This window comes from Sesamum indicum, linkage group LG8 (genome assembly GCF_026168435.1).
Source record: "Sesamum indicum cultivar Baizhima isolate 11 linkage group LG8, ASM2616843v1, whole genome shotgun sequence".
Classification (NCBI taxonomy): Eukaryota; Viridiplantae; Streptophyta; class Magnoliopsida; order Lamiales; family Pedaliaceae; genus Sesamum; species Sesamum indicum.
Genome location: NC_142664.1, coordinates 17,300,617 through 17,539,814, shown reverse-complemented (window position 1 = coordinate 17,539,814; position 239,198 = coordinate 17,300,617). Strand labels below are relative to the sequence as shown.

The 239,198-nt window shown below is 36.2% G+C and overlaps 50 protein-coding genes, 4 non-coding genes and 1 pseudogene across 92 annotated transcripts; 23 read left to right on the top strand and 32 right to left on the bottom strand.

Annotated features, from left to right (window-relative positions):
• The first annotated feature begins 12,736 nt into the window (after positions 1–12,736).
• LOC105167897 (transcriptional corepressor LEUNIG) lies at positions 12,737–14,545 on the top strand. Of its 6 annotated transcripts, none has more exons than XM_088884066.1 (5): positions 12,737–12,931; positions 13,054–13,154; positions 13,704–13,834; positions 14,017–14,057; positions 14,254–14,545. In XM_088884066.1, the coding sequence occupies exons 2-5, from the start codon at positions 13,082–13,084 to the stop codon at positions 14,303–14,305; spliced, it is 297 nt and encodes a 98-aa protein (XP_088740192.1). In that variant the 5' UTR covers positions 12,737–12,931; positions 13,054–13,081; the 3' UTR covers positions 14,306–14,545. The 6 variants fall into 6 exon arrangements, with proteins under 6 accessions (XP_088740192.1, XP_020551989.1, XP_088740190.1 ...); XM_020696330.2 differs by having other exon boundaries at positions 12,747–12,931; positions 13,719–13,834; XM_088884064.1 differs by having other exon boundaries at positions 12,748–12,919.
• A 2,194-nt stretch (positions 14,546–16,739) lies between these two features.
• LOC105167896 (uncharacterized) lies at positions 16,740–25,816 on the top strand. 8 transcript variants are annotated; one of them, XR_016066619.1, is made up of 18 exons: positions 16,740–16,768; positions 17,480–17,577; positions 17,992–18,101; positions 18,186–18,562; positions 18,895–18,943; positions 19,022–19,121; positions 19,523–19,628; positions 19,945–19,996; positions 20,074–20,143; positions 20,835–20,958; positions 21,292–21,328; positions 21,405–21,504; positions 21,627–21,744; positions 22,062–22,107; positions 22,189–22,279; positions 24,692–24,806; positions 25,184–25,481; positions 25,586–25,816. XR_016066619.1 is itself a non-coding variant. In XM_020696118.2 (16 exons), exons 1-16 carry the CDS (start codon positions 17,037–17,039, stop codon positions 24,766–24,768), a joined length of 1,581 nt encoding a protein of 526 aa, XP_020551777.1. In that variant the 5' UTR covers positions 16,775–17,036; the 3' UTR covers positions 24,769–24,982. The 8 variants fall into 8 exon arrangements, 2 of the variants coding, with proteins under 2 accessions (XP_020551777.1, XP_011086059.1); XR_016066618.1 differs by lacking the exon at positions 16,740–16,768 and adding an exon at positions 16,775–17,062 and having other exon boundaries at positions 18,195–18,562; XR_002287615.2 differs by lacking the exon at positions 16,740–16,768 and adding an exon at positions 16,775–17,062 and having other exon boundaries at positions 25,318–25,481.
• EMB3113 (Ribosomal protein S5 family protein) lies at positions 25,808–27,429 on the bottom strand. Its single transcript, XM_088883086.1, has 2 exons — positions 26,665–27,429; positions 25,808–26,264 (listed from the first exon to the last, which is right to left on the bottom strand). The coding sequence occupies exons 1-2, from the start codon at positions 27,330–27,332 to the stop codon at positions 26,015–26,017; spliced, it is 918 nt and encodes a 305-aa protein (XP_088739212.1). The 5' UTR covers positions 27,333–27,429; the 3' UTR covers positions 25,808–26,014.
• A 473-nt stretch (positions 27,430–27,902) lies between these two features.
• On the top strand, positions 27,903–29,093 carry LOC105167894 (uncharacterized). The gene is made up of 2 exons (XM_011087752.3): positions 27,903–28,164; positions 28,300–29,093. Exons 1-2 carry the CDS (start codon positions 28,048–28,050, stop codon positions 28,918–28,920), a joined length of 738 nt encoding a protein of 245 aa, XP_011086054.1. The 5' UTR covers positions 27,903–28,047; the 3' UTR covers positions 28,921–29,093.
• Positions 29,094–29,195: 102 nt separating this feature from the next.
• LOC105167893 (uncharacterized) lies at positions 29,196–31,260 on the top strand. The gene has a single exon (XM_011087751.3). The coding sequence runs from the start codon at positions 30,107–30,109 to the stop codon at positions 30,941–30,943; it is 837 nt and encodes a 278-aa protein (XP_011086053.1). The 5' UTR covers positions 29,196–30,106; the 3' UTR covers positions 30,944–31,260.
• A 2,092-nt stretch (positions 31,261–33,352) lies between these two features.
• LOC105167892 (dof zinc finger protein DOF1.4) lies at positions 33,353–35,269 on the bottom strand. The gene is made up of 2 exons (XM_011087750.3): positions 35,078–35,269; positions 33,353–34,885 (listed from the first exon to the last, which is right to left on the bottom strand). Exons 1-2 carry the CDS (start codon positions 35,144–35,146, stop codon positions 33,971–33,973), a joined length of 984 nt encoding a protein of 327 aa, XP_011086052.1. The 5' UTR covers positions 35,147–35,269; the 3' UTR covers positions 33,353–33,970.
• Positions 35,270–41,339: 6,070 nt separating this feature from the next.
• LOC105167890 (putative E3 ubiquitin-protein ligase RING1a) lies at positions 41,340–46,149 on the top strand. Of its 2 annotated transcripts, XM_011087747.3 has the most exons (10): positions 41,340–41,736; positions 41,886–41,928; positions 42,530–42,588; positions 43,498–43,579; positions 43,658–43,778; positions 43,861–43,902; positions 44,155–44,673; positions 44,962–45,066; positions 45,149–45,343; positions 45,801–46,149. In XM_011087747.3, exons 1-10 carry the CDS (start codon positions 41,601–41,603, stop codon positions 45,840–45,842), a joined length of 1,344 nt encoding a protein of 447 aa, XP_011086049.1. In that variant the 5' UTR covers positions 41,340–41,600; the 3' UTR covers positions 45,843–46,149. The 2 variants fall into 2 exon arrangements, with proteins under 2 accessions (XP_011086049.1, XP_020551762.1); XM_020696103.2 differs by lacking the exons at positions 41,340–41,736; positions 41,886–41,928 and adding an exon at positions 41,960–42,064.
• A 761-nt stretch (positions 46,150–46,910) lies between these two features.
• LOC105167891 (auxin-repressed 12.5 kDa protein) lies at positions 46,911–47,784 on the bottom strand. 2 transcript variants are annotated; one of them, XM_011087748.3, is made up of 3 exons: positions 47,624–47,784; positions 47,273–47,489; positions 46,911–47,175 (listed from the first exon to the last, which is right to left on the bottom strand). In XM_011087748.3, the coding sequence occupies exons 1-3, from the start codon at positions 47,724–47,726 to the stop codon at positions 47,139–47,141; spliced, it is 357 nt and encodes a 118-aa protein (XP_011086050.1). In that variant the 5' UTR covers positions 47,727–47,784; the 3' UTR covers positions 46,911–47,138. The 2 variants fall into 2 exon arrangements, with proteins under 2 accessions (XP_011086050.1, XP_020551763.1); XM_020696104.2 differs by having other exon boundaries at positions 47,273–47,480.
• Positions 47,785–53,831: 6,047 nt separating this feature from the next.
• LOC105167889 (uncharacterized protein At4g28440) lies at positions 53,832–55,878 on the top strand. The gene is made up of 2 exons (XM_011087746.3): positions 53,832–54,265; positions 55,425–55,878. Exons 1-2 carry the CDS (start codon positions 53,983–53,985, stop codon positions 55,616–55,618), a joined length of 477 nt encoding a protein of 158 aa, XP_011086048.1. The 5' UTR covers positions 53,832–53,982; the 3' UTR covers positions 55,619–55,878.
• A 1,351-nt stretch (positions 55,879–57,229) lies between these two features.
• Positions 57,230–59,059, bottom strand: LOC105167888 (protein NUCLEAR FUSION DEFECTIVE 6, mitochondrial). 2 transcript variants are annotated; one of them, XM_011087745.3, is made up of 3 exons: positions 58,829–59,059; positions 58,582–58,706; positions 57,230–57,825 (listed from the first exon to the last, which is right to left on the bottom strand). In XM_011087745.3, exons 1-3 carry the CDS (start codon positions 58,966–58,968, stop codon positions 57,818–57,820), a joined length of 273 nt encoding a protein of 90 aa, XP_011086047.1. In that variant the 5' UTR covers positions 58,969–59,059; the 3' UTR covers positions 57,230–57,817. The 2 variants fall into 2 exon arrangements, with proteins under 2 accessions (XP_011086047.1, XP_011086046.1); XM_011087744.3 differs by lacking the exon at positions 57,230–57,825 and adding an exon at positions 58,087–58,278.
• Positions 59,060–59,739: 680 nt separating this feature from the next.
• LOC105167887 (uncharacterized) lies at positions 59,740–60,541 on the bottom strand. The gene is made up of 3 exons (XM_011087742.3): positions 60,400–60,541; positions 60,160–60,312; positions 59,740–60,056 (listed from the first exon to the last, which is right to left on the bottom strand). The coding sequence occupies exons 1-3, from the start codon at positions 60,403–60,405 to the stop codon at positions 59,823–59,825; spliced, it is 393 nt and encodes a 130-aa protein (XP_011086044.1). The 5' UTR covers positions 60,406–60,541; the 3' UTR covers positions 59,740–59,822.
• A 3,450-nt stretch (positions 60,542–63,991) lies between these two features.
• LOC105167886 (uncharacterized) lies at positions 63,992–65,124 on the bottom strand. Its single transcript, XM_011087740.3, has one exon. It carries the CDS (start codon positions 65,061–65,063, stop codon positions 64,188–64,190), a length of 876 nt encoding a protein of 291 aa, XP_011086042.2. The 5' UTR covers positions 65,064–65,124; the 3' UTR covers positions 63,992–64,187.
• Positions 65,125–69,214: 4,090 nt separating this feature from the next.
• LOC105167885 (myosin heavy chain-like protein) lies at positions 69,215–71,981 on the bottom strand. 7 transcript variants are annotated; one of them, XR_002287536.2, is made up of 9 exons: positions 71,637–71,967; positions 71,379–71,554; positions 71,166–71,279; positions 70,786–70,854; positions 70,637–70,690; positions 70,305–70,448; positions 69,897–69,928; positions 69,701–69,795; positions 69,215–69,617 (listed from the first exon to the last, which is right to left on the bottom strand). XR_002287536.2 is itself a non-coding variant. In XM_011087738.3 (9 exons), exons 1-8 carry the CDS (start codon positions 71,923–71,925, stop codon positions 69,730–69,732), a joined length of 993 nt encoding a protein of 330 aa, XP_011086040.3. In that variant the 5' UTR covers positions 71,926–71,951; the 3' UTR covers positions 69,215–69,617; positions 69,701–69,729. The 7 variants fall into 7 exon arrangements, 5 of the variants coding, with proteins under 5 accessions (XP_011086040.3, XP_011086041.3, XP_020551316.2 ...); XR_002287537.2 differs by having other exon boundaries at positions 69,215–69,602; XM_011087738.3 differs by having other exon boundaries at positions 69,897–69,977; positions 71,637–71,951.
• Positions 71,982–72,386: 405 nt separating this feature from the next.
• LOC105167884 (triose phosphate/phosphate translocator, chloroplastic) lies at positions 72,387–75,479 on the bottom strand. The gene is made up of 12 exons (XM_011087735.3): positions 75,016–75,479; positions 74,867–74,932; positions 74,705–74,770; positions 74,530–74,608; positions 74,030–74,150; positions 73,839–73,934; positions 73,568–73,680; positions 73,360–73,437; positions 73,164–73,280; positions 72,985–73,084; positions 72,797–72,897; positions 72,387–72,630 (listed from the first exon to the last, which is right to left on the bottom strand). The coding sequence occupies exons 1-12, from the start codon at positions 75,288–75,290 to the stop codon at positions 72,613–72,615; spliced, it is 1,230 nt and encodes a 409-aa protein (XP_011086037.1). The 5' UTR covers positions 75,291–75,479; the 3' UTR covers positions 72,387–72,612.
• Positions 75,480–77,284: 1,805 nt separating this feature from the next.
• On the top strand, positions 77,285–78,691 carry LOC105168579 (uncharacterized). The gene has a single exon (XM_011088714.1). The coding sequence runs from the start codon at positions 77,285–77,287 to the stop codon at positions 78,689–78,691; it is 1,407 nt and encodes a 468-aa protein (XP_011087016.1).
• Positions 78,692–79,919: 1,228 nt separating this feature from the next.
• On the top strand, positions 79,920–80,807 carry LOC148787260 (uncharacterized). Its single transcript, XM_088883557.1, has one exon. The coding sequence runs from the start codon at positions 79,920–79,922 to the stop codon at positions 80,805–80,807; it is 888 nt and encodes a 295-aa protein (XP_088739683.1).
• Positions 80,808–80,843: 36 nt separating this feature from the next.
• On the top strand, positions 80,844–81,794 carry LOC148787259 (uncharacterized). Its single transcript, XM_088883556.1, has 2 exons — positions 80,844–81,171; positions 81,430–81,794. Exons 1-2 carry the CDS (start codon positions 80,844–80,846, stop codon positions 81,792–81,794), a joined length of 693 nt encoding a protein of 230 aa, XP_088739682.1.
• A 9,344-nt stretch (positions 81,795–91,138) lies between these two features.
• On the top strand, positions 91,139–95,429 carry LOC105167883 (uncharacterized). Its single transcript, XM_011087734.3, has 2 exons — positions 91,139–94,154; positions 94,616–95,429. The coding sequence occupies exons 1-2, from the start codon at positions 91,526–91,528 to the stop codon at positions 95,005–95,007; spliced, it is 3,021 nt and encodes a 1,006-aa protein (XP_011086036.2). The 5' UTR covers positions 91,139–91,525; the 3' UTR covers positions 95,008–95,429.
• A 2,965-nt stretch (positions 95,430–98,394) lies between these two features.
• Positions 98,395–100,908, top strand: LOC105167882 (NAC domain-containing protein 10). The gene is given in 4 exon segments (XM_011087733.3): positions 98,395–98,786; positions 98,788–98,910; positions 99,060–99,249; positions 99,746–100,908. Coding segments are annotated over 4 exon segments (936 nt in total). The 5' UTR covers positions 98,395–98,762; the 3' UTR covers positions 100,345–100,908.
• Positions 100,909–107,250: 6,342 nt separating this feature from the next.
• LOC105167881 (glutaredoxin-C9) lies at positions 107,251–108,022 on the bottom strand. The gene has a single exon (XM_011087731.3). It carries the CDS (start codon positions 107,951–107,953, stop codon positions 107,519–107,521), a length of 435 nt encoding a protein of 144 aa, XP_011086033.1. The 5' UTR covers positions 107,954–108,022; the 3' UTR covers positions 107,251–107,518.
• Positions 108,023–109,860: 1,838 nt separating this feature from the next.
• Positions 109,861–111,008, bottom strand: LOC105167880 (spastin, putative (Protein of unknown function, DUF599)). Its single transcript, XM_011087730.3, has 2 exons — positions 110,674–111,008; positions 109,861–110,538 (listed from the first exon to the last, which is right to left on the bottom strand). The coding sequence occupies exons 1-2, from the start codon at positions 110,839–110,841 to the stop codon at positions 110,008–110,010; spliced, it is 699 nt and encodes a 232-aa protein (XP_011086032.1). The 5' UTR covers positions 110,842–111,008; the 3' UTR covers positions 109,861–110,007.
• A 143-nt stretch (positions 111,009–111,151) lies between these two features.
• On the bottom strand, positions 111,152–113,520 carry LOC148787258 (uncharacterized). The gene has a single exon (XM_088883290.1). It carries the CDS (start codon positions 112,586–112,588, stop codon positions 111,437–111,439), a length of 1,152 nt encoding a protein of 383 aa, XP_088739416.1. The 5' UTR covers positions 112,589–113,520; the 3' UTR covers positions 111,152–111,436.
• Positions 113,521–113,658: 138 nt separating this feature from the next.
• Positions 113,659–114,813, bottom strand: LOC105167879 (histone H3.2). The gene has a single exon (XM_011087729.3). It carries the CDS (start codon positions 114,189–114,191, stop codon positions 113,781–113,783), a length of 411 nt encoding a protein of 136 aa, XP_011086031.1. The 5' UTR covers positions 114,192–114,813; the 3' UTR covers positions 113,659–113,780.
• A 207-nt stretch (positions 114,814–115,020) lies between these two features.
• LOC105167878 (transcription factor VOZ1) lies at positions 115,021–119,607 on the top strand. Of its 5 annotated transcripts, none has more exons than XM_011087727.3 (5): positions 115,021–115,180; positions 115,779–116,053; positions 116,492–116,608; positions 117,993–118,524; positions 118,632–119,607. In XM_011087727.3, exons 2-5 carry the CDS (start codon positions 115,823–115,825, stop codon positions 119,183–119,185), a joined length of 1,434 nt encoding a protein of 477 aa, XP_011086029.1. In that variant the 5' UTR covers positions 115,021–115,180; positions 115,779–115,822; the 3' UTR covers positions 119,186–119,607. The 5 variants fall into 5 exon arrangements, with proteins under 5 accessions (XP_011086029.1, XP_011086027.1, XP_011086030.1 ...); XM_011087725.3 differs by having other exon boundaries at positions 116,492–116,635; XM_011087726.3 differs by lacking the exon at positions 115,021–115,180 and adding an exon at positions 115,204–115,364 and having other exon boundaries at positions 116,492–116,635.
• A 1,304-nt stretch (positions 119,608–120,911) lies between these two features.
• On the top strand, positions 120,912–122,636 carry LOC105168578 (cyanidin 3-O-galactoside 2''-O-xylosyltransferase FGGT1-like). The gene has a single exon (XM_011088713.3). It carries the CDS (start codon positions 121,231–121,233, stop codon positions 122,587–122,589), a length of 1,359 nt encoding a protein of 452 aa, XP_011087015.1. The 5' UTR covers positions 120,912–121,230; the 3' UTR covers positions 122,590–122,636.
• A 551-nt stretch (positions 122,637–123,187) lies between these two features.
• On the top strand, positions 123,188–125,880 carry LOC105167877 (uncharacterized). 5 transcript variants are annotated; one of them, XM_020695862.1, is made up of 8 exons: positions 123,191–123,499; positions 123,736–123,776; positions 123,999–124,070; positions 124,182–124,265; positions 124,344–124,378; positions 125,054–125,139; positions 125,361–125,510; positions 125,629–125,880. In XM_020695862.1, exons 1-8 carry the CDS (start codon positions 123,433–123,435, stop codon positions 125,661–125,663), a joined length of 570 nt encoding a protein of 189 aa, XP_020551521.1. In that variant the 5' UTR covers positions 123,191–123,432; the 3' UTR covers positions 125,664–125,880. The 5 variants fall into 5 exon arrangements, with proteins under 5 accessions (XP_020551520.1, XP_020551521.1, XP_020551522.1 ...); XM_020695860.1 differs by having other exon boundaries at positions 123,192–123,499; positions 125,054–125,215; positions 125,445–125,510; XM_011087724.3 differs by having other exon boundaries at positions 123,195–123,499; positions 125,445–125,510.
• Positions 125,881–126,372: 492 nt separating this feature from the next.
• DGAT3 (diacylglycerol acyltransferase) lies at positions 126,373–128,338 on the bottom strand. Its single transcript, XM_011087722.3, has 2 exons — positions 127,730–128,338; positions 126,373–127,280 (listed from the first exon to the last, which is right to left on the bottom strand). The coding sequence occupies exons 1-2, from the start codon at positions 128,132–128,134 to the stop codon at positions 126,507–126,509; spliced, it is 1,179 nt and encodes a 392-aa protein (XP_011086024.1). The 5' UTR covers positions 128,135–128,338; the 3' UTR covers positions 126,373–126,506.
• A 3,478-nt stretch (positions 128,339–131,816) lies between these two features.
• Positions 131,817–133,489, bottom strand: LOC105167875 (ras-related protein RABA1f). Its single transcript, XM_011087721.3, has 2 exons — positions 133,128–133,489; positions 131,817–132,530 (listed from the first exon to the last, which is right to left on the bottom strand). The coding sequence occupies exons 1-2, from the start codon at positions 133,346–133,348 to the stop codon at positions 132,098–132,100; spliced, it is 654 nt and encodes a 217-aa protein (XP_011086023.1). The 5' UTR covers positions 133,349–133,489; the 3' UTR covers positions 131,817–132,097.
• A 1,121-nt stretch (positions 133,490–134,610) lies between these two features.
• On the bottom strand, positions 134,611–137,745 carry LOC105167874 (WUSCHEL-related homeobox 9). Of its 2 annotated transcripts, none has more exons than XM_020695859.2 (5): positions 137,432–137,745; positions 136,943–137,208; positions 136,033–136,803; positions 134,996–135,171; positions 134,611–134,825 (listed from the first exon to the last, which is right to left on the bottom strand). In XM_020695859.2, exons 2-5 carry the CDS (start codon positions 137,082–137,084, stop codon positions 134,820–134,822), a joined length of 1,095 nt encoding a protein of 364 aa, XP_020551518.1. In that variant the 5' UTR covers positions 137,085–137,208; positions 137,432–137,745; the 3' UTR covers positions 134,611–134,819. The 2 variants fall into 2 exon arrangements, with proteins under 2 accessions (XP_020551518.1, XP_011086022.1); XM_011087720.3 differs by having other exon boundaries at positions 134,996–135,252; positions 137,432–137,744.
• A 4,655-nt stretch (positions 137,746–142,400) lies between these two features.
• On the bottom strand, positions 142,401–144,123 carry LOC105167873 (rac-like GTP-binding protein RAC13). The gene is made up of 7 exons (XM_088884080.1): positions 143,761–144,123; positions 143,609–143,696; positions 143,399–143,508; positions 143,197–143,259; positions 143,025–143,090; positions 142,830–142,895; positions 142,401–142,762 (listed from the first exon to the last, which is right to left on the bottom strand). The coding sequence occupies exons 1-7, from the start codon at positions 143,857–143,859 to the stop codon at positions 142,658–142,660; spliced, it is 597 nt and encodes a 198-aa protein (XP_088740206.1). The 5' UTR covers positions 143,860–144,123; the 3' UTR covers positions 142,401–142,657.
• A 2,042-nt stretch (positions 144,124–146,165) lies between these two features.
• On the top strand, positions 146,166–149,082 carry LOC105167872 (GDSL esterase/lipase At5g45960-like). Its single transcript, XM_011087718.3, has 5 exons — positions 146,166–146,593; positions 146,898–147,028; positions 147,704–147,937; positions 148,009–148,270; positions 148,633–149,082. The coding sequence occupies exons 1-5, from the start codon at positions 146,320–146,322 to the stop codon at positions 148,833–148,835; spliced, it is 1,104 nt and encodes a 367-aa protein (XP_011086020.2). The 5' UTR covers positions 146,166–146,319; the 3' UTR covers positions 148,836–149,082.
• Positions 149,083–149,688: 606 nt separating this feature from the next.
• On the top strand, positions 149,689–151,604 carry LOC105168577 (sodium/calcium exchanger NCL2-like; annotated as a pseudogene).
• A 176-nt stretch (positions 151,605–151,780) lies between these two features.
• Positions 151,781–153,211, bottom strand: LOC105167871 (nudix hydrolase 11). Its single transcript, XM_011087717.3, has 4 exons — positions 152,874–153,211; positions 152,631–152,773; positions 152,218–152,337; positions 151,781–152,126 (listed from the first exon to the last, which is right to left on the bottom strand). Exons 1-4 carry the CDS (start codon positions 153,139–153,141, stop codon positions 151,923–151,925), a joined length of 735 nt encoding a protein of 244 aa, XP_011086019.2. The 5' UTR covers positions 153,142–153,211; the 3' UTR covers positions 151,781–151,922.
• Positions 153,212–155,589: 2,378 nt separating this feature from the next.
• On the top strand, positions 155,590–157,404 carry LOC105168576 (uncharacterized). The gene is made up of 2 exons (XM_011088711.3): positions 155,590–157,125; positions 157,199–157,404. The coding sequence occupies exon 1, from the start codon at positions 155,825–155,827 to the stop codon at positions 157,061–157,063; it is 1,239 nt and encodes a 412-aa protein (XP_011087013.2). The 5' UTR covers positions 155,590–155,824; the 3' UTR covers positions 157,064–157,125; positions 157,199–157,404.
• A 1,367-nt stretch (positions 157,405–158,771) lies between these two features.
• On the bottom strand, positions 158,772–158,845 carry TRNAI-UAU (transfer RNA isoleucine (anticodon UAU)). Its single transcript has one exon. It is a non-coding gene; the product is annotated as a tRNA-Ile (tRNA).
• A 297-nt stretch (positions 158,846–159,142) lies between these two features.
• LOC105167870 (magnesium-chelatase subunit ChlI, chloroplastic) lies at positions 159,143–161,412 on the bottom strand. 2 transcript variants are annotated; one of them, XM_011087713.3, is made up of 3 exons: positions 161,147–161,412; positions 160,847–160,965; positions 159,143–160,473 (listed from the first exon to the last, which is right to left on the bottom strand). In XM_011087713.3, exons 1-3 carry the CDS (start codon positions 161,250–161,252, stop codon positions 159,412–159,414), a joined length of 1,287 nt encoding a protein of 428 aa, XP_011086015.2. In that variant the 5' UTR covers positions 161,253–161,412; the 3' UTR covers positions 159,143–159,411. The 2 variants fall into 2 exon arrangements, with proteins under 2 accessions (XP_011086015.2, XP_011086016.2); XM_011087714.3 differs by having other exon boundaries at positions 159,143–160,461; positions 161,147–161,409.
• A 1,247-nt stretch (positions 161,413–162,659) lies between these two features.
• Positions 162,660–167,436, top strand: LOC148787257 (uncharacterized). The gene is made up of 4 exons (XM_088883555.1): positions 162,660–162,919; positions 163,217–163,226; positions 166,413–166,467; positions 166,858–167,436. Exons 1-4 carry the CDS (start codon positions 162,709–162,711, stop codon positions 167,146–167,148), a joined length of 567 nt encoding a protein of 188 aa, XP_088739681.1. The 5' UTR covers positions 162,660–162,708; the 3' UTR covers positions 167,149–167,436.
• Positions 167,437–169,639: 2,203 nt separating this feature from the next.
• Positions 169,640–172,107, top strand: LOC105167869 (GDSL esterase/lipase At5g45910-like). Its single transcript, XM_011087712.3, has 5 exons — positions 169,640–170,033; positions 170,173–170,400; positions 170,479–170,627; positions 170,734–171,007; positions 171,673–172,107. The coding sequence occupies exons 1-5, from the start codon at positions 169,796–169,798 to the stop codon at positions 171,903–171,905; spliced, it is 1,122 nt and encodes a 373-aa protein (XP_011086014.2). The 5' UTR covers positions 169,640–169,795; the 3' UTR covers positions 171,906–172,107.
• Positions 172,108–175,958: 3,851 nt separating this feature from the next.
• LOC105167867 (protein INCREASED PETAL GROWTH ANISOTROPY 1) lies at positions 175,959–179,839 on the top strand. Its single transcript, XM_011087710.3, has 6 exons — positions 175,959–177,506; positions 177,848–177,979; positions 178,084–178,265; positions 178,358–178,469; positions 179,372–179,506; positions 179,606–179,839. The coding sequence occupies exons 1-6, from the start codon at positions 176,208–176,210 to the stop codon at positions 179,735–179,737; spliced, it is 1,992 nt and encodes a 663-aa protein (XP_011086012.2). The 5' UTR covers positions 175,959–176,207; the 3' UTR covers positions 179,738–179,839.
• Positions 179,840–180,012: 173 nt separating this feature from the next.
• LOC105167868 (protein trichome birefringence-like 38) lies at positions 180,013–181,909 on the bottom strand. Its single transcript, XM_011087711.3, has 5 exons — positions 181,626–181,909; positions 181,356–181,527; positions 180,853–181,028; positions 180,427–180,585; positions 180,013–180,298 (listed from the first exon to the last, which is right to left on the bottom strand). Exons 1-5 carry the CDS (start codon positions 181,895–181,897, stop codon positions 180,013–180,015), a joined length of 1,065 nt encoding a protein of 354 aa, XP_011086013.2. The 5' UTR covers positions 181,898–181,909.
• Positions 181,910–183,093: 1,184 nt separating this feature from the next.
• LOC105167866 (large ribosomal subunit protein bL34c) lies at positions 183,094–184,909 on the top strand. 4 transcript variants are annotated; one of them, XM_011087707.3, is made up of 3 exons: positions 183,094–183,402; positions 183,559–183,859; positions 184,770–184,909. In XM_011087707.3, the coding sequence occupies exons 1-2, from the start codon at positions 183,186–183,188 to the stop codon at positions 183,813–183,815; spliced, it is 474 nt and encodes a 157-aa protein (XP_011086009.2). In that variant the 5' UTR covers positions 183,094–183,185; the 3' UTR covers positions 183,816–183,859; positions 184,770–184,909. The 4 variants fall into 4 exon arrangements, with proteins under 4 accessions (XP_011086009.2, XP_011086007.2, XP_011086010.2 ...); XM_011087705.3 differs by lacking the exon at positions 184,770–184,909 and adding an exon at positions 184,489–184,724; XM_011087708.3 differs by lacking the exon at positions 184,770–184,909 and adding an exon at positions 184,478–184,724.
• Positions 184,910–185,033: 124 nt separating this feature from the next.
• Positions 185,034–186,345, bottom strand: LOC105167863 (senescence-specific cysteine protease SAG39-like). Its single transcript, XM_011087702.3, has 2 exons — positions 185,843–186,345; positions 185,034–185,760 (listed from the first exon to the last, which is right to left on the bottom strand). The coding sequence occupies exons 1-2, from the start codon at positions 186,276–186,278 to the stop codon at positions 185,171–185,173; spliced, it is 1,026 nt and encodes a 341-aa protein (XP_011086004.1). The 5' UTR covers positions 186,279–186,345; the 3' UTR covers positions 185,034–185,170.
• A 1,615-nt stretch (positions 186,346–187,960) lies between these two features.
• LOC105167864 (senescence-specific cysteine protease SAG39) lies at positions 187,961–190,440 on the bottom strand. The gene is made up of 2 exons (XM_011087703.3): positions 188,795–190,440; positions 187,961–188,711 (listed from the first exon to the last, which is right to left on the bottom strand). Exons 1-2 carry the CDS (start codon positions 189,228–189,230, stop codon positions 188,122–188,124), a joined length of 1,026 nt encoding a protein of 341 aa, XP_011086005.2. The 5' UTR covers positions 189,231–190,440; the 3' UTR covers positions 187,961–188,121.
• A 271-nt stretch (positions 190,441–190,711) lies between these two features.
• Positions 190,712–200,766, bottom strand: MEE18 (maternal effect embryo arrest 18). 2 transcript variants are annotated; one of them, XR_016066696.1, is made up of 14 exons: positions 200,275–200,766; positions 198,663–198,779; positions 198,232–198,364; positions 197,932–198,028; positions 197,077–197,120; positions 196,185–196,341; positions 195,561–195,632; positions 194,946–195,029; positions 193,736–193,837; positions 193,398–193,445; positions 193,065–193,190; positions 191,812–191,904; positions 191,010–191,222; positions 190,712–190,924 (listed from the first exon to the last, which is right to left on the bottom strand). XR_016066696.1 is itself a non-coding variant. In XM_088883287.1 (13 exons), the coding sequence occupies exons 1-13, from the start codon at positions 200,528–200,530 to the stop codon at positions 191,124–191,126; spliced, it is 1,428 nt and encodes a 475-aa protein (XP_088739413.1). In that variant the 5' UTR covers positions 200,531–200,765; the 3' UTR covers positions 190,712–191,123. The 2 variants fall into 2 exon arrangements, 1 of the variants encoding a protein (XP_088739413.1); XM_088883287.1 differs by having other exon boundaries at positions 190,712–191,222; positions 200,275–200,765.
• A 197-nt stretch (positions 200,767–200,963) lies between these two features.
• Positions 200,964–204,011, bottom strand: LOC105167862 (U-box domain-containing protein 45). The gene is made up of 2 exons (XM_011087701.3): positions 203,311–204,011; positions 200,964–202,030 (listed from the first exon to the last, which is right to left on the bottom strand). Exons 1-2 carry the CDS (start codon positions 203,769–203,771, stop codon positions 201,181–201,183), a joined length of 1,311 nt encoding a protein of 436 aa, XP_011086003.2. The 5' UTR covers positions 203,772–204,011; the 3' UTR covers positions 200,964–201,180.
• Positions 204,012–207,497: 3,486 nt separating this feature from the next.
• On the bottom strand, positions 207,498–207,570 carry TRNAF-GAA (transfer RNA phenylalanine (anticodon GAA)). Its single transcript has one exon. It is a non-coding gene; the product is annotated as a tRNA-Phe (tRNA).
• Positions 207,571–207,684: 114 nt separating this feature from the next.
• TRNAF-GAA (transfer RNA phenylalanine (anticodon GAA)) lies at positions 207,685–207,757 on the bottom strand. Its single transcript has one exon. It is a non-coding gene; the product is annotated as a tRNA-Phe (tRNA).
• A 12-nt stretch (positions 207,758–207,769) lies between these two features.
• On the bottom strand, positions 207,770–207,840 carry TRNAG-GCC (transfer RNA glycine (anticodon GCC)). Its single transcript has one exon. It is a non-coding gene; the product is annotated as a tRNA-Gly (tRNA).
• Positions 207,841–207,874: 34 nt separating this feature from the next.
• On the bottom strand, positions 207,875–211,450 carry LOC105167861 (transcription factor bHLH30). Its single transcript, XM_011087700.3, has 2 exons — positions 210,345–211,450; positions 207,875–208,681 (listed from the first exon to the last, which is right to left on the bottom strand). The coding sequence occupies exons 1-2, from the start codon at positions 210,609–210,611 to the stop codon at positions 208,232–208,234; spliced, it is 717 nt and encodes a 238-aa protein (XP_011086002.2). The 5' UTR covers positions 210,612–211,450; the 3' UTR covers positions 207,875–208,231.
• A 1,745-nt stretch (positions 211,451–213,195) lies between these two features.
• On the top strand, positions 213,196–214,630 carry LOC105167860 (senescence-specific cysteine protease SAG39-like). The gene is made up of 2 exons (XM_011087699.3): positions 213,196–213,767; positions 213,850–214,630. The coding sequence occupies exons 1-2, from the start codon at positions 213,332–213,334 to the stop codon at positions 214,437–214,439; spliced, it is 1,026 nt and encodes a 341-aa protein (XP_011086001.2). The 5' UTR covers positions 213,196–213,331; the 3' UTR covers positions 214,440–214,630.
• A 23-nt stretch (positions 214,631–214,653) lies between these two features.
• On the bottom strand, positions 214,654–216,199 carry LOC105168575 (uncharacterized protein At5g01610). Its single transcript, XM_088883200.1, has one exon. The coding sequence runs from the start codon at positions 215,201–215,203 to the stop codon at positions 214,793–214,795; it is 411 nt and encodes a 136-aa protein (XP_088739326.1). The 5' UTR covers positions 215,204–216,199; the 3' UTR covers positions 214,654–214,792.
• A 134-nt stretch (positions 216,200–216,333) lies between these two features.
• LOC105167859 (uncharacterized) lies at positions 216,334–221,560 on the bottom strand. The gene is made up of 11 exons (XM_011087696.3): positions 221,141–221,560; positions 219,987–220,131; positions 219,278–219,345; positions 218,748–218,818; positions 218,292–218,555; positions 217,531–217,694; positions 217,387–217,442; positions 217,245–217,297; positions 216,914–217,082; positions 216,741–216,838; positions 216,334–216,622 (listed from the first exon to the last, which is right to left on the bottom strand). Exons 1-11 carry the CDS (start codon positions 221,328–221,330, stop codon positions 216,503–216,505), a joined length of 1,398 nt encoding a protein of 465 aa, XP_011085998.2. The 5' UTR covers positions 221,331–221,560; the 3' UTR covers positions 216,334–216,502.
• Positions 221,561–223,072: 1,512 nt separating this feature from the next.
• On the top strand, positions 223,073–223,847 carry LOC105167858 (olee1-like protein). Its single transcript, XM_011087695.3, has 2 exons — positions 223,073–223,316; positions 223,405–223,847. The coding sequence occupies exons 1-2, from the start codon at positions 223,148–223,150 to the stop codon at positions 223,746–223,748; spliced, it is 513 nt and encodes a 170-aa protein (XP_011085997.2). The 5' UTR covers positions 223,073–223,147; the 3' UTR covers positions 223,749–223,847.
• A 997-nt stretch (positions 223,848–224,844) lies between these two features.
• On the bottom strand, positions 224,845–225,626 carry LOC105167857 (dof zinc finger protein DOF1.5). The gene has a single exon (XM_011087694.3). It carries the CDS (start codon positions 225,436–225,438, stop codon positions 224,959–224,961), a length of 480 nt encoding a protein of 159 aa, XP_011085996.1. The 5' UTR covers positions 225,439–225,626; the 3' UTR covers positions 224,845–224,958.
• A 3,666-nt stretch (positions 225,627–229,292) lies between these two features.
• On the bottom strand, positions 229,293–235,938 carry LOC105167856 (protein SCAR3). Of its 4 annotated transcripts, none has more exons than XM_011087692.3 (10): positions 235,730–235,936; positions 235,371–235,607; positions 234,500–234,663; positions 234,190–234,313; positions 233,971–234,112; positions 233,508–233,575; positions 230,602–233,347; positions 230,412–230,507; positions 229,734–229,841; positions 229,293–229,619 (listed from the first exon to the last, which is right to left on the bottom strand). In XM_011087692.3, the coding sequence occupies exons 2-10, from the start codon at positions 235,523–235,525 to the stop codon at positions 229,572–229,574; spliced, it is 3,651 nt and encodes a 1,216-aa protein (XP_011085994.2). In that variant the 5' UTR covers positions 235,526–235,607; positions 235,730–235,936; the 3' UTR covers positions 229,293–229,571. The 4 variants fall into 4 exon arrangements, with proteins under 4 accessions (XP_011085994.2, XP_020551800.2, XP_011085995.2 ...); XM_020696141.2 differs by lacking the exon at positions 235,730–235,936 and adding an exon at positions 235,144–235,212 and having other exon boundaries at positions 235,371–235,512; XM_011087693.3 differs by having other exon boundaries at positions 230,412–230,504; positions 235,371–235,938.
• Between the last annotated feature and the right edge of the window lie 3,260 nt (positions 235,939–239,198).

Genomic DNA, 239,198 nt, shown 5'->3' with positions numbered 1-239,198 from the left:
GTCAGTAGAAGAGTGAGAGATGGGCCAAGGAATCTTGACTCTTGATGTGGATACATGGCCCAGCTCCACCTTCACTTTCTGCTTGTATAAAATCTTTCGGGCATCCATGTCTGTGGATGTATATATATTCAATGGAATAGAAAATGCAATAGAGTTTAGAATAGAAAATTCATTCCGGCTGGCCTAGGAGAAAATTCTCGGTGATAAATGATAACATGTGCATAGTTTTATTATTCACCAAATGGTCCCTTCCACCCTACGTTGATCTCAAATAAACTTGAAGATTTGCTTTATCCTACTCCAACGGGAAAAAAGGTTCTTAGTGCCTATACCTAGTATTACCAAACATGCCTCAGGGCTCAGCTTATGTTAATGCTCCAACTGCCAAGATTCAATCCTATGTCCATATTTAAAGCTTCAATCTTATCATTGCGCAGCTATCAAATAGCAAAAAGGTAAGAGAAACAAGAAAAGGAGTTCTTTTCTTGATTAGGTGGATACCATTTTTAATTTGCATGTTGGTGTGTCTTTCAACTCGACTCGAACCTTGCGTAACACGAGGTATTGTTTAATTTAACTTTGTATGAGCCTCGCAATTTTATCCTAAAAAGCGACACCTCGCAAAGGAGAGGAGGCTTTGTGGCGTATAAGCCACTCAAGTGCTTCATCTGCAATCAATGTAGAACGCTTGTCTACATCCCATATTTTCTGATAAGTACACGACTATGAAACTGTATAATCTTGCTTCGTAGCTAGATTCCTGCATAGATTCTTGTTTTATTGCAAGAACCTTGTTATTGTTTCTTGAATTATAACGACTTCTTCTTTTTTTTTTCATATATCTGTGTTTGTGGGATGCTTTATTCCGTTGTCTATTAATATCACGCAACGGCTACCTGCATTTCGATGTCATTTATGATTGTATTTGCAGTTTTGGAGCAACATTTATTTTCAGTACTTTTTGATTCAATTAGGGGTGATCATGTCCGGTCTAACGTTCTGGTTGCATATGCGGGTGTGGCCCGCATCAGTTCTTGTTGAATATGGTTTGTTTTTGTCTGAGATGAGTTGTTATTTATGTATTGGGGCAGCCCTTTTTGACTATTAGAGAGAAAAGTGGTGAGGTTTGGAGGATATGAGGGAAAGATGCGGAAAGTGAAATATGAGGGGAGGGGAAGTAGTGGTAGTTTCGAAAATTTTCATTCGAATTAGATTTGGTTGAATTAAATTATTTATCATTTTTTTTGAATTGTATATCAATTATAAATTAAGTAAATCAATTATATTTTGACGTCTATACTTTTTTTTGTGTCATTTACCTTCTCAACTTTAGAAAATTTTGCACTTGATCATTTATAATTGGTTTTTGACCAAGGTTTTTATCGAATAAACATCACATGCAGTGCACATATAATATTTAAGTGTTATGAATGTGATATTTTTTTATATATGCACAATATGTGATATTTTTTGGCAGAAAAATCACAAAATAATGATCGTGTATGGCAAAATACATATTTCGCAAAGTTAAAATGACAAATTGATAAAAAAAAAAAAAAAATGATAAAGTATAAAAACAAATAAAATTCGACTATATTTTACCCTTATCTTTATTATATTTTTCTTCTAATTTGGCCAAATCTGGCCGCGACGAAGAGAGCAAACAAGGAAAGAAACAAATAATTAAAGATAGAGTAGGAAGGGGTCCAACGTTGAACGCATAAGCAAGAAAACAGTGCGGCCGGTTTTGTGTCTTTGTTCCTGCTGCTGCTGCTTTTGTTTTTGTGGGCGTCAAGCTAATTTCATGTGCGTTGTTTTATCAACTTCTTTTTTTTTCTAAACAAAGACACGATAGCGTGCAACTTTTCTTTGCCCTTAAGGATATTATTTGAATTTTATTGATCATTATTAAAGATTAAGATAAAATAATATTATTAGAAATATAATAAAATACTAGATAAATTACCCTCGTGTTTAAATTTTTTTCATGAGGTAGCCAATCATCATAGTATTACAGTTCAACCAACAAAAGGTATTTGGATTTGGACTGTATACCAATCATTCAATAAGTATATAATATTTGTCATATAATTGATTTCAAATGAACAATTGATCTGGATTACAATTTGTCTAAAGCCAAAATAGGAAAAAACAAAAGCTTCATTGTGTCTAGATTTGGTTTTGAGCCATTCCTAAGGTGGGTCAAAACCAACCAATGTTTGGATTCCAACATTTTACACCTTGTCTCACCCCACACCCCCCCCCCCACACCACACGCACATACACACACACACTCACAAAAAAAAAAGACGCACAGACAAGGAAATGGAAAAGTCGGAACAAGGAGGGGGCATCATTCAGCAAAACTTCTCAAGTTTGTGGTCGATAAAATTGAAAAAGAAATGGAGTAGCTGATTAGAATATATAAAAATATATTCCTTGACATCATGATATCTACAGAAACCTGCTATACCAGATCATGATTTTCAGAGAGGTTGATCCAAAAATTAGATAATATTAATCACAAAATCATTGCCCTAATACAATTACATATATAAAACACACTGAAAAAAAGGTTGCAACCTTTTTTACTCTAGAAATAGCACTGGGTTCAAAAGAGCAGCAATAGTTAAGCTCTTCTTGATGCCCACAGGCAGGCTTCTCCCAAAGCAGCGAATAGCAACCAACAAGTAAAACAACTTTAAACTCAATAAAATTCTAAAGCATTACTGCAATATTTCAACCAACAGGACCGATCACACGTCAGAATCACACATAGCATACTCAGTAAATATCAGAATTCTTATAATCAGAAGAACAAAACAATTAAAATTATACATTACATCAAATTGAAAAACAGCAAATGCACCAAACTAATGCATTGTCCACTAAGCTAAAGTGATTTTCATCAACAAGCTCATCAACCACCAGATTAAAGATTGAATAAGGCACACTTAGCAGCAGTGTAGAGGAACCTTAAAAGCACAAGACATATAACCCACTGTAGAAGTTAGTCCTTTTCATGGCGATGTTTCCTCCTTTTCTTCTCAGACCGCTTCTTGCCCCTACCCACTGACGTTGGAATTAGAGTCTGAATATGCCTTCATGTTCCTCCTTTTATGCTGCAGATCAGCAGAATTATCAGAAGAATCATCATCTGAGTGATGGTGAACCCTCCTCCTCCTCTTCTCCTCCTACTCTTCCTCTTTCTTCGCCTGCGCTTCAATTCCTGCAATTTATACCTGCCATTACCTGATTCAGAAAAGTGCCTTCAATTTCTTAAAAAGAAAAATAAAAAAAAAATAGAAAAGTACCTTCAAGGTAATCCAACTACCCATACTGCTCAAAAGCAACATGAGATTAGAAAGTAAATCAAAATCCAAAATGCTACGAATACATGGGATGGTTAACAGAAAGCAATTAGCACTGTGTTTGCGTTGTATTTACTAAGGCATTTCAGCAAAAGTCCAAGCAACAAAAAACATAAATCACATAAGACGCCTCAACCTTTAACAAAGTTAGCATAAAAACTTGTAATGGATTTTGATTACTTCATGAAACTTACCTCTCTTCTAAAAAGTTAAAGCTAGTGTCTAATTCCAATAAAGGAATCATTCACTCTCTGAAGAAGAGGCATAGGAACAGATGTGCCATTTATCAAACAACACCACAGATTCAACAACTTATAAGCCTAATATCCTGGTTTCTACAATACCAAAACCACATTACTAGAAAATTGTTACCACTCAAATATGTATGAAACTGCCCATAAGTACCTGAAGGCAGAAAAATAACACATACTTGGGCAGGTGAATGATTAATTCTTTACCTGATAAACAATAAGCTGCATGTAAGCACAAGCATGAGTCAAGCATCAACTACAACATATATAACTGACTAATTGTTCCTGAGCAAAAGGACCATTCTCCCTCTTCCATGCGAGTACCCAAAAATAAAGGTGATGCTACAGAAACTACCATGTGATTCAAGGGTGAAAATTATACAGACCGCTATTAGCAGGAAGGAAATTAAAATGGTTAAACACACCAAAGTCAGGGTTCAAAACTACAATATTTTGTTGTGGTCGCTGGCAACCAATTCAAGAATTGGTTAGCAGATCATAACCATCCAAGGCATTTATCCGATTTTATCAATCATCCACTCATTTTCTCACACTATATCCCTCTAGTAAAGTAAATCAATCCAAGACGACTCTTGCTAACGAGATATATTAAAAGAAAAAAAAAAAGAGGAACAATGCACTATCTTCTGTCCTGTTATTGCTCTTCATTTCGATAAATACTCTTTCATATCAGGTAAACAAAAATGAGAATACACATCTATGCAAACACACAAAAATGTTACAAAGGACATAAATAGACCACAAAGTCACACAACACCCGTAATAAGCATAAAATATTGCAAAACTAAGGTGACATCATGCACAAGAAAAAGAGTTGTGTAGATAGAAATGAAGACTTAGAAATTGAAGGAGAATGGCAAATGTAAAAAGACGCAGATGGCATTCGTTGGTGTTGAACATAAAGCAACACCTCACTTCTTCTATGTTCAAAATGGAAGTAAAATATGTTCTACCGTGACACACACACACACACCCCCGTAAATAAGCATAAAATATGGCGAAACTAAGGTGACATCCTGCACGAGAAAAAGGGTTGTGTAAATATAAATGAAGACTTAGAAATTGAAGTATAACGGCAAATGTAACAAGACGCAGATGGCATCTGTTGGCGTAGAAGATAAAAGCGACACTACACTTCTTCTATGTTCAAAATGGAAGTAAAACATGTTCTACCGTAACACACACACACACACCCCCACACCACACACACACACACACACACACAAAAGGCGCACAGACAAGGAAATGAAAAAGTCGGAACAAGAAGGGGGTATAATTCAGCAAATCTTCTCAAGTTTGTGGTCAATAAAATTGAAAAAGAAATGCAGTAGCTAATTAGAACATATAAAAATATATTCTTTGACATCATGATCTTAACAAAAACCTACTACACCAAATCATGATTTTCAGAGAGGTAGGTTGATCCAGAAACTAGATAATATTAATCACAAAATTATTGCCCTAATACAATTACATATATTAAAAACACTGGAAAATGTTGCAACCTTCTTTACTTCAATAATAGCACTGGTTTCAATAACTCTTCTTGATGCCCAAAGGCTGGCTTCCCCCAGAACATCGAATAGCAACCAACAAGTAAAATAACTTTAAACTCAATAAAATTCCAAAGCGTTACTGCAATATTTCAACTAACAGGACCGATCACACGTCGTAATCACACATATCATACTCAGTAAATATCAGAATTCTTACAACCAGAAGAACAAAGCAATTAAAATGAAACATTACATCAAACTGAAAAACAGCAAATGCACCAAACTAATGCATTGTCCACTAAGCTAAAGTGGTTTTTATCAATGAGCTCATCAACCACCAGATTAAAGATTGAATATGGCACACCTAGCAGTAGTTTAGAGGAACCTTAAAAGCACAAGACATATCACCCACTGTAGAAGCTAGTCCTTTTCATGGCGATGTTTCCTGCTCACTTAGATCGTTTCTTGCCCCTACCCTCTCGCGAATCATCTGAAGCACTAACGTCGGAATCAGAGTCTGAATATGCCTTCATGTTCCTCCTTTTATACTGCAGATCAACAGAATCATCAGAAAATCATCATCTGAATGATGGTGAATCCTCCTCCTACTCTTCTTCTTTGTTCACCTGCGCTTCAATTCCTGCAATGTATACATGCGATTTACCTGATTCAGAAAAGTGTATTCAATTCCTTAAAAAGAAAAATAAAAAAGAAATAGAAAAGTAACTTCAAGGTAATCCAACTACCCGTACTGCTCAAAAGCAACATGAGATCAGAAAGTAAATCAGAATCCAAAATGCTATGAATAATGGGATGGTTAACAGAAAGCAATTAGCACTGTGTTAGCTTTGTATTTACTAAGGCATTTCAACAAAAGCCCAAGCGACAAGACACATAAATCACACAAGACGCCTCAACCTTTAACAAAGTTAGCATAAAAACTTGTAACGGATTTTGATTACTTCATGAAACTTACCTCTCTTCCAAAGAGTTAAAGCTAGTGTCTCATTCCAGTAAAGAAATCATTCACTTTCTATAGAAGAGCCATAGGAACAGCTGTGCCATTTATCAAACTACACCACAGATTCAATAACTTATAGGCCTAATATCCTGGTTTCTGCAATACCAAAACCACATTACTAGGAAATTGTTACCACTCAAATATGTATGAAACTTCTCATAAGTATCTGAAGGCAGAAAAATAACACAAACTTGGGCAGGTGAATGATTAGTTCTTTACCTGATAAACAATAAGCCACATGTAAGCACAAGCATGAGTCAAGCATCAACTACAACATATATAACTGATTAATTGTTCTTGAGCAAAAGGACCACTCTCCCTTTTCCATGCGAGTACCCAAAAATAAAGGTGATGCTACAGAAACTACCATGTGATTCAAGGGTGAAAATTATAGAGACCGCTATTAGGAGGAAAAAAATCAAAACGACTAAACACACCAAAGTCAAGGTTCAAAACTACAACATTTTGTAGTGGTCGGTGGCAACCAATTCAAGAATTGGTTAGCAGATCATAACCACCTAAGTCATTTATCCGATTTTATCAATCCTCCACTCATTTTCTCACACTATATCCCCTCTAGTAAAGTAAATCAATCCAAGACGACTCTTGCTAACGAGATATATTAAAAGCAAAAACAAAAAGAGGGACAACGCACTATCTTCTGTCCTGTTATTGTTCTTCATTTCGATAAATACTCTTTTTTATCAGGTAAACAAAAATGAGAATACACATCTATGCAAACACACAAAAATATTACAAAGGACATAAATAGACCACAAAATCACACAATACCCGTAATGAGCATAAAATATTGCGAAACTAAGGTGACATCCTGCACGAGAAAAAGGGTTGTGTAGATATAAATGAAGACTTAGAAATTGAAGGAGAATGACAAATGTAAAAAGACGCAGATGGCATTCGTTGGTGTTGAAGATAAAAGCAACACCTCACTTTTTCTATATTCAAAATGAAAGTAAAATATGTTCTACCGTGTCCCACACACACATACACACACACAGACACATGGGACACGCACACACACACACACACACACACCCGTAAATAAGCATAAAATATGGTGAAACTAAGGTGACATCCTGCACGAGAAAAAAGGTTGTGTAGATAGAAATGAAGACTTAGAAATTGAAGTACAACGGCAAATGTAACAAGACGCAGATGGCATCCGTTGGCGTAGAAGATAAAAGCGACACCACACTTCTTCTATGTTTAAAATGGAAGCAAAACATGTTCTACCGTAACCCCCCCCCCCCCACACACCCCACACACCCCCCCCCCACACACCCCACTCACACACACACCCACACACCACACACACACACTCACACAAAAATAAAAGACGCACAGACAAGAAAATGGAAAAGCCGAAACAATGAGGGGGCATAATTCAGCAAATATTCTCAAGTTTGTGGTCGATAAAATTGAAAAAGAAATGCAGTAGCTAATTAGAACATATAAAAATATATTCCGTGGCATCATGATCTTAACAGAAATCTACTACACCAAATCATGATTTTCAAAGAGGTTGATCCAGAAATTAGATAATATTAATCACAAAATCATTGTCCTAATACAGTTACATATATAAAACATACTGGAAAATGCTGCAACCTACTTTGCTCCAATAATAGCACTGGATTCAAAAGAGCATCAATAGTTAAACTCTTCTTGATGCCCACAGACAGGCTTCCCCCAAAGTATCGAATAGCAACCAACAAGTAAAACAACTTTAAACTCAATAAAATTTCAAAGCATTACTGCAATATTTCAACTAACAGGACCGATCACACGTCGAAATCACACATAGCATACTCAGTAAATATCAGAATTCTTACAACCAGAAGAACAAAGCAATTAAAATAATACATTACATCAAACTGAAAAATAGCAAATGCACCAAACTAATGCATTGTCCACTAAGCTAAAGTGGTTTTCATTAACAAACTCATCAACCACCTGATTAAATATTGAATAGGGAACACTTAGCAGAAGTTTAGAGGAACCTTAAAAGCACATGACATATCACCCACTGTAGAAGCTAGTCCTTTTCATGGCGATGTTTTCTCCTCTTCTTCTCAAACCGCTTCTTGCCCCTACCCACTCGCGAATCATCTGAAGCACTGACGTCAGAATCATAGTCTAAATATGGCTTCATGTTCCTCCTTTTATGTCGTAGATCAGCAGAATCATCAGAAGAATCATCATCTGAATGATGGTGAAAATCCTCCTCCTTCTCTTCTCCTCCTACTCTTCCTCTTTCTTCGCCTGCGCTTCAATTCCTGCAATTTATACCTATGATTTATTTGATTCAGAAAAGTGCATTCAATTCCTTAAAAAGAAAAATAAAAAATAAATAGAAAAGTAACTTCAAGGTAATCCAACTACCCATACTGCTCAAAAGCAACACGAGATCAAAAAGTAAACCAAAATCCAAAATGCTATGAATAATGGGATGGTTAATAGAAAGCAATTATCACTATGTTAGCTTTGTATTTACTAAGGCATTTCAGCAAAAGCCCAAGCGACAAGACACATAAATCACACAAGACGCCTCAACCTTTAACAAAGTTAGCATAAAAACTTGTAATGGATTTTGATTACTTCATGAAACTTACCTCTCTTCCAAAGAGTTAAAGCTAGTGTCTCATTCCAGTAAAGGAATCACTCACTTTCTAAAGAAGAGTTATAGGAACAGCTGTGCCATTTATCAAGCAACACCACAGATTCAACAACTTATAGGCCTAATATCCTGGTTTTTGCAATACCAAAACCACATTACTCGAAAATTGTTACCACTCAAATATGTATGAAACTGCCCATAAGTACCGGAAGGCAGAAAAATAACACAAACTTGGGCAGGTGAATGATTAGTTCTTTACTTGATAAACAATAAGCCACATGCAAGCACAACCATGAGTCAAGCACCAGCTACAACATATATAACTGATTAATTGTTCCTGAGCAAAAGGACCATTCTCCCTCTTCCATGCGAGTACCTAAAAATCAAGGTGATGCTACAGAAACTACCATGTGATTCAAGGGTGAAAATTATAGAAACCGCTATTAGCAAGAAGGAAATCAAAATGGCTAAACACACCAAAGTCAAGTTTCAAAACTACAACATTTTGTAGTGGTCGTTGGCAACCAATTCAAGAATTGGTTAGCAGATCATAACCACCCAAGGCATTTATCCGATTTTATCAATCCTCCACTCATTTTCTCACACTATATCCCCTCTAATAAAGTAAATCAATCCAAGACCACTCTTGCTGACGAGATATATTAAAAGAAAAAAAGAAGAGGGACAATGCATTATCTCATGTCCTGTTATTGCTCTTCGTTTCGATAAATACTCTTTCATATTAGGTAAACAAAAATGGGAATACACATCTATGCAAACACACAAAAATGTTACAAAGCATAAATAGACCACAAAGACACACAATACCCGTAATGAGTATAAATATTGATAAACTAAGGTGACATCCTGCACGAGAAAAAGGGTTGTGTAGATACAAATGAAGACTTAGAAATTGAAGGAGAATGGCAAATGTAACAAGACGCAGATGGCATTCGTTGGCGCAAAAGATAAAAGCAACACCTCACTTTTTCTATGTTCAAAATGGAAGTAAAACATGTTCTACCGTGACACACACACACCCCACACACACACACGCACACACACACACACACACCGGACAAGCACACAACACACACACCTCCCATAAATAAGCATACAATGTGGCGAAACTAAGGTGACATCCTGCACGAGAAAAATGATTGTGTACATAGAAATAAAGACTTAGAAATTGAAGTACAGTGGCAAATGTAACAAGACGCACATGGCATTCGTTAGCGCAGAAGATAAAAGCAACACCACACTTCTTCTATGTTTAAAATGGAAGTAAACATATTCTGTCGTAACACACACACACACACAAAAACAAAGAAAAAGATGCACATATAAGGTAATGAAAAAATCGGAACAAGGAGGGGGCATCATTCAACAAAACTTCTCAAGTTTGTGTTCGATAAAATTAAAAAATAAATACAGTAGCTGATTAGAACATATAAAAATATATTCCTTGACATCATGATCTCAACAGAATCCTACTACACCAGATCATGATTTTTAGAGAGTTTGATCTAGAAACTGAAAAATATTAATCACAAAATCATTGCCCTAATACAATTACATATATAAAACATACTGGAAAATGCTGCAACCTTCTTTGCTCCAATAATAGCATTGGCCAAAAGAGCAGCAATGGTTAAGCTCTTCTTGATGCCCACAGACAGGCTTCACCCAAAGCATCGAATAGCAACCAACAAGTAAAACAACTATAAACTCAATAAAATTCCAAAGCATTACTGCAATATTTCAACTAACAGGACCGATCACATGTCGGAATCACACATAATATACTCATTAAATATCAGAATTCTTACAACCAAAAGAACAAAGAAATTAAATGATACATTACATCAAACTGAAAAACAGCAAATGCACCAAACTAATGCATTGTCCACTAAGCTAAAGTGGTTTTCCACAAGAAGCTCATCAACCACCAGATTAAAGATTGAATAGGGCACACTTAGCAGCAGTTTAGAGGAACCTTAAAAGCACAAGACATATCACCCACTGTAGAAGCTAGTCCTCTTCATGGCGACCTTTCCTACTCTTATTCTCAGAGCGCTTCTTGCTCCTACCCAATCGCGAATCATCTGAAGCACTGACGTCGGAATCAGAGTCAGAATATGCATTCTTGCTCCTCCTTTTATGCCGCAGATCAGCAGAATCATTAGAAGAATCATCATCTGAATGATGGTGACTTCTCCTCCTCCTCTTCTCCTTCCTACTCTTCCTCTTTCTTCGCTGGCGCTTCAATTCCTGTAATTTACCTCATTCAAAAAAGTGCCTTCAATTCCTTAAAAAGAAAAACAAAAAAGCTTCAAGGTAATCCAACTACCCATACTGCACAAAAGCTACATGAGGTCAGAAAGTAAACCAAAATCCTAAATGCTATGAGTACATGGGATGGTTAACAGAAAGCAATTAGCACTAGGTTAGCTTTGTATTTACTAAGGCATTTCAGCAAAAGCCCAAGCGACAAGAAACATAAATCACACAAGACGCATCAACCTTTAACAAAGTTAGCATAAAGACTTGTAATGAATTTTGATTACTTCATGAAACTTACCTCTCTTCCAAAAGTTAAAGCTAGTGTCTCCTTCCAGTAAATGAATCATTCACTTTCTAAAGAAGAGCCACAGGAACAGCTGTGCCATTTATCAAGCAACACCATAGATTCAACAACTTATCATTTTTTTTGTATTCCAAATACATGTCTAATCATACATATATATATATATATATATATATACGTACATATTTCAATCGCAAATAAAATACTATATATATACACACTTACATATATAAATATATATAAAAAAATATATGATTTGATAATCAACAGTAACTTTTGTTTTCCAAGTTTCAACATCAAATATATACCATTTATTTTAAACTATTTTACGTTACCTCAAAACAGAAATCTAAACATACCATCTATCTCCACACACACTTATTTATTTCTAATTTTCTCTCTCTATTTTCACAATACCAAAACAAAACCACTTCAAAACACAAAAGCAAACACTATCAATACTATGTTTGGATTTGGTTTTGCCCATTCCCAAGATGGGCCTAGACTATGCGTCCCATCAGTTTTCCTATTTGGGTTTGTTTCTATTTGTACCGAAAAAACAGAATCATTCTTATATGATATTGAGTGAACCAGATCAAAATTGCAATTAGCAAGTTGTGCGAAAAGTTCATATGTATAAAAAAAAAAAAAAGAGCAGCCGTGCGAAAAGACAACTATCATTCCACTCAGTGGGCCATGTTTCTTAGCCCATTTGTTCTCGTTTGGCCCAAAGCCAGTCTATTCCCAGCCACGTCAGAAACATTTCCACAAAGTCGAGTGCAGACAAACGCGTGTGTATGGTTTCTGGACACGAATAGAAATTTCGGACCCATCCCAAAATATCTGAAAATTGTACGTATATCAATACTTTCCAGATAATTTTATCCATCACCTAAAATTCACATTTATGTGTATATATATATATATATATATATGGGGACAATTAGTCATGCCTAATTAAATATTTTTCTAACTAAGGTTTCAAGAAATTTCTAACTAATGTACGCAATCCTATGAATATTTTCTTAGGTGATTTTGCTATAAATTACATACGAAATAGTTTAACTTAATCTTAATTAAGATTTATAATAAGACCATATATGTATATATCATCATCATCAAATTGGAATTAGTAATTGGTGCAATAAATATTTAGGATGTAGCACATTATGAGTTGCTGTAATTGGGATTCCTAATTAGCACCAAAAAATCTATCCGCAGTTACCTGAGATGAAATGCAAATCTCAAAATGTCAGGTTGGTTGCCAATGAATTGAAAACCCTAATCTGGCATTAAGAAATATGGGGCCCCACCCGAGAATCTCGGACTAAACCCGCGAAACCACTTCCCGTTTTGCATGCTTTTTTTTTACATACTCTCTAACGTCTCTCATTTCCTATTCCTCCCATCACACAAAGAGAAACGAAAACCACAGTGGTTTATCCCAACACCGCCTGCATCCCATCCCATTCCAATCCCCAATTCCCTCTATCACACCACTCTTCTTCTCTCTCCTCATGGATTCCGACAAGATGTGAGTTCATCTGTATAATTCTTCGACCATCGTCTTTCTCGAGGGTTTTTTTTTGGTTGTTATTGTTTTCGGGTTTCGCGTTGTGTATGTTTGTGCTTTATCTGATCTAGGGTTGTGCGTGTGTGTGTTTTCAGGCTGGAGTTGTTCATTCACGATTATTTGATGAAAATGAACCGGCACGCATCTGCTGAGGCTTTCGCCAAAGAAGCTAATCTTCAACGTGAGGATGCTCCTGGTATATACACTATTCTTGTCTTTTACTAATTAAGATTTATCTTTTAGTTTGCAGTTTTGGTTTGTTCTTGAATTAATTAGTGTAAAGTGTAATTTCTTTGCTTGAATTTTGTGATTTTTCTCTGACGTGTACTTTAATTTTCTTGTTGGAAAGTGTATCTAATCAAGCGGCTAATTGAATTGAAAAAGATGGCTTATTTCATGGGCAAAAACTCGGAATTGGAGTTAATTGATTAGTGGCTATAATTTTTTCGGTTGAGCTCAGGACTTTTGTTGTCTTATTGATGCATGATTAATTTCATGGCATACATATTTGGTTTAATTCAAGTCAGCGACACGGAATAATTTTCAATTGATTATTGCATCTAACATCCTGTGAATTGAACTGCATGCGCCTCTCAAAAATTAACCAAATAACCCCTCGAAATTTCTGTCAATTTGTGAATAAATATGGTTTGAATCGCCCTTTTGGAATCGTATTCTTTTCTTTCATATGGAAAGCATATATATTCCGTGTCTCCATGATGTTACCCTTGACGTGACGCAGTAGTTTGCTTCTTTGCAGCTGCCCCTCATAATACTTCTAAAGGATACCTGTATGATTCGTTTTCCATGTTCTTGGATGAGTACTTTGCTGAAATAGCAAAGGGTGGGAAGGCAGCAGAAGACTCCTTATCCAAGGTTTTATCAACTTAACTTTACATGAGTAGTGTAACCTTTTCATAATATGTCTCAATTGATTTTCCTCATCTGTTGGGCTAATAATCAATTCATGCTAAAGAATCATTGTTGTAGGATTGGTTGTTTTGTTCTGCATTTGCTACTTTCTAAATTCTTGGGGTTGTTCATGACTCTTTGCATAGGTTAAAGGGATCTGCGCAGATTGGGGAATTGGGCAACCAAAGTATTTATCATATACACCTTCTTCAATTCAATGGTTTTTATGCTTGTTTGATTTCACCAATTGTTTCATGACATATTATGTTTATTAAATTGTTTTGAAGTATCTGCTGCTTATAAACATATTATTTATCTTGAAATCCAACATGTCCTTGATCAATATATAAGTATCCTAATATTTCCTCGTTTATTCTCTGTAGTTTTGTCTCGTCCCAGAAGTCGTTCAACGTGTATTGCAGAAGATGGACTTAGTTGAAAGGATGTCGACAGTTCTATCTAACCTATAATAGAAAAGAAATAGGGAAAATCATACCCTAAGTTGGAGTTCTTCCTGCGTATTGTGTGCCTTGCTTCAGTACTCCTTTTGTTCTTTCTTTCATGGATTCCTATGTATTTGTGTTGGATTTTAAGTTATGCTTCTTCCTCCTCCTCTCATAAAGGATCAAGTACTGTGTCATTACTAGTCAAAGTTCGAGTTCATTTCTGATCTTATTTGTTTATTGCTTACTGTAGTTTGATGCATAGAGGTGTTCATTATTTTGTAATTATAATTTTTTATAAATTATGGAACATGACAAAAAGTATTTATAAGCCCAATATATGCAAATATATTTACAAAGTAAATAAGTTATGTTAAAAAGTATATTTAAATGTGTCAATACATAATGCATATAATATTATATAAAAAGAATGTTATATAACTTAAAATTTTATTCAATTACACATGTCCACATTATAAAAATATATCATATCATTACTCAAAAAAATATAGAATATTATATATTAATTAATTATATCATAGATTTGCATATTTTTCAACATATATATATTCGATGTAATATTTTAAATTTGAATTGATAATTTATTTTTAAAAAAGTTCAATATATACAACAACTCAGATAAAAATTATGTAAATTTTTTATCAATGTAAAAGAATTCAAAAATTATAAATTTGTGAAATTTATATAGATTCTATACTCAGTATAAAAATTATAAATTTTGAGTAGTGTTTATTTTAAATAAAAAAATTTTATAATAATTCATATTACATTTAAGAGAGCGATTGTAATAGAAATATTTTGTAGGGGTGTAAATAGTAAGGACATTTTCTAGTATATATCATGAGGAGTTATTTTGTTACGTTTTATAGTTTGGGGGTGTAAATGCACTATATGCATAGTTTAGGGATGCAAAGTGTATTTAATTTTTTTAAAATAAGTGTTGTGTGATTGAGGTTGTATTTTGGGAGATAAAAATTACTGCTTATTATCAAATCATATATTTTTTTATATATATTTTTATGGGTTAAATTCTTCTTTACCCCTTGTGATATGGGAAAATATCAAAAACCCCCTTATGAATTTTTTAATATAAAAAATCACCTCTATGTTATGAATAAATAATTACAACGCTCCTGGTCATTTGAGCCTATTTTTTTTAGAAACAATGACTAAAATGCCATCTTAATCAACCGGTCAAACTAGATTTATTAATATATAATTATTTTAATTTATAATATATAAATTTATAATTATTAAAATTACTTATAATATATATTTATAATTTATAAAAAAAATATTATTATCATAACCCACCCCATCCCTACCGCCTGCTCCGCCCCATCCTCCAACCCCCGCCACCCTCCACGCCCAACCTCCTCCGCCCCCCGCCACCCCCTCCCAACAAGCCATCTTTCTGCTCTTAAATTACTTAGCCGCCCCACTTGCACCGCAATTCCCTCTATTCTTCAACTATTCATTCACATATAAAAAGAGATCAAGTGGGTTGATTTTTCTCTGCAATCAACCACCTTACATTACTCTCCAATTCACTGCTTTGGAAAGGGAAAAAGAGAAAAGCAGTGTTTATGTTGCGCATACTGCTGCGATTTGCAGTGATTATTCTGCTGTTTCATGGCTTCTGTTGGTCGGAAGAAGGTATCAGAAATATTCACTTTTGCTCCCCCATCCCCCACCGACCCACGCCTGGGCGACGCCGGGAGATACCCATCGCACTCGTTGCGTTGGGTGACTGCCGTCGCCCAGGGGTGAGGAGGCGCGGCCGCGCCCTTCTCTGTAGCAGCAGCGGCGAGAAACCGCCACTGCTGCTTTTTTTGTACATATAATTAATTTAATTAAATTAATATTTTATTATATAAATAATTAAATAGTTATTATACATAAGATTTTATTATTCTGTTAATAATATTTTATTATTTAATAATATTTTAATAAATGTATTATATTAAATGTGAGAGAAGGGAAAAAATGTCAAAAAAACATAGTTATTTCATAGCCAATTCGTAATCAATGCGCGTGTGCCCAATTTCTATACGAAGGAATTTTTTTAAATTTTATTTTATATTACAAGAGGAAATAAATACTTTAATTTTTATAGAAATGTCCTAAATATTTTTATTACACAGGGTGGTCTTTGAATTTTTCTCATATTTTTATATATATGCACGTGTATATATATAGGTCTATGTCTTGTTTTTTAAAAACAAAAATAATCACTCGTTATCAAATCATAATTTTTTTATATTTTATTTATATATATTATATATAAAAAATTTACACAAATAAAATATAAAAATAAATAGGCAAATATTGAGAATGTTTAGGCCGTCCCAAAAATTTGAAACCAAACAAAGTTTCTCTCTCTAATTGTCCGTTTTCTTTCTTGGGTGGTAGTGTATATAATGGGGTTGCTGAGGTTGGCACCTAATTTTGCTTTTCCTTCAGTGCTCTTTTCTGCATGGCTTCCTTAGCATATGCACCGCGCCACTGTACTGCCACCAACCCATTCACTTTCACTCTCTAATTCTCTCGGAGGGGTTTTTCTTTTCGCTTGAGTTTCAGGCTTTCTTCTCCCATCAAGAATCAAGATTTCTTTGAACTCGATCTCTCCGCCTTCTGTTCGTCTATTAACTATTTTACTGCCCATTTTCTCTTTCTTCTCTTATTTTTTGTTTTTTGTCCTCATGGAGCACTGGGATCCTCAGATGATGTGAGTTGTCCTATTCTTAGTCGTGGAATGCTTTCGCTTTTTTCTTAAGAAATTCGTGAGGGTTCTTGAGTGATTTCTTGATTTTTTTTTTTTTGTTCTAAATTGATTTCTTGATTTTCTTGAGGTTTTTTCTATTTCTTCATTTATTTGTCGATTTTCTTGAGGGTTTTTCAATTTCTTGATCTATTCTGTTCTTTCTTTTTTGTTGGTTTTGGACATGATATATGGAGTAATAATTTTACTTAACAAAATCTTGAGTTCTTTATTTTTTCCCCCCTTTGTAATTTCTTGATTTAATTTTTTTTTCCTGAAATGGTATGTTTTTACATGTTATTGCGTGATGCTTTTCCGCGTCTCGTGTATTTGCGATTTTGTTGATTTTGGCACGCGACTTTGTTGATTTTGGCTTTTTTGCAGGCTGGACTTGTACATTCACAATTATATGATCAGAAACAACATGCACGAAACTGCCGAGATTTTCGCCAGAGAGGCTAATGTCTGTCCCAAGGTTGTTGGTAGGTTGACTCACTTGGTCGCTTTCAAGATTCTTTTGATGTACTTAAGAAATCTATTGTTTTCTTGAGACTATGGTATCTATTAATGCAAGAACTAATCCTTTTGCTTGAATTTAGTTGCTTTTGACGGAACTTTTATTTTTGGAAAGTGTATCTAATCTATGGCTAAATTTCTTCTGAGTTGAGTGCTATTGCATGGTTGATTTTGGGTTATTTAAGCCAATGCTGCCGTGATATTTGGTTATGATATCTTATGAATAACAAGTACTGGTTTAAATGCTTTTTGGTGCTCAAACTTTTTTCTTTAAGCAATTGAGGGTTGACAGTATTCTTTTCTTCCACAATAAATGTAGTATATTATGTTCCAATAATCGCTTGAGGTATCATTGCTTTTACATATATTTCTTTCTGCAGCATTAGATCCTCCTGAAGGGTTTCTGTCAGAATGGTGGTCGTTATTTTGGAGTGTATACTCTAGTCATTGCACAAATCATGCTGAAGCAACAGAAGACTCTTCATCAAAGGTTTTGCTTAATATAAGTTTGTTTAACCGTCGTTCTATCTCTGTCCAAATTCTACAATTATGCCAAGTTTTCCGTACTTGTCAGGCAACTCAGAATGCTGGAAGTGTGTCTCAGAATGTTAATTCTGTTATGCTGGACCCAGATGTTGATTATATTTTACAGACTCTATGCCCTACAGTGCAAATGCCAGGACTTCCTAGTATGCTACAAACTCTCAGTCCAAGGCCAGATATAGGAAATTTGCAGCAAAGTGATGCTTCGAGAATGATGCCAAGGCCAATATTAGAACTTCCTATTTCAGACTTCAGTATAACGCCAGGACAAACTTCAAGAAGTTTGATAACTGCACCAATATTTGAGCAAGAACGTCTTAAGCTTCCTGTCAGGGACTTGAATACTGACCCGCAGGTTCTAAATGTCAATGAATTAGCGTGCATGCTGCCATCTTCAAGAAATTCTAGGTAACACATCTTCTGAGTCTACTGTCTATCTGAATCTGTCTCTCGCAAAGATGCTATAAATTTCTTCCAAAGTCCTTGTTAGGTGATGTTCTCATTGCAAAGGTGATATAAAGGAAGGTGATTGCTATTAAAAGGATGTTATAAGGTTGCTTTATGCCTATTCTGATTTCCCTGGTATTGATTTCACTTAAAAGTTACATAAACTGCATAACATGATTTGTGAGAATTCCTAATTTGCAATGACTTCCTAAGTTACAGCTGGTGTGGTAATTTTTCATTTGAAAACTTATGAATTGTTGGCTTATAAATGCCTGATGTGTTCTATCTTGCAGCCACCTACTGGAGAAAGTATATAGGAATCCTCAGCTTTCTGTTACTAGAGTATGTCAACATTTTATGCAACTAATAGTAGGATACTGTTAAAAATGATGTTCATAAAATATTTTACTTATTCTGTAGAATGACAGAGGTGGTGCTAGTTTGAGGAGATCCACTGCCGCAGAACCAACTTATCATCCACCACGACCTATTCAACCCAAAATAGGACCTGCTGATAGAGGTTTGTTTGACGCTTGTTCCTCTTATTGTTCTTTCCTCATTCCTACTAAGTTGTATATTGATTTTTGTTCCACTATGTACCCTTTTGTCTTGTAAAAGGTTAGTTGGTGGGTTATGTGAACGGAAGTTGTATCTTGGAGAATTCATTAGAATCTTTGAGAAACTCTTTGGTTCTGAAAGAATTTAAACTTTAGACCAACACTAAAAAGGGCGGGAGTTCAATCATTTAAAGCTTTTTTTTTAGAATCAAAATTGTATTAGGAACTCTGGCATAATAAAACCCCTCCTCAAGACCAAATTGTGGATCTGAACTGAATATGTTATTACAATGTAAAGCTAAAATGTAGAGTTCACTTGATCTAACCTTCTCAGATTGCAAGTTTATAATCTTTTGCCCCACAGATTCCCAAGGGTGTCTTCAGCTTCCTGTCAAGAACTTGAATTATAACTCGGAGCTTTCTGATTTTGATCAGTTACTTTGCTTACTGCCATCTTCAAGCAATTGCAGGTAACATTATGTCAAACATACAGTCTGTTTGCTGATTCTAAAGTTATCATGACATTCTATTCAGTGTCTTGTTATGCCCTATGACGGGCTGATTGTGGTGCGAAGGTCTTATGTTATTGTAAAATAATGCTCTCGTTTACAGAGGTGACACGACTACTCTGATTTCTGTGGAATTAATATTTCATCAAAATTTAGATTCATGCTATGATTTGCATCATTGATTTGTATCATGTTATTTTTCTGGTTTTCTCCATTTGCACATATTATTACTTGTCGCTTATACAGATGCAAGCTGCTTACCTCTTCAATCTTGCAGCTATCCTAAGGAGAATATTTATAAGAAGCAGCCTATGCTTTCTGTCAAACGAGTATGTATTTTAAACAATCAATGGTGCAGATTTGTAGATGAAAATGATGTTGATTAAATATGTTAATTGTTCTGCAGGATGACAAATGTGGTGCTAGTTCATGGATCCCAACTTCTGCCATTCCAACTCGTCAACCTACTGATACAGGTTTGTTAGATGCTTGTTACTCTTGCTGTTTCCTAGTGAGCAGTAATCCAGTGGTGATTCACCATGAATGCTGATTGCACAGTTTGCTTATTAAATGCGCTTGGTATATATCTTGGACGTTACCTACAACTTTTGAAAAGCTCTTTAGGATTCTCTTATATTATTTTAAATTTTAGACAAAACACTAAAATGGATAGGCCTCCATCCACCAAGTATTTGGATCAAAGTTGTAGTAGGAGCTCCGACACAAGGAACCCCCTTCTTCTCACAGACCAAATGTTGGATTAGACAGTGAATATGTTATTACAATGTGAAGCAAAAATGTCTAGTTTACTTAGGGGTTTGATTGAACTTATGATCTCCTAAAACGTCTAGTGAAATGTTTGAGAAATTATAAAATGTCCCGAAATGTCTGGTTAAAGTTTTAGTAAATGAGCTTGTAAGCTCCCAAAATGAGATGTCAGGGACTCAGGATCCTTTAGACAAGTAAGGGGGTTCTAACTTATTTTTAAGATTTTTGGTAAAACCTTTACTCATATGAATTCAAATATTGCATTTTTATCATCTTAAAATCACAGTATTTCAAAAGCTTACTTTTAGCATAATATATGAGCTTATAAGATGTTCTAAATAAACTTAGCGAGACACCCTCTCAAAATTAAAAGTTTGTACTTTTTCTTAATCCCCTTAGATGCAAGCATGCGTGAGCAGGAGCTTCTTAGGCTTTATGTCAGGAACTTGAATTCCAATTCCAATTCACAGCTCCTTGACATCCATCAATTAGCTCATATGCCACCATCTTCAAGCAATTGCAGGTGATGTTCTCTTGAGCCTACTGTCTCCCTGCACTGGTTTTAAAGTTACTATTAACTTCCACTAAACGCCTGTGATGTTCATATGTGCTATGGTTTGGTAGACTGTTGGAAGGTCATAGATGGCAGAAGCCATATAATTTGAGCTATAGTCAGCATAACGATTTCCTTGGATTTGATATTTCATGCAATTAGTAAATTGCATCATATGATTTGCGAATATCCTCTTTTGCAATGACTTTTCTAGGTTACTCCTTTCCAAAGAATCAATTGTTCATTTATTTAGAAGCATGATGCTAACACGGTTTTTTTTTAATGTGCCATCGTATCTTGCAGCCATCCCCAAAAGAGGCATCAGCTTTCTGTTACTCGAGTATGTCTTCATTCATACAATCAATGGGATTTAGGAGATAGAAATAATATTGAAAAATATTTTCCTTGTCATGCAGGATGGCGAATGTGGTACTGATTTGAGGAGATTTATTGGTGTTGAGCCAATTTGTCATGCACAATACACTATACAACCTAAAACAAGACCAGCTGATGCAGGTTTGTATAGATGCTTGTTCTTTCCTAGTGAGCAGTATATTGGTCATCGTTCGGCATCTACACTGATCCATCCAGTGTGCTGGTTAAATACTTGCATTACAAGTGTTTTCATATCCAAATAGATGCAAGAATGCCAGAGCAAGGGCGTCTTAAGCTACCTGTCAGGAATCTGAATTCCAAGTCACAGCTACTTGGTATTGATCAATTGGCTCACCTGCTGTCATCATCAGGCAATTGCAGGTGATGTTCCTTTGAGTCTACTTTCTCTGCTGATTCCAAAATTATTATGGACTCACAATACCTTATCATGTTCATCCATCCTGTGGAGAGGTGAAATAGGGCAAGGTCTTAAGTCACATAAGTGAAGGTGATTGTTATTAAGCTGGACTAGTTTGTATGGAATTAGGGTATTCCGCAACTATTATGATTTATCATACTTAACATTTCACTAACTTTTTTCTTGCTTCAGGTTTTTCTAATTTGAAAGACTATCAATTATTCATTTATAGTGAAGCAAGATGCTGATCTGTTCTTTAATGTGCCATTTTATCTTGCAGCCATCCTCAGAAGGATGTTAATAAGAGTCACCTTTCTCTTACCCGAGTATGTATGCATTTATACAGTCAATGGGTATAGGATCATTGATCAAATGAATTCAACAAAATAATTCACTTGTTTTTGCAGGATGACGGATCTGGAACTAGTCTGAGGATACCTACTGCTGCTGAGCCAACTCGTAATGAACCAAAAGCTATACAATATAATATGGGAACTGGTAATACTGGTTCACTTTACATGCTCTTTCTCTTTTTTTTATCTTTTCCTGGTGTGCTTTACACTTATTATCATTTCACTACCACTGCTGGTGATCATTCAGTTTGCTTGCTGAAAACTTGCATAAAATTTTGTTGGCTTGTTATGAAAGTCGTTGGCGGATAACTTGAATGAGAATATCTTTGAGAAGCTCTGGCATAATGACCAAATCTTGAAGTGGTTGGTGTGTTATTAAAATCTGAAGCTAAAATGTAATTTACTTGAACTCCAGTGCTTCATATTAATATTGAAATCACAGAAACAAAACCTTGCATTTGCCCAATCTTCAATGGAGTCCAGAAAAGTTGATATTAAGTTGGCTTTTCTGCCTGTAAAGGTTCCTTTAAAGATGGTGCAAAGGAGGAACTTGGATTTAGTCTTAGGTTCCTAATGGGATGTTTGTGATGCTGAACAAGTGTCAAAGGTAAGCTGGTGTTACAACAAATACAGAGAATTACTTACCATTTTGCAGGTTGTGTCTAACCAAATTTAGCACACATGATTATCATGCTATGATTGCTCTAGGGAACTATGTGAAAAGCCTCTTAAATTATGATTCAAAATTTGCTGGCTGCTTCATAATAGAGTCCATTGTTGATGTGCTGGTATTAGGCTCTTCAACAAGTTCCAATTCTACAAGTTTTGATTCCAGCTTCTGAATCCAAGAACTTATGCTGGTGCATGAAGCGCATGAGCTGCTAATATTTTCTCAAGCATGGTGTTAAGGAACATTATTGGCTATCAGGCGTAGAGAAAGCTGAGCCATTATCTGGGGACATTGTTGTTTTATCATAAGATACTCTTGTGCAATAATATTTATGGATATTAAATCAACAAATTTTTATTATCTTATTCGCTTGACCTATGGGAGTTCTTTTACCTCAATTTACTTTCGCCTCATCCTTTCTACTTATGTTACAATCATTCATCTTAAATAATCAACAAATATGGGTAATGTATAAAAAGGGCGGGGAGAAAAAACTACCAAATCTTCATTAAATTTGTTTCGGTTGGGAAGCGGTCTTACATGCATAGGTGTGATGAAATATGGACTATTCATTTGCGGGGAGCTGTAAGCCTATGATGAACAGTGGGATTTTGGTGTATATATACCATCTGGATTTGGTATCTATTTTTTGGTTGGTGATTAGGGGATCATATTAGGAAGTACGTAGTAATTATCTTGTAAGCGCAGGAAGAATCATAGGGAGGTAATATCTAACCAGAATATTTGTAATTGCTAGGTTAAGACATTAGGATCCACGGAGATGAAGTTATACATGGTACAATGCCGTATTGCAGCCGTTCACTGCTGATGCATAGAGATAAGGGCAAAGAGTTCTAAGAAGAGTTATAGGACTAGATATAGCTCCTGACCGCTTCCAGAATCTGGTTTCCAGACTCGTCACAGGACTAGGACTTCCCTCTGCTCAGGTTCACACCCTAGAAGTGCTTTAATATCTGCAAAAAATCATGAATTGGCGTATTGTTAGCATGAGATTAGCTGTACAGCTAAGTGCGGTTCAGTATAGGCATCGCGGTTGCTACCCATTTAGTTAGTAGGAGACCTAAACGCTTTATAGGTGTCGCTATTGACATAATTAGTAATCAGTACTGCAGCCTAACCACGGCTAGTTATCGAGTTACGCTGCTAGTCTCTGTTAGTAGAGGCAGTTGTTCTCGAGTGGCTGAGTGGTGGTGCTATAACATGTAGGTGGTGCTATAAAGAAGGTTTTGTGCAACATAAAGAAGTTCGTAACATTCTATAATATAGGAATATTTGATGTGTTTGATTAGTTTATGTCGTCAAACTAGCTCAAGTGCTCCTCGGTTTCTTCAATGAGCGCAAGTGTTGCTATGTGTGGGCAAACTTGATGAATTTGCCGTATTAAATAACTTACTCCCACATTTCTTTCAGATATTAGCAATAACTCTTGTATTGGTCTTTCCACGTACAATGAGCTTGCATGCGAGATCTCATCAGCATAAAATTTCTTTGCTTGTCTTCATTAACCAAAAGAAATTCGGAAATGTGTCTCATTGATTTAGTCGCATCTCAAAGAAATACTTAACACAATAAAGCATATTTTTACATGGACCCGGAGCCCTGGACTAAATTATTCTAGTCAAAAGTTCATTAACTAACTTTCTTGTCTCGTACACAGTGAATCTTTAGAGTTGATCTTCTTCTTTTCTTACTTTCTAATTGGTACAATCTTGCATCTAAGAGCCTCTGAAATTTCATGAGAAGAGAATACATCTTTTGATAACAGAAAACATCACAGGATGTGTTGCTTTCTTCCTTTATACAATTGGATAAAAATATGATTTAATGTAAATGGAATCTCATGACATTTTTATGTATATTCTGCAGCATGCTTTCAGGAACGTAGCTTGTTTCACTTGGTCCCGCGAACATCCGGAGAGCTGATATTATTACCTGCATCTTGAAGTTCATCCAAAATGGCTAAAAGGGAAAAGATGTTGAGGTAAGTAGAAGCAGTCTAGTTGTTTGCATTGACTTTTGATTCCCTTAAGCTTGTTCACAATTTTACTGTTATCCGCTTATCTATTTACCATTCTCAGGTGTAGAGATTACTTTACAGTTTTATTGGATAAATTTATGTAAATATTTATGAAACTTTATGTTTTCTTATTCTTCCAACAGTATGTTTACCCATACTTTTCTCGTATACCAAATATTTGAAAGAAAGAATGTTGATAGAATCAGAAACATTGCAACAGATCAAAAGCCTATTACTATATAGAAAGCTTGTTTATATCATTGGACAGTTTGAGTATGTTACGTACGTGATTGGATTTCGAGAAGAAAAAGGTCACTCTCTTTTGATGTATGCTACTGCAGATATCATTTTATCTTCCAGATGATATGCAATAACAATGCTGCCATGAACTTCATTGTTGTGGTTCTGACATGTGTTCTTCCTACTCTTCTGATTCTTTCTGCCTGTGAGGATAATAGTTTAGCTTCTAATACAGGGTAAAGATGTGAAGGTGGGAATCTATTCTGAGTAAAAATTAAAACGTTAACTAATGAATATAAATGATTCCGTCCCGAGTAAAAATAGTTTCTCCTGAAGTTATGACGGATGTTGAAGATGATTTCCTATCTCGACTTGGGAACCCTATTGGCCACTGTGCAGGTAATTTCGTCGTTTTGAACATTCACTACCGGTATGATTATGTGATTAAGATTATTTACTCATTGTTTTGAGCATGATGAAATGGTATTTTCCATAATTTCCAGGGGGCATGCTAACATTGTTGGTTTGACTTCAACATCCTTGGATATCTGCAGAAAAAACATAACCATTGCTTTGGCAGAAGACTAGCACTCTAGTTGAATTATTACACCTAACTCCGCTGGGAACGAACCATAAAGGCTCCACAGCTAGAGGTTGTTCGGATGAACTTAATATGCTTTTTAAAATATTTTATCAGATGTTTGAATGCTTATAAGATGCCAGAGTGCAGAGAAGCGGGGAAATATTATAAGCTGGCAACTGCAACAAGAATGGACTGCTATCAAGAAAAATGTTAGCAATAGACAGATTTGGGCACAAAAGAGGGAGTCTTATCTTGGACTTAACAAATTATCATTTTAAACAGAAAAACAAAAAGAAAAAAGAATGGAACAGATCCCTGTTTTTACTTCTCTACAAAGACGGACAATGTATCACTTCCATAGTTCTTCCATAGGGATACCGCGCTCTTCAGCAACTTCACTGAACTGCCTCATCCGCTGTACGGCAACAACAGTGGCCCTGGCGTTGTTGAGAGCGTTATTGCTACCGAGCTGCTTCCCAAGAGCATTCTCAACACCGGCCATTTCCAATACAATCCTAACGGCTCCTCCAGCAATGACACCCGTACCAGGGGAAGCCGGTCTCAGCATCACCCTCGCTGCCCCATAGTCCGCCTCGGATCTGCAGTTCAATTTACCCCAAAAGTATGAAATCTGATACACTACAGTCAAATCCAAGAAAACTTAATATAAGGAAGATCAAACGGAACATGAATTATCTTTGTATCCTCGAGAAAAGCTGCGGCATTCAAGTTTCAAACACCAATTGACACCCACACACACTAGCACCATAGAGAAACAAGAACTGATATGCATACAATTCAAGAACATCTACTCAAATATCCTAGAAAACTCTCAGCGATTACCAGTCTACAGAGTAAGATACAAAATCAGCAATCCAAGTTTAACGATGCCATAATCGATTGACCCCAAGAGCCGGTAAACAAACAATAAAAAACTAATACATTTTACAACCTTACCAACACAAACAAACGGAATATGTAAGGAGGCAAAAGACTCACCTGTGAGGGAAAGTCTTGTACTTGGTCATAGGCACAGTAATAACGTTCCTCCTTGCATTAACAGCCGATTTCTGCACAGCTGCAATCACTTCCTTCGCCTTTCCCACGCCAACCCCGACATTACCCTGTTTATCACCCACCACAACAATAGCTCTGAAATGCAGCTGTTTCCCTCCCTTCACAACCTTAGTAACTCTCCTAACTTGCACCACTCTCTCCTCAAACCCATCTCTCACCTTCTCCTTCTTGTTCTTGGACCCGAACCCAGTTGTTTTCTTCACCTTAGAGTCCATCACATAGACATCATTGCCAAGCAAAGTCTCTCCACTATATGCGGGCCCGTAAATTTCCTCATAGGCTCTGGCAATATCATCCTCTGATTCAACGGGGCCTTCGTCGAATGAGGGCGGTGGAATGAAGTCTTCAGGGGGCTCCGGTGGGCTGTATGCGGAGATTTCTTCGGGGTCAACAGTGTCGAAGAATGTGGTGTCGAGGTCGGCGTTGGCTCTGGCAGGAGGGAGTTTGTGGGTTAATTTCGAGAGGGAGAGAGGCTTTGAGATGGAGGAGGAATGGTGGTGAGAGGGGAAAGCAGACGGCCTGCTGCGGTGGGGATTGACAGAGAGGGAGGAGAAAGTGGCGGAGAGGGAAGCGGCGGAGGCGGCAGCCATTGAAAGTGGTTCGATCAGTGGAGTTCAGAGTGCGGAGAGGGGATAAGACCCCGAATTCTGGTTTTCCTTTTGGATGACGAAGAGGGGACGATGTGGATTATGGTAGATGTCTATTTGCTGCATATAATTGGGCCTGAGAGAAGAAACTATTGGATCAGAGTGGGCCTGGATTGTCCAATAAAAGTCCATTTTCAAGTCATGCGGCCCAACTATATTTGCAGTTGGCCCAACTTGACAAATGAATTAAGTCTAAGAGCCCACGTTGCTCCAAATCAATAATAAGCACATCACAGCCAAATTAAATCCCACCAATCTCAATCAATTACACAATGAATATGTATATAATTAATTATTTTTTAATTATATTTCAATCACATAATAAATATAATATATCTATTATATAATTAATCAAATTTTATCTGAATTAAAAAGATTTCATAACTAATTTAAATTTCACAAACCCCAAAATTTTCACCCAAGTGAACTGGTTGGTGAGAAATAAAACACTCAACAGCTGCAAACAGTGGAAATATCTTTATTTATGTACACGTTGCAATGTCCAATACAGGTGTCCGCCAGTTGCATCCCTGTCTTTCTCTTACACCACCTTACAGCAATTTTCCGTGGCACCTTATGCCAAGATTTCTCACTTCGTGAAAAAGAAATTAACACGTTAGAAGTGATCTGACCTGTAATTTTTACAAGAGATCAGAGAATGGCAGCCATGTCTATAGCAAAAAGTACAATTCGCAACGTTTCAACGAACCCCTTTTTTACTCTCCGCCCCAGAGTCTCTAGAGTGTGCTTCGTTTCTGCTTCCAGACATCGCAAGGTATGCGCAAATTATTCCCTTTTAATTTATTTGAATCATTACTTTGTTTTTTGGATCCTACGTAGTTACTTCTGTGAGTACACATAATATCTTGCATTATTTGAGTAGTGAGTCTGCATACAATTTCTGCGACAGGGGGACAGGACTAATTCTAGAAAAACAAGGGATGTTGTGGGAGAATCCCTGGACAAATCTAAAGCGAAGAGTCAAGAAATGGAGAAAGCCGAGGTCGTTAAAGACACGACGAGTGATGCCGCGACAATCGCGGCGAAGAAAAGCGAAGAATCCAAGGACACAGCGGCGGAGTCCGTTTACGAGACGAAGGAGAAGGTGATAAAGCAGGCCCATGAGATGAGTGAGAAGAGCAAGGAAAAATCAGGGGCTGTGGCTGATAAGGCCAGAAAAACGAGGGGAAAGATAATGGACGCCACGGGCAAGATGGTCGAGAAAACGAAAGAATACGCTCACTGGGCGAAGGAGAAGACGGGGGAGACTTTGGATACCGGGGCAGAGAAAACAAAGGAGAAAGCAAATGGTGGGGCGGAGACAGTGGCAGACGTGGCGCAGAGTATAGGTAAGAAGGCGAAGCAAACGGTGAAGAGCGCATTGGGGGCGGCGAAGGCGACAACGCAGAAAATCAAGGAGACGGTGGTGGGGAAATCAGATGATGAGTACAAAGAGAAGGGTATGGATGAAGACATGGTTGATATGAAGCGGCGTCCCGCGGAGGAGCAGGGTCATGACCATAAATATTGAAGGACTCTGTTGTCTTCTTTTCTCCGGCTTTCGGGAGTTTAAAACTTTTGCAGTGCAGACAATCAGTTCTGTGATCTGGCTCTGTGTTTTTGGAGAAATTTATATTACAAGTTTTTCAAACATTGTGTATATGAGGAGCAAGTTTAAATAAAATTACATTTAAATTCTATGAATTATGATCTATCTAAGTGGGATTCTCCCAACTCGGCCCCAACAAAGAGGCAGGTCCCGGAATTACGAAAGGGTGTGGGCGTCCAAACTGACGCCGCCAACTGTTGTCAGTGATAATGCAGAACTAATTCAATGAGATAGAATTGGACCTTCGATCCTCATCAAGAAAAGGGCACGATGAAAGTGTAACGAGGGAGAAACAGAAAGGAAAGTCGACAACTGACACAGCCGCCAGCAGCCTAGCCCTTCCGCCACCGCCACAGCCACACTGGCTGTGCCCTGCCGCCCTCCGTCTGCTAGCCTCCAGTGCAATCTACCTCGTGGTCCATACTACATACCATCACAGTATTAATGCAAAAATTGGACCTTTTGCAAAACAGAAACAGGGTTTTGTTTCTCTTTGTGGGGCTATGAAATCCTATTTTGTTCTTTGGCAGAATCCTTGATGACCTGTTTGTCTCTCACAGTATTCACGATCAAGAGTGAGAACGTAATGACTGCAACCCTGTTTTTGGATATAGATCAGTAGAAGTAACGCTTTTTAATACTCCCTTTTTTTAATTACGCTTAAGAACAAGAAAATGGCAGGTGGCTCTTTTCACTCTTAATTTCTCTCACCCCCATTTCACTTTCTTCCTTCTGGCAATTACCATAACTTTTCATGTAGGAGAGAAAAATTTGCTCAGATTTTGTGGGTTTTGAGAGATTGCAAGAAAGATTTAGTTCCTAAATTTCAATTGGTCTTTATGGGATTACAGAGAATACAAAAAATCCAGGGTTTGTCAACTGTAGGTAAAGAACAAATTAATCAACTCTCATGCAGCGTCGCCCCATGTTTTCCACTGAATTTCTGATTCTCATAATCCCTACAGACAACTATGGATTACATGCATATCCCCAACGTTGAATAATCTCCAAGTTAGCCCGCACCCACTTAAAGCTTCTACACTCATATCCCTATACCTCAATCTCTATATATACGACCCACCCAATTGTCCATACAGAAATATTAAACATGGAGCGAGAGAGAAACGAAGAGAATAATTTGCGGCAGCAGCAAGATCCCGGACGGCAAATGGCGGCCAACGACCACCACCAGCCTCCGCCACCACCCAGGAAGTGCCCGCGTTGTGATTCTTCCAACACTAAGTTCTGTTACTACAACAACTACAGCCTCTCCCAGCCTCGGTACTATTGCAAGACTTGCCGGAGGTACTGGACACACGGCGGGACCTTAAGAAACGTCCCCGTCGGCGGAGGTTGCCGAAAAATCAAGCGCTCGAGAACCTCATCCTCGTCTTTCTCAAGCAGTGAGATCGCAAGAACTCAATGTTCATCACCCGCACTTCCATCTCAAAATCTGACGGGTATGATTTCGGGCCAAGTGGTAAGGCCCGTGCCTCGGGTAATCCCGACGGCGGGTAATTCTTTCTACACTGGTCGTGCGTGTTTGCCTTCTTTGGGCACCATGCAATCTCTACCTGGCGAAATCAATCAGAGGGCGTCGGTAAATTTGGACGGGGGCAACAACCAATTCGGTGCAAATATGGCCCTTTTACAAGGGTTAAGTTTCCAAACTCTCAGACCTCAGACTGCCAATCAATTCCAACCGCAGGCCCATTATTTTCCGTCGCAGCAAAGTCTGGTTCCGCCGAGGCCGCCTTTGAGTTCTTGGACTCAAAGTTTAATAAATCCAGGCGCCTCTAGCTCTTCATCCGCCAACTCCAGTATTTGGAGCTCCGCCACAGGCTGCAACATCGCCGACGGAAGCAATCAGGCGGCGGGTTCTTCCTTCAGTACAGGTCAATGGGCTGACAACCATCATCCAGGATTCAATCCTCCTCATCACTGAATGTCTACATATTTCCGGGCAAGAACAAGAGATTGATGGACAGGTTCAGAGTGTCGATTGCAGGTGTAAACGTAGGAAAAAAATGTTCTGATTCAGCGTATAGCAGTGTGTTGAATTGGGTTTACTTCTAAGAACTATTTGATGATGAATTATTCACTAATGTTCGTATTAATTACTTTGTAATGTATACTAATTAGCATTAGCAGTAACTGATTTACATCTTTGAATTATGAAGGTACACAATGGAATGATTACATATTTATATGTACAAAGGTTCCTTTCCTTAATTACAGAGGTTGGTTGTATGATTAGTTGAAGATGTGTTTTGTTTCCCGGTTGCATTTTCCACTGTAAATTTCTCTCTATTTTATATACAACAGTTGATAATTTTTAAAAAGAAAAGGTTATTTTTAATTAATATTTTACTCATAAAAATTGTGTTTAAAATTATAAAATGCCTCTTGTTTGAAAATGAGACAGGTTTTTGTAATCTGATTAAGGAAAATTCTTATTGAAATTAGGTTTGACTGAATCAAACTAATCACAGAAAAAGTGCTATACAGTTGTCATCAGTAACGTCGTAAATATATTACACTTATCTCGTAATCATAATCGGCCGGGCCCTAATTAAATGATTTTACACTGAGAAAAATCCATATATGTTGTTTAATCAGCACCTTTTCGTTTGTGGTAATTTCATTTATGTATTGATGGATTCTTGAAATAATATACAAGAAAGAAAGATTGTATAAGAAATTCAAATATATATAAAATAAATTATTGATAATATTACATTGACTTTCTGCTGTTCATGAGCTTTTCTGTAATGCTTTGTAATCAGGAAATTGAATCAATATCAATAGTCAAAAGCATTGAAATTTATGAAATACAATTGGAATTCTTCTGTTGTTTCAAATTATATGGGCCCTTGATCAATACAGATCAGTAAACTATTTTCTTAACTTATTTATGGGCCATTTTCCTTTCTGTTAATACTCACTTTGGGCCAGGATGGACTTTTCAAGTTCAAACCAATTGGGCCTTGTTTGATTTTATTTTCGAAAGTTGGTTTTAAACAGTCAGATCATGTTTGGTTGGATCTTTTTTTTTTCTTTTTTTTTTGGGATTTGATAATAAATTTTATAAAAAATTATTTTCTCATATTTTTATATAAAAAATTATTAAAAAATATCCGATCTCTGTGTAAACAATTATTGTGAAATATTATAGTCCAAATATATTCACCATATCACGTCTTATTGTACAAAAAATTATCAGGTGGATAACAATTTATCAACCGATAATATTGAAAATGAACAAACTACCCTCTTATAAAAAAATAAATAGCAGTTTACCCCTTATATTTAAAAAAAAATAAAGCAATTTACCTTCTCAGGTAGGAAGGTAAACTGCTTCATTTTTTAAAACATAGGGGATGAATTGCTATATTTTAAAAAATATATGGAGATAAATTGCTATTTTACTTTTGATAAGAGGAGTGTTGTATATTGCAATTTACCCAAAATTATTATAAACATCCTAATTCAAACAAATATTTCATTCTGCTAAAAAAAAAAAATCATTCTATCATATTTTCTACATGAGAATACAAAAATAAAATGCCATCAATGTCTTCCTCTGTTTCTTGTTTCCCTTTTCCTTTTCTTTGAGAAAATAAATCAAAAGGCTAAATACAAAGCTAGTAGATAAGCTTTCTCATAGGAGTGCCACAATTCTTTAAATCGATCGAAATTGTGATAAAAACAGAAAAATCGATATGATTTCTTTTCAAAAATTCTATTTGATATAATTCGATACAATTTTATTTATTTGAAATTACAGTGTTCAGTTTGATTTCGAAATTCTTTACTTGTTTCATAGCATTTTACAGTCGTAAAAGGGTAGAAGAGCAAGAGTGAAAATTGGAAAAGAAAAACAATGACATCGACCCAGATTTCAAATAAATATAGAAACTAGAACAAATCAGATTAATTGATTCAGATTTAAATTAACTAGAATTTATTAATTGTTAAGAATTGCAGCATAAAGAAGGATTAACACCTCCAAATTAAAACATGCAAGTCCAAGAATTGCATAGTTAAGAATTAGCTATATGGGCATGCAAACCATGCAAGAAATATGCATTTCATCATAATTAATTGTCATGATTAAAATTAACTATTTATACTAATAGTTATTGATTATGGTTTATTAATCGTACTTGAGTTTTATGAGTTTGGCTAAAAAAATCGCCACGGCATAAATATTTTTGCCATGATGAATTCAATATAATAAATTTTATTTAACTATAATTAATAATAATTATTTATTAGAATTTTTAGTTCATAGTTATTAGAATGTAGATAATCCTAAATTTTCTTGTAGTGAAACAGACTAAATCATCAGAAATGAAATAACAATATATTCTGGCTCTCTTTTATACCAGCATTAATATTCGTACCCATTACATCCCCCAACTCAAAATCAACAAATTGGTTTCGGAAAAAGAGAAGGAAAAATGTCAGACATTCCCAGGTGGTCCGGAACCTGATAAACATGCATACAGAAATGCACCTAGAATTTATTTTTATTTTTTTTTTTAAAAAAAAGTGAGATAAATATATACATACTAATATTAACTATGCATGAAGCCCAGGAACTGGAAAAATAATGCACCCAGAGTTTTTCAGCTAACCATTCCAACAATGTGACAGACAGAAAAGCCTTGGCCGATAAGATGAAGAGGATCCGAGGTTCCTCTCAGCGCAAAATGGCATATAGTCTCAAGTCTCAGCCTAATTCCAAGTGAAAAATTTATGAGGCTGATGAGTTGTGTTGCTGCTGACATGATCACTCCGATCCGAATCGACTTCTTCCGACATTAATTAATTATTAATTTAGTGGTAAGCTTCTGATGTTCCATTTTCAGGCTACTTGTGTTTATTTCTAAGTTGTGCAGAAAGAGGAAAAAGGTAGCAAGAAAAGGAATGAAGATTGATGAGGCAAGGAAATGGGTAAAAGAAGTAACTAGATGAGAGAAGGAACTGATGAAGAACCCATAATGTTTGAAGGATCAAACCATTCACCAAGACTAGTGCTACTGTTCCACAAAAGAGAAGAAGAGTCTGAAGAGTTAAAATCTGACCTGTTTTCTCCCTCTATTTTCACTTCTTTCCCCATTAATCCTCCATTTTGCATTTGCATATCCTCACCATGAAAGTCATTAGCTTCTTGATGAGGGCTGGAAAGCAAAGAAACCATTGTTGAAGTGGGACCAAAATTTGAAGGTCCGAAGAACAAAGAATTCACATTGCCTGCAGATGATGTAATAACATCTTCGATTTGCCTGAACCCGTTTCTGTAATCACCCTTCTCAAGTATCCCAGATGAAAACCCTATTCCAACTCCATTCATCCCAGGCTGATGATGATCGAATCCAGAACTGTCGCAGGAAACCCTAGCTGTGCTAAATCTGGAAAATGGAAAATTGAGCTCAAAAGGATTAGTGGGCAAGCTATAGAGCAAAGGTTCGTTGATGAGGTTCGGCGCTGGAGACAGATCTATATCTGGTTGAACACTGCTAGGCTTTATAATTGCAGTTGAGGCGGCGGCGGAGGAGGAGGAGGAGGAAATTCCATCGCTGCCAATAGACGGAGCCAGCTGGCGCTGCTTCACCCTCTTGTTCTTCCTACATCCTCCGCCGACGGGAACGTTTCTGAGGGTTCCGCCTCTGGTCCAGTATCTCTTACAGGCTTTACAAAAGTAGCGTGGCTGGGATAAACTGTAGTTATTGTAGTAGCAGAACTTGGTATTGGAGGAATCGCAGCGAGGGCACTTGAGAGGAGGCTGATGCGGATCTTGGTTGGATCTCTGCATAACACTATTATTTGTTGGTGATGAAGATGGGAAACTGCTGTTCTGAACATCCGCCACTATCTGCTTCTGAACAAACAAATGAAGGGGAATTGGGGAAGAAAGAGAGCTGAAGATGGTGGTGGTTTTAGGGTAAAAATTAACAAGACAACAGAGAGATTCTACGACAAAAGCTAAAAAACAAATGAATTGGGATCATGTTTTTTGTGCAATAATAATAATTGACGAGACAAATTAAGAGAGAGAGAGAGAGAGATAAACCTGTGGGCATTGATGAGTAGGTGAAGAGGTGGCAGTGGTGTACAAGTTCTCACAGTTTGCTGCAGGCATTGCTTCTGAATGAATGGTCTGAAAGGAAGAGTAAGCAGACAAGGAGCAACAGATGACAACGTCGGACCTCAGTTGACGGGATTCAAAGGTTTGACGCTGAGAGAATGTTCATTAGCAAGGGAATTAATTAATTAATAGTATGATTTCACGTGAAGACCCTCGGACGAGTTGATCCATCCCTACTTTTCGTTTATCATCACATAATTAATATTCCTTTACTTTTCACACTAAAATTATTACTCTAATTCAACAGTTTTTCCAGATTCGGTCTTGTGTCCGTTTCAGTAATTCTACATCCTTAACCTAGCACTGGACAGTAAAATATGCACACCGAAAATATTAAAAATTAATAAATGCAACTGTTTGATTATGATGATGTCGATTTATTTGAAATTATATGTACGAGTTAAGAAATTTGATTGGCAAATTTCATCTAATAATTAATTTACTCTGAAAAATGTAAAATACCCCAACGCGTATTGATAGTGATATTTGAAGTATTTTATATTTGAATATCTTATATATATATATATATATTACACCGATCATGTCGTTAAACTACGTACTAATTAATATATATGATGTAATTTTTTCTTTCAATCAACATCTTTAAAACAAATGTCAAATCAAATTTACTTTAGCGAACATATATATCACACTAATTAATAATTTTGGAAATATTAATTGAGAGAATTATATAAAGACATTGGAGGGGATATATATATATATATATGGAGGATAATTACACTCTCCACCCCTAAAGTTTGATATAATTATATATATATTTTCTGTGGTTTTGAAAATTACATCCAACACTTTTGTTGTTTGCTTTTATCTACAAATAAGTTCCTATGCTAGTCAAAATTTATTGAATTTGTTTATATTAACAAAAAAATTGAATGAAAATTGATATTTACCCTTGATTGACTGAACACTAACTTATTGCAGGTTAAATAATTTTCTTCGAACTAAATTACCAACGGTGAAAATATTTCTCATCATATGCATTAACGCGTGAAGACGTGTGATGATAATATTATAAAAAAATTTATTGAACCTATAATAAGTGAATAATAAATCAATTAGAGATAAATTTAGATTTTTTTTCTAATTTTTTTATTTACATATAATTATATCAAATCTCACATGAGAATAATGTAATTAACACCCCTCTCTCTCTATATATATATATGCGCTAATTAGTCCTAGGACGTGACCGAAAAATAAAAGTGCAACATATGGACTGATGAATATCGACAAGTTCGAGAAAGAAAAAGGAAAACTTACCTGGGTTTCGCAGTGTCTTCCAACTATCTATATAAGCGTATACATTATACATAAAGATACACACATACCCTGTTGGAGATACAGATACATATCTACGTACATACAGGTGGCTAGAGGAAATCCCCAGAGCTCGGAAGCTGAGGTTGTAATTAATTAAAATCAAATCCCACTTTCCTATTCTTTGATTTAATTAAATATTAATCTATGATTAATCTAATAAGTACAATATTTAAAAATTTAAAACCTTTTTATTTTCTAGTAAATTTGAGTGCAGAAAATTGTGCAGCATGATCCACCCAGCCAGCTGGCCACTTTTCTGTATTGTTGTGAGATAGATATTCATACATTGCTTTCATCTTCAGTGTACGTATAAATATGGTATAGGTATCATGATCTGTAATCTGACAAGAAACATTTGCAGGTACGTCTGATGCAGAGAAGCGTACGTCGACTGAACTTTCCAGAATAATTGTCGACGACGTCTGGTCTGGCTTTTATATAAAGATATGGACAATGGAGAAGTGGGGGCATGTGGATGTGGGAGTCTGCATCTCACGCTCATATATGCCTAGACAACCTTTATTCCCAACCCCTATTTGCTGCACCAAACCCCAAATACCAAAATAATAATAAATTAGAACGAATTTTTATAAAATTTATTATAACTTATATAAAATTAAACCTTCAATAAATATTATTTTATAATAATTTATTACAAAATGATATTTATCATACGATTGTTGAAAAAATAAACATATACTGTTGTGAGATATGATATGCAGGAACAGAGCATCAATTCTAACTTGAAGATGACGGCGCTGTGAAACCAGATTTTAAGTTTAACTTAGTTTGTATTTTATATTTATGCTTTCTTTAGTGAAAACACGCTTCTTTTTTGTATTCTATTTTCAGTTAGTTATGAACAGTTTATTAGTTTCAACTGTCATCTTTCTTCTGTATATTAGCTCTATGCACACCTCTTCATCAGACTGATTTTTACAGAAATAGAATATGAATTCTTCCACCATATTGAACTCTGTTATGAAATTTATCTCTGCAAGCTATGATTTTCTACATATACCACTAATAATTAATGACACCAAATTGAATTACGATAGTGCTCGAATAGGTGGAATTCATATATGGATACTATAACACTAACTCAGGAGAAATCCCACCGCATGAGAACGTATTAATTAATTAGGAGAGATTTCTATTTTTTTTATGAGAATAAATTGCTAAGAGCTCGTTTGGTTGTATTTTCAATGAAATTATTTTCACTTTTTACTATTTGGGTAGTTGCAATTTTGTTTGGTCAAGTCATTTTCATTGATAATGCATTCCTATTTTAATCTTGAATTTTTTAATATTATAGGTCACGTGGGTTGGTCATACTTGTCTTATCTTGTCAGCATGTCTTTTCTTATTTCAAATCAAATAAAATTGCTTTCTCTCCCAACCATTTTGGTCCACCTTCATAATTAATTTCTGTCACATCAAAAATACATATACCTATATTCTTAATTCTCACACCTATATACCTATATTTAAAAATAAATAATTCAAATATATTCTCAATTTTCGCATAAAAACCAATATAGTATTTTACACAAATACAATTATTAAAAACTGAAAATAAAAATGAAAACACAACCAAACGGACTATAAAATTTCTATTATGCCCCTGAAAAGAAGATAAAAATACCCAAACACTTCATTTTGATGTAAGTCTTTTTAAATCTAGTTTACCTAACTCGATTTTTAAATACGTACTGTTTAGTACCCTTCTATGACTACACGACTTCCAAATCTCCTTTTACTTGATCATTAGAGTGTGTTTGTTGGGAGAGACCTCGACAGACCTATAATACAGTAATGTTGATTTTAAATTTATTTTTTGCTCAATTCGAATATTCAGTTCAACTATTTTTATTAAAATTATACATATCACTTATTTTTAACAATTATAAGTGTAATAGATTAATATGGATTTATGAAAATAGGGTGTAGATGATTATAATGTTGTGTATTTAAATATAATGTTGTGTATAGAAGAAGGAATAACCAGAAGAAGGTCATGTGGTGGCAGCTCAGCTGCAAAGAAAAAAAAGCAGGGAAACAAAAGAATATAGTTAGGGGAACAAACTGATATTGTAGTCCCCCGAGGGATATTCTCATCCTCCTAACATTCCATTCATTATTATTATACCTAAGTACCACTTTCTTTATTAACTTAGAAAAAAAAAAAAAAAGTAGCATCTTTCTGCAATTATTATATGCTATACAATTATTGCAAGTTAATTACAATATTATATAATAATCGAACTACGTAATTGCTTTTTCTTTTTTTCTTTTTTCATTCTAAGATGTTCATTTTCTTTCTTAATTTTTGTCATTTGACATTTTTTTTCTATATTTTTTTATTTACTTCGTCCAATTTTTTATATTTATTAATTTTTTAAAAGAAACCCAATAAGAATAAAGTTGATAATTTCAAATATTCGTTCAATATTATACAATTTCATGAAGTATCATCAAGGTATTGATAATATATGGAATAATAAAAAATATTTATAATATTTATCAAATTTTAGGGGCGTTAATTATAATTTATTGTGATAAAGAAATGTTTAGCGGAAGAGGGAAGGGGTGGGTCCCACAGTGAGTGATTGGTGATTGAGTAACCAAGCCGACATGGCTGGCAATGCTGGACAAGATTGATTACACATTTCTTGAGGGGACAAAACCGTCAGTCCATCCTGCCCGAAAGATCTATCCCTACTTTTTACCTTTTGCAATGAATATAAAAATACAATATCTCTCGACATTAATTGAATTGATATCACTTTTTTTGGATAAATGAAATAATTTTATGTTTCAATTCAAATTGTCTTCGGCAACTCCCTCCACCAACCCCTATTATACTAAAAAAAATGAAGATACAACCTCTTATTATCAACTAGACTTGAAATTTAAAACATTCGGACACTATAAGACTTCCTTTTTTTAGACATTTTAAAATAAAATTTCCTTTGAAAATATTTCTTCCATATGCCAACTCTCAACTATGAACAATATTTCATATCTTAGTCATATTATTAAAAAAAAACATTTATAATGTTGTAATTGGTATAATATAATGTTAATTTGTAATAATAAGATGACTAATATATGGATGCAATTACATTTTAACCCATAAATTAGAAACTGAGAGAAGTTGCCTTTGTCACGTATAGGAAAATGATGGGAAAAGGTTGGACATTGCTGTGTATATAAGATGTATGTAGGGGTGAGTGTCTTTATACTCATTTTGTGTCCTACATTGGAAGTTTACTGTAAAAATAAATTCTTTATATTAAGTGCAATACTAAATGAACGACAACCGTCTTATCCTGAAAGAAGTTTCATAGTACCCGGTGCACTTTAAACGGGACATATAATTTCTTCAATGCAAGCAGAATATTTTTGCAATTCGGTTAATTTGTAGTTTTGGACTGCAAGTTATTACGATACAACTCTTACTGTAAATTTTCGATTTACGTTATTCCATTAAAACAACATCTCTAACTGTTTTATTGTTTATTTGTTCCAACGTGGTTGTTAGTGTTTTGATTTCAAAAACTGTTATTATATATTTGATTATTGTTTCAAAACAACATTACAAATTCTCGATTAAATACACACTTTTTTCCAACATATAATTTATTATCTTAAAACGTTGGCCAATATTTCATGGAAAGTATCTTCCGGGTCAACATTAATATATTGCAATTGGGAGCGGAAAATATATGTCTTCCAAGCTTGTGAACAGAGTGCAATGCATTGGGTGACTCACCACACCTGCTGCTACCAAACATGAATCATAATGGGAGGGTGAGTGAATGGATGAAATTGAGTCCACATGCCGCACCATTTTAAGCACTAGCACTACGAAACCGGCCCCATTAATTTGCCATACCACTTGTATAACGTTTGGTAGGTAATAATCTGGAATTTGTTACTTCAAAGAATAATGACATAAATTTCTTGTCTACCAAAACAACATTAATTTCATTATCATACTAAATAATGAGTTTGATGGTGGTGGCGGTGAAAACTGAAAACCCTGGTTATCAGACTTCCAATTTGGATACCCCGTCCCCATGCAACCGCAAACGCACATACAATGTAGGAAGAAGACTTATATCAAAAAATAAAGAAAGAAAGAAGACAAAAATGGCCAATTCTTGGTCAGGTACGGAACTTTGTCCTTTTTATGTTTTCAAGGGTCAATATTATACCCATTTGTGGCTGTAGAATCAAACTATACTTGTTTATGGCAACAGGTCCAAGCCCAATATGTGTGAGATTAGTCCTAAAGCCCATAAATTTGAAAAAGTCAAGAAACTCTAGAAAGAGAAGAAGCAGGTCAGCCCACGTTCACATTGGTCCATCTGAGAACGTTAGCCCACGTTATTAGCATATCTGCTGCTTTCCTAACATCATTGGGAGCAGGAAAGGAATCAGTACCAAAATGATGTATAGTTGTAAATAAGTCAAGTCGCACCTATTATTATTATTTGAACTGGTTTGAATTATTATTAAGTTTAAAATATTGAATTCAATTGAATGAATTTTAATTGAATCAGATGTGATTATTGAGCTTGAATGTTTTGATGATTTTTTTATATATTTTATTATATTTTCAGTAATTAAATTCAATTTTGAGTCCAACTTGAGAATTAATTACATACAAGATTAAATAAAATTTGATTTCTATGTTAACAAATTAAGCTCAAATAAAAAATAAAGTAATTGGATTAAGTTTGAAGATTTGCATCTTTGTTGGCCCCCGAACTTATAACTATTATGAATTATATATATATATCTAATTCTAATTTGAAAAGGCAAAAGTGCTAATATCAGATTGAAAATCGCAGTTACTTCTCGGACCACTGGATTGGAATTGTAGACAACCGGACAGGAGAAAAGCGGAGGAGAACGAACCCCAATTTCATAGAGGTGTATTGAAATACCGCTACATACAAATCTATTTTCGCAAGAACCAGAACGAATCTACACTCGATTGCGTCCTTTTCTTCATTGACTGCGTCTCTCCATTACCTCTTCCTCCACTACACCACTGCCACCCACCGCCGAGCTCCACCGTCGCCTCCTCCACTTAATAATGCCTGCTCAAAAGCGCCCACGCCAAACCAACACTCCGCCTCCTTCTCCTCCGCCGCAGCTCGAGGTGGAAAAAGCCGGTGATTCACTCCAAGGCAGCGAGAATCCTGACCACGAACAACCTGAAAACGCCTCTGGTACGTTATTGTATATGTATACATGTTCACTTTTACGGACATGCATTAGCTCGGTTACGCTAAATCGAGTTTCAGTCAGCGTTTCGTTTTTCTAAATCTTTTATTATTTGTTTCTTATTTATTGTGTTGTTTTTGTGATTGATCTTCAGATTCCGAAGGGAGTTCTTACTCTAGCTGTGGAGAAAAAGACGAGTACTCTATCCGTGTCTCTCTCTCTGCATATAGTTATACGTGTGCGCACACACTCACGTATGAGCACCCAGGCACACATGTCCATGTGCATATGATTTGCTGTTCGCAGCTGCTCTGGATCTCGACGATGTTTAATGTATAAAATGAACAGCTGTAGCTTGGATCTGCCTACTTTCTTTTGTGATAAAATTTGTTTGCTTAAGTTTCATTAAAGAGGATTGTGCTCATTCTTTTAGTTTCTGAAGTCTAGGTCTTCTAGTAATTGAAATTCTCGGTTATGTTTCACTTTTTTTCTGTTGAGGCCGATGTACCTTGATTTGTTTGGTGATTGCAATGCCATTTTCCTTTTGAATGCTTGATCATTGCATGTTAAATCATGCATGATCTGGTTGGAGGTGACCGAACATTATGATATCTATATTTGGATTGGGTCTTGACTGAATGTTGATCGGAAATTATACTGTTGCTTTGGTGTCCCATCATTGTGATTTCTGTCTTGGATGAAGTTTCAAATGGTTGCTAACTAGTATTTAATTATACTGTGTGCATTTTCCAAATGTTGGCCTTATTAATTACTCTAAGAGTTTATTTTGACTTTCAGATTTATTATCGTGAAGCTGGCAGAAATACGGAAGGAAGTTCAGTGTCCAATTTGTTTGGGTATGCTGTTCAGTTATAGTTTGTCAGATTCAAATAGATAACAATGTCCTCAACAAAAGCTGCAGAGTGTTCTCTGCTTTTTTGAGGTTCTATTATGATGCATGAATTGCTTAGAAGTAGGTTGTTTTTAGCTCGCTGATACTTGAGTCCTTGTAGGTGATAACAAGGACTGGTTTTTGATGAATTTGATTTTATCTTTTCTGGCATAGTTACTCCATAGGTTTCTTACCTTCTTTATATATATATGTGTGTGTGTGTGTGTGTAAAATGCTTCCGATTGGCCTGGAAATCAAACACAACCAAAGTAGTCCATCAGTTGTAATAAATTCAGCTAAACTGCTTTTCCTGCTTTCGGCAGAAGAGTTGCTCCATATGATATCAGCATGAATAAGTGCTATCATTGTAATTCCACCTATGTCAATGTATATATGAATTGTGCTGCACTCAGGATTTTGGAAAGAAGAGTATGATGATGCAGAAGAAATACAAATAGGAAAAGTGGACAAGAATGGTTAAAAGAAACACCAAGTACACACTTCTTAGCTCTATTTTGAGTCTATATAAAGGTGTATGGAGTTGGTAGAAATTGTCAAATCTATTAACTTTTGAGGACCTTTATACTGCAAGATTAACATAATTATTCTTATAATAAGATTTTAACTGAAACTTCAGTTAGCCTTCTGATAAGCTTCATAGAAATGCTCCCTCCTGCAGACTTCTCTTTTGCCAGAAATATCTGATAGGGCTTGTGGGATATTAAATCTAACAGTCACAATGAAGATCCACATGTATTTATTGCCTATTGCATTATCTGTGTAAACTGCAACTGAAACCTATCGGTTAGAACTTGTCATCTTTTGTTAACATCAGTTCTTTGATGTAGTCTTCTTTTATGTTCCCCATGGGCAGGCATCATTAGGAAGACAAGGACAGTCATGGAATGCTTACATCGCTTCTGCAGGGAGTGCATTGACAAATCCATGCGCCTTGGGTACTTTCTGTGTTTTTTATATATTGACTGCCTATCGAAGAGTTCTTGCTATTTACTTTTGGTATTGAATCTGTGCAGGAATAATGAATGTCCTGCTTGCCGCACACATTGTGCTAGTCGCCGTTCTCTAAGAGATGATCCAAACTATGATGCCCTGATTGCTGCTTTGTACCCGGACATAGATAAGTACGAGGAAGAGGTGATAGTTCAGAAACTTCTTCAATCTTGTCCTGGGCAATTCAAAAGTTACTTTTGCGTCATTATTCTGATTGTTGTTGCAGGAATTGGCTTTCCATGAAGAGGAGATAGCACGCAATAAACAGGTACTCACTTTAGTCCTCAGACTTCAACCTACATGGATCCTGCAGTCTAGTACAGTTATATTTCAGGACTAATGGTTCCCAGCGGCTATGAGTGTCGATCTGGAATAATATTCTCTTTCGCTGAATGGACTAGTTGTAATTTTTGTCAATATCATCAGGATGCCTGATCAAATACTGCCTGCCAACAATGCATTTCTAGTTCTGAATTGCCTGACAAAGTTCCATCTGCTTGATTTTTCTGTTTTACAACAGATCCAAGCTTCAATTGCCCAGACTTTTCGTCGTCAAGCAGAAGCTCTTGGAAAGAAACGAACATCAACTAGAGCCACTGCAGCCACATTTGTTAGGAGACAAGGCAATTATCGAAATTTGAGAGGTCGGAGAAACCATGGTATTGTTGAACACCAGGGTTCCGACGAAGAGGAAGGAGCTAATGGGCCTGATGGTAGCAAAGAATCTTCTTCCGCTGATGAGCACTCTGCTGAAGCCAAAGTGAAAAAATACAAAAGATGCAGAGCTCGGACTTCACAGCCATCATCAGGAGCCAATGCAGATGGAGGTTATGATGATAACGATTCAGAAATGAACAGAGAGTTACTTGGTGCATCTGCTGCACTTGTTGGTAATAAAGAATTTCTTGCCTGGGGAAGAGGTGGCGTGCGCAGTAACAGCCGACACGGTGGCCTCAATTGGGTCAATGGCAGGCTTTCCAGGAATAATCGGCTCCCAAAACTGATCAATCACCTCAGATGTTCACATGAAAATGATGAGGTGATAATATGAAATATTTTGGTGCCATGATTCAGGAATTTTGATATTAGTTATTTCTATAAACATGACTCGATTTTTTCAAAGGGAGGAGGGGGAAGGGAAGAACAGAGGCATGATTGGTTTTGGATAAGATCTTGAAAACCTCAAGAGAATTGATTAATTTGCCATTGCCTATTGCTGGCTGAATGCTACAATTGAGTTAGTGCGATCATCTTTGAAGAGTATATGATTTCTATTTTCTTTCCAAGTTACTTATGAGGGTTCATCTTCTTGTGTTCCTGATTTCAGTTGAAAATTAGTCTGATGCTTGTTTCGTTGCACGAGAAGATTCCTAGCTTGAAGCGACCTTACATCTGCTGCAGCCCCACATCATCAGTTAGACACTTATGCCAGGTATTCACCTCCATTCTAATTCTTGATCTTTTATTTGCTATGCGAACAAGGCCTGGATAGTTCTAAAACCACGTCCCTGCAGTATGTTGCTATGCAGACATCTGTGGAAGCTAGTGACATTGAGATGCTAATGGTACAAGATTTTCATCCAGTAAACAACTCTTCGACTTTCATAATGGAACCTGCAATCTTAAATCCTTGCCAAAACGAGCTGCAGTTGTTGAACGAGCATCAGACCTTAGAGGAAATTCATGCCAGATTTACTCAGCAGAATCTGGTAAGACTTTTCCGTCCCCTCGTGTGAGGAGTTGTACATTTACCAAGATCCCATACAGCATGGTCTATGGATTCTTCTTCTTCTTCTTTTTTCCTTTTGGTTGGGTGTGGAGGTTAAATGTAAACCATTTTGGAAGTACATTGGTGAATTGGTAAGTGATTCCATGAGCATATTGCTATGCATGCTGCATGCAACTTCCATTACCACAACAGTTCTAGTCATGTGTTTGCAAGAAATGGCATTGCCTGGTTATGAAATGGACAAAGTATCTAAAAGTTTGGACCCAACTCTAATGCAATAAAACTATCCTCAAAGGTGAACAAATCCCCATTTCTTTCTGGTTAAGTGGTATAACCCACTTACTGGATACTTGTGATGGACCAAATAAGTATACTGTGGCTTACTAGCAAGATATCTGTTTTTTCCTATTATAATGCTTTGATTCCTCTATGTTCAGGTTTTAGGATACCGCCAAAAGGCACAAGAGGATGGAAACTGATCAGATTGAGCTGCTGTCCTTCTGGGTGAATATGATGCTGGAAGAAAGCCTCTTCAGGTTTCTTGAAAAGCTACTAGATGTATACTGTATACTGTGTTTAGAAGTTCAAAATTATACACACAAGCAACTAAATACTAGAGGAATTGGTGGAATAGTCTCGTTTGTTGTCTCAATACTTGTCTGCTTAATCTATATGATGGGTATAGGCCTTATACGCAGAGTTTTGTATAGGCGTCAAAATGTATTGTTTCATTGTATGTTTGATCATTCTGACGTGAAACTTGAATGCACTGTTTGATTTGTTTCATGGTCGTCTCAGTCAGGCAACTGTCGTATATCTAGTTAATTAATTGAGAATTCAGCCTACTTTGCGTGGCATGCAAATGGGCTTTTCTGATACAGCTCTAATGTGAATGTAATGTTGCTGCGTGCAGCAGCTAGAGTCGTCACTGGAATTTTGATACCCAAAATCTGAAGCCTACTTATTCAACCCTCACCATGTGAATTCCAGTGGAGTCTCGAGGAATTTAGCGGACCCATAGGGAATGCTGGGACAGTTTCACGTATATTTTTTAATCAGTTTCGCCTTTGAAAATTACAGATGACATGACATAGCTCGCCAGCATGTTGATTATAAGTATCGGGTTTAATTCGTCTGAGACTCGGCCACATTTCTCTTCACTTATTACTCAAGTATATCATATGTATTGCTCTGTCGTGATTAAAGCTTGAACAACCAGAAACACTCGACCTTCTTCGTAAATGATATCGGATTAATCATTACACAGTCGCCTAATGGAGCATAATAACCTTGTCCTCTCCTTGCCACTATGCTGTCTTTATGGGCACAAAGGTCTATTATTATTATTATTGAAGGGTTGCCCCTAACATTATTTAATTATTCATCATTAACAAGATAAGGATCAGGATAAGAACAATCATGTAATAAGATGATAAGCATAAAAGAGTTGATCGGGTCCCACATATTTTATTGCATATGCATATGATTGCGACACAGCATATATAACAGCAGCCAATCTACACGTAAGATCGGAATTCAGAACGCACTGCAACAAGAACCAGTCAAGATCTCTTGATTTGCATAAAGATATTTACAAACTCAAACTCAGTCGCCCACAAGATACAAGAACTTGGTTAAATCACCAGAACTTAAACGCCGTAGATCATGTATACATAGACGTATATAGCTATATATCGTCATTAGCCACACCAAAGCATAGACTGAGCAGAAGAAGAACACGCTATTTACATGCAACCACTGGTCACTCCAACGCTTCACTGATGTTTGCTCCTCGTCTCCCCACTGTAAAGCCTGCAAATCCATTCAAATTCACTTAAGTTTATCACCTTAATTAATTAACCCAATTAGGAGTAAAATTAGCTACTAAAGTAAATTAACTAATAATTACCAGTCATAAACGGTAGGAGAGTTGGGCTGTGGCCTGTCGAAGTAATCAGCTCCGATACTCTTGGTGGCGAGATTGCTCCCCGGGTGGAAAACGCTCCGCCACACGTTATCCCTCCTAGCCGCCGTGGGCGACGGAGTGGTCGGTGTACCGGGCGTTCCTGGACTAGCTGGCATCGAAAGAGACCGCTGGAACTTGCTACTGCTCTCTCCTGCAGCATCTAATCGTGTATTCAGAAAATATAATTAGTACGATTTACACACAGAAACATATGTATGTGCGTTTTTGGCTTCATCATGTGGTTGCTGAAACTAAGGAAAGTAAATAGAGTTATTGCATAAGTGGGTGGCTAACCTTTGACGTTCAATGGCTTGAAATCCCTCTTCAGGTACTTGAGGCCACGTTCCGGCGGCGGCCCGGCTACAATATCATCCCAAAGATGATCTAGAAGCACCATTTCTCCTTCTTCTCCCTACTCTTCTTTGTTTTCACTTATGGGAGTGATGGCCCAAGTGAAATATATATATAAAGAGTTTACTGCAATTTATTCCATATCCTCCACTTATAAAAAAAAATAATAATAATTTGGTCTTTGTGTTAGTTAAAATAAAATAAGTTACTTTATATTTAGAAAGATAAATTATTATATTTTAAAGTATATAAAATAATAAAATATAATATAAAAAAATAAATTATTAATTTTTAATAAAAGATAATTTAGACATTTGTAATATTACATAGACTTTTTTACATTGGCTATATATAAAATAGAGCCTGAAAATATCTATTGGTTTCCACCTTCCAGGTTGCTTATTTCTAATTCCAAGGGGCACAGTAGTGAGACCTAATTTGATCAGATCTTTGGACGAGGAGTGATGATTGGAAAGTTGATCCTGGAAATAGAGAAATCAAGAATGAGGATAAGGACGAAGACTGAAGACCGAAGACTGGGACCCGGAGTTGGACATAGCTGAGATGAGAGAAATGGGTCATCCTAAGAATCATCCAGATTAACGTGAGGGCCGGCTGCTTACATCAATGTCTCAGATTTTCTTTGTTTTGTTCTTCACTTTGGGGTCCAGCTTTATAATTGCATTGATATTTTCTTATCTTAATTGGAAATCAAAAGTAATTATTTCAACCTTTGATTTGGAGTTGATGTTAAGATCATGGTGAGATTTGATGATCATCAATATTGTTGGGATTTCTTTTATCATGCAGATAACTTATATTTATGTGTTTTTTTATTTTCTTTAAATAAAAAATATAATTAAATTAAATTGTAGCATTTAAAATAAAACCAAAACACAAAATATCCTGATCGAATTTCTTATTACATTATTTTGTTGCATGTAAGGCCAACATCATATGCTAAACCTCTCACACCAAGAATCTCCTGTACTGGCTAGATTGGATTTTCTTTCCAAATTATGTTTCTATTAATGTATACCCACGCTTAATAATTAGTTTAGGAGAATAAAATAAAATTTATATATCATATATTATTATTATAATGAAAAATAACTTAACAACCTCAACTCAACCTGGTCCTGAGCCACTGGGTTGGGTTGGTCTTAGGTTTCAGTACTTGGGACCAGTGGTCAAGCAGGTCTGCGCCAATCCAGCTCATTTTTTTATGAGTTCAATTCGGTCTTGGACTGGGCTAGCCAACTCGACCCATTGCACATCTTGACACAATATATATATATATATATATATATTAAATGAAATTAAAATTATAATATCTATATCTATACTATATACAAAAGAAGGCTTTTTTTCTCTCACAAATAGTAGTTATGAACAACAACACTAATCTTATCATTATACCAATTATACCCTAAGTTGATTTTTTTTTTTTAGAAATATAATGTATTAGTTTATAAATAGTTGTTCTTATTCATAAGATAGTTTAACACGCAAAATATTATTTATTATATGCACACAGTCCACAGATAGCGTGTCACAACTGCTAGTATTTTAAAATAAGTAATGGAATGACAACACTTGCCCTTTACACCGTCGCGAATCGTAACTGAAACAGAAATACTGATTTAATTTTATATTAAAATATGTATTGGCAGAGTTAAGAAGAAAATTGTTAGCAGAATATATGATGGTTAATTTAGTTAACATTAAGATGTTATTGCGGCTGAGCGTAAGCTGCAATTGGTAGGAACTCGACGCAGTCTTCGCTGCCGGGAATGTCTTCTGGTCTGGAGACTAAACGGTGCTGCTCGGGCTGGGACTTCGGTTGTTGAAGAAATCACATCTCTGAGCCCTTGACCTCCCTCGTCCTTAGGCTTGCATACTTCCTTCTATGCTACTTTGGCATATCCATTGTTGCCCATACCTTTCCACAGAAAACTTCTCAGACGCTTCTCGATTTCTTTGATGACCCCCTTTGAAAGTATGAAAGCAGAGCCCCAATACACACTCAATGCCATAAGAACATATTTAATTATTTGCACCCTCCCCGCATACGAGAGTGCCAATCCATCCCAACCATTAATACGTTCATCAATCTTACTAAGTAGAGGTTGGCAATTAGAAATAGTTAATTTAGAGGACAATAAAGAAAATCCCAAATACCTCATCAGGAGATGACCCTCCTGGAATCCCTGCACGTCTAAGATTTCCTCCTTCATACCCTGGGCTGATCGTGATATAATGACATGGCTCTTGTCAAGATTGAGTCGTAGTCCAGTACATAATCAAATTACTAACCATCTATATATATGATCTATATAATTAATAAAAAAATTATAAATAAAAATATATATTTTTGGTATAATTAATCATACTTGCAAAATTATTTAAAGTTTCAAGGGGTTCTTCTCCACATTGAGATTGATTCAATATTAATTTAAAGTAGAAAGAGGAAGATATGTTGGAGTTTTTGGTATTGGGATGCTGCATCAGAAGTGCTTATGATCATTGCTTGTATTACAAATATGATCAATCTATTCCCCCAGTAGCACACTTTCAGTTAAGTAAGGAACAAGCCTGAAACTGATAAAAAGAAAATGGAAAATGTTCCCTATTCAAATGAAATTGGCTCTGCTATATTCTTAATGGTTAGTACTAGACCTGACATTGCTTATGATGTAAGTTGTTTAAGTAAGTATATGTCTAATGCTAGTTTACCTCATTGGGATGCTCTTAAGTGCCTACTTAAATGCTTGAATGGGTCTATGGATTATGATATAAGATTTTCTAAATGTATTAAATTGATTGGACATGTAGACTCTAATTATGCTAATGACAGAGATAATAGAAAATCAACAACTTCATATGTATTCACTTTATATGGCTCATGCATAAGTTGGAAAACTAGCTCCAACATATTATTGCATTATCTACTACTGAAGTTGAATATATTACTACTACAGAAGCTATTAAAGAAGCAATTTGGTTAAAAGGATTATTAGATGAAATAGGTTTCCTAACGGAAAAAGTAAAAGTATTTTCAGACAGTCAATCAGGAATTCAACTCTGTAAAAACCCAGTCTTTCATGATGGAACAAAACATATAGATGTTAGGTACCATTTTATAAGAGACATAGTTGGAAAAGAAATAATCGACTTAGAAAAGATAACACTGACCTAAACCCTGCAGATATAGAAACCAAATATTTACCTTTAGAAAAATTTAAAACTTATCTTCAAATCATAAACTTAGGATAAATTTTTTAACCTATATCTGTGCTTGTTTATCTCCTTGTTTTTTGCAGGTACCTACCATGGTGAACAATGGCTATGATGATAGCTGAGATCCGGCCTTGGGCCTGGTTTCCTTTATGGGTCCTCGTTCAAGGTGGAAAATGTTAAAGATTAAGTGGCTCATGACCATTTAGATACGCCCAAGGTCCACCTGACTCACTTGGATGGCTCCTATTAATTTTTCCAAAACTGTTCGGTCACTAAGGTAAACCTTGCCCACCATCTGACCCGGCCCAAGACCTACCCAACCCTATAACTTAATTTAAAAGCTCCTAACCCTAACCCTAACTCTCATTTTCAGCATCACTCTCCCTTCTCTTCCTCCTTGGTTGCGGCCGTCCCTAGCATTCTCCCCCTCTCTGTTTCTTCTCCATCTTCAATTTTCAATGGCTTTGGAAACTCATTCCACTGCCCAAATCTCTCTCTTTCTCTCATACTTCTACCGTTTATTTAAGCCTCCTTGATCAAAAAATTAAGTACAACCCACCTACAAGAAATATCGAAAGTTTTAGAGATCTTTATGGTATTTTATTAAATGGCTTAAATCGGTTCTTTGTGAACAAATCTTAGTGGTTCCTTGGTGGGATTTTTGAAGCAACCGTAAGGTTGCCGACCATTGTGACCGTGTGCTTGCCTCTCCAGATCTCGGCTCCCTGCCTATTTATTGCTTTCTTACATTCTATTCTCATTTTTTGTTATTTTATTCTTGTATTATCTTGTAAATCGGTTTGTGTATTATAAGGGTTGAAAAATCCACAATCTCTGTAATAGTTGGTTAGGGTGATCTTTTAGGTTATTGCTGACGAGATTAACTCCCAACACTGCCAAGAAAAACAGCATTTGGTTGGGGACTTTCGACGCAACGAAGGCGGCTACAAGATCCTAAGACAACGTCGTTAGTCAATTGCGGGGTTCCAAGGCCAAAACAAACTTCCCTTCTCCGGGTTTGAAGTCATAAAGTATGAGAGAACTTCCATATGCGTGGATTGGCTGTTTCATGAGTGCCTACGAGATACATCTATTTGGACCATATCGGAGCAGCGAGGACCATGGGGATGGAGAAAACTTCTGCGCCTACGACATTGGTTGCGTTCAGTAGTAGAATACCGAATTGGTGATTGTAGTACCTTCTACTTGTGGAAGGACCCTTGGCATCACTTGGGACCTCTCATAAACAAATTTTCGTTGGGACCTATCACCGTGGGATTGGATGCTTCTATTCCATTGTGCTCGGTTATACATGATGGCCAGTGGTACTGACCAATGATCACAGACAGAGAGTGTTTAGAGATTACACTCATGTTACCCCAAATATTTGGAGGTGATGACCGCATAGTATGGAGATTCCCTAGGAGCAGTCCTACGACCCAGGACATTTATCACCTTATGATGCCGCTTGGACCAAAAGTAGGTTGGACTTCGCTACTTTCGGGTTCTTTAAAGATCCCTCGATATATGTTCATATTATGGCTAGCGATCTTGGAAAAGTTGGCCACTACGGGCAAGCCGTGGTTGTCCCACCTTGGCAACTGTGTACTTTGTAATGAGGATATGGTGGAATCACATACCTACTTATTCTTCCGATGCAGATATAGCAGACGTTGCATTAGCTCTGTCAGACAGCTTACCCGGTTCCCTTGGCCCAATAGGGATTGGGCAAGGGATATTGATTGGGGGACGAGAAAATGGAGAGGGAATCACATCATCAATGTCGCCTACCGTGCATTCATTGGCTCGTGCGCTTATCATATATGGAAGGAGCGGAATATGAGAATATTCGAGAATGAGGAGAGATTGTCTTCTACATTGGCTAGGTTAATTATAGATGATATTCGGCACCGAATAATTAGCATTAAGTTAGCTAGTTCTGTGAGTACACGTGCATTATATAGACAATGACGTATTCTTTGGCCTATTGAGGATAGTGCCTAGATGATAGCGTTGTTGTACTATAATTTTACTCATTTATGAAGATTATATTTTAAAAAAAAAAAATTAATTATGTAAATAATTAAATAACATAGACGATAATTACGACCACTTGATTTAATTCTAACAAACAATTATTAGATTTAACTTAATTATTAAGAAACAGTTACCATATCAATATATATCTATATATATATATATATATCCTGAATATGATCAATTATAGATAACTAGTTATGATATAAACCCATAATATTTATGAAATTACCTTGATCTCGCGCGGTTAAAATAATAAGCTTCATGATTACTATAAAGTAGTTGATATTTGATAATATGTAAATTTCCCAAAAAATGATGAGTACATGGCATATATGCATGATTGTACGTTTAGATCGATTTATTGTACCATATGATATGATTGAGAAACTACTACAAAGTGGGGCCTCTGCCTTTCTATACATTTGCTGCCAATATTAATTTTCATTAATTATTATGTATCGTTCTCTTCCTATTATCTTAAACTATAACATTACATCATTGCAAGTCCGTGAATTATTATTATTATTATTAATATTTATATATAATTATGTCAAATCTCAAGAAAGCATCAAAGAGAAGAAAGTCAGAAAACTCTTTTGGGCCTGAATTCGGTCACTACAGTTCTTGGGCTTTAATGGGATTACCCGAATCCACATAGCCCACAAAGGGAATTGCTCCAGTAGCCCAACTTGCTTGGGTTAAACTGGATCAGTGCAATCCAACAACGAAAATGGGCCATTAATGAATTATTTGGGCCAGAACTATGTTTTTTGGGTTGGGTTTCACTAAATTCTAAATTCTCGTATAAATTGAACGAGGCCTGTTACGGCGTCGTTTCGGATCACCTAAAATTAGTCTTCGAACTGCAACGAAATTTCCACATTTCCTCCACTCCCGTCCATCACAGTTCAGGCTTCACACAGTTTTATAATCTTGAGAATTAGGGTTAGGGTTTCTCATCTCCCCGCCCCAGAAAGCGAAGCCGAGAAACACCCTAAACCACACCCACATTCGCTCTCTCCATGGCAACCAAGGGCCCGTCTTCGCCGACGCAGCATCAGCAAGGTGGCTCGGCCGCAAACAAGCCAGGGTTGAGAAAACCGGTATTCGTGAAAGTCGACGCTCTGAAGCCAGGAACCACTGGTCACACACTCGTAGTTAAAGTGGTAAACTCCAACACTGTTCTCAACAAGAAGCCCCGAAACCCGACCTTTCGTGGGCCTCAAAACCAGAACACAAGGATCGCCGAATGTCTTGTCGGCGACGAAACTGGGACTATTCTATTTACCGCTCGCAATGATCAAGGTCTCAAATACTTATTCTGAAATTTTATGCTTTTTATGTTCTTTGCTCGTGAATAACGTCATTTTGTTAAATGCTTGTATTCATTGTCTGAAATCGATAAACGGTTCTAAATCGATATGATTTGTCTGTTAGGGTTTTGTGTTTATGTGGTTTTTGTTTCATTGTTGGCGTAGTGACCGACAAAATGATGTTACTAGGCTTGATTTTTTTTGTTTACTTGATAATGGAAATTTTTACGGAACACTTCTGAGAAGCTCGAACTTTTGTGATAAGATGCCTAATTGGATTATCTGAGATGCGGTTTCGAGAAAACCTGAAGAAATTGACAGTCTGAAACCCCAGGATTTGGGAGAGATGTATACTTAGAATTTTAAGCTTATCCTTTCAGCATTGGTTCTGGCGTACTCTGCCAAAATGCTCTGCTTATCATAGTTTGTCCTGTGGCACTTTCGTGGAAATCATTTTATGGCATGGTTCTATTTCTTTATGACATTGTATGTTTTTTTTTAATGTTTAAGATATGAATGGATTTGCGAAGTAGATTATTGAGCTTTATTAGTATTGTGGGAAGGGGTCAAGATGAAAATTGAGATGCTTTCATCCCTGACTTCCCTTGCAGGCATGCTCTTAAACCAAGTGTTGTTCTCCTCTGTTCTTAATCCTATTGCAAGTCCCCTGATTATTGCATAACTTTCCTCGCCTCAAATTTAAGCTATTCAAAGAATATATCTGCCCCTCCTTTTCTGTCTGGGTTTCTTGTGGCTTAGACATTGTTCTGGGTCAGTTAACTCTATGCATTGATTGTTTCTTTCAAACTTATGATTCGCTATAAAGAGCTTCTTCTCCATGGTCATTTTATTTTTAATCTTCAATGCATTCGAGATACAACTAATATTTTCTGGGTTAACCTCTTGTTATTTTTAACTGTTGGCCCATTCAAATTTTAGCTTGTAATATCGTGCTTCTTGTCAAGCCATTATAGAACATGTTCAAGAAGTATTTTGGTTTGTTGTGATACTTGTAGCTGTGATGGTATTTAGTTCTTTGATATTATAAGTCGTACTGAAGGTTGAATGTGGACATAGAATGGTATTTTGTTCTTTGATAGTGAACTGTTTCACCTGATTGCTTGTTGATGAAAAGCTTTAAATTCATGCAGTTGAGTTGATGAAGCCTGGTAATACCGTGATACTTAGGAATGCAAAGATCGACATGTTCAAGGGGTCCATGAGGCTGGCTGTGGATAAGTGGGGCCGTGTTGAGGTTGCTGAACCTGCAAATTTTGTGGTCAAAGAGGACAACAACCTGTCGCTAGTAGAGTATGAGTTGGTTAACGTCGTTGAAGAATCTTGAAAAGTTCCTATGCAATATTGATGCTATTGGAGTTCTATTTACTTTGTTGGGTCTTGGTATACAAATTTCTCTGATTAGCTTTTTTCCCCCTAATTAAGGTAATTAGCATGTGATAGGACTAATCTAATTTTGCCTTTATTGGTTGGTGTATAAAGAGCTTGTCCCTTGAGTCCGCCATATATAGTGCCTCTCGATTCTCAAATGTGGAAAAGCAAATTTTTTTAGGTCTCTTAGTTGATTTATTGTCTCTATCTCTTTAATTCTTTGTGCATCCGTTTTCTTGATTGGTCCATTTCAGCTTGGAATTGACTTAGTGTGTTGTGTTTCTTTTACTTGGCATTCTATTTGAGACAGAAAATTGTTCCATTACTGTATCGGCCTTATTAGAAGTGATGATGTATGATTCTGGAGTTGAAGTTTGCAGGGTGCACAATTATCAGTGGTGTTGGTAACTTATGTGGTGTGAAACTGAATTTTATTGCTCTCTCTGTCTGACATCTGTTTTAGTGGTGCAACACTATGATTAGGTTACTGTGATGGGTGTTGTAATAAGGGGTTGTTCTTTTGCTCATTAGTCCCAGTCCCAGATGTTTAATTTTGAAAAGCTTACGTGATGGCTTGTAAGCAGAGGTTTTGTGGTTAAATTATATTTTGTGATAAATATAGATCTTGCTCAACTCCTGGTGTAACAGAAGTTCGCGATGCTAAAAAATGAAATCAAAGATAACTTTTTGAGGTTAATTGTGTCTTGTTGCATAGCCACCGGTAACAAGGAATATGAAGCTTGGGTGGAAATATGAGTATGCCTGATTTGCTTCCATATGGCCAGATGGCCAATAATAACGAGCTTTAATAACATTACGGTTAACTCTTTAGGCACACCCATTTTTGCCTAGAAAATCCTACTATGAGCAACCACTTTGGTTTGTTGACTTGGGTAAAATGTCATAAATAAGTGTTGCCTTGCCCATATATATCTTTGAAAGACCAGTCAGGATGATGACTCGACCTCAGATTGAAACTTACGCTCATTTTAGCCTTCATATCATAGGCCAAACGAATATGTCAAGCCTATGAAAATAATACAAACCTAGCAATAACTATATCAGTTATTTGAATGTCATTTCTTGAATTTGATTGATTTTTGCGCCATTGGCAATATTTGCAGTCAATATCAACACAAATGATTCATCACTGTGTGTCGAGTGCTGGTATTTGACCGAAATAGTTCGGATAATTCGGAAATAACTGAGCAAGCAGTAGGTGCAAAAAGCGGATTAGAGAATTCTGGTGTTTAAAGACAAATACTACTGGGAACAGGAAGACAAATGGAGTATAAGCAGTTGAGAGTGGGGCTAAATCAGAGAATCTGCACCTGTAACCTATATATCCTATCCGAGCTTTCGAGTTTTATATCATGTGCTTCAGGTAAAGACTCCAGATAGCGTAAGAGTAGCTTTAACTGTGGCATTATCAGTTAAAACTTGTTTCAGACAAAACAGTTAATATGTATGATAGAATGTATGTAATCCTGATAACAGATCGTTATTCTAGGATGACTGGTTTCAATACCCACCATAATAAGGAATCTAACAGCACCACAAAAATAAATTTAGTAAAATAACATCGCATTATACATCCATATCCACATACATAAACAGTCTTTTTCCGAAAAAGAAAAAGAAAAAGGAAAGACGACTTTCAAGATGAGATGCGGCCACTTAAAATAGGTTCCAAATGAGAACTACTTCGTCGAGCCTTAATAAGGTGTCAAGCAGAAACTTCATGCTGCCAAACTGAAACAGACTCTTTTAGTTCCAGATGATATAGACTTTAAGGGGTATCAGACGGTAGCTCGACAATTTGGACTTCAGATCCAACAAAGGAGAATCATGTCTCCGAGAGTATTATTACATGCGCATTGGCATCCGTGGAACTATCAGAAATGCAGCATATCTCAACACATTCTAACAATCATCCATCTACATACAGCAGAAAGTACAACATCTTTTGGAGGGCAGTTGATATGAATTAGTTCAATCAAATTTTGAGCTACAGGTCAAGCAAAAAGTAAGATGTCATGATTATGGTTCCAAAGTGCCCGTTATTTTGGACCTTACATAAGGAACATACAAATTTCATCTTAAACAAGGAGCCAATTTGGAAATCGTCAAGTCGAAGTCAGCCAATGCGCAGTAATCACAACCCTAAAGCAAAAAACAAGCCCAAGTCAAAAGGTCATGCTAGCATTTATTTTAATCTCTGCAGGGTTTGGCAACCACAAGGTGAGTCTCAAAATATGACTAGAAGAGGGTAATTATTTTGTATAGATGATCTAGCAGGACCCTTGCTCATTTAGTATAATGACAATATTTTCTGCTGTACTGCAGATATTGTCACAAAATATCGACTATCTAGGAGCATTTGAAAATTCTCAAAGGAACATACACAGTTATGACAAAGTTACAAACACCAAGAATCTATTTTTATTGAAGAAAATCAACTAGAAATTTTATCTTTACATCGACATTCTACAAGAAATAAAAAGTTCCATGTCTCAAGCTCATCCGTGACTCAACTTATCAGGCATTTTCAGTATGCTCATGTAGATAAAACTTCTCTGGAACCATCCAACAGTCATCATACATCATCGTTGCAATCTGATGAATATCATGTATGAGGAAGATCAATACAAGATTAAATAATCAATAACTGTAGCTGAAAGATTCAAGATGATTTCCTGTTTTAGGATCAAGTTTCTCAATTATGATCATTCATCATGGCTTTATTACAAATTTTATTGATCAATATTCAACAAGCCACACCGTCCAAGACCGGCAACAGTGCTGCATCTTCTAAAATTAAAATATCTTACTTTCCCCCCTAAATCGGCCCTAACTCACAGAAATGATCAGAATCCAAACTCAACGAATGCGCATTGAAGAGAAAAACTAATAAAGTACCTTCAATACTCCAAGCCTGACCGCGAGGAGCAACCGAGAGCATGGAATTTAGCAACGAAGAGGCAGTTGCAGTGTGGTACGGCAACATTGACACCAAGCTAACACTGCTGATCCCCACAGGTGACCTATTTTGTATAACGATTAACTATCAAATTTACAGAAATAGATCGAAACATGACCAATAACAGAAAGCTGGAGTAGTTAACGCGTCTTGTAAACTTAAGTGGTTGATGTGCCTCTTCGAAACCTGAAAATGCGAGCGGAGAGCGGTTTTTCAGATGCGACTCGAAATGGAGAGGGAGCAGCCGTAGGCTTGAGTCTCGCGGTGGCGCTGCGAGCGGATGTGCTGGCGGAGCGCAGGATTGACCTGGCGGCGACGGTTGCCATGGTGGACGAAAACTGTATACAGATCGAATGCACCAATGAGAGAGCTAGGGATTTGGTTTGGTTTTAGCTGCGTCCTCTTTCCGAGTTTTTCCTAAATAAACATTATAGCATTGTTATTTGTTATATATAATCAAGATATACTAATATAGAGAAAGGCCTACCTACTCATAAATATACTCTTGTACTAATATTTTGTAAAGTTAAAAATAATTAATTTATTTAATTTTTAAATTAATTTTCTTTTTTAATATAATATATTAGTTTGTATGTTTTATTTTTATTTATAATATATTTCAAAAAGTGAATATTATTTATTATATGCACTCGAAAATAACGTATCATAATGCTTAATACAATCGTCGAATAATGATATCGATACACCATTTTTTAACTACAACAATTATATTCTTTTTTAGATATTTTTGAAATCAATTATAATTACATTTTTTATTAACAAAAATTGAATCCACATGATGTTAATACTACTGCATCAATTCTTTTGTTGTCTTGATAATAATTAAATTAATTTTATTTTAAATATAATTTATTATTTTTATTTTTATTTATAATATAATCTAATTAATTAATACAAAAAATTCAACATTATTGGTGATGGAGAATATTGGATATGATGGTTTAATATAAAGAGATGAGTATTTATATTATTCACCAAATACTTATTTTATTCTTTAAAATTTAAATTATTTATGAAACTTATTTATGTTTTTAGAAAAACACAATATTTTCATCAAGCACCAAAAGAGTAGAGAGTGAGACGAAATGAAATTTTGATAACATGAAGAAAGGGGATAGCGTTAAATGGAAAATTCCTAAAATTTACTACACAAGTGAAGTTAGTCATCGCAGTCATTAGAGGTGGTTCCACTCCGGCCTATCTTCCTAATCACATGATGCAGCAAGGGAGCACAGTGTCCTTGCGAATTCTCATGGCCTTTGCGTAATCCTGCACGGCACCTGCCGCTAGTTGTTTCCCGGGGCTGTTCAGGCGGGTCGACCTTACCAGACGCCCTAATCCCAATTAGCCGGCCTAACGGCACACTTGGGTCTGGGAAGAAAGATGCTGTGGACTACAAAGATATGATGTGAATCATCAGATTGTGTTAGGCTGGAATAATTGTAAAACATGTTGGAATTTGCTTGTACAACTTTACAAGCTGTTAAATAATTTACCTCAGTATCCAGATTGGAGGAAGAGAATGAGGTGAAACTGATGGTGGAAGGGAAGATGCGAGAGGCGAGAGGAGGTTGTGGTGGCGCTGCCACTCTAATTCTGGCGGTCATGTTTCCAAGACCAAGCGGCCATCCCTTAGCTGTCTCATTGCCCTGTCAAACACACATAAGTTAGAACAGTAGTAATGCATCTTTTTCAAGAGCATTTCTTTTATTAATGGGATAACAGAGATGAGCTACCTCCATGATGTAGAGAGCGCGGGGGAAAAGATGAAGGATTGTGATAAAAATCTCTAAAACATATTGGAAAAACGACCCGGTAACTTTCGGGAAGTGATGATATTTTATTAATGGGCAATTGAAACAACAACAAACGTCTACGTCAGATGTTGTGAGGTGAGGAGTCCATTCGGAAATCATTAATTGCAACTAAGCTCGATTATTGGACAAATGGTCCCTTTAAACATCATTATAAGTTGTTGAATATTTGGATACATTCGTGTTTCAGTAGATTTGAGTAGAAAGAAGGTCGCCAACTCTTACAATTTTAGATGATTAAATCCAACTCAAAGTAGTTAAAATTCAAGAAAAGCGGAGTGGTGATTGTTAAAATTGTTGATGGAGTACAACGACGTCATTCACCAACCGCATTGACGCCGGTGCGGTGCGTTCATTTAAATCAATCCGTTGGAGGAAATTGAGAAAGACAAAATATTCTTCCAATCACCCGAATAATAGAATCTTTTTCAATAATAATATTTTAATACATATTAATTACATGATAGATATCATTTCCTAGCTTTTGATAAACATAAACTTTAGTGGTAATGATATTGATGCACCACAAGAGTGGAAGGACCTCCAAAAAAATCCTAAGATTAAAGGATGAACAACTTACAAAACAGAGATTAACACTTGGATGTGTAAGTCAGCAACAGTTAACTAAATAAAACGAAAGAAAAATTTGAACTGATATGAGAATAATGGTGATATGCGATAATGGTGAGATATAATTTATGTGGAGTTCAAATATGAGCTAAAAATGGCTTCTATTTATAGGTCTTCGTGGAGCAGAATCCGAAGACTAGTTAGAGTGAATTTGGTACAATTCGATAGCTACATGAGTGGGCTAAATAACATAAAAGAATCTTAGAGATTTGAACTTGTCTTAAAAGAGTTATGGCCTTTTTACTGCCATTGAGAGCCTGCTGAAGATACTCTAAAGTGATGTATCCCAATTGTTGACAATCTATATGACGTGTCAGCCTAGTTGTTTTGACGACGTATCGAGTTCATAATGTGCTTGCTCCTTGGGCTTATTAGTTTAGTAAAGATAAATAAAGGGCTTTGTGGGCCTTATTTACCTACTCATGGTCCAATAGGTTTGGGAGCAGTTGGGATAATGGGCATGCCTTGGGCCAGTAAAAGAAATGTAGAGTTATCAGATATATAGTTTTACCGGCAAAATTACATTTTTAATCTTATAGGATATGGATTCAACACTTTTAGTTTCCTACTTTATAAGATTTTTAAAATAATTTCAAAATTAAAAAAAAATAAAATAACACATCTAATCATCTATTTTATAAATTTTTAAAATAGTTCTAAAATTGAAAAAGCTCAATACACATAACTGATGGACACACAAAATTGTACATGTCCTTGCCATATATTTTTCTCAGAAACTTGGACATGGGTTAAATATGTCAAATTTTATCAATTTTAAAATTATTTTTAAATCTCATAAAATAAATGATTAAAAATATTAAACCCCTTGTCCTATTAGACAAAGAATGTAATTTCTCCGAGTTTTATGTTACTGGGCCTAGTCTTAATTTGACATATCATACTGGGCCAATTGAGGGGATCTGGTAAGGCTAACATTGTTGGAGGCATCTTTCCCAAATTAGCCCATACGTGATATTTTTCTTAATAAAATAATGGGGTTTCAATTTAAGAAAATAATAATGTGCTGTCTGATTTATATGTTTAGGATTAATTAATTCCGTTTTCTATTTTTTATAAGAATTAATTCCGTCTTGATCTCTTATTAAACTAACATACTCCAAATCTTTGCCATTTGTCTTTTATTTTAATTGGGAATGTTACATATTTTTGCTACATACAAGATTCGAAAGCAAAATCAAAATAAGAAAGGAAAAAGAAAAGATAAATTAAAATTATTTCTTTTCCTACTCGAGTCAAATTTGATAGAACCAAACTAATTTTAGAATAAATATCATACACTTGCTGTGTGATCGATAATTTTCGTATAATTAATTCAAGTTCGATAAAACTCAATTTAAAAGAGAAGTGGATCTTGAATATTCCATTATCCAAATTAGGGCCATACAGAAAAGAGCTTTTGTCCACGAACAAGTTGAAAGGGTACAAATATGCCAGTTCGTTGTCCCGCCAACACAACTGAAAATGAAATATATCCCTCAGCACCTATCTATTCTTTTCATTAAAAATAGAAGAATAATAAATAAAGAGGAAATCTACAAAAATTAAATATTATATATATATATATGTATAATTTGATTTTTTACCTTTTGACATTAACAATAATAATAAAAAGAAAAAGGACAAAGAAAGCGTTGTTTTTGGCTATTTCTAGTTTTGGACATGTATCATTAAATTTGTTGAGGACTCTGCCCATGTTCAAGAATTTACCTATGACAGCATGACAGCATGGTTCACCAAGTAATTCAAATTTTCGATCATAGAAAATTCTAACTCAAATCGAATTTAGTCAAATTTAAATAAGTTATATAATAAGTGTAATATATGTGTTGTGTAATTAATGTACAATTTAAAAAAAAAAAACCAATCACATAATAAATATATCACATCTATTTTGTAATTGATTTAGTTCCCTAGATAAGAATTTTCCCTCACAAGATAAAAGGGCAATCCTTCATGGTGCCCGTCTCTCATTGCTATTGTAATGGCTAGCTAGATTGACAAGGACGAGTATCTAAAACACTATCTCAAATCCTACCTAAGTGGGACAAAAGTCTTACAGAATAAGAATACAAGCTTGAACATAAACATTTTAACTGTGTAATAGAAAGCAAATATTTCATGTTCCTAGAAGTGAAAAAATTATATTTTGTCCCTCTAAATTTCTATTCCGAATTTTATTGTTTCTTTTTATTTCAAATATTATGATATAAATTTATCTCTCATACATCCTTTATGTATTGTATTGAGTTCGACGTAGATTTTTTATTATATTTTTGTATCATATATTGATATTATATTCATAAATTATTGAAATGTATAATTATTTTTCTAAAAATATGACAGAATATACACATAGAAATATAATATATATCATTTTATAATACAAAATTATGATAAAAGATGGATGGCGAGATGAGCAGTCCTCTACATTTGTGGAGTTTAAACTTACACGAGAAACGAGAAATGGTATGGCACAAACCACATTCAACTGCCGGGGGACAAGATTTTCTCAACTTCATAAACTCGAGATAGTCAAATCTTCCCATTTTCTTTTACCTTTTTGGTAGGTCAGTATATATGCTTTAAAAAAGTGGTATTCGGGATTTTAAATTCTCTAGCCACACCAAATAACTATAACAAATTCTGATTAATTAGAGAAAGTAATTATATATTATAAAATATTTTACAATTTTTATTTTAAAAATACATTCAAATTAAATTTGAATCTAGTATTAGACGTTTCATCATACACATATCATATGTGCATTAATTATTCATGAACCTAAAATATTTAGATTGATTTAAATCGTATATAATGAATATACAATTTATTGAATATAAATTTCATTAATGCAAATACAAATTCAAAATCCAAATATTTTATCTTTCCAAACCAAGAAATACAACTTTGGAGAACATTTAAAAAAAAAAAAAGCACCATAATTAAATTTATATATATATATATATATTTTTTTTCTGATTTTGACCTTGAAAACCATCAACAACGACTGTAATAATTAAGTTGATTATCTCATCTCATTGGTTTCCTCATTCAAATTTCAAGGCAAATCATTCTCGTCCTGTTGGAACTCGTCTTGGTTCTGATATCCTCCCATGGAGTTGTCTCTGTTGCTAAATTCATAGGCATTTTCGCTATTCCCATAATAGTTTCTGTTGCTGTACTCATTTCTTGCTTGTCCCCTCTTCAACGTCTCATACGGGTGATTGCTGCTGTACTTGTCGGTATTAACATCGTAATAGTACTTGCCATTTTCCAAGAACCTGGTATCGCTCATTCCCTGCGGCTGGAAACCGTAGTTAGCTTCGCCGCCGTTGTTGAAGTAGTTATTACGGCGGATGCTTGAGGTGGCGCCGCCGCTAAACCTAGTTTCGCTCAGCTCTTGTGGCTGGCTGTTGAAGCTGCTGCCACCATTGTAGTGGTAGTTTCTGTTGTTTGTGGCGGCTCCCGGGTAGCTTCTGAACTCCGGTTCTTGATCTTCTTGCTGGTTGTTGTAATAGTTTTGGTCTCCACCGTTGTAATAGTTGTTGTTGTCAGTGTTGGTCGAGGTGAAAGTTTTGTCCTCTGTAAATGGGGTGTTTTCACTTACGACATCCGGCTGAGTGACGTAGGCGACGGGGTTGTAGTTCTTGGGGAGGTACTTGTGGGAGGGCTGTTTGGATTCAGTGTCATATGCGGTGGTGGAAGGGGGGAGCTGGCCGGATTCGTGTCCGTAAAGGCCGTAGCTGTTTTCATTTTCCGGGAGGAAATTGGGTTCTGCTTGTTGGTTACTTGGAATTTCTTTAGTGTTGGTGGTGGAGGAGACCTTGTTGAAGTATTGGCTGTCTCTTGCATGAGTATGCAATGAGGATAAGAGGGTGAGGAGAAGGAGAAGGGAAAAATGGTTGGTGGAAGAAGAAGAAGAAGAAGAAGCCATTGTAGGATAGACAAGTAGATGATGTTTGTTGTAGTATAGTGCTGTGAACCTCGCTCTTGCACTTGCCATCCATTTTATAGAGAATATTGCTTATTTGGTCCCACGCAAAATAAGCAATTAAAAATGTGGTTCAATTTTTTATTTCAAATTGTATTTCATTTCATACTTTATTCAATACAGGTACGCTAGCTACTTGTATAAAGATAATATTATATATTTTACTTTAAAAAAATTTATTCACATAGTGTATGTCGAACAGAATAGGAGATAAAATCTGATTTATGACACCATTATATGTCCGTAAGCCTTCCACGCTAATTATAAAGAAAGAGATTGAGCAAACAATAAGTCGCATAATAGATGATCAGTTAAATTGCAAAGCCACGTCAGGGCTAATGATTAAATCAAATAGGAAAAAATGAAGTTGATTGATGATTGTTTCGCAACCTAATTTTGCAAGTTAAGTTGGCAGCTTGCAATGATGCGCAATAAATGCTCACACCAACATACAATTTGGAGTTTGGAGCCGGCCAAGCCAAATTACCAGCGGCCCCAAAGAAAATGGGGAATTATGAATTGGAGTAAATTAAATTAATTATAAAATAAGTATAATACATTTATTACAATTATAGGCTAATTTTTTTATAAATATATTACGTAAATGAATTAAAATTTGGTAGAGGAAGAGTAATTATGCGGGGATTGAGGAGAGGGTGGGACATGAGTTAAAATGCATGTGGGGCTCCCAAAGGTTGTCTAGGCTAAGGGATACACTTATGACCTAACGTTTTACGCTTGTAATGAGAATGCTGGGGAGGGGACCCTTCCACTTCCACTGGAGGGGAGATGGATCCTCATTCCTTCATCTACGCCAACCACTTTTTCCTTCTTCAATCCCATAATTAGGTCAATTCCACGAAACTTAATTAGATATATATACCAATTAATTAGTCGTCTACTCATATTTTATTTTCATTCAATTTCTTTAGATAAAATTATAAGGCTTCCTCAAATGTTTTCATAGTTATATATAATATAAATTTTGTTATATAGGCTATTTTAAAAGTTGATAAAAACTTCAATTTTGAAAGCAACATAGTTCCCGCATCGAATTTTTTATTTCATTTAAAATATATATATGATGTGAGGAATTTTTTTAAAAAAATTAAAGTAGACGACATAATTTTTGTACGCATGACATAATATCGTATATATTAAATTAAATAGAAACTGAAATAAATTTTGGTAGTGTAAGTAAAGGTAAAACACTTGTCCTTTCTCTTTTTCACCGTACTCTTTTTTTAGGTTGGTAATCTTCTTCTCCATGCTTTCTTATGTGTGTGAAAAAGGAAAGTGGAGAGAAGGAAAGAGAAAGGAAAAGAAAAAGAGAAAAGAAATAAAAAAAGAAAACAAGCCCTTCTTTTGCTTTTTGCAAGGACGAAAATGCCCATCCCCTCTCTTTCACCTCATTCTCTGCCCATCACTAATAATGCATCATTGTTATTTTGTTTTTCCAAGCAAATTAAAAGCTTTGTACAATGCAGCCATGAGCTTTAATTTTAAAAATTTAATGAATTTTAATAGCAGTGGTTGCCTATTTTAAGGAGTGGTAGTGCGCCAACGACACTTTATTTGATTGGTAAAGTTGATGACTCACAATCTTGAGCTCAGTAAATTTGGGTGTATGTTTAATATTTGTTGTTTCTTTGTTTCGTTCATTAATTTAAATTATTGATTTAGTTGACTCAGTCTTATATTAAATCGTACACCATGTATATATATATATAACAGTCGTACGAATTTGGGTGTGAGTTTACCTCAATAGCAGTTTGTTGTATTTTTGTTTTGTTTGAACATATTCATGGATTTGAATTATTGATGTATTAACTCAATCTATATTAGTCCCTTAGGGGACACCCTGATGGTTTGGGACTAAACATTTCACTATGAAGATGCTGGATTTCAAACTCATTGGGAGCGTGTGGAGTGGTTGGTCGCATGGGTAAAGTAGATATATATATAAGAAAAAAGAAAAAGTGGGGGTGGCCAAAGTAGATAAACATCTTGGTTGCAAGGTAGATAGAAGAGTTGCATGTTTCAGTCCATTATTTGGCACATAGTTAATAATGTTCAGCTTAAATATTTGAAAACATCTAAGTTGAAATTCAGCACACTCATTTATGTAAAATATTAACTGCTTGGCCTAACTCAATTTATAGTCCACTCTCGTGATATTAATTTGATTTCATACTATTAAATATTTGTATTTGATTTGGGCATGTGGCCGATGATTATGCATTTAATTCCTCACCCATCATCAAATTATTAACATTTTCCCCTACTTTTTCCTGCATTTTAATAAAAGAATGGGCAATCTCAGGGTTTTTAGAATGCCTAATTGAAGGTATATTTTTCAGTATTTTATTCATCACAAATTCAAATAACACCTATCTTATTCTTGGATTATTTCATTAACACAGCATGCGATTCCATCCTCTTATCAAAGTATTGCTCACTCTGTACGAGTCTTATATCTTTGTCTTGAAAATACATCTTATTGATAAAATTTATGAAACACTCAAATAATTTATCATATAACCGGTGGAGAACGTTTGAGTACGTGATTGTAAGATTGAATATGAAAAGAGATCACATCAGGGGCAGGGGCAGGGCATATTTGAGAAAGAGAAGTTGTTAGTTAATAAAATAACGAGATTAGTTGTAAGCTTTGTGCTTGACCAAACACCAACCAACTTTTTCACTTACGTCAACACGTTTACCTTTGTTTTCTCTCCGCTCTAGCGAAATTCTTGCGCGATTGGCGGAATACATTAAACCTTGTTGCATAAGCTTCAATCAAACCTAAAATTAGCAATATTTATGAATTCCAGCTTTAGAGGACAAATAATTATATTTATGTTCCTAATCTATGTTTTATTTGTATAAACTACCTTTATCTTTTATGTGATTATATAAATTACTCTTGAACACAAAAAAATAAGCGTAGTTTGTGTGGTGATGTTACGTTTTTGAAAGGTGTATGTGTAATTTTCTCTTAAAAAAAAACGATCATAAGTCAAAGGGTGTAGATATAATTATTTTATAATTATATTATTATAAATACCCATAAATTAAAATCATTATATTATATCATAAATATGGAGATTCAACTTGGTGAATAAAATTAGATTTCGTTAGTAAGAAACAGAAGTGATGTTGATTATGATAAGATTACTACATTTTGTATTAAGGTGGTGTTGTGAGGGTCGTCCATGTCCATTCATCTTTAGTATTCGTCTTCCAACATTTAAGGCCACATGCGTGCCTTCTTTGTCCTCAACTAAAATCACAAGAGTCCCCTACCCCTCTACAAGAGATTCATTAACTCTCTCACACTTATATAATATCTACAATTTTTTTCTTTGCTTTCTAATTCAACAAGACACTCCTCTCTCATCGTCATATTTATACGAGCATTTCCCTTTGTATTTTCTTTAAAACCTAACCAATAAACATATATAATTTCTTATAAAGTTCTTCACTTTTTTAAGTGTAAGTTTCAGTAATACATAATTGATGCACATAAAACATGTAAAATAAAAGCGTGACAGAAAATCCTTTAAGAGTGAGGTGATTCGTACCCATACTTGTAATGTTGCCAAGCCCAAAGCATTATTAATGAATAAGTGGCTTCTTTATTTTCTTGAGTAGCCCTCGGTTAATTATTTTATATCTAATTTAGATAGTGAATTAATGTCTTGGTCCTCGCTGATAAATAGATAGGGCCCATCACTATCCAACATCTTCTAAAGTTGCACTGCTACTGATGACGAGCCGCAATCAGTGGTTGATATGTTGGTGCCACATTTAACTACAAGCCAGGAAAGTGGAAACACCCAACGCCAACGCCAACATTCTAGAGGGAAATATGCACTACTGCTTTTCAGTTTCTATTTCATGAACTCTATGCTGAGGATAAATTTGTATATGCGTCCAGCGTATGTTTATTAAGAGTCAAGCTAGGCACGGTTTGGTCCCGTTCACAACTTTCAGGCAGCATCCCAGTAATGAAAAGCGAGAGACACTCGTCGTTGTCCGATAAATAAAAAGAAGAGGTAAAAGATGGCGTATATGATTCATACACGAAAAAGTAGTTAAAAATCTTCTATGTATGAGCGCACGAAATGTCTGAAACTGTATGTATATGATTAGTGTTTTAACTCTCATCTAGTTTCCTAATCTGGAAATAAGTACATCTAGCACACAAGAAGCTGTAAAAGAGGCTAGCGGCGTCTGACCGCATTACTTTCTTCACATATGAAACAATCATGTAGTTCAACCAAAGGATTAACCATGTTGAACCGAATCCGAGGAAATTCCGATTGTTATCAAATTTGACTCTTGCAGTGAAAGAGGGGAAACACTCTAGTCGCAGTATTTGCTACAAGAAATGTCCTTATCGTTTTCCTGATTGGCACACACCAAGACAGCCCCATAATTCTTCAGTTCAGCATTTGCCAGAACATTTGTCCTTATCACCTTCTCGACAGTCAACTACCAAGATATCACCAAATAATTCCTTGGATAAAATCTGATCAGAAATCATCAGGTTATACATGATGGATTAGGCCAAGTACCTTTGTCTACACGACAATAATGGTTCCAGCTAGCTAAATTGTGATAGGAGTAACATGCAGGCTGTCATTATTGGAAAAGCAACCAGGGCAGATGCCTGCATTGGAAGGTTAAGTTAGAATCCAGGGCAAACAGGCCTGAAAGTTTAGTGTATGTTTACGCTCAAGACTATAACTTAAGACATGGAGAAGAACCTACCACAAAAAAGACCACCTCCTCGTGCGCGAGACCTGCAGTAAGTTCATTGCTTTTCATTGCATGCTTTATGAAGCCTTGCAACTATATATTAAGAAAACGTCAGTATATAATAGCAACATACTAAGGCCTAGGCAATAAGATTTTCACGTTAGGAATGTTCCCTATGCAGTTATGCACAATTACAAATTATTACTTTGATTTCAAACGTTTCTTTTACATGCAAAATGAATTCAAACAAACCCTTCTAAATTGAATACACAAAATTCAGTTCCTGGTAGTAATCATTATTACTTGGATGTCAGACCCTCACCCACACACCGTTCAGATACACAACTGAAAGGTTTCTACTACTTCACAACATATCATGAAGGATAAAGTAGATAAATGCACGTCGAATAAAGTCTATACCTGATGGTGATAGTGTTTTGCAACTTCAAATGTCTGCAAAGCTTGAGACTTGCAGAAACCCACCACAGGTCCATCTCCCAAAACATACGGATCGAGAATCCTCTTTAGCATGTTGAGACAATCACCAAAAAGACTTGCACAGAACTACAGAGAACAGAGCAGCATTCTCAGCATTTGGCACATCAGTTTAGAAAGGGAAACCAGATTCAGATTGTACAACCTACAACTTAATAGTTTGTCAATTGAGAAATTGTAAGTTATTTTATAAACTAGAAAAAGGTTAGATCAAGCCACATGGAGCAAAGTATTTTGGGGCATTGTTATACTTGTACCTTCACAAACGGGCATCTTCTCCACAGTTCTTTTCTAATCTTTGAAGTTCGCATCTGTAACATAAATTTCATTATTTGACTGACATAGTGGTTTTCCATTCAGTTATTTTACATATCCTGCAAGAACAAAAAGGAAAACATATAAATACCTCAGTCATGTGAAGAGCCTGCTCAAGTTGCTGAATTTGAATCCACTGTTCCGATACAATTTCAGTCCTCTGCATACCAAAAAAGTTATATAGCTAAAATACAGGATTGTTCTAATCATGTTCGTGTGAATTTGATGCTAAAACTACATCCCTTATATTAAAAATTCTGCCAAGTAAGATATCCCAAAAAAAAATGTTCCAAACACGTGAGCTCGTTCTTGAATGAAAATTCACTACTAATTTGAAGCAATTTGGATTGAAGAGTTAACAATCTGAAAACTTCTAAGGCCAAACCTTAGGGAAAAAACATCACCCAATATTTTACACAACAAAAATTAAACATGGGCGCAATAAGATTTGTCAAAGCATAACGAGCTAACCTCTCCAACTTGTAAACTAATTTCTTTTAATCTTCTTTCAGCATCTAATGCCTTGTGCTCCAATCTGTGAATCTCAAAGTTATTTTTCCGAGAGGCTGCCCATAGAAGTCGGACCTACATGATTTACACCATCAATTTATTTGGTTTCAATCCCAAACCCTAAATTAGAACAGTAATTGAAGAACTAGGAAGCATAAATCAACTTGTACATACCTCTTCCTCAAGAGCACTCAGCTTTTCATTTGCACGCGAGTAATCATGCTCAACACTCGACAAAGTGGTTTTCAGACGACCAATCTCTGTAGTCAACTCCCCAATTTTCTTCTCACATTCTCCGAAATACCGGCTTTTCGCATTTATCTCTTCAATTCTTTCCTCAAGGATCGATTCTGCGAACCCGGAACTGCAGCAACTCAAGACTAATGCGACCTAAGCATGAAGAAAATGATTAGGGGCAATCACAAACAATACCTAGTCGAGCGATCTTGCGCTTGGCCTCTTGCACCTCACATGCGAAAGAGTTGTGGTCTCGGGAACAAGAGGACGGCGTTTGGTAATGGATGGAGGGAATCAGGGCATTTGATACGGTGAGAGAGGCAAAAAGAGAGACGAATATGGCGGGAAGCAGCATGAAGGATATTGATATTGCCATGGCAGACTCAGTTGTTAACCAACAGCAATGGCATCTCCTCTCTGGTTCTGCAGTTTGTCGTCGGATTGAAGGAAAAAAAGAGCCCACGTAAGGCCCAAATGAGCCCATTCAGGGGGAAGAGGAGGAGGCCCACTAAACAAAATCAATCCATATATCATTCAGCATTTTATTTTCTGATTCTGCTTTTGGAGAAAGATATAAGTTCAGAAAAGAAATAAAAACATAATTCCATTTATTTAAGAATAAGTACGGAAAATAAATATAATTACAATTAACATATTATATTTTAAGAATTAATCACAATTGGTTTCCCTTTCGATTAAGAATCTCACGCCACGTAACTAAAGTTAATTATCATGGTAATATAGATTTATAAATAATTATATCAAATGTTAATTGCTAAAGCTTTTTTTTTTAAAAAAATAAAAAACTCTAAACTTTTTACAATTTTAATTATTTTTTGGCTGAAAAATTGCATGCAATTTGCACGTAACCGAATTAAATTTGCACATAACAAAATTCTCACTCTCGATTTCTTTTATTTTCCATGAGATGTGTGAGGGTGCATGTTTATCAGTGTGCTGCTTGTAATTCTGAAGCAGTCTATTCTCATATAAAATACACACTATTCACATGTTTGATCCTCATAGCTTGTGATGAGGAATCATACATTATTCCACTCATCTCAAAGTAATTGAAATTAACAGACAATGGAGAACTAATTTCACGATGAGGAAACAAGTTCTAAACTGCTCATTTGAAATGCAATGTAGAGTGATCATTCTTGCATCTCCCTCATGCGGCTTTCCTTTGCTGTCAAAAGAGTGTGTCATGTTAGACTAGGAAAAGAATCCAGTTCACAACCTTAAATCGATGGACCATAAGATTAAATGGCAGAGTTCACCTCGAAAAGATCAAATTTTCATTCATTGAAACAGTATAATCAGTCAACAGTAAGTATTCTGAGACTTGTTCTTACTCGTTTCTCTTCTTCCATCTTGGCCTTGATGAAGGAGTAGAGTGCAACTCCAGCAATAGCAATGCTAGTACCAATACCAGTTTGTAATGAAATCTTGTTACCTGCGGAGTTTGAATTAACAGTTTAATCTCTTATCCCATTATTACCATTTACATGGAATAAGGTTTAACAGTTGGGTGTGTACTTACCAAAGACTAAAATTGAGAAACCAATCACGAAAACACGTTTCAACACATTTCCGACAGCATGGGTTAGGGGTGCCACTCTCTCCAGGGTGTTGGTTGCCAGCTGAAGTAGAGAACAAGAATGAGTTCTTGCAACTTGGAAAGAGGAAAACCATTGTAGCACAAGGCAGAAACTGAAGTACCTGATTGTAGAGGTGGTAAAACATTCCCACCCAGAAAAGATCGGTGATGAACTTTGTCAAACCCACTTTAGCAATTGCATCATTGAACCCGTGTTTGATCAGTTGAGGCCCTTCAAACTGTGTGATTGAGAAGAAAAAGTAAGATGACAGAGTGCGCAAGAGAAAACAATATTGGCAATTATCTGCAGGAACTCACAATTACGGCAGGAGGTATGCAGACAATGAGGGCGATAATCGAAATGTAGGCATACAAGTTAGTGCTATCCATGTTGGTCTGCAAGAGAAGCATCCATTAGAAAGGTATATTGTGGAACATCTCAAAGAAGACTGATTCTCCCTACATTATCATTGTTGACACAATACATGTAAGATGGTAAGAGTAAAATGCACACTCATCACTTAACCATAGCTTTCTTTGAGTATATGCTCCTGTAGGTGAAGGAGATGTTGGAAATCATAGCGCTAACAAAGCCAATCCAGTTGAAAGAAAGTTCTGTCAATGATGCCATCGACACACCTGCAATTTAGTCTATTCATGTTAACAAAGTTGTTGTCTGCATATACTGAATTAACATATAACAAAGAAATCGATCAGGGTGGCCTCTGGCCATGTATTAAACGCTTGCTTGTATGCATGTCTAAATACAGATAAACAGAGAATGAAAATTAGATTACCGATGACTACTGGAGCCAGCGACAGCCATAACGTTAGAGGTATCTGCTGCCCGAGTATGAATTGTGAGGCCGCAGCATTGAAGAAAGGCTCAAGGGCTAATTCCAAAGTCAGGCAAGAAAAGAAGACAAAAATAAAACACATTAGTATGAGAAAAAAAGTACCAATTTCAGTGAAACAAATAGATTTTCACCTTTAATGGTGTGAGTGAAGGAGACTGCCACTGCAGCAAAAGAAACGTTACTAGTTACATGGCCTATAGCATGGCACACTGCAACCGGGATGAGCAGCTTTAAGAGGTTCGAGTCAATTGGCTGCCGACAAAAGAACAACAAAATCACTATTATGGGAAAAATCTTGGACAAGGGAGAAGTATAAATTTCGAAATATTTTAAGTTGCATTTGGATTAAATTTCAATTCTAACTTTAAATTATATTTTGTAGAATATTGATGAATTTTAATTTTTTTTCAAATGGAATCTCTTGATATCCTGTTTCCATATTCTTCAGTAAAATCCAAATCCATCAAGACAAATCAGTCTAAACTTTTAAATGAGAGTGATGAGCCCTTTTTGATGTTAGCCTATTATTAGAATTCATAATCTTGAAATTGCAAGAACCAATCACAAAAATTGGTTATTATTAGTAAAATCAAGAATATAAAGTAGGGTAGGGATCTTGGAGACAACTTACGGCTCGCTTAGGGAGGCCCACGGCCCAACTCGCCAAGCAGTAGATAACCCCAACAAACAAATGTATAAGCGACACAAAACTGCACAGAGACAATAAACAAATTGTCTTAGCATAGGTTGCACTAAACTGAAAAATTAACTACAATATTCGTACAAGGTTTTCAGCACATGCTTACTAAGGATAAGGGAAGTAATTGTAAATCTTCTTGTTGATAATGTTGAAAATCACGTTCAAGAAATACCTACAAGTTCCAAGGGCAGTTAATGATTTGCTGCTCGAGTTAAACTTATGCGTAGTAGAAACCGACGGCGTAAGTTAGTAAAGTCACGTGACGTACCACATGAAGAAGAAGAATCCGGTTAAGAGAGCCGGGTATGTCTCCAGGAACCCGACCTTAGCACCCCTGCAAGGATAGGTGGGTAAGTGAAACAAAGGCTCGGAAACGGGTAGGGCTAACTGATCGGAAATTATGAAAACGAACCTCACCCGGCGGAATCGCTACTTTCGTCCGGTGAAGAGGCGGCGGCAAGGCAAGGCCGGACACTCTGCCTCTTTATCATCGAGGAAACCGTGATCGCTGGAGAAGCTTCGAGCAGTATGGCTGGACGGAGCTGCCTTCCCCATATCAAGTTCCCGCCATCGCCGAGGTTTCCACTGAGCCTCACGGTGGGGACGCTGCTGATTCCGGCGATCCTCGCTACCGGCTTGGGGGGAAGTGCGAGGCCGCGAATGGTGGCGCCGGTGAGCAAGCGAGACTCCATTCTGAGTTTAGAAGGAGAAGTAGGGATGCAGGGAGAGAAAGGTGGCCGAAGGAATCACAATGCAAAAAGGCTTTGCAGTAGAGAGAAGAATCAACGTGCGCCGGGAAGGTTAACTTGCACGGGCAGGGGTATGCAAGTTTAAGTGGTTTCTATCAGGTGAGGAGATGAGCGGTTGGTGTTATTCGGAATCTTGGATTTTAATCTTGTCGCTGATATGGTGCTTCGCGGTCCACGGTGGGCTCGTTTTAAAATTTCTAAAATTATTTATTTAATTAAAAAAAATTAAAAATATAATTGAATTATAATATTATATTTTAAATTTGAAATAAGTTATGATATCTTATTGACAGTCCAAGGAATTACCAGCATACTGTCATTTTATAGTAAATTATGGATATGGATGGATTGAAGAGACAATCAACCTTTATCGCGTTTTGTAAGCAGTCCCAATTTGATCATAAATGAGAGGCATTTTTATCTCATATTGGTTGAAATTAAAGATTTATAATTAAGTTAAGAAGTTTAGTTAAATTGAAAGTGATTGGATAAAGAGATAATAGCGTAAACAAGTAATATGAAAAGGACGACTAAAATTAGGATTGTTATAGTTGATAGCCCATATTCAAAATGATAATAGAAATAGAGAAAATAAGATGGGAAATTCAAAATTTTAATAAAATGATGGGTGATGAGGGGAAGTCAGAAAAAGACCAATATACCCTTCGGAGGAGGGGCAGAAATAACCTAAGGCAAAAAGAGGGGTTTGACCAAGTATTAACTTTGTCTAAATTATTAGATAGTTATGGGCAGGGCTAATGCCTTAAAGAACGGACTGTGAGGGCATTATGATCAATCGTGGGAGCAGGTATGAAGATCATGGGGGAGACACGTCAACTTGTGGATGTGATCAGTATAAGTGGAAGAAAATTGCAGGGAGGGGGTTAATTTTTCTTGGAATCTAAAAGAGAGGTACTTATGGTTAGGAGTTTGATTTTTTACAGGGAAGAGAGGAGAGATATCTTCATCATTATTATTGACACTGACTTGAGCGTCGGAGTATCTTCGCCGGGACTTTCCCCGGCTAGATAATGTTTGTTTTTCATTGTCAGATTATCGGTGATCAGGAGCGGAAGGTGGATAACGACCTGGAGTGCGATCCGCGATCTCAAGCCTGATCATTTTGGTGTCATCTGTGGGAAAGATAGTAGGTAACGGAGAGACGTTCTAAGAAGTATATACCGGAAATGGAGACTCCGGTGGAGGACCGAGAACCAAATGTACACTTGACACGGCGAGAAATAGAGACTCCGGGGGATGACCGGGAACTAGCGGTACACTTGACACGACGAGAACTGCAACAGATGATGGAAGAGCATACGAAAGGAGAACAACTACTCCACTTGAGAGGGAGGTAGCCGGGAAAAGGTTGTTCCAAGAAGGAGACGAAGGGCGAGATCTTGAGGGAACGAGTAAAAAGGAGGCAAATAAGAAAGGTCATCCCCCTTCGGAGGTTGGGTCCAGCAGTAAGGCTCCAAGTCATCCAAGGGGACCAGCTATATCTCGAGCTGAGGTAGACAATGTTAGTAAACAGATAGCTTTGTTGGGAAAGCAAATTGATGAGCTCAAGAAGCGGGAGGAAATAGTGGCACACAATCGCAACTCCCCTTTCTGTAACAAGATACTTATCGAAACGGTTAATCCGAGTTTTAGGATGCCAGATCTTCCAAGATATGATGGAACACGGGATCCGCAAGAGCATCTAGCCGCCTTTGATATGGTAATGAATCTATATGGGCAGTCAAGTTCTGTTTGTTACCACGTTGACAGGGAAAACTCAAGAGTGGTTCACGAATTTGCTCCCGGGCAGCATAGAGTCGCACGAGCAATTGGTACAAAAATTCGCATTCCACTTTACGAGTAAGAGAAAGCAAAAAAGATCGGCCACACATCTATTCACCATTCGGCAGGGGGAGAATGAAAGTTTGAAAAGCTTCATGGGGCATTTCAATAACGAAACTTTAGAGGTGCAGGATCTCAGGATAGATATGATGACTAGTATCCTTATCCACGGGCTGAAAAAAGGAGTTTTTGCATCTGCTTTAGCAAGGGACCCGCCAATGGATACAGAGCAGTTGATGGCATTGGCGCAGAAATACATTGATGAAGAGGAGATGAATGCAATGAAGGATGAGGAATGGAGGGTTACATCAGAGCAGGCAAGAGATGGAGGATTTGGTAGAGATCGAGATGTGCGACCTAAAAGGGAGAAAGAAAAGGAACCACCTTACCAGTCGAAATACAGTAAGTATACCCCTTTAAATATGACTAGGGCCAAAGCTCTCATGTTGGTGGAAAAAGATAATGTATTGATATGGCCGAAGCATACAAGGATCACTCCAGCTAAAAGGTATTCGAACAAATACTGTCGGTTCCACAGAGAGAAAGGACACGATACAGAGGAGTGCTATCAGTTGAAAGATGAAATAGAGCGGTTGGTTCGACAAGGGTATTTCAGGAGACAGAGTTTTCATAATTTTGAAGAAAATAGACGTGATCGAAGAGGTAGGTCGAGAAGCAGGGATCACAGGTCAAATTGGGCAACTGAACAAGAGAACCAGAAAGTAGGAGAAAATGCACCTGTGAAATGCATCATCCATACTATAGCAGGGGGATCGGAGGGATGGTCGAGAAGAGCTAGGAGGAGATTCGAAAGAGAGAGTAGATTGGAGCGACGCAAGCAAGTGGTAAATATGACGGGCAACCCCGAGATCGTGTTTGGAGATCGAGATGCAGGTGCAAGGATCGTAACAGATAATGATCCGATGGTGATAAGGATGGATATAGCAAATTTCACGGTCCATAAGGTTTTGATAGACAATGGGAGTTCAGCAGATATAATTTTCAAAGAAGTGTTGAGTAAGATGGGGCTTGATAACATAAGGGTGGAACCAGCAAGTACTCCGTTGGTCGGTTTTGGAGGAGGCGAGGTCGCTTCGCTGGGGACGGTGGATTTACCTGCATCCCTGGGAGAAGAGCCAAAGCGTAGAACGTTGATGGTAAAATTTTTAGTTGTTGATATGCCTTTTGCTTATAACGTTATCCTGGGGAGACCCGGGCTTAATTCTTACATGGCGGTAGTGTCAACATACCACCTCAAGATGAAGTTCCCTACTCAGTATGGGATAGGGGAGGTCGTGTGCGACCAGATTGAAGCTAAGAGGTGTTATAACTTATCCCTGGGAAAGGGTGAGAAGAAGGAAAAGAAGAAACTTCATGGAGCAAAGAAAGAAGAGTGGCAAACATTGAAGACTGGGAGGTTAGAGCCCGTTGGACACAAAGAGGTGGAGTTGATACAAGGAGATCCGTCGAAGACCACCAAGATAGGACCCAATCTAGAGTAGTTTGAGGGTGTCATGATCGCATTCCTAAGAAGTAATGTTGATATGTTCGCATGGGACCCATCAGATTTTCGAGGTATAAACCCGGAGGTGATAGTACACATGTTGAATGTTGACCCTTCAATACGACCTGTCCAACAGAAGAAACGAACCTTTGGAGGTGAGAAAAATACTATCATTGAGGGAGAGGTAAATAAGTTGCTTAGAGCAGGTTATGTGTCCGAGGTTCAATACACGGATTGGTTAGCTAATGTGGTGTTGGTACCGAAACCAGCTGGTAAATGGAGAATGTGCACAGATTTCACAGATCTCAATAAGGCGTGCCCAAAAGATCCTTATCCATTGCCTAGGATTGACGTCCTAGTGGATTCAACGGCGGAATATGAAATGTTCTCTATGATGGATGCGTATCAAGGATATCATCAAATTTATATGGCAACAGAAGATCGAATAAAGACCTCTTTTGTGACTGATCTGGGTATTTTTTGTTATAATGTTATGCCTTTTGGATTGAAACATGCAGGGGCAACATACCAGAGGTTGGTGAACAAGATGTTTGCTCAGCAAATTGGGAAGACCATGGAGGTGTACGTGGATGACATGCTCGTTAAGAGCCATAAGCCAGACGAACACTTGGAGCATTTGAAGATAACTTTTGCGATCATGAGAGAACATAGGATGAAGCTCAATATCCCAATAAATGTACATTCGGTGTCGCTGGAGGTAAATTTCTAGGCTACATGGTCAGTGAGAGGGGAATAGAAGCGAACCCTGAGAAGATAGAGGCCATATTGAACCTGAAGTCACCCACGTCCATTAAAGAGGTTCAGAAATTGACAGGCAGGATCGCCTCTCTTAATCGCTTTATTTCTAGATCTGCAGATCGCAATTTACATTTCTTTAAAATATTGAGAAAAGTGAAAGGATTTGAGTGGATCGATGAATGCGAGCGAGCCTTCCAGGAATTAAAAAGTTACTTGAGGTCGCCGCCTCTTTTGGCAAATCCCAGAGAAGGGGATATATTGTACCTCTATTTAGCTATTTCGAATAATGCGGTTAGCTCGGTACTAATAAAAGAAGAGGGTAAGATTCAGAACCCTGTATATTATGTGAGTAAAATGTTACAAGGTGCGGAGACCAGATATGCTGAGATCGAAAAATTGGCATTAGCCGTGGTCGTGACTGCGAGGAAGTTGAGACCATATTTCAGTCGCATCAGATAGTGGTAAGGATGAATCATCCCCTCAGAAATATCCTCACGTGGCCAGAGGCTTCAGGTAGAATGATAAAGTGGGCAGTCGAACTGGGGGAGTTCGACATTACTGATCAGAGTAGAACAGCAGAGAAAGCCCAGATTTTAGCTGACTTTGTGATAGAGACATCCGGCGCCCCAGAGGATCCAGGAACATGGATGTTGCACGTGGATGGATCCTCTAATGCTAGCAATAGAGGAGCAGGGATACTGATCGAGGGACCCGGAGGTATTGAGATTGAGGTCGCTGTGCGATTATCTTTCTCTACAACAAATAATGAAGCCGAGTATGAGGCCTTAGTCTTGGGTCTGGAACTAGCATTTGAAGCTGGAGCGCAGGTCCTTGAAGTCTACACAGATTCGCAGCCGGTCGCTATGCAGATTGAAGGGGCGTATGAAACCAGGGAAAAGTCTATGACGGAGTATTTGAGGAAATCAAAGGAATGGATGCAGAAATTCTCCAAATGCACTATCCAGCAAATTCCGAGAAGTGAAAATGAGAGAGTCGATGCCTTATCAAAGTTAGGGGCTACGCTGGCAGGGATAAAGGACAGAAAAATCACAGTACTGATAAAGGAACAATCAGCGATCTCAGAAGGGGCGGAAACTAACATGGTAACTTCAAAATGCCCATGGATAGAAGATATCACAGCGTACCTCAAAGAGGGGGTCTTACCTGCTGACCTCGGGCATGCTCAACGCATAAAGTTTAAAGCTCCGAGATTTACGTTAGTAGGGACGCAGTTATATAAAAGGACAATAGAAGGACCTCTTCTCAAATGTTTAGATGATCCGCAGGCTAGGTATGTTTTGGGAGAAATTCATGAAGGAAGTTGTGGGAACCATTCTGGCAGATCGTTGGCTTAGAAGATAGCCCGGCAGGGGTATTTTTGGCCAATGTAGATGAAGGATTGCAAGGAATTCGTACGAAGGTGTGAGAAATGCCAGAAATTCACTTCACAGATTCACACGCATGCAGTGCCAATGACCCCTGTTTTAGTTACATGCCCATTCGACCAATGGGGTATAGATATACTGGGACCATTCCCTCCTGCTCGAGCTCAAAAGAAGTTTGTTATAGTAGCAGTGGAGTACTTTTCTAAATGGGTAGAGGCAGAAGCTGTCTCAAAAATCACCGAAAGGGAAGCTATAAATTTCATATGGAAAAACATAGTGTGCAGGTTCGGAATACCCAGGGTGTTGATATCTGATAATGGGACACAGTTCCAAGGTAGACAGATAACTATATGGCTCTAGGAATTGAAAATACAACAGAACTTTACGGCGGTGGGACATCCCCAATCGAATGGTCAAACAGAGGTAACGAACAGAACTATACTACAGCATTTGAAGGCCAGGTTGAGTTTGAAGAAAGAGTGGAGCGACGAGCTCCCAGGAGTACTATGGGCTTACAGAACGACTCCTAGAACTTCAACAGGTGAAACTCCCTTTTCTTTAGTTTATGGTTCTGAAACTGTAATTCCTGCAGAAATAGGAGAAGAATCGCAGAGGATTATGAGCTTCGACCTCGCGAGGAACAGAAGACAGCGAGCATTCGACCTGGATATAGTAGAAGAAAAAAGAGATGCAGCGCGGGTGAAGATGCTGCACCACAAAAGTCTGATGTTGAGAGGTCATAACAAGAATCTAAAACCCAGATCGTTGCAGGTGGGGGACTTGGTATTAAGAAAGGTGGAGGTTTCAAAGCATGTTGGGAAGCTCGATCCCAATTGGGAAGGACCTTTCAAAGTCATCAAGATCGTGGGGAAAGGGACGTATAAGTTACAAGATATTCAAGGCAAGGAGTTACCACGACCTTGGAACATACAGAATATCAAAAGATTCTATGTTTAGAATGCCCTTAGATCAGTGCCTGAGAAAGGCTAACTAATTGAAAGATATCTATGGTCGAATAGAATTATCTTGGGAAAAAGTTAATCTATGAAAGATTACGGATGTTTAGTATGAAAAAGACCGATGTAAATTATAACCTGTAAAAGGTTAGGCTGTAGCCTGAAAAAGGCAAATAAAGTTCTTTTTTAATCTGTGAAAGATTATTTAAACTCTAGGAATAGCTCTATTATGATTTACGCGAGCAAATTATGTTAAAAAAGTGAGAGTGAATCTGTGAAAGATCAGTTATCACGATCGCAAACATTAAGTTCGGAAGAAAAGTTGAACAAATAACGAAAATCCTGAAGATTGAGTTACATATTCTCAATTTCGTCTAAAAGAACAGAAAACTCATCATTGTCAGCAGCTGGGGTATCGTCTTCATTAGACAGAGGCTGGAGGTTAGCATCAAGGCAAGGGTTGAGGCGAGAAATGTCAAAGTTAGGGGCAAAGCCATTGAGGAGGGTAGTTTGGGATTTGCAACGATCAAAGCCCTGCATCAGATAATCGGCAGCCTTAATTTCAATGGCAGAATCGAAGGTTGGGGTTTTCAGAAAATCCCGAACACCTTGAAGGCGAATCTCTCGGGTTTGCTGCGCGAACTCTTCTGATTTTAAAAAGGCCTCGCGACCTTCAAGGACGCCCGCGATCTTTCCCGCAGCATGACCCGTCTCAAAACCACTTTTTTCTCCATCAGCAGCTGCTCTAGATGCTTCGGAAGCCACTTGTGTTTCGAGTTCTTTGATTCGGGCCTCCAGTATCGACCTCGACCTTGACCACTCTTCTTCCTTAGCAGAAAAAGCGGTAAGTTGAGTTCTCAATTCTCGGTTCGTGCGATCAGCTGCGAGTTGATTTTGGCGGAAACCAGCACATTTCAGACTAAGACCCCGAACAAAGTTGGCCGCCTGAATAGAAATAGTTGAGATCAGAGAAATCTAAGTAAGAGAAAACGAGTAAAGGAAGAAATACCTGGATGAGAGAATGAGCACAATGTTCTTCCATTCGAGTGAAGGAAGTTTTCAGGAGAGCGGCTTGATCGCGAGGAAGACAACTGGCGTCATATAGCTCCCAAGAGTCTTGACCGGATCGGGTTTGGAACACAGAACTTTGAGGAGAAATCTGCCAATCCGGAATCCATTTATCTCCCACCATATGGGCTACGGGGTGGTCTGGACCTCGGAGGTCTAGTCGGGCAGTCCTCCAACATTCTGTAATACCTCGTAGTACGTCCATACTTCTCATGTCTTCTGACCCGGCCCCTTCAGAGGGTAGTCCTCCCTCACCAGATTGGGATTGAGTTCCCATTAGGTTAGGTCGAAGAGGCGATTTACCACGAGATTTCCGCTTCCGCGAAGATTCAGCAAAATCCCCATCATTAAATGTGCGATCTTGTAACCTCAAACTATTGGATCGAACGGTAGGTTGACTTGGGGGAAGGAGGCCCCGTGATTGAGTTTCCTCGCTACCTACCTCAATGGGAATAGGGCCTGGAGGTACATCAGCATCGGGCGTCGAGGAGGCGGCTGGAGCAGGTTGAGAAGGGGATGCGAGCTGTGCAGCCGCTCGAGCTTGAGCTTGAGTCTGGAATTGGGCGCGAAGGCGTTTATTGATGCGGGCTTGGCTCACCATGGAAACTGCAGGAAGGAAAAATGTCTCGTTAAACGCTGTAAGAGAAAAGGAAAAGAGATATAGGAAATCGTATCACCTAAAGTACCCTCCACCTGGAGGGGAGCAGGAGTTAGATGGGCGAGCCAGAGAATCTCTTCGACTAAAATCTTCTTTGGATTATACCGGTAGGTGGTAATGCTGCTTATTTGATCCCCATCTAAGCCCTCACCTTCGGTAAGGGGTATAGGCTTATCTACCTTCCAATCAAGAGAGAAGGGCCATTCGCGACCAGGAGGGGGTTTGACAAAAATGAATTTGGCTTTCCAAGGACCAACATTAGAAGTGAGGGGGTCGAGAAACCTACATTCTTTCCGGGAGGTTAAGTAGAAAAAACCATTATCTCCAGACCGTGCTGAGGTCGTGAAGGAATACAGCGACCAAAAGTTTTCGAAACTGGGTTCAAACCTATGTACGCGCATGATAATGACAAAGAGGATAATGTGCCGAATAGATAATTGCATAGGGCATAAATTCAAACGACGTAAAATCAGTGCTACGCAAGGGGGTAAGGGAAAGCGTAATCCTACCTCAAAGTGTTGCAGGGAGAAGGAACAAAAACCGGGGGGAGGCTGGTGCATACGGTCGGAGGGTTGAGGAATTACTATTTCATAGTTAGAGGGGATGAAGAATTTATCCTTTATTTTTTGAATTTGTAACCTTACAGTGTTGACTATTCCTGTCCAAGGAGTAAGCTGCAAGTGTAGGTGAGAACCTTCGGGAGCAAGAACCTCATCTAAATCAGACCTATTTGTTTGATTACGAGCGCGAGGTCTACGCCTAGGAGGTACTAAATCCCTAAGAAGCATATTGGAAGGAGCGGACGAAGAAATATCAGCGGAGTTAGAACTTATATTAGAAGTGTTAGGGGAAGACATGGTACCTGGAAGTAAACAGGAGGATCGGGAGTTGAAGAAGATCAGCTAGTTGAAGGAAATCAACCGGAGATAGAACGCTTCAGTGCAGCAGCTTTTGAATGAAGTGTAGAACCATAGGGGTGATTTGAAATGGATTTGTATATATATATTTGGGAAGGTGGTTTCAAATTTGACCGTTGCCCAATCCCCAGGCAACATCTGTCCTCCAAAAGAGCTTGAATCGAGGTACGGCTCGATGAAGGACACGTGGAGGGTCGTAAAGACACCGAGATCATCAGCTCAACAGTCGGATAGGGCTGTTCGACTTCTTGAAGTGATGTCACTCAAGAAGTGGGGGAGTAATGATGAGGGGAAGTCAGAAAAAGACCAATATACCCTCCGGAGGAGGGGCAGAAATAACCTAAGACAAAAAGAGGGGTTTGACCAAGTATTAACTTTGTCTAAATTATTAGATAATTATGGGCAGGGTTAATGCCTTAAAGAATGGACCGTAAGGGCATTATGACCAATCGTGGGAGCAGGTATGAAGATCATAGGGGAGACACGTCAGCTTGTGGATGTGATCAGTATAAGTGGAAGAAAATTGCAGGGAGGGGGTTAATTTTTCTTGGAATCTAAAAGAGAGGTACTTATGGTTAGGAGTTTGATTTTTTACAGGGAAGAGAGGAGAGATATCTTCATCATTATTATTGACACTAACTTGAGCGTCGGAGTATCTTCGTCGGGACTTTTCCCGGCTAGATAACGTTTGTTTTTCATTGTCAGATTATCGGTGATCAGGAGCGGAAAGTGGATAACGACCTGGAGTGCGATCCGCGATCTCAAGCCTGATCAATGGGGTTACACAAGAGAATAATAATAAATATGTGAAATTTCAATAATATTTGACAGAAAGTGATTGAATATAAATGAACAAACACATGGCAAGTTATTAGTAGTGGCGTATTTGGGCGATGGGAGTCCGGACAAGTAAAAGTAAGGTAGAATGAGAAACAACAAGTGGTTGGTTTGGTAGATGATATTTGCATCTGAGATTCATCAGAGTTGAATGGAAAGGCAACAATGTGTCGATGTGGAAATGATTAGTGTTGACTGTTGGATATGGGAATGGAAGTGGCAAGTGCCCTATTGTTATCTTATCCTTACTCAACTTCAAACCATACACAACCTGTCTTCTCCAATCCCACCACTCCATTTCCTCACTTATATAAATTACAACCTTCTTTTCTCAATTTTGTCATAATTCATTATTTTAAAATTATAAATATTTGTTTGAATTAACCACGCTCAAACAAATATTTTTCATGAGATGGTATTTATAGGCAATTGTAGCTATTATGGGGTATTTGAAATTTTGCAAATAAAGAAAAAATATTCTAACCATAAAAAATGTCAGAGGAGTCATAATGAGGAGTCCATTATGATTTATTATTTTTCTTAATTACTCATATATCTCCTATTTCTTAACTATACATAGTATTACATAAATCACGCTTTTCATTTCTTCTTAGGATGACATTTTTATCATGTAACACTAATTGTACGTCAGATATCAATGATATCTAATTTAATTGGTGTAGTTGAGATCTCGTAATTAAAAGATTACAGTATTAGTTTATTTTAAATTTTTAATAGTTGTTGCTGGCTTATTATAATAATAATTATTTGACGTCGATGATTAACATATATCAATTATTAATTAAAATTTATGACGTGATTATAACTAATTTATTAAAAAAAGAAAGAAAAAGAAATGCACTTAAAGATATTTTGAGGGAATAAAACGTAATGGTAGTCCGTGTTCTTGAAACATTTTCGGCAGTGATCGGGCAATATACAGGCCCACCAGACCCCTGTTGTTTTCAACTCCAATTCTGTTGGCCCAATAGTCAGCCCATTGTGGTTTTATATTTTCATTAATCACAAAGTCCATACAAATCAATAAAGACTCTTATTATTATGGCATTTTTGTTTTATAGAAATAATTAATTACATCATATAAATACTCTTATTATTATGGCATTTTTGTTTTATAGAAATAATTAATTACATCATATAAATACTCAATATCCTATTACGTATGTTAATATCTAACATATGATTCGTTTTAATTATAATCAAAATTATATTTTATAGCTAAGTATGTTACTAATTTCAAAACAAATATAAGTCAATAATTACAATATATTACAAACTACATTTTCAGATCATCAAATTGTTCATGTAATTTTGATCGAGCTAAATTTATTTAATTATTTAGCTCAGTCAAAAAAAGTGATTGAAATATTGATCAAGTGTCGATGATCATCGCAACCCCATCAATACGTTCAAAACTAAGCATGATTGCTAAATCAAGCATTAAAAAAAGTAAAAAATATATATGTTTTTGTTGAACTAATCCATTAAAAATGAAGGGAAATGTAATGTTGTTGAAATGATAATATTAAAAAAGGTTAGAAGTAGGAGTATGTTCTTGAAGAGTATATATAGGGAATTGGTGAACCAATTTTAGTTAATTAGGGGCATGATTATTGGGCTAATGAGGGGTGCTTTGGTTATAAATAAAACAGAGATATTAGGTAAAGATGGATGTATGTATCATATATGGGGTCCACTCCCACTCCCAACCTTGATTCTTCCTCATCACTTTTCCACGTGACTATCATTTCAACCTTCTCTCCATCTCCCAACACCTCTCAGCCACCAAACAATAATAAAAATTAAAATTAGATTTTGCAGTACAATAATTTGAAATAAAGAGTATTCTGAAATGTAATTAAAATAATCCTAACCCTCTAATTTAATAAAAAGTAACAGTGTTGACGGCTTTCGAGTCTTCACCAACAATAATTTGTAAGTCATGATTTTAAACGCGTGAAAAGCAACCAGAGGACTGGACTTATCCGGGCCCACCTTATTTTCAAGTTAAAAATCAACACTGTATGTATTTGGATTTTGGTTTTAATCCTTTTGTTTTGTGTTTTGAAAAATAGAGATAAGTAAAAGTGTGTTGAAAATATATGATATGTTTGGATTTGTATTTTAGGGTTATTTAAAATATATTAAAATAAGTGGTGTAGGTATGATGTTGGGATTTTGGAGACAAAAATCACTATTCATTGTCAAATCATATATTTTTATATATAATTTTTTTATATTTAATGTTGTATTTTTGGAAGAAAAAAAAACTATTTATTGTCAAATCATATCTGTTTTATATTATGTATATATATATATTATATATAGAAAGTTGAAAAACAGAAAAACATGCAGATAAAATGTAAAAAACACAAAAATAAATATCAAGAGTGTTTTATTTTATCTTGACAAATACAAAAATACAAATCCAAACAAAACCGAAATGTTTTAATCTCAATCAATTTTAATTAAATTATATAATAAATATATTATATTTGTTATGTAATTTAATATTCCATGACATTTTTAATTAATTTAACAATGCTTAGAATCATTTTAGGAAGCAAAAAAAATTTATTTTATTTATACTATTGTATTAGGTTTAAACCCTCTAAATAACTAAATATTTTTACGTTCTTAATAATTTTACTAACACCAATTTGATGTGTTAGAAAGTTGTAAAGTATTCTATTTTTTATTAGTATATTTCTCTATTGGTTTTCAGAGTCATAAAAGGTGGATTTGAATGCGATGGTATCAGCATTAATGTATGGAATTCAATTGAAATTCTGAAATTAAATATGTTGGGGCAAAAATAATACTAAAATGGACAGTCTCTTAAAAAATCCTGGTACGGATGAGATCATTTTCCTTTTCTTGCCAGTTTATGTTGAATCGGACTAAAATCATGTGATGACGTGGCGGTGGAGAAAAGAAGGGTCCCACAAAGATCTCAGTGCCCGAGTTCCACCCTAGACTTCCTCCCAATTCATACACACCCACACCAGCAATATTTATATATATTTTTTTCTGAAAAAAATAAATTAATTAAATGTGATTAATTAGGATATATCAGAATACAATTACATAATATGAATTAGCTAGAATGTTAACTGCTTTATTCCTTTTTGGATGGACCCAAATCACGCTTTTAAGAGTTGTCAATCAAAGAAGATCAATTTCGATGATTGGCAGTTATACAATATAAAAGAAATATTGGTTTAGAAATATTAATTTAGTTGTTGGAGTGCGGTAAGAAATAATTGTGAGATGGAATGATAAATGAGTGTAAGGAAAGCAAAGGGGTGAATGCCTTGTTCAATTAATTACCATTTACCCCATCCATCTCACAACCAATGATTTTGGCGGTTCATTTCCCAGCACTCCCCATCCACAACCCTCACTCACACTCACACTCACACTCACACTCACATCTATATATATATATACAACAACATGTGTAAACTACATTATAATTACCACATCTTAATTACCTATATATATATATATATATATATGTATGTCCGAAACCTGATGCATGCATGGGAGCAGTATAATTATAACATCAGATACCCTCAAAATGAAAACCTTCCCCACCACCCAACTCTTTTCACCAACCCCTACATAATATAGTTTTTTAATAATAATAATAATAATAATAATAAAGTAGTTTTCATTTAGAAAAAGTAGCTCATCTTCTTTAATATAAAAAATATAAATGTATGATTTTTTAATTTAGTTTATTATTTTATATTGCAATATCGTAACTGTTTATTAGTTTTAAAATTGGTACTACATTTGACCTGAATTTGCATTTAGAAAGGGCTAAATGCAATTTACCTCCCAATAAAAAATAAAGCAACAATTTATCCCATGTGTTATAAAAAATAAAATAAAATGCCCCTGACTCATTTTGTGAATTACACACGTTCTTTTTATTTTTAAAATTTAATATGATATTTATATTTTTATTTAAATACCGTTGGATCTTGATTTCAATTTAAAGTTCAAATTTAATTAATAGATCAATGGACTATGAATCGATAATTTAAATTTAACTAAATAATAATTTAAAAAATGTATAATTAAGTTTAAATATATACATATATAAATATATCTAGAAGTATATATACTTATATAATAATATATATATTTAAATATATATATATATATATATATATATATATGCATATATAGAAAGGGAGAAGGGAAGATGGTGCCGACGGGAAAGAGGGGAGCGGCGGCAGTTGGTTGGGGAGGAGGGGGAAGGGGCCAATTTTGGTGCAAGAAGGATAAGGGGGCAGATTTGGGTGGACGGCAAGGAGGGGCTGGGGAGGGCGGTGGCCGGCGCAGGGCTCGTGTAATGCACTCATGGGTATAAGGGGGTGTTTTGCTCTATTTTTATAATATATGAGGATAAATTATTATTTTATTTTTATAGGGAGGTATTTGTACATTTCGCTTAAAATGAGACAAATTGCATTTTTTTCTTTCATAAAATATAACATATACTGGTGAAGTAAATATAAAATTATTGAAGAAAAGGAGTATTTTGGCAGATTTCACTGCTCCAACCTCCCGTTGTTTCCATCGCCTCATGTGTTCACCACAATTTTCTTATAATGAATCTGGAATCGATGATTTATTATAAAATTCATTTTATTTTCTACGTCATTAAATATATATACATTGTGTTACCATCCTACTAAAATTTGGCATTATTCATTAGGGTTAAACATTTCTGATAAATCTCCCAAATTGAGACGAGTGTAAAAATAGGAATTTTCTCTAAAAAAAATGGTAGAGTTTTAATTTTCGATAATTATGACTACAGTATACAATTTCATTTCAACTTTCAAACATAAAAATCTATATTAAATTGGAAACCCCATGCTGAATTGGTAAAGTAAGTAGATGTGATGTTTAATTGTTTGATTAGGAAATTAAGAATGTGAAGTTTGTGTGTTCCAATAGTTTGGGAAATGTGTCTGTTTTTGGTCACAACCATCATTCAATATATCGAAATTAAAAAGTTTAGCAAAACAATGTAATGTCAGAAACCCGCAGCTGCTTCTTCAATATACTTGTCGGGCGCGGTTTTGAAGTTGTAACAAGGCGGACCGATGCAATAAAATTTCTGTCCTGCCAAGAGATTACCCATCCATCCCATGTCTGTTACCACTATTATTAGCTACCTCTCTTCATAAAATTCCTACACCTCATGTCAAACTACTAATCTAATTTTAAATGATGTGGGCTCCTGAATTTTAACCTCGATGGCACTGTCTATGTTTCGATTTTTCACTAACATAATTTTTTTTATTTAAAATAAATTTGATTGAACCAAATAAAAAAAAAGTATCATAATTATAATGTGATTGATCAATATTTCTAAATTTTGTATCAATTATATTGTATTTGTTATATAATTAATTCAGGTTCAGTCAAATTTAATTTAGATTAAAATTTCTCTTGTACTAATTCTGAATTGATGTGGGGGTAAATACGCAAATGCTTTTAAGTAACTTGACATAGGAGCATTCATTTTATTACACAAGATTGCTTGCGAGATCCTTATAAGCGCAAGCCCACCATTCGAATCAGCTCTAAGTCGCAAAATACCTCAATCCAATCATTATGGTATTGAAAATATCCCTATTGGATTTTTTTTTTTTTTATTTAGACCCCAATTGGAGTTAGGAAACAACCAACAAATCTGATCATATAAACAATACATTGTCTTGATTAATTGTTAGGCCTTTCTGAAATTTTGGAGATAATCTAATTTTGAACAGCCCCCTTTAGATTTGGGCAGCAGCATCATAGTAACACCACTATTATCATGGTACAAGTAAAAATTATGCTGCTAGGCAGTAAATATTCTGAGATCTGACACCAAAAACAGGAAAAATGATAGCAGAGAGAGAGAGCAGTAGAATCGTCCATCATATTCATACCAGTTATGGCAGTCATGACAAAAATCAAGAACTTCCCCTGTGTCTTTTCTTTTTCTGTCATGCTTATTACCGTATCTAATTTACTTATGTTGTTGCAACTTCAAGCTCACACTTGATCCAATTCACCTATCTATTTCTTCATTCATTTTCATATAAATGAACCCAAATTTTCAAATTTCTCTCAGACCAGAACATGTCTTAGTCCACTGATCAATTTCTTACTTCCAACTTCTGTTCCCCGGAACCTAAGCAACCATCAGCCGCCACCGGAAAAATGCCTCACCGCCGGGAGTTCTGCAACTTCCGCCGCCGTCTTTACTTCTTAATGCTCCTCGTTTTCCTCTCCCCGTCCCTTGTTCTCTCCCTGAACAAAGAAGGATTTTACCTCCAGCGAGCCAAGCTTGGCTTCGACGACCCGAATGCTGTGCTCTCCGACTGGGATCCTCGCGATGACACGCCATGCAAGTGGAACGGCGTCGTTTGTGACTCCTCCACTGGCTCCGTCATCTCGCTCGACCTCTCCAGCTCCAACCTCTCCGGTTCCTTTCCCTCCATTCTCTGTCGCCTTAAACACTTATCCTTCATTTCCTTGTATGACAACTTCATCAACTCCACTCTCCCGGAAGATGATCTAACCATGTGTCAGGAGTTGGAGCACCTTGATTTAGCACAGAACTACTTAACCGGTGTTCTCCCCGGCAGCCTAGCTGATCTCCCCAACCTAAAGTACCTTGATTTAACCGGGAACAACTTCTCTGGAGATATTCCGACAAGGTTCGGAACGTTCCAGAAACTTGAGGTGCTCTCGTTAGTGGAGAATTTGCTGGACGGGACAATCCCGGCATTTCTCGGGAACGTATCGACGCTAAAGCAGTTGAATCTCTCTTACAACCCGTTTTCTCCGAGTCGGATTCCGCCGGAACTGGGGAATCTTACCAATCTTGAGGTCTTGTGGCTGACTGAGACGAACTTAGTGGGTGAAATCCCAGACTCCTTGGGTCGGCTCCGCAGACTCATCGATTTGGACCTGGCGTACAACTCGTTAATAGGCACAATCCCTGGTTCGCTCACTGGGTTGACGGCGGCGGTTCAGTTGGAGCTGTATAATAACTCGTTGACAGGTGAGCTGCCTAGCAATGGGTGGTTGAACATGACATCGCTGAGGCGGCTCGATGCGTCGATGAACGAGTTGACAGGGCCAGTCCCCGTTGAGCTGTGTGAGTTGCCGCTCGAGTCACTTAATCTCTATGAGAATAATTTACAAGGTGAATTACCGTCTGGCATTGGTCATTCGCCGAATTTGTACGAGTTAAGGCTGTTCCGGAATCGGTTGACGGGAATTTTACCTCCCAATCTTGGCAGAAACTCGCCGTTGCAGTGGATTGATGTTTCAACTAATAACTTTTCGGGTCAAATTCCGGAAAATTTGTGTTTTAATGGGGTTCTCGAGGAGATGTTAATGATCGAAAATTCGTTTTCCGGGGAAATTCCGGCTACCCTAGGCGAATGCCGCAGCTTATTGCGCGTGAGGTTAGGGCACAACAGCTTTTCCGGTGAGGTGCCGGCGGGATTTTGGGGTCTTCCCCACGTGTCGTTACTTGAGCTGATTGGCAATTCATTTTCTGGTGGAATTGCAAAAACTATTGCCGGGGCCTCAAATTTATCTCAGTTGATTTTGTCAGAGAACAACTTTTCCGGTGTTCTGCCGGAGGAGATAGGATTTCTGGATAGTTTAATGGAGTTTTCAGGTAATGATAATAAGTTTTCGGGTTCTTTACCGGGTAGTATGGTGAATCTTGGGCAGTTAGTAAAGCTTGATCTTCATAGCAATGCATTTTCTGGTGGAGTTCCACCTGGGATTCATTCTTGGAAGAAGCTAAACGAGCTGAATTTGGCAAATAACGAGTTTTCAGGGGAAATTCCGGGTGAAATTGGGGAGTTAGCTGTTCTCAATTATCTTGATTTATCAGGAAATCGATTTTCTGGTAAAATTCCTGCTGGATTGCAGAACTTGAAGCTTAATCGGCTCAACTTGTCGTATAACCACCTCGCCGGTGATATTCCGCCTCTGTATGCAAAAGGGATGTACAAAGACAGCTTTCTGGGAAATCCAGGACTCTGTGGGGATATTGAGGGTTTATGTGATGGAAAAGGCAGCAAGAATGGGGGCTATGTTTGGTTCTTGAAATCAATTTTTGTGCTTGCTGGATTTGTACTCATAGCTGGTGTTGTTTGGTTCTACATGAAGTACAGGAAATTCAGGGAGGTTAAACAGACTCTTGATCGATCAAAATGGACGTTAATGTCGTTTCATAAACTGGGATTCAGCGAGGCTGAGATATTGGACGCTCTTGATGAGGATAACGTGATTGGCAGCGGGGCATCTGGTAAGGTTTACAAGGTGGTTCTGAGCAATGGCGAGGTTGTTGCTGTGAAAAAGCTTTGGGGGAAATCAAAATTAGCCGATGAGAGCAGTGATTTAGAGAAGTGCAATTATCAAGACGATGGTTTTGATGCTGAGGTTGAGACCTTGGGGAAGATCAGGCACAAGAATATCGTAAAGTTATGGTGTTGCTGCACCACAAGGGACAGCAAGCTTTTGGTTTATGAGTACATGCCTAATGGTAGTCTTGGTGATTTGCTTCACAGCACGAAAAGTGGTTTATTAGATTGGTTGATACGGTTCAAGATAGCCATGGACGCTGCTGAGGGGCTCTCCTATTTGCATCACGACTGTGTTCCTCCAATCGTTCACAGAGACGTGAAGTCGAACAACATACTATTGGACGCGGATTATGGAGCTCGAGTTGCAGATTTTGGTGTAGCAAAGGTGGTTGATGCAGATGGGAAGGGAACCAAGTCCATGTCCGTAATTGCAGGTTCTTGTGGCTACATTGCACCAGGTTAGTGAGTCTGAATCTGTTCCTACCTCATTTGCTAATCATATTTGCTTTCATGAGATGATTCAAGCACGCTGCCTGGTTTTCTTACAAGTGACTTATTCGGCTTGAAGGACATGTTGAATTTTGTGTTGGGACATCATTCTTGGGCCCTTTTAGGACATGTTTGTCTATAGCAAATTATTAGTTTCACTATTACTGCATTTCAGTGCAATTTTAGGTGCCATAAAAGTCACACTGAAAGCTGGTAGGGTGAAAAATGATTAGGAATCATAACACATTCTTTATCGTGGCTGTAAAAACTACCACCAAATTCTATCAAAAAATTATGAGATATCGATGAGCACGGTGATTATTACATTATTGGATTCTTTGCCAATAATCCACTACTTGCTACTACAGTAGAATTCATCGCTTTCTTTCTCAATCATCATTACCATTCTCACCACCCATTTGCATTGCAGAATACGCCTACACGCTTCGGGTGAACGAAAAGAGTGATATTTACAGTTTCGGTGTGGTTATTCTTGAACTGGTCACAGGGAAGCTTCCTGTTGATCCTGAGCTTGGAGAGAAAGATTTGGTGAAATGGGTGTGTGGTACACTGGATCAGAAGGGCATAGACCATGTAATCGATCCAAAGCTCGATTCTTGTTTCAAGGATGAAATATGCAGAGTCTTGAATGTAGGCCTCCTCTGTACCAGCCCGCTTCCCATCAACCGCCCGTCTATGAGACGGGTGGTGAAGATGTTGCAAGAAATAAGCGCTAGAAACCAGACCAAAAACGCTGGGAAAGATGGCAAAATGACGCCTTACTACTATGAAGATGCGTCCGATCAGGGAAGTGTAGCCTAAAGGGTTACACAAGTTTTGAATTATTGAATTATATATCGCCATGATGAATTAGAACCCAGGAGACTTGGCTCGTCGTCTTCAGCAACTCCCTCGATTTTCTTGTAGCCTCGTCCCTACATGAGGTCGTTTGCACCGGTAAAAAGCTGAAACGAGGAGGGATGAGCAATTCTTGGTCTACGCTGGTTGTAAATGAAGCGAGTCGAGTTTTCCACCACAGAGTTTGAAAGTATTTTGGCGTCAATTCCTTTTGTTTATGTGTGCCACTTAAATTTTCACTGTTTGTTGGCAGTGACTCTTTTGTTGCATATATCAATGAGGTGAATTCTTTTCATCTAAGCATTTTTTAACTTTGGTTGTTGGAATGATGCATTTGATGACTTTAATGGTAAAAGTACTATACAATATATTTCAATTTGCCTCTAGTATTGTGTGCTATCAATCAATTTTTAGTTTCCTGCTTTAGATTTTCTGAATCTATTTTTGTGCTTTCAAGTTGAAAAAGCACAGTATACGGGGTGGCAGACGAGTCGAACTCGAGCTCAATTCTCTCTTTTCATGAGGCTCGCGAGCTTTTTCTAATTTATTTTTATTTTTTATATATATATTTTTTTTAAACAATTTATATATTTAATTTCATATTCAATAGTTTATTAATTTTATATTCAAAATTAACCATATATTATAATTATTAATCAATACTATACATTTTATTTTGGATAATAATAAATTATGATATTTTTATTTATACATTTAATCTTTATACAAATACAAATTTAATCAACAACTTAGTAAATTAAAATATTTTTTATATTTAATATGACACATATAAACTTTATGATATATTTTAATATATATATATTTGTATTGTGTTATTCTTTTTTTTTTTTAAATTGACAAGTAATTCACTTATGATTTTTTTATTTGTTTCTGAGTTTTATATTTGTATCAAGATACATGCTATGCGTGATGCAATCCATTTTATTACTTATAAATTATGTCGAAATTTAGTGATTTCTATGAATTAATCTAAAAATAATGATAATAATCCCCACTAGAGAATAAATAGGTTTGATGTTCTGGCTTTCTTTGATTGTACCCCATCCATGAAGGACATGCCCCGCTATAATAATGATGGTTGAACAATTTTAATTATTATTTTATTATATATATATATAATGAGATCAAAAAATTTAATCAACAATTACGATATCTTAAAATCCGAGCACTCGATTCATACCAAATTCAAATATATATAAGATTGTGTCCATTAGATCATATCAGATGGTATAATTTAAAATCACATGGTCTGATTCAATAATATACCGTCTTGAGTGATTACTCTTATATTTCGAGTACGATATCTTGTCATGCGCTATCCAATAAGTCTAAAACTTTATCAAGTGTATTTTTCTATAAGTTTGATCATATTTAACGGTTTGATCTGAATTTTGATGGCCCGATTAACCCATGTTGTCCAACAATATAAGATGATAGTTACATCAATGTAATACTAACATTTATAAACATTATATTAATTTCAATTATAAAATATTTTTATGTACTGCAATTACATTATTCCAGATAATAAATACTTTTCTACAATTTTAAATTATTCAATATGAAAATTTTTGGTATATTTTATTAATTATATTAATAATAAACTAATGAGTAGTTCATATTTATAACAATAAATTAAACTATCATACTGTATTTTGGTATATTCAATATTATTACTTATAAATTTATGTATAAATTTGATGATTCCTGTGATTTAATCTAATAATAATAATAAAATAAAATATAGCTCGAACTGTAAGAGCTCGTCGAGTTCGAGCTCATGACAAAGGGTTGAGCTCGACTTGTGTACACCACTATCAGATTTGCAGTTGCCCCCCTCCTCTAATTCAAAAGCTTCTTCACTAAGCTTTTCTAATGTAGGAAGAGGCATGAAATTGAGAGGCACGTGCAAGATTTAGTATATTAATGAGTGTGATTGGCGGAGAGAGAGTTCATCACCATTTTATCTCTTATTTGCTATACAGCAACTGTCGCTCCATCACCCATCAACTAATACATATCATGATTACTTCAATTATTGGTTTTAATCAACATTAGTGTTTAATGATTTTCAAATTTTTACCAACCAATCCCATCCCATCCCTTTATCCAATTAACTTTATTACTAGTTTTGGTTCATTCATTATCGTCAAATCTAAAATTCTGCGCTCTTAAAGCCTGTAAATGCGTTAATGATAAGGTTGAGAATTCACTTAACACAACTCTTGTCTTGATAGATTCTATATACGTACCTGGGTATTTGTCTATTTATATAATACTTAACTTATAGGTATTGTCTTTGTCGTCTTGTCATGAAATTGTTGATAAAAATTTATATACTTTGAAATAATGAATTGTTATGTGCCTCCATAGATTTTTCAATCCTTCAAACACAAATAATATTCAAGAAAGAAAAACAAAAAGTCTAAGAAATTACACTTATTGTCGCAGTTATTTTGATGTGATCAAACATCTTTAACCTCTCAACAAAATTGTCAAAACCTCCTAATTAAAAAGCTTCTCTCCACCTTTTATATCTACTAAAAACCAAGGGATAATCATTCCTAATTGATTTGTTACTGATTTATTTAAAATTAAAAAAAAAACATCCTAATCAAACTATTCTTATAAATTTTTAGACGTTAATACATGTAAGAAGATGTATTTTCATCCTTATCAGGGTAGTTTGGTTAGAAAAGATTCGTTTTGTCTAAAATAAATTAACAATAAGTAAATTGGGATTAAATATATATTTTTATTTATTTATTTTATTAATATTAACAAATTTAGTTAAATTTGACTAATGTTATTTTATTCATTATACAAAAATAAATAAATATAATTTTTGAAACAACAAAAAGTTGACGTCAAATCTCATATGGATGGATCCCTGAAAATTTCTCAAAAATCAAAGCAAAACGGATGTGGAGTATATGATAGTAACTGGGTAGTTGAGTACATATGTAGGCGACTTCTAAGATAGATTTCAACTAGGCACTCGAGTAGGGCGATCGAAGATAATGAAGTTGGTGTTAATGTGTCTAATTGTGAGTCGTTGGATATACCTTGCTTGCAAGAACAAGTCTGCGTACGCTGTCGGATAAAAATAGGTACGTATAATAATCGACCATTTCACTGTTACTTTCACATTAGTTGTTGGTACGTACATATAGTTTGCAGTAGAGAGAAGCAGCTTTAGAGACACTCCAGGTTGACACTGCAGCTAAAGCCCTAGGTAAAAGAGGTAAAACGTCTCCAAGGAATCAGTATTGCCCCATATCCACTCAACCCCTTAATTCCTTGTGTCCTCATTTGATTGTTTTCATTACATGAATTAAGATAATTTTGACATCTTTGTTCTTTCTGGTACATGTGTGTGTGTGTGTGTGTACACGAACAAAACCAAACTTGACTTCCAAGGGACATATATAATTCTTTCTTCAACACAATATTCATTCTTAATTTACTTCCCCCAGAATATAAGCACGAAAATTTTTGTACCGTTTTCTCTCTTCTGTTCCATCTCCATTTCTTGGAAATTTACGCTGCTGCACGTATAACTAACAACAGTTGAACATCTTTATGTGTAATTTCTTCGTTTTTCTTTAGGTTGTGAGTGTTTATGTGAGAGAGGGAGAGGGTGCAGAAGAGAAACCCCAATCTGGGATGGGCAGAAGAGCAGTACGTAGGTAAGAGAAATGACATGGTCCGATGATAATGATAGAAACAGCCCTCCAAATTGTCTCAGCTAATAACAATGTTGTCAGTTCAAGAACTGATCAACAACTCAGGGCCATAGTCTGCCCTTCATGCGGACACACCATAAAACATCATCAAGATCATCAGGTGCATATACTCTCTCTCTCTCTCACACACACACACGCTTGCATCAAAGTAGATATGGAAGTTTTGCAGTTTTTGTTAGGTAGTCGTTGCTTGTCAAAGAAAAAGTAAAATTACGTTTCTCACAAAGGTTGAATTGATTTATTAACTAGAGTGGAGTACAAGATTTGCCGGGACTACCTGCTGGGGTGAAGTTCGATCCATCTGATCAAGAAATTCTTGAACATCTAGAGGCAAAAGTGCTCTCTGATACCCGCAAACTCCACCCTCTAGTTGATGAATTTATTCCCACAATTGAAGGCGAAGATGGAATTTGTTACACTCACCCAGAGAAGCTTCCAGGTATTTCTTTTCTCAAAGTTAAATACACTTTGCATCCATCCACTATATATTCTTAACAAAGCATTCAACTTCTTGATGAATACTCAAATCTATATATGCATCTTCATTATTAATATTAAATCTTGCTTGGTATGTTAACAATATATATACATGATTTTGCCTACTATGCTATAATTAATATATATTTTATATATACATAGCCCTAATTGATTTTTTTTTTATCTCTTTCTAATTAATCATGCCAAATTCAACAATTCCAATAAAGGGACCATGATAGTACCGGTCACATTAATTAGAGTCAAATATTAAAAGTTGAACGTTTAGTCAAATCAAATTAATAACATTGCAAACTTATCGTTTAATTAATTGTTTACTGTATAATCAGTTTAGTTCTAATTATAATCCCAGATAATGAGAATTTTAATGTGGAGAAGAAGTCCACAATGAATTGATCATTTCAAGTATCAGAATTGGGGTGATTTTCATGTATGTGTAGGAGTGAGCAAAGACGGCCAAGTGCGGCATTTCTTCCACAGGCCCTCAAAGGCGTACACGACGGGAACCCGGAAACGGAGAAAGGTCCACAGCGATGCCAACGGCGGCGAAACCCGATGGCACAAAACAGGCAAGACCAGGCCTGTTTCGGCAGCTGGGAGAATCAAAGGGCACAAAAAGATACTCGTTCTCTACACAAACTACGGCCGGCAGAAGAAGCCCGAGAAGACTAACTGGGTAATGCACCAGTACCACTTAGGCGACAACGAGGAAGAGAAAGACGGAGAGTTGGTGCTCTCAAAGGTGTTCTACCAAACACAGCCTAGACAATGCAGCTCATCAAGCATGAAAGGTTCACTTGTGATCAGTACCACAACTGCTAGATCAAGATCTCATCTTTCTGATCAAAACCCTTTGATGAAAAACCCCAGTCTTGCGGAGTACTATGGTCCTCCTCCTCCTCCCTTTATCTCGTACACTACTGTCGGAAGCCAAAACATTAATCGGGACAGCCCACCTCCGATGATTCCCAATTTGGTTGTCCAGGATGATGCCTCATCCTTAATCCGTTTGCCTTCCGGTGGAAGTAAAGGCAAATGATGAAGTTAAAAAATAAATTATTTTATCCAAATCAAGTTTGATCAAATATCAATCACATAGTAAATATAATATACTTATCATAATATAATTGATCATTTTTCTTGAACTAAACATCAATTACATTGCACGTACGCCCTTATCATAAAATTCAGATCTAGCCAAATTTTATTTGGATTAGAATTTCTAGTTAAAAGAAAATGGAGATAGGTAGGGTTAGTGCACCTTTTTTTAATTTTGGTGGTGTACATTTTGATTTCTTTGATAAATTAAATAAATTCGGGGAATTTTTAATTTCTTGATTTGTACTTTAAGGATTATGCTTTAGAAATATAAGCAATCATCAATTAATTACAAGGGGATATTAAAATAAAATCAATTGAAACCCGGATCGAGCCCAAAGACTATAGTCCTAGTTTGAAATATAGTTGGGCCTGGCTTTCCTCATTATATGGCCCAGTTATGTTTAAAGTTCTCAAGGCCCAAAAGTTGAGTAAGTCTTGCAGATGAGAATTTGTTCAAGTTGTAACATTTGAAATCTTACGATCAAAAAGTTATGGATTCAAATTTTGCTTATCTATTCAGAAAGTATTTATTTATTTATTACTCCTATAATCAGCCTTTGGTATTTGAATGTAGCAACCGTTGGTATTAATTAAAAATTAACAACAAAGGAAAAAAAGCTGAGAAGCAAATCGGGCTTTTTGCTATATTTACACTTTCTAATTTATGATTTATTTATATAAATTTTTTATATTTTTTAAAAAATCAAATATCCACCAATCGAAAAGGTCAATGTCATTATACACAGTATCTTAAAAAATTATAAATACATCTCTCAAATATATCAATATTATAACATAAATTATTCATATTCTTTTGACTATCAAAAATAATTTTTATAATTATAAAAAAAATATGAATAATTTGTATAAATAGAATGTAAAGGTAATGATGGGAATAAGTTATGAATAAGGAATTGGAAATGATTAAAAAGGTAAATAGAGGTATGAGACATAGAATTCCAGTTTTGGTGCACACATTGAATGGTCAACAGCCATTCCTACCTGCATCATCATCATCATCATCATAACCCCTCCATTGACTTCCAAACACCGCCTCATGACGTCACCATCACTACCCCATTTTTCAACCAATTAATGGCTGCCAGCGCCCACCAATCATATCACAATCCTGATTACGTGATTTTCCCACTCTTTGCTCTTGTTAATTTTTTTCAATAATATTTTAAAAAATAATTGCTATAATAAGATCATTTTACTTCTTGCTATATGATTAATTAAAATCTATGATAACTAGGGGTATAATTGGTTAATGTTTTGTTTACCTTATATTATTGAACTAGGGATTAAAACTGGACCCTACATAGTTGTTCTATTATTTGCAATCAACCAATCAACATGTATGTAAGTAGTGAAAAGACTATATTATCCTTGTGGGGACAAAAAAATAAAAAATCACTATCAGTCACATAATGTAGGTGGTTCGTTGAGCAAATTTAATACAATTGAGGGGCAAAATAGACATAATGCAACAAATTTGAGGATGTAAACTAACTGTTTTGAAACTTCGACTCTATCATGCAATAATTATTCAATTATCAAAACCATCGTATGCGAGTGAGTATATACTACACCAAAATATAATATCGATAATAAAATATTAAGTGATAATTTTAAAATCATCACTAAATATATATTTAATAATAATAATTTATTTTACCATTATATATTCATTAGCGACGAGAATTATATGTAAAATTATTTCTATAGTAACAACTTAGTGACAATTATTATTTATTACCACTAAATCAGCATTGTACAAGTGTCACAAATTATATTTAGGACAACGTTGTGCACATCTAGTTGTCCTTTTACGTGCTAATACAATTTTTACAGAATAACAATAATTATTAAAATCATAAAATTTATTATTGTGACAATAAATATTCTTGCCACTGAATATATATAACTAGTAATAATATTAAAATTATTATTTGAATATTTTGTTACTATTTTTTTTAATTTCTTGTAGTGATATATATATATATATATATCTTTTTTTATGAGTATGATTTTCCTTTTAATTTTACTTTTTATGTGGAGGTACTCTTTTGGTTGTTGTATTAAGATCTCCCGACTATGTAATTGCTGTGAATTTTTGGACAAATTTTGGATTTGTTTGGTTAATTCAAATTCTTTAAGATTCGTCATTATGCATTCTAAATTTTAATATATATGGACTCATATTGACCATTAAATTATTTTAATATTTATAATTTACGTGAAATCGTATAATTATAAGAAATTTATAAATAATTGCCATGGTGCAACAAGTATAACTTTTGCAACCTTAACCTTTCTTACAACCTTTACTTATATTTACTTTTACAACTTACTTGACTTAAATATCGAATACTTATATAATTAGGGTCTTCTCCGTGCACTTTGAAGGTGGTTTATTTTTTACAATTACAACTAAAAAAATTTAACCGTATTTTGATCATTGAGGATTAATTGCATCCGCCAATATTCATTTTAATTAATATACCTTAACTCTATTTTTTCAGTACATCAATTTTATATACACACATCACACTTAAAATTTAAAATTATTTGTATATTTATGATGTATATATAAAATAAAAATCAAATATTAATCCAAAATAAAAATTTTAAATTACTATTTTATATAGCATGAATAATTCTAATGTAAAAAAAAAAAAGGATGCAATTTTGAATGGTAACAGTTTCAGTCTAGGTATATTCAATATTTGCAATAAAATATTATAATTTATTAAAAAAAAAATAACAATTTTAGTTGAAAGAACACTAATTTGGCTGAAATTTAGCACATGACATTTAAAAAGTGGGGTTCTTTTTTTTTAAAACCAAAATCGATATTTTTCATCAATTACAATTCATTATTTGCCCACTATACCAACCAGTATTTTTACGGACTAAAATTGTAATTTTTTTCAAAAAAAATTTGGAGATGTATTAGGGGGAGTTATATATTGAAGTGAATTGGGGATGTTAGTGTGGAATTACGTATGAAAAGGGGCGCATTAAATTCCACTATCAATATTTTGCACTACTACTACTACAACATTTGATTCATGTCATATTGTGGTGTCACATATGTATATGTATAGTGGATAATTTCTATAGCAACATATGTTGCATTTAACACGTTAAAACATGTTGTCTCCGCTGATTATTCATTTGATCACTCTTTGATTTTCATCCACCAAATCAAATCACCTACTTGTGTTGTTCATCGTCTCATGATCATTTTTATTCTTTTTTTTAAGAAAAAAATAAATAACTTCATTGAAATGGTAAAAGTTGGTCTACATAATTTGAAGCCAACACTAAGGATGGCAAATAGGGTTATTGGGTTCGGGTTTGAATTCGGAAGGAGTTTTAATTTTATGAATTCAGTCTACGGGTCTCTAAATTTATCTATTTAATGTTTTTAACTGTTTTTAATAAAAATAAATAAATTATATATATTTTTTACAATACTAACTTATTATTCATTAAGTAATAATAATATTTATTATTTTTAAATTAATAAAAGAAAAAAATATAATTTTGCGAGTTAGAGCTGTGAAGACCGAATTTTGCGGTGGTATAAAACAAAGTTTCAAGAGTCCGAAATTTTTGAATTAAATTTACGTAGGAGGGATATTAAATTTGTGAGAGTTGGAGCTGAGTGGGTTGCTGTGCTATGTGGTGGTGCATTGCTCGCACCCATTATATCAGGTACTTGGGGTTGGGGGTGCAAACAGTGATAGTGAACAATAAGGACATGTTCCTACCACATTAAAATTGGCAGCAAATGAACTGATGGCTTGTCTTCCCACACATATCATTCTTTCATATCATAATCAAGAGTATCCAAAGTCTGTAGGCTTCCCACAATTCTATACTAGTGTTTTTTTTTTTTTTTTTTATAAAAAAAATAAGAATAATTCTTAGGTAAATTAAAACGAGCTTCTATAAAATTTGACATAATTACAGATATTCTCTCATTATTTAAAAAAATTATCAATACTGATCTGATTTTAATGGTCGTCTAACAATCAATTCAGTTTGTTAGTCTCCGTTAGGTTTTTATTATTGTTTTTTTGGTGAACTGACCAAAATTTTCTTGTAAACTATAAATTATAAGTTTATTTATTTATTTTCTATTTATTTTCAAAATGCTCCATCCACCTTGTTCAAATTTCAAAAAAAAAAAAATACAACAAGGGTAAATTTGACAGCTTGAAATTCTATACAAGAATTACATAATTTTATCAAATATCATGGGGTATTTCTTATTTTTCAACAACAATGGGAATTCTCTCCTAAAGTGACGACTTTTCAAGAGGAAATGGTAAGGTTCATACAAATAAAAACAGACAATACTTTGTGCAATGAGGTATCGATTGCATTGCATGCTGTATTATTTGGTACCTTGTGAAAATGAGGCCATGTGTGTGTCCTAACCCCTTTTGTTTGGGAATTGATAATGTAAACATGTGTTCCACATTAGTTACAGACAACACCGTATGTGGGAACGGGCTTATATCCCCATCCCAAGACATCGATTACAGATGAAAAAATTGAATGGTTTATAAACTCTAAGACCTGATCTTCCTACAAAATAAATTTTTAAGATAAAATCGTGAAGCGCACACATAAAATTAAATCAAACCTTAAATAATAAGATATATTGATCCGATTGCACACCCAACGTGGTCAAGATATCAAGCATAAATATTGTATCATGAATAAGGCGTAGCCATCTATCATACCAAATTTATTATTAAGAAAATTGAAATCTGGAAGGGGTTTGACGAAATCTAAATCACTGCTTCAACTATATAATATTTGTTTTTCCTCAAATAGTCAATATAATGGAAGTCACTTATGGCAGTTGAAAAATGAATAATTTCTCAGAAATTCACACAACGCACCACTCCATGCCTTATGCCTACCTACACATACACTCACCCTACCTTCTGAATGTTGGAACTTTACGGGGGTGTTTGGGTGAGTTTATAAACTTTTTAAAATATCTTATAACATGTTCCGAAATTTGTAAGATGCTGCAAAGTGTTTAGCAGTTTTTTAAGAAACGACCTTTTAAGGATTAACAAATTTCTTTAAATTAATTACAAATTCGTGAATGGTAATATTTTATAAATCTTATTTATATAAATAACAAATTCTTTAAATAATTCTAAATTCTTCGAATTAAGCCATTTGAAATTTTTTTTTTAAATTTAAATTTATCCCTTTAATAAAAGAAATTCAAGAAATTGAAATTGTGGCAGCCCACAATGGGTGGCCTCGCGAAGAAGTTGCTAAATATAATAATAATCCATGTGATCCTCGCAAGCTCCATCCTCTCATTTGACATTTTTTATGCCCTTCAATGTACTAAGCAACAAACCACCTAAATCCCACATGTTCCTTTTCCCAATATTCCATCAACATATATACATACATACATACTACCAAAATAATTAAACCCAAAAAAAAAAAATAGTGATTGAAAAAATTATATCATAATTTAAATTTTATTACTAATATTATATGTGTTTAGTCACAAAAAATAAATTTTATAGTTTTAATTGGGAATCAGTAACACAAGTTAATAATAACTTAGTGATAATAAATAATATTATTACTATATTTATATTGTGATTATAAATGTGCCGATCGATCATTATTTATAGAAACAACTTTATGGACAATATTCAACTATATATAAATAACTGTATTTAGCACAAATTAGATTTTTGTAATTGAATATATATTTTATGTGATAATTATAAATTTATTATTTAATATTTTATCACAAATATTATTTTTTTTAGGCCCAAGTCAAAGTAAATTCTTGGTCGAATATGATTTAATATTTTTGGACTACTAACTACAAAATAATCAGTATAATTTCCTTCCTCTTATCTATTTTGTTTACCCTTCTCATGCTCCAATTTTTAGTCTTTTGTTGTCATAAAACTCATACATATTATTGCTCGTAAACTGAGTTAGTTAATTAATAATACAAACATAAAATAAAAAATAAAAAATAAAAGAAGAAAGGATAAGCGAGTATCCTACAGCGACATGGGAAATGGATATTGTTAAGAATATTATTCAATATTAATTTATATATGATTGTATAAGATAATTAAATTTTAATTGAATTAATTGGCTGAGTACTAATTTATTATTGACTATCATCGTGGGAGATCTAATTTTCCTATATATATATATTTGGTGTGGAAGCATCAAATATTTTAAATTCCATTACGTTCATGGTATAATATATATTAAGGTGACGTGACCGATCACATCATTTGATATTTTGAAAATGGACACGTATAAGAAAAATTTGAAATTTAATGCCAGTAGGTACAGACTAAATGAATTTTTCTATTTTAACCTATACTATTTATTAAGGCTCAATCACATAGTAACTAATTATAGCTGTCAAAATACCTTTCAATATAATTTATTTCATTAACCAAATTATTATGATCCCATCCAATTAATTTATTTCATTAATTATTTCCTACTTGTGCGTATTTAAAACCATTACATTTTATTACATTAATTATTTATATTATTTTTTAAAATTAATTAAATAAATATAACTTAAATTATGCTGATTCACCCAACGTACTTCGTTCATGTGTTTGTCTCATTATACATGAGTTATCGCCTACTTCGTTGAACGTGTTTTTATTCGTTGTTTGTTTCATTGTGTATGAATTGGATCCTATTTATCGCATTTTATGTGAGTTGTTATAATTTATTTATAATTATATTAATAAAATTATGTATCAGATTATTTATTAATTTCAGTATATTGTTTGAATCGATAGAATACTTTAAAAAAATAAAATAAAATAAAGATCAAAAGCGACAACTATCTGAACAGCAGCATTTACAAAATGATGCCAAACATTTTGGCATGATCCATAAGATTTCTTCAACCATTTCTTCTGCCTTGCGCATCTTCAATCAGACTTTTCCATCTCCCAGAATACACAAAAGCTAAAGAAAGAAAATTAAGGAGAAAAACATAAATTAAAAAACAAAATTTTAATTTCCGCCCAAAAGTCTTCTTGATGATTGGGAAGACAATGACTCAGTCAAAGCCATAGAGCTCTGGCTTCTCTTAGCCTAGGCACCAAATCACCGGAGATATGAGCGCCCATGATGTCTTCCAATCCTCCGAACAGTTCTCCGCCGACAAACACCGCCGGAAGTTGCGGCACCGCCGAGTTGCCTGCAGCGCCTTTGCTGATAATCTCGGACAACTCGTTCTTTACATCAGCTTCATTCTGGTCATCGACGTCGAAGATCCAAGGGTTGACGCCGTGTCCATGCAGCAGGAGCTTGACCACGTGGCACATGCAGCAGCCCCGCCGCGCGAACACAACCACAGCATTTTCCGCCACCAGTTTTCTCACGCTTTTGGCGTCGCCGATCGTCTCACCCTCACCAGAGTTGATGTTTCCCGGTGGTGGAGCGGCGGATCCGCCGGCGGTGGGGAGCCAATCTCTGTATGGAATCGCTTTTTGCATGGTGAGTGAGTTCGGGAGAGGGGGGGAGAGAGAGAGAGAGAGGAGGGGAGTGAGTTGTTTGTTGAGGATAGATATATAGTAATTTTGGAGATGGTGGGGAAATTACCAAAAAATAAAAAAAAAATAATAATAAAGGAGATGGTGGGGGGGGGGCAAGTCTAACGTCAACGCCTGTGATGTAATATTGGACGTCACGGTTGCTGGTGGGGACGTGTGGCTACGTCATCTTTGAGAGAAAGAGGCAGAAACGCTGGTTTGATGACGGCTTAATAATTTGGTCATTAGTCGCATCCAGTGATGTAAAATTCTTGGATTGATAAGTGCGATTTTAATGTATTCAGAGAGTGATGTTGTACCACATTCACTTAAATTTACTCTCTTATACATGTTAGATTTACCACTCTTTTTTTTTTTTTTTTATTTTGTCCCAAAAAAATTAATTATTTTCATTTCATGTATTATTTAAAAAAATCAAGATATCAAAATTCAATTTTCTCGCTCTCCACATGTCAAAAACACAAAAGCTTGCGCATTTTTTGTTCTTTTATTATTAAAATTAGAATAATTTCATTACTATATTTGGATAAAAAAGTATAAATTATATTGAATATAAAAAAAGAAAAAGAAATTCAACAAAAATATAGATAGAGAGGAGAAGATGAAATTATAATAATTAAAAAGAAAAATAAAAAGGGTAAGTTGAAATCAAGAAATTAGGGTGGTGGGGCAGCCATAGGCATATCACCCTAAATTATGGGAAATATTGGAATGCGGTAAGGGGAAACCCACTCGAAAATCTCTAGTTTACACACACACACACACACGTGTCTGGGTCCACTGCGCCCTGCTTGTCCACACACTGACGTCATCCCTTTCCATCCCTCAGTCAAAAGCTTCCACACTAATATATCATTTTTAATTAAACCAAGGGGATACACAATGCACGTTTTCATGTGGAACAAACCATTCAGACCAACACTCCACACTCCTCATCCATCATCTTAATTATTCAATATTTATTCATAAATACAAAATATTTTATTTTTATTTGCTTTTAACCATATTAAATTCATTCATTAATGGTTTTACATCAATCACATAGCAACTAGTATTAAGGGATTAATTACGTTGGTTTTTTCTCTAAAATTTAGTGTAATTATATATAAATTTTTATAGCTTGAAAAACTACATCTACTACTCTTGATATTTATTTATGTCTAACAAATATATTTCTATATTATCCAAAATTATTAGAATTTATTGATATTAGTAAAAAAATTGAATAAAAAGCTATATTTACTTATGATTGAATTATTATTGACTTATTGCGAGTCAAACAAACTTTTTCTAACTAAACTACCCTTATACATATTCACATGATAATGCATGTAAGAAGGTATACCATCACTTTTATAAGGGTATTTTGATCAAAAAAAAATTATTCAACCTATAGCAAATAGGTAATAAGTCAATTAAAGATAATTATATATAAAAAAAATCAATTGAAGATGAATATAAAATTTTATTAATTTTTTTAATATCAATAAATTTGAAGAATTTTTGACTAACAAATGAATTTAATTATTAGAAATTATCAAATATTAGGAGTATTAAATATAGTTTTTCAAATAACAGAATATTTACATGCTAGTACACCGAATCTCAAATGAGGAAATTATGATTATCCTCTATTATTAAATAGCATGGAGTGCAAAAGTATTATGGGCCTCGAGGTCCAAATGTGTGAGGTCAATTATTGGGCTTGTAGCAGGCCTGCTTAATTGCCAGCCTGTTATCTGATCAAAATTTGATCCCAAACCTTAAGTGGATCCAATCTGTCTCAAGGAATTCGCTTTGTTTGGAAGTTTTATAATTTGGTGACCCTTCGTCCATACTCATCAGCAAGGTATTTCAATGAAAGATTAAGATTAATCACAACAATTAATCAAACAATTTAGATAATCACCCAGTGTTGATGTTTTTTGATAAAGAATTCTTATTTCCCATCTTTGAAGTAAATTTAGAATGTTAATATGAACACTCAACCGGCGACTTCAAATTATCTCCCTTAATTTCTTTAGCTTTTCCTTCCTGAGGGATTGAGTCTTCTTCAGCGAAGTGGTGTCGCTGTCCAAATAATGGAGGAGCACCACCATCGTCACCGACGTCGCAAACATCGGTATCGGACCGAAAAACCACAGCAGCAACGTTATAGCAAAGTACAGTGCTCTCAGCCCGACGGACCAGAAGTCGCCGCCGCGAATGACTGCCAATTCCACGTACTCCGTGGAGATGTCGCTGTCGGGGGTGCTGATTAGATAATTGGCGTGGATGAAGCACCTGGAGGACTGGACGAAGCACGAAAATGCGAGGAGGAAGCAGATGAGGAGGGTTATGTACTTGATGGACATGGTTGCGGGGCGAGTGTCACCGTAGATCAACTCGCTCTGGAAAATGTTGGAATTGTTGGCGATCCACGCTCCGATCAGCGCGCTTAGAGTTAGGGACACCGAGGCTAAGAATGTCGCCGCCGAGATGTTCGCCGATATTACATCCAGGGCGGTTTTCACGTCCCGATTTTCTGACTGCCAAAGTTTCCGACACGAAACAATTCAGGTGATTTTCCCACAACTGTTCTAACTATTTTGTGTGTGTTTTTTGTTAAGATTTTTCAATACTAGAAACAGGGGAAATAGGTAGGAGGAGGATAGATTTCTGACCTGCATAAGTTTTTCGACCCAAGTTTTCTTGTCGTTGTTCTCGAAGCCGATCACGGTGGTGTGAGGAAGCTTAAGGCATCTGTAGAGGAGGATGAGATGATAAGCGAACATGATGATAAGACCACATGGAACCAAGATAAGGTCTAGGTATTCCTTTCGGAACATCATCCTCTCTGTCTGTCTGTGGGCTTCAATCAAAAAAATGAAGAATTCTTGGTTTTTAATCGTGAGTTGTTGATACTATTGAATCTTGCTTAGAAGGAATTAAGTGGAATTAATTGAAGTTGATTTGACTTTTGCTTGAGTGTGCTGCAACGACAAGCAATGATGAAATTGCTGTAAAACGTTGTTGAGTGGCTGTAGGCGTAAGTTAGATGAGAATGATATTGTCTGTCCATGAAACAATGTCAAAAGATGGATGAATGGATGATGACAGAGAATTACAATACTAAAAACACTTCTTGAATAATAATGATGCTATAAGCCAACTCCAACAATTTATTTCTTTCATACACTTTGTGTTCGAATTTTTTTGATAAAGATCCGATTACTGAATGACATTGTGTTATTTACAATCCCAAACTAGTCATTTACTTCAAACACCCCTAGTTAAAAAGGTGAAAGAAGGCATAAATGGGAACCTGAATGGACACAATAGCTTCAATAGCTGCAACTCTACCTAGAACCCTGACGAAACAACCATAAACGTGGACAGAAATCTGGTGTTCCAATGCGCATATAGAACAACCACCTACGTACAAAGCTATTCACACTTAAAGCGCACGTTGCACCCTTTGGAATTGGCTCGCCTCAGCGGACCTCTATTACCCGTCCAATGATCATTGGGTGTTGGAGAGTCCGACTCAGATGAAGACAATTTGTAATTTGAGAAACCTGTCGATGGGCACTTCAAGATTCCTTTCAATGGCATTTTGGTTGTACGGGGAACCGCCTTGGCAGAGTTTTCATCGGACGAAGTGCCCTCCGTGCCAAAACTATAACTTGAATCGCCCTCATTAACTCCTGGTATACCAAATTTTTCACCAGATGAAACCTCTTCAAGCTCAGAATCAGAAAAATAATCATCTCCAAAATCACCCCCGTGAGTTTTGGCATTGAGGAGGGAGTCTCCAAAAGGACTCGCTGCAACCAAGTCATCGCCAAACATATCCTCCATTTCTCCAATATGAACATGAACGCTGTCTTCTTCCTCCTCAACTTGAATCGTCTCATCTTTCTTCTTACCTTTTGGCTGTTTGAACCATCCTTCAGCCAGAAGATGGAGAGAATTCAAATTCTTCAGAAATGTGCTCTTCTTGTGAGAAACATCCAACTTCTTCTCATTGGTACGCAATAATCCCATGGCAATGACACTGGTTATGAAAAGCTGGCAAATTGCGCACTTGATCTGCTCATGCCTCTCAAAAGACGAGGCCTCGGTTAAGCCAATCATTTTCTTGATTCCAAGAACTTTACGTGCCAATTCAGCCAGCTCCCATGTTTTACATTTGGGTTCCTTGAGAACTTTGGCAGCCAGGTAACCAATGTCGACTTTATATTTTGTCAGCCCCAATTGTTCGAATGGGAACAAATCCTTCTTTTCTGGGATCCCGAAGCCAACAAAATGAATTCTCTTGTCTGAAAGGAACTTGTGGATTGTGGCAGGCATTGGTTCCCCAGCAACAAACCTCAGAATCACACAACCAACACCAAAGCACAACAGCACCAGCAGAATGGATGGATCACGAGGGTGACGCATAACGTCTAGGCCAACAATGGGAGGACGGTCCCAAACCCTTCCTTGGGGAAACAGAAAATCCAAACGGCACAAATATTCAAAATCTCTTGTTTTGAATGTGATTGCTTCAAGCTTAACCTCAAACCGGTTGGTCCTTAGGTACACATTCCCTGCCATTTCTTTTTACAGAATTTGGCGTCAATTGAAGGAATGAATATATTTTTGAAGGGCGTCCAATCAAGGTTGACAGGGGAACAATATGAAAGAAAAGAAATAGGAAAGTTGAACAAATATAAAACAAAAGGCTAAACTATATGAAGACAAAGATAAAAGGAAATCTAAAACAGTTGCTATCTCAAACTTCTCTCAGGAAGCACACAAGATTCATGACTACGGCTTAGGACAAGGGCAAATCATACTGACATATTATTCAACACAAAAGAGGAAGCAGGAGGAAAATTAGGGGAGTAAATGGTTATACAAAATTGAAGCCTATTTCTTAGGTAACAAGTTTCTAGAATATGTGCAGCCACCATTAGTTTGTTCTAGATATGCGACATCCACAAACCTTACTCACGGTAGTAGTTAGCTGCATCACTCATATTAGTGGTTCTTCACAACTCATCCACGTCGAAAAATTACAGGTAGAAAATGAAGTCAACACAAGTCACCAGGCTCCTAAACAATGTCCATTGACATTGCATGACACATTTGGATATGAAAGCAAACTAAATTGAAACGTCGACACAGTTAGATAGCATTTGACCTTATCCAGATTCGTGATTCAATGTGAATGTTCAACTGCAAAATTGAGGAGTCGATAAACTAATGGAACTAACCTCAGATGGAATTCTTCAAATCCAATACCATGCTAACACCAAGTACATCAGAACAGGGGTCAAACTCAAACCAAACCCCATAAAATGCTGATGTACATGACAAAATAAATTTTTCACCAACCAAAGGTGCCTGGTGAATGATCACTTTAGTTACCTGAAATTCACAAAAGTATGTACCACAAGTTTTGACTTGAGCTATTCAAAACAAGAAAGAAAATCAATAAAATCAAATTATTGAATGTAACATCACCAGTAACAAGTGCATCAATTTAGGCAAAAATTAGTCATTGGTAATATCAAGAAACAGAATGAAAAATGATTGAAAAATATATTCCGGTAAAATCAAAGTAATCAAACTATAATAAAGTTAAAAATCTGGAGAGGGGGAGAGAGAGAGAGAGGACTTAATTGAGCTAAAACAACTAAGTTTTCATTAAACCATATTACATGTTCACTAAAACAATAACCTAATCCATTAGTATGCGTACACTCACCCTGCAACCTCACCCAATTGAACCCCAGAACTACAACTATGCTCGCTCACCCCTAATCCTCCCTGCCAACTGGATATCCTTGGGCATAATCGTGACTCTCTTTGCATGAATAGCACAGAGATTAGTATCCTCAAACAACCCAACCAGGTAAGCCTCCGCCGCCTCCTGCAGTGCCGCCACAGCAGAGCTCTGGAACCTCAGATCGGTCTTGAAATCCTGTGCAATCTCACGAACAAGCCTCTGAAACGGCAGCTTTCGTATGAGTAGTTCAGTGGATTTCTGATACTTTCGGATTTCACGGAGGGCAACGGTTCCAGGGCGGAAGCGGTGGGGCTTTTTCACTCCACCGGTGGCAGGGGCAGATTTTCTGGCGGCTTTGGTGGCGAGTTGCTTGCGCGGGGCCTTGCCTCCCGTGGACTTGCGAGCAGTTTGCTTAGTACGAGCCATGTGTAAGGACTTGGGTTTTCTTGGCTAGTGCAAAATAAGAAGAGGAGTGAAGGGTTTGAGCAAATGAAAGCTTGAATGGCAGCAGGGTTTGGGCGAATACTTTGAAAATTATGGCGGGATGAGGAATGAGATTTCTTGTTTCTAGTGTGAGGGAGAATAGGGAGTGATCCTGGGGATTGGTTAATGAGTATCCACGGATTGTTGACGTGGCGATTCGTTGTATTTGTTAAAGAGGGTTTTGGAGCGTTGGATGATGTTACAAGAATTGGATTGGATGTTTGAGGAAAGGGGTGATGGGATGTTTAAAACATTATAAGATGATTGTTATGGTTAAGGATGAAGATGGGAGTGCATATAATCTCCACTTAAATTATGCTGTTGAATTGATTGAGAAGAGGAATGTTGAATTGTTGATAGATAGATCATAGATGGTGGTGGAGTGGAGTGGAGTGGTACCCTTCCCTTTATGCGTTTCTTCCCATGCTTATTATTCTCCTTTCCCTACAAACACAAAACACACACCTCTGCTTTTACGTTAAATTGGATTTCCAACCACCACTCCCCACCCACCTTCTTTTTGTCCCATATGATAAAACACAAATCCACCGGATGTCAATTGGATCACATAATTACACAAAACCTTTTTATATTTTGTGGTATAAAAAGTGGGCTTTGGTAAGTCAAGCCACAACACCTGACGTCAGTGAGAACCTCAAGGCCAGAGGTAATCCATTAACCTTCAACAAAGCGTATTCAAGGCCAAAACAGTAAAATTCAATAACTGCGCCAGCGTTTGCCGCGTATATTAATATATATATATTAAATTTTTATATAACGCGCAGACAATAAACAAAAGAGAAATTCAGAAAAAACACCGCTACTTTACCATCCTCCCCGCCCCCACCATCTCACCTTACTTATCTCTGTCTCTCTCTCTCTTCACACTTGCACTCCAGTTGCATTTGGAATATTTCGCTTTCTTAGTCTCTGTAATTTCCTCAACTTTCTCACTGTTTTTCTTTGATACCTACGTGCTTTTGTGTCTTTCTTTATTCAGTTCTCCGAATTTGGTTGAATTCGATTTGATTTGCTTCCGATTTCGGATTTGTGTTTCCGATTCTTCTTTTTTTCGCCAAACTAGTGCTGTGGGAATTTCTTCCTTGGATTTTAAGGGTACAAGTGCTTTGTTTACTTCAAATTTTTTAACTTTCTTTTAAAAAAATAAAGTCTTGCTCCTATTCTTTCGATCCTGAAAACAATCTAGTGCTTCCCATTTTTGGTGCTCTTTCTTCTGTGCAGTGTGAATTTTGGTCTTGCGATTTTTCCGGCAATTTTTCAGGCGTGTATGTTTCAGTTTTTCCTTAAATACTTTGCTATTTTCCTGAAAAAAGTGTATTTGATGTGTCTGGCAACCCATGCTTTAATTTCGTTTTAAAAATTTGAGTTACATGTTGTTCGTTACTTTTTCTTTTTTCTGTTTCTTCTTCTTCTTCCTTCTTCTTTAAAAAGAAAAATTGATAAAGGTATGCCTATTCTTATATTATTCTGCATATGGGGTTTTTACACTGTTTGCCCTGGTTTTGGCAGCCCTATCTTGAGAATTAACGGTGAACTTCACTGATATTACTTGGATGGGGAAGGGTTCCAAGAGTGGTGCATGCAAATCAGCATCGCACCAGCTCTTCAAGGACAGAGCGAAGAATCGTGTGGATGATCTGCAAGGCATGTTCAGCGATCTTCAATCGGCCAGGAAGGAGAGCCGCACAATCGATGTGGCTGTGCTTGAAGAGCAAGTTCACCAGATGCTTCGAGAATGGAAGGCCGAGCTCAATGAGCCCTCTCCAGCTTCTTCCTTGCAGCAGGTAGTTGGCCCTGAACTTGAGAGGTCGAAAATAGTTACTTTGACAATAATAATTTGTTGTTTTCCTCATTGTATGGTGGTGTCTTAGAAATCAAGACTGCATGATTTTACTTTCAGTCCCTGGCTGTCCACAATGATTTTGTTTTTTTGTTTTTTTCCAGTTTGGCTGCTTTTATTTGTGCTTGAGTGTAAGATCTTGGTCAATGGCCCGATTCCGTTCTTTGTACATTTATGCTTTGCCTAGCTGAGCACAGGAACGTTTAGGTGGGGAGAGTTGTTGGAGAACTGGAATGTGGTTGTGCATATCATTCTTCATATGTAAATTTGTGCAGCTATTCAATGGTCCCCTGTCTTTTTATTAGAGTATTTTGTGCAAAATGGAATAGACTTGTGAAGACCTAGGAACTCAGAGTTTTACTGGATGGATAATCATTGATAGGGAGGGAGTCTGGGCACATTTTCGTCCGAGATTTATAGGCTGCTGCAGCTTTGTGAGGAGGAAGATGATGCAACGAGTACATTAGCTGACCCAAAGCCAGAGCCTGATGCCCCGAAGGTTGTGAATGGATTTACTTCTCAAGAAGTCAGTATTTTTCTTACAAATCTCTAATGTGAGGATGCATCCTGTAGTAGTTTCATAACATGCTTTGCTTCTTCAGATACTTGATTCCAGGATATAAAAACTGGTATTATGATTTCATTAGGTGTGAACTATAATTGGAATGTTGAACCGTTCTCTTTGCTAAGAATAACTTTGTTAATTTTAAATCAATCTTTTTTAAATTTTATCAATCCCTTTATTCTTGCCTGAATTCCCTTTTCCCTCTTCTATTTATTTGTGGGAGGTATTAGAAAATCATCTAATGCGCTAAATAAGCTTAATGCGCATTTAAAATTCTGCTTAGGCCTCAAATAGACTGCTTACTTTATATGTCAAATCATTCTTCTGTTGAGGCACTAAGTGCATGTTGAATCCTCTAAAGAACAGGGTAAGTAATATGCCATTGATGTTTGTACTATGTGATTAAGAGTTTTACGGCCTTTCAAGTTCGTTCTTATGACCATGGGGCATGGAGTGACAGGAAGGCCTAGACTTTTATTTGGTTAGTGTGGTACTTTCTGAATGTTAGTTAATCTTATTTTGTCTGTGTTTCCTCCTTAGTATGACAAGGCACCTGGGATCCCATACCTATGCCCAAGCACAAATCACTGGCAGCAATGCCATTTGCTGGCTTGACGCAGTTAATTTTACCACAGCCGAGATATGTTTCAACTAAATAAAAAGAAAAAAGCAAAGACATGTCTCAACCTATATGCTGCAATATCTGCTTCATTATGAGTGGCACAAGACACCATATTTTTTTCTTCGCTTAGTCTTTATATAATTCTCTCAGCAAGAAGAAACACATTCTTTAAAGTTGAGGCTGCCTTTACGGAATACGGAAGAACCTAGTATGTCAGATAAGTAGGACATATTGAATAGAAAAGTATGGAGACATGAAAAAGAGTTTATGCCTTTATAGCCAGTGATATGACACAAATCTCCTATAAAACTTTATATTATGTAGTCTGAACATAATGATAAGTTCAATATAACTATTAAATTGTAGTATGCTAATTACTGCAGGAATATTTGCATTATAAGCATAGTATTGCTTAAAACCTACCGAGATTACTGGTCTAATTGTTATATGGGTGTATCTAAGGTGCGTTCTTATTTTGAAATCTTAGATGATTGACTTTCTGGTCATTCCAAAATCTGACTTGCAGTTGATAATGGATTTCTTATTTGGGTGGTTTTAGTTTTCCTAGTCTCTCTCTTCTTTTTATATGATTCCAAAAATCTTCACAAACTTACTGTAGAAATTTTGGATAGTTTTTGTTTCTTTTGCTCATAATTAGGTCTTACTTGGAAACTCTGTGATTTTTCTTTTTGGTAGGGTTTCAATATGTCTGAAGGCCCTCAAGAGCAAGCCTTCCCGCTGGTTGATCAGTGCAAAAGCACTGGTGTGGGAGTTAACAATATGGGAATGAATAATATGGCTCCGCCAAGGCAATTAGATTATCATTCATATGATTTCCACCAAGAATTTGAGCAGCAGTATTTCTCAGGGTTCGACAATGCCACTTTTGTTGAGGATGATAGTATGCCTCAGATATCAGGCTATGGGCAGAATGTCTGCCCTCCACCTTCTGCTTTTTTAGGGCCAAAATGCGCCCTCTGGGATTGTCCCAGACCCGCGCTTGGGTCAGACTGGTCTCAGAAGTCTGATGACTATTGCAGCATCTATCATGCTGGGCTAGCACCAAGTGAAGGCTACCCTGGTACTCCTCCAGTTGTACGACCTGGTGGGATTGGCTTAAAAGATAACTTACTTTTTGCTGCCCTTAGTGCAAAGGCACAAGGGAAAGATGTTGGTATTCCTGAATGTGAAGGTGCTGCTACTGCAAAATCCCCTTGGAATGCACCTGGTAAGTTGGTTATTTCTTCCTTTTATCTTCTGTCCCTGGTTCTGCCCTCAATATGATTTTGTTAATAAAAAGTATGATCGCTAATTTGCTTTCCTGGTGGTCAACAGAACTCTTCGACCTTACTGTTTTGGATGGTGAAACAATCAGAGAGTGGCTGTTTTTTGATAAGCCCCGCAGAGCATTTGAGAGTGGGAATAGAAAGCAAAGATCTTTGCCAGATTATAATGGAAGGGGTTGGCACGAGTCAAGAAAACAAGTGATGAATGAATTTGGAGGTTTGAAGAGATCCTACTACATGGACCCACAGCCGATGGAAAATTTTGAGTGGCACCTCTATGAATATGAAATCAACAAATATGATGCGTGTGCATTGTATAGACTGGAGGTCAAGCGTGTGGATGGGAAGAAGACTCCCAAAGGTAAATTAAATAATGATTCTGTTGCTGATCTGCAAAAGCAAATGGGCAGGCTGACTGCTGAATTTCCAAACAATAAGCAGCGGTTTGTCAAGGCAAGGGGAAAAGCCAATATGAAGGATGGAATGGGAAGCATTTACTCTGCTTCTAATGCTTTGGCAAGTCCAGGTGAAGGGTTTGACTATGTAAGAGGTGCACCATATGATTATCTTGTCGGCAACATAAATGGGTACTATTTGACATGATTAAGTAACTTTATATGCACCTGGAATAAGTGACATTTTGTTGTTGAAGTATATACATCGCTCCTTCGTCTTTCACTGAAGCCTCAGGGAAGTGATGGAGCTTTAAATTTCTTATTGCTTCCTGTCATTGGCGGATCCTGGATCAAGACCTCAGATACAGCAGGTATTGTCTATAGTTCATTGCCACCTAATTACAGTTCAAGGCTGACATATACCATATTGGACCGTATTTAAATGCTCAGATACGGCAGATGAAACCAAAAGTGGCTGTTACTTGGTTCGCCTTATTAATTTCTTATTATGGTGAACACTACAACACTGCAATGTAATTCTGCTGCAAGTTGTAGAGAAATTTGTTCAAACCTGACAATCTCAGCCCCATGTAATTGACCATGGTTATGTAGAATGCATATCTTGACTTCTGTTGGTGTGCCTTGTCGATATCTGCAGCCTTCTGATGTCAAGTTCCTTCTAACAGTCGGGCCGTCGGCCCAAGTTAGAGCACGACCTATTTTTATTGGTGTATCACCGAAAGATCTTTATAGTTGGAAAATCATGGATCTTTACGGGAAATGAGTCCTATCATGCATGCCTATACAATTGCGCATTCCATGCAAATTAGGAAAATGTGGGATGGATGGGTTTGTGTTGGCCCACCTTTGACAGTTGCCAAGCCTATGGAAAATGTGAAGATACATTAGAATCATGCATTTCATGCAAAGACTATGAGAAGATACGCAGAAATAATGTCATTTCAACTCGCTATTAATTTTGCTTATTCACATTATTCAGTTGGCCATCCAATTGTATTTATTATCGGATGTTAAAGTCGTCAAAATTATTTATTAATCTAATAATTGTAGCAGTGGTGAAACAAGATCGAATGATAATCAAACTAAGTGTTAATTTCTCAATCTTAGTTGCGGTAACAAAATAGAAGGTTGAGATTGACTAACTAATTAATTTAAACTAGAGTAAGAGTAAGAATAAGTAACTAGAGTAGAATGTTTAAAATTGAATTGATTTGTCAAATCTATCAACATTAATATGTAGTTATCCCATAAACAATAAAATGAAGATAAAGAATAAACCTCACAACATAATAAATCTCAACCAAGATCTTGAAAAATATTTCCTTTTAAATTTGATCTTTTGTAGCGAGATCACGCTTTATTAGAGTTGTTTAGCATTGTTTTATCTGTCATCTCCCTTGTATTTTCAGCTTAGTCAAATTAACGAGGGCCTTATAACTCTAATGGCATCAAAACTTGACAACAACTACTCTTACATCTAAAAGATAGATAATATTTTAATGATTTATGCAATAAAATTATTTCAAATACGTGAGATAATCATGAATAAAAGTGTCAAATTAAGTTTTATGAATCCATCGTAACTCATGTTGCCAAAGAGAGCCTCCGTTGCACCTGCAGGAATAAATGTAGAGCACAAATCTTGCCTTGAACGGTTAACATGTTTAGGACATAGACAGTTTTATTACGAAAAATATTATTCCCTTTAAAATGGGACTCCACTTGGAATATAGAATGTACTTTTCCTCTTGAATAAGGAATGAGTTCTCTGCACCACATGAAATAACGCCAATAGCAACAACATATATTTTTTGAGAAATAGTATTATTCGTTGCTAATCTTGATTAATAATGAATTTAATAAAAATTTTATTTGTTAAATTAACTCGACGTTAATTTTAATATTAATTTTTTTTCAGTAGTGTCATTTTCTTATTGCACAGCCGGGACACTATAAGTGTAGGTTGTAGGCAAGGCCCTGTTTCCCTTAGCACCACCAAAATGGCTCATAGCCAAAAATGATTTGATCTCTTGGGAAGAAGTTGGTTGCAAAGTTACGAGGAAACCACGGAGATCTTGTAGTTTCCAGTTCAATTATTCCTTTCATTCGGAAATTTCTCCAGCACATGATACAACCATTCTTCTGCACTTGTTTACTGAGTTTCTGAAACATCAAAACCAACTCCCACTTCTTCAAATTCTCCGATGTAAGTAGAGGTGTCTTCGTGGAAACATGGGTGAAAACAGCCTCAAGATCGTCATGTATCCATGGTTTGCCATGGGCCATCTCACCGCATTCCTTCATATTTCCGACAAATTTGCAGAGAAAGGCCATAAAATCTTCTTTATCCTCCCCACAAAAACACAGTCCAAACTGGACCAATTCAATCTCCATCCCAACCTCATCAAATTCATACCAATTACCGTCCCACAAGTCGACGGTCTCCCTGATGGGTCCGAAACCACCGCCGACGTCCCGTTTCCTATGTATTCACTTCTCCGGCACGCAATGGATCTGACAGAGCCCGTCATCGAAGGCTTCCTCCGAGAACTCAAACCCCATTTCGTGTTCTTCGATTTCACCCACTGGTTGCCCGCCCTGGCGCGGCGTTTAGGCATTAAGTCCGTTCATTACTGCACCATAAGTCCTGCATCTGTGGCGTACCTTTTCCGTGATGAGCCTGCAGCTGATGCTTTCTTGGAACCTCCACCTGGTTTTCCCCCATCAGCAATCAGTCTTCACAAACATGAAGCGCGCGGAGTGGATTGGATCAACAATATAAAAGAGTTTGGCAATGGGATGAAATTTGTGCAGCGTGTACTTATGGCGGCTGAGGAGTGTGACGCTATGTGTTTTAAATCTTGCAACGAAATGGAGGGCCGGTTTTGTGAATTTCTCGAGAAAAAGTTCAAGAAGCCAATGATTCTAGCAGGACCAGTTTTACCGGAGCCTCCAACCTCAATGCTGGACGAGAAATGGGCAAAATGGTTGGACCAATTCAAAGCCAAATCTGTCATCTTCTGTTCATTTGGCAGTGAGGCTAGGTTGGAAAGGGATCAATTCCAAGAATTGATTTTGGGGTTTGAGCTCACCGGCTTTCCATTTCTGGCGGCCCTAAAACCACCCATAGGGGCAGAAACGGTGGAAGAGGCTTTGCCGGAAGGTTTCAAGAAGAGAAGTGCAGAAAGAGGGGCTGTACATGGAGGTTGGGTTCAACAACAGTTGATCCTATCACACCCTTCAGTAGGATGCTTCGTCACACACTGCGGATGGGGTTCTTTGTCGGAAGCCATGGTGAATGAATGCCAGTTGGTGCTACTTCCACATGTGGGCGACCAACCGATCAATGCGAGATTGATGGGAGGAGACCTGAAAGTTGGGGTGGAGGTTGAGAAAGGAGATGAAGACGGGTTGTTTACAAGAGAGGGTGTGATGAATGTCATAAGGTTGGTGATGGAAGATGGCAGTGAGATTGGAAAAGAAATTAGAACAAAACATGCAGAGTGGAGGGAGTTCTTGTTGAGGGAAGGGCTTGAGAGTTCTTACTTTGATGATTTTGTTCATAGGCTGCAACGCCTTTTGGAGCATTAATATAAAAACATACAAAAAAATGTATCAAGTTTTAATTTGAGTTAATTTATAAGTTTATGAACAAGAAATTCTATTCTAAATTAAATTTGTTCAAACTTAAATCAATTATATAATAAGTACAATAAATATTTAGTTAAAATTATTAATGTAATAAAAATTAATATATAAACTCACATAAAATAGAATAAAAATATCTATACATTTAAATCTATGACCCCCACTTGTCCCTCAACGACACACCCAGAAATAGCATCACATATAATATATTTAGTTAATCTTTCAAAATCCATAATCCATTTTCAAAAGCCAATAATAAAATTTAATAAATTTATAATAATTACCGAAAAAACTGTATTTTTAATTCCACATAAAAAAGAGTATTGTTATTTTAATCCCATAATTTATGAGTTTAATATATTTAAATTATAGCATTTTTGGCCGCCTAAAATAAACTTGTGATTTAAAAAATATTATAATGTTTTATCCTTTTAAATGAAGTATTATAATTTTTTAACTTATTAAATCAAATATAAAAAATTTATAAATTATAGAATAAAAAATACAACGACACCTATTTCGTGGGATTCTCCATATGGTTGGAGCAAATATGAAGGAGTGCATAAGACCGTTTCATAAAATCAGGAGAATTATCGCAGAGATATTTTTACACCCGGGATTCTCTCTACACAAGCTAGGGCTTAGGGCTAAAAAGGGGGAATCTGATTCAAGGAAGGAGCAGTATAATCGACTGGAGCACGCTGCTTTCTTGAGATCACGGGGCGGCCATTTTTCTCTATTTTCAGTTAGCAGAAAATAAGTGAAACCCACTCAGAAACCAAAGTAATGGGAAGAGGGAAGTTCAAGGGCAAGCCCACTGGGCGTCGCCAGTTCTCCACCCCTGAACAGATGAGTATGCCTTCTAGTCCAGAAATTGTTTGTTATTTGGGATTTAATCTTTATGCAGAATTTTTATTTTTGTAATTGGAGAGAAAAATATTTCTTGGCTGTTTTTTCACAGGTTCTTGCCTTGAGTTTTCTGATTTTTTTTTTTAGTTGGAGATTTCTCTGTCTACTTTTGAAACTTTTGTTTGTTATCATCCTCACTAATACAAATCTGTTTGTGTTATTCTTTTGCCAATAATTCAGTGTCCGGTACTTCTGCTTCTCGCCCTCGCACCTTCAAAAAGGTAACTCATGCTGCTTTACTTTTACACAAGTATGTTATGTTATGAAGTTCACCACTCTTTCTAAAATTGCAATTTGAGCATTGAGCTTTATTGTTATCCACAAAAAGATTGAATATCATAAGTTTAGTTTTAAGGTGAACTTGGATTCTGGATCCTAATGCTCTTGTGATTGCCTTCCACTCCATTTGCTTGCCCTTCCCCATGATTGGTTTGTATTATCAGGAAGAAGCTGAGGTGGAAGAAGACGAGCGGTCGGATGAAGAATCTGTAGAGGAATCTGAGGACGAAACTGAAGTCAGTATACTGTAGCCTATTGTTACTTAGAAAGCAATATCAGTGTTTGTGTGTGTTAATGAAATGGCTATACAGTTGACCTCTTTCTCTGTTTGTAAATACTGTTTGCAGAAAACGAAGGGCACCAAGGGTGTCATTCAGATTGAAAATCCTAACTTGGCAAAGCCAAAGAACTTGAAAGCACGTGATGCTGATGTAAGTTATTCAACTAAGTATTTGATTGCATAAGTACTGTTGTACCATACCTCACAGAGTGCTGCTTGGTTTTTGCAGATAGAGCAAACTACTGAGCTTTCACGACGTGAAAGGTTTGGGGTTGCTTATTGTTTGTTGGTATTGGATTTGTAAAAATGATCTGAAAGACATCCTTTCTTCGACTCTATGCATCTATTCTCTTGGTAGTAACGCATGATATACTTATGTTTGATTTTTGTCTTATGTATGTGGGAAGTTTTATGACAAACCATAAGTTTATCTTTTTGTCATCATGTGTGAGGCCCATGACGTGTTTCCTCATAATGATATCCTTATGAGTCTGAATTTTCAGTAATTTATTTTACATTTAATATGTTAACTCAGATTTGCTAAATAAACACTTTAATGGCTCGTAGAGTTACTTGTAGAGATTACATGTTTTTTCTGTCCATCATTGCTAGGAAAGTTGGCAATACAGATTTTGGTAGAACTCGCTTTGAAATTTTAAAGAGAGAACAATATATACATACCAATTAATTGTGTTTTTTTTCTGGGGATGACACTACAGATTGTGGTACAACTTGCTTGAAATTTTAAAGAGAAAATAATATTACATACCAATTGATATTCTCATTTGTTTATTTCGGTTGGAGGAAACAACTGCAAATTTATCTGTAAAATCTTGCGTGGTTGCTATAAAAGCTGCTCTGAATGAGTTGACCTGTGAGCTGTTTCATGTATCATGGTTATTTTTGTTTTCAGCTGATTTGGCTTTCTGTTCTTTTAAGAGAGGAGATCGAGAGGCAGAGAGCTCATGAAAGGTACATGAGGTTGCAAGAACAAGGCAAGACTGAACAAGCAAGGAAAGATTTAGGTACCATTCTTGAATCTGCTGTGGGAATTGTTACCTTTGTCACTATGTTACAACAACTCTTGCCCCTTTTTGTTAGGTATACGTATGTTTTGTTTTTCTTAACATTGTCCTTTGAATTTGCTGCATTTCATATTGGTATCAATTTCATGTACTCATATTTGGTTGGTGTTTTCTAATTGGCATGAGATGACTTATATGGTTCATATCCGTATGTGTACAAGTGGTTTCAAGTTTTAAAATATTTCGGCCAGTCGAAAGGCATAATTTGGATGTGCATCTTTGTGTTGTTCCTTTCTCAACTACAGAGCGATTGGCTCTTATACGGCAGCAGAGAGAGGAAGCTGCCAAGAAACGAGAAGAGGAGAAAGCTGGTAGGTTTCTAAAACTTTAGAGCCCACCCCCAACTAAGTAAATAAAGAAAGGGGCAAAGATAAGGACCCTGCCCCTCCTCTGTTTTGGCTGATCTGTCTTATTCTTTTCTTACTGCAGCCAAAGAACAGAAGAAGATGGAAGCTCGCAAATGATTTTAACATGTTCAAAAGAATGGGGTTCAATCAAGTTATTCCATACATTCTATTATAATTTTTTGAGCTTTACTCCAACGAGATTTGTATTACTGTTTTAATTGCTAGTGCGCACCCATGTCTAATCTTTCCTGTTCTCACGCAATGTTATTGTATATGGAAGAGACATGATGACACTGTTTTTAATATGTCAAATCTTCTCTTGTTTTGTGTACAACTGGTATACATATATTGGCTGTGTGCTGCAGAAAGGAGGATACAATTCTGTCTAATATTGTTTTTTTGGACTTTATGACAACTAAGGAGTAATGACACATGTGGTTAAGGTTCTACTCATTCCTTGGAATGGCGTGTGATCGACTTGATTTATGGTTTCAGTTCGGAGCATGAAGCTTTAGCAGCTTGAATTGCTGTTTTTCCAGCAATCACCATAGTATGTTTTTTGGTATGGTCGATCTTACAGCATGCCCTCATGAGCATCTAGAAAAACTTACTTGGACTGGGCGAGGGTGTACCAACGTGAATCACCTTCATTTCATTATATTTCAATTTGGATTATTGTATTGGAACCTTTGAATTTTAACACGTGAATCACCTTAGTTTCAGTATGTCAATTTCGGACCAATAATAATTTGAATTGAATAGTTTAATTGCATGGGTTGATAATGTCTATAAGTTCAGATGGCAATGAATGAATTTACACAAAGGCTGAATTTTTAAGATCAAGAATTCCAATTATAGCACAAAGTAGCAAATTGGCGGTTCCTCCTATAAAGAAACAAATACCAAGCAAAACTATACATTTGATCACTGAAAAAACAATCAACAGATTGGACGCTACTTCTACGAAGCAGCAGCAAGGCCAAGTTGATTATGATTTTCACCAAGGAAATTGGCAACAATCATGTTCACATCCTCCAAACCCACACCAATGCACAAGGAATTGGCCGGAGCCCTAACAGCGGCATCTGCATCTGCAACCCCTCCATCAAATCCACGTAATACCTTAACGTTGGGTCCATCCCTGCACTTGCCCATGCATTTGCAACCTGAAACTGCACCTTCAATCCCAACAACCCTCTGAAATTCCTCCAGCAGCGCTCCAGCACCTGATTTCTTGCATTTCCCACCCATGCATACCTCTATTTTCTTGGAGCAACTTGGGCTACTTACATTCTCTTCCACTAAATTACCGGTGTTTATAAAGCTGCTACTGGTTCCAGAGCAGCACTCATTCTCTACATTGTGTGGAGATCTAAGCTGCGACTCCTCAGGTATTGTGATGCTTGGAAAGACGGGCACTACTAGCCTCGCTTCTGAGACATTGGATTCTAATGGCATAACTGGAGTAGAATACGATGATGTTGCCTCCTCAATAACTTGTTGCATGATACTTTGCTTTGCCTGTGCACGTTTAAGATCGGTCATGTCGATCACCTCTCCACATTCACTGTCACTTGATTCCGACGAAGAACTAGAAGACCTCTCACAATCCATATGAGCGCTTTGCTTATTGGCAGCCTTTAACCTTGCTTTTTCTTCTTTCATCTTCCTCTTCAGTTTCTTCTCATCCGCCCTCAGCTTCTGAAGCTGCTCTAATAAAAGTTCTGCGGCTTCCTGCACATATATAGTCCATCAATTAATCAGATACTTCATTCAGAAGGGACCACAAAAAGTCTTTCAGATGGCTATAAACTAGCCGGGGAAAATAATGGCAGATACAGAAAGACTGCCTCAAACAGAAATCATATTTTATTATAATCAGTAGGAGCAAACACTTGTTTTCCTGATGATTAATAATTGATCATGAAATTTCGATTACCAATAGCACACTTCAGGGAGGGAAGCAATCCATGATTTAATTTATGGTAAAACTACATATTCAGTTGCCAATAAAGATTTCTGTTAGGGCATAGGCAAAATCTTGATAAATTAAGAGTTAATTAGAGCATCCTGGATAAGCGATCACCAATTTTCTGATTTCAATATGCTCGTATCAATCAGAATAAGTCCAAGAACCAAAATCAAGAGAATGCACAAAGAATGACAAGGATTTGGGTCCATACCGAGATCATATTGCCCTTGACCTGATCAAGCAAAGCGACATCAGAATCCAATCCAAAACCCATCTGAGAAAAGGTGGACAAATCCCTGGAAAGCCCCTTGAGCAATTTCAACTGCTTCTTCTTCTTCATCTTCTTCGGGGCCTTCTCCGTTGTGGTCTTGTCTTGCTTTCCACTCATTACAGTCATCATCGTCATCCCCCGAGACGACGAAGGCCCAGAATTAGAATTGTAATACTGCAAATGACCTTGATCACAAAACCCAGACGACAGGATTCCAGGTCTGGGCCTCCTCCGCCCCACCATAACTGATTCGGAGAAGGTCCTCAATTCTTTCGAAGGAGAGGCAGAGTAGCAAGAAGATGAAATACGCAGGGGTTGCTTCAGAACCACGGCAGCGGAATCCATTATTTTTCCTTCCGAAAACGTATACAAAATTAACAATCAAAGCGCACGCATCAATCAATACAAAACACAAAGAATTTGTTCCGCCGAGGAGCCTGAAAATTATGGTCTCAGCCCTCAGACAAGAACCTATAAAACTAATTGTTACAGCAACGAATTGGAAGGAAAAAGAATTTGTCGGACGAAGAGTTGTTGATTGGAGAGGAAAGCAAAGAGCGTATATATCTACGTATCGTAAAAGCTAGCCAGTAATCTTCTTTCTCCGCGTCCACGTGGAAGGTTTTGGTTGGTTGGATGATGATGTGTGCTTGGCGCCTGCGCGCCCGCGCCAATTTTGAGATGGCCACGCTCTTCCCCATTCCATACATACGATTAAAGGCAGCCACACCATGTTATCTGATGCCACGTATGATGCCAGCTTGGAGGAGTTGTTGCCACGTCATTTCCACAGCCTTTAATGTTTTCTTTTAATACTAGAATATACATATAGTATATTCTCTTTAACTCTTGAGTCTTCATTCATCCCCCTTTTCTCAATTGTGTGCCTTTGTTGGATTCTTTTTTTAGTATGTATTTAATAAAAAGTGTATATTATAATATATTTGTTATAATTACAATATCTCTTTATTAATTAAAAAATTATAAATATTTTTTTAAAATTAGCGATCGTCTAACAACTATCCTCTTGTAACAACCCATTGTAAGAAGTATTTATTAGATAATCATTAGTTTTAAAAGAATATTTATAATTTTTTAAATAATAAAAAAATATTTATAAATAATTTAGTCTTAAAAAAAAAGGGGGTCATATAGGTATGATGATGATGGCAATGTATTCTATTAATACATTTGTGTATTGTGGGAACATATGAATTGGAAGCTTTGATTTAAGCTCAAGTTTTTTGACCTTTGGGTTTGAATTTTGGTGACCTCAAGTGCAAGAATAATCTTTTTGGGTTCGGTGGGTCAACAAATGCAGGACTTGTTTGGTTTTCTTTCAATTTTTGTATTAAAATTTGATTGAAAAATAACAATATATTTGAATTAATATGTCTTGTTACAGAAAGTGATGAATATGAATGATAATGTGTTTAAATTAGAGTGATTTGGAAAAGTTTTTTGTATGAAAATACGCAATACAATAAAAAAAATGTGTTTGGATTAGATTGCTTTGCAATAGTCCTTTATATGAAAATATACCATAGAATGAAAATGTATTTGAATTAAAATATTTTATGGTAGTTTTTAATACGAAAGATGTGATATTTTGTAATAATTTTTTGTATGGAAAAAAATATGATTGAATGGTTTAATCCTATATAATTATATCACCTCATAATTTAAAATAGTATATAATGCATATGGCCCAAAGAAGAGCAAAAGGGCCCAAGGCTTCTCGAACACCATCCAATAGCCCAAGAAGGGGGTGATTACCCAAAATATTTAAGGACCTAGCCAAAAAATGTGGCCAACCATCGACAATCAATCTAAAACCCATATTTAAATGATCTCATGTGACACACGTGGCATACACCTGAACAACCAAGTTTACCTTCTAATCAGCATGGAAGACACGTGTTGAGGGTGGCTCCCTCAAAGACTCAGATTCTTGGATAAGGAGTACTCCCTGCAGATTAGTAGTTTTCATCAGTAAAAGATCCCTATAAATATAAAAGGAAGACACCCCCATATCAACAAAAGATAAGAATGGAGTGCAGCTTATCATAACAACCTCTATCCATTCAGCTCAAGAATAGGAAGCACGTGCAGTCTTCTATCAATGGAAGATACCCCCTATAAATACATGTTTGATTCCCAAGCGGGAATACCTTCCAGCTGGAACTCTTGCTGTCAATTCTCATTTTTGCACTCTCTTTGCATTTTGAACACGATTTTCTCTTATAAATTCGTTTATCACTCTTCAATTTTTAATTACGATTTACTTCTTTTTATGCTTATTATCTTTTAAATTTTTTACTAACTTGAGCATCGAAACGTATTATTTTGCGAGTTTCGTTCTTTAAGTTCTTTTATTCGTTTCCCCAAATTCAGTATCGAAATCCAAGCATATGGGATCTATGCTAATTTCACACACACAGTATATAATTAAAATGAGCATCATAAAATGAAACCAAACAAGGCCATTTTTTAACTTTTTATGGCTAAATTACATTTTGCACCCTGAAAACAATTCAATAGGCATTTTACACTCTGAAATGAAAAAAAATTTGCAATTTCTACTCTAAAAGTCAATTTATGTTGGCATATTAAATTCTTGGCACTTTCAACTCAAAGCAGTGGGAGGGTTGGGCAAAATCATACCCAAAAAAAAAAAAGAAGAAATTTCTACTAATTTTCACTTGCACTACCATTTGGCTTACACATGATTTTAAAGAACAAGAGTGTGTACATGCACCCTCAAGTAATGGTAAATGCTGGGTTTAATTGTATTTATTTTCCCATATATTAGGAGGTATCAAAAAAAGGATTTTAAATATTGGGGTGGCAAAAAGTATTTTGAAATTAATTTTATTTTTTGTATTGTAAGACTCCAACCACTGAATTTTTTAAATTTGGCCGGAGTTTGCTTACATGGACAAAATTTAAGATTTTTATTTGGTGGTTTTTGCTGACTTTTTTTTTTTTTTTAAAATTAATTGCCACCTAAGCGTTTAAGTGAAAAAAAAAACCCTGCCATATAAGCAATTATGTGGAAAAAATAAAATGTTTTTTTATTTGAATTTTTTATTGATCAAACATTTTTTTTTATTTCTCCTCTACCACATATTACATGAAAAAAAGTGTCAAATTGTATAAAAATAAAATTTTATTTATATTATATACTAGCTATTGTGGCACGTTATCTCTGAATGTGTATATATAATTTTACCCATTTTAAAATATATCAATGATTTAAAAATATATATACGTAAAATTATAAAAAATTAGGTTATAATATTATAAAATATTTTAAATCATAAAAATGAAAACCATACAAATTTAATAAAAAAAAATTGACCCCCACCCCCCTCTCCACCCTTCTACCCCCTGCCTCCACCCCCACCACCACACTCTGTCTCCACACCGCCGCCTTGGAGAGGGGCGGAGGGGGCAAGGGGCCTGGGCGACGGCAATGCACATCTGGACGCCTTCAAAGCCCCCCTCCCCTCCTCCCCCAAAAAAAAATTACACAAATCATTCTTATTTTCACCTGTAAGGGGTGATTACATAAAAAAAACAAGAATGATGTATGTTATATCAAATAATATAAATGTAATGATCCTTCAATGTCTAGAGTGGAATCTGCAATGTATTTTTTTCCTTAAATGTTTCTTGAGTGTAAATAATTTGGGCGTGTTATTATATACTGATCCAACAACTCACAGTTGATATGAGTATGACATTGAATTTTGGAGTCTAAGTTATGATAACCTGGAAAGCAAACAAATTGGCTTGAAATAAGCAGAATAGTTGAAATTGCGGTGAACTTATTCATAAATGCAAAGGGCAGTAAGTTAGGGTGATATGTTACTATATATGTAGTGGAATTTGATAAAGAATGAAGTAAAGTTTATAGAGGCAGAGAGATAGAAGGAGGGTGTAGTATAAATTATAGGATGATGATCATCGCAGAGCAGAGCTAAGCTTAGAAAATACATATTTTAAAAGCTTATAAAGGAGAGGAAAGCAGGAGAGGAGCATCAACTAACCAAGAGATGAGGCCACAATTTCACTTAACTAAAACTTCATCTTCTCTTTAATTATATATATAGAGTGTATAAATCTTCTTCCATCTATTTTTGCAGTCAAAAGTATAGAAGAATCTATTTCTCATTTTGTTAATATGACTCAACAACAAACAAATCAATAGCTTCCCACTATACACCTTCCAAGTTGGTCAATGAATTCCTTCACACCAAACTCTATGGTTTCTTCTTCTTCTTCTTCTTCTTCTTCTTGTGTTAGTTAGCCTGAGCAGCACCCACTGTTCTTCACGGCTGATACATCGTCTTTGCTTCCGATATTAATAGTTTGCCCCTTGGGCAGAGCCGACGGGTCATCCCCTATGTCCAGAGCCTTCCTGCTCACCACGTGGTAGATTTGTGTCAACACTTCTGTGAAGGCATTCTCAACATTCAGAGCTTCCAGAGCTGAAGTTTCCATGAAAAACGTGCGCTCATTTTCTGCAAATGATTTTGCTTTGTCCGTGGGAACGGCTCGCAGGTGTCGCAGGTCAGCTTTGTTTCCTACCATCATGATGACGATGTTTGAGTCCGTGTGGCCTCGCAGCTCCTTAAGCCATCTTTCTACGTTTTCAAATGTCACGTTACGTGTTACATCGTAGACGAGTAGAGCGCCAACCGCTCCTCTGTAGTAGGCACTTGTGATTGCACGGTACCTTCAATTTGAAAGAAAATCATACATTTGTGAATGAGCATGAGTTGGAGATTTCTCAGATGTTTTCTCTTCCTGTTATTTCAGCAGAGCTTCAACATTTCGTAACATAAAGGTTATCTTGAAGTTAACAAGGGTATGGATGATAGATCATATTTCACGCGTTTATGTCACAAAACAGAAACATTGAATGCAGTCATGGCCTAAAATGTATCAATTTAATCTCCTACACCAAATTTCCTTTACACAAAAACATCAGCTCATCATACCACAGCCGCCCTTTTTCATTCGTCCTTCACCATCATTCTTGAAAAAAGCAATACATAGTATTTGGAAAGAATCTTCAAAGGAAATAACGTATTAAACAGACCACGACACAGGCTGAGATGGTGAAGATCAACCCCATCAAATTACATTGGCAACAAGAATTCGGAGGGCAAAGATAAGAAGAGCATGAATACAAAATCATGGGTTCTCACATATTTTGATTTCCGTTCTTCCGCAGAATCCAGGCTTATTTATCAAACTGTATAAGATCTTCGGCTCTAGTAAAGAAGGAAGAACAGAATTGGGCGAATGGTAAATGCAAGGGACTGATTACCTTTCTTGGCCGGCGGTATCCCAAATCTGGGCTTTGACAATCTTGTCGTCAACTTGAATGGAACGCGTCGCGAACTCAACCCCGATCGTGGATTTGGACTCCTGGCTGAACTCGTTTTTCGTGAACCGAGACAAAAGGTTGGATTTTCCGACGCCGGAATCACCAATGAGCACCACCTTGAACAGGTAATCGTAATCCTCATCCGCTCTGTATGCTCCCATTTCTCTGTTGTGATCTTCTCCGTATTCTAATCTTATTTATTTGTCGGATTACTGTTATTACATATTATTGCGATGGTTCTTGTTGCTCATCTGCTTTGTAGGAATAAGGAATTCTGTGTTTGTTTTTTGGAAGAATGAATGGTTTTTTTTCCTCGGAAGAATGAATGCTTTGGTTGTTTGATTCTTTTTCCCTCCACATTTTCAGGGATCTGTTGACGGTCCAGCTCCATACTCGAATACGAAACCGGGTATTAAACTGTGAAACTGGGTCATGCTGAGTCTTTCTATTGTATTCTGGGCTTGGCCCATTTGAGCGGAAACTTGGGTTTGGGTCTAAGAGTTCCAAATCTTGGTTATTGTCGAGTGCTTACATTGGTAAGAAATTCTTCGACTTTTGGTAAAATCATGCGAATGAAATCTGCTCCTATAACAACTTTGCATTCATTTTGACAAAAATAATAAATTTTTCTTCAAGCCCATTTCTTCTTCAGTTAGTGTACTTCCATCTGCCATGTCCAATTGGTACGACGACTGTTAAAGATTTTCTATCAGACTTACTTTCGTTTACATTAATGTCAATTTAGTACACAAAGTGTTACCCCGTATCTTTCTTGTTGTGTTGTAATTATAAAGCCTGAAACTCTGAGAATACATCCAAAAAGTAGAGAAATTGATTTCAGCGTTGTCTCATTCAATCCCTGTGGGGTAGCAGTTGAAACTGAGTCTTGTTTTGTGTGAAGTCATTTTGGTGATGATTACTATCAAGCTGATGTTTCATGGAAAGGAGTTCTTGCAGGCAGTTGACGTTTCAAACTCACTCAACCGTCAATCAAACTGTTTTCGTGGCCATTTTGGCAAGGAACTGACAAAGCCGTGATTCTTGTCTGGAATGACAATTCACTGCGTCCTTCAAACAGTAGTCTTGATTTGGCTTGATGTCATCCTTCAATCAGCTCTTATGATCTCCATGGAATTAGAATATAAATAGCTAGGAAAAGCAAGTTGGAACAGATAACTAATATATAGGTAGATCGTGTTGTAGTTCCAAAACCATACGAAATTTCATTCTCATAACAATGGAAATTAAGCCTAAAATGGTTGAGCTGTCTTCCCTAGATAACTAGTCGAATAATTCTTTTGTTGTCTGAAACTAAATTAATTAAATCTTTGGATGTGTTCATAGTAAACTTGACTAGTTCACATGACTCGAGGATTAAATCACGACATGCTTCTTATCATTAATTACAACAATTACCAATAGCTAGAATTTTCCAATTTTTGTACTAACTGTTGATTCGAAAGAACTGTAAATTAGCAAACACATACGGTCTACAGCATTGATCAAAACATAATGTCCTCAAGTAGTGCCTAAATATGGTTACATAGTCGTAACATGATAAAAACAAACAACAAAAGTTACAAACTAGAAATAGACAGCTGACGGCCCTCCTCTTCAACATCCTCAATTCTTCTAAATCTGTGTGAAACACACCAGAAAACATCAATCGTCAGTTAATTGATGCTACGATGAAGCAGAATACCACTATTACTCTAAAATGTATATATATGCCCAACTCAAAATTTTGGAAAAAGGGGGGGGGGGGGGACCGGAAAAGAAAAATGAAATAGGGAATTGATTTTAGTTACCAAGTCAATGGTCCTGTCATCTGGTGATGGTGTGAATGCCCGAACAAGGTAGTAGAAAGCACCATGCTGGAGGGGCTGCAGAGTAACACCCCACTCATTTGTGAGAACTGGCTGCCCGGAGGACTGTATCAGAACTGCATCATCACCAAATGCTTCTTTAACGTTGAAAGGTCCCACTGCAACCTCAAAACATACATCGTTGATGAACACTGTTGATTTTGGGGGCCCCGATTCCACTAAACCTGAACTTGCACCAGCTGCACGCGCATATCAAATTTACATCCCGATGATCTCTCTGAGAGTTTGTTTGGTACTTTTTGCAGTTTCTATTCTTATGCTATTTAGTAGCTTTCCAGCATTTTCAAGATATAGTTTATTATTAATTTGTTGGAAAATATTAAACATATATATATATATTGATTTGGGCCATCAAATCTATGTGTTAGATAGATATGGAAATGATAGAACTAATTAAAAAATGTATTCCATATTATTATTAATTAATAAATAATAGAATAAATAAAATGTGAATTTCAAATAATAAAAGGCGAAAATAAGAAGTTGGAGTCTTGATAACGAAAACAAAGGGGGCCCTCATCATCCCATTTGCTGTTTTACAAGACAAGTCGATTCCATGCAGACGTGCTAAAGCACATACGGAACACAGGGCCTAAGACAGATCCATCCTTGTCTCTTTTCCAAATATGACATAAATTACATTAGTAACGTATCAAATGCCAGAAAGAGAGACTATCATCAGTCACTTCTATGAATCACTTACTTACACTTACACATGCATGAGGAAATTATATGGAATGAACAAGAATGGTTAATTTCATCCAAAAGAACTCATCTTCCGGTAGGTGCACTTTCACAGAAACGGATGCTGTGATTTTGATTATAATTGTAGAAAACTGGATGTTAATATTAATATATTGGCCCGGGTACTTGGTTTTTTAAGTACTTAATTTTTTAATTAGTTAACAAGGAAGATAAACGGAAGAAATCATACAAGAAGTAAGGTTTTGAGCAAATACCTTGGAGAACATGATTGGTAGGTGATGAGACATAGAGAGATGGAGGAAAAATGTTAGGGCCAGCCGAGATTGGTGTATCAGTTACAGCGCAAGAAATCTGCTGCTGGAGTTTCATCTTGTCATCTTCAGACTTCTTAGAAGGGCCTTGACTCATCAGCATCAGTTCACCTAGTGAAATACTTCCAACACTATGATCAGCAACACAGGATACATCTGGAAAGCAATGGGTTAAAGCAGCTGCAGAAGAAGTTGATCCTCCAGAGTTTTGTTGCACAGGGAAAAAGAAGGGTTCGGTTAAGAAATCACTTGAAGCTTGGAAAAAGTGTTGGTTCACTGAAGCAGTCGGAGAATTCAACAAGTCTTGAACCACAGCGGTTGAGGAGCCCATAGAAAAGGGTTTTCCATTTGAACTATTGGGAGATGATTTATCAGAAGAGGACGATGAAGAAGTTGGAGGAGCAACAAGGGCGGCGGCGGAAACACTGGTGGTGATCGGCGGAGCTGATGTGGTATGTGGAGGTTGTTGGGATTTGTTGTTTTGAAGTTGGCGCTGCTTGTGTTTGCTTCTCGATTTTCGGTTTTGGAACCAGTAGAAAACATTGGCATCTCCAACTTGGCCATACTCCTGTAACTGAGCCCTAATCTTCCTTATCTCATCCCTGGGAGGATTCACCATTCCAGAATTAAAGATGGCTTCAAGAATTCGTATTTGCTCTGGTCTGGGATTCCATCTTGGTTTCGGCTCCGGAGTTCTCTCTTCACATCCACCCACTATTGGTCATCATTATAAAATCAATTAGACTTACATACTATAATGAAGTACAATCTTCTTAGGATATATTCAGTGGTGTGATTCAGATGCAATTTAATTCATTTGGAATTAGAATTGCGTGATTATAAATATATATACCTGGTGTATAAGGGTTTCTTTGAGAACCAGTTGAGATGTGAGAGGAGGAGTTATTTAAGTCATGCTGCCATTGATGATGTGTAGTACTGTTGCTGGGCTTGGATTTGAACATGCTAGGCCAGTGTCTGTTTGATGAACCCATGATTTGCAGAAAACTATGTTGTTCTTCCGCTGGTTTTCCAGTAACTCAATAATGAAACCCTCCACTAAGCTTTATCATATGCAACCTCAAGTCCTCCTCTTATAGCCTCTCTCTTCACTTACTTCTGTTAATTATCACTTTTTATTAATCAGCAAGCCAAAATGAAAATAAAAAAACAAAAAATGTCTATTTGAGTATAAATATACATCAAACAATCGTGGAAGGTTGTTTACTGATGAGGAAAAATCAGAAAGAGAAACAAAAGGGAAAACGCGTGCAAGTTTGTAGGCAAAACGGAAAGAGACATAAATATAAAGTGAATTATGGTGGAGAGTGCAGTTCCATACCTTTTCCTTACAAGTATGCATTAAAGCCTAGAATGCTTGTTCTCCACTCATGTACAATCCAAATTCCCCTCAGATGTGAAGCAAAGAGAGCACTGAAAGGAGCGAATGGCGGGCTTATATCGGAATGATCTTCAAGAGAGAGAGAGAGATTAATGCACGAGGGTGTGGGTGTGGGTGGTGCAGAACTGAACAGCACACACAAACAGAGAGAGAGAGAGAGAGAGAGAGAGAGAGAGAGAGAGAGAGAGAGAGAGAGATGGGTTGTTTCTGATCACAGTCTGCAATTTTCGAGGGGTTGAGGGGAGGGGGCGGAGTTGTTGTTTTTCTCTTTTGAGGTTTCTTGATATTATATATAATGATAAAATAAGAATAGAAGAGATGAGTTGTAGTAAAGTTGTATACGTACGTGAGAGTGATGAAAATATAAAAATATTACTGTAATCGGAAGAGGTGGTGGTTGCAGGGAATAAATGGGGGCGTTGAAAGTCAAGAAGCGGCAACGTATACGTATCTAGGGTTTTCATATGTTTCCATTTGTTTACATAATTGTAGTATTTTATTTTAACCGCCAAATTACATTTTTAATCTTACAAAAAAAATTCAACTAAGAGATTTTTAAAATAGTCCAAAATTGATCATTTCAATATATTTAATTCCATATTCAAGTATTGTCAAAAAAAAAAAAAAAAGCACATGCAATGCACATGTCCATTAACTTTGTTGTTTATACAATTAATGGACACGTCAATTTTTTTCAATTTTAGAAGACGCTCTCTGCCCGCTCCACTCTCCAATTTTGAAAATCCTGTTAAGTATATATTTAAATGTGTCAAATTTCTCTATTTTTGAATTATTTTAAAATTTTCATAAAATAGAGAATTAAAAGTGTTTATCCCTTGTCATATGAAATTAAAAATGTACATAATCTTGCTTATTATAAATTAGGATTGGGTTTTCATCACATATGTATTTCACATTTTCTAATAAAAAACAAAAAACTACATACATTCTTGGATAAGATCAAAATATTAAAAATAAATTATGTCAATTTTTTTTCGCATATATAATTTAAAGAATAATCCTTACTTATACATTTGAATTGGCATTACATGAGATAAAACATAAGATAATTCTGGTGTTGAGTACATGTACGTTAATTTATATGAGGATTAATTAATTATCAAGAATTATACATACATTGAATACCATAAATACACATGATTAATCACATATATATATATACGTATATATTAATTCCCTTAATGACAATGATATATGATGCATGCATGTAATCTTTAATAAAAATTATAGAAATCTGAGAAAGTCAAACAGAGTAATTCTCTGATTGACTCATATTGTCAAACTTTTATCTTGATATTGATTAATGCTTTTTGGTATCTGGTATTCATTGTATTAATTAATACCACCTTTTTGACTTGGGTTGGAAAGTGCAAATTTTAATTGTTAGGACGAAAGTTTGAAGGGCGTTACGTTATAGTTTGGATAGAAAAAGGTGTGATTATCCGTTTGTCACATTGGTTGGGATTTTCACTACGTTTTTTGTTTTTTTGTTTTCCGCTGATATCAGTGTGTTTGTGTATACTTCATTCCCTTACAAATGAAGATTAAGGACAGTAATTGTTTTGTGTAGGGGCTGTCCCGTCTGATTCCCACATCCAAATTATTATTATGATTAAACTAATACCCATTCTTACTACCATTCCTTCCCTCATTATTCTTACAGAAAATCTAATCACACACCAAACACCATATCAATACGATGACATGAAAAATATATAAGTACACGACACAACACGTATATCATATATTTTTAATTTTTTGTAAAATTAAAATATTTAATATATAAAATATCAAGATAAAACATTAAATAAACATGCATGTCCTGTATCTAAATTGTTAACAAGAATATATGGCTTCTAAAATATACATAATCAACTTTTTTTTTTTAAAAAAAAAGACGAATTGAGTTATTTTTAATCATTCAACTTAGGTAAATGATCATGATCATCTCTCATTTTTTTTATTAATTCATCCCAAAATTTTTAGTTCGAGAAAAGTAAATTAATTTTTTTTTATTTATCCTAAAGAATGTTTTTTTCTTTGTAAAAGATAACCCAAAACTTTTTTAAAATTATCAAAAAAGTTATAAACGTGTCCTACACCGTGTTCTCTCTCTCTCTCTATATATATATATATAACTAGACACATGAATGCGTTGTTCAACATATATTCAAGTTATGGTGCTGTTCAATATGTGTCTAATTTTATATCAAGTAATTTTTGTGCATTACAAATGTTCGCTTTCTTGTCAGAGGAAGAGAAATAAAGGATGTAAGTTGTAACCTTTTTATATATGAAAATTGTTAAAATCATTAATAATGTAATAGTTAGGGAAAAATTAATGAAATTAATCATGACTTCACTGTTAATACGATTAATATAATTGTTGTATGTAACCACACAGCGAACAGTTGCATAATGTTTGATTTTATTTTTAACTTGTTTTTGGGTATTTTGTGGAGATAAAAAGAGAAAAATAAAGATAAATAAAAATAAGTTAGAGATAGTGTGTATGTTTGGATTTGTTTTTGGAGATCATATAAAATAAGTTTGGTATATTTGATGTTGGGTAGTGAGGAGACAAAAAGTATTGTTTATTATCAAATCATGTCTTTTTTATATATATGTATAAAAATGTATATAATTTATTTGTAAATGAAGAGAGAAATTTTTATTTTGTCCCCAACTCACTCCCACAAAATACCTAGAAACAAGACAAAAATTGACAAAATATTGAATGTCAAACATTGCTTCGATTTTGAGCCATCTCGAAGATGGCCAAAAAATGAAGCCAAACATAATGTTGATTTCTTCATTTCTTTCTCTCTGAAAAAAAGAAAAATTGAATACCATTAATGCTGGGTCCCGGTCGAAGTACAAACATCATCCACTTCCAATAATTATGGTGGGAATATTTTCAAGGGGAAAAAATAGTCTTACAAGTTTTGGTGATGTTTATCGAATATTAATATTATAATTATGTAGCTTTTCCTCTTTGGTGACTTTCTCGTCCATACCTATAAATACTTGTACAAGGATTTACTTAATAGACACATAACAAAAACTCTAATGATGTAAGGATTTCTATTATAAAATTAATGTAGCTAGTTTAGTACTCGATCGATATTCTATTGCGCGAGACGTTATCTATTTTGGCTTCGTAAGTATGGCTTTGTATGAGCCTCTTGTTATGAAGATGAGACTTTGAGCAGTTTTTTGTCTGCAACTATTATGAGATGCTTTCTACATCATTAGCTCCCAGAAAAAGGGTTTGGAGGGACACGTGGTCTTGTTCCCACATACAACCCCAAATGCATGTAGTATTAGTCACTATTAGGTCACAACGGAGAATTCTCACCACTAAACTACAATCACATCATTTGTGACTCAAACGAGACCGTAATGGATAATACTTGCTACAATAGAATATCGATTGAATCGCTAGTTGCATAAAAAATTATAAACACATAATATAGCTTGTACATGTATACGTGGAACTGTAACTGGATTAATCAGAAATAGGGAGGTGAATAATTAATTATGTTAAACGTAGAAGATGAAGACAATAATATTGAATGGTGCTACTTATGAGAAATGGAATAGGTAAGCGTGTCTTGCGCGAAATGCGCCTACAACCTTCACTAAATGCAAAACGTGCTCTTAGTAAATGCACCACAGGGCCAGATTTAATGCCCAATTTTTGTTGCACATGCAAATCCTTTACATTAACATCAGCACATACATATTCACTTCAAATCTTCTGTCCAACATATACAAAGATACTGTATATTTGTGATATATACATATAGGAATGAAAGAAACCATAAAAATGGCGCCCTAGTGGTTAAATATTCAATTGATCGCTTGAATTTGAACCTCACTGACAATATAGAACTTGTCATTTTATATTGGTGTATTATAAAATTGTGGTGCCTAGTTCATTATGCTTTGATCTAGTAACATCTGGAGTTGACATACTAACATGTTGGTGGGACTGCAGTGACACAAGTTGAGAATATACTTTGATACGATTTTTCTTTAATTGTTGTAGCTAGCTATGTTTGTTGCGACCTAACATTTTATTCATCAAAATATGGGGAATGAAAATGATATGATTTATCAGTTTGTTCGATTTACACACACTATTTCTTCTTTTCATATCATAAACCAGTATATAATATATATATATATATATATCACACATTTCTAGCCCACCAGCTCACTGAAATTCATCGGTTCTATTTTTCATCAAAAACATGTAAATTTATGTCTGTTCCTTGAAAGGGTACTGAGGGGGGGATAGAAAGATCTGTCATGATCCGCAAAACACGGGTGTATCCTTTATTACACCCAATTAATTGTTAATTCTGGGGAATTGAGGTTTGCTTTATATAAGAATTATCAACCCTGCAGATGGATCAGACTATTCATATGCTATTACCTTTTTTTTTGTTTTGTTTTTAAATATTTTACTGTCCGGCTCGAACTGCTAGACATGTTAGAGACAAAGGCCAAGCTTTAAGAATCTTGTTGCCAAGTTTCTTAATTATATATATATATATACAGGGAATGTCATCAAGTATATATGTAATACATTAGTTATAAGAGCAATGTTAGGTGTAAGAATTACGTACATTAATTAAGTAAAATACTTGTTCCTACAGTTAGATCTATGCTACACCCTATGCATTCCTTGTGTGCAAAAAAATGATCCCAACATGTAATCCTCGTTTTCTTAAGAATTAAGTAGATGCAAATCATTAAACTTTGGACATGGAGTGCAGCATTTTCCAGACCTTGTACCTACTTTGAGGATGCAAGGTGGGCTGCCGCCTCTGTTTCTCGAATGAAAAGGGTACACTAATGTCGTAATTTGGGGGGAACTGGATGAACAAAAGGAGTAACAACATTTATAAGATGAATGTAGTTTTGATACAGAAGAAAAAAATTGGTACAGCATAGGATTGTATCACCCATTAATCCTTTCACCATTTTTTCACCTCTCCTGTGATTGAAAAGTAGTACTGATTTATTAATCAAACCAACTGAAATGATTTCTCAACAAAACTCAGAGAGGTGAAGAAAAGGTGAAAGTTGGTTCTCAGTGATACACATACATATATAGGTAAAAATGGATCTTGAATTTCAAAGGAATGTGCATCTTCTTGACTTGCAGCGTGGCAATTTTTTCTTCATTTTTGGTGGGCGCAAAACAACCTTTATTGCACTATCAAACACGGCTTTCACATTCTGAAGCACAACATTGAAAAATAATGAGGAAAGATGGATGCATGCTATGATTAATCATTCATTTTACCTGTTGAGTTTTGGCACTACACTCAATATAAGCTACTGCCCCGATCATCTTCTTCAATTCTTCACCCTGGTTAAAAATTAGATATTACCCCATTGCTCCCACACTATACGTCTTCCACAAAATTACTGTGGTGAATGTCAAAAACTGAACCATATATGAGTAGATAAATATTCTATTTTTGTTGTAAGTTTTTACCTGCTCAGTTGTTATAGGAACCGCCCCAGGATGATCCCTTAGGTATTGTTCGTCTTCTCTCAAGTCTGCATATATAACAAACAAGTTAACAGGATACAGTACGTGATTTCTCGAATGTTCTTAGTAATGTTGCCTGTTAATGACAAGGATTATTAATTCTAGTAATCTTAGCAAGTTTGGTTCCCACAAGTACTATGGGTACATTTGGAGAGTAATGTCTTAACTCCGGAACCCACTGTGATTAAAAATGACCACATTAATTGTGTGAAAGAATAGAATAGGACCACTATTGTATTTCAGAATTAAGGGAAATAATGGGAGAAAAAAGGTAAAAAGAAAAAAAAAAAAAAAAAAAAAAAAACTATGTGGGTAACCTTCTTGTATATGTTCTCGTAGCTGGCTTTGCTGGTTACGGAAAAAGCCAGTAGAAATACGTCTGCTCCTCTATAACTTAGAGGCCGTAGCCTGTTGTAATCTTCTTGCCCTGGATCCGGCATTTACATGAGAACGTCCTATGTAACATAATTTTACTAATAATACAGTGTAAGGGTGATGTTGCTGTGAAGGGTACTTTGAATTATTACCTGCAGTATCCCAGAGGCCTATGTTCACCGTGTTCCCATCCACGACCACGTTGGCACTGAAGTTGTCGAATACAGTTGGAACATAATCCTACACGAAACAAAAGAGAATTATAAGCCAGTAATCAAAATTTCATAGACACAGAATTTCTTACCGTCGGGAAAGTATTGCTTGTGTAAGAAATGAGCATGCACGTTTTCCCCACGGCGCCATCGCCCACCGTTACACACTTGATAAACCTAGCAGTTGTCATTTACTTGTTTATATTCTATCCCCACTGTCACAAAACTCCAGCAAATGCTGATTTTCGTGCTAATCTCTGGCTTTATAGTACATTACAGTATGATTCAAATTAATACCAACCCTGATGTAAGAAAACTCACAAGGATGAGATAAACGAAGTTGTAATCTTGGAGGAGGATATATGGGAATTGAGAAAGTTGCCATTTAACAACCAATAAAATGGTAGATTTTCCCTTATCTTGAAATTGAAGGAGGGAGGGGCAAGTGGATTGCAACAAATTAGGTGTAGTGCGGGCAGTTTGATGGCTTAAGTGTTGAACAAGGCAGGCAAAATATGATCAAAAGCAGAGGATTGCTTAATTTATGACTAATATACTATGATTATGTAGTCTCTAGTTTTTGGAAGTTTTCTCCCAAGTCGTAACTTGGAAGTTATATTGGACGCGATTTTAGTGGAATGATGATTTTGAGATCTCATCCAATCAGAAAACAAAACAGCGTCTTGGGCTGGATTTATAATAATTATATGACAAATGTAATATACTTATCTTATCATTAGTGTACAATTAAAAAAAAATAATCAATCACGTGACAAATGAAATCAGACCCATTCATAAGATTTGGTTGTATCAGGCGTTGATATTGAAGCCTAGCATCCTTAATCCGAACCCAATTCATATTAATTTAAATTCGGTTATTAGTTAAATGCTTTGACCACGTAAAGTTATTTAAATTTCTCATTTTAGTTTAAATTTTGACAGTTCTAACGTCTTTATAATTATGCTAATTTGAATTTGTACCTACATAATCTATCATATCACACAGAATATCATCATAATATGTTAATTTAATAATTCACAACATCCAAAAATATAAATTCACATATACGGCATTTTAAGGGTATAAATTCAACGGCATTAAATTTCTCAAAAGGAATCTCACCAAACATGCTCACTTGCCTTGTCATGCTACGTTGGAATGGTACCATTGTTATCCATGCATACACTATACGCTCTAGATTCTCTAGGGGATGGGGGAGGAAGTGAGTGGATGTGAGTTTTGTACGAGCTAGCATTATTTTTTATAGTTTTGGAAAAAAAAAAAATTTATTATTCATATATATAATTTTCAAAATATGAAAAATCAAATCTTTTATGTTTAAAATATGTGAAAAATGTAATTGGCGATGCCGGTATTTTTCTCCTTTCTTTTCTTTTTCTTGTAAATATGTTGGTACACACACATGTGATAAGGTTGTGGTATATATTTACATGGCAAAGAAAAATAAAAATTTAGTACGTAAATTATACCCCATTTTAATAATAGTCCTCTATATTATATCAATATCAATTTAACCCGATTTTTTTTATATTACATTTAGTTCGATTTAATTGAAAAATACATTATTTGCTGAAAAATCATCATGTGACTTGCACATGATATTTAAATTGGTAATATTTCTGATATAAATCAAAGGTGGCAACAACACGTTGGTGATATGGTGCCAACTAAATCAAGTTCAAAAATATACGTAATCTATATCATAGTATATAGAAAATAATATAAACAATATTGATATTAATCATATTATGCTGATAATATTGATTTTTTTTATATAATTTTTTTGTGAAAAAATAATATCATATATTAATTGTTTAAATTATATAAATATAAATATAAAATATAATAGGTATATAGGTTATATATACATTGGGCATAAAAATATAAATGAGGATTCAAGTAATTAAAAAAAGCATAAATTTTTTCTACTGGCGTGAGTTCAAATCCCATATGGATTGCAAAAGCTTTTTAATCACTCAAGATCAGCCCACTTGAATGCCCCATCATCAATTTTGCCAGCATAGACAAAAATTCCCCCTTTAAAATTTACGGCCAAAAAATTAATTATGAAACCCTAAATCAAATTAATATTAATTGTATATTTTAAAAGATATATCAAAATTAAAGTAGATAAAGTTAACGGAGTAAAAATAAACAAAATTTAGTCCAAATTCAATTGGATCAAACGTGAACTAATTATATAATAAGTGCAACATATTTGTCATGTGGTTAGTACTGTACATCTTACAAAAAGTGACTATTCAGAAATATGATACACTTATTTTATAGTTGATTTGGTTCGGTCAAACTAGATTGAAGTAAGAATTTTTCCGAAAACTTTCATTTTTACTGTGCTCAACAGTCAGCGTGGGTTTTACGTGGCCGTGCGTCAGTAAGTACAAATAATAATGTTACAGTTGGTTAAATCCGTATCGACCACCTTAAATACTCGAGGAAGTCCATGCAACCAAAGCAAGCTACACACACTTGCCAAGAATTGAATAATTTCCCCTTTCAGGAATCTATCAATTGCTCATCCAGAGATTCTGCGCAAAGTCGTTTGATTTGGTGACCCTCATTCAATTTACACACTCACACAGCTCTAACTCTCTTCCTTTCACTGCAAAACATGTTGTGGTCTGCCGGCGGCGGGTTCCCTTCCCCGCTTCATTTTCTGCTGCTGCTGTTGATCATCAGTATTGCTGAATCTGCGCATCTGAAGAGGCCATTCAACAATTCGGTTCCGGCAGTTGTCGTGTTCGGTGACTCCACAGTGGATTCAGGCAACAACAACTATGTGAAAACGCCTTTCAAGAGCAACTTCCCTCCGTACGGGAAGGACTTTGTCAACGGCGTTCCCACTGGGAGGTTTACTGATGGCCGATTGGTCACTGATTTTATGGGCAAGTTCATTTTTCTTTATATTTCTTTTCGGCTTTATTTGCTTTCTTTGATTTAATTTGTTGTATATATATTCATAATAATTGTATGCATATATGGAGAGAAGCGGCGAGGATGAGAAAAATTCTTATTCAAATTGGTCGAGCCAATCAATCGCATAGCATGTATATTATACTTATCAAGTAATATGATTAAAATTGTGTGTCAATCATACATTAGACTTGTTAAATAATTAATTCCTACCAATTCAATTCGGATTAGAATTTTCAATTATTTTAATTTTTTTTCCTATTTTTCTTGAAACAGCAACTTATGTGGGGATCAAAGAATACGTGCCACCTTATCTGGACCCCAACCTTACGCTTGAGGACCTGATGACCGGAGTTTGCTTTGCTTCCGCCGGGTCCGGATTCGACCCGCTCACGGCTCAGCTAAGCGTAATTCCTTTTTTTTTTTTTTTTACAAGAAACGTTTGAGCTGGTTAATTAAGTACGGTATTATGTTTGGTGCAATTAATTTTATATGAAGCTGCTTTGCATGTAATTAATAAAAATTAAAGATATTAATTAATTGCGGGAGAAACATATAGTCAAGCGCTTGTATGTTTCAATTAATGATAATGAATGTGGTAAGGTACAATTAAATTACATGAAATGTAATATTGCAATAAAGATTGTACTAGGAAATTAATATCTTTTTCATCATCTATTCCATTTCATATATATATATATATATATACGTATATATCATGTGTATAAAATATCTTTTTATATGAAATCGATAATGTAATCTTTATACACGTGACTTGTATATATGAAACACGTCAAATAGAGAATGCAACAAAGACTGTACTAGGAAATTAATCAGTTGTGTGTGTAGTCAATGATGAATACATGCATTGCACGTATCCTTGCTGTCTATTTTTTTATGAAAATTTGGACATGGAACTAAAACGTTGAGTGTTATCTATTCTAGAACTATTTTAAAAGTCCCACAAAGCAAAGGTTTTTAAAATTATTTTAAATGAGAAGATTACAAATATTGAATACCTTATCCTGAACAACAAAAAGTGTAGTATATTATTGAGTAAGCATTGAGCGTGATTTTATCAGGGTGTAATTTCTGTGCAAAGGCAACTGGAGTATTTCAAAGAGTACAAAGCAAAACTTGAGGCGGCCATCGGTAAGGAAAGAACCAAAACTCTTATCAGCAAGGCCGCATTTCTCATAAGCGCTGGCACAAACGACATCGTCCTTAACTATTTCGCCACCCCATTTCGACGCCAGACCTACAACATCACCAGCTACCAGCAATTCTTGTTGGAACATGTCAAGCAGTTCATACAGGTACATAAAATTTATACATCATGTGTATTCCAGGGTTTATAATCCACCTATACGGTTCTGCATGCATGTAGGGTTTGCGGGAAGAAGGAGCTAAGGTGATAGGGTTGGTGGGGCTTCCACCAATTGGTTGCTTACCCATCGTGATCACAGTTACGTCCGGGGAGGCAGAGGGTGAAAGGCGATGCAACCACTCTCTCTCATCCATTGCTTTGGATTACAATCAGAAGCTACAGAAAATGTTGGAGGCTATGCAAAATTCAAGCTCCACTATCATTTATTATGCTGATATATACAAACCCTTAAACGACATCATCCAGAGGCCCTCCCGATATGGTGAGTTTATTAATTTCAAATGCCTTCACTGTACATCCACATCCCACTTCATTTACACCTATTCCAATCAACTTATCAACAATATTTAATTTTTGAAATATGATTTAAGATGTTGAAAATTATTTAATATAAAAATAAAATGTTAGAAGTTGGTTTGGAAACAAACAAGGGTTTCCTAACTAAATATGTTTTTAATTTCAACACATTCTTTCTTCTTATCTGTTTTCTTATATAGTTACAAAATTAATAATATTCTATAACTTCATCTATAATATTATTTTATCTAAACAGTTGAATAAATTTATTTTAAATTGTTGAATTTATTTTGTGTTTTCTTAATAAATTGTAATAACTTGTTGCAGGTTTCGATAACGTGAATAGTGGTTGCTGTGGGAGTGGATTGATAGAAACAACATTCATGTGTAATCCAGCATCGCTTGTTTGTGCTAATCCCTCCAAATATCTATTCTTTGACTCAGTTCACCCAACTCAAGCAGCCTACAGTTTTCTCTACCAGGCCCTGCGACCAACCGTTGATCGGGTTATCAAGATTCATGACCTCTAATTCCTTCCATCTCTTCCGTTTACTGCTTCTTGCATAATGTCACATGTCCGATGTTCCGTCTACATACTAATATCCTGCGGGGAAGCAGCAGTAGTACTTCAATTGTTTATCTATGTAAAAGAAAATATATGGCCACTGGCCCGCGCATTCAGGCAACCTGTCCTCCGTTCTTCTTGTTTTCATTTGATTAACGAATTTGGGTTTCTAACTTATCGCTGAATCCATTGGAAGCTCATTATCTTGATTTCCCCTCGTTTTCAATCTTTTAACCTTGCAAATTTGAGTTGAAGGGCAGTGGATCTATCGTCATATTTCAATACAACTTGACTATAAACATAAGTGGTAATAAACTCCAGGTGTCTGTTTCCTCCTATGTAAGCTTGAAGTCATAGTCGGAAAATTCCAAGCAAAATCTGAGTGATGGATGAGGTTGACTCTTCTGAGATACTCGTTTAAATATTGGCTACTTAATAGTTGAATTATTCAGGGAACAGGTTTCGGTTGTTTTTGGAGTGGGTTTTAGTGGGGGTAGGTGAAGATTACTTTCAAGTTTCAAGGAATTAATTATTTAAAACAAGCTTTTCTTCTTTCCGTAATATTATCACTACTGTCACCAGTCCCTTTACCCCAAAAAATCGGTGCTTCCTGCTTGTTTCATCCAGGCGGCTAATTTTAATATCTACAGCAACTTGCTATACATCAATGAGTGATTGTTTATCATGGAGTGTTCCTGCTGAAGTCAAATGTGCCAAGAACCTAAAAACCATGTGCCTTCTTGCTAGCTAATTATCTATGGATATCTCTATTTATTCTGCAGTAGTTATATGGTTCACCGTATTATTTTGTTAATACCATGGAGAGTACAAGATTAATGAGGACAGAAGCCCACAAGAAAAGTCTGAATCTTATAATATGGTTATAATTCAAACAGAAATCTTTATGCTTTGCAAATAATCTTACAAAATTTTTACTTTTTATCAAGTATCCGCCCTTACAGGAAGTACTGCTGCTGCTCAACAACGGGCCAAACTGGGAATGGGACTAGTAGCAGGAACAACAGTTATGCTTCTCACACTGATATGGGGCTCTGTTGTTGTTCTTGGAAGCTATTATCTGTCAGGGTCTGATACTAATGATAGTTCTGGAGACCAGAAGAAAACCACTCTAAGAGGCGCTACTGGTTCTTTTTCCCTTGATCTACATAAGTGATAATGTTGGTCTAACAGGTTATTGGTTTCTTTCCCTCATCAGGTTATGGAGTAGTTACGGATGTTGAAACAAGCTATACTGCTCGGATAATTTTAATAACCTTATTTCCGTTTCTTATCCTTCAGCTTGCAACGATTTTCCATTCATCATCAGCGAAAAGAGTCATTATTCTTATTGCTCTCACCATCACAGTTGTTTTGCTGGCTGCTTACAATTTCTATCAGGTAATAACAAGACTTTCAAGGGCATCAAGTGTATTTCTTATAACGTTTAACTTGCTACATCTCTTTCACTATAAAATTTTCGTCATGCAGATATTCCAGCCAGGGATACAGAACAGGAGATTTGAGTATTTGATGAGTAAATATGCCAAAGACAAGCTAATGAGACTTATATCAAGAAATGGCAAACCTGATGATACCCAAAAAATACAAGAGTTAGTTCTTGTTTCTTCGTCTTTCTCAGCGAAATCATGGAAGCGTTTGTTTATTCGTAGACATGTCTTTATGTCCAGAAGCTTTAATGGGGATTGATATTTTTTTCTCCATGTTTATCTCTCAACAGGCTGTTTAATAAAATCAATAAAAGCAATGATGCATCCATATCAACAGCAGAACTCAGATATTTGCTCTTAGGAGTACATATGGATGATGATGATTCAAGCACAAACCGTAACGTGGAAAACATCATGGCATCTTTAGATACCTCTGCTGATGGACGCATCAATCAGGATGAATTCATCAAAGGAATGACCAAATTAGTTTCTGATATATCCAATCAGACTCCAGTTAACAATTCTCAGGTAAAAAGTCACCTAAACAATGTGTTTCAACTTATTGCAGAACGCTATTCCTCTGATCAAATAAAGTTGAAATGCAGAATACCAACCAAGCAACGCAGGGGCTGTTAACTAGCAGCACACAAACAAGGCAAACAAGTAATTCTTGGTCGAAAATTACTTGACGGCGCTTTCTTCTTGACAGTTGGGACTGTCATCTTGTGCATTTGCAGAACCCTTGATCAGAACTGTTGTGGATTTCGCTCAAGCTGCAAACTTGTCTTCCTTCTCTGTCTCATACTTGGCTATACCCTTCGCTATGAACTGTGGAGTCGCAGTTCAGTCTATTTCTTCAGCCAGACAGAAGACGCAGAAATCCATTTCTTTGACGCTTTCTGCAGTATGTTCCACTCTAGTCCACATATCATTACCACATTGCATCAAACTATATGATTTGTGTTGTTCCCACAACATTAAGTGATTGAGATCTTTCCTTTGCTTTGAAAGATATACGGTGGTGTGTACATGAACAATGTTATAGGTCTGATAGTGTTCCTTGCACCAGTTTACGCCCGCAATTTAGCTTCAGATGTCTCTGCAGAACTTCAGGTAGTCCTAATAATATGCATCGTCATGAGTATATTTACAAGCTTCTGCACCACATTTCCCCACTGGACAGGTTATCTTGTGCTGGTTCTATACCCAATTTCTCTAGCATCAGTCTACTTTCTTACTTCTGTTTCCAGGTGGTCATAAAAGGCCATTATGATACTATGTTGTAGCAATGCAGGCACTGTGTATATTCAACAAAACAAAAGCAATTTGTTATATGATCATTTCTATCTGGTCACCATCATTCTCTATAAATTTCTTTGGCCTTGTATGTTATCAGAATATATATGTTGCATCTCCCAATCTGAACGATGGGGCTGATAGCATATATTTTTTATGGGTGCACTTGAAAAGAAATAGAATCCACTCATAAGCAAGTTCAAACTTTTGCCCACGATCCATATAAAATCCAGAGCACCACAAACAAAACTCATCCAACAATTTCACAAGTAGCCTAAACAGAAGGTAATAGCAGAGTACACATATCTTCAATGGCTACTTCTGTTCCAGAATGTAGGCCTACGCTCTTCAAAAGCAGGTGGCCGTTGGTATACAACTGATGCAGCCTTGATCAAGATCCCAGCAGTAAGAGCCCATATTACATAGGACTTATTCTCGTCCTGGTGATCAAAGAAATGGAGCAAATACTTACAACCCATCCATTCTCGCTCCTCCTGTCCTCGATTTTCGTCCTGAGCACATGAATAAATCTTAGTGTGACGTTCAGCTCTAACATGAGATCACTGAAAAACATGAATCAAATACAAGCTAGAGAAAACGAACCTTGAGAAACATTTCTAAGGGAACATCAAAAATCGATTCCACCTCGGCAGCATTTGGGACTGGATTGAAGGCCCTCTTATCCCAAATTATTCCTATCACTGGAACTACAGTAATATTTCGCTGCAAAGAAACTGGGTATATTCTAGATCTCAGAATGCAAAATCATTAAAATCCTAAGCAAGACTTCGGGCAAGGATGATAAATCAGCTTTTAGTTGGAAAGATTACAGACAAAGTTCGAGAATGGTTCTAACACAAACAATTTGTACAGAATAGCCAAACCTCATCATTTTCTAACCTCCTCTTCAGTAAGATCCTTTGAAAATCAAGAAACGTAAAAGGACAGATTCAAGGTAGCAAATCACGAACATAAAACAGGAGCTGAAGATTAGAAACAAATTAAAAGCCGATTACCTTAGTGTGGAAGGGATCAAGAATAGTTACAACCTCCACAACTGAGGGGTCCAACCCAATTTCCTCCTGAGCCTCTCTCAGAGCTGTGTCGACATCATTAGCATCACTCTCTTCCCACTTCCCTCCAGGCAGAGCTACTTCACCTGAAAATATGATCCAAAATAATATCTTTAATCCCCATAGTGGAAAAGGCATCCCACTCCAATTTGTAACAATAACTATCGTATCAATAGAAGGTGGTACCCGAGTGAGAGGACATTGATGAAGATCTTTTGGTAAGAATTACACGAATATTGCCCCTTTCATCTTCAAACAAGCAGATCAAGACCGCAGCTCTGCTGGGCTTGAGTCCTACTTGAGGAATCAGTGAGGCGTCAGAATCTTGAATTTTAGAATCTTCAACTTTATTGCTGTCATCCAAGACATCAACATTGTTATGCTGATCAGCAAGGCGGAGCCGTTGGGCTAATTTGATGAGGGTTTCTGATCTTCCAAAACTGTAGGAATTCATTTCTGGTTAATGCCTATGTGTTTTCGACTCGACTACACGATGAAATTTAAAAAGGGTCCACATTTTCCGACTTAACTCCGTTCCTTATTAATTGAGCTCTAATACAAGGCAGAAATTTTAACACTTAGTTATATTTAGTCAAATTAAAATTAATTACATAATGAATAGATTATATTTAATTTATAATTTAGAAAAAATGATTAATCTGTAATTGATTTGTTTAAACAAGATGCAAAAAATAAAAAATAAAAAAAAATGATACTTTAGACTATAAAACAGTGAAGGAGTCAAAATGAGGTGAAAATTGAGAGTAATGGACAATAGAGGATTGATATTGTAAAATAAAACTCTAAATACAAATTTTTAACGTCTTCATTTAAGTTAAAGTAGTATGAAGGTGAAAATTTACAGTATCAAGTTCAAGTTATCTTCTTCCACAGGGGAGTTCTCTATTTATAGGTAAGATCACTAGTTGGAGAAGATCGAATCCTCTATGGATTCAATAGTGAATTTTCACAATTTGATGGGGTATGATCTTAAAATAGTTAGATAAGGTTGAATCCTCCACAATTTTGGTGAAAGATTATCTACCAACAGTTGAGGATTTTCCTGGGATTTGGTGGAGGGTTATTTTGGAGGATTCACAATTCTTGAGCAATGATGAAATTGCTGTAAATAAGAATATCTTTTGGAGATAAGGATGCCTTCTTGGATTTTCGTTGAGGTGGATTAGGAGATGGTTTCCCCTAGTTGGAATCCAAGATTTTAAGAATATCTGTTATTTTCAGTTGGGAGCGCCACGTGTCCTAGAAGAGACGGCTAATCGTTATATGATTTTTTGGAGTGTCTCAAAAAACCTATGTAGATGCCATTTAGGTCACCTGTGGACCAAGTGTTTTTGACTTTGGTTGGGGATTCCAAATCCCTAAATTTTCTTGTGAGGCTTCAATTTGGCCCTCTTGATTGGACTTCTTTTGATCAAATTATTTCTCAAAAGCGCCTCCTATCGAACCCCATAGGAGCTTTATCTGAACTGAGCTTCCTCAAGGCACCATGGACTCTTACCCAAATTCGGCCCCTTACATTAAGTTTTACATTTCTTATGTTTTTTTTTCTTTATTTTGGATGTTTTGAGGCTTTTTGAACAGGCCATTTTTATGAATATCAAAACCAAAGTTGGATTGGGTGACATTTAAAAAAAAAATAAAAGAAAATTAATCTCCAAATCCTAATGAACTTTTTCATTAGGAGATTGGGTTTTTTTCAATATTTTGTATTTAGTTGGTAACTGAAATTTTAATTTTGGCATTTTAATTGATTGAGTTGACATCGTTTTCCTTTCAAAACTCCACCACATTGTACTAATAACAAAATAAAAATAAAAAACTGAAATTTTGATTTTGCATAGAAGAAAAGGAATCATAATGTTTGGGCCTAGATATGGATAAGCGAGTAACTTTTCGTACAAATCTTAAGAAGTCATTTTGAAAAAGTTTTCGTGTTAGAAAACTGATCCGCAAGGCCCAATACGTCACCACAAAAAGCAAACGTCCGATACCAATTCAGGGGCTAATCATGCCAAGTGGGTTCCGCCCACATGCTTTTCTCTCTTCACTGCATCACGCTTCCATTCCCATCCATATGTCCTTTCCCTTTTGTGCATGGTCTTGCCCAGTTATTAAGTGTGAACCCTACTTTTATACGTCTACCATTCACTTTGTGTAACGTAGTCCGTTAAAATATTAAACATTAAATAATTTATGAATTTGAATTTATAGATGATGTACATTAGTAAAAAATATTAAATGGTAAGGATAAAAAAGTAATTTGATATATATGAGACACACCTTAAACATATATAACCCACCACACCATATAATTTCCAACACCCCTATAAATACCAAAATATTAATTTTTTATAGGGGACTATTCATTGAGTGAGACCCATCTCTCTTAAAATCAGCACCCCTTTTGCGAAAATTGCAATTCACTTGATGCGCAATTGTGCCGAAGTAAATTATCCTTTAGTAAAAAACTTCAACCACATCAATAGACAATGCGGTTATGTTTACACATAATCATGTGTAGGCATCAATAAACAGGTTACAGTAATTGTGTAAAATCAAACATTCGTACTTGTGATGAGATTAGTAAGCAGATGTGCCGGAAAGTGGAATGTGAATCCCAACATGCGGAGTGAAACGAGTCGGCCCATTTTTCTGCTTTATTAGATAGTACAATAATGAGACAGGCAGGCAGGGGTAGGGGGTAGGGGGCAGCATTCTGATTTGCAACAGTGTTAACATGCATGCATCAATATGGTCTATACTCTCTAGTACTATTAAGTGACATGGAAATACGGCTCTCAACATCCAAATCAAAACTGCAACAAATCTTCTATTCATATCTATTTCACTTTTTACACTTGGCTGCCAGGACACATGATGCATATGTATGACTTTCTTATCTACATGTTCTAATATGGGACGAGCAGAATAATAAAATATCATCAATAGTGAAATGTTAACGTCGCATAATCTTTATGTAAAGCAGTTTATTGGCTTCTGAGCTGCAATTTTTTGAGGGCCCAAAAGAACATTACAAAGAAAGCCAATCCAACAGCTAAAGGTATCAAGTGAAAAAGGTTAGGAGGAGGAAGAGAAAAAGAAGACTTGCTTTAAACATGTATTCTCCTGGCAATCAACTCCGACTGCCCGACGATGAGGAAGATCAACCAGAAGATGGTGAGAACTGTAAAAGTAGAAATGGAGCAATCAGAGAACCTGGTCCAGAAGCTGTACGCAGTTACTATCACCAGCATTTTGGACAGACGCAGGACTACAGAGAAAAATCACTCCACGCTCAGAATGAGAGGTGGGCAGACTTTGCATCTCCCAGTGCGGTTTCAACAGCGTCAGGACACATAAAAATCAATTATGGAAGACTGATGCAAGAGGTTTTGCATTTCGCATCGCCAAAATCGAAAGCGAAGAAAAGAAAAGCGGAGATGATTGAAGTCCCTTGCGACCGCATAGTTCGGCCCGCCGGCAGAAAGGACAGGCACAGCAAAGTCTGCACGGCGAGGGGGCCGAGGGACAGGCGCCTTAGGCTGTCGCCCAAAACTGCGATTGAGTTCTATGATGTGCAGGATCGGCTCGGCTATGACCGCCCGAGTAAAGCCATTGATTGGCTAATCAAGGAAGCTAAAGCCGCGATTGATGCGCTAGATGAGCAGCCACCCTTGGGTAGTAATTATCACTCGACTGCTGCAAATGCTACTGAATATCATAGCCCTCAGAATGGCAGAAGCCAGCAAATGCAACAGGAAAGTGGCCGGTTTTTGATATCTGAAGACGGGATGATTCAGAAAAATGAGCATTTGAATGATGATAATTCGATTTCGGGTTTTAGTTTCTTTACTGATGGGGCTGTACCGTCGTCTTCCAGTGAATTGCAGGCCTACCCTAATCATGGTTTTAACCCATCAAGAATCAGAAACGAAGACCCAGAGGATTCAACACTTTACCCTAGTTATCAACAGGGATTTTGCTCTACTTCTACTCTTACTACTACCACTTCGCAAATATTGGAAACAAACTGGGAAATGGTTCGACTTCAAAGGATTTTAAATGAAAATTCGGGTAATATAAGAGTAGGAGGAGCAGCGGAGTACTCTTCTTTCAACTCTCTGCCACTCCATTTCCAGGCGCAGGCAATTTCAGGCCACAGCCATATGTTTTCTCAAAGGGAACCCCTTCAGTCCAGCAACATTAACTCTTTTCCAGGCAGCACCCACTGTCCAGGATTTAGTTTTTCCAATGAGTTGTCAAATATTACAGCTGCTGCAACACGGAAAGAGGACGTAAAAGATGACAGGCCAGTTTTCAGCAAGCCTTCTTCTTTTCTGCACTACGAAGACTAGCACCAGCAGACAATGACATTATTTCTTTCTGCCTTGTTGCTTTATTGGTGTAAACCATTGAGGTAATTAATACATTGCAGGAACTTGATAGTTCCTCCCCAAATTCAAGTTTTCATTTGCTTCTTACATTTTCAGGAGGAATTTTGCGTTGATTCAACGACCGTTAACAGTAGCTCAGGCAAAGCACAAGGATGCAAGGAGCTGGAATTCTTAGACATACAACGTAATGGATGTTAAGTTTGAGCGCTTGTCTGAATTTCTTGTAATGTTATCTATACATGAATTTACCTTTATTGAGTTTGTATGAGTGTTGTAATACGACTAAGAAAAGCCCGCAAAAAGTGTGTGCTCCCCCGTACTTTCATCATCAATATTCAAACTACGGATAATGTTTTCCCATTTTCGGGGTAAAGCAAACAAGAAGGAAAACAAACCAAGAACGACTGCACTCCGACAGGTGTCCTGCTTCGTTTTTCAGTGAAAATGCAAGTAAACAGCAGAACGAATTAGCACGGATAATCCCGAACGTTTGTAGTTTCTTGAACGCCATTACACACCGCAAAAATGCTTGAACGCCCTGGTTAACTAATCCGCGCGCTTAAAGCAAGTCAAAAAGATGAAGTTTGACACGAAGGGATAATTGATTCTTGTTGATCTTTTCATCCCTGGAAATGATTAAATATAAAGGAAGCTTTTCGTGCATGTGATACTTTTGGAGAAAAAGCAGCCAAGAGAAATGAGGAACAACCTTGGCATTAGCAAATCGCATTACCACAATTACGAAGCTGCATGATGTCTGATTCTGGAGTCAGATATTAAAGCAGCAACAGCAACAACTAGCAATTATAGGCCATATGGGGAGAGAGAGTCAAGAAGCATGTTTATAATAAGGCTTGATGGTGTGTGAGTTGTCAGGTTTTCTTTATTGTTTTCTGTTGATCAGTACTCTAATAAACTCCATATTTGGGGTCCTCGGAACATGGAAACTGGAAAATGGTAGTGGCTTTGGCTCCCATGTGATGAATGGAAACGAGCAAACTTATTCACTGGAGGATCAACAGATGCAATTATTTGCTCCATTTATACCTATGTCAGAACAATGAGGCCAACTGTATTTTCTATTTTAACTTTATACTTTATCAACAACAGGCAACTCTTTACTTACACTTTAGAATCAAGAAATTATATGTTACCAACCTCTTCACTTTCATTCAATCCTTCAAAAGTTGATGCACATTCCAAAGCCTGATCGGAGCAAAAGTCTCAGACTATACCTTAAACAAATGCATATTACGAACCTCATACAATAACGTTATTGTTTTTACGCGTTATGAACGTATTAGCTAAGAAGTAAATGTTAGTGGCTTAGAGGTTTTGCATTTATGAGCGCAGCTTGAAGTTTTAGGTGGAAGGGTAATATGCCAGGGTAGAAACTTAAAGGGGTTGCAATTGAAGGCAAACATAGCACATTGGGCTGAAAGCGGAGGTGTCGGTATAGAGAATAGGGTGACTCAATGTGGTGCCTGCAAAACAGAAAGGATTGATTGTAGAAGAGGCGACAAATGAAAGCTGCCTGCAAAATCATTAATGTTGTGACTGCAGAGAGAAGGTAACAACATATTTGAATGGGATTGGGGCGAATGCTGCTGATAGGAATTTTCAGAAACTTAAAAAAGTTTCTGATAAATGAGTATTACAACCAAAATGATGGTCCCGGCGGGGCTCGAACCCGCGACCTTCGGCTCATAAGACCAACGCTCTAACCAACTGAGCTACGGGACCGATGCTTGCAAAAGGGAACAAAACTGATGATTGATGCTGTTTGTAGACATTTAAAAAAATTAAGTTATCAATAATACCATGTATGTGTTTCAGTATTGTCATAATTATTTTTATTGGTAGAGAATAGCATGTTTAATTATTTAGAGTTTTGAGGTCCACCTCCAAGACTTGTCAGACGAGACTCGTGAATCTATGAGTCTATGACCCTATAAACTCAAAGAACTATGAAAACTGGGGTATTTCGAATAAATGTGTTTTCTATGGTTTACAGTGAAGTACGGATTGGCAAATGCGACATAATACGAAACACCATATTATAGCAAAAATAGAGAAAACAAGATGAATTTCCTACAATTTCAAAGAGAAGACTAGAAAGAAAGAATTCCTTATTACAATGGATCATATCAGCCTTAAGCCTACTACAGTAATAGCTTTACTCTTTCTCTGTATTGCAGCTCTAGAACTAGAATTGATGATCAAATCAGAACTGAGATTTGTACCAAAAAGTTCTACAATCATTTCTACTACGATCCCAGAACAAAATGAATGAGAAAGAAATGTAAAACCTAGGTAAAAACCTCGTAGAATTTCTCAAGCACAAGCAAGCCCGAGTCTATTGACTCTAAAGGATCCTTCCTGAGACGATGTCTCAAGCAGTTAGGAATGACAGTGGCGATATCCTCTGCAGCTACTTCATCTTTTCCTTTCAGAGCAGCCAAGGCTCTTGCTGCCCTGTTGGTTACTATATCACCTCTCAATCCATCAACATTCAGCTCAGCACAAACCTCTGAGATTTTCACTTTAAGATCTTGGTCGATGGTAACAGCAGATAGAGAACTCCTGGCAGAGGCAATTTGCCGCTGGAGTTTCTGTTGGGCTGCCTTGTATGATTCCCGGAATTCTTTGGGATTTCTGTCGAACCGTGCTCTTTCCTCAACAATTTTCACTCGGAGCTCAGCATCTTTCACCGTTCCAACTTGTGCGTGCATTCCAAATCGATCAAGAAGTTGGGGCCTAAGTTCTCCCTCTTCTGGATTACCAGAACCGATGAGTATGAACCTGGCTGGGTGGGAAATTGAGATGCCCTCCCTTTCCACGGTGTTCCAGCCAGAGGCAGCAGAGTCCAAAAGAACGTCGACCAAATGGTCATCAAGAAGATTAACCTCATCAACATAAAGAATTCCTCTGTTAGCTTTTGCCAGGAGGCCAGGTTCAAATGCCTTCACCCCTTCAGTAAGGGCCTTTTCAATGTCAATTGTACCACAAACTCTATCTTCTGTGGCACCAAGAGGCAAATCAACCATGTTTATTTTGGTGAATACGACCGAGAGTTCTTCCCCTCTCATGAGTTTCTCACGTACTTCAGGGCCCTGCACTTCTGGATCCTCTGGATCTGAATTAAATGCATCACCGGAAACTACTTTAATTTCAGGTAGTAAATCCACCATAGACCTAACTGTTGTGGACTTCCCTGTTCCCCTGTCACCCATTATCATCACACCTCCAATCTTCGGGTCAATCACATTCAACAGAAGACATAGTTTCATCTCATCTTGTCCAACTATAGCAGCAAACGGATAAACCGGCCTCTGGCTCTCCTTAGAAGCAGCGAGTTTCTGCACTTGAAACTAACATATGATAAGCACATTACACTTATAAAACTTGAGATCTTCAACCCAAGTGTCATATTCACCTGCACAGAACTGAAAGGGACTACGAAGAGGTATAACTTGGAACAGCATTTTAGTAATACCCAGATTATTTACAAGTACCGGACCATTACAATATGAACTTCTCACTTCTCAGTGAAAGGCTCTGCTCATGACACTGATGTCAATGACAAGGAGGCAAACATATGTTGGCTTCGAGAAATTCGTTTAAGGTTGAATTTAAATATAGCCTACTGCTCCCGACTGAAGTCAGAGCATACCAGTTGAATAAAGTATTCAAATTGTTTAGTAATTTACAACAGCACCAAAATACTACAGAGGAAATTCGTACCTGTGATTGCGCGGGACTACTCTCAGTGGCAACTTTAGAAATTGATACACGAAACTGAAACCTCTCTTTTCTCAGGGCAACTCCAATTCCACCATAGAACTTCCTCCCTGAACTCAGCCCTGCAGCGATAAACGGAAAAGCAATCAACTGTCTAATTCCCGTTACTCTCAATTAAAATCAGGAAAATAACATTGACCCGGAACTTTAAACACCATTTCAGAAATCAGTAAAAGCCAAAATTCCAAGAAAATGAATCTTGTTTTGCCCCCACATACAAAAATTGGGAATGTGTCTCTGTACCTGATGCTGGGGGAAGAAAGAAAGACGCTGACTTGGATGAGTGAGAAGGGAATAGTCCAGACGCAAAGCTCGCCGCAGCTGAAGCAGTTCCCACAATGCCCTCCATGTTTTGCAGTTTGTAGTGAAGTTAGATCGTTTCTTGGGCTTCACCGCTTGGCATCGATGTGTTTGGTTGCAACTATTTTGCTTGTCCTGGGTTAGGATAAGAGGATCAGATTTCCATGACCCGGATTCCCTGATTTACTGATTCTTGATCTTTTTAGTATCAAGTTTGCAGAACTAACTCATAATCATCTGAGAAACTGAAAACGAAAAACGCGTAAGTCCACCCATTAGCCAACATGAAATGGTTAGCCCAAAACCTAGCATCCGGGCCGAAACCATTGGCCCAACTGATCCCATGATCCGCTCCCCAATTAAAATCTATTTGATAGTCTTGTCATGATGAAACTTTAGAAGGGATACCATCCAATCTATTCTATTTTGCATTTGATAGTGAATATTTCTTTTTCTTACAGTGATTTAAGGTAGTGGATCTCATTTGGGGCCAGCAAAACCAGTTATTAAAAAATCAGATTGCCCTAAGATCATGAAATTTATATGACAATATAAAAATCGGCATGTTTTTATTGAAGTTGATTAACCTGAACGTACATCACCTTTTATTTGAGTAGTAGGAAGAGATCTTAGATCCGTGAAGGTCAATTTCAGCTTTCATTTTCTGCTTTAGAACAACCATAGGAATATGAGAATCGGAATGCAGGAAATCCAGAATAGATTTGGAATTTGCACAACCAAACTTGACTACCATTGGAAGGACGTCGTATTCGACCACAGATCAAAATCTAAAACCTCAGATTTTAACTGCCATTATTATGTCCACTTGTTCATGCTGTCCTTGCAAATAAGGTAAAAAGGCAAAAGGTAGTTATCTGCATTTGGTTGTGAGTCATCCGCCGGCAAGAAGATAAAATGGGTATAAATATTAAGTGGTCTCGTACTTATCCAAAACTCTAATGCTGATGTTAGTATGAAACATCTGATGTAAATGAAGTTGATCGACATCAATGTCCAAAAAGAAAAAGAAGTTGATCGACATCTACGCTAAAGTCGATCAAATCTTGCTGTCTCAACTCAAGTGCAAGTCATCACTCATCAGCCATCATATTCTTGGATCGGATCGACAGACAAAACGAACGAGTGAATTGCATGCTGACATAAAGTAATCGATTGAATGCTTGAATCTAACTAGTCCGAGGTATATTTAAACTGCATGGACCACATTAATGGACATGACCTCATCATGCTCAAACCCGACTGGTGATATATAGTAATTTGTTCCTTTCCAATTGCGAATGATGTTCTGAAACCGTCCCAAAAACCCTTAAAATATAAAGACAAAAAGGCAGCGACTTTTGAATCAGTTGGTTCGCGATCATTTCAGCCGACTCTCTAAGTACAGTAATCAGATCAAGAATCTATATAAGTAAAGAGCCTGTTATATATGCTTAAAACACTTGCATTAGATCATAGCCAAGTAAACCTAGCTGTATATATAATTAATGAGTAACATGAAGTTGTCTATTTGCCTTATGATTTGGCTCTTGCTCTTGTCTGCAGTAACCAGAGCTCGTCCTGTCAGACAAATAACAGTTGTGAAACGAGCACTGGAAGCTCAATTCAGCGGAAGGGAGAAGATGGATCATCAAGATCAGCATAGCTGGCCTGACAGAGTGAGCCCGGGAGGACCTGATCCACATCATCATTTTAAAGGCTTCTAATCTTGAAACTCTGCTGTATGTATTGCATTTTCAATTTTAGTCATGACGGGAACATGATGTAAATTTGCATTTCTATGTGTCAGGCATTTTGTGTTTTTCTTTTTCTTTATATTTTCCTTATTGAATTATACAAATTAAGCCCAAAATTTCCAAAAGCTTAGTGGTAAAATCACTGTGGATATAATTAAAGATTTGCAAAAAGAAAGATTAAAAGTTGTCAGATAAATATTAGTTGCTAATTTGGGGAAATTAATGTTTTTTGCTACTTCATGATAGGGTCCATTTCCAGATATTAGCAGGTTTATAGGTCCGTGGTTAGTGAAGGATCGCAATGATTCTAGTTTTCTGCTATATCTTGGCCTTATTTTGATTAAAATTCTGAGGAATCTTCTTTAAAAAATTTCTCCGACAATGAGACAACTGACGGGCTCTCTAACGCGTGTACGTATATATGATCAAGAAAATGGTACGATAAAGAATAATCAGATAAGAGTTTGAAATTTTGAACTGATTACACGATGGCTCTAATAGAGGGAAAGAACATTGTAATGGAACAGGAACTCTAGTAATAGGACATTATTTTGCCATTATCAAGAAACACAATCTTTTTCCTCTTCTATTTCTTTGTCCTAAAGTGGTTCCATATACTTGGAACGGCAGGAAATATACGATAAAGTAAAATTCTAAGCCGTATTGGCTTCCTACTCTCTGTATCATAGAGTTTTTTCCTTTTTTTTTTCGTTTTTTTAATAATTTTAGACTTGCTTAGAAGAAGAAATTAAACAAATTACAGAGGTTCAATTTTTCAAATTTAAAAGCATTCAATTAAAATACAATAAGACCATTCCAATTTGAGTGATGTGTCCACTGTGAGAGAGGGTGAGTAATGGAGTATGGGTGGGCTTGATCTGAATACACCTTTTCGTTGTTCAATCTGCAGTTTTAATATTTGTAAATAAGATTGGTTGCCAAAGCTTAATTTCTTCAAGATGGAACCTTCACAGTCTCTGTGGATCCAAGCAAGAGTGGCAAATTGCTTGCGGACGAACCTGCATCTATCCACAGTGCATGTTTAATCGTGTGTCCCTTCTTAATTGTGCCATACATCGCCAGAGTTAATCCTAAGATTTAGAGGGTACATGTTTGGGTGAGCGAGAAACATATGAACTCAGGAAATAGTTGAATGATATCTTTGTAATTATTTATGTCACTTGAGATTCAACATCATCTCCCACTGCAAATGGGTTTCCAAGCAAGTTTAGCAGTTAGAGCCCATTAACATCGTCCATTTTCCTAACTCCTAAACCCCTCAACAATACTCCTACACAACCAAATTTTGATCCACTTATGTTTCTCATCCCTAACATATAACAATGCCTACATTACAAGTAATCATCTCAATCGCTATTTCATTTTTTTTCTTTTCACCATTTAATTTTCATTCGCTTTCTTTTCTTTTCTTATTGGGTATATTACAACTACTTCTTTTAAGATTTGACATAATTATGAATTCTCCTCATCATTTGAAAAATTACAAATGCCCTCCTCAAAGAAAAAATAACTAGCTTGTGCCTCGTGCTATGCACAAAATAAATCAAGTTACAATTAAAATATATTTTATAAAATTTTTATTTTTCAAAAGTCAAATGAAAGGATGCTTTTAGATTAATAATACAAATAATTTTTGTTCTTTTTTTTTTTTTTTCATGCTGAAGCAATTGTATAAAAAAAAATATAACAAAAAATTGGTAGTGGGTAAAATAAATATTCAATGAGGCATATTACTCCATAAAAATATTTTAAAAAATTCTTAAAACTATAAAAACGATTATAATTTATAATTCAAAAGGATATTTTGGTTAGTTCATTACAAAAATTGGATGAAAACCTAACGGAATGGACTAGCTATTAAACGAGTGTTAAAATAAAATAAAAATATTTATTATTTGATGAGATATTTATTTTATACAATTATCAAAAAAGACAAATAATAATGAGATATTTATTTTATACAATAATTAGAAAAGATAACTGTCATCTACCATTTTTAGTCCATACCATATATAAGCAACAGAGTTATGAGCATCTTTTAGTAAAATAGTCGCCATAGCCACCAACGCCTATATATTAAGTAAACAAGCAAATCTTTAATAAAAAAAAATCACTAAAAAGAGAAAGAATTTTAATTAACAAATATATACATTTTTTTTAAAAAAGACAGATTAATAAATTAGTCGACCAGAATATAGTGAGTTGACACATGGGAAGAGATGGGGCACTGAAGCAATTAAAATTCCATGTAAACATATTATGAGCAGTACAAGGTTGACACCAAGTGAGGGGTACTTTAAGCAAGAAAAATGATGATTAGGCCTCCATCCCCACTACCATTTCTCTTCTTTTGTCCTCTCACTCTTTAAATCTTGGAAAAAGGGGTTCAATGGATTTTGTTTAAACGAATAACTGAAAATCTGGAGCTGGATAACCACATTGGAAAAGCCAAGAAAACATGGGACAAATTTTGCCCGATTAAGAACCCATACAAAGGACAGATTCTTTTAGGACAAACAACTAAAAAAAGTATTGGTGACTTTGACAGCATTTCAGCAGTCAAATTTTGGGATCCCTGATTTGGGCTGTGGCGACTCGACTCCCATTACATTATTAGGTAATACACGTACAAAGGTTTTGCTATTTCTAGTTAATGCTAATAGATACTAGAATTGTCTGTTTAATTAAATTCTTTGTTATGAATTTTTTGTTTCATATCATATTTCATTCATTTTACATTTATGTGATTAAGCTTTCTGACTTCGTACGAGTTTTATAATTTTGTCCTGAAAAGACGTTTTATTTGGAAGAGAAAATCTTGTGATTTATAAACCTATCAAATTTTTAGTCCGTAACCAATATGGGATGCTGATGCAAAACTGAGCAGAACAAACTAGAATTCTCTCACACCAACACAAACTCCACTTGGTTCTTTTCCTATGGGATGGGGGTAATTATACAGTATAGTCGCATTTATGACGCTCAAAGTAAAATTGTAATTTTATTCTCTACTATATGAATATTATTTTGTTGTAGTGGGCATCTCAGTAATTTGCCTGGTAAAAAAGAAAAAAATCTACGGACCTCCTCTGAATAATCCTCCTTAATTAGGACAAGCCTTTTTTGCCATTGTGAGCTATTTCTTTAATTTCTCCATGACATGTATAAAAAGTTTCATGGATTTTATTTACTAAACACATGAGACACTTTGGCTACACCAATACAACATAGAACAAATTAAGAATTGAAAGATGCACAAAAGAGGATTTAAATTGCTAAAGTGCAGAATCTATCTATCTACACATATTAAAACTCATCAACATTCCATTTCGATATTTAATATTGTGCCATAGATTTTCTCCATTATAGGAATGACCTTTTCTTTGCTTATTTAAGACATGAATGATTGACATCAAATCTTTTAATTTGTGCAGCTATGTCCTTTTTCCATGTTTAAGAATTGCCCATTATCCGCTTACAATCGACAAGGTAAGATGACTAGACAACAGCTCAGGAGGAAGCCCAGCTGCCAATTTTGTGAATATGGAAGGACGAATGTATACTAATTAAGACAATATTTGTGGGGAGGTGGGACAAATGAAAATTAGAATAAGTGAGTCAAAGGTTTTATGGGATAACATATAAAGTAATTCCATTTGGTCTAACACGGACAACAAACCTCTTGGATTTTCTGAATTGCCCACGCCAACAATTATGCATGCTGTTTTGTCTGCTGCCCTCGTCAATATATATATATATATTTTATTTTGTTCCAACTTCTGGCACTCCCGAAATATGTTATATATACTTGGCCTGATTTTCCTCGACGTTTTACACCATAACTCCTACTAACATCCTTGCTCTTTAGTTGGTAATTAGTTGTCTGAAAAAAACATCAAGAAAATGGCTGCAGGTTCGACGACTTCGACAGCCAAAGGCTTGATGATGTCCATGTTATTGATCCTGTTGATTATTGTTTCATCAAATGCGGACACTGTAGTCGCTAATTCGAGTTATCGAGGGATCCTAAGCACGCAAAAGGGGACAGACAGCAAGCAAATTTTACGTGAATTAGTGTCGGAAATTTCAAAGATAAAGGCAAGTGGTAGGAGGGTGTTGGTGGGTACAAAGAGGGAGGCACCTGAAGGGCCAGATCCTCAACATCACTGAGAGACCAAACCCTGATTTTGGCCGATGAAGGAGTACGCAAGGTCAAAGCAATAATCAAAATTAATTAGCATGATATTTAACTAATGCGTATATTTCCTAAAACCCTCCTACATCGAGTTTTATGTTTTCGGAGGGACGTTCGTACGTTGTCCTTTTTTATTTATTAGCGAATGTGTCTAAGAGTGCTCTCTGAAAAATGCGTGGTACGTAATGACATAAGCTTATGTACTATAGTTAATTAAGTTGGTGTATTTTGCATTAAGATCAAATGGTTGATTTTCCTCTTAATTTTCTGTTTTTTCATCGCCTCATATTCTTCCACTTATCAAACCATATTATGATTGAGTGGTTTAATTATCAGTTCAATTTATTTACATGATAAGGGGTCTTCATTTTTACTAATTGCAACACTTTTCCCCATAAGACAAATAATATGTTATAATATTATTAAATTAGTTCTCGATGTTGCATCGTCCTTGGAGCATATAAAAAATAATTATAGTGTGAGATGAAGTAATAACAAAAGAATTATTAGTGTCGAGCTAATTAACAAGTAAAATTTTCATTGGTAATCTATACTATTTAATATATATTGCAAACAATTCTTTGCCAAATTCGTTAGCAAGTAAACTTTTGTTGCTAAATGTTAGTCTTTAAAATGCATTTTTGGTTTCATAAATTAAATTATTTGGTTTTTCGTACTTTAATTTTTTAGGGTAGCATTTTGGTTCAATTTTGCAATTTTTATCCTTTTTTAGCAGCACTTCACCCTTCTCCCCCTAAAAATGCATGTACATCTCACATAACTTTTTAAAATTGGAGTTATTGTTTCCATTAATTTATTTTTTTCTAGCATTTTTATTCTATAATATGTTAGATAGCACTTTTGGTCTTGCATTATTTTAATTTTTACGATTTGAACTCTTTTTCCATCGAAGTTCATCCTTCTAGCAATAGAGGTCGAACTTGGGTAAAAAAATGATTGAAATTGTGAAAATTAAATATATATATATATATATATATAAACTAAAAAATTAGCTCAAAAAGTTAAAAAACATAAAAATGTCAAGATTTTCTATATGAAAAAAGATAATTAATTAATTATATATTGTCACGTCATTTCATTTATATATACTTGCCAGCCTTACAACAATCGCCCACACATATAAAATGTTGCTAATATATAAATACTAGCTTCTGTTGGGAAGTTGCAATCACGCTTCAAGTTGACTTATAATAGCCTACTTACTCAATTGGTCCTCATAATCCAATAATATAAAACTCCACGACATTGCGATTCTAATACAACATTAAAATTTTCAACCTATATAATTTGGGTTGTTCAACCGTTACATCTGTCTGAAATTGTCAGACTTTTTTTTTTTTAAAAAAGAAATACATCGATGTCAGACTCAAATGCGTACTTTACTGTATATGTGGATGGCATTAATTGGCCAGAGCTAGCTTCTCATTGGGTTATTAAAATGTTTATAGCCTGAAATTACATACATATGTCCTTCTGGCAATGGAGGTGATTGTGTTTATACAAACTCATTTGAGATTTATTTAATTTATACTTATTTAACTTAAAAAATAGCGTTCCTAACATGCATGTCATAAAAAACTTAAATTATATCTCGTAAAATTAATAAGTATATATATTCTAAATTATTTCAATAAAAAAATATTTTGAATTTAATAATTCAACGATATTTCAGTTATATTTTAATTTAACATTCTTTTACCTAACTTGTTCTTGTAAAAATTGATGAGTTTATTGACGTAAATATATACGATAATCGTATATGTTACAATCAGTTAGCTTAATATATACACTGATTCAGCTTTAACTTGAATTTTTCTTAAAATTTTATATAGAACATAATATATGTATGCGAGTAAAAATTTTTGTAGAAGAAAATATAATTAATTAATGACAAGAATTAGTATTTAAATCTAAGCATAATATTATGGACTTAAATTTGAATTATGAAATTTAGCTTCATGTATGGTGAATTTTGTTAAACATATAATATATTTTTATTTTAATAAATATTAACTGTAAGGGTTCTACTTATAAAATAAAATAAAAAAATTAACGAGGGCAATTGTAATATGATAAATTTTAGGAGATAGTGTCCATGATTTGTATAAACATTAGCGAAGGGTCGTGTAATTTATAATGAGGGTAAAAGAGTCAGTTTATTAAGACGGTCAGGATTTTTTAACAGCGATAGTGCCAAGAGAGGTAGGTACAATTTTTCAAATTTAAGGGGCAGAGTTTAAGTATAATTAGACTAAATTTTAGATAAGTAGGTTGTTAGTATCCCTACATTTTCCTATACATGAAAACTTTAGAAATTAATCCCTTTAATTCTTAAGAAAAAGAAAGTCAATGTTAATCTCCCTACTTACCCTAATCATGTGGTTGGAAAATCCAAAAATCATCTTCAAAGTGGTGATATATACTTGCGTTCACCTGCAGCCCATATGTGGGCTTCAAACCGAAATTAGCAAACACAGCGTGCAGAAGACGACCATTTAAGCATACGTACCTCATACCCCCCAAAGCCCAAAGCTAAAAACAGTGTGTTGCTTTCCTACCCTAAAACATCCCAATACCACCACCCCCTCTACCTTTCTCACTATGAAGAACGTTTTCGTCCTCCTTATAATTTCATTTCTGAGGCCAGTTTCAAGCACCCCTCCTCATCTCAAGTATGACTCAATTTTCAGCTTTGGTGATTCACTTGCCGATACCGGAAATCTTCTCCTATCTGGAGCCCGGACATTTCCATTCATCGCAAAGCTTCCTTACGGCCAAACATTCTTTCACTACCCGACCGGCCGCTGCTCAGATGGCCGCCTCATCGTTGATTTCATTGGTACATATATATATATATCCATATAACAACTCCACTACTCCTCAAAATTAATTATATACCTCTCACATAGTACATTTTATTAGGCTTGATGTTCATTAATTTACTTAGCTGTTTATCAATGTTATTGAAATTGTTGTAGCGGAGGCATCCGGGCTACCTTATCTACCACCATATTTGGCAGTTGCTAAAGGTGAAACATTCGAGCACGGCGTGAATTTTGCAGTGGCTGGAGCCACTGCGCTGGATGCAAAATTCTTCTATTCTCGCAACATTGGATCACAGCTCCTGTTGACAAATGACTCATTAAGTGTTCAACTTGGCTGGTTCAGAAAGCTCAAGTCCACCCTGATTTGCTCCACTAAACAAGGTGGAAATCGCATTTTACATGCACTAAATTCACAGTACGTAGTGTTTCAGTTCATTTGTATAATTTTCTCGGACACAGATTGTGCCAGGCGTTTTGAGAAATCGCTGTTTCTGGTGGGGGAGATTGGTGGTAACGACTACAACTACCCCTTCTTTGCTGGAGGAACAATTCAACAGCTCAAAGCATTGGTGCCGCTTGTAGTTGAAACAATTGCTAATGCCACGAGTGTAAGATCAGTACTCTTTTGTTGTCTACGCTATTAATCATATGTTTTTCCTATTGCCAGATCTCCCATGATTAACATTAAATTAAGGTTAATCATAATTTCTGCAGGTGTTAATAGAGGAAGGAGCAGTGGAGTTGATGGTGCCAGGCAACTTGCCGATTGGGTGCAACGCGGTGTACCTCACCCTATTCAGGACTCCTAACAAAACAGCGTATGATCGAAACGGGTGTCTGAAAGCATACAATAGTTTCTCCAAGTACCATAATTCCAATCTCAAACTCGCCCTGGAAAACCTAAGACACAAATACCCTCATGCAAAGATCATTTATGCTGACTATTACGCCGCTGCTATCAAATTCTTCCATGCCCCCCATCATTATGGTAAGTATATATATACATATATATATGTGCGTTACTTTACTCATTTATTTATTTAATTGAAATATATCAAATTGATACAATGCTATCACACGAGAAATTAAAATAAAATACAAAAACTTAATTTGTGGAAAGAAACTAATATAAAATCTTCAATTAAAAAATAAAAAAGTGATGATTATCATGGTCGACTTTTTTCTGGTACTTTGAAAATAACCTCAAGTACATAAGGAAGGGAGCCGGTGTCATCTCCATTGGAATACTCTGATGCCCAAAAATCAACTAATGGGTCCCATATAGATGTCTAACAAGATAATAAGAGGTAAAATGCTTCTATAATGGCTTACCTTAAATGAACAACAAGTGAGGTATTTATAGTTGAGTTCCAATTTACAGTCACATGTGGCTTCATCCAGTGCTTACACATGGTGGTTATTCGTGCTTTCTCAAAATGCTAATGGGCTTCATGGGCCATTTCTCTTGCTAAGCTAGGCCTACAAAATGATATTAATTCATTGGGTTGTCCAAGCCCAAAAGTTTACATAAAGGCCCATATAAAAAAGAATGAAAAAATAGATCATGTTTTGTGTCCCCTATTTTCTTTTTGATTTGAAATTAAAGACGTAAAAATGCAAGAAAAGTTTAAGAATAATTATGTGAAAATGCAGGATTCTGGAACGGGGCTTTGGTGGCCTGCTGCGGAGGCGGTGGGCCGTACAATTTCAATAATTCAGCTATATGTGGAAGCCCTGGAAGCAAGACCTGTTTGGATCCAACAACGTATGCTAACTGGGATGGAATCCATCTAACTGAGTCAGCCTACCGAGTTATTACTATGGGCTTAGTCAATGGACCCTTCACTCATCCACCGCTCACCTTCCCTCCTATAAAACCTTTTTGAGCTTTTCCACTCATTTCAATCTAATGATCTCAAACTGTTAAGTTTCTTGAAAACCCTTGTTTTGTTTGCTAAATAACAGGGTTAAGTGGTACTTGTAATATCCAAATCGTGAAATTTAACGGCCATATCTTGTACTTTACCTACGTATACTTAATGTACTCAATAATCACTTCAAATTTAACATAATTAAGTTATGTTGTTACTATAAGTGTAAGAAATGTTTAAATGCTGAAAATGGATTTACGCTATCCAAACATGCAAGATACACTCAAATTGTTCTGAAAGGAAACTTGCAAGACAAAACAATGTTAGAATCACATCGAGAAAGCCTTAATTATAGCTCTTAATGTCCAAGTGTTTAAGGTCGTAAGAAATATTATAACAAAAAACAGTTGTATATCTACGGCATGGATGGCAATTATGCATGAATCTTTCTTAATTATATGATTTTCACGTGCACTACAAAGATTAAAATGATTGTGTGATTGTTGTGAGTCCATATATATCAGGATTTAGAAGGTATCATGATCGAAAATAAATAGTGCTGGTCCAGAATTAAAGATTAAATTTTAAGTACAATTTTGATAAAATTACTGAACGCCATGTTCAAACAAAAGTTGTATTTTTCATGAAAAGAAAAAAGTAAATAAATGTAGATAATTTGGAGTTAGGAGAGCGTGGGAGTATGATCATGTATTGATTGCATGGGGTGGTTGTAATGGGGGATTGTGGATGCATGTGTAATGTGTTGAGCCAGCAAATAGGTCATGATATGAACCTATAAATGGGGGCTTTCAAATCCCAGAGGACCACTTTCATTTATTCATAACCTTCCCAACTCCTCTCACATTCCTTCCATGCCCACCACCACCACCACCACCACCGCTCACAATATTATAATCTCTCTCTCTAATTTGCTTTCTTTCATATTTTCCTTTTATTAATTCAGCATGTGTTTAGGCCATTCACGATATGATCACTACTTCCCTTCGTCCATTCATTATTAATTAATGATTTGCACATGCATACTACAACTTCTAATTCAAATCGAGTTTGGTTGAACTGAAACTAATTATATAACAAATGTAATACACTTATCGTGTGATTTGTATATATTTTTTTCATACGTAGAATAGAATTTTCCAAACTTCGATTACTCTAAAAGTTGTAGATTTCGTCCTATATATGTAATCTTAATCCTTAAAAAAACATAATCAAACATTAATAGTGAGTGTGGCCTTTTCCCTATATCATGCTACTAACATAATGTTTTTGCAACATCGGAAATATGAGTAACGTTAACCTTGAGGCAACTTTAAAACAGCCTTGGAGGTCTGAAAATCAGGAAAGAAAATTTGTGTTCGTGCCTTGGAAGATTAATAATAAATTCCTCAATTTTCATCAAAAGCCGAGTTTCTTGGTTTTGCCTCTCCCTGTACAATCTGTTTATTCATTAGAGAAAATTATGCAAGAAAATTAAATTAATTACAGGGTTAACATCTCTTAATGAAAAGTCTATTAGGGCTTAAACCTCATTTGTGTCTGCCTGTGATTTAGGTAATCAAAGATTCAGTAGATAGAGTAATTACTGTGTAATAAAGACATGATTAAAAGAGCATATCCTATGAAAAGGGCAATGCAGCCAGAGAATCGAGGGGGGTTCTTACATCAACTCCACCTCTTGCTAAAAGAAAATTTAGTCAGATTCACGAAAATCATGGCTAACAAACATTGCATAGCCGTAATTAATAATTATTTATTTGGTCAATTATCTACAATTAAATGTTGTATTTCTTGCAGTGTCTCTACATATTCAAGCACATAAATCTTTGAGACGGGAGTTAATTAAAGTCGAATCTAGACAATATTTTGGTTTAGACAGATGATCTCTTCTTTCAAGGGAACTGAGTTGAACAAAACAACTAAATCTGCAAAAAATGAAGGAGCAAAATTGGTTAATTGTCACATTCATTTTGCCCACAACCTTTGTGCTGAAAGTGATACAACGTCACCTAAACTATACATATTAAGTGAAAACCATCGCCACAAATTTTACTACTTACAAACATCATAAGTTGGTGCCTACTCTTCCTCACTACTCAATCAAAGTGATTCACAACTCTTTTTAATCAAAATCAATATAAAGTTGTCTAGGCAAAAGCCCGCAATGTATTATTCTTACATCTTAAGCAACTTTTTTCCTCTTTTTTAATTGGCCAACTTTGTTACATTACTTGATCCGATAAAATTGGATGTAATTATTTTATGAATTGCATACCATACTTTTTTTTCCCAGAAAAATGATGAACACCAATTGTATCATTGTTTTAGTGATCGAAAATATAATAAATATTTCAAAAAATAAAAAATCAAAGTAGACGTAAAATGTCTCATAATCTTGGTTCTTTAGTGAAGACAAGAACAAGTGTTTGTTGTATTTTAGTTAAATGTTGGTGTGGCAAATTAAGCACAAGTAAATAAATTCCTATGTATGTATGTTTGTACAGAGAGTTGGTGATGAGAAATAAACATGTAATAAGTGGGCAGCATTTCTTCCTTTTACAATGAATATTATTTGCCTTATAACGAAAGAAAAAAGTCAATTCAATTCAAACCAGTTACCCTCCGATACTAACCAATATATCGTGTGGGGATCAATTTCTCGTGACTGACAAGCCGACCGTTAGAAACACCTTTCAACTTTCCCAACTTTTATTGCTATTTCAATTATTTCTTTTTTCTTTCCTACAAATTCGATTTCTTACAACAAGAATCCAAAACTAAAGACAAAATTGAGAAGCCTTGCTCACCCAAGAAACCAGCGCGTGATTCAACCACTCCAGAATCATTCTCTTCAGTAATAAATTAAATTTTATTGTATTTTTATATATGATGTATGAATTAAATATAATTATCACTTTTAAGTATCCATCCCACCTCAATTATCTTCCTAAACTATTAAAATCTATAAAAATATCCCTGGTCTTTAATTTTTAAGTTTTAAAAGTCCATTTTACTTGTCGGGACCATGATGTATTTATATTAAACAAAACAAAAAATATAATAAATAAAATTCAACTTACCTTAGTAACTTCTTTGAATACAGTTGAAATGGTTAGTGATGGTATTAATTACTTTTGAAAATATTTTCTCTATTTTTATATAATATGAAAGAAATCAACTATTCACAAAATCATGTTCGATGTGGCATAGATTTTTATCATATGATGTCTTCTGTTATAATCTATTATATTATAAAGTAATTAATTGCTTTTCAAGAGTTTTTTTTATTAATCAAATTAAATCTACTTTATTCAATTTGAAAATTTTCCTGTAAATTGACATTTACACCCCGTAATCTATGGTTTGATTATATAAATCAATTATATTTTTTGGACAATTATATGTACACACATCCATATGAAACGTTAATATTGTTTATATAAATTATTTCTATTTTTTGAAAAAATATACAGACATCCCTAAAAAATATCTATACTATTACACAATTACCTTATTTTTGGATGATGAGATGATTTATGAAATTATACAAAAATATGTGGTAAATTACATTTATCATCCCGGGAGTTAGGTCAAATTATACAAACACCTCTTCTGTTTTATAAGATTACAACTACATTCCTTGAAGGGTGGTAGTGAAATATTTTTTAATGATATTTATGTAAGTTTTGTATTTGAATATCAGGTGTAATTATAATTGCAACTATAATTTTAAGGGATGTAATTGTAATTTTATAAAAATAGAGGATATTTTTTGTATATATTAACCTAATTTTAAAGGATGTCAATGTAATTTATGCTAGTTAAAATATAAGATATAATATAAAATAGTAGTAAACATATTTGAACTGTAATTTCATGCCTGTGATGAATTTGGCATAAAATGATTGTAGAATTGGATGTTTAAAGTGTGTAGTAGTGAGCGCGTGGAAGACTTGAAATTTAAATTTTCACCATAGATATTTTTCTAATTTTATCAAACTGGATCCGAGAAAAGAAGACCGTTCCTCGATATACTCGTTTAAAGTAGTCTCCTCTCTTGTCTTCCCCTCCCAGTCCCAGCCACAGCCACAGCCACAGCCACGGGCAGACCCCCACACACTCACTCTCACTCTCTTACCATAGAACAAAAACCCTTTCATAACAGTCAGAAAGACAGCGACCCATGTAGTGCCGTCCTTCTCTATCCTGATTTGAAACTGATAGCCAAATTCCAGAGAGAAAAAGGGTGGAGATTGGGTTGGGTTATCTTCAATTTTCAGGGACCAAAAAGCACCAACAATGGTTGCTGGCAAAGTAAAAACGGTAATGGGATTGCAAAAATCGCCTGCCAACACCAAGCCCAAGCCTGACTCCTCCCCGAAACCACCCTCATTGTCCACGCCCAGCTCAGCCAAGCAGCAGCAATCCCAGAAGGGATCCGGCGCCGCCTTCTCACGCTCATTCGGCGTTTATTTCCCACGGTCGTCCGCGCAAGTTCAGCCCCGCCCCCCGGACGTCACCGAGCTCATCCGCCTAGTTGAAGAATTGCGAGACAGAGAGTCACGATTGAAGACCGAGCTCTTGGAGCAGAAACTGCTAAAAGAGTCTGTTGCCATTCTGCCTGTTCTGGAGAACGAGATTTCGAACAAGGATTCGGAAATCGAACGCTCCAGAAAGAAGATCGTATGCTTGGAAGCGGAAAACGAGAGGCTCAGGCATGAGAATGAGTTTCTACACATGGAACTGTCTAAACAGAATCGCAAATATGAAGAGAAGATCAAATACATGCAGGCTGAGTTGTCTGATATTAAAAGAGCTGTTGCTGAGAGACAACAAGAGCAAGAGGAGGCGTCGTCCTCATCCACCACTCCTAAACTTATTGATGTAACAAATAATTACAAATCCAGCTTCACTACCAAGTCCTTGAGAAAATGCATGACTGAAAACAATATTGTGGGTAATTTTATCGAAAATGGAAGGTCTGTGCATGTGAAGAATGAAGCTCCGGTAAAGAAAGAGGAATTTATTGGTGTGTTGGAGAGCACTGAAAGGCCTAGACATTCTCGGTGCAATTCTGAAGAAATCCCAGCAGAGACTTCTGATGTGTTAATGGGGACAAGATCCCGCGCGCCACGTGTTCCTAAGCCGCCACCGAAGCCATCCGCCTCGCTTGTGTCATCGTCTTGTTCATCTTCTTCTTCATCTTTATCATCATCCCTCTCTTCCCCTTCTTGCTGTCCTTTATCTGATTCAGCAAACCGCGCATTGGCGGAGATTTCCAACATTCCGCCTCCACCACCGCCTCCTCCACCGTCAGCGAAAGTTGCGGCACCTCCTCCTCCTCCGCCACCTCCGCTTCAGTCAAAAACGGCAGGCCCACCCCCTCCGCCCCCTCCTCCTAAGGGGTCGAATCCAAGGCCTGCGCCGGCGAAGGTTAGGAGAGTTCCAGAGGTAGTTGAGTTTTACCACTCGCTAATGCGGAGAGATTCGAGCTGCCGGCGGGATTCCGGCGGTGGCACCTCCGATGCGCAAGCGGCTGGAGCTACAGCTAAGGATATGATCGGGGAAATTGAAAACCGTTCTGCACATTTACTGGCGGTAAGTTTTTCTGTTCCCCGTTTTGGTCTCCGTTTGAGGATTTATTTACTGTTATTGCCACCGAAGTTATACCACTCTGTCACTGACATTGACCGGTCCTGGCGTCTTTTCCCGGTACCCCTGCTGTGCTTTTTCTTGGAATTTTGCTAAGATAGTATATAAGACAGTGCTTAGATCCGAAATCCATGTTGGTAATGCACAAAATTGCAAAATTTGAATTGCACCATGTGGGCTTTTATTACAATTTATTACGACCTTTTGATTGTCCTTTTAATTCCCGGCCCTAAATTTGGTTCCAATTATTGTCTGATTTTAAACAATTTTGTTTTATTAAATTTCAGATTAAGACAGATGTAGAAACACAGGGTGATTTCATCAGGTCATTGATTAAGGAAGTTGAAGGTGCTGCTTTTACGGACATTGAAGATGTTGTCCTTTTTGTCAAATGGCTTGATGATGAGCTCTCCTACCTGGTACCATGTTTTCTGTACACAACATTTAATTACAACCAATAATTATTTATTTACTTTGATTTTCTTGCTTATAGTAATTAGAATTATTGTTTGTAATAATAAAGGTTGATGAGAGGGCAGTGTTGAAGCACTTTGATTGGCCGGAGCAGAAGGCGGATGCATTGAGAGAAGCTGCATTCGGATACTGTGATTTAAAGAAGCTGGAATCCGAAGCCTCGTCGTTCCGTGATGACCCCAGACAGCCTTGTGCGCCTGCACTCAAGAAAATGCAATCCTTGTTTGAAAAGTATGAATTTTGCCCGAACCAGTGAGCCGTATCTTAATTTTAGACTAACAATCACAGAACTTGAACTCACATTCTTGCATTGTTGGGGGCAGATTGGAGCATGGTGTTTATAATTTGTCAAGAATGAGAGAATCGGCTACAAAGCGGTATAAAGTATATCAAATCCCAATGAATTGGATGCTGGACACCGGTTATGTGAGCCAGGTAAAATCGATATTTTCATTACTTTATGGCCATCGGGCAGGCAGTAATTTCAGCGTTTATGATAGGAGTTTTTTCAGATCAGATATGTTGGATAAATATATAATAGTTGACTCGAGCTTGGATGAGATTCTTGTTAGGTAGGAGATTCGTTAAGGAGTCACCGATCGTGTGAAACTAATTAAAGGAAAGATTCGAGCAGACTAACAAGATTAACTATTGAACTCATTAGCTAGAATTGAGTGTGGGTGGTGTTTTTTTGTCCCTTCAGGTGATTTATTCAACTAAGAATAATTTTTGAGTGAACGTTTGCACGGGCGCAATTTTCAAGTGGCATACTAAATAAAAAAGGTAGCAAGATGACAAAAGGATTTGCATCCTCTTTTTTATATTGTCCACACCTGCATGATCACATGTGAAGTCTCAGATCTCTAAAATGTGGTTGCTTGTCTGCACTCGACTACTTTTTTATGTTGAAGCTGTTTTACTTGAGAATCTGATTCTTTCTTCATCTACACCTTACGATTTTCACTCCGACATTTGTTAATCTACTAAGATATTATGAAACTAATTAGTTCAACAGTCTCCTGACTCCTGCTCAACAACAGAAACGTGCAATCTTTCCTTGTGTTTTTCTTTTATCCTTAATTAGTTGAACAATGAATGTGTTTCCACGAACTGTCTTAACCTATACATATTTTAGGATGAGATTAGAACCAATTGTAGGGAACTACTGCTGTCAAAATGGCAGAAAATTCCAAAGGTTCTTCCTTGCCTATCCTCCTTACTTTCGGAAATACGGCTGACATGACTTGAGCTTAGTTTAGCATGTCGACGGTGAAGCTGTACAATTTTCTCACAAAGACTTGTTTTAGCAATAATGGTGTGGCCACCTTACTTTGTAGATCAAGCTGGCATCCGTCAAATTGGCCATGAAGTACATGAAGAGGGTATCAGCAGAGCTTGGAATAGTTGGTAGTGGCCCTGACGAAGAAGACCTTATTGTTCAAGGCGTCAAGTTTGCTTTCCGAGTACATCAGGTGAATAAACATCTTTAGGTTTTGAAGATCTGTTCTGCCCTTTTCCCCTTCATATTTAACTCTTCACAAACTTCGTTTACTTGATGTTGAATTTCTCAGTTTGCGGGTGGTTTCGATGTGGAAACTATGAGAGCGTTTCAAGAGCTGAGAGATAAAGCTCAATCTTGCAGCGCGCAATGCCAAAATCAGCATCAGCAGAAATTCGTTTGCAGGTCCTCTGCTTCATGCTAATCTGTAGCAAACTCAGCTCCAGAAATGTTTTGTAAAGACGGACGAAGATATATGTGAATACAGTTGGCGGCAGTAATTTTGCTCTCAAATTTATTTATTAAATTCAAAAAATAAAATATATATTGTGATAATGGATTGAGTCGAGTACTTAAAGATTATGTAGACATATCCTGCTGCTGCTTCATCTTTAATCCCGTTCTCAATATATCTCAAAGATCAATAATTCTTTTCTTGAAAACGTTCTGTTATTTCCTCCAACTAAAAATTCCTCCTCTTCAAATAAGTGCTGCATACAAAAGCTGGTTCCATGTATCAGGCAGTCCGGGGAGGCACCAATGGCTGCAGTCCAGACCGCTATGATCTCTACTATACTTGGAAGGGTGAGCGTCTTTCCGTAGCTGTGATAGGGTTGTGACATCAAGTAGACAAACTGGTTTCCTTAATGTACTCAAAACTTTGCTCACAATGACGGCTGCAGCTGGTGTCCTCGTTGGGTATGTGGATCCTTTAATCGGCTCTTGCTCTCCTAGACATGTCGATCTTGAGCCCCATTCTTGACCCCTATTATTTCAAATCAATGCTTGTATCATTCGTACGGCCACCTAGACTATATATCTGGTGCATTGTTGGATGATTGACATATACCGCAAAAAAATCATCAAGAAACAGAGTGTGTGGGAGATGAATACTTATAGTGAGTGGGAGAAATCCCCTGGAAGAAGACTTTAGTCTTAGAAGGATCAACATTTTGGTCGACCCATCTACCCCAAGTGGTCAAGCCCTTGGAAAATGCCTCCAGACGGTTCATATCTTTGGCTATGGTGGAACCATATTGCACCAAGTCCCAACTGCAATGAAGAGTCAGAAATAATATTAGTATTTAGTAGCAATGGTATAGTAATTTAGAAAAGTTTTGTTTGGATCTGGTTCGATCAAATCAATTGAATCACAGAGCAAGTGTCACTTTTTTTTTTTAAATTGTACACCAAACATATGATAAATATATTGTATTTGTCATGTGATTGATTCAGATTTGATCCAACCAAGTCCGGGCGAAAATGTCCCTACTAATTTATATTAGAATGGATTTGATAAAGAATAAATAAAAAACCCACTCTTGAGCTTTTCCGGTGTGTGTCCACCAGTGCCACGTGTTGAATATCAGCATGTCCATTCCTTTCCACGCATTTCCTTGTCGGATGGAGTCCAGTTTTAGGATTCGGCCTCTTGCTTCTTGGACTACATCGACCAAGTAATGCGTGGTATAAAGAAATACAGTCACTCCATAATCCTGTACGTACACCATCTGCTTCTGTTAGAAAAAATCTTTCTTTGTTTGTTTGAAAATTTTATTTCAATATTAATTACATTTTCTTTCCAGCCTATTTGATCGAAATTTGAGGCATCTTTGTTAGAAATTCTTACATGGACAGGACTTGATAAAGCTTATACATTTGTTGTGTAATTGATGTACAATTTAAGAAAAATTACGATAAACTACATAAAAAGTATGATATATTTGTTATATATTTGATTTGATTCGACTAAATTGAATTTTAATAAGAATTTTCCACCAGTGAAAACAGATGGATACCAGTGAACAAAAGGGTAAGCTGACCTGGAAAGTAATGTAAGAAATGGGGTTTCCCCTGACGAAGGAGGTGTTAGCCTTTGGAGCTGCAGCATGTAGCATGCAAACTAATGAATTCCACTGATTTAAACTCAACGAATCACCCACAAACATTATCTTCTTTCCCTTCCATCTCCTTAAAAAGTCCGCACCATCAAACCTATAGCCAAATAGATATCATGCATGGACACAAATGATCGAAGTTGATCAAGTTTGTGCAGTCGAATGTAAGTCGTACGTGTGTGTAGGCGCGCGCACCTAGGTAAGGTACAAGAGTCGGGCTTCCAAGTGTAATTGAGGTATAATTTATCAGGACGGCCATACTTTAGGCAGTCGAATTCAGAATTTATAAACGGGCAGCTTGAGGAGTCGTAGAGTGGATGTGAAGAAGAATCATATAACCATTGACCACGAAACAAGTTGCATCCACCTGCTACATCACTCACATTGTCGAATAATTCTGCATTTCCAACTGCACACACAAGGAAGACTATGAAAATGTTTGACAGGGCTTCATACTTAAATCCCATCCCCGTTGTTCAATGCAGAAAACTGGGATGGAGGATAATGTGAGTTGTACGTATTTATACAAGAAACAAGAAGAAAGTAAAAAATGGAGATTTTATGTTAATATTTTGCTAATTTTGACTCGATTTTGTTTTCTAATAATGTACTTAGCATCTTTTGTGAGTAATTGTTCGTATTTTGAATCTGATTTTGGTTTTCCAAATATAAATGGCTGTAATTGGATGCATAAATCTAGTTTGATGAACTCGAATTCATTCAGAAAATTTCTGTAATTTCTCTTTCAATGATCAATAAGATTTTTGCCTTACACACGAGAGGGTTTGCAGTCATGCTTGTTTGTATAATTTGGCTATGATGCTGGATTATTGCCTATTACTTCCTTAATTATGTAGCTACATTACTTTGAAAAAAATTGTTAATTTTTCCAGTTGATTCATACTCATAAATTGATGATTTTCTTGAAAAGCTCCTTGCTATTTTCACATGAAAAGCGTCCCACCACAACTATATGCTAGGGTTAATTATACTTATACCTCTTCTGAAAATATGAAATTAGATTTTCTCTCAAAATTTTAAAATTATACTTGTACCCCCTCAAAATTTCACCATTTACACTTAACCTCTTTTTGTTATAATTTGGATGAAAAATGATGCTGTTAGTACAAAAATTACATAAATTTTAAAATTTTACTCATTATTTAACATTCTCATGCAATAAAAAATATAATAATATTAACATCACTCCATATGTATATATTATATTTATTCCTTTATAAATACAAAAATGTATATGAAAATATTAAATAAGGGGCAAAATCGAAAATTTATATAAAAAAATTTTTTAGTTGACGTCAGCATTTTCCATCCAAACCATAACGAAATGGGTTAGATGTAAACAAAAAATTTTCAAAAGAATTATAAATATAGTTTTAAAATTTCTTTAAGAGAAAGTATAATTTTATATTTTTATAGATCCGTGTCCAAGTGTGATGAACTCTAAATATTCAGGATCAATTCCCTTGAAAAACGCTGATATAAATGACGGACCAAGTCTGAATTTTCAGTCTTAGTTCGGCCCAAATGAAGAACATTCCTCGAAAGCAGCAGCCCAACAAAACATTAGCGCCCAACCCAATCTTTCTTTCTTTTCCGCTGGAATCCCAAATAAGCCCACAAAAATGTGGATGCTCAGTCGTTTCTTCCCATTCTGCAAAGAACAAGATAAGGTTGCAGAGCAAAGACGCCTCAGGAGACATTCAAAACAGTCGACAAAAATAGAGAGCCAAGAAAATGGCGTGCTGTCTGTCAATGGGTACAATGGCGTGTTATAGGGGCAACTATTCGAATGGCCCGTCAGCTTCACTTTTACTTCTCACAGGTTCAAGAACAAGAACCTCTGTTTCGCTCAACGTGAAAACCAGTTCCCCAACCTCCTCTGGGATGCTACTTCACTGTGCTTTTACTTCCTCTTCTTCCCTTTCTTTCACTTCCGGCTCGTCATTTTCAGGTGGTTTATTCTTTCAGTTTATATCTTTTTGTTTTTTACTTGCTTTGTTAGTTTTAATTGAATGCTGGTCTCGGAAGCTGTGGCGTGGATTATCTGGTCTTATATTGATTAGCTGAGCATGATTCATTCAATCATTCTGTTGATTATTCTGTTCAGGATCATCATTCGGTCTGGACTTGAATTCCAGCACTGGGATGGTAGGCAGTAAAAGGCGTGGTTTAGTGGTGAGGGCAAAAAAATATGCTCTTTGTCAAACTAAGAGGAACAGATCAAGGAAGTCGCTTGCTCGAACACACGGCTTCCGTAAGCGTATGAGCACCACTAGAGGAAGAGCAGTCATTAATCGTCGTCGTGCCAAGGGACGATGGACTCTCTGCACTAAATCCAACCCCAACAGTGGGAAACGTGCTTGAGCCTTCCCTATTTTGACTCTCGGTATCAGTTAATGTACCTGAAGGTAATGCAAGAATCCATGATGGACTGCAATGTATTCTTTTTAAGTCTTTTAATGGTAATTCTGTTGAAGAAAACTGTTTCTTGATTCAATCCCAGTATTGCATTCCTTATCTTTCTTTCTATCGATGATGAGTAGGCTTGTTTAAATCTTTGTGTTGCTTGTATGTTGGTGTTATCTTGACAATGTTGATTTTTGATGGTTGCTATTACAATTTCTTCTGTCTTTACTGATGTTCATACGTATTAGCACATAACAGGTCTAGATTTTTAGACCCCTCCAATTAATTGGAGCAGGAGAGAAAATTCTGTAAACTTCGCTGTAATACTCCGCTGAAATTAAAACAGGAAATGTGATGCTGTAATACTCCGCTGACCTCAAATTCCAAGTATGCATAATAAGAGTTTATCAATCAAGTATTTACATGATAGATAGCCCATTTTATTCTTGTCTGTTAATATTACTTACTGAATCAAGAACATGAGGGAATGTGACCCTCAAGTAAGTAATCTGCCATGATAAAAAAATTCTATATACTATGCGCTTCTTCTGTTCTGAAGTTCATGAGAATGAATGATGCTCTTGCTATAGCCTTTCAACTAATTTCTGACACTTAAGAAGAATCTATGCAGTGGGATCGGAACATCCGTAGCTAGGCCACAAATACCTTCTTTGGCATCAATGTTCCTCCGCAATCTTATTCGTTCTCCCCAGTTTCGACTCCAAGAATCTTTGGATAGCCACAACTTATTCTTGTTTCTCAGGAAATTATACATGAATGTTATTTCTAATAGTTTTAGAATATGTACTACCACCATTTTTTGTAGACCTGTGCATTAGTTAATGAATCTGCTTATTCATTGCCAAACATTTGAATTTGCGGTAGACCTAATTTGCTTAAGTTGCTACACAGATATTCAGGTGGAGACTGCTGTGTTCTAGATCTTTGATTTATCCTTTTCCTGAGGCGACCCTTGATGATGTCTCATGTAGAATTCATGTATTACATCTCTTTAATCCTCTTGCAGTGTTATATATTGAAGTGCAGCCAAATAACTACCGTTTCACATAATTTTATGCAAACATCAGTGTTGAGCTGTCGGTGCCACAGATATCAGGGCCTGAAAGTATATAACGGGCTTTTCTATACAACAGCCTCTTTACAAGCAATTCCTGGAACAGGAAAGTAATTTACATATATATATATATATATCCACACACCTAATGCAAGGACAAGTAGACACACTTTACATAGAAACAGTACAATCGTACTAAGGGAGCTCTGTACAGCTTCCATCCGAGGTTTCAACAAGCTTAAGCTGTTGGATAAGAAGCTTGCATGGCAATGCCACAGAGGCCTTCTGGAGCATCAATATCCCTTTGCATTCTAATATATCCATTCTCTCCCCAGCTAGTTCCCCATGAATTCTTAACCAGCCAATACTTGGTTCCATCACTAGTTTTCCCATAGCCAACTGCGGTGACACCGTGGTCTAGCTCAGTTCCACAGTCTCCTGTGAAAACCCCACTTGAGTAGAACTGGAAGTCGGATCCACTAGCATCAATGGCCACAGATACTGGTTGGTTAGCCACAGCTTTCAGCAATGCAGGCTCACTGTTGGCCGGAACATCCTCGTACCCTGTAATCTTGGCAGCAGAAGATGATTCCTTCTTAGTGTTGCAGGTGCCGTCAACTCCCTCATATGGGTAATTCGATTCAGTTGTGATGCCACCATTACTGATAATGAACTCAAAAGCATTGTCCATAAGACCACCATTGCAGCCCTCATCTTCACTTGTGTCGCAATCAACAAGTTCTTGTTCAGATAACGAAATCAGTTTTCCAGTTGTAAGCTGGTTGATTCCTTCTGTTGCTGCAACAGCTGAAAATGCCCAGCAGCATCCTGTATAGTTGTTTCCGAAAAAGTCAGTGGTCTTTTTCTCCAGAAAAATTGAACTTCATTTAGAATAGCTTAATTCACTTACCACATTGACCCTGGTCCTTTACACCAGTGACAGCTCCTTTCTTTCTCCAGTCCATGCTGGCTGGAACTGCAGTAACATTTGCATACCTAAATGACGAAAACATAGATGATTTCGGGTAAGATCCCATTTTATATCCATTTCGAGATGCCTGAAATTCCTCGTTTGTCAGATCAGCGAATTTGTTTATGGCGAGTGTGTAAGGGCGAGCCCCAGCCTCATTAAATGACTCGATGTACTCCACATTTTCCTTGAATATTCTGAATCTCTTGGACTTCTCAGCGTCGTCTTTGTAGACACGTCCAAATTGTGCCATCCATTGCTCATGTTTCTCAATCATTGCTGCATCAGGCAGTGTGCGGGCTGTGGCCTGAGAACCCCACATTTCCAACACTAGTAATGCAGCAAAAACGAGCTTCCAATTAGGTGTCAAGGCCATTTTCTGATAGCTGAGTGCTCGAAGCAGGGTTTTTTATGTGTTAACTGAACTTTGATACAAAGAACTGCTATGCATCATTTAAGAATGCATGGGGTATTTATAGAGTCAGTGCATTCATTGTGAGAGATTGCCTTATACCTGTATTTCTATTTAGAATCTGGACATAACTAACGTCCATGACTCCCTGGAAAACCCGGCAAGTTATACACCACGGAACAAATTCAGAACTCAGTTTCGTGGACGCTCCGACGTTTCCTCGCACCATTTTGAATGGTGATTAATGCATGCTTAAACGACAGAACTTGAAGCAAGCATAATTTGAGAAGCGCTGTCGGACTTTCTGTGTCTCTTGCAGCAACATCTGCGTTTGCGTACAACATCAAGAACAAATGACGCAAATGCAAGAGATAAACTTTAGTAATTGTCTGAAAAACTTGTCCTTTTTGGAAGTTTTGAGATAAAAGACGCCAAAAGATGGTAGTTTGCCCCAAAAGCTAATTAGACAACTGACTACAACTTTTGTCTTATCCATAAAATAATATTTGCCTAAGAGACTGGAACCCCAAGTTCTTGGAGTTATCGTCCATCAGTAACCTCATTAATCGTTAACGGCATGAATAGCCCAGAAACAGTGCACCAAACCAATTAGCGAGAAGCACGCAGTCAATTTCCATTACAGTGCCTGTTTTCTGTGGCATTCCAATGTATATCTATTCTTTTAACATGTTGCATTACTAAGCCTGGAAACTGAGGAATACAGAAGACTATAATATCCTGTATTATTCACCCAAGTAACAATAATTAATGACAACAGGAAATTGGATGCTGTAGGACTCTACCGACCTCATATTCCAAGCATGTTTAAGAGTTCATCCATCAAGTATTCACACCATATAGACTGCCCATTTTTTCTTTTCTCGATAATATTGATTACTAAAGGAAGAACATCACTACTTTCAACTAACTGCTGTGTTTTGTATTCTAGATTTTTTATTTTCTAGTCCCAAATCCACCAGGTTGATATACCATGTGGAGTTTATATATATATATATCACATCTTTATCGTCCTTCCTATGTCAATACATTTTGAATTTCACACAAAGGACATCTATCATTTCACATATCTAGATGTCATTAATAAAATGCACGTGTGTTGTGGTTGTTAAACTTGTCTTTTTAATAGTTATACGTACTTTTTACGTGCATATAATAAATAATTTTTTATATTTTAAATTATATTACAAATAAGAGAAACATATAATCCGTACAATCCATTAATAAAAAGATATAAAGAAATAATTTATTAGTTAATGTAAATTTTAAAAAGTTGAACAAGTTAGTTATTTTATCATAAATGACAATTTTTTACTTCATAAGAAATTGATGTGGCGGTGTCATTAACCTCAGTTTGTGAGTGTGCAATGAATTTTCTTTTTATATATTAGTATAGATTAAATATTATTTCAATTCTTGTGACAAAAAACTATTAAATCGGCAATGATTTAATTTATTCAGACAATATTCAATTACTCACAATTAATAAGATTATTAATTATCATTAACTTCTTGCTTGAGGATTATTATTACCATTTTATCACACAACTTTACATAAATTTGTACTTGCACATGGTATATAGAAATAGACATATAGGTATAGATATAGAACACAGAAACCAGGCACATAAAGTAATTTAACTGGAAAGTTTTGGATAGCGAGGCCATTTTTTTACAAGCAATTCTTGGAACAGGAAAGTAATTTACATATATATCCACACACATCTTCTAAGGACAGGACTATCTTAATAAGGGAGCTCGTACAACTTCATCCAAAGTTTCAACAATTTTAAGCTGATGGATAAGAAGCTTGCATGGCAATGCCACAGAGACCTTCTGCAGCATCAACATCCCTTTGCATTCTAATATATCCATTCTCACCCCAGCTAGTTCCCCATGAATTCTTAACCAGCCAATACTTGGTTCCGTCACTAGTTTTCCCATACCCAACTGCTGTAACGCCATGGTCCAGCTCGGTTCCACACTGTCCAGTGAAAACTCCACTCGTGTAGAACTGGAAATCGGATCCACTAGCATCAATTGCCACAGATACTGGTTGGTTAGCCACAGCTTTCAGCAACGCAGACTCACTGTTGGCCGGAACATCCTCGTATCCTGTAATCTTGGCAGCATGAGATGATTCCTTCTTAGAGTTGCAGGTGCCATCAACGGCCTCATACGGGTAATTGGATTCAGTCGTTATGCCACCATTACTGATAATGAACTCAAAAGCATTGTCCATGAGACCACCATTGCAGCCCTCATCTTCACTTGTGTCGCAATCCACAAGTTCTTGTTCAGATAACGAAATCAATTTCCCAGTTGTGAGCTGGTTGATTCCTTCCGTGGCTGCAACAGCTGAAAATGCCCAGCAGCATCCTGTATAGTTGTTTCCGAGAAGTCAATCGTCTTTTTCTAAAGAAAAATGAACTTAGATTAGAAGAGCTTAATTCAGTACTTACCACATTGGCCCTGGTCCTTAACACCAGTGACAGCTCCTTTCTGTCTCCAGTCCATGCTGGTTGGAACTGCAGTAACATTTGCATACCTAAATGATGAAACCTTAGATGACTTCCCGTAAGATCCCATTTTGTATCCATTTCGGGACGCCTGAAATTCCTCGTTTGTCAAATCAGCAAACTTGTTTACCGCAAGCTTGTAAGGGCGAGTCCCTGCTTCATTAAAGGACTGGATGTACTCCACATTTTCCTTGAATATTTTGAATCGCTTGGCCTTCTCAACATCGTCTTTGTAGGCACGTCCATGTTGTGCCATCCATTCCTCATGTCTCTCAATCATTGATGCATCAGGCAGTGAGCGGGCTGTGGCCTGAGAAGTCCACATTTCCAGCACTAGTAACACAGCAAAAATAAGCCTCCAATTAGTTGAGAGGGCCATTTTGTGATAGCTGAGTACTAGGCAGGATATGTTAGCTAAACTTTGTTATAAATATGACTGCTGTGCATCATTTTAGGAGGGCCGAGTATTTATAGAGTCTTTTAATGTGTTACTTAATTGTCAGAAATGGCTTGAAACTGCATGCCTTATAGAATGTGGACATAACTCACGCTCCCTCACTCCCTGGAAAATCCGGCAAGTTATGCGCCTCAGAACAAATTCAGAACTCATTTCGTGGACGCTCCAATGTTTCCTCCTACCTTTTGGGGTGTTGATTAAAACATGCTTAAACGACAATGGTTGAATTGAAACCCGTCGTTGGATTTTCCTTCTGTCTCTTGCAGCCACAACAATCCTCTGATATGTCTGTATATGATGCCGAGATGAAATGACAAATGCAAGAGCTAGCTTCAGAGGCCACATTAACTTCGGCTGATTGGTCATACTATCACCCTTAATCAACCTTTATTTTCTGTTTGCTTACTTCTTGCGTTACTTGTGTCATCCAACCTAATAATACAAATCGTTATTGCACTGCCTTGATATGAATCAAAAATTGGGGGCCTGTATTAATTTGTCACCATGACCACCACATGATAATAAAAATTGAGGTTCCGAAATTGTCCTTATTCTTTTATGCAATTTTTCAATTTTGTCCTTTTCATTTATTGTCTCACCAAATTTCAGACATGATGGTGACATATTTGACTTTTGGCCAAAGGTAAAAATGTTTTTTTAATGTTTATCACTTGGATAATACCTTAAAAGAACATGACATACAATAATAAGTACATTATTCATATTTGTAGTAAACCGCAGTAAACATTTGACAAACCAATCAATCAGTTCGTTATCAAAATTTTAATCACAACTTAATACATCACATACTAATCATATCAACCCAAAATAAAGGTGGCCGATTATAAGTACAATAAAATAATTGTCCATTTAGGAATTTTTTGGTAAAAGACGCCACAAGGTTATTAGAAGACAGTTTGCCCGGAAAGCTAAGCAGGTTATCACTTTCTGAGAAACAACTAATGCCTAAAGCTTTGTCCTTTCCATAAAATGACATTTCTGAGAGACTGGAAATCCCAAGTTCCTGAGTTATTTTCCATTAAATACCTTGTTAAATAAAGGCATGAATAGCCAGAAACAGGATACCTTATCAATCAGTGAGAGGTACACAGCTTCTTTTCAATCGTCTTTTCATGGCATTTTAACGTATGCGTTCGTTTAATATGTTTACTAAGCCTGGAAAAGGAGCAATGTAGGAAAGGACATACAATCCTGCGTAATTGCTGCACTAGCAACATGCCTCAAATTTCAACTCAAGATGGCAAAAAATTCTGTCAATCATCCGCAAAGGGCAAATGATTTAATCATATCAACTTACGAGACAAGATGAAAAACCCAACAAGCAACCTGGCAGAGTGCAGACGTGGATCTGATTTTCTTAACAAATCTGCCTGCAACGTGGATAATCAGAGAAATTTCACCCTTAAGAACTATCAAATGTTGAATGAATGCGTATACAATGTTGTACACCTTAGTTATACAATTGGGTGAATCATCTTGCCAACACTTGGCACATCCAAGAAATTAGGTCCAGGCAATACCCCATTATATCTTCACTTCAGTGTAGCATATCAGGCCATCTCCTAGGCAATGCTTTCAGGACTATATGATTTTTCCTATTGAAATCCTGATTAAAACTCATAACTGAATGCATCAGGCGACTGGAAATATGTGAGAGAGCAATTGGACCTTAAAACTCACCTCCTAATTAGAGAAGCAAAGATGCAAAAGGTAAAAATGATACTTTGCATATATCAGCTATCTGAAAAGCAACAATGACTCTGAAAGAAGGTCGAAGTCTGGCAACAATATTCCTCATGCATTCCCCTTTAACAGATTGGCCAGAGATTGTATCAATGATTTTGGATCAAAAAGTATGCCTGCTGTTGAATCTTGTAATGAGTCAACAGTTACCTACAAAATTTGAGTGAATTCAATTAATCAAACCAGTGGAGGGGTTATCAATCACATCTTTTGGCACAAAAGAGCAAATAAGCTGAAGCGTAGAAACTAGTGTGTTTCATTGTTTCCTATTAGTAATTTTTCACAGAACATAACCATGAAGTAATTCCATTTTAAAGCTTGAACCTGAAATCTACATCATGAGGCGACTTAGCTGCTATTATATACCTCTCGGAAACAGCACGTGGTAAAATCAACAAAATTGCATCAATAATATTTATCTTCCTTTTATTTTTTTCTTTCCCTTACAGAAACAATTTTCAGAACCATCTTTAACTAGAACAAAAGTGATATCTAACAATTCCTAAACATATTCATCATGAGAGACAAAAAACAAAAGGAGCAACAAAAATAAAGAAGTCCATCTCAAGACATTTCTAACAAAATTCATTGTAGATAAATAAATTTAGGACATAATAGCCTTCCAATCAAAATGAGGAACTTGTAGGTTGCATAATTTTCACAAAGGAGCTTTCAATTGATATGAGGCTTCAAAGACTTATCAACACCTATTTGTACAATGTATAGAACACATGCATACCACATCAAAGATCCCTTGGGCGGCCAGTGAATCAATATCCAGAGGAATCTGACCATCTTTGGGGACAAAGATTGTGTTAATGTATTGACTTGGCTGCACAAATAAATGAGAACATTTAAGGTTAACATTTTTGTCCATCCGAAAAATGAAAGAACATCAGTTCATGTAGTTAGATAAGACTATATATAATGTTCATGTATCTGCTATAAGACTAGATATAATCAGTTTAAGCATCAGTTCACGTACCTACTATAAGACTAGATACATTATCCAAAGTAAATTCACCTTGGTACCGAAAAGAATGTCCTAAGATACATCAGAGAAACGGCAGACTTTGGTTGAATTACTTGAAGAATGAGAGTGGCAAAATGGTGGCTATTTGGACAGCTACTGGGCAGGTAGTGTTGATGACTCTAACAAGCACTTTTGGTTCTGTGTTTTTCTCTTGGAAGTGGGGTTTCTCACAGAACTCCAGGAAACAAGGGGTTTTAGAACAATATTCAGCAGAATCTGGGAATGTTTCAGCAGCTGAAGCAACAAACCAAGCTATTTTCTATATACAGAAGCCTAATTGGGGGCCTTTCATGCTTGTCTCCTAAAAGACTAGACATAATGTTTTCTGTAAGTCTTCTGTTAAGATTCGTGCATGCGCCCAAGTAAAATCCACCTTGGAGCTGCAAGGAATGTGCTGAGATGCATAAGAGAACTCTGGACTCTGTTTGGATTAGTTGAACAATGAAAGTGGCGAGATGGTTGGCTATTTGGACAACGACAGGGCAGGTAGGGTTGATGACTTGATGTTTCTACAATTTCTTTCTGTTATTTTTCCTTTTTCTTTTTAAATTTTGGAAGTGGGGTTTTCTCAGCAGAAGCTGGATATATTTCAGAAGTGAAGCAACAAACCAAGCTGTTTCGTTAAAAATTTATTAATGCAATTGGAGCTACGCCAAAAGGAGGCTATCTGATATGGGTGGAACAAGTCTGCTATAGCTAGTTCCAAGAATCTTGTCCAGCATGGCAGGACCAAGCACATCAACGTGAAGTACCATGCCATTAGAGAAGCCGAGAAGAAAATTTGAATAAAGTTGGTGAATGCAGTTTCCAGCTCCAGTTTGCAGACACCATGGCAAAGGCTCTTCCAAAAGTCAAATTTGAATTCTTAAGATCAAAAGTTGGAGTTTCTAAGAAGATCAAGGAGGAATGTTAAGCAACGATCATTCTTCTACAAAGTTCATGATAAACTGAATACTTACACGATTCTGAAGACAGTTATGAGGATCTCCATATGTTCGGTTCAAAGCATCTGTAATAGCCGTCACAAAGCAAGAAGCTGTAAAGCTACTAGTTTCTCTATCATGTGTACCATTCAAGAGAAGTACCTGAAAGAAAAATATTCAAAGTGCTCAATCTGCACTGTGGATCAGAGTACCAGCTAAAACCTATAACTAAAACCTATTGCCTATTGCGATTCAAGAAGTATGGTTCAAGACATCATGTTTATGAAAGAGAAAGTTAATGGATGTATGACCAAGATATTACAAGCTATGTTATATGTTCAGAATGTTACAACTCCAATTAATTATTACCTTGGGGCATGATCGTGAAGAAACAATTTCCCCAATTCCAAGTAAAACCTGAAAATGAAGCACACACAATAAGGAAGCCAATCCAAAAAATAAGTTTCCAAACAAAGGGTCTTCCAGCAGCTTCCAGTCTGAGAAACACCAAAATAGATATTTCACAGGGAAAAGTAATCACTTTATATTTCGTATTGGAACAGAAGATTGCTGTTGTATCATGATACATAAGCAAGAAAGGCCAATTTTGTACTAAGAGCTAATAGCAACAGCATAGTAGTAAGCATAGGTGCAAAAACTACGTAAGACGAAAAAGGAAATACATTTCATTTGGTTCAAAATATTACCAGAGAGGGGCAAATGGAGGTAAATAGTGAACCCATGGCAAAGATAATGCAGTCGACGCTCTTCAACTGATCTAAGACGGTTGGATTCGCAGGAGGAAAGACCTGCTCAAGAAAAGCATATGGGAAATTTGACCTAAAAGTACAAACTTTTCCAATAAAATTCATGTCATAAATTCTCAATATCCGAGACAAACAAAAATTGCTATGTGAAGAGAAATATAACAAGGTTTAAGTCTGGTTCAGGTGTGCAAACAAGTCAAGCTCGGGAAATATTTTTGAGCTTGAGCTTGAGCTTGGCTCAATGGCTGATTATGAATACATTCTACTGAACATCTTTTCTTGCCCCTTAACTCAGTGGATAACTTGCATTTCTTGTTTATTGACAGTATATGCCTGTAAAATTACATTAATTAATTAATTGATAATAACAATAATATAAAATATTAAAAGAACAAGTAATAATATATTTAGGTAATATAACAATAGTAAAAAAGAAAAGAGCATATATATAATATGTTAGTATAATATAGAATATACAAGAATAAATAAAAATTAACAATTTATTAAGTAATATATAGATATATAATATAAGTATTTAGAATAGAAAAGCTCATGAGCCAAACACACTCATCTTAGCTCCAGCTTGATTCAACAAAGAGCTGGAGCTCGAGTCAAGCTAGCTAGTAAAAGCTTACGAGCCAGGCTCGACTGATACCATATATGAAACACAGATTTCTATCTATTGTAATAATATTACTTTCCACTCTCTCATTCTAATCTAAAGAACTCAAGAAACACACAGAATGATACATTGACAAACAAGAGAAGCAACATTTCTAATAATTCCTCATAAGTTTTACAACAATGAAAATCAAAGAAATAACTGATTCAGCTTAAGACAAGAATTGCATGATAAAAGTAATGATGTTACATGCTCATCAGAGCAAAAATTAGATATAATCAGAATGTTTAATAATGAAATGGATGTGGCAATCAAATACTTGAACTATAAATCAAAGCCCATAGGAAAACTTGAAAAGTAGAAATACAAATGCTTGTTCCATTAAGGCCTTACCTTATGTCGGTCCTTGATTTACCTCATGTAATTTCTAATAATATCGTTTTCTAGTCTCTCATATTAATTAAAATAAGTTCAAGAAGGATAAAAAATATATGTCGTACATTGACAAAACAAGAAAAGCATCAGTACCTCATGCAATAAATTGCTGCCTTCACTGGACATGTAAAATACCCGCTTTATTCTTGAAGGAAGAGTCGGAACTAATGAGTTACTCTGTAATAGAATACTTTATTCAGGGAAATTTTTAATGTGAAAGTGGTAATACTAAAACAAGTATATTACAAGACCCTCTGAAACTAACTATTTCAGAATTGTTGGCAAGTCATGTTCATTGACTATATCTACACCATGAAAGGATAGAATAAGCTGAATTCCAATGTAAAATCTATAATCTTAGAGAATATCATTGGTTGACAGAGAAACTCATAATCAAGTCCAAAAGAATTCTATAATAACCCTCCTTATAAAATCTCTATCTAGACAGTTTGAAATGCCAATTAGGCTTTCACCATAAACTTAACAGCCTGAAAGAGCCTCAGAAAATTTGAATGCTAATGGTCAGTTATTTGGCCGACAACATCTTCAACACTTCAATAAGGTCAAATAATTCTTCAAGGTCTTGGTCCATCCAAACCAAGGTACATCAGAAGTGTCAAATCAGGTAAATAAACTTACAATACACTGCAATATGCCAATATCAAAGAAGATGATAAATTACTATCAACAACGATAGGAAGGGAGAACCTTATTTATGGGCTGCATAGATCCATCGGTTGGATGAGATATTTCATTCTGACCCCGTATTATAGTTCCATCCTAGAAGTAAAATAGAACCGTAAGCACCGCATTATTGTTCCATCCTAGAAGTGAAATAGAATCATAAAACATCATTCCAAACTTTGATATTCTTTTACATTGCGGTTCATTTCTTTGGAGGAAGATTTTTCATATGTATGAAGTTAGATTAAAACTTGAAAAACTTATCAAGAGAAGCATTAGCTACCACTAAGGTATGACCTTTGAATTTCCAACCACATGGTTTCCCAAATTTCTATCTGAAGTTCAATGTTTCACTACCGCCATAACCATGGGCACAAATGACATTACAGATGTTACTAACACCACATACCAACTATTACTAGCAGAAAAACTGCTGACACCACCATGCTCTAACACCCTTTTGACACATTGCTTGCCAGTGTTTCCACCATATCTTAGAGCAAAATATGAGGAAGACGAAGATTTTTACCAAAACTTGTTCCATATTTAGGTGCAATACTTAGAGCCCAATGGTGAAAACATATCCATCTTCCAATCAAACTTATATGGCAATGTTTTTATTTCAGAAACAAGCAAAGATTTTCATACCCATAATTCACACCCCAAGGTAAGCCTATCATTTGTTGATATTACTGGGAGGACCAGACTTTCAGTGGGAATTTGTGAGACACGTGAAAACAGAAAGATTGCCGCATCCAAAGACTGAAAGAATATACGCGCTCCAGCAAAGAAAAAATTCCCAATACTGCAATAAGATAAGAACAAGATAATAGTAATGGACCAATTCACAAAATCAGACAGCAAGCAAATTCTCAAAGTAAAAAATCTCCATATAGCAAACCAAGAGAGGAAAGAGAAAATTATAAAGTAAACAGAAGGGAATAGTAATAAACAGAGTACATCATGCACAGTAAGCATGACCAGTAATGAAACAGCAAGTTCACTCTTAAATGAATTTGTGAGGCCAGTGTCTTGTGGCAAACAAACATAACCTTGAGAAGATTCCCACTTAGCATGGTCCAAATAAGATGCCACATGTTTTATCATCAATTTCGCCATTACTCCTGGTGTCAGTTCTCCATTCAGTTGAGTTTCTAGGTCAACTTTCTTATAGGACAGCCTAACTCCATTCGGTAAAAGAACTTCTCTCCATGCATATTCCATATTTTAGCATACAATACTTATCTTGTTGCAGGTTAATATGCTTTCTACAGCTATCAGGGGCATCAAACCCATGAAATGAAAGCATATATAGACATATGGAACAAACGCAACAAAAGATACATTCAATGTTACATTGTTACTGCATTGTGTAACTTAAACTTGAGAAAGCCCTTCCCTTCCACTAATTCTGCTCCCTACATGTCCCCTTGGATGGAAATTTGACAGAAAATTCTATCAATCACTAGAATTCAAGAAGAAGAACAGATTCTAAATTCTAAAAATATGCATATTGGAGATCTCCAGAATATTGAAGTACCTTCCATTACTGAAACAAAATAACTCGTCCGACCTCCTGAGGATCTGCAAAATTTCATATTTTGACCCATATAAATTATGAGTTTGAACCATAAAAAGCAAAAATGGCAATGGTGGTGGTGGTGTTACCCCTTTCTTATTGAATTCATTGGGAGTCCCCAATGAATCATTGTATTTATAGACATTTCACAAAAGATGATTACAACAACATGAAGTGATGTCAATCCAAAAGCGGCACAAAAATGTAATTAGACTTAGCAAACTAGTGTTGGGGGAATTTGAAGGCAAGATCATGTGTAGATTTCTAAAACTTCAAATCCTGTGCACTACAACCTAGGACATTTTCAACTAATCAGCCACATTATAAAACCCATAAGAGTTGAGACAGACAGAATTACTCACTAAACCTACATACAGAAGAGAAAGCATATATTAATAATAAAAATCAGCTTTGTTTTGAAATGACTTATTTTTCATTTCTCTTGAGAAGTGGAAACTACGAGAGTCAAATCATTTGCAATATTAGAAATTACTCAGACCAATTGTCTTATAGCCAACTGGAAAATACTAATCTTACCACGTTTGCGGAAACTTGAGATGACACTACGAAATCGATCTCTTATACGTCCATATCAGTTTATTACTATATATAAATGCCAAGCATATCCCACATAAGACAATCCATCAATCAGATAAATGAGGATCACATGATGTTGTATGGAAAAGTGGAATGCTATAATTGCATATAACGGAATCAGAGAAGGTGGTTAATAATTAGTCATGGTTTTATTTCAAATTCAGAGTTGACTAAGAATTAGATAATGGAAGCAATATGGTCAGTATAGAATTAACAGACCTGATCCTGGAAGTAGGCCAGGAAAGCTCGAATAGTTTCCCTATATGGTTTTGAGACACCGTTCCATAGAGAATGATTCCCTTCTACAATATCATACCTATTGAATTCTCAACTTAGCGAAATAGGACTTGTTAATCTAACACATATTTAGCAAGTAGGTATCGAGTTGCTAGCAGAAAATAGTAGAAAAGAGATACATGACTACCACATGAAAAGGAAAAAAGTGAGCATATAGTTGATGAAGTAGGGATAAAAAAACCCTAGATCAAAGGATTACCAAAGGAAAATTACTCTTACTACCATTCAAATTTTGCTTTTTGTGCATCAAGAGGTAACCGATGACCCAGCAATGTCCGCACTGCAAGAGCTTCAGTAGTACTTTGATCAGACAATCTCAGGCATCTTGACCGAATGTCTCCAACAGCCGGACCACCTGCAAACATATTTACCAAATAAGCAGGGAACTTGAAATTACGAACATGTCAGATATCATTAAGCAAAAATTAGTACCATGATATGATTTCCTACTTCAATTAGCAAAATAATTAGACATAATTCCATATATTTAATAGCTCATAATCATAATTATTTGCACTGAAATATCTAGGACAATCACTCTTTCTCTGGGGTTCAATAGAGAATCTTCAAGCCATCTAAGAGGTGATCAATTCACAGCAACATTAAGAAAGAAAAACAGATTGAAATCAAAATATCAAGTTGATAATACATACCAAGAACGCGAACAATCTCAGCTGTGCTCCCCCCATCATCAGAAACAGGGAGTACATGAGATACACGGGTGGTTAACTTCTTAAGCTCTTCCACAACACCATTAAAGCCAGTTCCACCTGCAGTTCTGCATTAGCTTTTAGATAGTTCCAATCAACGGACAACATGGTTCAGACAGGTATTATGCAGAATTAACGTCGATGTGCTACATAAGGTAAGTGCCCAAATTACTAACATAATCCACTAAGAATTAAATATAAGCTGCTCCTCATATGCAGTGCATCATTGACTATTTGGTCAAATTGTTTCCATCATTGACTATAATGGAAAAGGATGATAGCAGTTGAATTTCCCAAATCTTGAAAAGTGAACAGTAAATTCCTAATAACATTGGGATATCAAAGTAATAGACCATTGCCATAAACCACGTGTTATATAAGCTATCAAAAGGTTAATACGTATCCGAGCATTCCAACTGACGTGTCTAACAACCAAACTGACAATCTGATAGCCCACTCAGGTTTTGAAGGGTCTACCTACTGAAGACAGATAATTATGGAAGCTAATAAGCAAGAAAAAATCACCAAAAATCTCACACATCTGGAAGAAAGTCTAAACCCCAATTTATAATGCCGGCATGATATGACAATGAGTCCAACCAAATAGTCGTTATCACCCCAAAGATCAACTATGATGAAATGTCATTAAAGGGGAGTCGCAACAAGCAGATGATGATATTCTCACTTCTTAAGCAATGTTTTCCTTTCTGACATCTAAATCAATAGAAGCTAAAAATGACCAAGCTGGGTACTCAGAGCCCTCAGTATTGTACAACTCTACAAAAAGGCATACAACTGACTAAAATAAGGCAGAACATATTTCTGCAGATAAGTTAACAGATCAACAACCTAAAGCAACTAACTTAAAATATACTTATTTAAAAAAAAATGTAGAAGAAAAAATCCCACCATGTAAAAATCAAATAAACTGAAAATACAGGCAAAAACAAAGAAATGCATGGTACTTCAAAAGTTTATCTCTCTTTCTTTTACCTTTTCTGGCAAAAAATCCCACTAGAGAGATTCATATTAAATGCAAAGAAAGCATGGACTTCCATCTGTCCCCATGCTTGTGCATGCGCCTTTCAGTAGTCCAGAATAATCCATCCCGATCCAAATGCTTTAATAACTTCTAGACTATCTTCAGTCTTTTCTTGAAATCTTATGTATGATGTAAACCATTGATAAGTAAGAACTTCCATTCTCGGACTTTCAGTACTCAATTAAAAGCACAATGGCAATCTTCATTCAAGATTTTAGGATACTAGGAAACAAAAAAAACCAAGAAGTGAAAATTCATAAAGAGAAAGAAGAAATTAGTTAATGCGCTTTCCCAATTAGACATCAAGTATTGCACGTCAGGTACAGTTCAAGAACTGCATTCTCAAACACACCTCCCTCTATCTTGCCTTTCTTGAAAACCTTTCCACCCCAAAACATCTAATCTTCGTTTTACCGGAAGTCCAACCAAACAAAGATTCACGACGAACCACAAGAAAGCATAAAAAGTCTCAAGAAAAAGTGGGAAAAGAAAGGAGAGAAAAAACAAACATACCGGAAAAAACAAGCAAAGATGGTTGACTTGCATTGCTACTTGCTGCAGTGGAAGCATAAGAACAGTGACAGTGGTGAGTGTTATTTCTAAAGGGCGGCGCCATTAAAGTGAGATTTCTGTAATTGAAAGAAAAAGGAAAAGAATGGCGATGGGAAAGAAAGAATGGTAATGGAATTGAATAATGAATTTGATTTGAGGTATTTAAAGGGGAATGAGAGGGCAAGAAAAGCGGGGGTCCCAAGCAACTATCCGCCATATTCCCCCGAGTCCGAGTCCCTGTCCCTTTCCTTTCTTATCAATCAACGGAAAATTGCTAAGGTTTGGCCGTACACATCCATATTACTGCAGGAACCATAGTCCATACCAACTCTCCACCCCCACACTACCTCTTATCTATATTTTCTCCTTTATTTCCTTTTTCGGCCCCAATACTTTTTTTTATTACAATGAGGTGGGAGATGAGGGAATCTGAGTTTTAAGGCAAGACCTCTTTGTAGGAGTGATGACAACTCAATCATATTTATTCATAATGAATGTGTATCATACAGGTTGAGTACCAATTTGGACAATTCTGCTAATAATAGAAATGCATCTGTAGTTAATTTTTTAATCTTCATGCAAGGAAAATTACATTTTGTTAAACCTGCCAATCAAATATTATGTGATTCTTTATTGACGAAAAATATATGTTTAAAAATTTAATTAGATCAAAGAAACAAAAATGTGACGAAAGAAATTCCCAATAGCTTAATTACAAGCAAAATCAACAAGTTGAAGATGAGGAGAAGTGCAGCAATAGGGTAGGGGCATTCATTCTTCCCTTTGATAGAGATGCTAGCTCTCGTTCCTTCATATATACACAACTTTGAACCCAAAAAAGTGGCTATTTTTTGCCAGTCAATCTCTCTAGTAAGGCAAGCTCTTAGAACTCGAACTCATGACCAAAGCCTTCAGCTTTGAAGAATCCCCATCACCATTGGCTCGACGAGTGATCGTTTCCATATTCTTGTACAAACTTTGTTGCAGAATTTTCTTCAGCAATTTCTTTCCTTCATCGACATCCCTCTCATTCACGGGTGAACCGATGGACACCCTACCCATCTGGGGACCCGAATGAGGCCCCATTTTCATCTGTCTTTCGTCCTTAAACCACTGCAGTATTTTTGCAGCTCTTTTCTGCGCCAACGGACTGCCCAACAATGCTAATTCAAGAAGCACTTGAACTATTCCAGCCTTAGCCATTTTCTGCCTTTGCAATGAGCTCTGATGAGCTAAAACCATCAGAATGTAGGCAGATAATTCTTGGCATTTGGGCTTCTCTTCCCATGTCATGATCTCCATCAAGCCCTCGGGAACATTTGGATTATGCTCCAACGCTTTCCGTCCTGCTGAGGTTACAACCAAGTTCCCCAACGTTGCCAAGGATTTTTCTGATACTTCTTTCACTGAGGCCAACCTTGTCAGGGTGTTGACAACCCCAGTACCAATCAAAGTTCTGCAGTTGTCTAGAACTGAAGAGAGATTACACAACGTGCTTAAACATAATTCTTCGGTCTCAATAGTGTTTGAGCTTGATTCAAGAATGGAGACTACAGTGGGAATAATTCTTGCTGAGGTGTGGGAGAATGGAGTGTTGGCCAGGGCTGACACAGACAAGAGAAGCTGTGCAAATTCTTTCCTAGCTGTTTCCTCCAGGACCGCGAGGTTTCCGGGTAGTTTTGATATGATTCCTGCTTCCATTATTAGCGCCTTGTTCCTGAAACAAGAGCAAAGAAAAACAAGAATGCCGTTAATCACAGAGACAAGACAACCCTCATATATATAAATTCAATGAAACAGATTAAAATAAACCTCGGCTGGAATAATTTAGACATTTAATAACACAGTGTCGGTGTACATAATTTCTTATTGCAGCCTGTTTCAAACACATATACACGTAGGAGGGAAAATATTAAAGTTACAACTTATATATATACCGCACAAAACTACGTGGGGGTTTCCTTTAATTGTAGTAGTTAAAGAGATCGTGCAAGGGAGAAGCCGACATGATTCTCTAAGCTGAATCTGCCTTTGAGAATGAGGGCCAGTGAATCAGGTTCTAAATTCTTGATGGATGCCCTTTTCTCAAACACCTACAAGGCTACAACTCAAGCTACAAAAAACAACAGCTACGCTAAATCTCATCTACAACTATTATCATGGGTGTCAAAAAACATATGAACTTTCACTGATAATTGTTCTAGAAGTGTCTAACTCAACATTTATTTTAATCTTTTATTTCACATTTGTGTCATCAATTAACAAAAACCATAATATTATCTGATTATTATTGATTAAACCATAAACAGGAATTTAGACTTTGCCTCCTCCGGCGGAAAAAGATGTCAGCTATTTGGGCGGGGGGCCACCGGAACCAGGCTAATGGCCATAGACCAAGAAAACTCAAGTGCTCAGTCTGCACTCCAAGTCAATAATAGCTACTGGGCCTCGACCACTATCTCTTGTGCGGATAGCCCAATATCCAATCACATCTTGCCACCCCACTCCAGTACCATATTCTGAAATTAAACTCAAAAATCCTGAACTATTTTTTTTAAATCGTATTTTAAACTCCTACATCGTTAAATAATAAAAATATACGTACATATATATTAAATGAAGTAGGAACTGAAGACGATTGTAACAGAAAATTCGAACCTGAAGGACCCACCCTAGATGCTAGTACATCTTCACATTAAAATGGTTTTTAAAATATACCATTCTGCAACTAATGGAACAGTTCCTCTTCCCCCAAAATTCTTGCAACCGGAAAGACATCAATTTGAAATTGAGTTGATTGACATTTAGTTTTAGATTCGGGATAATAATCCGATTTTCAAGAATCGGAAGTTGAGTTCTGGACAGAATTCATGCACTAAAGGTCCAATCATGAACTGGTAACACCTTTTTCGATTTCCGGTGCAACTCAATCAAGTATGCTAAAAGACTCGAATTAACAAAAAAATATCGAAGCAAGTATGGGTAAAATCAACTTACGTGAGAGAGCCATTCGCGAGCTCAATCAACGCTCGAACGGCCAATCTTTGCCGCGCCACCACTTCCGAGCCAACCATGGCAACCAGCGGGGGGATGACACCGAGCTCCGCTATAGTTTTCCGCCGCTTCAAGTCTTGTTCGGCCAGCTTCTTTATCTCCTCTGCCGCCACCTCTTTCTCTTCCCAATTCCCGAAGTGGAGCCTCTTCACTGACCTTTGCAAAGCCACCATCCACCCATCAGGCCCCTCCAATTTTCCTGCCATGTACACGTCCTCTGCTTTCTTTGCTTGTTTATCTGTACCCGTATCTATATCCACAGCTTTCTCCGGCGGTTGTTGTTGTCGTCTGACAGCGTTTAAGCAAAGCAACCTTCGCATGCGAGTAAGGAACCTTAGCTTCGTATAGGTAAAGAACCAGTTGGCGAGAGAATCTGACCTTTTTGGTGCTTGTGGAGCTGACATAATATATATTTCAAGAACTTCAATCTAAATTCTGGCAGGCTGATGTTTTTTGGGTTTTTTTCTTGGATGTCTCTCCGTGTTTGAGACTCTCTGTTTTTGTGAGAAGAAAGTTAAGAATCGGACAGGAGGAGGAAGAGATTTTGTAGGAAATCACGAGAGAGAGCAGAGAGGAGAGAGCACATGCAGCCTGAGAAACCTGTCTGTTTTAACTCCAGTGAGATGAAAGAATATTTCTGGTACAGATATGCAAATTTATACCCTGAAAATATTACTATATGGGATCTGAAGTTGTGAAATTCCTACAGGTACCTCTGTGTTCTTGTGGGTTTTACTGAGCTATAATTGGTATCACTGAGATATGGCCTAATAATTACTATTTTCTTTTTAACTTACCAACATGACACGCATTATTTATGTGTATACAATTTAATATATTCGATCTAAGTTTTTAAAACAAAAATGAATGTATGATTAAAAGTAGGGTGAGTATCATAGTCGAAGTTGAGGCCCTACGACCATAAATTAATATATTTGATATCAATTGTTGCAATCGATTTATTTCAATCAATAATAGTTTATCGCTTTAAATTCAAAAAAAAAAAAAAAAAGGTGGAGCGAGAGATAAACATGGGTGAAAGCAAAGTATAAATATGGTAGTATCTCGTCAGTTAAAAAATACTCTCGACTATTTGAAACAAATAAATATTTTAAAATTTAGTGTTAGGGTGTCACAAACCAGTAGTAGTATGTAAAAAATAACTTTTATTTCATATTAGTATAGAGTAAAAAAAGAAAAAGCATTTGTCGAGAAAATTGAATTAAAACTAATTAACGAGATTAGCATCTTGAAAGTTAATCTTGCCCTTTTACTCTTCTCTCTCCTATTTTTAAAAAATCAGTAGTTTGGAAAAAAAAAAAAAAAAGAAAAGCTTCAATCTTGATATATAACCAACAAGATTAATTAATCGTTGGTGAGAATTAAGTTGAATAATGAGAACACGCCTGGCGTTCCTGAAAAATCGGCGACTTTCCTCCTCATATACATGAGGCATGATGTGAGAAAATGTGATTAATCTGGAAAATATTAATACTTGTGGGAATTTTTCAGAAAATAAGAATATAAAATGATATTAATATAAATAGGAAGGTACATATTCATGTGGGGGGTTTGTTAATATTTTGGATTTGAGAGATTAAAAATAAAGATAGTGTCCGGGGGTTTCCACCTTACAGCTAATCAGCCTGCAATATTGTAGGTTCCATGCTTTCAGAATTCAAGACAAAATTAATGAATATCATTAATTAGGGTAATAAATTCAAATTTCATAAGATTGATCACAACACACGTGTGTTGTATTAGTACGTAGGTGGTCGACTCACCCCTGATCATGTTAAGTGTTAATCAGCATTAATGATGCTAATAAATATATATGCCTACTTAATTCAAACAGTTGTAATTATACACGTAAAAATGTGATCGAAACTGATAATTAAATTCTGGTCGGCTACGTGAAGATTTTTGTGTTCCAAACTTTTAAAGATGGTAACACGACTATCAATATTTATGTGGACCTGAAGAGATGAATAAATAACACTATTCAATGATTTTCCATCAATTCTATATATATATATATATATATAAGCGAAATTACTAGCTAGAAAATTTTCTTTTTCTTTTCTACAAACATAATGAAATGTTCTTTTTGTCAAATTTCATTCAGACATATTTCCATTAAGTAAATAGTGTAGATTTTTATAGATTTAGATGAATATCTTCAATTTCCAACTTTACTATTGATGAGGGAAGAAACTTAGAAATACTATAAAATCTGTAAGAACACGACTTTTTAACAAATATTTCACACGTGCTCCTATATCTCAACGCTAAAGCTATATGAATTAAAATTATACAACTGTAGGAGCTAAAATTTATAAAATATAAAAAGATAGAAACTAAATCCCACTTCACTTGGATTCCCAGCCCATGTAATCATCCATACTCTTACAAATAGGCTAATAAGGAAGTAACAGAGAGAATCGATTATCTCTCATTAAAACCCCATATTTCCATGAAGCCAAACAGCTAGTGGATGATTTTGTGGCGTGGGATTCAATATCCATCCAAGAGTCCACAGTGAGATGGTACTTTTTGGATTAAACTGTAAAGAATTGGCCAACATTAATTACTCACATATTACTTCTCCTTCATTGAGTGGCCGGTGACAATATTATTTTTTTTGGATTAAAATCTTAAAGAATTGGGCAAGGAAACATGGTGGTGGGATGAGGTGTACCCCACTGCCACAGGGACTTGCCTAATACAAAAATGTATTGTTGTTCTTGACGTGGTTTGTCACTCTTATTACTACTCAAATTTTGAATTTAGGTTCTTAACCCAGAATGCATGTAAATAAGTTAGAAACGGAAACGACTGTCGAAGAAACATAAAAGACAACATAGTTTCTAGGCCAAATGTCGAACCTTATATTTTATTGCTCAATTACAAAGATAAGGGACCAAGCTTGCACACAATCACTCAACAAATTGTGCTAATTAGGCCATGTTGTTGCACTATGCTAAAGGCTCGCTACTAAGTCTAGAACTCAACCCCGCCACCCCAAAATATGTTGATGCCTCGAGGGGCTAACACCTGAACTCTATCTATAAGAAAATGTGTATTGATTAAGGTTTCATTTATTTAGTTGGATTGGTCTGGATATCCGAACTAATCAACCTCAATATCACGTTTATTCTATTTTTGTTGAGCCCATGATAAGTGACACAAGCCCAATATAATAAAATGATAATGAGTCATTATAATATCACTCAAAGAGGTGGGATTCACAATCCAACACAATCCAAAAAAATTGCATAAAATTCTATTCTCCCAATAAGTCATCTATTCTATGTGCAAATAGACTTCTTTGTCCTTGCAATTTGCATAAATAACAAAAAGAACATGCACAGAAATAATGGTAAGTCTGGCAGTTTTGTGATGAATGAAATGATATTTAGTAGCTTTTTGAGTTCAGTTGATATGTAAAAATAATTACTTTTGTTGGGTAATTTTGAGATTTTATAACTTTGTTGTGAATTTATGCAACATTAGTAAACATAAGATAAAATAATTACACATTGATTCAATAATAAACACAATATAACTTTTGTCTCATGACTACATAGCCTCAATTTTGTCATGAATTATTTGGTGATGGTTGTTTAATCCCATTACAAAGTAAATGAGGCTTAAATTAATAAGTTGACAGAATGTAATTTCCTCCTAGCCATTTAATTTTGTCCAAAAGGTTATGATGTAATTGGACAGTATCATCTGACACAGGCGGGTATTGTGCTGAAAATGATCTCATTTAAAAGAGAGAGTGGTTTAACTTTTTGCTCTTGGATGCCATTTATTTACACTTTGAAAGAGGAAAATGTTGTCCTTACCTTTTTCTTTTTGTTACACATTTGGAGAGTCACTAGGAATTTGAGTGCTGATTTGAATTTTGATTTTCTTGTAGCCCCCACAACCATCCATGACCATTATCCACTTATTAGCTTTTTGTAGGAGAAAGCAGCAAAAATTAATTATATGTTGCACCAGCCGGGAATCGACCCGGGTCTATACCGTGGTAAGGTACTATTCTACCACTAGACCACTGGTGCGGCTTGGCCAAAGGTTCAAACACTAAGATAGAGGTATTGAACCACAGCAAAAATTGTAGTTGCGGTGAGCGTGGATCGAACACGCGACCTTCAGATCTTCAGTCTGACGCTCTCCCAACTGAGCTATCCCCGCAAGCAATGTTATGAGCCAGCGGCAAATACATAGTATAAGATCACTGGTCCACCTTGGCCAAAGGTTCAAACAGTCCACTACTGGGGTGATATTTAAAAAGAGCAAAAATTGGTATGCGGTGAGCGTGGATCGAACACGCGACCTTCAGATCTTCAGTCTGACGCTCTCCCAACTGAGCTATCCCCGCAACCAATGCAACTGCACCAGCCGGGAATCGAACCCGGGTCTGTACCGTGGCAGGGTACTATTCTACCACTAGACCACTGGTGCTACTTGTCCGGAACTTTAAAATTTGGATATCTGATATCAAGAATCTACATCATCAGCGTTTCAGCTTTTATTACAGTATTACAGAAGAAAAGCTAACATGGGCAGCTCCATTGCATATAACTAGAAAGCTACCATCTCCGACCACAGCAGCAATAATTACCGCTCATCTACGGATACATCAAACAAGTTTCACAACCACTGTACGAATACATGCCCCTTTCTGTAAATTTGGAGCTCACAAGCAGATGACAGCAAAGAATAGTTCCATAAAAACAATGAAAAAACACATTCTTCACGGAGAAAATACACGAAAATCAACCTTGCTGGCTGCCACATGCACAAGAAGACTCTGGAGCCGTCTACTTTCGCATGCATCATTTCCCAATAAAAATTAAGAAACTCGTTGCCTTTTCCGAGGAGAAAATAGTTCTTGAGCATACTCTGTTGATGCAGAGACTTTATCAAGAATTTTACTCAAAGCTGCACGAACCGAACTCACAAGAACTTCCAATTGTGCGGCATAGCCGTTGTCCCCTTCACCGGTAGTGACTAAGAATACAGTCTTCACCCTGCCTCCCAAGGTAGAAATCTCACTTTTCAAAACTTGTATATGAAGATCATTGATTGCTTGCCTTATATCAGACAAGAGATCAGGCCTGTAGTCACAGCAAAGTGAAGCCCTCAACAAGAGAGAACCATCACTACCATTGTGCTCGAGTATTTCAACTTGTACTTCATCAGCATCCATTGGGATGTGCAAACCTTCACTGGCTTGTCTTGCAGCTGCCCTCAATTGCTTTACTTGGCAGATGACTTCAGCCAGTAATGTAGCTTTGTCCATCTGTCATGACAGAAAGAACTAAGCTTAAACCAAAATTCATGTAGGATGTGCTAACGGTGGCAACTAAATAAATAACCAAGTTTGGATTTATATTTTCTTTACGGTTTGAGAAAATATTGGATAGATCAGTTACATCCACAAGGAAGTGGACATAGGACATATTTTCTTGTATGTTTTCTATAATTTTACTTTATAACTCAAAGACATAAAACATTGTGAGAATTCTGTCTAGTTCATCTCCCCACAAAACCAAAACCTCAAGCCACCATTTTCTTTCTGGGCAAAACAAAGATAGTATAGTATCAACAGGCACTACTGACTTAGCTGGCCATAACGAAATGAGAAAGTCAATTAGACAAAGTAAACCACTGACAAGCATCAACTCCAAATCAGTGCTGACTTCGTTAGTAAAATAAACAATTAGTGAGTTTTTATCTCTGGGCTTGAAAGGCTTATCCATGAAGTCAACTTTTGTAGCCGAAGATAGGATGATGGCAACTTAATCTATTTATTAACCTTTGTCAGCTAATCACTAATTATCTATAAATGTCTCTTTTGTTGTTTGTTCACTCCACCACATGTAGATATCACCTTCAGCGCAAGCAAAAATTCTGGCTGCGCTAGTGTCATATATGGGAAGAAACTCACTGTTGTAATCACTGAAAAGGACCCATTGGGATAACCGGGAACACAAATCATCCGAAAATATTTGGCAGGAAGCTTATCATCCAATCATGGTCACATCAAACTTAGATGCAGAAGCGAAACCTTTGACCTAAATGAAGTAATATCCAAATTTCACCAGAAGATAGCGACTAGGTTTTTTATATTTTTAATCTTCACTGATACTTCAAAATTCAATACTATAGAGTTGACATTTTGAGAATAGAATATCATTTAAGTTGGCTACATTTGAAGGACAACATGGACAACACTAACAACATACTTGAGTCGGGCATGCATTGGAAAGATAGTGCGGAAACACTTGTGATTTTTGAAAATAATCTCTAGTCAACCAACATTACATACTTTGACACCGTTATTAGCATACTTGCCACACTGAGTTCAGGTCTACAACTAGAATTCAATTCCTGACTGCAAAGCATTCCTGCTACATGCAATCACAAGGAGAAAATGGCAAATTGCATTTGAAACTGGAGTTGAGCCTGAGAATTCCAATCTGTTAAATACCAAGCTGCAAAATCTTGGCTGTAAGCTACAACAAACATTGAGCACCACATGAAACTTGAAAATTTGTACTTGACTTTGGTATTTCAGAATCACATATGCTTATTAAGATATATGTTATCAAAAATAAAGAAACATCTATCAACTGACAGAATTTGTGCAGAAACATGTAGACACACACACACACACACAGAGGTACTGAAATGTAGCAACATAGACAAGTATAGAACTGTTGCGCCAGCCAGAATCACCGCAACTATTGACAATTCCTAAAGTCCAAAGCACTTCAGTAGATTTCTCATCTTAGTATATAATATAATTGGCACTCGAAGAGACCTGCAAAGTAATATCTACACTTGCAAAGCATACAAATTATGCATATAATATTTAACTTGGGGTCCTGGATAAACTAGATAATCTTAATTAATGTAGGAAAGAATGGTAATACCTAATGCAAGCAAGGACATTTACTGACCTTTTCATTGTTTGGTACAAGACCTCGAAGAGTCACCAAATGTGCATTGATTCTCTCTCTCCTTCTCCTCTCGGCCTCACTATGGCTCTTCAAAGCAGCTATCGTCTTTGTCTCTGGAACGCCAATTTTCTTGCCCATTCTCTCTGAAGCCTTCACTAACTCTCCCTTGTCACCATCCAATACCAATGAGTGTTTAACGGGCATTGAATTCCGGGACGACTGATTCTCACAATACATACTCAGACTCTCAATCCAACCGTTATGCATATATGTAAAATGCTTATTAGTGTAACTTAAAAATCAGGACACAACTGAAAATGTGATCTCTATCTCAAGACAAAAATTTTCTTAAGATAGTTGTTTGCATATGTTTCAGAAAGATCAGCACAAAGTATTCAACTGAAAACAGATTACGCATGTGTAAAACCACCCTCAAAACTATTCCAAGAAATTAAAACAGGGCATCTTGGCTACTGACCAAAGGTACTTGTGCATGTGAGTGAGCGTGTGAAATTAAAGTTGAATTTTTACGAGTGTGAAGAAAATCTAAATCTTGAAAACTTGCCCAGCATAAATTGCAAGTCTTCTACACATACAAATTGTAAAGACAAGGAATTTGTGGGTGTGTATGGAAGTGAAAAATTTAAGGGTCTAGGCCAGGAGGGCGAGTGGCGAGCGCAAACCAGAAAGAAAGCATTTTAGATCGAATCTGAAGCGTGGCAACAGAAGGGATTATGGCAACGAGCGCCGATGATGGCATGGACATTATTTTCTTGAAGAGGCGCTGAATGAGAAAGAAACACAAGTGGGATTGCCTGCCGCTGGCCTGGCTTATCAAAAGAAGATATTTGACAGAGTTATCAGTGGCAAAAAATCGACATCTTTTTCTTCTTCACGGTCTTGAATTCCTGCATTTCAAAATCTTGCTCCGTCTCAGTGAATCTTTGACACCCTCTTGCAGAAGTCGATGAAGATACAACAACTGAAAAAACAGAATATCTATGCGGGAATTTGCAAGTTTGTGAATGAATAGACAGACAGTCACAAAGCCCAGTTGCAATTGAAGACTTTTCGGGCGTCAGCGAGAGAGCCACAGAGCAGGTTAAAAGAAGCAAGCTGTAGTCGCATTAAATATGATTAGTTACATTGACCGAAGTTTGAACTTGTCTTTTTTCATTTGTCTTGTTTTTCTTAGATACGGTAATTGAGTATTAAAGCTTCATACCGTCATCCTTCACGTCATGTATACGTGACACTTTAAAGGAAATAAAATCCTCATCTTATAATAAAAATTTTTATTAATTAATTTTGATCGAACTAAATTAATTTTAAATTAAATATAATATATTTATTATAAATTGATCATTTTTTAGATAATATACTAATCCTGGATTAAATACATCATATTATTATATAATTAGTGTAAATTTAATAAAAATAATCTTAGTTGAAATTTCCTTCCTTCCTTAAAAAATATTTTCTTTTATGACTTGAAAGCAATCAGATGTGTAAAAGAAAGCAATATATTTGACTCATTTTTCAATAAGACATAAAATCATAAAGAATTATTAAATCACTTAGAAATAGTACACATGTCACCTAAACCTACTAACTTTTGACATCAGATTCTTGCCAGAAAAGAGCTAAAAGCCAAAGTCAAGACTCATCTTCCAATTAATTTAGGGCTGACTTTGCTCTGATAGGCTCAGAGGTACCTTTCTCATCAACCCCCTCAATCAAGATACTCATCCAAATTCAGTTCATCTATAAACTTGCCTTTCAGCAGTCAGCACAAACAACAACTAATCCATATTCTTTAATGTATTGATAAATAATACAAATCATCACAAGGCACATTGCCTTAGTCTAAATAATTAAAGTCAATGATAGTGTTCTTACCAGACATTTCTCTGATGATGTATGAAGTGAATCTCTTGAATGCAATGAATTCAGATGTTTCAGCCCATCACTATTCCTGGTGTATGCACACTGACAATATGTTAGATCTGCCAGACAACATGCCTTAATGGGCCATGAAAAGTTCCCATTCAATACATACCCCACACTACACCACTTCCATGAAACCAATTTTCTTTGAAAATTTATCATATACCCAACCCTTTAGTTGTCCAATTGGCTTTTTTTTTTTTAAATTCTATTTCATCTTTTTTTTTCATTCAATATATACACTCAACATGTATAATTTGACATTATATATTTTATTGTCCAAAAGATTTTATAAATATGACGTATGTTGAATGGAATAAAAGATAAAATAAATTTTGTAATAAAAAATTCAATCCAAATAGTTGTTCCAGCAGACTACTGTGTCTAATACACAAATATCCGCATCATGGCGTTCAGAAGGTTGCCGATTTCACTTCGGCATGCTCTAGTCCTCAACTCTCTAACACAAACTATCTTTTATCTTCGTCTTCATATTAACGTGCAGTCTAAATAAATGTAGTTTAATTTAGAAACCGTAATTTTCTCATCAATACACGACACTCCTCAAAGCCATAAACTTGATCCTTTCCAGTCAAAATTAACTAGCTGTAGGCATCAGCTGTTGCATATGGAAAAGGGTGTTAGAGTGCTTAGCATTTGGGGCAAATTGAGTGCAATTTTTTAATTTTGTGCCAACTGATTACGTTTCTTAAACTGTTGTCATTTTACCAGATTTTAATCAACATTCAGAACTCTAAGAAGAGTGCTCATGAGAAAACTACAAATATAGAAGATAGTATTTTAACTTATATGAAACAGCGTCCACGCAACTTTCTGAATTTCCGTCACGTTCAACTTGCCGGGTTTTCCAGGGACTTTGCTACACTCTGCATTAGGATCTAATTGGCAATGGAAATTCAGTGCTCTATTGTATAAATACCTGATCCCTCGTGTAAGAATTCACAGCATTCCTTCACATCACAAGCTCAACATATTTACTACGTTTTGATCCCTAACACGTTCTGATCAGCGAGCAAAAAATGGCCTTGAGACCCAATTGGATTCTTTTTCTAGCTGCATTGGTTGTCTTGGAAATATGGGTTTCTCAGGCCACAGCCCGCACACTGCCTGATGCATCAATGGTTGAGAAGCATGAGCAATGGATAGCACAATTTGGACGTGTCTACAAAGACGATGCAGAGAAGGCCAAGCGGTTCAATATATTCAAGGAAAATGTGGAGTATATCCAGTCCTTTAATGAAGCAGGGGCTCGGCCTTACAAGCTTGCCATAAACAAGTTTGCTGATTTGACAAATGAGGAATTTCAGGCGTCACGCAATGGGTATAAAATGGGATCTTACGGGAAGTCATCCAAGGTTTCATCATTTAGATATGCAAATGTTACTGCAGTTCCAGCCAGCATGGACTGGAGAAAGAAAGGAGCTGTTACTGGTGTTAAGGATCAGGGCCAATGTGGTAAGTGAATTAACCGATCCTAAGTTTAAGTTTCATTTTTCTTGGGACGAAGAGACTGAGTTTTCAGGAAACAAATATACAGGATGCTGCTGGGCATTTTCCGCTGTTGCAGCCACGGAAGGAATCAACCAGCTCACAACTGGGAATCTGATTTCATTATCTGAACAAGAACTTGTGGATTGCGACACAAGTGAAGATGAGGGGTGCAACGGTGGTCTCATGGACAATGCCTTTGAGTTCATTATCAGTAATGGTGGCATCACAACTGAATCCAATTACCCGTATGAGGGAGTTGACGGCACCTGCAACTCTAAGAAGGAGTCATCGCATGTTGCCAAGATTACAGGATACGAGGATGTTCCAGCCAACAGTGAGTCTGCGTTGCTGAAAGCTGTGGCTAACCAACCAGTATCTGTGGCCATTGATGCTAGTGGATCCGATTTCCAGTTCTACACGAGTGGAGTTTTCACCGGACAGTGTGGAACTGAGTTGGACCATGGCGTTACTGCAGTTGGATATGGGAAAACTAGTGATGGAACCAAGTATTGGCTGGTCAAGAATTCATGGGGAACTAGCTGGGGTGAGAATGGATATATTAGAATGCAAAGGGATATCGATGCTGCAGAAGGTCTCTGTGGCATTGCCATGCAAGCTTCCTATCCAACTGCTTAAGTGAAGTTGTACAAGCTCCCCAAATAGAAAAAGAATTTCCCTGTTTATACGTATAGTACTCGTATTGTTTCTGAAATCTGTTGTAACCTTGTCCTTATGTATATGGAAATTTATGTACATCATGTATGAAAAGGCCCCATTTGAAGAATTTTCATTTTACATAACACTTTGGATGATATCGGACATTTGCAGATAGATGCTTCTGATAAATATATACGCCTTCAAATACCGTATTATTGATTTTTCTACTGATGGACATAAACATAATTCGAAGGACGAAAGAGAAACTTAAGAGAAGAACAACATTCGGAATGGAATTCCATAATCCTCACAGACCATGGGACTGATATCATTTACTGGCCAGCAGCAAAGGCCTCGACAGGGAAAGTCTTGGTGATGCCTGCAAGACTCTTGAAGTGGATCTTGCCGGTGGGCGGATCATCAACAATTATCTCACTGACTGGAGGCCACAGCATCAGCTCTTTCGCCTTAACTCCTTTGAGCTTCTTGATCCGCTTCTTCTGCACGTAGCCCGTTATATCAGTGTCATAACTCACAAGCTTGCTAATCATCTTGAAATTATGTTCTACTTTTTTCTTTTGCTGGATCCACATGTACCCTGTGCTCCTCACAAATCCCACTTCAACCACATCAGCCAGGGGGAGCAGCCCTTCTGGCAGGTCGAACTCTTGAAGAAGGGCCACGGCCATTTTTAGCCCTTCTTCATGACCATTCTTGATGATTGCTCCTTCCTTCTCCGCCATTGTTGATAAGATTTTTAGTTTGATCTTCTTCTGTGGGAAGATTTTGCTTCCCGGAATTTATACTGACCAAACCCCCAGCAAGAAACAAATGCTATGGAGAAACCAATGTGAACAACTTCGTATTTTCCGTTCTTTAGCTACAATGTGCTCATCATTTTTCCATCAAAAATTGGCATCTTGTGCAGCACAGTCTGACCGAGACAACGTTTTTATTTTAAAGATATGGTGAATTCACCATAATCTTAGTTGTTGTGTTATCAAGGGAATCAATCATCAAACATCCGGTATTCATAGATAATAACCACATTACAACCCGGAAATCAACGCACGCCTTATTTTTATGGTATCAATCAATTCTACGCTTACCGGGAAAAGAAGATGATATTTTCCATTTCACTGACTTATTTAATAGCGATGAAGTACAAGGAGATACCTATCGCTAATCCAAAAAAATCTTAACAAACTAGTCAAATAAAAACTAACTAATTACTTCAAATAAAAACAGATAATTCTACTATCCCAAATCTTGCAAAATCGATCTGATTAGATTTTCAATAACAAACTAATCTTGTACTAACAAACTTATAGCAAATATAGGATAATGTTTATGGGGAAGTGCATTGAAAAAGAACCTGAACCCAATACATGGACGAAAAAGTTATAGTGGTTTATAACAGGAAACGGCTAGAAACCTTCAGCATACAAAAGGTACTGCTTTGTGTCTTTCAACTTTCATCTGTTTTGTGTTAGAACATACTAATATTTCACTAATCAATTTCTACTTCTCCTTAAACAAGTCTTAGGGCTGGTTTTGTTTTGATTATTTTGAATTATGACAACCCATTCTTGGATATTGCTAATAAATCATCTTTTTTCATATAATTTCTAGTTGCCATAACTGAGTTTTCTTGAATTGCTTAATATGCTTTTTATTTAGATGCCCAAGAATTGAATTCGTGCAAGCCTTAAAAAAGTTCCATTTCTCGGCTTTCCAGCTTTAGTTTTCAAATAATTATGTCTTAAACAATTTTCTCTTTTGTATGATTTAACCAAACAACAAGTTAAATTAGATTATATATATTTCTTTCTCTCTGCGTTCAATATTTTTTGGGAGGGTGAGTGGCAAAATCTTGATAGCAGATGATGCAGCATCCCCTTTGATTCATGGTGGAGGAAATTGTGGTACATAATGTTTCAAGCGATAATTCCTGTTAATTGCTGTAGGCTATGGCTCTTACTTCTGCTCTGGGGTTAATTTGAAAAGATGATTTTAACCCTCATCATACAGTAGCAATAGGGCTACAAACTTGCAGCAATATATGTGGAAGAGGAGTCTTGTTGCTTCTCCTGTTGCTTTATGGTATCTGCAACATGAGCAACCACTCCTGCCCCCGCATTGTGAAACCATTCATTTTTAACCTGTTCATTACGACAGAGAATCAGCATGAGAGGGCCAAGAACAAAGAGATGAAAATCCATAGAGCCAAGAATGAGCGGATAGCATCATGAGGTATGAGAAAGTAGCAATGACTCTTACATGGATATTGTTATGTGCGAAGAAGGGCCAGAATGCCGAGTGAAAGCTAACATCGACTTTCATCCATCCCAATCGTTGTAAACCGTGTATCATTTCCTCTGTATGGAAAAAGGACAGAACTCTCATTTCCCTGTAACTGCTAAAAATAATCAGTATTAACGCTTGATAATTACCTTCCACAATCTCGTGATATTCTACTGTATTCTGTATGCTGGGTTCATTTTGGGCAGCCTCCTTTGCTTTGGCTGCTTCTGGAGGGAAATGAGCACTCTCTGACAAAACTGGTGGGCAATATTCCACATCAACTACATGTTTGTAGCCGTCCAAAGAGCGACGAGGGGGCTGTCAAGTTCAAATATCAGAAATCTCAAAGAAGCAATGGACTGGAGTTTCACTAACTCAGTATTACAATTCCAAAGAAAAGATTCCCATATATATTCATTCACATACATGCCTAAAGTTGCAGATTAAAATTTCTGATCGGCAAAGTAAAAGATTAGTTACCTTAGGAAGTTCCTTTTCTCTTCGTACCGATGACGTGCGCCAACCAACCATATCTGGGTTCGTTAAAGAATTTCATTAATTGCAACAGAGGAAAAAATTCCAATATCAACTAAAAGACTTATTTCGTTCGCATTGGGGATACGGTCATAAGAGACATTAGCATAAAGAACCCGACATCTGAAAGCGCCAAGTGCAGATCTGTAAAACAATCCACGGTATTAAAGTTCAACTGAAGTATATTAACCTATTTGATTAAAGCACATGTTGACAGACTAAATATACTCACATAAATTGTCCATCTTCACAATCAGAAGCCATTCTTAATAAGAGAGGAGGTTTATTGGGATTGCCATCAGTGAGGAAGAGCTGACTGCCAGTTCGCCCAGTAAAAATGGGGGCAAGTGGAGCAGCAAGTTTTTCCAAGAAAGGCACACCCAGAAGGAATGGAAGCTGAACCATTTAAAGAAAATTAACTGTAAGGAGGTCAGATTCCAAACCACAACCCAGGGCACTTGACCTTAAGTTCTTTACAACAACTTAAGTCCACAATGCCTAAATATTTTTTAAAAAAAGTTGAATAATGTGGCAGACTTGATAAGAACCACTGGATCATTAAATCAGAGCAATGGAGAAATGGATTTACTATGAGCATACATGGACCTGATAAAAGGACTTGATCATTCAACCAGATTGACAGAAGGGCTCATTTTGTTTTGAGAAAAGATAATTTTGGCAGAATGATTGACAGAATAAGACATAGGCACTTGGCAAAAAAAGAGGCAGAAAGAATATAACACCAAAAAGAATAACGACAAGAACTCATACAGACACATGACTGAGGCGATATGATCATTCATCCCTTCAGAGTTCAGTGGAATTAGTTTAATCTCCACCTATGCTTTTTTTTCATTTTTTTTTCTCTTTTAAAGTTAAAACCTAGTTGCTGATGCATCTACGGTTAAAAACATAAACAAGTGTCACTTATCTGTAATTCCATGAAAAGATACAACCCTAAATATAAGTTATATTGTAATCAGCAAAATATACCTGCCTATTTCCTCTCACTCCAAGATGAGGGGTTGCCAAGGTAATAAAATTAATCGCTTCCAGACCAGCAATCAAACCTTTATTTGAGGAGTACAAGGTTTTAAATTTTGTAGCAGGAGAGCCAGCTAGAACATCTGACTGATAAGAAGATACATTAGGAGTATACAGAACGGCGACTGCATATCTTGCAAATAATCCACCAAGAGAATGGGCCAAAAAGGATATCTTCTTTAGGCTCTCTGTCTTCTTCACAACCTGCATGACCTGTTTATCGCAAAAATTAGTGTAAAAAGACATACATTCTACAAAAGCTACCATAATACTCTCATGAATTTAGTATGGTGTCTGGTCACTTTTTGACTGTGGTTCAGCCATATGAAGTGAAATCCATTACTCGGTGCACTAAGCTAAACCAATATACAATAACACATTCGAACAACACCCCTCAAAACGTACTTCATCAGCCAGTCGTTTTCCAGCGCCATCAATTCCTGTGAAAGTCTTTGTGTATGTATTACATGAACTCGCTGCACATATAACCAAGTTAATAAATAGTTGCACACTAGATCATTAGCAAAAACATTGCACAACAGAATCTGTAAGCATTGGAGTGCAAGTAAAGTGCAAAAACGTACTCCAAAATCATATCCATTTCAACCCAAAACACATGGCTGCTTTCTCCATCTCTAGCACAAAATATGTAAACAAGTTTCTCAAAGACAATCTCTAATTTCCCATCCTACCCAAGCCACTCAATAATTCCATCCTTCATTGGATGTTTGTGCTTAATAATTGTCTTTTAACTCACTATATACATATCTTGTAATTGTTGTTTGTTACTATTTTATCCAGGTATCCAAAATCATTTCCCACTCTATAATAAAGCTTTGGAAAGATCCTTTCATGAGACAAGAAACAAAATAAAAATTAAAGTGGAGCTTGTTTAAGTCTAGTGATATTAATATCGGAAAGATGTAGCAACATACCGTAAATCAAAAACCTTTTTCCTAATCGTCTCTTCAACTCCGCTTCAAAATATGTCCAGTCACTCGGGCTGCAATACTTGGAAACTTCAATCAAGGCCAAAATGCCAATATGAATATTGGGATATTGTGAACAAATATTCGTATTATATGCGTCATCGAAATCCAAATTTGGTCTACAAGATTGTAGAAGCATAAGACGAACAGTTGTGCTAGAAGATTAGTATCATTATCATGAAAAAGCATTCCTTGTGGTTCCTAAAATAGCTAGCAAGGCATGAGACACATCTCTCCCCACTCCTGTATTCTCCTCCTTTCTAATAGACATATTCTAGTGTGTTCCATGTGGTAGATTCAAAGTTATATGTTGTGTGTGTGTATTTATACTATGAATACCTCCATGTAAATTTGTATCCTTTGTGGTGGGAAACATGGTATCAGAGCCATACTGAAAGCCTAAACTCTATAACTTCCTGTTGTGTCTCGAAGTGGTTGGATTCTAACATCAAAAATCCAAATACTTGACAAAGGCTATTGGACATGGAGGACTGTGTTGTCTTCTCTAATGATATTCATTGTTTAGTTTCTTTCAAATGTCTATTTTATTCTCAATTGTTACCAATTCTTAATTCCGCCTATACTCATACAGCTAAATTAGAGTATGGATTGGGTAAAGATTGGTCCCACATTTCATGTGTAAGCATATGTTTACCTTGCCAAGATTCCATGAACAAGAACAAGAAGATGATCAGGTTTATCCTCCATATTAACAATGCCCCTTGGTGATGCAAGGTTGCTCTGAGATGTATTCATGGCTAGAGCTCTATGGCTTTGATGCTTCCAAATATATTTCAAGCCTTCAAGGTGCAAATAAACCTTTGGAGTAAATAACACATGTATATGCTTCCAAGCAAGAAAGATACTGCATCCTAAAGCAATGACAAAGATGGAGCTAGAAAGCAAAGGGTTGATGCAACAATGTACTGGATAGAGCACAATGCTCCATCCGGAACAATTGAACTGGAGGGTGTGGGTGAAGAAAGCCACCAGTTCCTGCAATCCAATAATCATGAATGGAGCGAGAAAAAAATTCCGAACTGTGCCAGAAATTGACTAGACAATGCTAGACTATTTAATGGGGTACAGGACAATCAAGTGAGATTATAGTTGCAGAACATCTAACACACAAAAACTTAATAGTCCCTCAACAACACTCAACTTTATACAATGGAATAAATGTTAAGCTTATCAAGTACATTTCTTTTTATGGCAGAAATATTTCTTGCTTATCATAAGATCTTAATCTTTTGAAATTCAACTTCCAAAATCTATCAAGATTTTCACTGTTAAGACCAAAGGGGGGGGGGGGGGGGGGGGCGTCACAAAGAAGTTATCAAATTGATATTATGTGTCAAGATTCGTTTTCTAAGTTATCAAGTCGATATCCAGAGTCAAGATTCTTTTTCTTGTAAGCGAAGAAAGAGTTTGATTACATGAATTTAGAGATGGCATAAACAGTTCAAGAATAATGGACAGTTTTTTTTGTTTTTTTTTTCAAGAATAAAGGACAGTTGGCATAATTAATCCCAAGAATTCTATAACACACGGGATTGCTTAACATGCATCTTTTCACAAACTTGGAGATTAATGATTTCGACAACCAAAGTACAAGATAAGTAGCTTGAAACAATGGTTTATTTACACCAACAAACGCCAAGAATCTTAAGATTCCTGGCCAAGATTCCAAGATTAAGAAAATTTCAGCCAGAGTTGTTCCCGCACAACACAAGAAAGAAACTCCAAACAAAAACAACGAAAAGAAACAAAAGAGTGAGTAAAAGTCGTTAATGGGGCGGGAATTCTTACCGGCAAAAGTTGCGAGGTTCCAGGTATGCCCTCGACGACAATACCAAGTATTATGACAGGAAGAATACGGTGAAGGGGAGCAAGAACTTGAAGACGAAGACGTGGGATTATTGTTGTTGCAAGAATTTGTGTAGCGATGGACAAGATTTCTAGAAGAGTGAAAACAAAACAAAGGCGCGGAGGACGCCATTTGTACGCCGAATGCTATTTATAGTAACAGTGGAAAACAAGGCAGGCAGCAGATTCTAGAGACAAACAAGGGGTGACGGAGTAGTATTTTGGTGTGCCAAGATTTGAAAATTGACATATCTCTAAGCCCCATACCATCTTATTATCCTCTTCCTCTGTCGGGCTGCATCAGACCCATACCTATATCCGCACCCGCCCCCATCTTCTGCCATTGGAGGAGAAGTAGTTTATCAGTTTTCTTTTTTATTTTAAGATATACGATATTGAAAGCTATAATTGGCATTTTGCGCCCTTAAATTAAACATAATTAGTACTTTACACTTTTAAGTTATAAAACTAACAATTTGCACCCCAGTTACTCTTTTCTTGGCAAGTTGCATCCCTTGCCACTTTCCCACTGAAATTGTTACCCAAAAAATGATTGAGGAAGCAAGCAGTAAGGTACATATTTAAATTCATATTTGTTATATATATATTTGGTTGAGGAAGGTACATACAACCAGCACCCAGAACTGCTAATTGCTATTTTTATAATTTATGAGTGTGAAGTGCCAAACAAAATTAATTAAAGGGTATAAAATGCAAATTACTGATAAGCTTATTTAAGTGACTCATCATTCTAAAATGACTTCAATAACATTTATCAACACCAAGCCCTTTTCTTTATATATTTGTCATCGTGGAGTGCTGTCATAACGCAACCGAATTTATATATATATATATATATATATATATAATATTAATTAATCAATTATATTAATATAAAATTTTAAGAATTAAATAAACTAATAATCTTATTAGTTCAAGATAGTTTTGAGATCGCACAAAATTAATAATATGATGTCAGAATCATCACTTTATATCTATAATACTTGTGTTTTTTTTTAAAAAAATAGTATATATACAATGCGCTGTCAGGCTTCTCTCACTAGTTGATAAGATAATGTTTTCTTACTTTCGAAATTGATTATTTTTTTTTTACATAAATCACACTTGACTCTTTTATCATTCTATTTAGGATAATTTACAATAAACTTTATTGAAACTTATCATAATTATAAAAAATTGGATGAGATGGATGAAAAACTTTTAAAAATGATAAAAAAAGAATTACCTACTTAATTCATAAAGAAATTTTTGTAAACAAGTATAATTTTAAATAATAGTTTACAAGAACATTTCGATCAAATTACTATAAAAATGATTGAAAACCTAACGGATACTAACAAATTAAACTAATGGTTATAAGATCGTTAAATTAAAAAATATATTTTAAATAACGAGTGAGTATATATAATTATGTCAAATATTAGGAAAGTTAATCATAAATTACCCTTCAATTTATGAACTTATAGGATCAATTTTTTAAAATTCACATGATAATTTTCTTATTTACGAGTTGATCAGTTCCTTCAACTACCTAGTCCAGCATTTACTACTGCACGAAATATTTCCTCAAAGTTTGGGTACCTAACTTTCTGGTCAAATGCAATTTTAGAGGAGAAAGTTTCATTTCATACTGAAATTAGTAGTACTGTAATATGTAGCTAGCTGTCGCTCCGCCCGTCCTTCCTGTCCCTTATGATTTTGGACAAACTGAATTTAGCATGTGGAGTTACGTGCGTGTGTGTGGGGGAGCTTGTTTTGGCCATGTACAACAAAGAGTGGCCTCAATTACCACAAGTTAAAAACCACCAACCCAAATATATATCCATCCCTCCCTCCACACTCCCACAACATAATTACACCAATTAATAATTAATTAATCCTTTCAAAATTACAGTAAGTGAAAAAGAGAAAATAAGATCGTAAGCAAGAATGTCAGGTCTAAAACGAATTGCAGTATTTCTCTTTGCTGGGGTCCTGTGCTTGTTGTGTCTCCCCGGCGTCGCCCGCGCTACAACCCCAGAATTCTTTGTCGTGGGAGAGGTGTACTGCGAGGTCTGCCGCCTCAATTTTATTAACAAACTCAGTGAGCCTATGCCAGGTATGTTTAGAGATTAATTAGAGTGCATGCATGTTAGAAATATTAGTAAGTGATTCTACGTTTATGTGCTAATTTGGTGACACCGCAGGGGCAAAGGTGAAATTGGAATGCAAAGGTGAGGAAGCAGGGAACATAACATACACACAAGAAGGCGAAACGAATGAAGGGGGACAATATCGGTTGAAGGTGGAGGGCGATCACGAGGAAGAGGAATGCGGGATCACGCTGGTGAAGAGCAGCAGGGCGGACTGCAATGAGATCCCAGACGAGGGGTGGGCGAGCAAGCCATCCTCACTAATCACACTCACCAAGAACAATGGGTTTCATGGGAGCTCACGCTACGCCAATCCTCTTGGCTTCACCAAGAAGAAAGCCAACCCCGAGTGCGCAGAACTCATCAAGGAGCTCGAAATCAATCCTGATCATCCTTAGATTCTCTTCATAATTCCATTGATTACATGGAAAAATTTTGTTCCTGTTTATTTCGATGGAGTCTTTAGAGAAGTGCGTACCTGTCCTCATTTTTTGTTTTATAGTAAGCTTAGTTCGAAAGTTGGATGATTGGTTTAGTGTAGATTTTGTGTAAGTTATGTTTGAGAGGTCTATGTACGAATATGATGCAGTTCATAGACTTTTATGATGAATAATAAAAACATCACATTTATTTTTCTCAATCACTTTTTTTTTTTTTTTGACTTTAGGCATATGAATTTGCTTTTACAACTAAAAATTAAAAGACACTAATATCATAAATCAATTGGGATGCAAAAGTATTTTGAAAAGGGATGTAATTCCAGCATCTTTATGGTTGTCCTTTCATCTTTTCCCTCCTCCCTCTAATTCTTAATTCATTTGGAATTCAGTACACAAATGAGTGTGATTGTTAACACTATTTCATATTGATCTCCACATTTTTCTTGCAAGAGAATTGCGGGATTTCAACCAATGATCAAAAACAATTCCCCACACCCGAAAAGCAACCAAAATATGCACATCTTAGTTTTTAATAACCTTAAATATGCCGCAGTTTTCACAGTGCAAATCATATATGTATATATTCTTGCAGCATATATTATAGTTATGAAGGTTGGCTTTTAGCATGTGATTCTTTTAGCATACACCGGATCAGATCCCACATGGAGATTGTACCATTTCAGATTACACCCTCTCTTCATTTATACTTCTCAACCCATACCTTCACATATATATGCTGATCACTGTGACATGTAGAATTTCAATAGCTAAAATATAATATTCTAATTCTAATGGATTTGAGTAAGAATTTTTCATTTTAATATAATGCTTAAACTAAGTAAAGACGCTCTAAATTCCACATTAAAATTCATAACTATCTTGTTATAGATTATGTCGAGGCAGGGACCATGTCATTAGACCAATTCATTATAGACTGCTCAGCCCTACCCTATTTTATTTGAATTATGTACTTTGCAAATTAAATTTCTCCGTAATCTACGATTTTGGGTTGTTATTAATTATATAATATATGAATAATAGTATTATATCATAGTTTAAGCTAATAATGGGATTAAAATATTAAAAAAGTATCAACTAGGACAGGTTGTATATACAGCAATATATTTTTTCTTTTTACTGAAACTACAAGACAAAAAGGAAGGATCCATTAACAACTTTGACTATTGGAGGCGCATCTCCTCCTCTTGCCTGGAAAAAGATGCCGAAAGTCGCCGTGTTCCGCCACTTGCCATTCCTCCTCCACCGCCGCGTCGAATTCCAATTGCTGCACCCGGCCGGAAGCGTCAAATAAGCAGCCCTCCGACAGGCCTCGGCAAGGGGGCTTGGTCTTGCGGCGGCCGGCACCGATGGGCACATTGCGAAGGGCCCCGCCGGCGGTCCAGTACCTCTGGCAGCCCTTACAAAAGTGTCTAGGCTGGTTAACATTGTAGTTGTTGAAGTAACAAAACTTGGTTTCCATGCTTTTGCACCTGGGGCATGGAATGATCTTGTCTGGCTTTTTCTCCTCAGCTTTCTTGGATTCTTGGCGATCATCGTTTGCTTGTGATGATGATCTTTCTTTCAGTGTAATTGTAGCCCCAAACAACTTGATCCCTGATGAGCTGTTATTTTCTTGGACCTCAGCCATCTTCTTGATTATAAATAGATATATATATATAGAGAGAGAGAGAGAGAGGGTTTTGGGATGGGAAATTTATGCAGAATTCTTATGTTTGATGAAGAAGTATTATGGGGAGTTGATTGATATATATAGTGGCATGAATATGTGCTTGAGAAAAGCAAAAAGGTGATGGTTGATCACGACGGAGGGGGGAGAGAAATAGAGTTGGGTGTATATATACACACATACATACGTACAGACAGAAATGGATAAATACGCATAGGTGCGTGGAATCAGTTGGGAATAATTTTTTTCATAAAAAAAAAAAGAAAAGAAAAGGGGTAAAGAGTAAAGACTGAAAAGTGTAGAAAAAATGGGAAGGGGGAAAATAGAAAGAAAGAGAGCCGCCAGCGGCAAAGAGGGGATGGAAAAGTTGATGCAGAACTTTTTGTCCACGTCATGATCAGGTCTAGGGTCCAGAGTGGAGGCAGGTTGAGTAACACTCAAAAGTGGAGTGTGGGATGGGAGCATAAAGATAAAGATGAAAAAGGGATAAAGCTGTTTGATTTGATTAATATGATATCTTCAATCTATTTTCAAATGCAAAAGATAATCATTATGATATGTGTTTGACAAATGAGAGAGTAGAGATGATCGATGATCCATGATCCATGATGATGGCATGCTCATCTGATTTTAATTCTTAACGCCGAAGCTGCGGAAATACCCAAAACAAATAAAAAGAAAAAAGCACCAACTTGCTATTCCAAATCCAATACCCTTTTTTATTTTTTTAATCAATCCTCAATCATCCATTTTAATACGCCTTCATTTAATGATTGGTATTTTCTCCAGAAATAAACTATACATATGCATTTTTATGTAAAATACAAAGCCCCATACATATACAATAAAATTGGTTGCTCTTTAATATACATGCGATAACATAAATATTATAAGACAGGAGCTATTTTAATTACATACAACCACGTACTCATTTATCTCACCATATCCAACTGGATTATTTTGAAAGAAATACTAAATACTTATTAAAAATATGAATATTAGAACAGTTTGTAATATATTTTGGATATAACATTTTAAAAAAAAAAAAAGTTATTTTGATCATTTGAAGTTATGGCCGTAACTTTTTTCACATAAAAATTATAATTATTTAAAATTTTACTGTCAAACCATTAATAAGGAGCTACAACTTTAACTTGTGCTTACCTAACCACTCTCAAAATACATTCGTAATATTATTATATGTAAGTAAATTTATCTTATAATTAATGAATGTGAAAGATAAAAATAAAAAATAATATAAGAATAGTTTGCACATTTAACGATAAATAAAATTGTTTATTTTTCCGTGTTTTCTGGACAACTTTGGTCACGTACTAATATAAGATTAGCAGTAAGTAATATATACAGTCACTGCACACACTTATGAAATGTGAATTCTCTATTCATTAAGGAAAGTTGTCTGCATTGGCCTTCCCATATATGTGCCAGCTTATTCATATTCTTAATTACCCACACCCCAATTTATATTTTTATTCTCTTGCTATACAAGTTTACCAATTTTAGTTTTTTATTTTATGAAATTTTTACATTTCATATTATGTTTTACGATAATTCGAAAAATATAAAAACTTGACACATCTAATTCGATGTCCAAATTTCTGTTCAAGAAATAGACAGCAATGACACAAGCAATGTTTGTGTGAGCAGCCAAACTATCTAATATTTTTACAACCACTGAATAATAAGATGTGATGAACTACTATACATATATATAGATATAGATATATCCTTTGTTATGTAGATGAGAAGAATTTATGTTGTGTGGTGGGGGTGGGGGTGGGGGTGGGTTTGAGTTTGATTATGGATTAGTTAACTTTAATAAAGCTGTCCTTTTTTGGTTTCTCTGATTAGATCAAAAGTGGTAACTTTTAGCTCTCCGCATCTAAATCTACATCACTCATCACTCTCCACAACTTTTAATTACTTGCAAAGAATGGGATAAAGGGGCAAGAAGGTCTTTGAGCTATATAGGAGGAGTGGCATTGGCAAAAAGTCAATCAATATCTTGTTACATTAGTGATTATTAAATTAATTAGTGATAAAAAGCAAATTAAAAAGTTGAATAAGCAATTAATGTTGCTTGCTAATATTCAACTTGCTTTACTTAATCACAAAACTAATTAAGTCTTCCTTGTTTCTTTTCAATTCAATAATAATAATAATAATTAATCCCCTTTATTAATATTGCAAGTTGGACACTGATTACCACTTGTGCACTCTCTCCCGCTCATAAAATATAAACACAAAAACCTACTCCATGATACAAAACTTACATGTATTAATCAGCGATTTAGCACAATTATATTGGAATATAATACAATTTTTTTTTCTCTCCACCCCCCTATCTCTTTATAGAGCTTATATAGTTCATTGTTGAGGATTATGCATATGTTTTCATTTGAACTTTAATTACTGCATACAATATCAGTATCAAAATAAAATTTTCTTCGATCAATATAATTTTTAAGAAATACGATGACAAATAATTCTACAATAATAAATAGGTTGGAAAGAGTCGTAAAATTGAAGTGAAATTTTGAGGTGGTCTGTATATTAAGCATTACAGCGGAAGAAAACTTGTTGGTCTTTTTTTCTTGTAATAATTGAAGGGGTAGTGTAAAGCTAATTAAGAATGATAAGAGTGGGGGATGGAGAAGGAGATGCATGCATCTCATCTCATGATCTAATTGTGGTATTACCTTTTTGCACCTTTATTTATTATCCTACAGGTTTCGACACGTACTAGAGTGGTCGTGGGGAGGGATAAGGGCAGTTCATGTATATGTATGTCGCACGCCAAACACACATACATCTCTTGTTCTTATTCGTTTATTTGGATTCTTGCTTTGGTTGATGTATTCTTATCTTTTATTTTTTATTTTTTTGGGATGAAAGATATGTATGCTGCAAAGCTTGACTCATCAAACTCAATAGCTTCAAAAACAATAATTAATGAGATTTTGTTTGAATACTAAGAGGATATGGTGATTTTTTTTTAATTATAGGAGTTGAAAATAAACAAGGGGTTTAGAATGCATCGACGTTGATGTTGCTTTACTCACTATCACATGTGTTGAGTTTCAATTGCATCTCTGACATGACACCAACAAAAACAAACACAAAAGTAAAAGTTCTCAATTCCCCAATATTCAATGTTTTATTCATTTCTTCTTCTCACAAAAGCCCATATTGTATATATATAACAACATACTTAATTTTTTTCAACAATTCAAATGCACAACAGAAACCATCCTACTTTTTCCTTTCTCTCCGCATACATACATAATTACCCAGCTCCTTTGCTAGGCCTTTTGTCCTTCTTTGCCTTTAGTTGTGCACCATAGTGTTTGCATCATCGCTGGAATTAATTAAATTAACATAATAATAGTTTCCATCATTTTGTATAACCGTCTTGATTACTTCTCTTTGATTATATAATAATGAAGTAGCTCCTTTGAAGTTAAACATTTCCCTACCAAAAAAAAAAAAAAGAAAAAGAAATAAAGGTATAGTGTTTCCTACAAATCCATGCAAAATTTTAAGATGTCGGGCTAGCTTTGATTCCATCATCCCTCCACTTCTTGCACAATTACAAATGTCATCAGCAATTAAGTTACCAAGTCAATTTGACGCACCAAAATTCTTCCAACACCAATAATGAAGTTTTGTAAATACCCTGCCTGCCCTGTGTTAGTGCGACACACTATGCTCCTCCCATAAAAGCGAATCATCTCTGTCGATTTATGCAAAAGTTGGGTTCTAGAGAGAGTTAATGATTTGGACAGAGAACCAAGTGCAAGCAAAGAGTTCGCCACGAAAAGTAGCATTTACATTCAACCATCGCATGTTAGTTAGCTGGCTAAGATCCTTTCACCTAATTCTCACTACATATCTGAACTAACGGGGAACAACACCGTTATGATACAAAAGGACCTAGGGCACTAATTACACAAAGGGAATAGGGTTTATTCACATATATTTACCACAGTGTCATCTAATTTGGAAATCAAAATTCCCTGGCATTGGACCTATCTGGTTTTCAGTGCACCGGTGCCCTCATCACTGGTTATCGTTTAAGTGTCACTCCAGTTTTCATCATCTTCTGCATCACTGCTAACAACCTGAATGGGAAATAGAATAACCTCATGAATAGTAGACAAAGGTTACTTCAAATAAGCATGAGAGAGAGAGAGAGAGAGAGAGAGGGAGGGAGGGAGGGAGGGAGGGATACATACCTGCCGAATTGCATTTGCCTTCTCTAGAATTGCTGTGACTTGGACATTGGCAGAGGCCCCTGATGGTACAGTTGGTTTTGCTGTTGCAATTGGTCTCAGATTGAATGACTGACCACCAAAAATACGAAACAATAAATGATATAATATCAAACCAAATTGAAAGCACAACTAAGTAGCTGGTTCTCAAGTTATTAGGGTCCAATTGTGCCTTTCATCATTTGGTATGATGTAAAAGGCATGTCTAGAATAACCATGTTTAAGATCATATGCTCATTTTCTGCCAATAACTAGACTGCAAAAGTTGTGAGTGAAGAACTCCAGCTCACCAACATTGGCAAACAGAAAGAGAAATGATAAATACAAGAGAGCTAGCCAAGATGACATCTAACACTGCAGACATACAACGCAAAGCAGTAAATAATGAAATATTGTAAAGATCCAAATGACGATAAACATGTGGCATTGGAAAATAGACCAAACAATATGATTATTCGACTAAGTCTATGGTGTGTATTTTAGGTAGGTAAACCAACTGCAGGTCAACAAAGAATAGAGGGAATGCAGGTACCATATTCCTACTTATCTCCATCTCCCAAATCCATGTTCAAAGCCCTAAGTTTGACATACGGGTAATGAAGTTGTGACATTAAACCATAGCTACAGCTACTATTAACTCACTTTTGTTCTAATTTGGTGTAGAAAGTCCTCCTTTTCATCTATGGTCTTGCCCTGATTAGTTTCTCTTTGTCCATTTGATTTCCGTGAGCTGCACTGCTGAGAACATAAATAGCTTGATGATAAGATTCCTATATGGCTTAAATGACTAGGTGAAAAACAAAAGGCAAGAAAGGAAGTCGAAGTAATAGACCTTAGTTTTCTGCATATTTGTGCTATCAATTTGATCTTCACTAAATGGGGCTGGTTTAGGCTGGGAAATGGTAGATGCTGAGTGCATAAGATCAAATGCATAATAAGAGCCCTCAGGCATCGTGTCACACTGGTCATCTAACCCATCCAGACGGGGAATCATACCACGCCACTGAACAGGAGGAAGAGGTGGAGGAGCAGGAGTAGGCACAAGTCGTGGTTGCACAATATCCTTTGCATTGGTACCATTTCTTAATTCCTTTCTGAGCGAGTGATTTATGGTGTCTAAACTTTGAAGATCAAACGACCGACAAGATTCGGACTTTTGCACACCATTTTCAACAAAAGGAAGTTGAAGTCCACAATTTTCATGAATGCCTTCATGGGTTGTCCTCCCATTGTCAGGAACTGTTGAAACAGATTCTGTCAAAGAGATTCTGCGTAGGGCATCATATAAATCACGGTCCTTGCTAGTAGGAGCTTCGTTTGCCTCCCACTGCTCCGAATTCGATTCAGACTGATAGCTATGGCAATCATCTGATAAAGAAGGTGATGATCTATAGAATGTGTCAGTGTCTGAATCTGAACCAACATTGTGGCGAGCAATGGAAACCTCTGGGATCAACTGAAATGAAGGAAAGATATCACTGCTGCTTTCGCTATTGGTATTTCCATTGGGGAATTTCAGTTTCAGCTTGGAAGTCTCAAAGCCATCTATTGGTTCGAAAGATATATTCATGTGCCCAAGTGGAGGCGATGAAGCAGGTGAAATTCTAGGAGATTCAGCACAAAAGAGATCTTTACTTCGTCCAGAAAATGTTCGATATCCAACACTTTGACAGTTTTTCTGCTCAAAAGCATTAGCATTTTGATAGCCACCAGGGTAGGAGTTTGAATCCCCACCAGGCAATAGTTTTTTGTTTGATCCAGTTGAAAGTAATTTATTGCTGAGTTCGAACATCCGAGATGAACTGCTATTCCCTTGATGCTCTAAGGCAGGTCGTGATGCTGGATTGGCAGGCGGAAGATTTCCAGATGCCGTTATGCTTGATCTAGCAGAACTGGCATTATTTTGATAAAGCGAATTGCCTAATTTTCCAAGTTTGATGTCTAAATCAGCAAGTGAAATTTTCCAAGATGGCTTCCTAAATGTTGAGACACTTTCTTCGTATTCATGGCATGTTGAACCATCCATATCAGGGTCTTCTTCCATATTTTTTAAGCTCTCCGTTTGATCTGGTTTCCCTGCATCTTTATCACTATGAATTAGATGCTGAATTGACGAACTGCTTCCATCTTTCCTGTAAATGGGATTTTGAGGAATAGCATTCAATACACTGCAATCTGGTGGTTTTGACGGCTGGAGTCCTAGTAAGCTCCCATTAGTCCAGAATGCAACTGAAGTCTCATTAGAGATTTCTGGTGCATGTTTCTGAGAATCAGTACTTGGCACCCCTTGTCTGTCATCTCTGAAGTTGGATGATATAGTGCATGAAACAGATTGTACATTATTGGCAGCATAAATGTTATGATTCTCAAGAGAATCAACACTGTGTTGACTGCATGGAGCTAACGAGTCTTCAGTCCTTTGAGATGATTTTAAAGGCTTGCCCATTGGGTACGTGGAGAGAAATTCATCCTTTTCTATTTTAGCAATCTCACGAGAACCAACACTGTGCAGACTCCCTGGAGTGACCGACTCTTCAGTCCTTTGAGATGATTGTAAAGGCTTGCCCAATGAGTAGACGAAATGAAAGTCATCCTTTCCTATTTTACCACTCTCACGAGAATCAACACTGTGTGGACTGCCTGGAGTCGACGATTCTTCAGTCCTTTGAGATGATTGTAAAGCCTTGTCCAGTGGGGATATGGAGTTAACTTCATCCTTGGCTGCTACTCCATCAATAGAACAGCTAGTCGCATAAGGAGATTTCGAAGACACTGAAATGAGATTATGTCCGCAACCACCATTGATCAGAGAACTATTGGCCAAAACATTAGATTCAGAAGTTGAAGACTGGCATTCTAAATTAGGTCTTATGAGCTCACATAATCCATCATCTACTCCTTTGTCCTCCAATTTAGAATAGTGCTCTACTTCTTGATTTTTTCTGCAATCTAGATCAGTTTCACATTCAGACTCAATCGTATTAAGTGCATCCATAAAATGGTCAGTTTCACTTTCAATATCATCAAGATGGACATCACCAGAGTCCAGGGTTGTCACAGCCTGATCACAAGTCTGGAGATCCCTTTTGTCAACAGTTCCAAAATCAACAGCATTATTGACGAGTCTTTCTGGGTCCAAATTTGGTGAAAACAATTCTAAATGCCTGTTTTCATCCTCCTCCTCTATCATGCCATCATTATCAGATTCCTTTGTCGCAGGTGCAACGGATTCTCTCTTTTCATCCCATGTGACAGAAGATGAGCTATGGCCAGCTTGCTCTTGTGATAGATTGATCTGAATATCATCATATGCCTCTGTACTTTTTTCCTCAAGAAAATTGTAATCTAGAAAATCCTTGTCATGCCTCTTTCCTGGAGAAGAAAGGGATTCTCTAGAGACTTGTTCTTCAGATTGAACTGAGTAACTCGGACGGAAATCACGTTCAACATAGCCTGACCCATTTCTCATGTCCCGATTTGATTGCTCCCCGGAATCTGATTGCAATGTAGCATCATAGGTTGATGCTGTTTGTGAAGTAGACATTCGCCCACCAATATTCAATTCAGTGAACCGCATTCTGCAAGACACAATCATCACAAGTTAGCAGTCCTTTTCATGTCAACTCCAGACTTTTAAAAATCCAAAACATATTGTTAATCCATGCTTTCACCGCCATTTCCCTGTTCTTAATTCTCTTCACATTTCAACCACAGGGTGTGAGCATAAATATCATTTACCTGCCACTGTTGTAAGACAATGATGCATCTCGTGATACTTCTCCACTCCTGGGCCATGACCTCCTTTTCTGCTCAAGTTTCAATAAATCTTAGTATGGAAGACTGATAGACAACAAGCAGCAAAAGGAATCATAAGAACACATACATAACACCTATTGACTTTACATAAGATGTCTAACAGAGTATTCTTGCATAGGATTCTTCCATTTGTTTTCATTCGGTGTTGGTCGATGATGATACAAGTTAATCAACAACTCTGTCATTTCTTCTTTATAAACCCTAAAATTTGGGCATACACAGAAAAGAGGTAGATCCAAGACCAAATTACTTGACAGGAACAGTGACCTAGTTAAGCAGGTTTAGCCGTTTAGGTAAACATAAGATGCAAACCACCAACCATCAGAATAAACTATTTTAGGAATGGTGATTCATTTCCAGGATACCATGTTTTTAGGCCTATTACCTTAATCTTGCGACCCTTCTTATCTTTTGAAATTTTCTGATTATTAGCTTCACCAGATGCCATAGATGCCAGTGATGCTCTGTTAAAGAAAGTTGGATCTGAATATCTTTTCAAGCAAGATCCAGGGCCACCAGGGTCAAACCTAAAGAAAAGCACAAAACTTGGTTGCATGGCCAAGAATGGGAATCAAGACACAAATTTGCTAAGAGTTGCTCATACCTATCAAGCAAGTGCAAACGTGGAGGAGCACGAGAGTCTTCGTAAGAGTTCATGATAAATTGAGGCACATCACTGCACACAAAATGATTTTGTTCACATCGGATCCGTGTGCGCCAGTTGGAACCTGCACAGAGATTTTTCTAAGAAGGACATAAAAGATGGTCGAATAATTATGCGGAAAGGAGGAGCGGCAGTTCATGCTCACTAAAAGTGCAGGTTGGAAGAGCTGGTGGTGCAGTTGCTACAATCACTCAACCAGAAATGTGGAAATGTGTATTGGAAAATGTGAAAGCCGGTATTTTAATCATACCAGCTGTATAAGCAAAGTGTAAGTGGCTCCTTTGTGCCAGTACAGCCTTCTCAAGCGGAGAAACTGCAGCTTCAATTCGTTGAACACGAGCCATCAACTTACGGCTTCTAGAAGATGTTCTCATGACTTCTTCCTGCAAGCCATGAAAAACTTCTGCAGAAAATCTACCAAATGGAGAGAAGCCATTTCAGTTTAAATTGCAACAGAGTCCAAAATTATGATGAAGCTCACAGCAAACAACGGCCAGACAATTATTTCTGGAAATGAGTTTATAATTATGCAGCTCTTTTCTCTCCATTCGTTCTAGGAATATGATCATTTGCATGCCCTGCACAGGATATGCCATTAACTCCCTCCCTTCACACGCTTCCTCTTTGATATGAAAATGCAGATACACACAAAATCACAGTTTCATATAATAATATCCGAAGAATGTTTTCACATATTAGAAAAACTCTTGTCTATGTTCAAGACCTTTGAACCCTTATCTCCTTTAAAGATTTCCGTATTAGCACAACTTACCAGCCGAAAATGCACAGTAAAGAAAATGGAAAATAATTTCCTTTCCGTATTCAACTGACTTGAGCAGAAACATTACATATTTGCAAAACAAAAATGCACTTTGAAATTCAAACTTGTCTCACCACAAGATGCACCAGCTAGCATCCAATAAATTAACAAAATTTTGCGCATTAAATCAAACCGCGAACACACTACAAAAAGTTGACCAAATTAGTACAATTTAAAACACTAGGATTGAAACTTTTTCCCAAATTAGTACAATTTAAAACACACTAGTATTGAAACTTGAAACATCAAAAGAGGGTTCACCTACAGAAATGGAGAAAGAAAATTTTGGAAACCAACTTACTCCGCGAGATCCCCAAGCTGCCGCAAAACTCCGACGAGGCCAGCTACGGCGACTCCGTCAAGAATCTCCTTGGGATCTTCCTTGTCGACGGCTCTGTACAAGTCAGGTGCTCCGAGTGCGTACTCATTCCTCACCTCCACTCGCACCAACGGCATCGCTTTTGTCACAAAAACTCAGAGAAAGAGAGAGAATTTCAAGAGACTCTGAGAATTTTCTCTCTCCCTCAATGAGTATGAACTACACTAGGTACAGAAAGAAAATAAATGCGAAATGAATGCTGGCGAATTAAATGAAGGAATGATGAGCGAGACAGAATGAGAGAGAGAGAGAGAGACAATTAGGTCAGGGGATTGCAGCACCTTAACTGCCCAAACAGTGATAAATAGAGAGAGTTTTATCTTTGGAACTGCAGTGTGTGTTGTTGTGGTGCGAGTGAGAGAGAGAGAGAGAGAGAGAGAGAGAGCGCTAAATTAGCAAAGGGAAGAAGACATTGCCAACTCTGCAAGCCATTCCTGAGGAGGGGGTGCGCTGAATGATAACAGTAACAGGACAACGGGAGTTGTTGAAATGACGGAATTGGGGCTCAGGATATAAATGAATTGACCCTGGTCCACGGAATTGCCCATAACGTTAGAAATTGAATTGAACATTTTCGCCGTGAAGGACTCGTCACGCCCTCTCTTAATTAAAACTTTTACTTGGGGAAACCAAACTCCAAACCCACCCATTAATTAATATATGCTTACTTTATTCATTACCTCCCTATTTAATTCCAACCAAAAATTAATTAATGATGATTTCCTTTTTAGAAAAAACTAAAATAAAGAGGGATATAATTTATAAAAAAAATCACAGTAGATGGATCTCTGGCCCTCTGAAATAATATATCAATTTCAGATCTTGTTGTCTTCCCCTTGTTTGGATCAACACACCAGCATTTCCTACAACACCAGATCTGATTGCAATTTTGTGATTATTATTATAAAAATAAATGCGACAGTCAGTATGTCAGTGAGTAGTGTAGAGTTGACTTAGGACTGTTTGGTTTGGTGGTGTTGACTTCATCTTTGGTGTTTGGAATCTTGTCATTCATTTCACCTACTCCCAAATTTGATTGCTTGATGGTATCAAAATTATTATTAATCACTGCATTTAACTACACACTCAAAACTTTAAAAGTAATTGGAATTGGAATTTGATAGTTTAATTGGAGAATAGGAATAGTGGATTCATGGTCTGGCTTATGGCAATGGCAATGATGATGAAATGGGAATAAAGAAAAAAATGGTGTGTTGTTTCCCAGGAATCCAGGATATAGTGTCCGGTCCTTTGCTTTTTGTGTGTTAATTGTTGGCTTACATTGAGGAATATTCGAAGCGTAATGGGCCTGGATATCGTCCCATGACTCCTTTCGGCCCGCCCAATGACTACCATCTCTTATTACCCTAACAAGACTAGCTATATTTATTTACATAATAACAATTGGATAATGATGCCTAAGATATAGAGAACAAAGTCGTGGTTTGCAGTCGCATAGGTTGTTAGAATAGCCCTCAAATATATTTCAAAATGAGTTGGGGTTAGGGGTAATGAAGTTTGGTAGTAGTAGCTGCCTGGGTAGGTAGATAAATCAAAGTCTGCGGTAATAAGTTGATCACACTCATCGCCACCCCTAATCACTGTCGTTGCAACTTAAACTAAATTAAATCGTGTTTGATAATGAATGAAAATTCTTCTAACTTATACCCAATTATGTCCAAAGAAATTAAATTAACTATATATTTATAATGTAATTGGTGTATATTTTAGGACAACTTTAATCACATGGCATATTTATTTTATAATTAATTTAATTTAGCTAATTTTAATTTTAATAAAAAAAATTTGATACAAAGTAATGTCCGTTCATCTCCGATATTGAAACTTGAATTTCAGAACCACAAAAAAAAAATAAAGGAAAATTAAAATATGATAATTTTGCTGGGGCTACCTACTAATAATACTATCCAGTGACATACATAAGCGGATTTTTGTTTTTAATAATTACCAAAAATTAGTGGATTGATACAGTTTTAGTATAGGGGAGGAAGGGGGTAGGGCCAATGACGTGGAAACCAATCATCTAAATTTTTTTCTTCAATTGGAAGGAATAAGAATACTTGAATTGAGTTGGACACAAACATATATGACACGTTCATCATGCTCAAGAATTTTTATCTTTTCCTATTTCTTAAAATTTAAACTTGAATTGTCACTTGTCAGGTGTTTATGTTTGTGATTGATACAAAGTTCCCCTCTTCTCATAACTACTGCACGCAAATGATGATTGGTTTTCTAAATTTTGGACAAAATCCATAAAACTCCCCTATGTTTTAAAAAGTTTGTAAAAAAAAAAACTCTTCTATTATGAGAATAGGCTAAGAGTACCCATGTGTTTTGTAAAACTCAATTCAATCGCTCCCTTTCCATTAAATCCAACTAACAGTATTAATTTTTTAGAAAATAACCGTTATACCCTTACTTAATATATATTATTTCTTATTTTAATGACCGTTGAATTTTTTTTTATCGAATATTGATTGTTAGATCTAATCAATTCATCTCAACCATTAGATTTTTAAAAAATAAAAGGTCTAGATTCAAGAAATTATTTAACTTATATTATATTAATGTTGTAGATTAAAGATTAATTAATGATGTTTATATTGTCAAAGTTTTAACAAGAGGAAAAAAAGAAAAAAATAAAAAGACGTAAAAATTGTGGGTGGACAGGGAGGATCTAAGAGGAACATCAGTCGTGTGGCAGTGCTTTACTTTGGAATCAGTATCTCGTCAGTTGCAAGTTTCTTAGATTGTATATTTTTGTTGAAATTTGGAACTAAAAAGGCATTGTGATTTTTTGAAACTAAAAAGACAAGATAGTTTTATGGGAGTAAAAACATCGATCACCGAATATAGTTGTGGTATCAAAAATAATTCTGTCCTTTTTTATGGGACTAGAAAAATATTTTCAAAAAAGAATAATTTTAATAAATAATTCAAATTCAAATTACTTTGACCCCATTGCAAACAAAAATGTGGCTCCAATTAAGTGGATTCTTGATTGATCATCTTTTTGCAGGGATGGCTAATTCACGCTCTCTCTTTTACCTGTAATGTTTGTCTGTAAATGGAGCTAGCTACGATTTTTAAATTAATTTCACATTCAACAATAATTTAATTTAATTAATTTATTCAGTACTTGAAATAGAAAATTCAAAAATTGTATCCACTTGAGAGACATGGATATATCTGCATTTTCATAACACACACTTCGTTCCAATATATGTATGAGTCCCACAAAAACCAGAAACGTGATGATGGGAATGTTTGTGAATCATGCATCTATATTTGTCTTCTCATGCATGTACAGCAACTCAAATGTACACCTGCATTCAAGGACGCATGCTCAGAGGCTGTGTAAAAATAATAATGTCTTAGTTTTCTGATTAAGATAGATCGATGTCTCGTAAATAAGTTTGATCGATATTATGAATTTGAGTTTTACTAAATATTTGGATGTATTTATCTTACTTTATACGAATTAGTTGTTCTTTGTTATATTGGTAGGTACATTTAATTGATGTATTTTTCAAATATGTATATAATTATGTAATTATTTCTTCTATAAACTCAATTTCTGAATATTTTTACCTTGTTATGAACCAATTATTATGTAATTTGAGCATCTCAATCATGCGGGCTTCAATTAATAATATACCCAACGGCTAATTAATATATAAATCAAGGCTATACATATATAATAATAATAATAATAAATAAATAAAA

Coding starts and splice junctions, on each gene's coding strand:
- LOC105167897 (XM_088884064.1), top strand. Junction 13,155..13,703: donor TCAACGTGAGGATGCTCCTG/GTATATACACTA, acceptor GTGACGCAGTAG/TTTGCTTCTTTGCAGCTGCC. Junction 14,058..14,253: donor TGGGGAATTGGGCAACCAAA/GTATTTATCATA, acceptor TATTCTCTGTAG/TTTTGTCTCGTCCCAGAAGT.
- LOC105167896 (XM_020696118.2), top strand. CDS start 17,037: ATGGAGCACTGGGATCCTCAGATGAT. Junction 17,063..17,479: donor CACTGGGATCCTCAGATGAT/GTGAGTTGTCCT, acceptor GCTTTTTTGCAG/GCTGGACTTGTACATTCACA. Junction 19,122..19,522: donor AATAGGACCTGCTGATAGAG/GTTTGTTTGACG, acceptor TTTGCCCCACAG/ATTCCCAAGGGTGTCTTCAG.
- EMB3113 (XM_088883086.1), bottom strand. CDS start 27,332: ATGGCTGCCGCCTCCGCCGCTTCCCTCTCCGCCACTTTCTCCTCCCTC. Junction 26,265..26,664: donor TACAAGACTTTCCCTCACAG/GTGAGTCTTTTG, acceptor ATTGAACTGCAG/ATCCGAGGCGGACTATGGGG.
- LOC105167894 (XM_011087752.3), top strand. CDS start 28,048: ATGGCAGCCATGTCTATAGCAAAAAGTACAATTCGCAACGTTTCAACG. Junction 28,165..28,299: donor CTGCTTCCAGACATCGCAAG/GTATGCGCAAAT, acceptor TTTCTGCGACAG/GGGGACAGGACTAATTCTAG.
- LOC105167893 (XM_011087751.3), top strand. CDS start 30,107: ATGGAGCGAGAGAGAAACGAAGAGAATAATTTGCGGCAGCAGCAAGAT.
- LOC105167892 (XM_011087750.3), bottom strand. CDS start 35,146: ATGCCTGCAGCAAACTGTGAGAACTTGTACACCACTGCCACCTCTTCA. Junction 34,886..35,077: donor CTACTCATCAATGCCCACAG/GTTTATCTCTCT, acceptor TTGTTTGTTCAG/AAGCAGATAGTGGCGGATGT.
- LOC105167890 (XM_011087747.3), top strand. CDS start 41,601: ATGCCTGCTCAAAAGCGCCCACGCCAAACCAACACTCCGCCTCCTTCT. Junction 45,067..45,148: donor CAGTTAGACACTTATGCCAG/GTATTCACCTCC, acceptor ACGTCCCTGCAG/TATGTTGCTATGCAGACATC. Junction 45,344..45,800: donor GATTTACTCAGCAGAATCTG/GTAAGACTTTTC, acceptor CTCTATGTTCAG/GTTTTAGGATACCGCCAAAA.
- LOC105167891 (XM_011087748.3), bottom strand. CDS start 47,726: ATGGTGCTTCTAGATCATCTTTGGGATGATATTGTAGCCGGGCCGCCG. Junction 47,490..47,623: donor CAAGCCATTGAACGTCAAAG/GTTAGCCACCCA, acceptor ATACACGATTAG/ATGCTGCAGGAGAGAGCAGT. Junction 47,176..47,272: donor TCTCCTACCGTTTATGACTG/GTAATTATTAGT, acceptor ATGGATTTGCAG/GCTTTACAGTGGGGAGACGA.
- LOC105167889 (XM_011087746.3), top strand. CDS start 53,983: ATGGCAACCAAGGGCCCGTCTTCGCCGACGCAGCATCAGCAAGGTGGC. Junction 54,266..55,424: donor TACCGCTCGCAATGATCAAG/GTCTCAAATACT, acceptor AAATTCATGCAG/TTGAGTTGATGAAGCCTGGT.
- LOC105167888 (XM_011087744.3), bottom strand. CDS start 58,968: ATGGCAACCGTCGCCGCCAGGTCAATCCTGCGCTCCGCCAGCACATCC. Junction 58,707..58,828: donor CTCTCCGCTCGCATTTTCAG/GTTTCGAAGAGG, acceptor TATACAAAATAG/GTCACCTGTGGGGATCAGCA. Junction 58,279..58,581: donor TCAGGCTTGGAGTATTGAAG/GTACTTTATTAG, acceptor GATATTCATCAG/ATTGCAACGATGATGTATGA.
- LOC105167887 (XM_011087742.3), bottom strand. Junction 60,057..60,159: donor CCTCCAATCTGGATACTGAG/GTAAATTATTTA, acceptor ATATCTTTGTAG/TCCACAGCATCTTTCTTCCC.
- LOC105167886 (XM_011087740.3), bottom strand. CDS start 65,063: ATGGCTTCTTCTTCTTCTTCTTCTTCCACCAACCATTTTTCCCTTCTC.
- LOC105167885 (XM_011087738.3), bottom strand. CDS start 71,925: ATGGGCTCATTTGGGCCTTACGTGGGCTCTTTTTTTCCTTCAATCCGA. Junction 70,855..71,165: donor TTAGTTTACAAGTTGGAGAG/GTTAGCTCGTTA, acceptor TTTGGTATGCAG/AGGACTGAAATTGTATCGGA. Junction 70,449..70,636: donor GAAGATGCCCGTTTGTGAAG/GTACAAGTATAA, acceptor TGTTCTCTGTAG/TTCTGTGCAAGTCTTTTTGG.
- LOC105167884 (XM_011087735.3), bottom strand. CDS start 75,290: ATGGAGTCTCGCTTGCTCACCGGCGCCACCATTCGCGGCCTCGCACTT. Junction 74,771..74,866: donor GGATTCTTCTTCTTCATGTG/GTACGTCACGTG, acceptor TGGAACTTGTAG/GTATTTCTTGAACGTGATTT. Junction 74,151..74,529: donor TGGGCCTCCCTAAGCGAGCC/GTAAGTTGTCTC, acceptor TTTTGTCGGCAG/CCAATTGACTCGAACCTCTT.
- LOC105168579 (XM_011088714.1), top strand. CDS start 77,285: ATGGGGCATTTCAATAACGAAACTTTAGAGGTGCAGGATCTCAGGATA.
- LOC148787260 (XM_088883557.1), top strand. CDS start 79,920: ATGAATCATCCCCTCAGAAATATCCTCACGTGGCCAGAGGCTTCAGGT.
- LOC148787259 (XM_088883556.1), top strand. CDS start 80,844: ATGAAGGATTGCAAGGAATTCGTACGAAGGTGTGAGAAATGCCAGAAA. Junction 81,172..81,429: donor TAATGGGACACAGTTCCAAG/GTAGACAGATAA, acceptor TAATTCCTGCAG/AAATAGGAGAAGAATCGCAG.
- LOC105167883 (XM_011087734.3), top strand. CDS start 91,526: ATGCCTCACCGCCGGGAGTTCTGCAACTTCCGCCGCCGTCTTTACTTC. Junction 94,155..94,615: donor TTGTGGCTACATTGCACCAG/GTTAGTGAGTCT, acceptor TTTGCATTGCAG/AATACGCCTACACGCTTCGG.
- LOC105167881 (XM_011087731.3), bottom strand. CDS start 107,953: ATGCAAAAAGCGATTCCATACAGAGATTGGCTCCCCACCGCCGGCGGA.
- LOC105167880 (XM_011087730.3), bottom strand. CDS start 110,841: ATGATGTTCCGAAAGGAATACCTAGACCTTATCTTGGTTCCATGTGGT. Junction 110,539..110,673: donor GGGTCGAAAAACTTATGCAG/GTCAGAAATCTA, acceptor AAACTTTGGCAG/TCAGAAAATCGGGACGTGAA.
- LOC148787258 (XM_088883290.1), bottom strand. CDS start 112,588: ATGGCAGGGAATGTGTACCTAAGGACCAACCGGTTTGAGGTTAAGCTT.
- LOC105167879 (XM_011087729.3), bottom strand. CDS start 114,191: ATGGCTCGTACTAAGCAAACTGCTCGCAAGTCCACGGGAGGCAAGGCC.
- LOC105167878 (XM_011087725.3), top strand. CDS start 115,823: ATGGGGAAGGGTTCCAAGAGTGGTGCATGCAAATCAGCATCGCACCAG. Junction 116,636..117,992: donor ATGGATTTACTTCTCAAGAA/GTCAGTATTTTT, acceptor TCTTTTTGGTAG/GGTTTCAATATGTCTGAAGG. Junction 118,525..118,631: donor ATCCCCTTGGAATGCACCTG/GTAAGTTGGTTA, acceptor GGTGGTCAACAG/AACTCTTCGACCTTACTGTT.
- LOC105168578 (XM_011088713.3), top strand. CDS start 121,231: ATGGGTGAAAACAGCCTCAAGATCGTCATGTATCCATGGTTTGCCATG.
- LOC105167877 (XM_020695860.1), top strand. CDS start 123,433: ATGGGAAGAGGGAAGTTCAAGGGCAAGCCCACTGGGCGTCGCCAGTTC. Junction 123,777..123,998: donor GCCCTCGCACCTTCAAAAAG/GTAACTCATGCT, acceptor TTGTATTATCAG/GAAGAAGCTGAGGTGGAAGA. Junction 125,216..125,444: donor CTCTTGCCCCTTTTTGTTAG/GTATACGTATGT, acceptor TCTCAACTACAG/AGCGATTGGCTCTTATACGG.
- DGAT3 (XM_011087722.3), bottom strand. CDS start 128,134: ATGGATTCCGCTGCCGTGGTTCTGAAGCAACCCCTGCGTATTTCATCT. Junction 127,281..127,729: donor TCAAGGGCAATATGATCTCG/GTATGGACCCAA, acceptor ATATATGTGCAG/GAAGCCGCAGAACTTTTATT.
- LOC105167875 (XM_011087721.3), bottom strand. CDS start 133,348: ATGGGAGCATACAGAGCGGATGAGGATTACGATTACCTGTTCAAGGTG. Junction 132,531..133,127: donor GATACCGCCGGCCAAGAAAG/GTAATCAGTCCC, acceptor TTCAAATTGAAG/GTACCGTGCAATCACAAGTG.
- LOC105167874 (XM_011087720.3), bottom strand. CDS start 137,084: ATGGGTTCATCAAACAGACACTGGCCTAGCATGTTCAAATCCAAGCCC. Junction 136,804..136,942: donor AAGAAACCCTTATACACCAG/GTATATATATTT, acceptor GATGACCAATAG/TGGGTGGATGTGAAGAGAGA. Junction 135,253..136,032: donor TACCAATCATGTTCTCCAAG/GTATTTGCTCAA, acceptor ATGCGCGTGCAG/CTGGTGCAAGTTCAGGTTTA.
- LOC105167873 (XM_088884080.1), bottom strand. CDS start 143,859: ATGACAACTGCTAGGTTTATCAAGTGTGTAACGGTGGGCGATGGCGCC. Junction 143,509..143,608: donor AGGCCTCTGGGATACTGCAG/GTAATAATTCAA, acceptor TGCCGGATCCAG/GGCAAGAAGATTACAACAGG. Junction 143,260..143,398: donor ACGAGAACATATACAAGAAG/GTTACCCACATA, acceptor TTTTAATCACAG/TGGGTTCCGGAGTTAAGACA.
- LOC105167872 (XM_011087718.3), top strand. CDS start 146,320: ATGTTGTGGTCTGCCGGCGGCGGGTTCCCTTCCCCGCTTCATTTTCTG. Junction 146,594..146,897: donor ATTGGTCACTGATTTTATGG/GCAAGTTCATTT, acceptor TTCTTGAAACAG/CAACTTATGTGGGGATCAAA. Junction 147,029..147,703: donor CGCTCACGGCTCAGCTAAGC/GTAATTCCTTTT, acceptor TGATTTTATCAG/GGTGTAATTTCTGTGCAAAG.
- LOC105167871 (XM_011087717.3), bottom strand. CDS start 153,141: ATGAATTCCTACAGTTTTGGAAGATCAGAAACCCTCATCAAATTAGCC. Junction 152,774..152,873: donor ATCAATGTCCTCTCACTCGG/GTACCACCTTCT, acceptor TCATATTTTCAG/GTGAAGTAGCTCTGCCTGGA. Junction 152,127..152,217: donor CCTTAGAAATGTTTCTCAAG/GTTCGTTTTCTC, acceptor TCATGTGCTCAG/GACGAAAATCGAGGACAGGA.
- LOC105168576 (XM_011088711.3), top strand. CDS start 155,825: ATGTATTCTCCTGGCAATCAACTCCGACTGCCCGACGATGAGGAAGAT.
- LOC105167870 (XM_011087713.3), bottom strand. CDS start 161,252: ATGGAGGGCATTGTGGGAACTGCTTCAGCTGCGGCGAGCTTTGCGTCT. Junction 160,966..161,146: donor CTTTCTTCCCCCAGCATCAG/GTACAGAGACAC, acceptor TTATCGCTGCAG/GGCTGAGTTCAGGGAGGAAG. Junction 160,474..160,846: donor GTAGTCCCGCGCAATCACAG/GTACGAATTTCC, acceptor ATCATATGTTAG/TTTCAAGTGCAGAAACTCGC.
- LOC148787257 (XM_088883555.1), top strand. CDS start 162,709: ATGAGTAACATGAAGTTGTCTATTTGCCTTATGATTTGGCTCTTGCTC. Junction 166,468..166,857: donor ATCCGCTTACAATCGACAAG/GTAAGATGACTA, acceptor GTTGGTAATTAG/TTGTCTGAAAAAAACATCAA.
- LOC105167869 (XM_011087712.3), top strand. CDS start 169,796: ATGAAGAACGTTTTCGTCCTCCTTATAATTTCATTTCTGAGGCCAGTT. Junction 170,034..170,172: donor CCTCATCGTTGATTTCATTG/GTACATATATAT, acceptor AAATTGTTGTAG/CGGAGGCATCCGGGCTACCT. Junction 170,401..170,478: donor GATTTGCTCCACTAAACAAG/GTGGAAATCGCA, acceptor TCTCGGACACAG/ATTGTGCCAGGCGTTTTGAG.
- LOC105167867 (XM_011087710.3), top strand. CDS start 176,208: ATGGTTGCTGGCAAAGTAAAAACGGTAATGGGATTGCAAAAATCGCCT. Junction 177,980..178,083: donor ATGATGAGCTCTCCTACCTG/GTACCATGTTTT, acceptor GTAATAATAAAG/GTTGATGAGAGGGCAGTGTT. Junction 178,266..178,357: donor ATGCAATCCTTGTTTGAAAA/GTATGAATTTTG, acceptor TGTTGGGGGCAG/ATTGGAGCATGGTGTTTATA.
- LOC105167868 (XM_011087711.3), bottom strand. CDS start 181,897: ATGGGATTTAAGTATGAAGCCCTGTCAAACATTTTCATAGTCTTCCTT. Junction 181,029..181,355: donor TTTCTTACATTACTTTCCAG/GTCAGCTTACCC, acceptor GTGTACGTACAG/GATTATGGAGTGACTGTATT. Junction 180,586..180,852: donor CACACCGGAAAAGCTCAAGA/GTGGGTTTTTTA, acceptor TCTTCATTGCAG/TTGGGACTTGGTGCAATATG.
- LOC105167866 (XM_011087707.3), top strand. CDS start 183,186: ATGGCGTGCTGTCTGTCAATGGGTACAATGGCGTGTTATAGGGGCAAC. Junction 183,403..183,558: donor TTCCGGCTCGTCATTTTCAG/GTGGTTTATTCT, acceptor TATTCTGTTCAG/GATCATCATTCGGTCTGGAC.
- LOC105167863 (XM_011087702.3), bottom strand. CDS start 186,278: ATGGCCTTGACACCTAATTGGAAGCTCGTTTTTGCTGCATTACTAGTG. Junction 185,761..185,842: donor AAAGGACCAGGGTCAATGTG/GTAAGTGAATTA, acceptor ACAACTATACAG/GATGCTGCTGGGCATTTTCA.
- LOC105167864 (XM_011087703.3), bottom strand. CDS start 189,230: ATGGCCCTCTCAACTAATTGGAGGCTTATTTTTGCTGTGTTACTAGTG. Junction 188,712..188,794: donor TAAGGACCAGGGCCAATGTG/GTAAGTACTGAA, acceptor ACAACTATACAG/GATGCTGCTGGGCATTTTCA.
- MEE18 (XM_088883287.1), bottom strand. CDS start 200,530: ATGGCGGATAGTTGCTTGGGACCCCCGCTTTTCTTGCCCTCTCATTCC. Junction 195,633..196,184: donor CCTTGGGGTGTGAATTATGG/GTATGAAAATCT, acceptor TTTTACTTCTAG/GATGGAACTATAATACGGGG. Junction 193,838..194,945: donor GCAGCAATTTATTGCATGAG/GTACTGATGCTT, acceptor TTTCTTGAGCAG/GTCTTTCCTCCTGCGAATCC.
- LOC105167862 (XM_011087701.3), bottom strand. CDS start 203,771: ATGTCAGCTCCACAAGCACCAAAAAGGTCAGATTCTCTCGCCAACTGG. Junction 202,031..203,310: donor CTCGCGAATGGCTCTCTCAC/GTAAGTTGATTT, acceptor CTCTTGTTTCAG/GAACAAGGCGCTAATAATGG.
- LOC105167861 (XM_011087700.3), bottom strand. CDS start 210,611: ATGCATAACGGTTGGATTGAGAGTCTGAGTATGTATTGTGAGAATCAG. Junction 208,682..210,344: donor TTGTACCAAACAATGAAAAG/GTCAGTAAATGT, acceptor CTGTCATGACAG/ATGGACAAAGCTACATTACT.
- LOC105167860 (XM_011087699.3), top strand. CDS start 213,332: ATGGCCTTGAGACCCAATTGGATTCTTTTTCTAGCTGCATTGGTTGTC. Junction 213,768..213,849: donor TAAGGATCAGGGCCAATGTG/GTAAGTGAATTA, acceptor ACAAATATACAG/GATGCTGCTGGGCATTTTCC.
- LOC105168575 (XM_088883200.1), bottom strand. CDS start 215,203: ATGGCGGAGAAGGAAGGAGCAATCATCAAGAATGGTCATGAAGAAGGG.
- LOC105167859 (XM_011087696.3), bottom strand. CDS start 221,330: ATGGCGTCCTCCGCGCCTTTGTTTTGTTTTCACTCTTCTAGAAATCTT. Junction 217,695..218,291: donor GAGTGAGAGGAAATAGGCAG/GTATATTTTGCT, acceptor TAAATGGTTCAG/CTTCCATTCCTTCTGGGTGT. Junction 217,443..217,530: donor TGTGAAGATGGACAATTTAT/GTGAGTATATTT, acceptor ATTGTTTTACAG/ATCTGCACTTGGCGCTTTCA.
- LOC105167858 (XM_011087695.3), top strand. CDS start 223,148: ATGTCAGGTCTAAAACGAATTGCAGTATTTCTCTTTGCTGGGGTCCTG. Junction 223,317..223,404: donor ACTCAGTGAGCCTATGCCAG/GTATGTTTAGAG, acceptor GTGACACCGCAG/GGGCAAAGGTGAAATTGGAA.
- LOC105167857 (XM_011087694.3), bottom strand. CDS start 225,438: ATGGCTGAGGTCCAAGAAAATAACAGCTCATCAGGGATCAAGTTGTTT.
- LOC105167856 (XM_011087691.3), bottom strand. CDS start 235,525: ATGCCGTTGGTGCGAGTGGAGGTGAGGAATGAGTACGCACTCGGAGCA. Junction 234,314..234,499: donor ACACTTTGCTTATACAGCTG/GTATGATTAAAA, acceptor ATCTCTGTGCAG/GTTCCAACTGGCGCACACGG. Junction 234,113..234,189: donor CGTTTGCACTTGCTTGATAG/GTATGAGCAACT, acceptor GCTTTTCTTTAG/GTTTGACCCTGGTGGCCCTG.